The sequence below is a fragment of the Salvelinus fontinalis genome, chromosome 30 (assembly GCF_029448725.1).
Source record: "Salvelinus fontinalis isolate EN_2023a chromosome 30, ASM2944872v1, whole genome shotgun sequence".
In the NCBI taxonomy this organism is placed as follows: Eukaryota; Metazoa; Chordata; class Actinopteri; order Salmoniformes; family Salmonidae; genus Salvelinus; species Salvelinus fontinalis.
Genome location: NC_074694.1, coordinates 40,883,075 through 41,152,250, shown reverse-complemented (window position 1 = coordinate 41,152,250; position 269,176 = coordinate 40,883,075). Strand labels below are relative to the sequence as shown.

The following is a 269,176-nucleotide window of genomic DNA, read 5'->3' as shown; positions in this document are numbered from 1 at the left end:
TGATCAACCAAGTTGATTTTACCCGTTGACTCTCTCTCATTACAACACACTTGTCACTAATTATCAGAACTGCCTACTAATCTGTTGACGATGTAACTGGAAACACTTATGCTCCTCCATCTTTTTGACTGCAAAACATAAAAACGTGCTATTTTCACATACAGTGCATTCGGAAATTATTCAGCCCCGTTCCCTTTTTCCACATTTTGTTACGTTACAGCCTTATTCTAAAATTGAATTAATATTTTTTCCCCTCACACAATACCCCATAATGATAAAGTGAAAAACAGTTTTTAGACATTTTTGTTTAAAAAATGAATAGTAAAGTAACTGAAATACCTTAATACTTATGTCATAAAGACCCTTTCCTATGTGATTTGAAATTGAGCTCAGGTGCATCCTGTTTCCATTGATCATCCTTGAGATGTTTCTACAACTTGATTGGAGTCCACCTGTGGTAAATTCAATTGATTGGACATGATTTGGAAAGGCACACACCTACCTGTATAAGGTCCCACAGTTGACAGTGCATGTCAGAGCATGCTGTTCGGCTTTTTTTCAGCGGCCCGGACTGGAAGACTAGTCAGGATCGAGGGAAAGATGAACGGAGCAAAGTACAGAGAGCTTCGGAGCTCTCAGGACCTCAGACTAGGGTGATGGTTCACCTTCCAACAAGACAACGACTCTAAGCACACAGCCAAGTCATCGCAGGAGTGGCTTGTCAATGAATGTCCTTGAGTGGCCCGGCCAGAGCCCGGACTTGAACCCTATCGAACAGCTCTGGAGAGACATGAAAATAGCTGTGCAGCGACGCTCCCCATCCAACCTGACAGAGCTTGAGAAGATCTGCAGATAGGAATGGGAGAAACTCCCCAAATACAGGTGTGCCAACCTTGTAGCGTCATACCCAAGAAGACTTTGAGGCTGTAATCACTGCCAAAGTTGCTTCAACAACGTACTGAGGAAAGGGTCTGAATACTTATGCAAATGTTATTTTTTTTTATTTTTAATATATTTGCAAAAAAATGTTTTACCTGTTTTTGCTTTGTCATTATGGGGTATTGTGTGTAGATTGATGAGGGGAAAACACTAATTTAATACATTTTAGAGTAAGGCTGTAATGTAACAAAATGTGGACAAAGTGAAGGGGTCTGAATACTTTCCAAATGATGTTGGGGTTGTGGTAGAGATGATGAATATGAAGTTTAATATTTTCCTTATTTGAGATGCAGTATATTGGTTTAATAGACCCATCCTTATCACCTTTTATGTTATGCAATCTGCTAATGTCTCTGCTTTTTTGCAGAGCAACATATCCAACCACATGTCCTTAAGCACACAGCCATGTAATCTTCATAGACAGACATTGTCATTAGAATGGCCTTACTGTAAAGCTCAGTGACTTTCAAAGTGCCACCGTCATGGGATGCTACCTTTCCAACAAGTTAGTTCATATAATGTCTGATCTGCTAGAGCTGCCCCGGTCAACTGTAAGTGCTGTAATTGTGAAGTGGAAACGTCTAGGAGCAACAACGGGACTGCCGAGTGCTGAAGCGAGTAAAAATCGTCTGTCCTTGGTTGCAACACTCACTACCGAGTTCCACACTGCCTCTGGAAGCAACGTCAGCACAAGAACTGTTCGTTAGGAGCTTCATGAAATGGGTTTCCATGACCGAGAAGCTGCGCACAAGCTTAAGATCACCATGCGCAATGCCAAGTGTCGGCTGGAGTGGTGTAAAGCTTGCTGCCATTGGACTTTAGAGCAGTGGAAACCCGTTCTCTGGAGTGATGACTCACGCTTCACCATCTGGCAGTCCGACGGATGAATCTCAGTTTGGCGGACGCCAGGAGAATGCTACCTGCTCGAATGCATACTGCCAACTGTAAAGTTTGGAGGAGGAATAATTGTGTGGGCCTCTTTTTCATGGTTTAGGCTAGGCAGCTTTAGACCAGCGAAGAGAAATCTTAACGACATTCTAGACAATCCTGTGCTTCCAACTTTGTGACAACGGTTTGTGGAAGGCCCTTTCCTGTTTCAGCATGACAATGCCACTGTGCACAAAGCAGAAACCATAGAGAAATGGTTTGTTGGGCCTCCCAAGTGGCACAGCGGTCTAAAGCACTGCATCGCAGTATTGTGGCATCACTACAAACTGGGATTCGATCTCAGGCTGTGTCACAATTGGCCGTGACCGGGAGTCCCACAGGGTGGCACACAACTGGCCCAGCGTCGTCTGGGTTAGGGGAGGGTTTGGCCTGGGGTCTTTTGTTGGTGCATCGCGCTCTAGCTAGTCCTTGTGGTGGGTTTTGGAATGAGATGTTCGACAAGTAGGTGTCCACATACTTTTGGTCACGTAGTATATGTGAACTTTGGAACTGTCTCTGTCATCTGCTTATTGGAAACAACTGCAACGTGGGAAATTGCCAAAAATACTTCTTTAGACATGCCCTAGCTGTGTGTGAAATTTGGTGGCTCTATCACAAAGTCCAAAAAGTTTTCACGCAGCTGCTCTACTATGGTCAAAATGACCTCAATGTGGACCCCATGAAGGTCTTAAGAGTTTTTCATGGTGATAATGATGATAATTATTGTTTATATTATCTGTGGGAATGATTTATTGGGTAGATAACATTATAAAGTCATTGTTATATTGTTTTGATTGATTTTACCAGATTGTCTTCAAACAGGAAATCCAGATGGCAAATATATTATTAAAATGGCTGCTCGGATTGACTGACAGGCTTCCCAGACTGTCTCCAATCTTTAAAATGTTCCTTAAGGTATCTAGCGTTAGTGTACCAAGTTTGGTACTTGTATCATAAAACGGAACAATTATTTCACCTATCTGCTGGACTAATCACCATCTCTCAATCACTGAGCTCTCAACACTTTACTAAGTAATTTGCTCATCTATTATAAGAAAACTACACTAATATACCAAACAATAGGAACACCTTCCTAATACTAAATTGCACCTCCTTAATCTGTCAAAATAAAAATAAAATTTCAGAGGATCAAAAAATGAATTTCTTATAAGAGTATTCTAATCACATCCGTCATTATATACAGTATTATACTCCTTGGTCTATCCCAATCATCCAATATCTTGCTATTCACATATTTCATAAGACCATTATTTTAGTAGCTCATTGCTGCTGTCATCTGCAGAAGTTTATTTGGATGAGTTGATCATGAAAACCAACAGCCGTTAGTCATCTGACTCACAAGAGACCAGTGTTGTCTGGGCCGTAGCCTAGAAATTGCAATGAGCAAAATAACACCCCCATCCCCCCAAAAACAACAAGCAAAAAAACGTACATGACAATGACCACTGACAGACAGCAGATTCTGTACTGTTGTTCACCTTCCTAATTACACTTATGAATTGTTCACAAGTAGCACTTCAACGATGCACCTGTTTAGGGCATAGCACAACATGATGTTGGCATGTCAGTAATGGTGAAGGTGAATGTTGGAGTGGTACCCCAAACAGCCACATCCATCCACAATGCAACGGGAACTGATTGATCTCATTAAGTGGCTAAGTGATGTTTTGGTCCATTTGGAGTAGTGGTTGTTCAGTTGTGCTAAGTAGGCCATCAGCTCCCCAGTCAGGGGTCACATAACGGCCTGTTATTTACAAGGGGGACTGCAGAATGGAATGCAGCCAGGACTATTTTAATTGTACCTTTATTTAATTAGGCAAGTCAGTTAAGAACAAATTCTTATTTTACAATGACGGCCTACCCCGGCCAAACCCTGAATTACTATGCAAGAATATATTAGCCGTTAGGTACTAGTAATTACATCGTTACTCATAAGAGCAAGGGTTGTAGATTAGAACATAAAGCTGGATGATGTTCTTATGATCACCACATGGGGGGGTATAATCATAAGGGGAAGTGCTTTACATGGCATTTTCACGAGTGACTAATATTACATTTTTGACAACACAACAGATTAAACTGTATTTAGGCATTGACCATGAGTTAGCAAACTGCTGCCAAAAGGAATACAGAAAAGTTATACAGGCATAGGTGTAGCAGAATAATTTCCCCAGCCGTGACTTGGCTGAATCTCGTGCACCATTCATAGTAATTGAATCACACTCAAGCATGTATGTTTTCCAACCTTTTAATCATACAGCTCAGTGCAATCTTTGGAGAGGTGTTTTAAATAGCCCAGTTTATCTAAAAGCACAATTTATGAGGTGATTGAGGGAGAAAACACTACATATGAATGTGCACCTTGTCGGCATAGCTGTCGCTTATGTCATGATGGATTTGATGGTGGAGCAGCATGACCCTAGCCTGGGTGCCAGTCTTTTTAGCAAACATTCCACTCCTTGTCACTTCTTTTCATTGCCAAAGAGACTGGCCTTTTGTCAATCTTCAAATATGAACATTCTATCATTAATGAGCTCGAGGAGATCAGAGGATTTGATCCTGATTTGATAACCCTCACAGCTATCATCCAATCACAATGTTTATGCAAATTAGACTGATACTCCTAGTCTGTATTGGATAGAGCGTCGCGGCCCAGCCCGCCTGTGGGGAAAACAACCTGTGTTTGTTTACACCATTGGCTCACAGCAAAAACCTCACCTTTTTCAAATGCAATTGTCTTTGTTTTAGTCAATTACAAAACTACATATAAGAAAAGTACAGCATGTCGAAAGATTACTTTTCAACATTGTCTGCTCCCGAGCATACTCACTACTTAGAAAGACATAGTATTGTAGGGCTTCCCTCATGCCCCTTTTCATGATGGTGCTAGCGGTCGTGAGTGAGTGCAAGTTAGCTACCGACCAGAACATTAAGTTAGCCAAGCTAGCTAGGCTAACATTGGACAGCTTACCGAACGCCATCGGACCTGAAAGAGTAAGTAACGTAACGTTAGCTAGCTATAGACAATGGTAAGTGGCTAGCTAGTTTCTTAAACCACCACGTGTAACTTAACTTAGCTAGCTTTCTACTACTTAGTCAGTCATGCACATGCACATGCACATGCTGTCTACTGTCTCTGTCTCTGTCTTGTGTGCAGAACAGACACTAGTCTAGCTAATGTTACGTAGGTACAGTAGCTAGCTAGATAGTTATTTGTGTCACGTTCCTGACCTGTTTTCTGTTGTTTTGTATGTGTTTAGTTGGTCAGGGCGTGAGTTGGGGTGGGTAGTCTATGTTATGTGTTTTCTATGTTGGGTTAATGGTTTGCCTGGTATGGTTCTCAATTAGAGGCAGGTGTTTGATGTTTCCTCTGATTGATAACCATATTAAGGTAGGTTGTTCTCACTGTTTGTTTGTGGGTGATTGTTGCTGTGTCTGTGTATACCACATGGGACTGTTTCGTTTGTTCGTTCGTTTTAGGTAGTCTGTTCCTGTTCGTGCGTTCTTCGTCTATATGTAAGTTCGTTTGCTTCAGGTCTGTTGCCTTCGTTTATTGTTTTGTAGTTTGTTCTAGTGTTCATTAGTGTTTCGTCTTTCATTTAATAAATCACTATGTATTCATCACCCGCTGTGCCTTGGTCCGTTCATTCACCACAAGACGAACGTTACAATTTGATTTGTCTCAAAGTTAAGTTAAAGCTGCGCAGTCCTTCAAAAGTTGTCGATTCATCTCTATTAGTCTTTTATTGAAGACCCATGTCTTCTATCCTCTGAGTGAGTTACTCTATGAATATTTCAGCAAGTGTGTATAGTTAGGCAGTTGATTCTCTTTACAAAACAGTTATAACAATGTTACAACCATCAGTATTTCAACAAGTGCATATAGCTAGTTAGGCAGTTATTGTTTTAAATCAGTGGCGACCCGTCATTCAGGGTTTTGATCCCCACATTTTTATACGTGTCACATTTCACTTTACAAACAATGTAAAATATATATATTATTGAGTTAATAAAGCTGCATACAAACATGGTCTCTTTTTGTTTTCTTGAGTAAGGCAGCTCCAAAATGCAAGTGCTTCAGCCCAGCTCAGTGTTTTCTGTGGTTTTGGGGCAAGAAAATATGGAGCATTGCGTCGTGATACAGTAGCTTTGATTGGACTTATCATGTCAACATCATACTTTCAAAATCTTAGCTAGCAGTCATCATCATGAATCAAGTTGACAATCTACTGGCAAATCCTTTTTAATCCTTGTCATATGAAGATAAATATTGAAGAGAAATTATAGATAAAACGTATCGGTGTTCATCGGCCATTGGATAAAAACATTACACAACAAGTTGGAAATCGCAAATTCAACAATTTTTTTCTGAGTTCCCAGTTGTTTTGAAAGTACCATAAATCCAGAGAATGCCATATTTTGATGACAAAATTTGCCCACAAAGGACCACCGTGCCACCTTCCTGTTCAAGTGAGCACAGCATAACAAGGTGAGTCCAAAAATGAATTGTATGCGGCTGCATAAATTATGTAATATATCAGGGAGATATGTAAACTGTAACTAAGAAAGTAATACAAAGTGTATGTTGTGTAGTAAGATGTGCCTCACCCTAATAATTTGGTCTATTTTCACCTCTTAATTTTGCTTACTGTTCTGACTTGGTGGTGCACATGTAGCCTATAACCTGTTTTAGAGAAATGTAATCATTGAATATTGTAGGAGCTGTCATTGTCTGCTTATATGCCCCGTATATTTATCCTACGGTTCTGACTTGGTGGACAGGGAGAACACTGTAAGAGCGGCCCATGTTCTGAATTCTGTCACTTGACATTTCAAAAGTGCTAAAGAAATAGTTATATTGACTACATCTGTCCTAGCTCGCTTATTAATGTCTTAATCGAAAATACAGATTGCCTCTTATCCGCTTGTTGTCCCCTTATGCCATAGTTTGTACATCTCAATTGTCATTAGAAACCACATTTGATTAAGCAAGTCAGCCATATCAGCTATATTTTTTTTAAAGGCTGAATGAACTGTTTCGCTGCCAGACAAAGCTCCACTGATAGCCGCGTGTAGTAGTTGTAAGATGTTGGGAGTGCTCCTGGAACAGCTTTATGTAGGCCATTTGTGGGCACCGTTTGTCACCGTTACAGTGCAATTAATGTATTGTTTAGTGTTGTGTTGTGCAGTGGCTTTGCTGGCATGCATCACACTTTTTGCCCCACTGCTACGGATACCGGTATCCTGTGTGTGTGTGTGTGTGTGTATCCTGTGTGTGTATCTTTTCTCTCCCCTCACAGGTGGCAATCATCATTCCCCAATCAGTCACCAATCAGTCATCAATCAGAAGACACACCTCCTCCTGTTTCCATTACCCAATCACATCCCCTTTCCCTTGGTTTAAAAACCCATTCAGTTGTTTTCTCTGGAGCTCGATCTCTCTGTGTTTCAATCTCTCTGTAGATCTCGCGTTTGGTTTAGCAACTACATGTCACTTTGGCCGTTATCCTGGCCGTTAAACAGTCAAGCACCATAACAAAACAATACTGTTACGTTCCCCAGTTTCTGTGTTCTGTTTTGTATTTGAGTGTGTGTTTCAGGAGATGGCTTCCGGAAGTACTCCCCAACCAGCTGATTGGTCTACCCCAGGCTAATTGATGATTGGAGCTGACCCCGCCCCCTCGTCAAGAAGCAGCTGACACTAATCACCATTGCCACCTGAAGATAAAAGCCAGTGTTCTGCCCCAAGAGATTGGAGAGTAGAGTAGAGTAGAGTAGAGTAGAGTAGAGTAGAGTAGAGTAGAGTAGAGTAGAGTAGAGTAGAGTAGAGTAGAGTAGAGTAGAGTAGAGTAGAGTAGAGTAGAGTAGAGTAGAGAGAGAGAAATTAGATTGTGATATAGTGTTGGTTGTGTATCAGAAAGTGTGGTATGTACTGTTGTTGTTGGTAGCAGTTTTTCTATGTCCTGTGTTTGTGAGTGTTTGTGAAATCGTTAATAATTACTCTGTTTCATTTGTTCCCAGGGGGGAAGGAGAAGGCACTTTGGGAGTGCTTAGGCAAGAGGCCCGAGGGCATACATATACCCGTAGTATATTTACTGTCTAGGCACACTAGGTAAGACCTGGGCGGACCACCCCCTGTATTTTGGTTAGGGCACCAGGCGGTGTTAAGTTAGATAAGTTAAGTGGGTAGGCAGGTTAGTTAGGAGAGGGGGAACGTTGATATTTACTTTCTTTGCTTTGGTTCCGTCCAGCCCCTTTTCCCCATATTACCGTGTAAGAAAATAAATTCTAGTAAACGGTAAATTCTGCTTTTGTGTCATCCTTACTCGCACCTACAGTCCATACCTCTTGCACTTCAGAGAGTTGAGTTGTAGCAGGGAGTTGCGTTCCCTCTTCTCAGAGGCGTGCGTAACATAATGGGGGCTCGTCCAGGATTCCATTAAACCCACCGGACCCTGCTGCACTGAGCTCTCTGTGGTTAGTGATTGAGGTGTGATGGTAGGTTGTGAGTTTGGATGACTTGTTTAGTTTGTGTTTTCAGTAGATTGTTGTGTACAAGATGGCTGCCTCAGCCATCTCCAAGTTCATTGAAGCGCCCTCTATTGATTGTTTGGTGAGGTTTCGAAAAGTAGACCTTATAGCTATAGCTGACAATTATGGATTTGTTATCCCTGAGAAAGCCCTAAAGGCTGATCTTTTGGTGCTAGTCAGGGAGGGTTTAGTGAGAGAAAGAATTCTCTCATTGCAAGGAGAGGAGACGGGTAGACCTTCTGATGCCAAGTCGGAGGACAGGGCGGAGGAAGGGGTTGCTCGTACCCCCTTTACATTGCCTCGATTCGATCCTTTATCTTCTGCTTCAGGTCGTTCAGACGGGACCGCTAGGCTGAAGGTGAGGCTGGCCCGGTTAGAAATGGAGCAAAAAGATAAAGAGAGACAAATGCATTTTGACCTTGAAATTAGGAAAATAGAAGCCGACAAGGAGGTGAGGATCCGACAACTGGAGATAGAAGCTGGCTCCAGTACGACTCCAAAAGCTGCTCATCATCAAGCCCACTTTGATGTAAGTAAAAATATAGCTTTAGTCCCTCCATTCCGAGAGTCGGAAGTTGATTCCTATTTCTCTGCGTTTGAGCGTGTGGCCGCTGCGCTACATTGGCCACTCGAGGTTTGGCCGCTCCTGTTACAATGTAAATTGTCTGGGAAAGCCCAGGAAGTAGTAGCTGCTCTTTCGCTGGAAGACAGTTTACATTACGAAACAGTTAAAACTACCGTGTTGCGGGCTTATGAGTTGGTGCCTGAAGCTTATAGACAGCGCTTCAGGAACCACAAGAAACCCTCTCACCGTACTTTTGTTGAGTTTGCTAGGGACAAAGAGTCTCTGTTTAATCGATGGTGTTCAGCCAGCAAAGCTAACACCTTTGCCGATATTCGGGAGTTGATGGATCACAAAGACTTATAACCGGGTCCTTCATTTTTTCTGGCCAGGTTTGAAGTCTGACGTGGTCCAATTTTGTAAAACATGTCACGTATGTCAACTCACTGGGAAAGCGAATCAAACAGTTCCTAGAGCACCGCTCTACCCGATTCCTGTGGTGGGGGAACCGTTTGAAAGAGTGATAGTTGATTGTGTAGGTCCGTTGCCGAAAACCAGGTCAGGTAACCAGTTCCTATTAACAATAATGTGCAGTGCTACTCGATACCCAGAGGCTATTCCTCTCCGTACTATTACGGCTAAGACTGTGGTGAAGGCACTGGTGAAGTTCTTCTCTACGTTTGGACTCCCTAAAGTAATCCAAACTGATCAGGGATCCAACTTTATGTCTAAAATGTGTTAAAGACATTGTGTATTTCCCATCAGGTCTCAAGTCCGTATCATCCAGAGAGTCAAGGGGCTCTCGAACGCTGGCATCAGACGCTGAAGGCAATGCTACGCAAGTATTGTATGGATACCAGTACCGATTGGGATGAGGGGGTGCCCTTTGTCCTATTTGCTATTAGGGAAACGATACAAGAGTCCTTAGGGTTTAGCCCTGCTGACCTTGTGTTTGGACATACCCCAAGGGGTCCGCTGAAAGTGTTGAAGGAGCATATCTTATCTCCTACACCCAGTAGCGCCCCTAAAAATGTGTTGGATTATGTCAGTAAGATGCGGGAGAGACTGCACGCCGCATGTGCGTTGGCCCAAAAGTCTCTTTCCTCTTCGCAAAAACACATGAAGGTGCATTATGACAAAAAGGCTGTTGGCCGTTCTTTTGCACCAGGGGATCAAGTTTTAGTTTTGTTGCCAATTCCTGGCTCATCTGTCAGCACGTTTTTCTGGACCATATCTGGTGGGAAAGAAACTCAGTGACACCAACTATGTGATAAAGACCCCAGATCGTAGGCGTTCTTCCCGTGTGTGTCATGTTAACATGCTAAAAGAATATTATGTACGTGACTCTCCAGACAGCTCCTCAAGTAAGCCGGTTCAGCCCGCCGTCTCCAGTGTGGCTGCGGTGGTGCTGAAGCCTGGCTGGGACCTAGAGGAGGATAAGGAGGATGGGTTGGAGTTACTCCATACGTTACAGCAGTGTGAACGCCTATGTAATTCAGAGATGCTGAAGAAGTTACCCTCTCAAATGGAACATTTGGATAGCGATCAAACTAAGGACCTTATCCTATTGATAAACAGTTTTCTCAGTGTGTTTCAGAACGTTCCAAGTCGCACGTCCATATTGGAACATGACGTGGATGTGGGGAACGCTGCTCCTATACGTCAGCATCCGTACCGGGTTAATGCAAAGAAAAGGGAGGTAATGAAAAGTGAGGTAGCTTATTTATTACAGAATGACATGGCAAAACCCAGTAACAGCTCCTGGAGTTCCCCATGTATTCTTGTTCCTAAGCCTGACGGTACGTCCCGCTTATGCACGGACTATCGTCGAGTAAATGCAGTTACAAAGTCTGATTATTTTCCTCTACCTTGATTAGATGACTGCATTGATAGAATTGGCTCTGCTGCTTACGTTAGTAAGTTAGATTTGTTAAAAGGTTATTGGCAGGTGCCTCTGACCTCTAGAGCTTCTGACATATCGGCTTTTGTTACGCCTGATAACTTTGTACAATACACTGTGATGCCCTTTGGCATGTGTAATGCACCTGCTACTTTTCAGCGTCTAGTTAACATTGTGTTTGCAGATGTGCCAAATTGTACTGCATACCTTGATGATGTGGTGATACATTCGTCTACTTGGTCTGATCATCTCTCCACTTTGAAAAGTGTGTTTCAGCGGTTGGAGAATGCTTCTTTAACCCTCAATTTGGCCAAGTGTGAGTTTGGGAAGGCTACGGTGACTTACTTAGGGAAACAAGTGGGACGAGGTCAAATGCGCCCAGTATCTGGCAAGGTGGAGGCAATTGTTGCTTTTCCTGCTCCCACGACTCGACGCCAGTTGCGCAGATTCCTAGGGATGGTAGGGTACTATCGTACATTCTGTAAGAATTTCTCGACGGTAGTAGCTCCCCTTTCATCTCTGCTTAGTCCCAAGGTACCATTTAGGTGGTCCAAGGACTGTAACCATGCTTTTGAGTCCGCTAAAGCGCTACTTTGTAGTGCCCCAGTGCTTGCCGCCCCCAACTTTGACAAACCTTTTAAGTTGGAGGTTGACGCTAGTATAGCGGGGGTGGGTGCGGTTCTCTTACAGGAAGATGAAGATGGAGTGGATCGGCCCGTCAGTTTCTTTTCCCGCAAGTTCAACTCGTGTCAGTCAAGGTACTCCACAATTGAACAAGAGACACTAGCTTTATTGCTAGCCTTACAGTTCTTTGAAGTATATGTGGGATCCAGTGCCTTGCCTGTAATGGTCTTCACGGACCATAATCCTTTAGTGTTCTTAAAGCAAATGTACAATCAGAACCGCCACCTTATGCGGTGGGCTCTGATTGTACAAGGATATAATGTACAGATAGCCTATGTGAAGGGCTCAGCGAATGTGGTTGCTGACGCTCTATCACGGGTTTACTAACTGGGGAAGCGTTGGTTTTTGTTATTACAAACTGTATGTTTGCAATTTTTGTGGTGGGCGTGTTACGTTCCCCAGTTTCTGTGTTCTGTTTTGTATTTTAGTGTGTGTGTTTCAGGAGATGGCTTCCTGAAATACTCCCCAACCAGCTGATTGGTCGACCCCAGACTAATTGGTGATTGGAGCTGACCCTGCCCCCTCGTCAAGAAGCAGCTGACTAATCACCATTGCCACCTGAAGATAAAAGCCAGTGTTCTGCCCCAAGAGGTAGAGGAGATGAGGAGAGGAGAGAGATGAGATAAGGAGTAGAGATTTGGAGATTGAGAGAGAGAGAAATTAGATTGTGATATAGTGTTGGTTGTGTATCAGAAAGTGTGGTATGTACTGTTGTTGTTGGTAGCAGTTCTGTTGTTGTTGGTAGCAGTTTTTCTATGTCCTGTTTTTGTGAGTGTTTGTGAAATCGTTAATAATTACTCTGTTTCGTTTGTTCCCAGGGGGGAAGGAGAAGGCACTTTGGGAGTGCTTAGGCAAGAGGCCCGAGGGCATACATATACCCGTAGTATATTTACTGTCTAGGCACACTAGGTAAGACCTGGGCGGACCACCCCCTGTATTTTGGTTAGGGCACCAGGCGGTGTTAAGTTAGGTAAGTTAAGTGGGTAGGCAGGTTAGATAGGAGAGGGGGAACGTTGATATTTACTTTCTTTGCTTTGGTTCCGTCCAGCCCCTTTTCCCCATATTACCATGTAAGAAAATAAATTCTAGTAAACGGTAAATTCTGCTTTTGTGTCATCCTTACTTGCACCTACAGTCCATACCTCTTGCACTTCAGAGAGTTGAGTTGTAGCAGGGAGTTGCGTTCCCTCTTCTCAGAGGCGTGCGTAACACCGGTTATCTGGGCCACCCTCCAATGTTTTGCTGGGTACGCTGTGCCTCACGAACATGCTTTCCTATTCCCCAGCTGAGTGCCGTCGCCAGGCACGAGGTGGGAAGGATGGTGTCAGGTTCCGGGGTAGTAGCCGTGGGGCTATTGTGGCATGACAGTGCGTCCGGCTTGACATTCTTGGATCCCGGCCGGTATGAGAGGGAGAAGTTGAACCGGGTGAACAGTAGGGCCCACCTAGCTTGCCTGGAATTGATGCACTTGGCGGTGCGGAGGTATTCCAGGTTCTTGTGGTCAGAACAGACAATGAAAGGATGTTGCTCCCCCTCCAGCCGGTGCCTCCACTCCAACGCCATCTTCGCCGCGAGAAGCTCATGATTCCCCACATTATAGTTCCTCTCTGTGGCTTTGCGGTAGTGGGAGAAGGCACAGGGATGTAACTTGAGGTTCAGGGCAGACTGCTGGGACAGGACAGCCTCCACTCCGAAATCCGAAGCATCGGCTTCCACCACGAACTGGCGGGACGGGTCAGGATGAACCAAGATGGGAGCTGTGGTGAAGCGGTGTTTGAGATCCCGGAATGCCCGGGCAGCAGCTGGGGACAACGTGAACGGAACCATGGGAGAGGTGAGTGCAGACAGGGGGGAAGCTAGGGTACTGTAGCCTCGGATAAATCGGCTATAAAAGTTGGTGAATCCCAGGTAACGTTGCAGCTGCACTCTGGAAGTAGGCTGGGGCCAATCCACCACTTACCTTCCCGGGATCCATCTGTACACTCCCTGCAGCGATGATGTAACCCAGAAAGGGGATGGTAGAGCAATGGAATTTGCGTTTCTCTGCTTTTACAAAAAGCTGGTTCTCCAGGAGGCGTTGGAGAACCTGTCGGACATGGAGCACGTCTTCTTTTTTTTTTTTTTCTTTTTTTTGGGGGGGTGGATCAGCTTAATATTGCGGAAAGAATGTTGCTTCCAATGTAATTGTCTGCATCATTTCCAATCCCCCATATTTTTTGGGGTAAATATATATATCCATTCACGTATGCATACATATACACATATATACATACACATACCTACATAGACATACATACTTTTTTTAAAGAGTAAACCTTTATTATTATTCCCCGCAAACCCTACCACCGATCCCCCAATTGGAGTAAACTGATAAACATTTCTGTTTTTACCTTCAATTTATACATCTTATACACATTTTACAGACACAGTCTACTTTATAATAGTTCTCTCTTGTTTGTTCTTAGTCCTTCCTCTATTTCTGTTGTCCATCCAGTTTGATTTCCACTTGTAACTGTGCTATTTCACAATAGCTCCGCACCTATACACATTTCACAGATCCCGTATGCCCTACATTGTTTATCTTGTTATTAGTCCCACCCTTCAGCTCCACTCAACCTTTCCCATCTATCTTCCAACATCATCCATTTCGGATTTTTATTTGCCATATATTTTTCAACTGTGCTGTGATGCTTCACAAAAGATTTGAATCTTCCTATTCTCATAGCTTCCACGGATTGTAAATTAAAAATAAACATTTTTGCTAAAATAATTATTATTTTATTGATTGATTGACTATGGCTTTTCAAATCCCCAGTATTGCTATCTGTAGCGTTAGTTCTACGCAAATGTTGCAATTCTTCAACCATTCCTGGACCTGTGACCAAAAACGAGCTACATGCGGACAATACCAAAATAAATGGTCTAATGACTCTGCCTCCTCACAGCAGAATCTACAGAGCTGGGAAGATTGTATCCCCCATATATATAACATTCTATTAGTTGCAAGAATTTTGTACAATCATTTAAATTGAAAAATTCGAAGTTTTGAATCCGGCGTTGTTTTGCGTATCAATTCATAAACCATGTGCCATGGAATGGGTACATCGAAAATCTCTTCCCAACTATTTTGCAATTTATATGGCACAGCTGTAAGTTTTTTGGTCCTTAAATGAAATTGGTATATGTTTTTATTTATCACACTTTTCTTTAACCATTTATGTTCTTTAATATAAGGCCGACATACAAGTTCCTTACTTTTATCCCCTTCCACCTGCCTCTTCCATTTTTGTGGTAATGCTGCAATTAATTGGTTGTAATTTTGGGTAGAGCAGACATTTCCATATGTCTGTGTTAGCTGCATGTGTGACATTACTCCACCAGTCCTATTTATGATATCATTCACAAAAATTATACCTTTTTTTAAACATTTATTCGATGAATACAGTTTTTTTTATCAATTACACGTCTTCTTGGGTGGAGCAGGAGAAGACGAGGATGTCATCGAGGTAGATGAAGATGAACCGGTTCAACATGTCGCGGAGAACATCATTAACCAGAGCCTGGAACACATCAGGGGCATTGGTGAGGCCAAATGGCATGACCAGATACTCGTAGTGACCGCTGGCCGTGGTGAAGGTGGTAGGCATTCCCTAGGTCCAGTTTGGAGAACACGGTGACCTCCTGCCCTGGAGCGTCTTGAAGGCCGAGGAGATGAGAGGTAACAGCTAGTGGTTCATTACCGTGATGTCGTTGAGACCCCGAAAGTTGATGCACGGGCGCAGGGTTTTGTCCTTCTTCTACACATCAAGAACCCTGTGCCGACGGGGGAGGCAGAAGGACAGATGAACCCTGCTGCTAGGGAGTCCTCAATGTAGGTCTCCATATCCTTGGACTCCGGACCCAACAGAGAGTACAGTCGTCCCCGGGGCGGAGTGGTGCCTGGGTGAAGATCAAACCCGCAGTCAAATGGTCGGTGAGGGGGCAGCGTAGTGGCCCAGGCCTTACTGAACACCTTCTGGAGGTCCTGGTACTTTGCTGGAATGGCAGAGAGATCTGTGGCAGCTTCCGAGCCCCCAGGAAGACTTCCCGGGGCAGGCTGCGCAGACTTCAGGCAATGGGCATAGCAGAACGGGCTCCAGCCCATGATGGCACCGGCAGACCAGTCAATGAGGGGATTGTGTCGCTTGAGCATGGGGAATCCCAATACCACGGGAACCTGAGGAGACTTAATGAGCAGGAATTGAATCATCTCGCTGTGGTTCCCTGACACACGTAGGTTGATATTTGGTATTTTATTAGAATCCCCATTAGCTGTTGCAAAAGCAGCAGCTACTCTTCCTGGGGTCCACACAAAACATGAAACATAATACAGAATGACATAATACAGAACAGAACATAATGCAGAACCTCATTAGACAAGACATGAACAGCTCAAGGACAGAACCCAGCCTATACAGCACCCATCCAGTGCTCTAACGTGCATGGGAAGGGAGAAGAGCTGAGTGGGGATATCAAGCTCAGAAACCAGGGTAGCATCCATAAAGCTGTTATTGGTCCCAGAGTTGATGAGTACCCGGAGAGATTTCAATTGGTTCCCCCACAGCAACATGGCATGAAAAGGGATGTGAGTAAGGGGAGAGGAAAAGTTCTCCGTATGGCCCACCAGAGTACTCGCTCCTACCGGTGAGCCTGGTCTTTTATTGGACAGGTGGAGACGAAATGACCAGTAGTCCCGCAATACAGGCAGCTCTTAGTGTGAAGCCTGCATAGCCATTCAGCTGGAGACAGCCTAGCTCTGCCTAGTTTCATGGGCTCGGGAAGAGGTGAATCGGCAGTCTTCGGAGGCTCTTGGGGGAACTCGGGTAGCCTCGGGTTCTCTCGGCAATGGAGCCATCGGGGACCTCAAGGTGATGAGCGAGTCGAGATCCGTCTGTTGTTCCCGGGCTGCCAGCTTGTCCTTTACTTCCTCCGATACTTTGTGTAGAAACATGCCAAACAGCTCTTCCAGGTTCCAAAACACTCTGCTAACTTGCGGAAATCCACCGCGTAGTCTGCCACACTATGGGAGTCTTAATGTAGCTGGAGCAGCTTGTGAACAGCCTCTCTCCCGGACAACGGAGAATCAAACACCTTCTGAACCTCCTCCACGAACTCCTCCAGACTATGGCGGATTGTTGCTCCCACACCGCCGTGGCCCAGGCAAGTGTCCTTCTGGACAACAGCGTTATGATGTACACAATCCTTGAGCGGTCCGAGTAAGCATTTTCCCTGTAAGGTCTACATCTGTTGTATTCAGCACGTGACAAATACAGTTTGATTTGATTTAATATCCTGCCTTAAGGTCTTATTTGGGATAAGCTGTTTACATGCACCTTTGATATCCCACTCATGAGTATCCCTGTATGTGTTACGGATCCCCCCAGTACTGCTGCTCATTCTGTTCACCAGCTCCGGAGGTCTACGTCACTGGCCTTCTAGGCGTCACTGAATTCGATTCATTACCCCCATCCCGGACTGTCTTGTCTCATTATCCACAACTGGTTCCCATTCCCCCTGACTAGTATGTGTATATAAACTCAGCAAAAAAAGAAACGTCTTCTCACTGTCAACTGCGTTTATTTTCAGCAAACTTAACGTGTAAATATTTGTATGAACATAACAAGATTCAACAACAGACATAAACTGAACAAGTTCCACAGACATGTGACTAACAGAAATTGAATAATGGGTCTCTGAACAAAGGGGGGGTCAAAATCAAAAGTAACAGTCAGTATCTGGTGTGGCCACCAGCTGCATTAAGTACTGCAGTGCATCTCCTCCTCATGGACTGCACCAGAATTGCTAGTTCTTAATGTGAGATGTTACCCCACTCTTCCACCAAGGCACCTGCAAGTTCCTGGACATTTCTGGGGGGAATGGCCCTAGCCCTCACCCTCCGATCCAACAGGTCCCAGACTAGCTCAATGGGATATCGATCCGGGCTCTTCGCTGGCTATGGCATAACACTGACATTTCTGTCTTGCAGGAAATCACGCACAGAATGAGCAGTACTGCTGGTGGCATTGTCATGCTGGAGGGTCATCTCGGGATGAGCCTGCAGGAAGGGTACCACATGAGGGAGGAGGATGTCTTCCCTGTAATTCACAGCGTTGAGATTGCCTGCAATGACAACAAGCTCAGTCCGATGATGCTGTGACACACCGCCCCAGACCATGACGGACCCTTCACCTCCAAATCGATCCCGCTCCAGAGTACAGGCCTCGGTGTAACGCTCAATCCTGCCAAGATAAATGCGAATCCGACCATCACCCCTGGTGAGACAAAACCGTGAATCGTCAGTGAAGAGCACTTTTTGCCAGTCCTGTCTGGTCTCACAGTACGGACATTGCCGTTTATTGCCCTGGCGACATCTGCAGTCCTCATGCCTCCTTGCAGCATGCGTAGGGCACATTCACGCAGATGAGCAGGGACCCTGGGCATCTATCTTTGGTATTTTTCAGAGTCAGTAGAAAGGCCTCTAGTGTCCTAAGTTTTCATAACTGTGACCTTAACTGTCTGTAAGCTATTAGTGTCTTAATGACCGTTCCACAGGTGCATATTCATTAATTGGTTATGGTTCAAGCATGGGAAACAGCGTTTAAACTCTTTTATAGTGAAGTTTTTTGGATTTTTACAAATATCTTTGAAAGACAGGGACCAGAAAAAGGGCTGTTTCTTTTTTTGCTGAGTTTGTGCCCTCTGTTCCCCTTTGTCCTTGTCGATTTATTGTTCCATGTCCATTGGTCTTGTGAGTACCTGTGCTCTTGTCACGACATCCGCCGGAGTCAGTCCCTCTCCTTGTTCGAGCGTCGGTCGACGTCACCGGCCTTCTAGCCATCACTGATCCTCTTTTCATTTTCCATTTGTTTTGTCTTGGTTTTCTACACACCTGGTTTCAATTCCCCCCCATTACGTGTTCATTTTTTAACCCTCTGGTTTCCCCCCATGTTTGTGTGCGTGTTTGTTCTATTGTTCAGGCTGTTACTGACGGCTGGTATTTTGTTGCCGGGTTTTGTTATTGCGCCCGTTTATTTCGTGGTACCGGTATTTTTCCCGCACCGTAGTATTGTGTTTTATACTGGTGTTATCTTGTATTAAATACCTTGTCCACACATCTCAGCTCTCCTGCGCCTGACTCCTTTCACCAGTTACCCACAGCATTGACAGTTCTGTGGTATCGGCTTTCGTGCTACGCTTACTGTACATTGTATGAAGGTTTACATACCATGTTAGTGTGCACTTGTTATTACGGGTCTCCTCCCCTGTATTGTTCTTACTTGTCTCGTCCTGTCTAGTTATTAGAGGTTTCACCTTGCTCTTTTGTTTGGATTACATCCCTGTGTGTGCATATATATATATATATATATATATATATATATATATATATATATATATATATATATATATATGCACGATAGGCCAAGCCAAGATCTGACGGTGCACCTGGCAGCGACATAATACAATACAGGGGAAACTGAGGGGCCTTGTTGTCCGGTTACCTTGACGATATGCAGAATAAATGACTTGGCTTGGCCTATCGTCAGGCAGGCCGTTATATATATATACTGCACAAAAAAATAAAGGGAACACTTAAACAACCCAATGTAACTCCAAGTCAATCACACTTCTGTGACATCGAACTGTCCACTTAGGAAGCAACACTGATTGACAATACATTTCACATGCTGTTGTGCAAATGGAATAGACAACAGGTGGAAATAAAGGCAATTAGCAAGACACCCCCAATAAAGGAGTGATTCTGCAGGTGGTGACCAAAGACCACTTCTCAGTTCCTATGCTTCCTGGCTGATGTTTTGGTCACTTTTGAATCCTGGCGGGGCTTTCACTCTAGTGGTAGCATGAGACGGAGTCTACAACCCACACAAGTGGCTCAGGTAGTGCAGCTCATCCAGGATGGCACATCAATGCGAGCTGTGGCAAGAAGGTTTGCTGTGTCTGTCAGCGTAGTGTCCAGAGCATGGAGGCGCTACCAGGAGACAGGCCAGTACATCAGGAGACGTGGAGGAGGCCGTAGGAGGGCAACAACCCAGCAGCAGGACCGCTACCTCCGCCTTTGTGCAAGGAGGAGCACTGCCAGAGCCCTGCAAAATGATCTCCAGCAGGCCACTTAAACCTGTTGTGTAAGATTTTACCCTTACTCATTCTGTGTTTAATGTTAAACCAAGCTGCTAATCCCTGATAAGATTAACACGATTGGGCCTGCTTTGAATTCCATACTATGAGCCCGTAACTTGATCTCAGTACTGCTTGTTCTTTTGGAGATCTGACGGTGCACCTGGCAGCGACATAATACAATACAGGGGAAACTGAGGGGCCTTGTTGTCCGGTTACCTTGACGATATGCAGAATAAATGACTTGGCTTGGCCTATCGTCAGGCAGGCCGTTGAATTTGAGCAAATGGCACAAGGGGCACCCACATGACTTCCTTGCAGCATCTCCGTCATTTTATGACTGACGATTCCTCCAATGCCGGCTACATGTACTCTACTGCCCCCACGCCAGAGATGGGCAAGCACTCGCAGACAACATTAGTGAGTGTCTACACTCTTTGCCAAGTCTATTTCATAGACCAGGGTTGTATTCAGAAGGGTGCAACGTACTGAACAGCGCAGATAGAATTGGCAAGAAATAGAGCTGACATGATTTCTTACTCTAATGTCAGAGGCATGTCTGTCTCCGTTCTGCACAATATATTTCTATCCAAAACATTAAGCCCAGCCCAGTCTTCCAAGTGTTTTCACTCACACCCATGTTTATCAGAGTATTGAAGCAGCCATGGTTTAACCCTATTGTGTGTCACATCTCCAGGCTGGCTTTGGTTACTGCCTGCCTATCTCCCGCCTCTACGCTCAATACTTCCAGGAAGACCTGCAGCTCTACTCTACGGAGGGATACAGCACTGACGCTGTCATCCACATGAAGGTCAGCTACTGTACATCATTTACATTTGACATTTTGTCATTTTAACAGACGCTCTCATCCAGAGCAATTTACAGGAGCATACTAAGACAATGGGACTTATGTAATTCTCATATAAATCATCTTGCTATGGATTCATTTCTGGAAACTCTAATACCCAAACACTCAAATTGTGTCATTTCACAACTGTGTATTTCTCCAGATGATTAAAACACAATGCAATACAACCCAATCTCCTTCTCCACAGGCCTTATCCACAGACTCTGTGGAGAGGCTCCCGGTGTACAACAAGACGGCTCTGAGGCACTACAAGGTGAGCCAGGTGGCAGACGACTGGCGTGCAGTAGCGGTGCGCGGGTAAAATCACTGGGGAAGCCAGAAAAAAAGCCATATTACAACCTTTGTGTTGTGATAATTGCGTTATTTGCTCTATAACCTCTTCATATGCCTTGCGACTGTGATATATAGACCTAAGGCTGAGATAATAACAAGACACAGTGGCAGAATAAATTCAACCACACCTTTGTTTCATCACAAAAGTGGAGAGCAACCTCTGTCCGGGGAAGTCCACAAAGCATATTCCATGTAACAAACAGTTACATAATCTACAGCATGGTTAAGATAGTTAATGTTTTCGCCATTTTTGGACCACTAAACAACTACGGATTTAGAACCACGGAGAGTTACCGCAAGTCGCAAAGAAAACAGGAGCTGCCTCCACTATTCCAGCACCATTTCAACTTCAATATTTCAACATCATCAAATCACTCTGTCATACAGTACACACTTACATGTTTTGTTGTCCTAGGCTACCTGACTAAGAATCTTGCTCGCTAGCATAATTTCCTTTCGTGGGCAACATTATCTAGTTAACATTAGCCTTCTACATCTAGCTACATATTGAACTTCCATCCTCTCAGGCCAGGAGCACAATGCATGAATTTATGGTTAGATCAGAATTGCCATTAAAATCATTGGTCAAAATGGAAATTTAAGGAAAACCACAAGTCCAAATCCCTATCTTCATCCATGGTTAATTTAGGAAAGGGACGATTTTAGCTAGCTAGCTAGCCACCGGAGGACAACAGCACAACAAGATGCACAACGAGTTTCTGTCGGTGACGTATGCTCTCAATGCGATGTGATTGGAGTGAAGCCAAATCCAAACTGGCTTCCCTTGACACTTTTTTTTTTGATGCCAAGACCATTCATAGTTGAGCTCACTCAGTTTAGCTCAATGCTGATTGGCTATTATTTATTTATTTTTATTATCAAGGGAGTCCAAATGCTCGCTGGCTTCCCTTGCATTCAATGCTACGGGCAGCAACAATGTCATATTATTTTGGACCAGACAGCATCAGATAGATGGCCTACACATAGAGACAGAGGGGTGCTGTTTCGCTCACTTGGATGCCTTCTCTGGTGAGATACATTCAGCCTTTTGCTAATTGAAGGAAAATTATGAAACAGAGGGACGAAAGATAAATTATTTATTTTTTTGTCAATTTTTCTTGACATCCATGAATACATGCCACTGCTGGCGTGTGTCCAGTAGATAACCCCTGGACCTGACCAATTACTGTCACGCCCTGGCCTTAGTATTCTTTGTTTTCTTTATTATTTTAGTTAGGTCAGGGTGTGACATGGGGAATGTTTGTGTTTTGTCGGTTTTGGGTGATTATATGGTAAAGGGGGTGTTGGGTGTATTGTATGGGTTTGTGTGTAGTGCATGTGTCTAGCGTTGTCTATGTTGGTTTAGTTGTTTAGGAGAGTCTATGGTTGCCTGAATGAGTTCCCAATTAGAGACAGCTGATTTCTGTTGTCTCTGATTGGGAGCCATATTTAGGGTAGCCATAGGCTTTCATGTGATGTGGGTAATTGTCTATGTAGAACGTTTGTAGCCTGTATGTGTATGTGCACAACGTTATTTAGCTTCACGGTCGTTTGTTGTTTTGTATAGTTTGTTAAAGTGTGTCGTGTTCGTTCATCTTCGTCGTTAATAAAAAGAGAAGATGTATCATTATTCCGCTGCATCTTGGTCCGTCTCTCCAGTACACGATCGTGACAGAATTACCCACCAAAGGATCAAGCAGCGTGAATTGGAGCAGTGGCCTGCTACGCAGGATTATTGGAGTTGGGAGGAAATATTGGACGGAGAAGATCCATGGGCACAGCCGGGAGAATATCGCCGTCCCAAAGCTGAGCTGGAGGCAGCGAAAGCAGAGAGGCGGCGATATAAGGAGGCAGCACGGAAACAAGGCTGGAACCCCGTAAGTCAAACCCAAAAATTTCTTGGGGGAGGGCTCTCGGGTAGTTTAGTTGGGTCAGTCGGGAGACGTGAGACAACTCCTCCTGCTTACCGTAAGGAGCCGGTGAGGGCGGATTTGGAAGTGAGCGACGCAGAGACAGTAAAGGAATTAATGGAGAAATGGAGGAGAGAGTTATGAGGGATGTACTGGTTTGGTGCATGAGGCACGGCATCCGTCCGAATGAGCGTGTTGGTGAGTTAATGTCACCGGGAACAGCTCTCCATACTCGTCCTGAGGTGCGTGCTAGCCGTCTGGTTAAGACAGTGCCTACAGCACGCACAAAGCCTCCTGTGTGTCTCCAGAGTCCTGTGCGTCCTGTTACTGTTCCTCCACGTACTAGCCCTGTGGTGCGTGTCTCCAGCACATTACCACCAGTGCCTACACCACGCACCAAGCCTTCTGTGTGTCTCCAGAGTCCTGTACGCACTGTTCCTTCTCCCCGTACTCGTCCTGATGTGCGGGTCCTCAGCCCGGTACCACCAGTACCGGTACCACGCACAAGGCCTATAGTACGCCTTGAGAGTCCAGTATGCCCTGTTCCTTCTCCCCGCACTAGCCCTGAGAAGCGTGTTCCCAGCCCGATATCACCAATTCCGGCACCACGCACTAAGCCTCTTGTGCGTCTCCAGAGTCCTGTGCATCCTGTTGCTGCTCCCCGCATTAGCCCTGAGATGCGTGTCCCCAGTCCGGTACCACCAGTTCCGGCCCCACGCACTAGGCCTAATGTGCGTCCCCAGGGTCCAGTATGCCCTGTTCCTTCTCCCCGCACTAGCCTGAAAGTGCGTGCCTTTAGCCCGGTGCCACCAGTCCCGGCACCACGCACCAGGCCTACAGTGCGCCTCAGCCGGCAGGAGTCTGCCGTCTGCACAGCGATGCCTGAACTGCCCGTCTGCCAAGCGCCATCTGAGCCATCCGTCTCCCCAGCGCCATCTGAGCCATCCGTCTCCCCAGCGCCATCTGAGCCATCCGTCTCCCCAGCGCCATCTGAGCCATCCGTCTGCCATGAGCCTGCAAAGCCGCCCGTCTGCCATGAGCCTGCAAAGCCGCCCGTCTGCCATGAGCCTACTGAGCCGCCCGTCTGCCATGAGCCTACTGAGCCGTCCGCCAGACAGGAGCCGCTAGAGCCGCCAGCCAGACAGGAGCCGCTAGAGCCGTCCGTCAGACAGGATCCGCCAGAGCCGCCAACCAGACAGGATCTGCCAGAGCCGCCAACCAGACAGGATCTGCCAGAGCCGCCAACCAGACAGGATCTGCCAGAGCCGCCAACCAGACAGGATCTGCCAGAGCCGCCAACCAGACAGGATCTGCCAGAGCCGCCAACCAGACAGGATCTGCCAGATCAGTCAGCCAGCCATGAGCAGCCAGATCCGTCAGCCAGCCATGAGCAGCCAGATCCGTCAGCCAGCCATGAGCAGCCAGATCCGTCAGCCAGCCTTGAGCAGCCAGATCCGTCAGCTAGCCATGAGCAGCCAGATCCGTCAGCTAGCCATGAGCAGCCAGATCCGTCAGCTAGCCATGAGCAGCCAGATCCGTCAGCTAGCCATGAGCAGCCAGATCCGTCAGCTAGCCATGAGCAGCCAGATCCGTCAGCTAGCCATGAGCAGCCAGATCCGTCAGCCAGCCATGAGCAGCCAGATCCGTCAGCCAGCCATGAGCAGCCAGATCCGTCAGCCAGCCATGAGCAGCCAGATCCGTCAGCCAGCCATGAGCAGCCAGATCCGTCAGCCAGCCATGAACAGCCAGATCCGTCAGCCAGCCATGAGCAGCCAGATCCGTCAGCCAGCCATGAGCAGCCAGATCCGTCAGCCAGCCATGAGCAGCCAGATCCGTCAGTTAGCCATGAGCAGCCAGATCTGTCAGCCAGTCATGGGCCGTCTCTCAGTCCGGAGCTGCAGTCCCTCAGTCCGGAGCTGCCATTCCTCAGTCCGGAGCTGCCATTCCTCAGTCCGGAGCTACCCCTTATCCTGGTGCTACCCCTTATCCTGGTGCTGCCCCTTACCCTGGTGCTGCCCCTTACCCTGGTACTGCCCCTTACCCTGGTACTGCCCCTTACCCTGGTACTGCCCCTGACCCTGGTACTGCCCCTGACCCTGGTACTGCCCCTTAGTCCGGAGCTGCCCCTTAGTCCGGAACTGCCCCTTAATGCTATGGGGTTAATGTGGAGGGGGGTCATTTGGAGGAAGCTAAGGAGGCGGTTAGGGACTATGGTGACGTGGGGACCACAACCAGAGCCGGAGCCGCCACCGTGGATGGAAGCCCACCCAGACCCTCCCCTAGACTGTGTAATGGTGCGCCCGGAGTTCGCACCTTAAGGGGGGGGTTATGTCACGCCCTGGCCTTAGTATTCTTTGTTTTCTTTATTATTTTAGTTAGGTCAGGGTGTGACATGGGGAATGTTTGTGTTTTGTCGGTTTTGGGTGATTATATGGTAAAGGGGGTGTTGGGTGTATTGTATGGGTTTGTGTGTAGTGCATGTGTCTAGCGTTGTCTATGTTGGTTTAGTTGTTTAGGAGAGTCTATGGTTGCCTGAATGAGTTCCCAATTAGAGACAGCTGATTTCTGTTGTCTCTGATTGGGAGCCATATTTAGGGTAGCCATAGGCTTTCATGTGATGTGGGTAATTGTCTATGTAGAACGTTTGTAGCCTGTATGTGTATGTGCACAACGTTATTTAGCTTCACGGTCGTTTGTTGTTTTGTATAGTTTGTTAAAGTGTGTCGTGTTCGTTCATCTTCGTCGTTAATAAAAAGAGAAGATGTATCATTATTCCGCTGCATCTTGGTCCGTCTCTCCAGTACACGATCGTGACAATTACAGGGTAGCCAAATGAGGATGATGGTGATGCCACCCTGGTTTTGACTATGAGGCCTGTCAATCTGTATGCTAACACCCTTCCCCCAGCAGCAAAGGCAGACAGCTGGATGATGATAATGTGTTTTCCATCCAGGTTTTGCCATTAGCACGTATTCTGCTGTCCTCACAAGGATGCCTGCTCTTCATGGTTTGCTTCTAGAGTGTAGATTGGGGACATATGGAAGTATGAAGAGTAAAAACGCATAATGGCACTTTAAAAAAGGAAAAAAATCTTTCATCTTTGTCCACCTCATGAGGGTCTTTATGTGTCAGATGTTGATGAAATACACCCAGGGCCCACATGGGAGGGTGCCGGGTGGGGAGGCCTTAAAATCATGCTTCATTTTGGGGGGAGAGATGTGGCAGAGTGGGTCTGAAGACTCAGACATTGTGCCCAGTACATTACCGAGTCGGTGTAGTGTGACAGTGGAAGAGTGGGAATATGTAACACCAGGGTAGCGTTCAGTACGGCATAATATATAGAACGTTCAGGTAGAAGCATGTTGTGTAGAACAGCCATGCTTTGTATATTATGTCGACTAGAGAATCATGGCATCTCTATATATTACATCACTAACTGCGACATTCAGAACGTTACGTCCTTCTGAAAGTGACCCAGGTCGAAAAGACAAGGCAATGTTTTTGGTTGACCTCTCTGCGAGGCTCTTTATGTACTGTTAATGGAGATGAGGTGTAGATGTTTAGGTGTGTTAAGTCAGATGAACCAATAATTGAATGTCCTGGTGGGCATTAGATCTCCTCTCTGAATCACTGACTGCCAGAAAACGTCACTTCAGTCTTAGGTGCTCAAAGAACAAATGTCCACAATCATCAGTCGTGATAAGTTTATTTACTGGAAACATGTTAATTATTAACAATGTAGTATTCAATCTATGAGAAGGGTGCTATTTACTAACTAGTGCCATTCAATGCAGTCTATTTCATTGATTCTAAAATAATATTGTTAAGTACTGTTCTACAATGTGTCTTGATGGCTGTATGAGTATTGGTCCTGATGCCTATATTGATATCATCATTTCATATTTCAATATGTAGTATTGTTGAGTTGAAATAAAAGTGATTGGCAGCCAGCCAGGTTGTGGTTGTCCTGAGTTGGTCCAATGTCAAGTATGGGAGAGCTGGCCGCTACAGTGGGCCCAGAATAAACAAGTGTCTGGGAAAAATCAGAGGGTTCAGTGACTCGCTCTCTCTGGCACAGCCATGGCTACTTTCAGAGTACCTACACAGGACTATTAATAGATTCCCTCTTAACTTTTATAATGCTGTATATGTTTAGCATTACCACTGCATTACCCCCAAAGTGATGCTAATTTGATATAGCAGACAAATTTACCTGACAACAGCTAGCCTTGACATCATAGGGATTTCTTTATTGAGGAAGCCCGTTGTCTGTCTTGACTGAATGGAATCAAGGGTGGCATAGTCAAGTGAGGCTTGTTTTATAGTTAGTCTCCATATTGTTTGTGCTCTCAGCCAGCCTGTCCATATAAGGCAGTCAAACCTCTGTTTACGTACAGCATTCCAAACTAATGGCCCCGCTGCAACTTCAGATACAGCCTGCATGTATGTGTGACATTTCTGTGTGTGGGGGATTTAGCAGACACCTTTATCTAAAGCGACTTACAGTCATGCGTGCGTACATTTTATGTATGGGTGGTCCCAGGAATCGAACCCACTATCCTGGCATTACAAGCACCAAAGCAGCATGCTCTCAAACATCATACGCAGCTGCATCCCTCAGTCTAGCAAAGCATAGGAAGAGCCTTTTTTTCTCAGGTATTACAGTGCTGAGTGAATTGCTAACATTTCAACGTGTAAAAACTGGACATTTTAAATACAGAGGAGAGGAAATATGAAATAGTACCACGTGCAACACTGTCACACATTAACGCGATCTATGTTTTAAGTATCAATGTGTTTAATTAACACATGTTTTGCCCACATATGACTGAATGGAAAATGCTGATAGTGTTTTTAGATTCATACTGCGGCCTATGTTGCTGCTCTTAATTGTGCCGATGCTGGCAAAACATAGTGCCCACCCCATAGCTTCAGCCAATCATATCTTGCATGTGGTTTACACATGCGCTGCCTACCCCTTTAGCTGCTTACCTACGGAACATGTCTCAAACCTAACCCTAACTTAACCTTTTCCTTTGAATACCCATTGCTGATTTTACCTTTCAGATCAGTGTATCAGGTTTATTTTATTTAATGAACAGCATCATATTTGTGGCTATATGTTGATCTATTATATTGATCTTAGTATCTGTTTTGTTCTGATTCCATTTCAATTTAGCCCAATTAGAAGAAGTTTAAACTGTCCTCGTTGATTGTTTGTCTGTTTTCACCAGAAGGTACCACGTTCATCTGTACAATCAACAGTACGCAAGTATAAAGACCATGCGGCCGTCATACCACTCAGGAAGGAGAAGCGTTCTGTCTCCTAGAGATGAACGTACTTTGGTGTGAAAGGTGCAAATCAATCCCAGAACAACAGCAAAGGACCTTGTGAAGATGCTGGAGGAAACAGGTACAAAAGTATCTATATCCACAGTAAAACGAGTCCTATATCGACATAACCTGAAAGGCCGCTCAGCAAGGAAGAAGCCACAGCTCCAAAACCGCCATAAAAAAGCCAGACTACAGTTTGAAGCTGCACATGGGGACAAAAATCGTACTTTTTGGAGAAATGTCCTCTGGTCTGATGAAACAAAAATAGAACTGTTTGGCCATAATGACCATTGTTATGTTTGGAGAAGAACGCTTCTCCATCCTGAGCGGTATGATGGCTGCGTGGTCCCATGGTGTTATACTTGTGTACTATTGTTTGTACAGATGAACGTGGTACCTTCAGGCATTTGGAAATTGCTCCCAAGGATGAACCAGACTTGTGGAGGTCTACAATTTATTTTATTGAGGTCTTGGCTGATTTCTTTTGATTTTTCCATGATGTCAAGCAAAGAGGCACTGAGTTTGAAGGTAGGCCTTGAAATACATCCACAGGTATACCTCCAATTGACTCAAATTATGTCAATTAGCCTATCAGAAGCTTCTAAAGCCATGACATCATTTTCGGGAATTTTCCAAGCTGTTTAAAGGCACAGTCAACTTAGTGTATGTAAACTTCTGACCCACTGGAATTGTGATACAGGGAGTTATAAGTGAAATAATCTGTCTGTAAACAATTGTTGGAAAAATTACTTGTCTTATACACAAAGTAGATGTCCTAACCGACTTGCCAAAACTATAGTTTGTTAACAAGAAATTTGTGGAGTGGTTGAAAAACGAGTTTTAATGACCCCAATCTAAGTGTATGTAAACTTCTGACTTCAACTGTATGTATGTATGTATGTATGTATGTATGTATGTATGTATGTATGGATGGATGTATGTATGGATATCTATATGTATGTGTGTGTGTATATATATATACAAAAAATATATGGGGGATTGGAAGTGATGCACACAATTACATTGATGGAAGCTACAATCCATCTGCAATATTAAAGCTGATCTACCCCCTAAACATTTTTTAAAGGAGAAATTAAAACAGTGATTAATGAACATTAAAAACAAGATGTTTAATAAATACTAAATTAATTACATGTATTTTTTTGTTGTAGCAAAAAGACACCCACATAAAGTATGAAAACTTGGGGGAGTGATGCAAAAACAATTTTTACTTCAAAAATAAGAAAGTAGAAAACTAAACCAATGATGTTAAAGACACATTATTTGAAGAATTCCTGGAATATTAGATGATGACATTTCTAAGGATTTGTTGTCTGGCCAAACAGATGGAAAAGGGGTCTTAAATATCTAGCAAAAAAAGTCTTAAAAGGTAGTAGAAATACATCAAAACACAATGTTGAAGTAAAGTCCCCTGCAAACTACACTGAACAAAAATATAAACGCTACATGTAAAGTGTTGATCCCATGTTTCATGAGCTGAAATAAAAGATCCCAGAAATGTTTCAGTCGCATAAAAAGCTTATTTCTCTAAAATTTTCTACACAAATTTGGGCCATGTGAAATCCAAAGATCAGGGCCTAATGAATTTATTTCAATTCAATGATTTCCTCCTATAAATTGTAACTCAGTAATATATTTGAAATTGTTGCATGTTGTGTTTATATTTTTGTCCAGTATAATATCAACACATATTTAGTTTTGAAGAAATGATTTGCCCTCTAAAAGTGTAAGAAACATTGCCTTGTGCCTTGTAATTCCATTACAAAACCCCACATCTTTAAGATATTTTCTCATTTCTCTCCCTCATGAGGAAGGAGGATAATGAAAGTTCACAGTAAAAACAAGTAGAGGTAGACCTACCAATTCGTTATAGTATTTTTACTGATATCAAGTTTGTTTATAAATTACTATGTGATTAAAACTCTTAATTCTGTAACCAAATCGGTAAAGGAATTACTGTAATTTAATTAGCTACAATGGGAAATCATAGTAGTCATAAACTACAGTTTGGTCACCTGCTACTGTCCTCCAACTGGCATACTGTTATGTTCAGCTCATAACTGTTTTTTCTTTTCTTTTTTTGTCATCTGGTGGTCAAAGTGAGACTGTGAAAACAGTCTGGACAACCCCTCCCTCTCAGTCCCGCTCTCTCTCTCTCTCTCTCTCCACTTCATGTCACCTCTCCTGGCTATTACTGACACCTACCACCATGATACCTACCCTTTCCATTTACTGTAACAAGAATCCTCACCCACTAAGCACCGACCGACACCGCACATCCATGGATGTTAAAAAGTACTCGAAATTTGGCCAGTCCTCCCTGGCCGAAACATTTATAGAAGTCTATGTTTCATAAGTTTGGACAGAAAAGTACAGTATAGCACAGCAGTACAATACAGAACAGTAGAGTCAAGAAAAGTAGAGTACAGTAGAGCACACCACAGTAGAGTATAATGTACTGTATTATACTGTACTGAACATATCTAATGTACTCTACTGTAAAGAACTCTACTCTGTGCTGTGCTGTCCTGTACTGTGTTGTCCAAACTTGTGAAACATAGACGTCTATGATTATTTCAGATTTGGTCTGGTCCGGAACAACCAAGTGTGGTCTTGTTTGGGAGCAGAGATCAATACAATAATAGCCAGTGTGTAGAATAATAACCAAATATGCAAAATAAGGATATTGCATATTTCTACCTTTTGTGTACTTATTCAGGATACATCCCCATAAAGAGAATAATATTCATATCCATAGTTATGCATTTTTATGCACAAAAGCAAGGTGTCATGTCAAAGCTGACACCCCATTCTTTCTGCAGACATCTTTTAATCTTAATTCAAAGCTGTGGTTGCATAAAAAATCGAGGGAGATTTTACCCAAATTCTGTTACCAAACTTTGCATTTGCACAGATATTCCAGTAAATGTGTTTTTGTGAAGATTTCTGTGTTAAATTGTTCAAAGTAGTCCTTGTGCTTACAGTTGGTTTGTTAAACTTTGAAGTCAGGGTTTTTGGTTTGGCAAACATTTTCAATCTGATTCAAAGCGTAATACCTTTACAGTGGAACTGCCGAGAGGCAAAAGGCACCAGCAAAAATACTTTCAGCCTGTGACGTTCAGAGTAAAATTATGTGTTGTATGTCACTAAGACAGGCCTTCTGCATTTGAATACGATTACAGTACAGTAGTAAGATATTATAAATTAATACCTCTCTGAAACACAAGATGGCATACTAGCTTATACAATTGCCATTAGTAGGCAGATTGCAGCAGCATCAGTGAAGTGATAAACCAGATTGTACAGCAGCGTCAGCTGTCACTCATAAACCTATGTATTGAGTTTATTTTGGCAGTGTTCAGTAGGTCTAATTCCGTTCAGTAGGCCTAAAGTGTTTTTGTCATACGTTCATCCTCATCATATATATGATATGGTCAGTTAGTGGTTCAAATTCTGTGACGGAGTTGAGTTAGTTTAACAATTTCTAACCTGTTATATCTTTATTAGGCTATGTCTTTTTACATCTTATTCTTTTTGACACACACAAACTACCCAATGTCACAAATGGTAGGCCTGCATGTAAGATAAATTGTAGGCTATGAATGTTTCCTTATGCTGTATAATTACAGGGCATCATTTGAGGCCGTGACCGTACCCGACTTTTCTTTGGAGAACTCGTCAAAATGACTCGCCATCCCCGAGAAATGTATTAAACTGTTCAGTATTGGTCTTGGGGGATTTGTGTGATATTTTCAAACTTACACACGCGACAAGTTCAGAAGGAGGAGCGTCGGGAGGCGGGTAGGATTCCATTCGTATGTATAAAGTCGAGACGAGAAATTCAAGGAAAGGGCTCTACGGACAGGCGTTAGTGTAACCATCCCTTTTCACCGAAAGCAACAAGTCTGTCTGGATGTGAATACATATTCTGGAATAACATGACTTTTTCACACCGGGTAGAGTATTGAGATAAAATAATTAGATATACGTTTTGCTATTGGTTTAGTTTGGCTGTTTTGTGTCGTTTCCTAGCATGCTTATTTGTTCAGCTCACTCAAAATGAGTCAAAAAAATAACAATGTATGACGCGTACTGCTGATTTTAAATGAACGAAGACGATGCTCGTCGATCATTTAGCGCTTGAATCGGCGGACTGACTAGCTCACCATCGTTAGTTACCTGGTGTCGCGGAGGAGCACTTCGCTTCAAAGCAGTGAAGTTGTCTTTTACAACAATTTTTTTTTTTTCTGACCCGAATTTTTTGGACCAAAATACAACATGGCAGAACACGAGAGTCTGGAGTTTGGAAAGGCTGACTTTGTTCTGCTGGACAGCGTTTCTTTGGAGGAATTCATGGCTAACCTAAAGCTAAGGTAGGCAGTGGCGTCCACGGTCGTTCACCTTTGCAGTGTCAATGATACTCTCTCATATATATATATATATATATATATATATATATATATATATATATATATATATATATATATATATATATATGCGCAGCCTAGCCTACTGTAGTCTACTGTATATATATATATATATAGGCGCAGCCTAGCCTACTGTAGTCTACTGTAAGGACCAGCGTGGTTCATAAACATCATGTTACCTTGTATGAAGTATGCTTTTGATAGCATTAAGCCTAAATAATTATACTTGTTTTATTTTCATTAGTTTGGACCCTTGTGTTTGGGACTGAGACTGACTAATGTATGTATGAGTGGTTTCCAAGCACCAGAGGTGCTTGCTGCTCATTTTGACAGGTCAGAGTTGCAATGTTATTTCGAGGTTCATTGTTACTAAGAACTGTTTTACTTGCAGTGCTACATTCTTACGCCACACCTTACAAGAAAATGGTATGGGTTGTTTATGTTTAGCTTGCTTTGTCAGACTGCCAGTACCACAGCCCTTAATAAGCTACTATTGAATGACTGTGTAATTGGAATGGAATTCACATTCCATTGTGGAGTGCACATCAATCAGAGCAACTTTTGTTTGTCATAGATGTCCCAGTTATTCATTGTCATTTCGCTGATGAAACAAGGAACAGCAGTTTTAATTTCTTGGCCTTTTACTACAGGAATGTAGTATCATGTGACAACTATTCCTCATGTTTTGTTTGCATTCATTATTATTTTGACCATTCATCCACTGCAGGTCAGACCGAACAATGGGCATTGTTTCCTATTGGAACCTGTTCTGACAGGACACTGAGGGGCATTCCTCTGAGATGTTGTCTTTGTCAGACTGGTAATTCTATGAGCCATGCTGTGTGTGAATGGGGCTCCACCCAGAGAATCACAGTGCTCCCATTGAAAAGCATCATCTGAACAAACAGATCGCCCTGGGCTATTTTGCATCCTGAGTGGTTTCAGTGGGTTGATGCCAAGTATGGTATGTAGTTTGGGAAGGTGAATGTGGGAGAGATTTGAAGTCACTCACTGCCCTGGCCCTCTGTGCTTGTCCTCTGCTGCAGCTGCATGCAACTTTGCATGTGGTTTCTGCCACCCCCATCTAATGTCAGGGTGGGGACGTGTGGATGGGAGGCATTTTTTTATGTAATAGTAGGCCTATTCCTGTTTTACTTGAATATGGACAGATTTGATTCTAGTAGAATTCTCCCAAATGCTTTTTTGACAATACAGTGAAATGAGTCAATGAACAATTGTAGAGTCGTTCCACCTCCAAAAACACAAGAAAGGATTTTCGACACCCACCATCTCAGATTGTTCTGAAATCGTTTTTTGTTGTTAGAAACAGATCCGATTAGCATTACGTCAACATTATTTTGTTGAATTCTAATTTGATCTCTAAGAAACTAATTGCACCCAAATTGGCTATTTTAATTTATAATATAATATTCAATAAATATAGTAACTAACATTTGATTTGGACCAGATTTTTTTTTTTTTTTTTAACAATGACTTAGACATGAGGAATCCAAAAGAACTGGTCGAACAACAACGAAGTCCCACACCAATCCCACCCCAACAAAAAGTATACAGTGTCAGTTTGTGTGTGTCTGACAAGTAGTATGGAGCTGAGGCTCGGAGTATTGTTTCTTCATCCTATGTAACTTATTCTTTGTGATTTATTTTTCTCCTGTTCAGAGAAATGAGTCATTGAAGTTGTTAGGTTTATGTCCCATCCAACATCCAGATATTGCCAGTTTTTTTTGTCCCCCCTCCCTCAATGTAAAGGAATAAACAGTCTATGGACAACTCAATGATGTTACTTACAGATTTTTTTTGGGGGGGGGGGGGTTCTCGTCAGACACAGAGCTGATGCTATATCCATGTGCGGCTTTTGACCCATTTCTTTGAATTCCTCATCTTACTCATTGTTAGAAAAAAGTTTGGGGCAAATCGGTTGTTAGGTTGTATAATGATTGAATATTATATGTATGAATCCTATAAATTAAAATGGCCAATTTGGGTGCAATCAGTTTGCTTCATTTCTCAGAGATCAAATTATATTTCAGCAAAATAATATTGCCGGAGTGCTTATCTTATGTTTCTAACAACAGCAAAAAAAGTATTGAAAAAAAATCTGAGATGGTGGGTGACATGGCTTGCTGAAATGAAATGACCCCGTAGTCTGTTTTCCTGAGCACATCTTGTCTACATCTGAGGGGAAGCGAGAGGTTTAAATATATCTTTTTTTGTATGTAGGTCAATGAGAGAGTGTTGAATTTGGTCAACACTGATTTGCTACACGAGGCTTATTTGATCAAATAGAACTTTCATAATGGTTAGGTTGTTACGAATGCTCTGATTATAAGTGGACACGTGGCATTTTGTCAACTTAAAAAACCCAGACTTTATATCAGAGATTTGCCTGTTGTCATAGAGATAGATAGAGGACTCATGGATATGCCATTGAGGGCTTCCACCATTTTAAATTAGTCAACTGGGTGGGGATTCCTATAATTTGGGAGCAGTCAGCCAATGAATATGAAAATGTACTGCTTTATAATCCTCAATGGTGCTGCCCATGCTGTCACAGACACTATAATGGCACAGATACAAAGATGAGTTCTCTATCTATCTCTATAGCCTGTTCTTTACACATGTATCTGCCCTCTCATTGGCTAGAGTACAACTCATCCCACCTGATCTCGCCTCCTTCCATCTTTGAGGACATTGTTAGAGCGGTCACTCGAATATCTTGTCAATATAATAGAAAACTTTGACTACATCACAGTGCAACTCACTCTTATTGCTGACAACCATTTCAATTAAGAACACCTTGAGTTGTTTGATATAGAGGAGTAATGGCAATGGGCTGAATTTTAGCATACATGGTCACGTTTTAGACTTTTAGGCTTATGGAAAGTATTTATAATGTTATGGTAATGGCTGAGAACCAGACGTCAGGATCTAGTTTCCTGAATATTAGAAATATAGCTTACCAACAGACCTTTTTTTCTAGGTGGCCTCTCCAATTTTTGTCTCTGCACAAATAAACAAATAACTTGACATTCTGTAATGGGTCTCATGTAATAACCAAGAAAGTGTTAAACAAATCAAAATATATTTTATATTCTTCAAAGTAGCCACCCTTTGCCTTGATGACAGCTTTGCACACTGTTGGCATTCTCTCAACCAGCTTCACCTGGAATGCTTTTCCAACAGTCTTGACGGATTTCCCACATATGCTGAGCATTTTTCCTTCACTCTGCTGTCCAACTCCTCCCAAACCATCTCAATTGGGTTGAAGTGCGTTGATTGGGGAGGCAAGGTCATCTGTTACAGCACCATCTCTCTCCTTGGTCAAATAGCCCTTACACAGCCTGGAGGTTTGTTGGGTTATTGTCCTGTTGAAAAACAAATTATAGTCCCACTAAGCCCAAACCAGATGGGATGGTGTATCGCTGCAGAATGTTGTAGTAGCAGTGCTGGTTAAGTGTGCCTTGAATTCTAAATAAATCACAGACAGTGTCACCAGCAAAGCACCATCACACCTCATCCTCCATGCTTCATGGTGGGAACTACACATACAGAGATCCGTTCACCCTCTCTCACAAAGACATGGCAGTTGGAACCAAAAATCTCAAATTTGGACTCATCAAACCAAAGGACAGATTTCCACCGGTTTAATGTCCATTGCTCGGGTTTTTCTTGGTCCACGCAAGTTTCTTCTTATTGGTGTCCTTTAGTAGTGGTTTCTTTGCAGCCATTCAACCATGAAGGCCTGATTCACGCAGTCTCCTCTGAACAGTTGATGTTGAGATGTCTGTTACTTGGACACTGTAGAATTTATTTGTGCTGCAATTTCTGAGGCTGGTAACTCTAATGAACTTATCCTCTGCAGCAGAGGTAACTCTGGGTCTTTTTTCCTGTGGCGGTCCTCATGAGAGCCAGTTTCATCATAACGCTTGTTGGTTCCACATTGACTGACCTTCATGTCTTTAAGTAATGGTGGACTGTCATTTCTCTTTGCTTATTTGAGCTGTTCTTGCCATAATATGGACTTGTTTTTTTAACCAAATAGGGCTATGTTCTGTATACCACACCTACCTTGTCACAACACAACTGATTGGCTCAAACGCATTAGCAAGGAAAGAAATTTCACAAATGAACTTTTAACAAGGCACACCTGTTAATTGAAATGCATTCCAGGTGACTACCCCATGAAGCTAGTTGAGATAATGCAAAGAGTGTGCCAAGCTGTCAAGGCAAAGGTTGGCTGCTTTGAAGAATCTCAAATATGAAATATATTTTGATTTGTTTAACACTTTTTTTGGTTACTACATGGTTCCAAATGTGTTATTTATAGTTTTGATGTCTTCACTATTATTCTACGATGTAGAAAATAGTAACAAATAAAGAAAAAACATTAAATGAGTAGGGGTGTCCAAACTTTTTACTGGTTCTGTATATACTGAACAAAAATATAAACTCAACATGTAACAATTTCAACGATTTTACTGTTTATATAAGGAAATCAGTCAAATGAAATAAATGCAGTAGGCCCTAATCTATGGATTTCCTCGACTCACCTGTACCCCCGCACATTGACTCGGTACCGGTACCCCATGTACACTCAGCAAAAAAAGAAACGTCCTCTCACTGTCAACTGCGTTAATACATGTGTAAATATTTGTTTGAACATAACAAGATTCAAAAACTGAGACATCAACTGAACAAGTTCCACAGACATGTGACTAACTGAAATGTAATAATGTGTCCCTGAACAAAGGTGGGGTCAAAAAGTAACAGTCAGTATCTGGTGTGGTCACCAGCTGCATTAAGTACTGCAGTGCATCTCCTCCTCATGGACTGCACCAGATTTGCCAGTTCTTGTGAGATATTGCCCCACTCTTCCACCAAGAAACCTGCAAGTTCCCGGACATTTCTGGAGGGGAATGGCCCTAGCCCTCAGGGTCATTTCAGGATGAGCCTCCTGGAAGGGTACCACACAAGGGAGGAGGGTGTCTTCCCTGTAACGCACAACGTTGAGATTGCCTGCATTGACAAAAAGCTCAGTCCGATGATGCTGTGACACACCGCCCCAGACCATGACGGACCCTCCACCTCCAAATCGATCCTGCTTCAGATTACAGGCCTCTTTTTAACGCTCATTCCTTCGACGATAAACGTGAATCCGACCATCACCCCTGGTGAGGCAAAACCACGACTTGTCAGTGAAGAGCACTTTTTGCCAGTCCAGTCTGGTCCAGCGACGGTGGGTTTGTGCCCATTGGCGACGTTGTTGCCGGTGATGTCTGGTGAGGACCTATCTTACAACAGGCCTACAAGGCCTCAGTCCAGCCTCTCTCCGCCTATTGCGGACAGTCTGAGCACTGATGGAGGGATTGTGCGTTCCTGGTGTAACTCGTGCAGTTGTTGTTGCCATCATGTGCCTGTCCCGCAGGTGTGATGCTCGTATGTACCGTTCCTGTGCAGGTGTTGTTACACGTGGTCTGCCACTGCGAGGACGATCAGCTGTCCGTCCTGTCTCCCTGTAGTGCTGTCTTAGGCGTCTCACAGTACGGCCATTGCAATTTATTGCCCTGGCCACATCTGCAGTCCTCATGCCTCCTTGCAGCATGCCTAAAGCACGTTCACGCAGATGTGCAGGGACCCTGGGCATCTTTCTTTTGGTGTTTTTCAGAGTCAGCAGAAGGCCTCTAGTGTCCTAAGTTTTCATAACTGTGACCTTAATTGCCTACCGTCTGTAAGGTGTTGTTTAGTGTCTTAACGACCATTCCACAGGTGCATGTTCATTAATTGTTTATGGTTCATTGAACAAGCATGGGAAACAGTGTTTTAACCCTTTACAATGAAGATCTGTGAAGTTGTTTGGATTTTAACAAATTTTCTTTGAAAGACAGGGTCCTGAAAAAGGGACGTTTCTTTTTTGCTGAGTTTATATAGCCTTGTTATGTAAAGTTATTTGATTTTTTTAAACTTTAGTTTATTTAATAAATATTTAATTATATCTATTTCTCGAACTGCATTGTTGGTTAAGGGCTTGTAAGTAAGCATTTTGCGTTAAGGTTGTATATACCTGTTGTATTCGGCGCATGTGACAAATAACATTTGATTTGATTTCACGACTGGACAGAGGCACAGCCATGGGTGGGCCTGGGAGGGCATAGGCCCACCCACTTGAGAGCCAGGTCTGCCCACTTGGGAACCAGGCCTAGCCAATCATAATGAGTTTTTTCCCTCAAAGGGGCTTTATTGCAGACAGAAATACTCCTCAGTTTCATCAGCTGTCCGGATGGCTGATCGCAGATGATCCCGCAGGTGAAGAAGCCAGATGTGGAGGTCCTGGGCAGGTTACATGGGGTCTGTGGTTGTGAGGCCAGTTGGACGTACTGTCAAATTCTTTAAAACAACGTTGGAGGCGGTTTATGGTATATAAATTAACATTAAATTCTCTGGCAACATCACTGGTTGACGTTCCTGTAGCTAATATACCAATTGCATGCTCCCTCAAAACTTGAGACATCTGTGGCATTGTGTTGTGTGACAAAACTGCACATTTTAGAGTGGCCTTTTTATTGTCCCCAGCACAAGCACCTGTGTAATGATCCTGCTGTTTAATCAGCTTCTTGATATGCCACACCTGTCAGGTGGCTGGACTATATTGGCAAATGAGAAATGCTCACTAACAGGGATGTAAACAAATTTGTATCCAAAATATGAGCGAAATAAGCTTTTTCTGCATTTGGAAAATGTCTCAGATCTTTTATATAATTTCATGAAACATAAGACCAACTCTTTACATGTTGCATTAATATTTTTGTTCAGTATATACTGTATGGCTGCAAATATTGAGACAGCTCAATAATACACTAAATCGCAGATGTGGTACATCATTGTGCCCATGTTATTACACATCATTAAATATATTGAGGGGGAAAATAGACTGTAGCCTACAATTAGGAAAATAGAACTCAATTGAATCGATCAATCAAATGTATTTATAAAGCCCCTTTTACATCAGCAAATGTGACAAAGTGTTATACAGAAACCCAGCCTAAAACCCCAAACAGCAAGCATTGCAGATGCAGAAGCACAGTGGCTAAAAAAAACTCCCTAGAAAGTCAGGAACCTAGGAAGAAACCTAGAGAGGAACCAGGCTCGAAGGGTGGCCGATCCTCTTCTGGCTGTGCCGGGTGGAGATTATAAGAGTACATGGCCATTAAGGCCAGATTGTTCTTCAAGATGTTAAAATGTTCATAGATGACCAGCAGGGTTGTAGATGCTTACTCAAAATTGGCTTTGAGACAGCAGATGCTGTAGAGAGAGATTTGAAAACAGCAGTTCCGGTACAAGGTAGCACTTCTGGTGAACAGGCCAGGGTTCAATAGCCGCAGGCAGAACAGTTGAAACTGGAGCAGCAGCACGACCAGGTGGACTGGGGACAGCGACGAGTCGTCAGGCCAGGTAGTCCTGAGGCATGGTCTTAGGGCTCCGGTCCTCCGGGAGGGGAGGGAGAGAGGGAATTAGAGGGAGCTTACTTCAATTCACACAGGACAACAGATAAGACAGGAGAATATAACAGGCTGACCCTAGCCCACCGGCACAGGGGCACTATTGCAGCATAGATACTGGAGGCTGAGACAGAGGTGGGTCAGGGGACACTGTTGCCCCATTCCCCGTACAGGGTCAACCAGGCAGGATATAACCCCACCCACTTTGCCAAAGTACAGCCCCCACACTCCTAGAGGGATATCTTCAGACCACCAACTTACTACCCTGAGACCAGGCTGAGTATAGCCCACGAAGATCTCCTCCACCGCAGAAGCCCGAGGGGGTGCAAAACCAGACAGGAAGATCACATCTGACTCAAGTGACGCACCCCTCCTAGGTACGACATGGAGAGCACTAGTAAGCCCATGTAATCGGGTCAGAGGCAGAGAATCCCAGTGGAGCCGGCCAGGCAGAGAAAACAAGGGCAGTTCTTTGCTCCAGTGCCTTGTCATTCACCTTCGCACTCCTGGGCCAGACTACACTCAATCATAGGATCTACTGAAGAGACGAGTCTTCAGTAAAGACTTAAAGGTCGACCGAGTCTGCTTCTCTCAGGTGGATAGGCAGACCATTCCATGACAATTCCTGCCTCCAGCTGTTTGCTTAGAAATTCTAGGGACAATAAGGAGGCCTGTGTCTTGTGACCATAGCGTACTTATAGATATGTGCGGCAGGACCAAATCGAAGCGATAGGTAGGAGGAAGCCCATGTAATGCTTTGTAAGTTCTAAGTAATACCTTAATCAGCCCTAGCCTTAACAGGAAGCCAGTGTAGAGGCAAGCACTGGAGTAATATGATCAAATTGTTTGATCAAATTGTTTGGTTCTAGTCAAGGTTCTAGCAGCCGTGTTTAGCTCTAAGTTTATTTAGTGCTTTATTTGGGTAGCCGGAGAATAGAGCATTGCAGTAGTCTAATCTAGAAGTGACAAAAACAGGGATGTCTGCATAGTTTTTGTACAAAACGTTTACAGAGATAGGGGGGGGAAGCTGTCCTTGAAATATTCTTCATATGTTCGTCAAAAGAGAAATCAGTGTCAAGAGTAACGCCGAGGTCCTTCAGTTTTATTTGAGACGACTGTACATCCATCAAGATTAATTGTCAGATCCAACAGCAGATCTCGTTGTTTTTTGGGACCTAGAACTAGCATCTCTGTTTTGTCCGAGTTTAAAAGTAAATATTTTGCCGCCATCCACTTCCATATGTCTGAAACACAGGGTTCCAGGGTAAACAATTTTAGTTCTTCAACATCTTTCATCGAAATGTACAGCTGTGTGTCGTCCGCATAGCAGTGAAAGTTGACGTGTTTTCCGAATGACATCACTAAGAGGTAGAATATATATATATAGTGAAAACAATAGTGGTCCTAAAACGGAATCCTGATTTTGTCAGAGGACAAACCATCCACGGAGACAAACGGATATCTTTCCGACAGATAAGATCTAAACCAGGCAGGAACTTGTCCGTGTAGACCAGTTAGGGTTTCCAATCTCTCCAAAAGAATGTGGTGATCGATAGTGTCAAAAGCAGCACTAAGGTCAAGGAGCACGTGGACAGATACAGCTTTTACATTTTTTTTGATGAATGGGAGATTCGATATAGGCCGATAAGTTTTTTACATTTTCCTGGTTAAGGTTTGGCTTTTTCAAGAGAGGCTTTATTTCTGCCACTTTTAGTGAATTTGGTACACATCCGGTGGATAGGGAGCCATTTATTATGTTCAACATACGAGGGCCAAGCACAGGAAGTAGCTCTTTCAGTAGTTTAATTGGATTAGGGTCCAGTATGCAGCTTGAAGGTTTAGAGGCCATTACTATTTTCATGAATGTGTCAAGAGATACAGGATTAACTTCTCTGGGGCAGGTGGGACACAAACGTCCCACCGGCCAATAGCCAGGGAAAATACAGCGAGCCATATTCAAATAACATGATATAAAAATCTAACTTTCATTAAATCACACATGTAAGATACCAAATTAAAGCTACACTCGTTGTGAATCCAGCCAACATGTCAGATTTCAAAAAAGATTTTCGGCGAAAGCATAAGAGGCTTTTATCTGATGATAGCACATCAGTAAACAAACAGAGTAGCATATTTCAACACTGCAAGCACGACACAAAACGCAGAAATAAAATATAAATCATGCCTTACCTTTGACGAAATTCTTTTGTTACACTCCAATATGTCCCATAAACATCACAAATGGTCCTTTTGTTTGATTAATTCGGTCGATATATATCCAAAATGTCAATTTATTTGGACTGTTTCATCCAGAAAAACACAGCTTCCAACTTTCGCCAAGTCACTACAAAATATATCAAACGTTACATGTACATTTACCAAAACATTTCAAACTACTTTTGTCATACAACGTTAGGTATTTTAAAACGTTAATAATCGATCAATTTGAAGACGGGATGATCTGTGTTCAATACAAAACGAAACCAAACTGACGCAACTTTTTTCATAACGTGACTCTCTCCAAAAATTTACTTAATGTGACCCTCATTTACGATAGCCCTACTTCTTCACTACACAAAGGAATAACCTCAACCGATTTCCAAGGACTGGTGACATCCAGTGGAAGCGGTAGGAACTGCAAACAAGTCCATTAGAAATCTGGTGTCTCTAAAAAAACTAATTGAAAAGACAGTGACATCAAAAAAATACAAATTCTGAATGGTTTGTCCTCAGGGTTTTGCCTGCTACATAAGTATTGTTATTCTCACAGACATGATTCAAACAGTTTTAGAAACTTCAGTGTTTTCTATCCAAATCTACTAATAATATGCATATCTTATATTCTGGGGATGAGTAGCAAGCAGTTGAATTTTGGCATGCTATTTTTCCCGAAAGTGAAAAAGCTTCCCCTGCCCTCAAGAAGTTAAAAAACTTGAGTGTCTCCATTGATCCTAGGTCCTGACAGACTCCGGACAACTGAACTTTGGAGAAATATGCGGATTCAAAGAGGAGTCCGTAATTTGCTTTCTAATGAATGAACATGGAATTGATTTCAATATTATTTAAATATAGGCTTAGCCTATACTATAGGCTATTTATATTTTAATGCAGTCATCTCGGTTTTCATTTGAAGCAACTTTTATCCTTCACTTGTTTGTAACAATTGCAAATACATTGGCAACTATGTACATTGCATTTGAATGGTATTAAGACCCATTCACTTTTCCACATTTTGTTACGTTACAGCCTCATTCTAAATTGATTAAGATTGATTATCAATCTACACACAATAGCCCATAATGACAAGGCCAAAACTATTTTTTGTTGTTGAAATTTCTACAAATGTATAAAAAAAATTAAAAATCTGACCCTTTGCTGTGAGACTCGAAATTGAGCTCAGGTGCATCCTGTTTCCATTGATCATCCTTGAGATGTTTCTATAACTTGATTGTAGTCCACCTGTGGTAAATTCAATTGACTACACACGATTTGGAAAGACACACACCTGTCTATATAAGGTCCCACAGTTGACAGTGCATGTCAGAGCAAAAATCAGGAATTGGGAATTGTCCCAATTGTCCGTAGAGCTCAGAGACAGGATTGTGTTGAGGCACAGATCTGGGGAAGGGTACCAGAACATTTATGAAGCTTTTAAGGTCCCCAAGAACATAGTGGTTGTCACGCCCTGACCTTAGAGATCCTTTTTGTGTCTCTATTTTGGTTTGGTCAGGGCATGAGTTGGGGTGGGCATTCTGTGTTCTATGTTTTGTATTTCTTTGTTGGTTGGCCGGGTTTGGTTCTCAATCAGAGGCAGCTGTCTATCGTTGTCTCTGATTGAGAACCATACTTTGGTAGCTCTTGCCCACATGGGTTTTGTGGGTAGGTGTTTTCTGTCTTTGTGTCTGCACCAGACAGAACTGTTTCGTGTTGGTCTATTTTTGTTATTTTTTCTTAGTGTTCTGAGTTAAATAAATATCATAAACATGTACCACGCTGCACCTTGGTCCACTCCTTCAGCCCACGACGACCGTTACAGTGGTCTCCATCATTCTTAAATGGAAGAGGTTTGGAACCACCAAGACAGAGCTGGCCGACCGGCCAAACTGAGCAATCGGGGGAGAAAGGCCTTTGTCAGGGAGGTGACCAGGAACCCGATGGTCACTCTGAAAGAGCTGAAGCGTTCCTCTGTGGATGGGAGAACCTTCCAGAAGGACAACCATCTCTGCAGCACTCGACCAATCAGGCCTTTATGGTAGAGTGGCCAGACAGAAGCCACTACTCAGTAAAAGGCACATGACAGCCCGCTTGGAGTTTGCCAAAAGGCACCTAAAGGATTCTCAGACCATGACAAACAAGATTATTTGGTCAGATGAAACCAAGATTGGACTCTTTGGCCCGAATGCCAAGCGTCATGTCTGGAGGAAACCTGGCCAATACTATCCCTATGGTGAAGCATGGTGGTGGTAGGTGTGGGGATGTTTTTCAGCGGCAGGGACTGGGAGACTAGTCAAGATTGATGGAAAGATGAACGGAGCAAACTACAGAGAGATCCTTGATGAAAACCTGCTCCAGAGAGCTCAGGACCTCAGACTGGGGCGAAGGTTCACCTTCCAACAGGACAACGACCCTAAGCACACAGCCAAGACAACGCAGGAGTGGCTTCGGGACAAGTCTCTGAATGTCCTTGAGTGGCCCAGCCGGAGCCTGGACTTGAACCCGATTGACCATCTCTGGAGAGACCTGAAAATAGCTGTGCAGCGACGCTCCCCATCCAACCTGACAGCTTGAGAGGATCTGCAGAGAATGGGAGAAACTCCCCAAATGCAGGTGTGCCACGCTTGTAGCGTCATACCCAAGAAGACTCCAGGCTGTTATTGTTGCCAAAGGTGCTTCAACAAAGTACTGAGTAAAGGGTCTGAATACTTATGTAAATGTGATTTCCATTTTTTATTTATAATACATTTGCAAAAACTTCAAAAAAACTTTTTTGTCATAAATAGGGAATTGTGTTTAGATTGATGATGGGAAAACCAATGTTATCCATTTTAGGATAAGGCTGTAACGTAACAATATGTTGAAAAAAGGTCTGAATACTTTCCGAGTGCACTGTATTTGTAGTTAACTTCCTTGTGAAGTTATCGGCGGTCACAGAGAGACAGATGTTTATTTGATTCAATGTTTATCGGAGATCTTCTGTATGTCGGTAAAAAAATACACATCTAACGATGGAGGCAATGTTCTATGAGTAAACTTATGTAAGGATGGTTGTGGGGAAACAGCTGTGATATTTAATTATGCCCCTACGAAGGTTCCAATGATGAATCCCGGGCCCAGACTGCTTCTCCAGTTGACATTTACTTTGTTTGACTTGAAGTCGAGCAGTCTGGCCTCAGAGAGCACAGTGCCAAGGAACTTCCTAAATATATCCCCAGCAGATGCCCAATCTCTTTGTGGAAACGTTTTGTATGGAAACTGAAATTCCAGTAAAGGTCCTGGGAATTCTGCCTCAACGGACCAGTCAGCAGATAAGAGGCCGAATGTAAGAGAATCATGGCAGATTCTGGAACATCTTTATCTACACATCTCTGTTGGTGTAGCCCACTCAGTGTTTCCCCCATCTTCATTTAGCACTAAATTGTTGCCGCCCAAAACATAATTTAACAGAACATAAAGCGTTTTCAGTGTAACCTCAAATGACTTAAAACAGATATAAAGTATGTAGAGAAAATATTGGAGCTATATAATTTTAAATTAAAGAACTAACTAATCAATATTTTTTTTTAAATTGATTTTGGTATAATGTTTGAGTGTTCTTATGCTATGGTAAAATGTGTAGAGTTGCAGGAAATTAGCTTTAAAACGGCAACATTTTGTTTCTGAAGCCAAGCGGAGGTCCTCTAAAATATTTGGTCGGAATTGGCGTCGTTGGTGCCACCCACTACCACTCTATATGGAACTTTGGCAGTGTTGTTTTGTCTGTCACTGGGTCTGCAGGAAAACTTTTTGGCAAACCGCTGCCATTAAATGTAATTGTTTTCCAAAACATTTTTTTTTTTTTATTCTTCCTAACAGGAGTCCCTGATACTGCAGATTAAATAGCTGATAACCACTCCACCATGTCAGCAGTTAAGACTGTCCTCTTCTCTCACTGACTCCCAAACCTACATCCTCGTTCTAGAGCTAGAGATATTCCTTGGAAAATGTGTACTTTTTTGCGTGAAAAACACGTATAACTAGCGTGATAGTCACCCTGCCCATCAGCCCCAGTTGTGTTGGGTCGGGTTAGTCTAGGATGCACGTTTCTCTTGCCAGCCTTATCTGATGCTTTCCACCTAGTCAAAACATGACGATGGTGGTAACCCTTGTTGGGGACATCATGACTTAGTGACTACAGTATTTTCCGTGTAGTATTCAAAGCTACTCTTATTCTGTCTCTATCTTTGTTCCAATTGGTTTGCCCTTTGAACTCCTCTAAGAAGGGAGTTTGGGGGATTGGAACAGGAAGGAGCCAAGAATATGGAGCCTGGAGGAGGGCAAAGGAAGCAGGAAAGCTGCCTCTTCGCATTGGCATTTCTCTTTAACTGGCTTCACATTTAAAGGCTTCCTGCATCTCCCCTCTTAAGTCTGAATATTGGCTGACAGGGCACTATGTCTTGAGATTTAAAGGCCTACTGAAGTTATGATGACAAGATTAAAATAAGAATAACACTCAGATGACAAATAATACGATGAGGAATATTCTCATGTGATTTTCATCTACTCTACACACGACTGGTGCTCCACGTCCTGCTCAGAGTGGGACTGCGTCTGCATGAAAGCACCTCCCAATTCCTCAGGGAGAGTTGTTAGAGGCATCTCTGGCTAGGAAAGGCTTTCTCTGTGAAATTGTGTGTGTAAGACTGTGTCTGGCCTATAGAGCCCACATGTTATGTGCTTGTAGAGTATATCGCAGGGATTTTTCTGCTAAAGAAATACTTGGGCAGACCGAGCCTTGAAAGCGTTTTTCGGGATGCCTTCAGTGTAAATTTAACCACGCCCCCTGCCACACACCTAAGCCCCTTGTTGATCCAGAAAAAAAGACCTGTATTGTTCCAAACACAACATTTTTTAAATTAACAAAATAAAAAACGGTTGTTTTGAGATATTCATACTTTTTTTTTATTGTTGAATAAATTAATTTGAAAATGTGTATTTCAGAATCAAGACACACTCCATACGTTCGAGCGAACTATAAGGTAAAGTGACACCAAGATCTGTTTGTATCATGAATGGTTCACGGAAGGAAGAGTATATATCTGAAAAGGGCCTAAACTGTCCACTTTCATGATTCTTCTCAAAAATGGTTTGTGACACAAATGTAAAATACACGTCATGTATCCTTCCTACAAATGACGTTTATATGTGAGAATTGCCGAAACAATCCGAGATACCAAAAATAATTCCCGCTCCCACTGGCTTTTAATCACAGTGTAGGTGGCCTATAGGTCTCAATAACACTGTGTCTGCTGTGTCTGACAGGCACAAACTACCATTGAGCCCCACTGTAACCCAGTATCTGCTATGTATCCTAAGTATTTAGTCACTATTAAAGTGCAGGACAAATAGGGCCGGGCAGCTTCTCCCGTTTTCAGGCATATAAACGCTCATTTGCTGCCGTAACAGCAGATTGAATCGTCGAAAGAGATGAGAGACACTAAACATAGCAACCCGACTCCCTCCATGTGACTCCTTCCCTGCAGAGCAATCACTGGGATCAAAGTCTCCACGGTTTGGGTGCAGTGAGCAGAAGCAGACGGGATAGGTGAAAGGTTCTACTTCCTCTTTCCATGATACAGGATCGGCCTAATATACAACACCACGCTGTCTCTTCTAGTATAGAGTGGAGTTTATAGGAGTCAGAAAAGCTACCAATTGTGGAATACATTGCCTTCGACCAAATCAAACCAAATTTTACAACAGGTGTAGACCTTACAGTGCAATGCTTACTTACGAGCCCCTAACCAACAATGCAGTTTAAAAAAATACAAATAAGAAATAAAAGTAACAAGTAATTAAAGAGCAGCAGTAAAATAACAATAGCAAGACTATATACAGGAGGGGGGTACTGGGGCAGAGTAAATGTGCGAGTGCACTGGTTAGTTGAGGTAATATTTACATGTAGGTAGAATTATTAAAGTGACTAAGCATAGATGATAACAACAGAGAGTAGCAGTGGTGTAAAAGAGGGGGAGGGGCAATGCAAATAGTCTGGGTAGCCATTTGATTCGATGTTCAGGAGTCTTATGGCTTGGTGGTAGACCATGTTCCATTTGAGTTAATGCAGTATGGGAGCACTTGGCCAAGGGTCTTTTCTTGTGCCAGATCTTGCATATTTCTCAGCCTTTGTTCTTTCCCTGATAAAAACAAACTCCAGGAGAACACGTTGTCCTGACAGACATTGCTGAACCCTGGAGCTAAAAAACAAAAATTGCCGATAACACGCCACATAGCCTCCAGGAATGTTAGATCCTAAACCCTCATATTAAAGTTCCCCCCCCCCCCTTAGTGGTAGTCACTATTTAAAGACACAGAACTCGTCCCGTTTCTCTGCTTCTCACTTGCCTTTGCCCAGCCGAAAGTTCCTCTTGCCAAGAGCAGCGAAGAAGGTGGATGGATGTTGATGAAAGCAGGTGACTAGAAGGAGACTTCGACAATGTCACCCCACAAGATCATTGCAAATGTACAGGCAACTACCAAAATAAAGGAAACACCAACGTAAAGTGTTTTTAATAGGGTGTTGGGCCCACCACGAGCCAGAACAGCTTCAATGCGCCTTGGCATAGATTCTACAAGTGTCTGGAACTCTTGGGGGGGATGCAACACCATTCTTCAATGAGAAATTCCATCATTTTGTCAATGGTGGTGACAAACATTCTCAGGCAATGCTCCAGAATCTTCCTTAAGTGTTCAATTGGGTTGAGATCTGGATATTGAGACGGCTATGGCATATGGTTGACACAGTTGTCATGCTCATCAAACCATTCAGTGGCCACTCGTGCCCTGTGGATTGGTGCAATGTCTCTCTATGGGGGCATATCCATTGGGAGCCAAAATAATGTCTTGCCCAGCATTTTTATACATGACCCTAAGCATGATGGGATGTTAATTGCTTCATTAACTCAGGATCGACGCCTGTGTAGGAGCACCTGCTTTCAATGTACTTTGTATCCCTCATTTGCCAAGTGTTTCGATTATTTTGGCAGTTACCTGTAGGATGGTAGCTCTATACTCTTACGCTGAGTCTGATGCAATCCTCAACATTTCAGCAGCAAACTGTGTTCATCCGAGTTTTTGAACTAGACCACTGCCAGACATCTCTACTCCATTCCTCTTTTTCAGCACAATTTGGTAGTATTTTAGACCCCTCCCTAGCCTAGCATACAGTACTCCCACTCCCTATTTCCTTGACTTTTGCTTCCTCAGTACCTCAGTATTCCCTACAGCATTATTTTCTAAAGCTGAAAGAGGTAGCACCAGCACATGGATAGCCTTTTCTGAAAAATTTCTCCTTCCTTTTCTCGCTCGCTCTCCAGCATCGAAAAGGCCAGTCTTGCCACAAGAATTTCCATACAACCCCCTGTAATCTGAAACACATTACCATCCTTACATAAACAGGGCTGTGCTTTTGGAGCCTTTCCCCCTCCTAAAATAAGTCCCGCCAGGCTTCACAGAGTCACAGACGTCTCATTTGTGGACTGTGTGCGTTGGCAGGCCGACGCTGGCCGTCCAGCGCCATATTTTGTGGTCCTTCTAATGCCTCCTCTCTCTTCCCCACTCTTTCATTCAATTTTTCTCTCGTCATATCCCTCATACAGTTTATTGCTTTTCTCTCTCCCATCTTTCTCTCTTTTTCCCTTGCAATTCCTCCCGGGCCACCCCCCATTATGTTGTCCCCTTCTTGATATTAGTCTATAGTACAGTAGGATCATAATGTAACCCATCTTATGTATAGAGTGTGTACTAGTCATTCAGTAGATCAGTCTGTCTGGCATATGCTTACTGCCCAGGGCAATGTGTCCAAGCTCTGGGAGGACCTTGATTCAATCTTGATAGATTCAATCAGATTAGGCTTCCAACTAAGGTTGTTTGGCTCATGCTTTAACAAGGTGAACCACATCCTCCGTCACATCATCTTTTTGAAAGATCCCGGAAACGAATTTACTTACAGACACGATGACACATGTTGCATACATGTGGATAGTGATAAGAATGACACTTTTGAGTGAATGATTTAATGTGGTTGGTAGGAATCCCGTGTGTCATGTCATCCAGGAATCCTTTCAGTGTGAGTCAAACTGTAATTCTGCTGTGTGTTTGTAGCGGCTGGGGCGGACTGAGGTCATGTTATTCTCCAGTTCTTTTTGTTCCCTTTGTTCACCTGTTGGCTTTGTTCCCTGAGGCACTGTGAGGGATCTGGCTTTCACAGCCAGGTCTGAGATCAGTTCACAGCACTAACATGACTCACTTCACACACCTCTGACCGGCCACCTAGCCACTCTTTATCATCATCTCTCTCGCTCCCCTTCTCTCTCTCGCTCTCTCTCTCTCTGTTTCAACCCCAATAAAAATGTCCACTAATTATAATCCACACAATAATTCCCATTTCCTGTTGCTGCAGGATTATTTTCTTGCTGTGAGAAACTGGTCAAATTTAGATTCTGTATCTGTATCTTCTCCCTTTTCTCTTTGTCCCTCGCTCCTTTTCTGTCTGTTTTTGTGCTTTTCCTTGCCCTCTTTTTACCCGTGACAGAAATCAGAGTGCTTTCCTGAAATAGCCAGCTGAGTAACGTCTGAGTCTATTTTGGATGGCCTTGTCTTTACATTAGTGACTGGACTGGCCAACGTGTTAAAGTGCAAACGGGTTCCGCATTGGGCCGGCAGACAGGCCCAACAGCCAGCCAGACTCCCCTCCCCTCTCTGAAGTCTCTTTTATTGAATTCTTGAAACTTAATCTGACTAAAACAAATCTTTTCTTCTCTCGCCGAGCTCCCCTAGCTCAGGATTGGCCCAGGAAGTAACTGTGATCTTCTCCGTCAGGGTATAGACAATAAAGGTCCGAGGCACAACGGAACACGACTGTCGGCCACCCGATCTCCAGCCAAGCTGTTTACACCTGGCTCCCATTGCCTAAGTATTCAGAGGCGGGCCAATGAAAGTGGAGTGCATGGGAACACATGCTAGTCATGCTCGGCGAAAACTCATGCGCTAATATGAAACATAAATCTGCAGATGTGCTGTCATTAGAGGGGAGGGAGGTAGTGAATTGACCCAGTCAGCCCTGCTCCAGCTGTGCTCCAGTAGCTACGCCACAGTACAGAGGAGGAATCCAGATCCACTCCTACAGTATATGCTTATAAAGATTGATTTGTCTGTGGGCCAAGGGCTGGGCGTGTTAAGTGTCGAAGGCCCCTGGTCTTCCACAGCCAGGCAGACAGGCTGGAGTGGGAGCTAGGAGCTGCTGTTTAGCACTAATGCAGTCCCCAGATGTTTGACGAGCTGAAGGAGAAGGAGGCCCATAGATGAATGTAGAAAGAGTGGGAGGGATTGATGCTAGGATTGCTTCATTCAGGTGTAATGGCCAGTAGGCCATCGAGTAACATTTTGTATCAGATATACAGTAGTATGTACTTTGACTTGAAATTGTCGTTCAGATTATCAAAGTCTTTGGCGACGTCTAGATCTTGGATTTGTCAATTGATGCCTGTGACTAAATATTTGTTTTATATTTATGACTTGACCAGTAATGGGTGTTCTGAAGTGAATATCTCTTCAATTTAATCAAACACTTCCAGAAAAAGGACTTCTTAAACAATTGCATTGGCTGAAATCACCCAAAAGGGCCTCAAATAACCCTTAACTACCAGTAGAAAAACTTTACTTATCCCCGAATCACCAGTTTCTATTTCTCTCATGAACTGCCCCATAAGTGTGAGAGAACCATAATCCCTGAAAGGTCGTACCCAGCATGCACTGGGCCAGATAAGCTGTAAATCATGTTATCAGTCTAAACAGAGACAGCAGAATGCTGCTTGATGGTATAGTCACAAAGAGAGAGAAAAGTGAAACAGCCGGATATTATCCAAGTCTTAATTCCTGGAAGTCCCCAACAATTTTAAGCACTTATAACAGCCAGCCAACACGTGTTGTTGGATCTCTATACCGTTTTTGGCTAACACAGTGTCTGGCTGTGTCCAGAAACAACCCCTATCCCTTTTACCCCTAGGCATCGTCTGTAGATAAACAAATTATTGAATAGATCAGGGATGGGCAACTTGCAGCCTCCCTTTTAGTAGGCCTGAGCATCAATTCCCCCTCCCCCACTTGTTTTCTTTGGGAGGGGGGTTGTGCATCAGAGGTTCTTCTCTTGTTATGTCAGTCACTGACAGTCACTAAATTTAGCCCCGTGTCAGCGAAAACATTTTCGATGGGTAAGTATGGCTGTAACGGTAGACTTATTCCTACTGAACCATTCCGTACGTGGAAATTGGTTCAGTCTGCACTGTGAACCCGAATGAATATAAAGAATAAATAAAACCCTCGCCATTGCCTCATGAGTAAATCTGAGCTGAAAAAACATTCTAGGCTATTCTGTTGAAACAACCACAGCCTATGTGAGCGTTGTAATCAAAATTCTAATCTTAACTGGCGAATTTCAAATTATTCTTCTGTGAGGCGAACTCAAGTCCTTTTGTTCACCTGACCTAGAATTCCTTACATCAAACGCCGACTGCATTATCTACCAAGAGAATTCTCTTCGATTATAGTCATGGCTGTGTATACCCCCCCCCAAGCAGATACCTCGACGGCCCTGAAAGAACTTCACTGGACTCTATGTAAACTGGAAACCGTATATCCTGAGGCTGCATTTATTGTAGCTGGGGATTTTAACAAAGCTAATCTGAGAACAAGGCTTTCTAAATTCTATCAGCATATCGAATGCGCGACACGAGCCGGTAGCATTCTGGACCATTGCTACACTAACTTCTGCGATGCATACAAAACCCTCCCCCGCCCTCCCTTCGGCAAATCTGACCAAGACACCATTTTGTTGCTCCCAGCCTATAGACAGAAACTAAAACAGGAAACGCCCGTGCTCAGGTCTATCCAATGCTGGTCTGACCAATTTGGATTCCACGCTTCAAGATTTCTTCGATCATGTGGACTGGGATATGTTCCGGGTAGCCTCAGACAACAATACGCTGACTCTGCGAGCGAGTTTATTAGCAAGTGCATCGGTGATGTTGTACCCACAGTGACTATTAAAACCTTCCCTAACCAGAAACCGTGGATTGATGGCAGCATTCGCACAAAACTGAAAGCGCGAACCACCACTTTTAATCATGGCAAGGCGACTGGAAACATAACCGAATACAAACAGTGTAGCTATTCCCTCCACAAGGCAATCAAACAAGCAAAGTGTCAGTATAGAGACAGAGTAGAGTCGCAATTCAACAGCTCAAACACCAGACGTATATGGCAGGGTCTACAGTCAATCACGGATTACAAAAAGAAAACCAACCCCGTCGCGGACTTTGACGTCTTGCTCCCAGACAAATTAAACAACTTCTTTGCTCGCTTTGAGGACAATACAGTGCCACTGACATGACCTGCTACCAAAGCCTGTGGGCTCTTCTTCACCCTGGCCAACGTGAGTAAAACATTTAAACGTGTTAACCTTTGCAAGACTACCGGCCCAGACGGCACCCCTAGCTGCGCAGACCAGCTGGCTGGTGTGTTTACGGACATATTCAATCAATCCATATTCCAGCCTGCTGTCCCCACATGCTTCAAGATGGCCACCATTGTTCCTGTTCCCAAGAAAGCTACGGTAACTGAACTAAATCACTATCGCCCCGTAGCACTCACTTCTGTCATCATGAAGTGCTTTCAGAGACTTGTCAAGGATCATATCACCTCCACCCTACCTGATACTTTAGATCCACTCCAATTTGCTTACCGCCCCAATAGGTCGCAATCGCCATCGCACTGCACACTGCCCTATCCCATCTGAACAAGAGGAATACCTATGTAATAAGAATGCTGTTCATTGACTACAGCTCAGCATCTAACACCATAGTACCCTCCAAACTTGTCACTAAGCTCGAGACCCTGGGTCTCGACCCCGCCCTGTGCAACTGGGTCCTGGACTTTCTGACGCTCCGCCCCCAGGTGGTGAGGGTAGGAAACAACATCTCCAACCCGCTGATCCTCAACACTGGGGCCCCACAAGGGTGCATTCTCAGCCCTCTCCTGTACTCCCTGCTCACCCATAACTGCGTGGCCATGCACGCCTCCAACTTAATCATCAAGTTTGCAGACGACACAACAGTGGTCGGCTTGATTACCAACAACGACGAGACGGCCTACAGGGGGAGGTGAGGGCCCTCGGAGTGTGGTGTCAGGAAAATAACCTCACACTCAACGTCAACAAAACAAAGGAGATGATCGTGGACTTTAGGAAACAACAGAGGGAGCATCCCCCCTATCCACATCGACGGGTCAGTAGTGGAGAAGGTAGAAAGTTTTAAGTTCCTCAGCGTACACATTACGGACAAACTGAAATGGTCCACCTACACAGGCAGCGTGGTGAAGAAGGCGCCTCAGCGCCTCTTCAACCTCAGGAGGCTGAAGAAATTTGGCTTGTCACCTAAAACACTCACAAACTTTTACAGATTCACAATCGAGAGCATCCTGTCGGGCTGCTCACAACCGCAAGGCTCTCCAGAGGGTCTGCCCAACGCATCACCATGGGAAAACTACCTGCCCTCCATGACACCTACAGCACCCAATGTCACAGGAAGGCCAAAAAGGTCAAGTACAACAACCACCCGAGCCACTGCCGGTTCATCCCGTTATCATTCAGAAGGTGAGGTCAGTACAGGTGCATCAAAGCTGGGACCGAGAGACTAAAAAACAGCTTCTATCTCAAGGCCATCAGACTGTTAAACAGCCATCACTAACACAGAGTGGCCACTTTAATACATTTAATAAATGGATTGTCACGTTCGTTATAGTGATGAGACCAAAGCGCAGCGTGATTTGAGTACATCTTATTTAATGAAGAAAGAACACTCAACAAACTATACAAAAACAACAAAACGAACGTGAAGCTATGTAATAATAGTGCTGACACAGGCAACTAACCATAGACAATCACTCACGAAATACTCAAGAAATATGGTTCCCAATCAGAGACAACGATAAACAGCTGCCTCTAATTGAGAACCAATCTAGGCAACCATAGACATACAAAACACCTAGACTAGTAACAACCCCATAAAAATACAAAAACCCTAGACAGGACAAAAACATATCACCCTTGTCACACCCTGACCTAACCAACAATAATAAAGAAAACAAAGAATACTAAGGTCAGGGCGTGACATGGATTTAATAAAGGTATCACTAGTCGTTGTGAATTTGTTAGATTACTTGCACTGTCGGACTTACTTGCACGATATACTGCACTGTCGGAACTAGAAACACAAGCATTTCTCTACACTTGCATTAAAGTCTGCTAACCATGTGTATGTGGCCAATAAAATCTGATTTGATTTGTAGATGGCGAGTGGTCGGCTCGATAAACCACAATTGGAGGATCTTCCATTATCGTTTAAATCTCCAGTTTGGGAACATTTTAGCTTCACATTGGATTGCATTGGCGATGGACAGAGATTTGTGGATAAAACATGAATAGTATGTTCTCCACTGCTCAATGAGAATAGCCCAGAGTGGCGCGTGTAGCATGTTGTTGTTGTCGGCCAATCGCAAATCATCACAGCGCCACTACGGTCATAGAGCCTCTGTCACACCCTGATCTGTTTCACCTGTCTTTGTGATTGTCTCCACCCCCCTCCAGGTGTCACCCATCTTCCCCATTATCCCCTGTGTATTTATACCTGTGTTCTCTGTTTGTCTGTTGCCAGTTCATCTTGTTTGTTCAAGTCAACCAGCGTTTTGTCTCAGCTCCTTTTTCCAGTTTATTTTTTCTCGCCCTCCTGGTTTTGACCCTTTCCTGTCCTGACTCCGTGCCCGCCTGCCTGACCACTCTGCCTGACCCTGACACTGCCTGCCGACCTGTACCTTTGCCCCCCTCTGGATTACCGACCTCTACCTGACCTTACCCTGAGCCTGCCTGCCACCCGGTACTGCTTCCCCACCTCTGGTTTACTGACCCCTGCCTGCCTTGACCTGTCTATTGCCTGCCCCTGTTGGGATATTAAACTATTGTTTTTATGACGTGGTCTGCATCTGGGTCTTACCTTCATACCTGATAGCCTCTGTGTGTGGCAAAAGCAAGTTAGGAGATGATCTAATCAATGGAAGATGGAATTAAAGTGATGTAATAAAAAGTTAAATGGGAAGTACAGTGCATTCAGAAAGTATTCAGACCCCTTCACTTTTTTCCACATTTTCCTACGTTACAGCCTTATTCTAAAATGTATTAAATTGTTTTTTTCTCCCTCATCAATCTACACACGATACAAAGCAAAAATATATTTTTTAGAAATAAATAAAAAATCTGAAATATCACATTTACGTAAGTATTCAGACCTTTTACTCAGTACTTTGTTGAAGCGCCTTTGGCAGCGATTACAGCCTTGAGTCTTCTTGGGTATGACACTACAAGCGTGGCACACGTGTATTTGGGGAGGTTCTCCCATTCTGTGCAGATCTTCTCAAGCTCTGTCAAGTTGGATGGGGACAGAGAACACATAAATACTTTTCTGCTGCTTCCCTCACTCAGATCCGACCACGTCTAATACGGAACTGGTCGTCCTCGGGTCCGTTCGGAACGGGTCTCTATATTGAAAAATGTATTTATGCATATTTGTCCAGCTGGGAAAGCCCCAGGTCCATTTCGGAACAGGGCCTCTTTTTTTAAACTTATATTTAGCCAAATAAACAAAAATGAACTAGAGTAACTGTTGGCATTTCATTTTCCCGCTGTACCGTAACCGAACCATGAACCCAAAACCCCAATACGTACTGAACCGTGTTTTTTAAAATGTATTTATTATAATTTTTTTAACCTTTTATTTAACTAGGCAAGTCAGGTAAGAACAAATTCTTATTTTCAATGACGGCCTAGCAACTGATTGTTCAGGGGCAGAACGACTTGGGTGTGGGTATGTTGAACTGTTACACCCCTATTGGTAAGTTAGTCTAGCGGCCAGCTATCTAAACTTGTAGTAATCATGGTCGAATTACTGACCGGGGGGGGGGGCCCATTGATTTTGTTAGTCACTCTCACTCCGATATCATATTAAAAACTCTAACATTTCTCTCCGTTCTAGAATTGCAGGAAATTAGCGCAACAATTTTGCTTAGGGCCGACTCTGACTGTGGGTGTGGGTATGGATGTGGGTATGACTGTGGCTATGCAAAACCGCGAGCCACTGCGGCCCCTCATGATGAGTTCCGATTTTTTTTTTTGTGGGCCCCACCCCCATCCAGTGTGTGTGGCTTTGGGATGGTTATACGGACAGGATGAACTGACAGTCACAGTGTAGTAGACATTAACTAACAAGTTCAGAGCCCAGGGCAGGTCTTGAGATTGATTGTTTGTGGTCTAGCTTGTGGCGTATCCCTTCTCTGTACTGTATAAGGAGGCCCAGTCCCTATCACCTCTCTGACACGCAGTCAGTCACTTGAAATAGAGAAAAACAGTGTAAAAAGAAGAGGGCATTTGAGGTCAAGTGAAAGCGACAGTCCCAAACTTTTGGCCACACCTTTCCTCTCGAGTCCTGAATTCTCTTCCTCTCCCTTTCCGACCTCTCTGTCTCAATTCAAGGGCTTTATTGGCATGGGAAACGTGTGTTGACATTGCCAAAGCAAGTGAAGTAGATGATAAACAATACAAATGTACAGGAAACATTAAGCTCACAGAAGGTTAAAAAATAATGAAGACATTTCAAATGTCATATTATGTGTATATACACAGTGTGTCTCTCTCGCTCTCTCACTCTCTCTCTGGTCTCGGCTCCACTCCCCCCCCCTCTCCCTCTCTCCTTCTGCTCCGGGCCCAGTTGTGAGGGGAAGTGTATCTGACTGGCACGGCCCACAGCCTTGATCTCTCTCCAGCAGGACCCCTCCTTAGAGCTGCCGGGAAACGGAAGGAAAGGGAGGAGAAGGAGGGGAGGGGTTACCATAGAACCCTCCCACTCACCTCCAATTATTCTAAAGAACATAGCCCGGGACCCGAATGGCCCACAACATTTCCCAACCTCCCAGAAACATCCACACAATGTTTAGCCTACACTCCCACTCCAGTCTGTTTTATCTTTTTAGCCATCTCTCCGTTACTGAAATTCCCCAGAATGAGAACACACTTTCCCACAGATGTCTCTCATCATAATACACACACAATTGATTCTGTTTTTGGACTGATGCCCTCTGATACCAACTATAGATTATGATGGAATAGGACGTTGATCATAATGTCTATTTATAAAAGCCAGATATTGGGAAAACACTAGGTCACTGCTGGGATTTTACCAGACACTGTCTGTATTGTTGAAACTGGGTGGGACATTGTATTCACATGAATAATAATTTAGTTTAGTTGTACCGCAAACAGATGAGGATATTTCTTTGCCTATCATTAGCTTTTTTCCTGTTCCATACAGGTTGTTATTGGGCGTGGATGGAAACCAAACCACAATGACAAAATAACACTCCCTAGTGATGTTCTCGATAACGCTGAAAGTCGGACTTCAGTATTTTCCCACGTCCCATCTGAAAGCTGGGCCTACAGTAACCTATTACGTAGATTCACCTTCAATTATTATGCCTTCAAGTAGTTGATTTCCCTCCAACTGAGATCACAGATAGATCACTCCCCAACTGGTCGTTGATTGTATACATTCCCCCAGAAGCCATTGGACACGTGCACTTTAAGTGGGCAGCTCTCTTTGTTGGCACAGAGTATGTAGGGAGGAGGAGGCCTATCTGTGCTTCTTAGACAAAGACCCCCAATTGACGTCTGAACAATGGAGCAGGCAGTGCACACAGCAGCATTCCGCCCTGGAGGATGGCACAATAGCTCTTTCTCCAGTGCCAGTTCAAAGCCAGGGCAATTGGGTTTTGCGGCAAAGGAGTGTAAAGAAACGACATCGAACATATCAAATCCACATGGATCACAATGACACATACAGTTATAGAGTACAATGTGCTGGCACATCAAGTCGTAGGGCTGACTCGCACCAGGGGAGGTGCCAGCCTGCCCACCACTTCAACAGGCCCTGCCTGGGGACACAATGCCACCCTGGGCACACGAGCACAGTGTCTTGGTGTCACCCATGCCCAGTGGTGCATGGGGTTGATGACATGCGGGCTCACACATGGCTGGGTGCAGAAGAATGAGCTCATCGCCGCCTGTTGACCTGTCAGAGAATTAGTGGTGGCGTGGCTAATTGTAGTTTCTGTGTAGTTTAATTCAGCTCTTCGTTTGTTCTCTGTTCTCATTTAATATCTAAAGCCATTCTTCTCTGCTCTTTTCGACCTGACCTTAGAGAGCCGTTTTATTTCTCTATTTGGTTAGGTCAGGGTGTGATTTGGGTGGGCATTCTATGTTTTCTATTTCTTTGTTTTTGGCCCGAGTGTGGTTCCCAATCAGAGGCAGCTGTCTATCGTTGTCTCTGATTGGGAATCATACTTAGGCAGCCTTTTTTCCCACCTAATGTTGTGGGTAATTTATTATTTTCCGTGCGTGTTTTGTGTGCGCCACGGATGTGTCACGTTCGGTTTCGGTTTACCTGTTGTTTTCTTTTGTGAAGGTTTGACTTTATTAAAGATGTGGAATTGCAAGCTGCGCCTCGGCTCCTCTATGACAGGGAGTTTGAAGACGGTGAACGTGACACCGTGTTTATATGTTGTGGCTCTCCTCAACTGCTCTGTCAATGTTTTGTAGATCGCTCTGCTCTGTTTATCTTTCAGATATGGGCAGTATCTAACATCACCAATGCAGTTGCTTTATTGGAGTCCAAATCAAACAGGATCCAAGAACATTATTCAGGCTGAACCACTATGTGATCGTTTCAACGACGTTAAAGATTGTGGGCAGATATTAGCAGGCAAAAAAAATCCACGTTCATTGAATGCCAAGGTTTCCAGGGACTCAAGGACATGGATAACCAGGGCTGTAGTAAAGTTTGTTATTGTTGTAAGATCGTTATAACCACTAACCGGGTCGTTATAACACTGTAAAAGAGGATCTGTCCTCAATGGCTGACCATTGCTAAAACAGGTTCAATCAAATATGTGCATCAATGCAGAGCGTCACTCTCAGGACAAGCAGTGATTCTGAAGGTGTATAGTACATATGCTGTATTATATTGTTAGTGTAGGCCTCTGGAACCCAGGGACACCAGGTGGAACCCTGGGGCCAGAGCAGAGGTAGGCCTGATTGGGGTGTAGCTGAGTAGAAAGGCCCTATTCTTCTGTGTAGGAGGGGGAAGAAACCCTGGTCCACTCAGAGAAGGAAGGAAGTGAGGCAGGCTGCCTGAGGGCGTAGAGAGAGAAGGCCCAGGTCAAGTCTCTCGCTCTCTCTCTCTTTCTCTCGTCTGCACAGCTCACTGCTCGAGGATCAGTGTGGCTCGTTGGGTGTAGGTTTTAGAGTTGGGGCCCCACCATACCTTTTGAGCACCGGGTCCTGTCCCATCTCAAAACCACCACCGAAGGCCTCCTTGCCAAGAGGTCTGTGGACGACCTCTTGGGCCTTTGCTACATCCTCCAACACCTCGACAACCCAAGGACATACATAAGGATATTGTTTGTGGACTTTAGCTCAACACAATCATTCCGGACCTGCTGCAGCACAAACTCACCCAGCTGATCGTATCTGACTCCATCAGGATACAGCGCATTAAGATGGGGGGGGCGTATTTCAGCACGGGGGCACCACAGCATTGCATGCTTTCCACCCTCCTTTACTCACTCTACGCCAATGACTGCACCTCCGATGACACAAACTACTCCAATGGCGACAGGTCCAAGTAATGTGGTGGCCTGGTGCAGTCAACAACCTGGAACTTAGCACAGTCAAAACCGTGGAGATGGTGGTTGACTTCTGGAAGTGACAAATCTGGTATCGGTTCTACACGTCCATCTCACCTCGTCTATCACCGTTTTGGGTCTGCGTCCGACCGCAGCAGGGGAAAACTGAAGCGCAACGTCCAGTCTGAGGAGAAGGTCATCAGCTGTCACCTGCCCACCGTCAAGGACCTGCACGCCTCCAGGAGCGTGCAGGTCAGATCATCGCCCACCCCGGACACCCCGTTTTGCAAAGACTCCGCTCTGGCAGACGGTTTAGGTCAATCATGACCAAAAGCCGCCCTCCACCTGAACAGTTTCCTCCCCACGTGCTGTGGCCCTCATCAACCGGCCATCGGGCTCATAGGGATGAAGTGACTTGGCATCGGGCCGAACACGGCACCTTGCCATCAATGGCCTCTAATACTAACAACCGCACTATACTGCGTTTGCACTATGTACACCTCTGCACAACACTGTATATGCACTGGATACATTCACCTTGACAGCATCCCTCTCTCTGCTTAGATACAGTATATCCCCCTCTCTAAATGGTATATTCCCACTGCAATCAGTCTAAACTCCGTAGTTTTATGTTTACTGTACTAATATTGCATATTCTGTATGATGTCTATGTGGAATACAGATGCGTGTCTATGTATTCTGTTTCTGTATTGTCTATTGCTGGCAGCACCTTCACTCTAAAGCAAATTCTGGTTGTGTGTAAATGTACACGGTGAAAAATGTCGATTCTCATAGTAGGACCATGTGTCTGGTACACTGTATGTAACTTATAGGCGAAATGTTTACCCCACACACAAGTATGCGCACACACACACATCCCTCTAGGCTGCAGACCACCATAGAACGCTATCGTCGTCTGACGTAAAGCGGTGTAGTGTTGAAGGGGGGGATAGACATAGAGAGGGATGCAAACATGACCTGGTATAGCCTGAGTCTCTGCTGCTTTTTGGTGCGATAATGTTACTTTGGACTGTGCTACTGAACTGCATTTGTGGTGCTGTTTTATTACGGTTTGTTTTTAAATAAGTGGCCTTTTTCTAAATAGTATACCTGTCCCTGTCCTGTAACAGTCGTATGACTCAGCATCATGTTGTCAGGTGACGGTGAGTTCCCTGTGCTCTTTCTCTCGTGTGGCTGCAGGTTTGAGAAGGGCCGTATCTACACCTACATCGGCGAGGTGGTGGTGTCGGTTAACCCTTACCGCGCCATGAACATCTACGGCCGAGACACCATCGAGCAGTACAAGGGCCGGGAGCTGTACGAGCGACCACCACATCTGTTCGCCATCGCAGACGCAGCCTACAAAGCCATGAAGAGGAGGAACAAGGACACGTGTATTGTCATCTCAGGTAACGGGGGGAGCCCTCTAAACGGCCAACCAAATCACAAAGTTATCTGTCTAGTGAACTAATTCCAGCATGTAAATACATCGCTAACATATTATAAGCTTTATAATAGGACATTCATAAGGCCTCATACATGCTTATAAGAAGTAATACATGTGCATATAACACTGGTTCAGGTCACCTCACGTCTTCCTGGATGCTAACTTAGATTTTGTTTGAAAATGTAGCTTTAAAGTTCAAACTTAATGTTCTCTCAAAATATTTTTGTAATGTCTAACTTTTGCTCTAATGTTTTCTGGCTGGAGTAATGTGATATTTGTAATTTAGGTGGAGAGTATTTTGGGGGAAATCGATATGACCCTGTTTAGTTGAAAATAGCAGGGTCAACTGTGGCCTTCTTTCTAAGAAAACAAGCCAAGTAACCACAAGCTGTGACGGCATGGTGAAAGTATTTGGTTGATAAAGCGCCACTTAGTGGTGAAGAGAGGAGTATTCTGTCTCGAATGGCTCAAAACCCAAAACTCACCTCAAAAAAGCCCATGATAATGGAGATCACATTTTAGAGGTTCCAATTGGATTCAAATCTGAAATGTCACGTACACTGCAGTACATTTACATTACATTTTTACATTTAAGTCATTTAGCAGACGCTCTTATCCAGAGCGACTTACAAATTGGTGCATTCACCTTATGATATCCAGTGGAACAACCACTTTACAATAGTGCATCTAACTCTTTTAAGGGGGGGGGGGGGTTAGAAGGATTACTTTATCCTATCCTAGATATTCCTTAAAGAGGTGGGGTTTCAGGTGTCTCCGGAAGGTGGTGATTGACTCCGCTGACCTGGCGTCGTGAGGGAGTTTGTTCCACCATTGGGGTGCCAGAGCAGCGAACAGTTTTGACTGGGCTGAGCGGGAACTGTACTTCCTCAGAGGTAGGGAGGCGAGCAGGCCAGAGGTGGATGAACGCAGTGCCCTTGTTTGGGTGTAGGGCCTGATCAGAGCCTGAAGGTATGGAGGTGCCGTTCCCCTCACAGCTCCGTAGGCAAGCACCATGGTCTTGTAGCGGATGCGAGCTTCAACTGGAAGCCAGTGGAGAGAGCGGAGGAGCAGGGTGACGTGAGAGAACTTGGGAAAGTTGAACACCAGACGGGCTGCGGCGTTCTGGATGAGTTGTAGGGGTTTAATGGCACAGGCAGGGAGCCCAGCCAACAGCGAGTTGCAGTAATCCAGACGGGAGATGACAAGTGCCTGGATTAGGACCTGCGCCGCTTCCTGCGTGAGGCAGGGTCGTACTCTGCGAATGTTGTAGAGCATGAACCTACAGGAACGGGTCACCGCCTTGATGTTAGTTGAGAACGACAGGGTGTTGTCCAGGATCACGCCAAGGTTCTTAGCACTCTGGGAGGAGGACACAATGGAGTTGTCAACCGTGATGGCGAGATCATGGAACGGGCAGTCCTTCCCCGGGAGGAAGAGCAGCTCCGTCTTGCCGAGGTTCAGCTTGAGGTGGTGATCCGTCATCCACACTGATATGTCTGCCAGACATGCAGAGATGCGATTCACCACCTGGTTATCAGAGGGGGGAAAGGAGAAGATTAATTGTGTGTCGTCTGCATAGCAATGATAGGAGAGACCATGTGAGGATATGACAGAGCCAAGTGACTTGGTGTATAGCGAGAATAGGAGAGGGCCTAGAACAGAGCCCTGGGGGACACCAGTGGTGAGAGCACGTGGTGCGGAGACAGATTCTCGCCACGCCACCTGGTAGGAGCGACCTGTCAGGTAGGACGCAATCCAAGCGTGGGCCGCGCCGGAGATGCCCAGCTCGGAGAGGGTGGAGAGGAGGATCTGATGGTTCACAGTATCAAAGGCAGCCGATAGGTCTAGAAGGATGAGAGCAGAGGAGAGAGAGTTAGCTTTAGCAGTGCGGAGCGCCTCCGTGACACAGAGAAGAGCAGTCTCAGTTGAATGACTAGTCTTGAAACCTGACTGATTTGGATCAAGAAGGTCATTCTGAGAGAGATAGCAGGAGAGCTGGCCAAGGACGGCACGTTCAAGAGTTTTGGAGAGAAAAGAAAGAAGGGATACTGGTCTGTAGTTGTTGACATCGGAGGGATCGAGTGTAGGTTTTTTCAGAAGGGGTGCAACTCTCGCTCTCTTGAAGACGGAAGGGACGTAGCCAGCGGTCAAGGATGAGTTGATGAGCGAGGTGAGGTAAGGGAGAAGGTCTCCGGAAATGGTCTGGAGAAGAGAGGAGGGGATAGGCTCAAGCGGGCAGGTTGTTGGGCGGCCGGCCGTCACAAGACGCGAGATTTCATCTGGAGAGAGAGGGGAGAAAGAGGTCAAAGCACAGGGTAGGGCAGTGTGAGCAGAACCAGCGGTGTCGTTTGACTTATCAAACGAGGATCGGATGTCGTCGACCTTCTTTTACAAAGCTATAGCAAATGATGGCACTATATAACACAAATAATTATGTTTTTCCATTGCAGGGGAGAGTGGAGCCGGAAAGACGGAAGCCAGCAAATACATCATGCAATACATCGCTGCTATAACAAACCCCGGCCAAAGAGCTGAGGTCGAAAGGTGAGAAATTATTGCCATTAAGTTGCCATTTTAACCTTCTCAGAATGTCCCTTTTTTAAAATCTGGATGATGTAACTTTTTGGGTGACCTGACCAAATTCGCATAGGAATGTGACCCACCGCCTCAATTCGGTCTTATGTAGCAAAATTTGAAATTGTGTTTCTTACATTGGATAAAAGTAGAGCTAGAAAGTGATATATCGTCCACTGTAGTTGAGGAATAATGGAAAAGCAATTATGCTTTGGATGTTGCTTAACTTGTAATCCCACTTTTGAGAAAATGGCCCTTCACTGTTTCAGTACACCAACTGGAGAGCTCTTCTTTGTCTACACCCATTCAGCATCGTTCACACCCTCTTAAGCCTTAGCTCCACCCATCTCTTTAAGGATTCACATGTGAGGCCATGTGCTAAACAGAGTGAGCAAAACAATTAACCATAATCCTAAACCATACTACAAGCAATACAAACTGATTGTCATAGCTAACCACCATGCATGAATCTGCATGTAGTTAAAGCTAACCAACTACACTACCGGTCAAATGTTTTAGAACACCCACTCAAGGGTTTTTCTTTATTTTTACTATTTTCTACATTGTAGAACAATAGTGAAGACATCAAAACTATGAAATAACACATATGGAATCATGTAGTCACCAACAAAGTGTTAAACAAATCTAAACATATTTTATATTTGGGGTTCTTCAAAAAGCCACCCTTTGCCTTGAGGACAGCAAGGATTATCCACACGTACTTAGCAGCTCATGTTATAGACAGAAGCATGCTACATGTCAGACCAATCCGAACTCCTTTCTCGGCATGTCCAGCCCATCCATTATCTCCGCCAATCATGGCTAGCGGGAAGGTTCCTGTCTTTTTCCTTCGCTAAACCAACTAGGCTCATAAAATTTTTTTATTTACAGATGGCATACAAGTTTGTTATTAAGGCACATGAAAGTTCACATGTTTACGTTCAAATGCATCTCATGTGAAGTAGTGACGTGTGACGTACACCTAGTTTCTTGAAACAGGTCACAAATGTGTTTAAGATCTGTCATTCTCACTGAAAGCAAGTCTGAGAAGCGGTAGATCTGAAAATAATTAAAATTAGTTTTGAAGTTGCATTGGTATTCACTGCAATGTTGTAGTTCCCAAGGTATGTCAATTCTGATTAGCCAATAGGCTTTCATGATTGTGCAGGCGTTTCATATGATTAGTTCAGCGCAAGACTACCCACCTCGCCTCTCCTGCCAAATTCAAAACCAAGGCAGCGCTGAAGATTAGCGATTTTGTTTTCACATGGCTAGCGGCTAGCAAGCCTTTTTTCGTTATTTAAAAGGGTGCAAAAATGTCATCAGCTAAGATAAGGCAATTGTATGCTTATTTATTGCGTCTTGGACAAGGGAATATGGATTTGTTTTACTGAAGGACTGGTCTGTTTGCGCTCCCTGTTGTAAAACTGTCGTTTGTCGGACATCAAGTGCATGGCGTCATTTTGAAACAGAGACATGATAAAAACTTCAAGGATGAGGCGGACAAGCCGGAAGGAATCAAGAGGGCCGTGTCCAGGATTGAAAAGCAAACCAGTGGGTTTACAAATCTACTTGCAGTCAAAAATCAAGCTACAGAGGGGAGCTATAAAGTTGCGCAGTATTGCTAAACATGGAAAACCATTTACTAAATGGGGAATATATCAAGGAGGCTTTCCTCAGTAGTTTGCAGGTTTTATTTGATGGATTGCCTAACAAAGACTGTCACGTTCGTCGTAATGATTAGACCAAGGCGCAGCGTGAGTAGAGTTCCACATCATTTTAATAAATCGAAACTCACTGAACAAAACAACAAACAACCAAACGGAAACGTGATGCTACTGATGTGCACTAAGGCAACTATACATAAACAAGATCCCACAACACAAATGAGGAAAATGGCTACCTAAATATGATCCCCAATCAGAGACAACGATAAACAGCTGTCTCTGAATGGGAACCATATCAGGCCAACATAGACATACAAAAAACCCTAGACATACAAAAACCCTAGACATACGAAAACTAGAGTACCCACCCTAGTCACACCCTGACCTAACCAAAATATTTAGAAAAACAGAGATATCTAAGGTCAGGGCGTGACAAAGACACAATCATCTCAAAGAAAGAAGACATGCCTGTGTCTGCCAGAAATGTCGAAAGGCTCGTTACCGAGATGGTTGAAAATGTAATGGAGCGGCATACTGTAGAGTTAAAAGAGGCACCTGTGTTTAGTGTGGCTCTTGATGAGAGTGTGGGTGTGAATGACATTCCACGTCTGGCAGTTGTTGCAAGATACTGTGGCTCAGAGCAGGTACGTGAGGAGATGCTTTGTCTAAAACCCATGCATGGTACGACTAAAGGGGAAGATGTAGCAAAAGCCTTCACAGATCATTTTGAGAATTTGTCGATTTATTAAAAACATATTCGCTATTACAACTGACTATACCCCCGCTATGGTGGGGAAACATAAAGGATTCGCAAAGCTGACTGAAGATAAGATTGGCCACCCCGTGGTTAAATGTCACTGTATCATTCACCAAGTTAATCTGTGTTCCAAGATCAAGCCCGTGGTGCTAAGGGACAGCGCCACTGTTTAGCAAGCTATGGAATACTTCCGTTTGTGGGCAATTAGATATTCAACAGACACAATTAGTTGTAATGCACATATGGAAATCATTAGTGGCGCGCAGATCTTTAGAAATGGTAGGGTAAATTGGCACACCGCACCGAAAAGGTTGCCGATCCCCTGCTCTACACTATACTTGTTTTGCCACATAAACTGAAATTAGGCGAATTATTAGAATCTTAAAATGCCTCTTTTCCTAATGTTGAAATCAGGTTCATTTTCGGTTCTGAAAGAGTCTGGCGTGCTAAGCTCTGGAATAGATCAATGACATTGAACGGCCTGGGATCCCCTTGGAGAGATTTGAGAACCTCTACTTCACTATACAGTACTGTGCTGTCTAAACTTGGGAAACATAGATGTCTACGATCAATGTCTGGACCAACTCGAGGCCAGTCCCTATTTCTATGCTTCCCGTTCTCAAGTTTTGTTTTTGGGTCTTTAACTTTAGGTTTTGTACACCAGCTTTAAACAGCTGAAAGTACAACATTTTTGGTTATGGGAATATATTTCACAGCGGTTTAGATGGTACAATGATTCTCTACACCATACTTTCTTGTTTTGCCACAAAAACAGAAATTAGGCGAACTATTTGAATTTTAGCAACCAGGAAATGGCGAAGTGATTTCTGTATAGTGCATCTTTAACAATCTGGGAAAGCAGAAGTAACCAGAAATTATGGCCTGTGAGTGTGATAAAACTGTAGGTAAAAGTATTGACCACCATATCAACAGTGGAATGTACTGGGAGTGTGGAAGTGTGAGAAAGAAAAAGAGCTTTGCCACAGGAATATAGTGGCACATCCTTATAGGCCTTATTTGCTAAGGTACACGTGCAGTTTCAATGTAAACAGCAAGCAATGTCACCGCATATCTTGCGTATGTACAGTATCTCATATCAGGTCTTGACTAGTTATAATTTATAACTACAGTGACCCGAAGAGCAAATCTCTTGTAGGCATTGGTTGAAGCTCAATGTTAAATTCAAATCACCATCTTACCATCATATCTAAGCCAATTCTGGACGTTTAAATTTTTTGTTGTTGTTTTCGGTTCTGAATGAATGTTGAAAATACTTTCTCAACTTTTTTTTATTGTACTGTAATGTACTGCACTCTGCTTTGCTTTACTATTTTTACTGCAGTGGTTCTGAAACCTCTCCTTCGGGACGTTTCAAGTGTTAATGTCATATGCACAAGTACAGTAAAATGTCTTTCTTGCAAACTCAAAACCCAACAATGAAATAATCAATAACAATGGATTACTAGAAAAAAAACACAAGAAATACTGTATTAAATGCACAATTAAGTAAGTAAGCGTACTATATACAATAAATATATTTTTTACGTCAGTTCCAATAATATATTTAAAATGTGCAGGGATACTAGAGTGATTGAGGTAGATAGGTACAGTTGAAGTCGGAAGTTTACAAACACTTAGGTTGGAGTCATTAAAACTCGTTTTTCAACCACTCCACAAATTTCTTGTCAACAAACTATAGTTTTGGCAAGTCGGTTAGGACATCTACTTTGTGCATGACACAAGTAATTTTTCCAACAATTGTTTACAGACAGATTATTTCACTTATAATTCACTGTATCACAATTCCAGTGGGTCAGAAGTTTACATACACTAAGTTGACTGTGCCTTTAAACAGCTTGGAAAATTCCAGAAACTGATGTCATGGCTTTAGAAGCTTCTGATAGGCTAATTGATAGCATTTGAGTCAATTGGAGGTGTACCTGTGGATGTATTTCAAGGCCTACCGTCAAACTCAGTGCCTCTTTGCTTGACATCATGGGGAAATCAAAAGAAATCAACCAAGACCTCAGAAAAATAAATTGTAGACCTCCACAAGTCTGGTTCATCCTTAGGAGCTATTTCAAAATGCCTGAAGGTACTGCATTCATCTGTACAAACAACAGTACGCAAGTATAAACACCATGGAACCACGCAGCTGTCATACCGCTCAGGAAGGAGACGTGTTCTGTCTCCTAGAGATGAACGTACTTTGCTGCGATAAGTGCAAATCAATCCCAGAACAACAGCAAAGGACCTTGTGGAGATGCTGGAGGAAACAGGTACAAAAGTATCTATATCTACAGTAGAACGAGTCCTATATCGACATAACCTGAAAGGCCGCTCAGCAAGGAAGAAGCCATTGCTCCAAAACCGCCATAAAAAAGCCGGACTACGGTTTGCAACTGCACATGGGGACAAAGCTCGTACTTTTTGGAGAAATATCCTCTGGTCTGATGAAACAAAAATTTAACTGTTTAGCAATAATGACCATCGTTGTGTTTGGAGGAAAAAGGGGGAGGCTTGCAAGCCGAAGAACACCATCCCAACATTGAAGCACGGGGGTGGCAGCATCATGTTGCTGGAGTGCTTTTCTGCAGGGGGGACTGGTGCACTTCACAAAATAGATGGCATCATGAGGGAGGGAAATTATGTGGATATATTGAAGAAACATCTCAAGGCATCAGGAAGTTAAAGCTTGGTCTCAAATGGGTCTTTCAAATGGACAATGACCCCAAGCATACTTCCAAAGCTGTGGCAAAATGGCTTAAGGACAACAAAGTCAAGGTATTGGAGTGGCCATCACAAAGCCCTGACCTCAATCCTATAGAAAATGTGTGGGCAGAACTGAAAAAGCTTGTGCGAGCAAGGAGGCCTACAAACCTGACTCAGTTACACCAGCTCTGTCAGGAGGAATGGGCCAAAATTCACCCAACTTATTGTGGGAAGCTTGTGGAAGGCTACCCAAAACATTTGACGCAAGTTAAACAGTTTAAAGGCAATGCTTCCAAATACTAATTGAGTGAATGTAAACTCCTGACCCGCTGGGAAAGTGATGAAAGAAATAAAAGCTGAAATAAATAATTCTCTCTACTATTATTCTGACATTTCACATTCCTAAAATAAAGTGGTGATCCTAACTGACCTAAGACAGGGACTTTTTACTAGGATTAAATGTCAGGAATTGTGAAAATGAGTTTACATGTATTTGGCTAAGGTGTATGTAAACTTCCGACTAAAGTTGTGTATGGGTAAGGGGACAAGGCAATAGGATCTAAGATACACAGAGTAGCAGCAGCTTGTATGTGAGCTTGGGTGTGTAGAGTCAGTGAGAAAATTGAATGAGCGTTTGTGTGTTGGAGTGACAGAATGTGTGAGTGTGTAGGGCCCTGTGAGTGTCCATAGAGACAGAGCAAACATTGAAATAAAAGATCAATAAAGATACAATATTAAGTCAGATAGACCGTGTAGCTATTTTGTTAGCTATTTATCAGTTGTATTACTTGGGGATAGAAGCTGTTCAAGAGCCTGTTGGTGTCAGACTTGATGCACCGGTAACACTTGCTATGCGCCAGCAGAGAAAATAGTCTATGGCTTGGGTGTTTGGAGTCTTTAATGATTTTCCGGACTTTCTTTTCATACCGCCTGATATAGAGGTCCTGGATGGCAGGGAGCTCAGCAGCAGTGATGTACTGGGCTGTCCGCGCAACCCTCTGTAGCGCCATGCGATCGAGGGCGGTACTCTTGCCATGCCAAGCAGTGATGCAGCCAGTCAAAATGTGTCACTTGCACAGGATACAGAATGTGTAAACGGTACAGTAAAATGTTTACTTGTATAGTGGAGTCTTTTGTTTGCTAAACAATGAACCATAATTCCAACTCATAACATTACTACCCTGCATGTATATACTGTACAGTGCATTCGGAAAGTATTCAGACCCCTCAACTTTTTCCACATTTTGTTACGTTACTCGTTTAATCCTCAATCTACACACACTACCCCATAATGACAAAGCAAAAACATTATTTTTTTGCAAATATCTTGCAAATATTTTTTTTTTAATCACATTTACATAAGTATTCGGACCCTTTACTCAGTACTTTGTTGAATCACCTTTGGCCGCGATTACAGCCTCAAGTCTTTTTGGGTCTGACACTACAAGCCTGGCACACCTGTATTTGGGGCGTTTCTCCCATTCTTCTCTGGAGATCCTCTCAAGCTCTGTCAGGTTGGATGGGGAGCGTTGCATCTCTCCAGAGATGTTCAAGTCCGGGCTCTGGCTGGGCCACTCAAGGACATTCAGACACTTGTCCCGAAGCCACTCCTGCGTTGTCTTGGCTGTGTGCTTAGGGTCGTTGTCCTGTTGTAAGGCGAAGCTTCATCCCTGTCAGGTCCTGAGTGCTCTGGATCAGGTTTTCATCAAGGATCTCTCTGTACTTTGCTTCTTTCATCTTTCCCTCGATCCAGACTAGTCTCCCAGTCCCTGCCGCTGAAATACATCCCCAGAGCATGATGCTGACACCACCTTGCTTGCCCGTAGGCATGATGCCAGGTTTCCTCCAGACGTGACGCTTGGCATTCAGGCCAAAGAGTTCAATCTTGGTTTCATCAGACCAAAGAATATTGTTTCTCATGGTCTGACTCCTTTAGGTGCCTTTTGGCAAATTCCAATCGGGCAGCATGTGCATTTTACTGAGGAGTGGCTTTCCATCTGGCCACTCTACCATAAAGGCCTGCTTGGTGGAGTGCTGCAGAGATGGTTGTCCTCCTGGAAGGTTCTCCTATCTCCACAGATGAACTCTGGAGCTCTGTCAGAGTGACCATCGGGTTCTTGGTCACCTCCCTGACCAAGGCTTTTCTCCTCCGATTGCTCATGTTATGTTATGAACTATATTTTTTTCTCAATGACATGTATTGCTAAAATGAAGGTTTAAGGAATAACAGGCAGGCGAACCATTACTACAAGACAAACTAGCTCGCTCGCTCAAGCATGATGGTCTTGTAAGTATAAAAGCAAAGCTTGCTTTCCTATAATAACAACAAACCTTGAAAACGAAGTGGAATGGGATTAATGTGGTGTATGAAGAATCCAATACTTTAACTTGTATGCGGTACAAATCACATTATAGTTAGATCACCTCCTCTAAGAGTATGAATTAGGCTGTTTGAGAAGGTTTGAATCCTAAGCAACCTGCACACACAATATTCAAAGTACAATAGACAGTGGTCCATTATTACCTTTTTATTTTATTGTACTTTATTACGATGATTTGAGAGCTATAACTGTTTGATACAATTTTGCAAAGAAAACAGGAACCATTCTGGATTAGAGATGAATAAAAACGTGAATGGCTATTTAGGAAAGATGTATCCCTGGTTGCAAATGTGATCTCCAAAGCTTGGAAGATGCGACAAGATAAGTTGTATACTACAAATGGTTTTATTTGTATTTCTCAATAGTTTTTCCCTGCCGTATGAATGTATGTTTATTTTAACTCACTTATTTGATTTTGCTACAGCAAATACAGTGTCTTAAAAGGCCATGTGGGCTGGGAATCCTGAAGATGCACGACACTATAATAAGGAAATCAAGCAAAACAATCATAGCTTCCATAGTCGGTCAAAGATGTCTGCTGGAAAACCTTGGTAGAGCATGGGTGGAGTAGGCATTGTGGTGCTCGTGAATTTACTTTCTTTTCCAGCTTCAGACCATTGCCTACGTGTCATTTAAAATGTACTTCGTTGTTTTTAACACACATGTGGCTGGCACGCAACACTCGTGAGAAAGTCCCAAGTTTTTTTTTTTTAACAAGGCAAGTCAGTTAAGAACACATTCTTATTTACAATGACGGCCTAGGAACAGTGGGTTAGCTGCCTTGTTCAGGGGCAGAACAACATATTTTGACCTTGTCAGCTCAGAGATTCGATCTAGCAACCTTTCGGTTACTGGCCCAGTGCTCTAACCCCTAGCGTACCTGTCGCCCCTGTTTATTGCATTTTGGTGCTGAATATATTGCGCCTGACCCACTACATATTCCCTGTAGCCATTTAACTGAGAACCTGTATTTTTGTGTTTTAAAAAAAAGTCAATACTAACCCCCAACTCTCACAGTCCTGCCCTCTAAGGTCTGCCCTATCAGTCAGGAAACACTACAGTCTGTATGGAGCTCAGATTTATGCGAGAGCCACAGCAGGCTGTGTCTCGTGTGTGTGTGTGTGTGTGTGTGTGTGGGGGGGGGGGGGCAGGCATGCAGCACAGTGTATGGGTGAGGAGCCTGCGTTCTGACCTAGCACTACACAGCATTAATCATCAGTGCCAAAGCAGTCTGTGTGTTAAGGAGAGTTGTGGTATACTTCTGCGAAAAGAACTTGCCGATAAAAGACATTTCAAACACCTATAAACATTTTTTATTTATTTATTTTTATTTCACCTTTATTTAACCAGGTAGGCAAATTGAGAACACGTTCTCATTTACAATTGCGACCTGGCCAAGATAAAGCAAAGCAGTTCGGCACATACAACAACACATAGTTACACATGGAGTAAAACAAACATACAGTCAATAATACAGTGAAAAATAAGTCTATATACAATATGAGCAAGTGAGGTGAGATAAGGGAGGTGAAGGCAAACAAAATATATATATAAATAAATAAAAATATAAAAAGGCCATGGTGGTGAAGTAAATACAATATAGCAAGTAAAAAAAACACTGGAATGGTTGGTTTGCAGTGGAAGAAGGTGCAAAGTAGAGATAGAAATAATGGGGTGCAAAGGAGCAAAATAAATAAACACAGTAGGTAAAGAGGTAGTTGTTTGGGCTAAATTATAGATGGGCTGTGTACAGGTGCAGTAATCTATGAGCTGCTCTGACAGCTGGTGCTTAAAGCTAGTAAGGGAGATAAGTGTTTCCAGTTTCAGAGATTTTTGTAGTTCGTTCCAGTCATTGGCAGCAGAGAACTGGAAGGAGAGGCGGCCAAAGGAAGAATTGGTTTTGGGGGTGACCAGAGAGATATACCTGCTGGAGCGCGTGCTACGGGTGGGCGTTGCTATGGTGACCAGCGAGCTGAGATAAGGGGGGACTTTACCTAGCAGGGTCTTGTAGATGACCTGGAGCCAGTGGGTTTGGCGACGAGTGTGAAGCGAGGGCCAGCCAACGAGAGCGTACAGGTCGCAGTGGTGGGTAGTATATGGGGCTTTGGTGACAAAACGGATGGCACTGTGATAGACTGCATCCAATTTATTGAGTAGGGTTTTGGAGGCTATTTTGTAAATGACATGTCCAGGCCCAGATGGGCCCCATAAATGACAGGCGACTCTAGGATTTGAGTGAGTAATGACTGTACTACTGAAATCAATGTGAATAAAGCTGAGAGCCACATAAGGCGAAACAGCGCCTCTGGTCACCCCAGGCGCATTTGTTATTGTTTTTTGTTTTGTTCATGAAATGGAGCAGAGGAGCACCCAGCATTGTGGTAAAAGAATCATAGTCCCTACTCTGCTTTTCTATTGCATGTGCAAGGTTGTCAGAGGGCGGGGAAAAAACAGTGTTCGTTGTTGTTTGTTTATCTCTATGGGCTAAGGATCAGCCGGGCTAGGCCTAGTGTCAGGTAATAGGAGCCAGGGGAGCTGTTCGGAGTACTTTTTAAAAGATGTGTCGCCTCTCTCTCTCCAGGGTGAAAAACATGCTGCTGAAATCCAACTGCGTCCTGGAGGCCTTCGGCAACGCCAAGACCAACCGCAACGACAACTCCAGCCGCTTCGGCAAGTACATGGACATCAACTTCGACTTCAAGGGAGATCCCATCGGAGGCCACATCAACAACTACCTGCTGGAGAAGGTAGGGGGGGGTGGGGGCACTGGGGAGCAGTGAGATCACCTGTTATAAATAAATGATCCAGTTATGTTTCACTCTGTCTGACTCAAACCATCTGTTTCTCTTACAGTCCAGAGTCATCTTCCAGCAGGAGGGGGAGAGAAGCTTCCACTCATTCTACCAGGTGTGTGTGTGTGTGTGTGTGTGTGTGTGTGTGTGTGTGTGTGTGTGTGTGTGTGTGTGTGTGTGTGTGTGTGTGTGTGTGTGTGTGTGTGTGTGTGTGTGAGAGTATAGATGCGCGTGTGTGTTACATGTCAGACTGATGCCACCATAAGCTGGTATACAGACCAGATGGGTCTGTGACTGTGTTGATCATACAGGCTTGGTGATACAACTCTACGCTGCCATTTAGAAATACCCATCCTTTCACCTGATTTAACTCCTCAAATACACATTCATCTTTCTCACTCCATAAATTCCCCCATTCTCAAAGTACTTCACCCTACATTGGTCAGGACACAATGTAGGGTTTCTTAACCTCTGATCCATATTACTGTGAAGTTACATAATGTATGACTCACCGCACCATTTGAAATGAAATGGTTTAGAATGTAAATACTGAACAATACTGAACAGTCTTGGACATGTGTCACTACTGACTCTGTGTCTTCCTTCTCTTTCTCTCTCTCTCGCGCTCTCTCTCTTGCGCGCTCTCTCTTTCTCTCTCTCGCTCTCTCGCTCTCTTTCTTTGTTCTCCTCAGATGGTTAAAGGGGGTTCTGAGTCCCTCTTGCGTTCCCTCCACGTCTCGAAGGACCCCACAGCCTACAGCTACATCAAAGTAGGAGGCCAGGTCAAGGTAGGTTACCACATAAGTATATCCGCTTTGACCCTTTGTGTAAAGAGCCACAAAATGTCACTTTTATTTCTCAAGTTCTAAACCGTGAATGTCACTAATGCTGAGTTTATTTGGTGAAGCTGTTTATTTTTACAGGAATAAATCAAACGCAAGCCCCCATGCTCAGCAGATGTGCACGGTTGTTTGAATTTCTGATCCCGTGAGCAGCTGTGTTTACAACTCATGCTTTTGTGTTGCATAAGAAGATGTGCAGCTATTACATGAATTCAAAGTCATATATTCTGTAGGAATATCCAAAGGGTGCCAATGATGTCATGGTTTTGAGTGTCCGTCCCTCTAAAAGAAGCTTTTGTGAAATTTTTGGGAGCTGTATAATTCCAGCTGTTAACACACGCCAGCAAGCATCTCCGTTCTGCTGTCTCTGCACTTGAAGTTTAATAAGTAGGAGCAAAACAAAGTTGTATAACAACAAACAGCGTGACGTCATGGAACGGAGCAAGGCCAAAACAGCTGAAGTGGTTTGTACATGGTGTGCAATGCTCCCATTTTTATAGAAACAGTCCTCGGCTAATACTCACACCATCATGTCTTAAAGACATTTGTGGTCATCTTGTCATTCCTACTTTATGACTTTGGCTGCTGGGAGGAGGAACATGTCAGGAATGAACTCATACTTGCCAAAGTGAGGAAGTGGTGTACAGTATTTGGCCGGTGTTACAGACTAGTGAAAAGTACGTGTCAAGTAAATCATTTTTGGACTAAGTTTTACTTCAAAATTGACAAAATGTTGAACGTGTTTTGTGTGAAGGGAACAGAAACGTTCCTTTTGTTTCCAGTTTGATTGTCCTACTCATCCATTCCGTCCCTTCTTTCTCCCCATCACAGTCGTCCATTAACGATGGTGCTGATTTCAAAGCAGTGGCGGACGCCATGAAGGTGATCGGCTTCACACCAGATGAAATCCAGACTGTTTACAAGGTCCTGGCCACTATCCTGCACCTGGTAATACCCCATATTGACTCCTATTCCCCTACCCTTTGCTCCAATGCTATCACTCCACCTAGTCTCTTTAGTTTACAGGTATATTCCTTGTATTCCTGTATTTATCTCCATGTGACCTCTCCCAGGGGAACCTGACGTTTGGTGTGGACGGCGACACAACGCTGATTGAGAACACCAAGGTGGTGGCGGTGATCGGGGTCCTGCTGGCCACTAAGGAGGAGAATGTGGAAAAGGCCCTGCTCTACCGCACCGTTGCCACCGGCCGCGACGTCATCGACAAGCAGCACACGACCCAGGAGGCCAGTTACGGCCGGGATGCCTTGGCCAAGGTAGCTACTGCTAGTACGCTAAGTTAGCCAATTCACAGTTAAGTTAACTGTCAAAATGCTGACTCTTAGCTTATGCTAGCTAATGCTAGCACGCTACGTTGGCCGCTTCACAGCAGCAGACGCTAACTCTCAATGCTAGTGCTAACCCTCAAAAAGGGTCTGGGAAATGGGCCCCAATGTTAGACGTGGTAGGCCTAACCCGTTTTTTAAAGTAGCCAGGGTATTATTATGAATTATTCTGGGTAAAATAGCAGCCAGTGTAGGTAGCTGACCTATAGCACCCTGCGGTCTCTCATATGACCTTTATCTACTGTTGTCTGCCTTGGCATTGGGGCGTGTGACCCACAGGCTATGTACGAGAGAATGTTCTGTTGGATCGTGGGAAGGATCAATGATGTCATCGAAGTGAAGAACTATGACGCCAAAGTCCACGGGAAGAACACAGTCATCGGAGTGCTGGACATCTACGGCTTTGAGATCTTTCAGAACAACAGGTTTGGAGACGTGTCCGCTAGAAAAATGTCAACATTGAATGTATTTCAGCGTAGAATGCCTACTTGAGTAAGTCTCTACATCAATATGACATATACTGATTTTATCCGCAATCTCTCAGTCATGACACTTTTGTATGTAACACGAGTATAAAACCCGGGTCACAGCCATTCACTCACCCTCTCCTTCCCTGTCTGTCTGTCTGTCTGTCAGCTTTGAGCAGTTCTGTATCAACTATTGCAATGAGAAGCTGCAGCAGCTCTTCATTCAGCTTGTGCTGAGGCAGGAACAGGAAGAGTACCAGCGCGAGGGAATCCCCTGGAAACACGTAAGGCCACATCTTGGTTCCACTCCACTCATGTCTTGTATTGCCTCCAACAGCATGGTTAATTTGCGTCAAGTCATTCTCCTTCAGTTGATTATGACTTTTAGGGAACGTCTTACTCCCTGTGCTGGTTGTACTGATATGCTGATCCCCTGTTTTCTCTCTGTGCCTGGGCGTAGATTGACTACTTCAACAACCAGATCATTGTGGACCTGGTTGAGCTGCAACACAAGGGCATCTTCTCTGTGCTGGATGAGGCCTGTATGAACGTGGGCAAAGTCACCGACGAGGTCTTCTTACAGGGGCTCAACAGCAAGCTGGCCAAGCACGCCCACTACACTAGCCGCAAGGTACGTTGGGAAACAATCCTTTTCAATTCGTGAATTGAATTTCAATTCATTGACTGAATTGAAAGTGGAATTTACCTCAACAATGTGGACACATGGATATTTTCAAGGGTTGTTCCAGGCGATTACCTACGTAATTCTGTTAGCCCAACGACCTAGCCCGTATGACAAGACTGAGGACTGTATACTTTGGTTAGTTTAGATGATCAGCTCCATCAAATGTTCTTTAAAGGTCCAATGCAGACGTTTTTATCTCAATATGAAATAATTTCTGTGTACCATTAAGTGCAATACTATGGTTGTTTTCAATTAAAACGGTCAAAAAGAAACATAAATAGCTTCTTAGCAAAGAGTCATTTCTCAGGCAAATTTTTTGCTTATGATTGTCTGGGAGTGGTCTGAGCGGAGAGAGGGAAAAACTGAAAATAGGCTGAGATGTCTGAAACACTTTCTTATTGGTCTATTAACTAATTTACCGCATGGTGATGTCACCAGGTTGGCCAAAACTCAATCCCACCAAAACAGGCAACAATTCAGGCTTTCTTTTCAACAACTATTACACTAAAATGGCATTATCATAATTTTCACAATTTCACAGTATTATTCCAACCTCATATCAAATCAAATGTATTTATATAGCCTTCAGACATCAGCTGATATCTCAAAGTGCTGTACAGAAACCCAGCCTAAAACCCCAAACAGCAATCAATGCAGGTGTAGAAGCACGGAGGCTAGGAAAAATTCCCTAGAAAGGCCAAAACCTAGGAAGAAACCTAGAGAGGAACCAGGCTATGATAGTGTGGAAATACATATAAAACACTACACTGGGCCATTAAAGTCGAATTGGCATTAAAGCCATTGTAGACCACCAGACTAAGCTGACATATGGAATTGTTTTAAGAAGGTCATAACAAGGATCATTTAGATATTCCATTTTTTATTTTAAGACCCCTTGAATTATCAAACTATTTATATAAAATATGATTTGATGAAACTTTGAATTTGGCCCAACTGCTATTAGCCCATACAAACGCATTGAATAACAGATTCACTACATGGAACAGTCCGGGAAAAAATCTAAAGGAAGTTTGTTCTGAAATGTCTGTCCTATATTTGAGCAATATAAGAAAGATCAGGAAACCATTTTTTTAAACATGTATTTAACCCCTTATTTTTGGCACTTAACTATCTCCATATATACTGTTTGTAACGGGCTTCTTCCATCTCTTCATCCGAAGAGGAGTAGCAAGGATTGGACCAAAGTGCAGCGCGGCTAGTGTTCAACATGTTTAATAAAATAACAAGTGAAACACTACAAACAACATACAAAATAACAAAATGTGCAGAAACCGAGACAGACCTATCTGGTGCAGACAATCACAGAGACAGGAAACAAACACCTACAAAATCCCAACACAAAACAAGCCTCCTATATATGAGTCTCAATCAGAGACAACGACTACCATCTGCCTCTGATTGAGAACCCACACTAGGCTGACATAGAAACAGACAAACTAGACACACAACATAGAATTCCCACCCAGCTCACGTCCTGACCAACTAAACACATACAAAACAACAGAAAACAGGTCAGGAACGTGACAGAACCCCCCCCCCCAAGGTGCGAACTCCGGGCGCACCCCTAAAACTCAAGGGGAGGGTCTGGGTGGGCATCTGTCCGCGGTGGCGGCTCCGGCGGTGGACGAGGGCACCACTCCACCATTGTCTTTGTCCACCTCCTTAGCGTCCCTTGAGTGGCGACCCTCGCCCCCGACCATGGTCCAGGAACCTTCACCAACTCCCCTCTACAATAGAGGAGACAACTCAGGACAGAGAGGTAGTTCAGGACAAAGAGGTAGTTCAGGACAAAGAGGTAGTTCAGGACAAAGAGGTAGTTCAGGACAAAGAGGTAGCTCAGGACAGAGAGGTAGCTCAGGACAGAGAGGTAGCTCAGAACAGAGAGGTAGCCCAGGACAGAGAGGTAGCTCAGGACAGAGGGACAACTCCGGACTAGTGGCAGCTCCGGACTGAGTGGCAGCTCCTGACTGAGTGGCAGCTCCTGACTGAGTGGCAGCTCCTGACTGAGTGGCAGCTCATGACTGGAGGGCAGCTCATGACTGGAGGGCAGCTCATGACTGGAGGGCAGCTCATGACTGGAGGGCAGCTCATGACTGGAGGGCAGCTCATGACTGGAGGGCAGCACCAGGATAAGGGGCAGCACCAGGATAAGGGGCAGCACCAGGATAAGGGGCAGCACCAGGATAAGAGGCAGCACCAGGATAAGGGGCAGCTCCGGACTGAGGGACGGCAGCTCCGGACTGAGGGACTGATCCTGGCTGGATGACGGCTCTGGCGGATCCTGGCTGGACGGCTCTGGCAGATCCTGGCTGGATGGCTCATGGTTGGCTGACGGATCTGGCTGCTCATGGCTGGCTGACGGATCTGGCTGCTCATGGCTGGCTGACGGATCTGGCTGCTCATGGCTGACTGACGGATCTGGCTGCTCATGGCTGGCTGACGGATCTGGCTGCTCATGGCTGGTTGACGGATCTGGCTGCTCATGGCTGGCTGACGGATCTGGCTGCTCATGGCTGGCGGACGGATCTGGCTGCTCATGGCTGGCTGACGGATCTGGCTGCTCATGGCTGGCTGACGGCTCTGGCCGCTCATGGCTGGCTGGCGGCTCTGGCTGATCCTGTCTGGCTGGGGGCTCTGGCAGATCCTGTCTGGTAGGCGGCTCTGGCAGATCCTGTCTGGTAGGCGGCTCTGGCAGATCCTGTCTGGTAGGCGGCTCTGGCAGATCCTGTCTGGTAGGCGGCTCTGGCAGATCCTGTCTGGTAGGCGGCTCTGGCAGATCCTGTCTGGTAGGCGGCTCTGGCAGATCCTGTCTGGTAGGCGGCTCAGGCAGATCCTGTCTGGTTGGCGGCTCTGGCAGATCCTGACTGACGAATGGCTCTAGCGGCTCCTGACTGACAAACGGCTCTGACGGCTCGGGGCAGACGGGCGGCTCTGACGGCTCGGGGCAGACGGATGGCTCAGATGGCGCTGGGTAGACGGATGGCTCAGATGGCGCTGGGTAGACGGATGGCTCAGATGGCGCTGGGTAGACGGATGGCTCAGATGGCGCTGGGCAGACGGATGGCTCAGATGGCGCTTGGCAGACGGGTGGCTCAGATGGCGCTTGGCAGACGGGCAGTTCAGGCACCGCTGTGCAGACGGCAGACTCTGGCCGGCTGAGGTGCACTGTAGGCCTGGTGCGTGGTGCCGGAACTGGAGGCACCGGGCTAAGGACACGCACCTTCAGGCTAGTGCGGGGAGAAGGAACAGGGCATACTGGACCCTGGGGACGCACATTAGGCCTAGTGCGTGGTGCCGGAACTGGTGGTACCGGGCTGGGGACACGCATGTCAGGGCTAGTGCGGGGAGCAGCAACAGGACGCACAGGACTCTGGGGACACACAGGAGGCTTGGTGCGTGGTGTAGGCACTGGTGTCAATGGGCTGGAGACACGCACCATAGGGCTAGTACGTGGAGGAGGAACAGGGCACACTGGACTCTCGAGGCGCACTATAGGCCTGGTGCGTGGTACCGGCACTGGTGGTACCGGGCTGAGGGCACGCACCTCAGGGCGAGTGCGGGGAGAAGGAACAGTGCTTACAGGGCTCTGGAGACGCACAGGAGGCTTGATGCGTGGTGCCGGAACTGAAGGCACTGGACTGGAGACACGCACCTCAGGGAGAGTGCGTGGAGGAGGAACAGGGCTCTGGAGACGCACAGGAGGCTTAGTGCGTGCTGTAGGCACTGTCTTAACCAGACGGCTAGCACGCACCGAGTATGGAGAGCTGTTCCCGGTGACATTAAATCACCAACACGTTCATTCGGACGGATGCCGTGCCTCATGCACCAAACCAATACATCCCTCATAACTCTCTCCTCCAATTTCTCCATTAACTCCTTTACTGTCTCTGCGTCACTCTCCTCCAAATCCGCCCTCACCGGCTCCTTACGGTAAACAGGAGGAGTTGGCTCACGTCTCCCGACTGACCCAACTAAACTACCCGAGAGCCCCCCCCCCCCAAGACATTTTTGGGTTTGACTTACGGGCTTCCAGCCTTGTTTCTGTGCTGCTTCCTCATATCTCCGCCTCTCTGCTTTCGCTGCCTCCAGCTCAGCTTTGGGGCGGTTATATTCTCCTGGTACTTCGCGGTCCAGAATTTCCTCCCAATTCCAATAGTCCTGTGTAGGTGGGTCCTGTTGTTGTTTCACACGCTGCTTGATCCGATTCTGGTGACGATCGTCTTGATATGAGAGATTGGACCAAGGCGCAGCGTATGCAAAATACATCTCTTTATTTTGTAAGAGAGGGAAAAACACGAAACAAACACTATACACAAACTAACCAAAACAACAAACGACCGTGAAGCTACAAACTCAAGTGCACACACAAACTACTTACGTTCAACATAGACACAGCTAGACTTCTATACTAAACATAAACCCAACTACTCTAATAAACCCCCTAAACCTTACAACCACCCTAGACACTACAAAAAACACATACATTCTCCATGTCACACCCTGACCTAACTAAAATAATTAAGAAAACAAAGAAATACTAAGGCCAGGGCGTGACACTGTTCTTATTTTTTATTTTTGTAACTGGTACCGGGGGACCAGATGAGTCTTGTGAGGCTTGTGGTGCATCCTAGAGCAAAACAACCAACATGTTTGTCAGAGTCTCACCTTTCCACAGAGGGGTCCATAGTATATAGCTTAAACTGATGGATTTTGATGGGGATTTTTTTTATTATGCTAATTGGATTTCCGCAGGCAGCAGAAATCCACTCTAGGGTGTTTAACAGGTTAGATGACTGCATTTTACAGGGTAGTATTTCACTCAGTGGGCCACAAGAGGGCAACAGGCGTCAGAGAAACGAGTGTCTGGGCTATCTGACTCGACACTTTGCTCCCGGTGATGTCACTGGCAGCCAATGAGAGTCAATGGAGCTGGGATCTTGCTGCGCTCGGCATGGGTGTTACAGAGGGTGGGAGAGGGGGAGAAGAGAATGGGAAAGACTGAGGATCATAGCAAGAGAAACAGATAGTCCGGTGAAGAGGGGGGGAGGGGAAAGTGTGCACGGTAAAAGATAGAGACCGTGTCACTGACACCCAGGTTGTTTCCCCTGCAATCTTAGAATCAGTGTTATGTGTCGTCATCCTGGCTGTTGCTGACTTGTAACCTGTAAAGATTGTTCCTTAGGCAATGCAATGCTAGGCAATGCTCGTAAGCCAAGGTCTCATTCAGTCCAGTGGGTGATGGTATACAGTGCCTTCGGAAAGTATTCAGACCCCTTGACTTTTTACACATTTCGTTAAGTTACAGCCTTATTCTAAAATTGATTAAATTGTTTTTTTCCCTCTAACCAATCTACACACAATACCCCATAATGACAAAGGAACAAATACTTTTTTAGAAAATTGTGCAAACTTATTACAATTATAAAAACTAAATATCAGATTTACATAAGTATTCAGACCCTTTACTCAGTACTTTGTTGAAGCACCTTTGGCAGCGATTACAGCATCAAGTCTTCTTGGGTATGACACTACAAGCTTGGCACACCTGTATTTTGGGCTCTGGCTGGGCTACTCAAGGACATTGAGTCTTGTCCCATAGCCACTCCTGCGTTGTCTTGGCTGTGTGCTTAGGGTCGTTGTCCTGTTGGAAGGTGAACCTTCATCCTGAGCGCTCTGGAGCAGGTTTTCATCAAGGATATCTTTGTACTTTGCTCTGTTCATCTTTGCATGTGGAAAATGTGGGACAAGTCAAGGGGACTGAATACTTTCCGAAAGCACTGTTGACTGCATTCCCCCTCAGGTGAATAAATCGATTACATCTATATGTCATTCATCTAGTCATAGACCAAGTCATAGATTAGCTCAAGGCTGAGGCCTAGAGGACAGGCAGGCAGGCAGGCAGGTGTGTGTGTGTGTGTGTGTGTGTGTGTGTGTGTGTGTGTGTGTGTGTGTGTGTGTGTGTGTGTGTGTGTGTGTGTGTGTGGTGTGTGTGTGGTGTGTGTGGTGTGTGGGTTGTGTGTGGTGTGTGGGTTGTGTGTGGTGTGTGTGTGCGCACTGCCCTGTGCAGAGATAACACAACTAGCGCTACACAGAGTCCCCATAGATTTGACAGGCAGAGAATGAGAGAATAAAAAATATAATCAATGTAACCTTTATTTAACTAGAGAAGGGGAAGGGAAAGTAGATTCGAATGCTGGTGCCACGTTAGTATGATGATGTGGATGTCTGTTCTCATAATGTACTTATGCTATCAACTACAATCTGGTTGGACACAGTAACTAAGCTCTGTAACAATACAGGAACTTCTACTTAAAGATGCTTGACTCCTGATATTGTTATCAGTAAAAGAAAAATCAACTCAAATGTTACTTTTAATAGTTGGATTTATTGCGGAAGCATGACGTTATTGCAGCAGCATATCAGAGAATGCTTCGAGGCTCATCCCTGGTGCATTGGAGGGACTATTTTTTTTTGATTCACAGATTCTCCTCACCTCACGCCTCGTACTCTAGAAGCAGCTCTGATTGGAAAGTTTTAAAATGTTCATGACTGCCAGGTTCAAAGTGACTCACAGACTCTGCGGGCCTGAAAGACTTCAGGCAGTTTAATAAAAAACCATTGCAGTTCTTGTCGGGAATCTTCCAAAATGAGTGTGGGAATTGGAAGTGTGAAAGGGAATGGGGGGGGGGGGGGGGTGAAGATGGGACGAGGAAGACATTGAGCGAGACCGAGCGAGACCGAGCGAGGGAGTGAAAAAGGCAAAATGAGGGACGTGTGAGAGAGAGCGGGGGAGTGAGAAAAAGGGAGGAGAGCGAGAGAAGCAGCACTGTCATATTCGATTAACCTGTAATAGGAGCTGCACTGTCTGTCGGCACTAATGTCCTCACCCTCTTTATATAAAGGACAAGTCCTCGAGCTGCTAGACACCAAGGTTTCTCTGTGTTCTCCTGGCTGACTCTCTCCCTGTATAAACTCTCACAACACACACACACACACACACACACACACACACACACACATAGACACTGTTGGCAAAGACCTCACACTCCAGATCAGAGAGAGAGAGACGGTGGAAACGAAGCGAAGTCTTGATCAGTGGCGGCGTCTTCAGGCGCGTCTTGGCTTCAAAAACTCCTCCAGATCTAGTTGGGTTATGTTATTGCTCTGAGTGTCTGATGAAAACATCCCTTTAAAAAAAAATCCCTGTTATTGGTTTTCCAGTCCTGTTGGGGCTGTTAGAAATGAATCAAGGGGTTGTTTGAAGCGGTGGAGCTGGGTCGTTGTTGACGTCTACACAGATTTCTCACTTAGATACAACTACTGGAGGTAATTGATACTGTACATAATGGGACTGTTGTGGTGGTGGGGGTGGGGGGGGGGTATATTGCCTTCATAGTGTGAGACAGGAGTGGTCACTGACAACTGTATAATAGAACTTTTGAAGACACGTTTAAACAGGACTGCAGTTGTTCTTGCTCGATCAAAGTTAAGGAAACACTTCCTTGCTTCTTCGAGAGAACTCCCTGTGTCGATACCATACTCGAATCTCCCAATTTCCTCTCTGACTCATATGCCTTCTCTTCTGCACTTTAGGAGGTTATACCATGCCTGTAATACCATGTCTGAAGGCTGGGAATGAATGGTTTTAAGGGCTACTTTTCTACCGCCTTTGCATGGGTCCTGGTCCTCTGCCGCATGTAGGACTTGTTGTCGTCTGCTTTCCTTCTCCAGGTCGCTTTGATCCTCCCAGATGTTTAAAAAAAAACTCTGTTAACTATTTGCTGACACAAGCCTTCCTGCTGGGAGCGGTCGTCATGGCAGCCTCTACCCACCCCTCCCTTGCTCTCTCTCCCTCTATCACTCCCTCTTCTCCCTCTATCTCTCCCTCTTCACCACCTCTCTCTTTCTCTCTCTCTCTCCGTACTATCACGCAGACACACACACACACACACACACACACACACAAAATCTCTCCTCTCCCTCCGTCCCCCCTTTCTCTTTACTGTCTACCCTCTGATCCTACTATTTGCAGTCTCTGCACATGCCCTGTACAGTCGCAGCATAGGATGCTGTATGTGTGTTTGTGTGTGTGTGTCCTTGCGTGTGTGTGTGTGCCTGTATGCTTGCGAATGCATGCAGCAGCAGCAGCGGCAGGCTGCCCCTAAGTGATTACCCTTTCATGTACCATGTGGTGGAGATACTAATAACGTGGTCCTGCTGTTCATTAGCTCTAATGTATTTACATCACAATACAAGGACAGGGGGGGACAGGAAAGAGGTACGTCTAGTGTGGTCTCCTGCATGTCTACGAGAAACCTTCAAACAAGCGCTTCCGGTTCCAACACGTAGGCTTTTTACCTTCTCAATGCAGCATATTCTTGATGTCACGTTTTGAACTCCTCCTCGAAGTGGGTGCTTAGTCTCTGTTGATGTTTTTAGAGAATGCAGTAATGATAATATGAATGCGGTCTAGAGAGGTTGTGTAGGGAGAGAGTAAATACCATGGTTTCAGTGGGCGTGCAACAGCACCATTCATCTCCCTGGGTCCTGATTGGCTCCTGTGGTGAATGAATGACAGGTTTGGAGCAAGTCAGTTGGCCCGCGTGGCGCGTGTGCCCTGCAGGTGCCAGCTTAGTTAGCAGGCGGGACTGCGAGGCCCTGGTGGCGAACAGGATGGCGGGTGGCGGTGGCAGAGGAGAGGAGAGGCGCTGGAGGGAGGGCAAGGTTTGGGCAGGAGGACAAGGGACGGCAGGTGCTAGGGTGATCAGAGGTGTTTTTGCTATAAAGCTGTTCACATTTACACGAGGCTATTGGCAAGAGTTGCGCAGAAAATTGGAGTTGGACAGATATGAATGGCCAACATGATCACAGACGTGTTTAAATCGAAGACTGTTCAGTGCTTTTGTGGACAGGTGCGGTGTCTTCTTCAAAAGAATGAATGTGGAACTAAAAGACCCAAGAGCGCCGTGGCCGAAAGGCAAGGGAACTAATGCCAAAAATCTTCTCCATTCTCATTTCTCCCTCTCTCGCTCTGTCTCCCCTCGTAACTCTCTCGTTACCTTTTTTTTCTTCTCTCCTGTCACCTCATCCCAAATGTAGCTCTGTCCTTCTCTTTCATTTCCCTTTCTCTTTATTTTCTCCCTCTCTCTAAAGCCCCCCCCCCCCCCCCCTCTCTTTCTCATCTGAAATAGGCATTAGACTAGATAAAGAGTGAGGCAGACACGGAGAGAGACGTGGCAATAGTATAGCTGGTAGTGTCTGTGGAGGGGGACGTATCGTCGTAGATGAGGACAAGGTGGCCTCCGTCTGTCTAGCTGCCAGGATCGCTGTCTGTTTGACTGGCTGGCTGCACTGGTTGTATAGAGCACAGGGCCCTTCATGGATCAATTCCCTATCACAGTTCGACTGAAGTATTTCTGCTATGGCCATTCCCATTCATTTCCAAGGCTTTGAATAGGAATTTGAATGCGTTCACACAGATTACCACACAGTATAGAGATTTGTGTATTTTTCTCCACGGGTTTTGGCCTGTCAGGTGTTCTCGTTAGCAACATCCTCATTCCGGTCTTCAGGGACTTTCCCTTCTCTCTTCTTCCTGTGGGGGGGGGGGGGGTGAGCTCTCCGCTCGATGACTCATCCGCTTCGGCCCTCTCTTCTCTCTGTTCCTCCTAGCATCTTGGCTGTCCCTCTTTTATATAACACTCTGGCCGTCCCAATGGCTTAGAGGAGGCTCTGTATCATTGTACTCCCCCCCCCCCCCCCCCCCCCCCCCCCCCCACACCGCCACTATACATCCTGCAACCTCGTCCCTCTAGCTCTAATCATATTGCTAATAATTTCTGCCTTGTATTTGAATGAGACTGGATGCCTCTCTCTCTCTGATGTCAGTGCAGTAGTGGCGCTAGTATCATGCTACTCGCTTGCCTTGTGTGTTGCCATGCCACAGTGCTGCCTTGGGCGTCCTCTCTCTGTCACCAGACACACAAGTTGCTCTACCGTAGCACACCGATATACCACTGGCGCAGTCACACACATTAACACAAAGGTGCACACACACACGGATGGATGGATATACAGACACAAACAAACAGGTATGTACACACACCCACAGTCAGGTATACACGCATGCCCACAGACAGGAAAATGACAGGTGGCAGAGGACTGCGGCAGACCTCTCTAAAGTTCCCGGCATGTTCCTTTTCCTCTCCTCTCTGCACTCCACCACTGGCCTACATACAGCTAGCCACATCCTGCGTCACCGCACACGGCTCGTTCATATTTCACGTGCACAGATTGCCCCCTTCTCTCTCTCTGTCTCTCTAACTCACACTCCAGTGGGAGAGAATAGCATGTATCCCACCTGACTGTGCTGGTGTTTTAGCAACCTTGTTTTCTGCACCAGTGGCTCTGCTGCTTCTCTCCCTCTCTAATGGGGATACAGTACAGTACGTTATATCTGGGGAAGCAGCTTCTCTCTCTCTAATGGGGATACAGCAGGTTAATTCTGGGGAAGCAGCGTCTCTGTCTCTCTAATTGGGATACAGCAGGTTAATTCTGGGGAAGATGCTTTCCAGTAAAGACAAATAGAGCATGGCACATCTGAAAATAGATACCCTTGATATTACAGACTAAAGTGCCCCATCGTTTTAGCTCCTATGCGTAGGAGCTATTAGATTCCTAGGCATAGTCAAGTAAACTCACCGCCTTGGCTGTGTGAATGTATCCCTCCCTGCTTCCCCAGGTTTGTTACTTAATTTCTTTCTCTCTCTCTCTCTCCATCCACAGCTCTCCCCAACAGACAAGAGTTTGGAGTTTGACAGAGATTTCCGTATCCGGCACTATGCAGGGGATGTTGTGTAAGTAACTGTATACAGTGGTGTACGGTACTGTATGGCACCACCCTTTGCTATAAGTCATTGTGGTGGCAGAAGTGACTTCGTTACACTTCACTTTGTTGTTTAAATACCCTTGTTGGTTCCACTTTTCTGGGCTCCGTTATTTACTCAACCAATAAGAAATACTCAATGTGCACTTATAAATCATAACAATTTGAATCAAAATACAGCTGTAGACAGAAGTCCAGGATCAAACATACAACCCGATGTCTCTCCTGAGTTCTGCAAAATAGGAAAAGTCCAAGTTGCTTTTAATATGCTTGCAGTCAACCCCTAGTGATGTAACTGCCTACGTCAACACCTTCTACTCATGAGACCAAGCCCATGCATATACAGTTATACAAACTTGCAGGAGAGAACAATAGTTTGTGATTTCTAAGGGCTCAGCAGTCATTTTCCACTCCACAAGTTGCTTTATAGTGGCATGTCTGACTTGTCTCTTATCTCTTTCACTCCCCTGCAGGGTTCTGTGTCTATGAATCTCTTTTAGCCTTGAGGCGCTTTCTCACAGACACCCTGTTTTGACTGCAATAGCTCACACATCTCTCAGACCGTTTCTTATAAGAGGCAAAGACTAGAAAATAACTGGGGAACAATATTAAACCTTATAATGAATATATATATTGCTAATCTGTAGTCCAGGACCCTATAAATGTAGTGTGGGAGGGGTCTTATAGCCCTTCCCCTTCTATTAATACAACATAAGCATAATCAATTATTATAATACATCAAACATTTGGTCCAGCCCCTATCATGACCCTAAGGTGACCCCGTCACCCTCATCATTACAAAAACATGAGATCATCAAACACTATCATCAACCAAATCACCAGCTGTGTATGCTACAGTATGCAAGTCATCCTCAATGCCTGCATGTCTGTCCTGCTCAGCATCTTCTAGCTACATTCCCATGGTTGATATATTTTTATTTATTTAACCTTTGTTTTATCAGGGAGTCATACTGAGACCAAAGTCTCTTTCACAGAGCCCTGAATGACATGAATTAAAGAAAATACACACATCAATTATATGGCTTTAAAGATGAGATGAGAGAGGTATAAACCATGGACTGTGACATCCACTCTGCCTGCAGCCTAGCCTAACTGGTTCAGGGAGTACTCAAACTTGAGACCTCCAGCGTTCCAAATGGAACCCTATTTCCTATATAGTGCACTACTGTTGACCAGGGTCCATAGGGCTCTGGTCAATGGGTCCTGGTCAAAAGTAGTGCACTATATAGGGAATAGGGTGCCATTTGAGATATACAGCCTGAGACAGTGGAGTCAGGCGTTTTAATGGGCCAGTTTCCTCCTGGGTCTTACTGATGGCTCCTACACTCCCACTGTTTTTCTGGAAACAGGATTTGTTCTCTAATTCTTCTGTGATTCATCCATTGTAATACTTTCTGAGTAGGGTTTAGGAGACGCTGTTGTCATTTTTAAGCACCGTCTTTGGTGCTGTATGTTGTCTTAATGTCTGAAAAAGATGATCAAAGTGTGTGTGTGCATGTGTGTGTGTGTGTGTGTGTGTGTACTTATGTACTACCGCAGGTACTCTGTGGTTGGCTTCATCGACAAGAACAAGGACACTCTCTTCCAGGACTTCAAAAGGCTACTGTACAACAGGTTAGAGGCAACACACACCTGCTATCCCCTCTCCACCTCGTCTCGCCCTCGTCTTGCGCTCCTCCCTATTTCATGACCCCACTGTAGCCAACTATGATGCACTGATAACCAATTTTTCCTCCCCTCTTTTTTTCCCGCTCCTCTCTTTCTCTTCCCCTCTCTTCCTCTCTCTCCGTAGCTCCAACCCAGTGCTGAAGATGATGTGGCCGGAGGGCAAGCTGAGTATCACTGAGGTCACCAAACGACCCCTAACGGCCGCCACCCTCTTTAAGAACTCCATGATCGCATTGGTGGAGAACCTGGCATGCAAGGTGAGGGGTGTGGCCACCGCCGGGCAACTATTTCATTGGCCAACAACAACATGACATTTTGTTTGAGAACATGTACTACTGCCTTGACAGATCGGGTGCATCTCAATGGTCCCGTGTGGCTCAGTTGGTAGAGCATGGCGCTTGCAACGCCAGGGTTGTGGGTTCATTTCCCACGGGGGGACCAGGATGAATATGTATGAACTTTCCAATTTGTAAGTCGCTCTGGATAAGAGCGTCTGCTAAATGACTTAAATGTAAATGTAATAGTCTAAAGGGGGTTTTCTTTCCTCATCTCCTCTCCTCCAAAATTACACAAATGTAAGCTCACAGGATGTAAAAATAAAAACATGTTGGATATCCTATAGGAATTAGCTTTCACCTGTCTAGTTGTTCCACATCCGTGCAGATAGAGGATAGGAGACTGAGGTGGGGCTGTGTCTCCTCACTGTGTCTCCTCACTGTGGTCCCCCTGGTGGTTTGTGCGTGCAGGAGCCCTACTATGTGCGCTGCATCAAGCCCAACGACGTCAAGTCGCCCCTGCTGTTCGAGCACGAGCGTTGTCGCCACCAGATCGAGTACCTGGGCCTACTGGAGAACGTCCGTGTGCGCCGCGCCGGATTCGCCAACCGCCAGGACTACCCCCGATTCCTCCAGAGGTACGAGCTTCCACCTCATCTCCGGGTAGAAGGAGAATCAGGTCCCGCATTCAAAATGCATCTCAGAGTAGTGGTGATTTAGGATCAACTCCCTCCTTTCCGTATAGTCTTATTCATTATGATATAAAAGGCCCGATCCCCATCCTATAGCAGCACTCCTAGTCTGACGTGGACATTTTCCCAGAGCAAAATCATTGTGCAAAATTCAAAAAATGCATTAAAACTCCTTATAATCTCGCAGTGGGATTTCATTTGAAGATGTTCTTAAACAATTCCCTCTTTGTGAATACGAGCCCCCTCCAACACAATGTTCCTGTGCCCTGCCCTTCACTAGGAAACAGCCTTGTAACAGAGTGGGTGTGTTTAATGACGTGCCTTTTCCATCGACTGCAGTTGACGCGCTGCACTTCAGTGAGAGGAAAACAAGCTCTGTTGTATTGAGACAGTATTCATCAGCACTAGGAACCTCACAACGATCACTCCTGATTCATTTTACGCTTTCGGTGTGTCGGTGTCATCACTTCCTGCCTCTGTTTTCGATCCGCTCACCTACTGAACATTCATTCATTCTTTATTGTCTACCATTATACTGTGATATTCTTTTACGTACACTACCGTTTGGGGTCACTTAGAAATGTCCTTGTTTTTGAAAGAAAGGCACATTTTCTGTCCCTTTTAAAATAACATAAAATTGATCAGATATACAGTGTAGACATTGTTAATGTTGTAAATGACTATTGTAGCTGGAAACAGCTTATTTTTTTATGGAATATCTACATAGGCGTACAGAGGCCCATTATCAGCAACCACCACTCCTGTGTTCCAATGGCACATTGTGTTAGTTAATCCAAGTTTATATTTTTAAAAGGCTAATTGATCCTTAGAAAACCGTTTTGCAATTATGTTAGCACAGCTGAAAACTGATGTTCTGATTAAAGAAGCAATAAAACTGTCCTTCTTTAGACTAGTTGAGTATTACAACATGAACAATGTCTATACTGTATTTCTGATCAATTTTATGTTATTTTAATAGACAAAAAAAATGTTTTTTTTTCAAAAACAAGGACATTTCTAAGTGACCGCAAACTTTTGAACGGTAGTGTACATCAGTACTCTTACTAACACCAACTCGTGACTAAATGAATAGACCGGGGCTGGCCTTGAGTTTGATAAAGCAGAATTCAGTCAGTACTGGACTAAATCCTAGAGAGCTTTGCAGAGGAGAGGAGGGCCTTAGCATCATCACATCACCTTGTCAGTGGGCGCTATGCGACAGCAGTGAAAAAAAATATAGCAAGATATTTCTTCTAAAAGTGTGTTATAACACATCTGGGAAACCGAGGCAGGTTCATATTGTGTGCAAAAGGAGGATTTTTAATATGATTTATTTTATTTATTTTGGACTCTTGGCAGTTAAATTAGGATTTAGTTCAAACTGCACTCACACACAAGCTCCAAATGGTCCCAAACAAATGCAAATACACGCGCAAACACACCCTTTTTTTAACCCTGGTGTAACAGTATAACTTTACGGCGTCCCCTCGCCCCGACACGGGCGCGAACCAGGGACCCTCTGCACACATCAACAACAGTCACCCACGAAGCGTCGTTACCCATTGCTCCACAAAAGCCGCGGCCCTTGCAGAGCAAGGGGCAACCCTACTTAATGTCTCAGAGCAAGTGACGTAACTGATTGAAATGCTACTAGCGCGCACCCGCTAACTAGCTAGCCATTTCACATCCGTTACACTGGCACCTAATTCATTCACAGCTGTCTCGCTCCCCACTGCCCTGCCCTTTCCTCGGTCAAATTAGATGAGGTAATAGCTGTGGTAGTTAGTGGTGAAAGTTTTGCATAACATACTTCTCCTCTGACTCTGTCCCTCATTTCCTTCACTGATGAATTTGGACTGTGTATTACATCATGCTTTGGCAGTAAAATGCCTGTGAATAACTAATGCAGGAATCGGTTGACAGGCCTGCTAGCAGTGTTTTGACCTCTCTTGGCAGTCCAATAATATCTTGTCACAGTGTCCTGTGATGTTGCCAATCGTTCTGTTTTCTCGTGTATTTTGCTGGGCAGTTTTTCTGTTGAGTCACTGTCAAAGAACCAATCACTTCAACAAAGTGCATGTTTTGTAAAAGAAGAAGAGTGATACGGACACGATTGGGAATTGAAGTCACAGTCATTTAGTCCAATGTGACACACAGTTCGCAGTGGTTTTGGGCCCGTGCAGCAATACACCCAATTATTACGTCATTGCACGCACCATGCTCTGAACTATCAGAACCACTCTGGTTGGCGATAGTGCTAAAGCGTTTTTTTTAAATATTGGACCTTCTCTGCCTCCATTCCGCCCCCTCAGGTACAAGATGATCTCGGAGTTCACGTGGCCCAATCACGACCTCCCGTCGGACAAAGAGGCAGTGAAGAGGCTGGTGCAGGGCTGCGGCTTCGAGCACGACGTGGCCTACGGCAAGACCAAGGTGTTCGTCCGCACGCCGCGCACCCTCTTCTGCCTGGAGGAGCAGAGGGACGAAATGGTTGGGAGAATAGTCCTCTTCCTTCAGAAGGTCAGTGTCAATGTCGTCATCTTTGACCCTTGGCCTGGTCTCCATGGCAACGGCCCTATGTCGAGTGGTAACATTGTATAGGTGTGATGTCTCCAGGTAAATCTTTTTTTTATTTGTATTATTACGTTAAAAAAAACTGCTTTCAATTCAATAGCGTACACGTATTATATTGAGAAATGAAAACCCACTACTGTCACTAACATCATTCTACCAGGGAGATTGATTACTAGTCAAAGCTACCCATTCTCCAGTAATCTCATTATCTTGTTTCTTCAACACTCATCGTGTTCTCATTTAAATCCACTCTCTTTGCTTTTCATATGAATAACCAACTCTCGAGACTTGATATGCCACTGCCACTGTGCGCCGAGATATTTTCTGAGCCTAAAATAACGTTGTATTATTATAGCGTTAGAACCCAGAGAGGGAGAGAGCGCTATCTGCCCGTACAAACCCAGCTCGGTAAATGAGCTGGAGGAGAAAAAAGAGCAGAGGTCCACACATCCGCACTGCAGACTTCTGGGAAGCCGCCGGCATTCCTGCACAATAAAAGAACAAACAAACTCTGGGACTGAGAATATAATGTTCACATAACCCTAAAGCCATTCAACCCTTATTATTGACCCCTTATAATAGTTGGAATATATTACAGATATACCACAGCTCCTGAGGTGCTATGGAAGCATTCAGAGGATGGAAAACGAGATATGGATCTTAATATCAACCATTAGCTATGTAACAGTGTGAATATGCTGGAGCCATAGGGAAAATCTATACTTTTTATATCTATACCGTATACCTTTTATCATAATGACAGTTTTATGACATTGATACAGACCAGAATGTAATCCCATGTCATTGCTCCATTACGACCGATTCTCCATTTAATGTTCTCTATGCTGTATGATTGGGATATGGATATTGGCTTTTCTACATCTTTCTTCCCTTGATTGGCTGGTAAAGAAAGTCATGTGATTGTGTTGTGCTTCGAGAATGCGCCACTGACTTTCAGACACCTCAGGTAAGAATGATGGCATGTGTCATAACATGTGCCATTACACACCCATTAAGCCAGCCTAGCCTAAGATGTACTGTATAATACTTCTGTATAGATGGGAATAGATGGAGGAAATTGTTTTGTTTTTAGAGTGTAGTGTAGAATGTGGCCCTGTCATTTTGCTGTCAAATCCAGCTGACCTTCTCAAAAGGTAATGCCCCCTCTGACTGACAGATACAGAGATCAAAACGTCCATTTGTCAGCATCTGACTGCTCTGCTTCATGCTTCCTCCTTCCGGTTTGGGATTTGAACCCCTATTTTATTCATTCACCTGGGAGCCATTCATATGATTGGTGACAGAACGAAGATTGACGGCTATACATTTACCGCGCATGTTATTGCCACTCAAATCGCTAGGAGTACAACTACGTTCCTTCACGTTCACAACACCTTTCATTCGGACAGCTCTCTCCAAGGACTGGGCTGCAATATAACTGCCCGCCGACATCAAAGGGTTAAACCAACCAAATTGCTTCGGTGTGGGATTGATTGTTTGGCCTCTGTATTGATCTACAGGGCCCCGGTTGGGCTGCCCGGCAGACGAGCTCGACGTGTGTTCCTATTCGCTCTTTCTATCTCAAAGGATGTCGCCACTTTTGATAACCAACCACAAAAGACCAGAGATGAATTCCAGATGTTCGACCAAAAACAAGCATCGCGCGAAAGAGAGGTTTTGGGATTGAAGGAATTGTATAGGGCTCGCTCAGTCAAAAAGAAGAAGCACGCAGGACCACACACACACACACACACACACACACACACACACACACACACACACACACACACACACACACACACACACACACACACACACACACACACACACACACACTCATCGTCATTTGACTCTATTTTCCACCCTGCCCCCTACACACACAGCTCATCGTCTGTGCCAAGCAATCCCCTTATCAGCGGCTGGCACACCACTGTGGCTTATGCCAACGGGCCCCACCATGCCAGGGTTGGCAGAACCCATGTCAGTACCTCAAGCTCTCTTCCGCTCCCCCTATAAGCCTCCTTCCCCAGACAACCACAATACCCTGTCATTGTCTGCACTCTACACATAAAGGACTGAGGGATCCCGTATATTAGATTTGAGGTGCCCTTCTCCATACTTGGTTCTAGTACACAATTTGTCCTTTCACCCCACCGCCCCTTCGCCCCTCCTTGCACCCTGACTCCCTCCCCCCCCAGTCTCATTTCACACTGCCTTTTGCTCCTTCGTTCCTCGTTACCGCCCCGTTCTCCTAACCCCCCCGTCGAAGCCGTTCCGCTCTGGCTCTCTTCTCCTCCCCGAGGAAGCGGATAGAACTCTGGATCCGCTGAATCCAGCCTCACGTGCATGGCTATCAACTCTGCCCTCGCCACTAACTGACTGCGCTACACCCCGCAATCAGTGGTCCATATCTGCTCCACTGGACACTCCCTAGTGTGGACTGTGCAGTCAGTTGAGCACACAAGCATGCATCCAAACCACAATCAGAGCCTTCTCCTCAGGAAGGGGCAATAGTCCAAATCTGAACCAACCTAAAGGGGATTAAATACTACAATCCAACACAAATACAGACTTCATGAATGATTCATGAGCTTCCCCCTTTCTTTTTAATGAGTATTTCATAAATGGAAGCCCAGCCAGCCACATCGGTGTCTGTCAGGGCTGGTCTTTTAGCTGGGAATTGCGAGAGAGAGAGAGAGAGAGGGAGACATGAGAGAGTCCCCTGTGTATTGGGAGCCAGGGAATTAAAGCGGCAATCCGCAGTTAAAACAATAACAAAGCGTACTCACCGCCCCTGTTTCTGTAAAAATCTGAGGGATGGGGCTGGAGAAATGCAACCATTCTCAAATTCCGTAGACAGAGCTATGGATGCAAGGCCTGACCCTCCACGATATCAAAATTATAGTTTTTACATTTACTTTGTTTACGAACATTTTGGAGTATAACAAGCTTATATTTTGGGTTCTGATGGGATACGCCAGTTGAGCACCGCTCACGAGGCATTCATAAGTTATATTCTTCAAGAATCAATGGGTACATATCATTCATTCATAAGTCCAAAAATGGATGTTGCAATGCAGATTTCCCCTTTTAATTGCTGTAGTTACATGTGTCTGAGCGACTGTGGGTTTATCAGTGAGACTGTAGGCTAGGCTAGCATTAGAGTAGCAGACTATCTGCCTACTGGGCCAGAACTGATCCCACCTCTATCCACACGCCTCAGCAGTACGTAACCTGATCCTAATTCGTCTGATGTAGGCATGTTTAAAATAGCGTGTGAAGTGTTCTGTTACTTATGGCACATTTACAAATGCATGGCACCTGCAAAACACCTTCAGTAAGCTACCTCCCAAAATTGTCAATCTTCCAGACAAAATCAAAGGGTAACATGTTTCTCTTGTCACTCCTTTTATCAGTGACTTTGGCTTCGCTGAGGGAGATGCTGTACCTGCACCCTCTGTTGTTGCGGAAGACTTTTGATGATGAAGTGTCTCTTGATTATACTGAAGGATTGTTCCCTTCCGTCTCTCGGAGCACATCTGTGTTCACGTCTTGTGTTCTTTGATGCTCTTTGTTTACCACTGTGCTGTCAACTATGCTCAGTAACCCGTTTGAGTATTCTCTTACTGCAATTACTGCAACCTCCTCACAACTTCCAACTGTTAAAGAATGAAACGCATTCAGGCACGTGTCCTTTGAATTCACTAACACTTTTATTTTTATTTTTTTACATTTGAGATCCAATGCAAAATAAATTAATACCGGCTTATATTTTATTCATAAACCCTGGTCTGTGCATCCTTGAGTTGGTAATGTAATTGATTCTCAACCGAACAGAACGTTGCAGGCTATTTCAGTATAATAATTTACGCTTGGATTCACTGCACTAACAAGAAGAGAAAGTAGTGCCGGGCGTTTTACACTCAAAACAATCCACGGACCTGACAGCAATGCATCTCCTCGACAGTGTGGAAGGATATGGGTAGACAGGGGGCTCTCGCCATGGCAACTAATGTTTGGCTCTCAGCCAAGGTGCACTGCTTTCCTCTGATATGACCTTCACTTGCCATTCTCTCCATTTCCTCATAGAATCGCCCCTTTTTCTTTCTATCCTTTGACATGTCTATTCATGTATAATGCAGTATGTTATAATTAACAGACCTGACTGTAAGATACAAGCATTCATTTCTAAAGGTTTATTTGTTCCAGTGAGTGGCTGACAATCCGTCCATGGAGGCAACGCAAGTTGATAACATATTCCAATGATTTCCATCCATATTTGTATCGATCAACATGACAAAGAGTATCCATAACTATTCTATTTTAACCTCAATTCCACACAAAACATGAACCAAATGATGGAACATAATGAACATGCATAGAGGATGATTGTCTAGAGAGGGTTTTAGAGCAAGCCACTGGCTGCTGCCTTGAGCATGTGGTGATGGTGTTGTTCACCCCAGCGCTGGATTGATTTATCCTAAAAAAAACATTGGCCCAGTGTCTTGGCCCAGTGTCCCCAATGCTTGCCTGAGGTCTGTGTGTGTGTGTGTGTGTGTGTGTGTGTGTGTGTGTGTGTGTGTGTGTGTGTGTGTGTGTGTGTGTGTGTGTGTGTGTGTGTGTGTGTGTGTGTGTGTGTGTGTGTGTGTGTGTGTGTGTGTGTGTGTGTGTGTGTGTGTGTGTTTGTGTGTGGTGCCCTTGATAAATTGTGTCACACACTCTGCTTGATGCCGTCTCCGCCCACCTCGAGCATTTCACTGGAAAAACCAAATGTCCCGGGAGGACAGGGAAATTGTGGCACTCGGCATTTGATTGCGGTCAAGTGTGTCGCCCCGCCTGTCTTTCCATGTTTGATTTGTTTTGTGGATGACATGAAGGATATTTTGTTTAGCGTGTTTAGTCAGAGACTATAAATAATATTGCCAACCCTTGCTTGTTTTACGGATAGATTGATGGCCTCTTTATTAGGCCTAAAGCAGTTGAAGCACTTAGTTTAGCCTATAGTGTATGATTTACTATATATTTTTTATCTTATTTTACCTTTATTCTACTAGGCAAGTCAGTTAAGAACAAATTCTTATTTACAATGACGGCCTACCCCGGCCAAACCCTAACCCAGACAACAATGGGCCAATTGTGCTCCGCCCTATGGGATTCCCAATCACAGTCGGTTGTGATACAGCCTGGAATCAAACCAGGGTCTGTAGTGACGCCTCTAGCACTGAGATGCAGTGCCTTAGACCGCTGCGCCACTCGGGAGCAAAGGTATCGCTGCAGCTGTACATAGTAGAGGTCGACCAATTATTCGGAATGGCCGATTAATTAGGGCCGATTTCAAGTTTTCATAACAATCGGAAATCTGTATTTTTGGACACCGATTTGGCCGATTTTCATTATTATTATTTTTTTTTACACCTTTATTTAACTAGGCAAGTCAGTTAAGAACACTTCTTATTTTCAATGACGGCCTAGGAACGGTGGCTTAACTGCCTTGTTCAGGGGCAGAACGACAGATTTTTACCTTGTCAGCTCGGGGATTCAATCTTGCAACCTTACGGTTAACTAGTCCAACACTCTAACCGCCTGCTTTACAGTGCACTCCACGCGGAGCCTGCATGTTATGCGAATGCAGTAAGAAGCCAATGTAAGTTGCTAGCTAGCATTTAAACTTATCTTATAAAAAACAATCAATCAATCAATCATAATCACTAGTTAACTACACATGGTTGATGATATTACTAGTTTATCTAGCGTATCATGCGTTGCATATAATCGATGCGGTGCGCATTCGCGAAACAGGACTGCCGTTGCTCCAACGTGTACCTAACCATAAACATCAATGCCTTTCTTAAAATCAATACACAAGTATATATTTTTTAAACCTGCATATTTAGTTAATATTGCCTGCTAACATTCATTTCTTTTAACTAGGAAAATTGTGTCACTTCTCTTGCAACAGAGTCAGGGTATATGCAGCAGTTTGGGCCGCCTGGCTCGTTGCGAACTGTGTGAAGACAATTTCTTCCTAACAAATACAGCCAATTTCGCCAAACGGGATGATTTAACAAAAGCGCATTTGTGAAAAAAGCACAATCGTTGCACGGTTGTACCTAACCATAAACATCAATGCCTTTCTTAAAATCAATACACAGAAGTACATATTTTTAAACCTGCATATTTAGCTAAAAGAAATCCAGGTTATCAGGCAATAGTAACCAGGTGAAATTATGTCACTTCTCTTGTGTTCATTGCATGCAGAGTCAGGGTATATGCAACAGTTTGAGCCGCCTGGCTCGTTGCGAACTAATTTGCCAGAATTTTACGTAATTTGACATAACATTGAAGGTTGTGCAATGTAACAGGAATATTTAGACTTATGGATGCCACCCATTAGATAAAATACGAAACGGTTCCGTATTTCACTGAAAGAATAAACGTTTTGTTTTCGAGGTGATAGTTTCCAGATTCAACCATATTAATGACCTAAGGCTTGTATTTCTGTGTGTTAATATGTTATAATTAAGTCTATGATATGATAGAGCAGTCTGACTGAGCGGTGGTAGGCAGCAGCAGGCTCGTAATCATTCATTCAAACAGCACTTTCATGCGTTTTGCCAGCAGCTCTTCGCAATGCTTTAAGCATTGCGCTGTTTATGACTTAAACCCTATCAACTCCTGAGATTAGGCTGGTGTAACCGATGTGAAATGGCTAGCTAGTTAAAGGGGTGCGCGCTAATAGCGTTTCAAACGTCACTTGCTCTGAGACTTGGAGTGGTTGTTCCCCTTGCTCTGCAATAAAAAAAATCGGCCGATTTAATCGGTATCGGCTTTTTTTGGTTCTCCAATAATCGGTATCGCCGTTGAAAAATCATAATCGGGCGACCTCTAGTACATAGTCCATCTGTAAATAGCCCACCCAATCTACCTACCTCATCACCATATTGTTTTTATTTACTTTTCTGCTCTTTTGCACACCAGTATCTCTACTTGCACATCATCATCTGCTCATTTATCACTCCAGTGTTAATCTGCTAAATTGTAATTATTCGCTCCTATGGCCTATTTATTGCCTACCTCCTCATGCCTTTTGCACACACTGTATATAGACTTTATTTTTTTTCTACTGTGTCATTGACTTGTTTATTGTGTTATTGGCTTGTTTATTGTTTATTCCATGTGTTGTGTTGTTGTATGTGTCACACTGCTTTGCTTTATCTTGGCCAGGTCGCAGTTGTAAATGAGAACTTGTTCTCAACTGGTTAAATAAAGGTGAAATAATAAAAAAAGTATAAAAAAATACAGTATATCAATGAATATATTTAATCTTTGTTCTTCACATGTTCTGCATCTAAATCAAAGTCTCTCAAACTCCCTACACATCTAGCCATTGTCATGGTATAGGATATTAATTTGATCAGCCTTCATTTGATCCTTGTTTTTACACTGCTGCCACTCGCTGTTTATTATCTATGCATAGTGACTTTACCCTTACAAATTACCTCAACTAATCTGTACCCTTGCACGGGTACCGCTTCCCCCCGTATATAGCCTCATTATTGTTATTTTATTGTTACTTTTATAAATATATATCTTCTTTTTTTTAACTTTAGTTTATTTAGTAAATATTTTCTTAACTGCATTGTTGGTTAAGGGCATGTAAGTAAGCATTTCACTGTCAAATGCTTACTTACAAACCCTTAACCAACAATGCAGGCGCATGTGACAAATAACATTTTATTTGTTGCAGGAAAGTTTGCAGGGATTTGAAAACGTGTAGTGTATTTGAGGCTTCTGAAATTCCAGACTAGATTTTTCCCTACAAAAATGTCAATTAATTATTATCCACATAATTCACATTTCCTGTTGATGCAGGATTATTTTACATCTGTATGTGTATGTGTTTTGTGCTGGACGGGCTCTCTCTACCCAAAATGCATTTCAAAGTGCCCTAATAAAGCCGTACCAATCTGTCCCACTTTGTCTGCCCGAGACGCCCCCAATTTGGCTTCGACGAGCTCGTAAATCTGGATCCCCAGAGCCATGGGAGTGTGTGGTTAGTACGACTCCATGATGGAGGGAGGGAGTCTGTTAAAGTGTGATCAGATAGCTTTATTTGAGAGGAGGGAGTTTCGGCCTTGTTATTGACCTGATTTACCCACGCTCCCCTGGGTGTCATCTCCTCTCCTCTCCCCACCTTCCCACTCGTGATAATTCTACACCGTCTGCCCCGCTGTGTTTAAGCACAGCCAAGCAACAGTGTGTGTGGGCGATAGCCATGTGCATTTGAAATAATTGTACTATTTGAATAATATCATGATAATTTAGGATACATGGATAGTCGACATGTTTTATTTCAACTTTGTTTAAATTTGGATACTTGTTTGCTGCGCAGCCTGCGCACTAAGCAAGGCGGGGGATGGACAGAGGCCGGTGGGGTGTGTGACCATAGAAATAGAATGAGTAGAACGGTCTTGGAACGGCTATCCCTGGCAATTTGACTGATAAACTCATGGGAACACGATGCATCAATGTTCATGGTAATGTAGAATGTTCATTCAAATTATGTTAGCCAGAGTCATATGCAGTGAGCTACAAAAGTATTCATAGGTTTCACCTCCGTCACTCGGTCGCGTCATGCCATTGTTATGAACGTTCTCAAGCTGTAGCGGTGCCCTAAAGTGGCGATAAACCTAGACATTCTGGACGGAGGCTAATTACTGTTTCGTCTAAATTACACTATATTGTCTGGAAATACGATGGCATTGCTAAAGTAGTCAAATATTCAGTAGGAAACTACTTTGCCAGCATTATAATGTCATCAAATTTACTTTAGACAGTTGTCAATGTTGTCATTAACTAACAAAGTTCGTCAAATAGCTAGCAATGCCAACGTTAGCTAGCTAAAATCTATCCCCATTCTTTTGTTTTTATACTAGTTATTTGCCTCCTTTTTGATTGTCGTTGTATTTCCAAGCCACTGTAATGCAGTTTTAATCATCTTCATCAGCGCTCATTGACGATGCATTGAGTAGAATGCTCAGTCAGGCATCAGTCCAAAACAAACGTTCAAATAATATTGTGACGAATTGGAACTTTTACAATTTTTGTTGTTGTTTTGGCTCTGTACTCCAGCACTTTGGATGTGAAATTCTACAATGACTGAGGTTAAAGTCCATACAGTCAGCTATAATTTGTGTGTATTTTCATCCATATCGGGTGAACTGTTTAGAAATTACAGCACATTTTGTACATAGTCCCCCCATTTTTAGGGGACCAAAATGATTGGGACAAATACACTTACAGTATACATTTACATTTACATTTAAGTCATTTAGCAGACGCTCTTATCCAGAGCGACTTACAAATTGGTGCATTCACCTTATGATATCCAGTGGAACAACCACTTTACAATAGTGCATCTAACTCTTTTAAGGGGGGGAGGGGGTTAGAAGGATTACTTTATCCTATCCTAGGTATTCCTTAAAGAGGTGGGGTTTCAGGTGTCTCCGGAAGGTGGTGATTGACTCCGCTGACCTGGCGTCGTGAGGGAGTTTGTTCCACCATTGGAGTGCCAGAGCAGCGAACAGTTTTGACTGGGCTGAGCGGGAACTGTACTTCCTCAGAGGTAGGGAGGCGAGCAGGCCAGAGGTGGATGAACGCAGTGCCCTTGTTTGGGTGTAGGGCCTGATCAGAGCCTGAAGGTACGGAGGTGCAGTTCCCCTCACAGCTCCGTAGGCAAGCACCATGGTCTTGTAGCGGATGCGAGCTTCAACTGGAAGCCAGTGGAGAGAGCGGAGGAGCGGGGTGACGTGAGAGAACTTGGGAAAGTTGAACACCAGACGGGCTGCGGCGTTCTGGATGAGTTGTAGGGGTTTAATGGCACAGGCAGGGAGCCCAGCCAACAGCGAGTTGCAGTAATCCAGACGGGAGATGACAAGTGCCTGGATTAGGACCTGCGCCGCTTCCTGCGTGAGGGAGGGTCGTACTCTGCAAATGTTGTAGAGCATGAACCTACAGGAACGGGTCACCGCCTTGATGTTAGTTGAGAACGACAGGGTGTTGTCCAGGATCACGCCAAGGTTCTTAGCACTCTGGGAGGAGGACACAATGGAGTTGTCAACCGTGATGGCGAGATCATGGAACGGGCAGTCCTTCCCCGGGAGGAAGAGCAGCTCCGTCTTGCCGAGGTTCAGCTTGAGGTGGTGATCCGTCATCCACACTGAAATGTCTGCCAGACATGCAGAGATGCGATTCACCACCTGGTTATCAGAGGGGGGAAAGGAGAAGATTAATTGTGTGTCGTCTGCATAGCAATGATAGGAGAGACCATGTGAGGATATGACAGAGCCAAGTGACTTGGTGTATAGCGAGAATAGGAGAGGGCCTAGAACAGAGCCCTGGGGGACACCAGTGGTGAGAGCACGTGGTGCGGAGACAGATTCTCGCCACGCCACCTGGTAGGAGCGACCTGTCAGGTAGGACGCAATCCAAGCGTGGGCCGCGCCGGAGATGCCCAGCTCGGAGAGGGTGGAGAGGAGGATCTGATGGTTCACAGTATCAAAGGCAGCCGATAGGTCTAGAAGAATGAAGGAAGGATGAGAGCAGAAGAGAGAGAGTTAGCTTTAGCAGTGCGGAGCGCCTCCGTGACACAGAGAAGAGCAGTCTCAGTTGAATGACTAGTCTTGAAACCTGACTGATTTGGATCAAGAAGGTCATTCTGAGAGAGATAGCAGGAGAGCTGGCCAAGGACGGCACGTTCAAGAGTTTTGGAGAGAAAAGAAAGAAGGGATACTGGTCTGTAGTTGTTGACATCGGAGGGATCGAGTGTAGGTTTTTTCAGAAGGGGTGCAACTCTCGCTCTCTTGAAGATGGAAGGGACGTAGCCAGCGGTCAAGGATGAGTTGATGAGCGAGGTGAGGTAAGGGAGAAGGTCTCCGGAAATGGTCTGGAGAAGAGAGGAGGGGATAGGGTCAAGCGGGCAGGTTGTTGGGCGGCCGGCCGTCACAAGACGCGAGATTTCATCTGGAGAGAGAGGGGAGAAAGAGGTCAAAGCACAGGGTAGGGCAGTATGAGCAGAACCAGCGGTGTCGTTTGACTTAGCAAACGAGGATCGGATGTCGTCGACCTTCTTTTCAAAATGGTTGACGAAGTCATCAGCAGAGAGGGAGGAGGGGGGAGGAGGGGGAGGAGGATTCAGGAGGGAGGAGAAGGTGGCAAAGAGCTTCCTAGGGTTAGAGGCAGATGCTTGGAATTTAGAGTGGTAGAAATTGGCTTTAGCAGCAGAGACAGAAGAGGAGAATGTAGAGAGGAGGGAGTGAAAGGATGCCAGGTCCGCAGGGAGGCAAGTTTTCCTCCATTTCCGCTCGGCTGCCCGGAGCCCTGTTCTGTGAGCTCGCAATGAGTCGTCGAGCCACGGAGCAGGAGGGGAGGACCGAGCCGGCCTGGAGGATAGGGGACATAGAGAGTCAAAGGATGCAGAAAGGGAGGAGAGGAGGGTTGAGGAGGCAGAATCAGGAGATAGGTTGGAGAAGGTTTGAGCAGAGGGAAGAGATGATAGGATGGAAGAGGAGAGAGTAGCGGGGGAGAGAGAGCGAAGGTTGGGACGGCGCGATACCATCCGAGTAGGGGCAGTGTGGGAAGTGTTGGATGAGAGCGAGAGGGAAAAGGATACAAGGTAGTGGTCGGAGACTTGGAGGGGAGTTGCAATGAGATTAGTGGAAGAACAGCATCTAGTAAAGATGAGGTCAAGCGTATTGCCTGCCTTGTGAGTAGGGGGGGAAGGTGAGAGGGTGAGGTCAAAAGAGGAGAGGAGTGGAAAGAAGGAGGCAGAGAGGAATGAGTCAAAGGTAGACGTGGGGAGGTTAAAGTCACCCAGAACTGTGAGAGGTGAGCCATCCTCAGGAAAGGAACTTATCAGGGCGTCAAGCTCATTGATGAACTCTCCAAGGGAACCTGGAGGGCGATAAATGATAAGGATGTTAAGCTTGAAAGGGCTGGTAACTGTGACAGCATGGAATTCAAAGGAGGCGATAGACAGATGGGTCAGGGGAGAAAGAGAGAATGTCCACTTGGGAGAGATGAGGATCCCAGTGCCACCACCCCGCTGACCAGAAGCTCTCGGGGTGTGCGAGAACACGTGGGCAGACGAGGAGAGAGCAGTAGGAGTAGCAGTGTTATCAGTGGTAATCCATGTTTCCGTCAGTGCCAAGAAGTCGAGGGACTGGAGGGAAGCATAGGCTGAGATGAACTCTGCCTTGTTGGCCGCAGATCGGCAGTTCCAGAGGCTGCCTGAGACCTGGAACTCCACGTGGGTCGTGCGCGCTGGGACCACCAGGTTAGAGTAGCAGCGGCCACGCGGTGTGAAGCGTTTGTATGGTCTGTGCAGAGAGGAGAGAACAGGGATAGACAGACACATAGTTGACAGGCTACAGAAGAGGCTACGCTAATGCAAAGGAGATTGGAATGACAAGTGGACTACACGTCTCGAATGTTCAGAAAGTTAAGCTTATGTTGCAAAAAATCTTATTGACTAAAATGATATAGTACTGCTGGCTGGTGAAATAGGCTAGCTAGCAGTGGCTGTGTTGTTGACTTTGTTTGAAAGTGTAGCTGGCTAGGTAACCTCTAACTGGCTAGGTAACCTCGACAATTACTCTAGACTACACAATTATCTTGGATACAAAGACGGCTATGTAGCCAGCTAAGATCAAACAAATCAAACTGTTGTACTGTAATGAAATGAAATGTAATACTACCTGTGGAGCAAAGCGGAATGCAACTACTCACTCCAACCCGGAAGTGCGTATCGTAGAGGGAGAGGCAATAGAAGTGTTGTTTCTTGTATTATTGTCTTTTGTGTCTTTAGAGGACTGCTTCACCTTAATGTCCCCTTTCCCCCCTTTCCCTTTTCTTCTGTCCTTATTTTGTCCCACTTTGTCCCTTCTTTGTCCCTTCTTCTCTTCTGCCAACTAGACACTCCTTGTTAGCTAGCTAGCTTCTTCCAGGAATGTCCCTAGCAACTGCCTAGCAACAGGTAAACAACTTAGGTAGCTAAGAAAACGGTATAATTTTATGAAAAAATTGTTACTTTTTCAAAAGCCTTTCTTCTTTGTTTGCTGCTTGTTTGGTCTCCTATTCAGTTTGCAATTTTCTTTAGATTTTTTTCCGATGTACTTTACTCTAAAAAAAACATTTAAATTTCAATATTTGTAGGAGCTCATCTTTTCAGCTGCTGCTGCTTAATTTGGAACTCCGGAATATGTGTATTAAAGTATTCAATTGTAGTGTTTGGTCCCATATTCCTAGCACACAATGATTACATCAAGCTTGTGACTCTACAAACCTGCTGGATGCATTTGCTGTTTTTTTGGTTGTTTCAGATTATTTTGTGCCTAATAGAAATGAATGGTAACTAATGTATTGTCATTCTGGAGTCACTTTTATTGTAAATGAGAATAGAGTATGTTTCTAAACAATTCTACATTAATGTGGATGCTACCATGATTTACAGATAGTCCTGACTGAATCGTCAATAATGATGATTGAGAAAGTTACAGATGCACAAATATCATAACCGAGGTCCAGATCTGGGGAAGTGTACCAAAACATTTCTGCAGCATTGAAGGTCCCCAAGAACACAGTGACATCCATCATTCTTAAATGGCAGAAGCTAGGAACCACCAAGACTCTTCCTAGAGCTGGCTGCCTGGCCAAACTGAGCAATCAGGGGAGAAGGGCCTTCGTCAGGGAGGTGACCAAGAACCCGATGGTCACTCTGACAGAGCTCCGGAGTTCCTCTGTGGAAATGGGAGAACCTTCCAGAAGGACAACCATCTCTGCAGCATTCCACCAATCAGGCCTTTATGGTAGAGTGGCCAGACGGAAGCCACTCCCCAGTAAAAGGCACATGACAGCCTGCTTGGTGTTTACCAAAAGGTACCTAAAGGACTCTCAGACCATGAGAAACAAGATTCTCTGGTCTGATGAAACCAAGATTGAACTATTTGGCCTGAATGCTAAGCGTCACGTCTGGAGGAAACCTGACACCATCCCAATGGTGAAGCATGGTGGTGGCAACATCATGCTGTGGGAATGTTTTTCAGTGGCAGGGACTGGGAGACTATTCAGGATCGAGGGAAAGATGAATGGAGCAAAGTACAGAGAGATCCTTGATGAAAACCTGCTTCAGAGTGCTCAGGACCTCAGACTGGGCAACGGTTCACCTTCCAACAGGACAACGACCCTAAGTACACAGCCAAGACAATGCAAGAGTGGCTTCGGGACAAGTCTCTGAATATCCTTAAGTGGCCCAACCAGAGCCCGGACTTGAACCCAATCGAACATCTCTGGAGAGACCTGAAAATAGATGTGCAGCGACTCTCTCCATTCAGCCTGACAGAGCTTGAGAGGATCTGCAGAGAAGAATGGGAGAAACTCCCCAAGTACAGGTGTGCCAGTCTAGTAACGTCATACCAAAGAAGACTTGAGGCTGTAATTGCTGCGAAAGGTGCTTCAACAAAGTACTGAGTAAATGGTCTGAATACTTATGTAAATGTGATATTTAATTTTTTTGTTGTCAAAAAAACAGTTTTTGCTTTGTAATTATGAGTTATTGTGTGTGGATTGATGGGGGGGATCAATCCACACAATCAATTTTAGAATAAGGCTGTAATGTAATAAAATGTGGAAGAAGTCAAGGGGTCTGAATACTTTCCAAATGCACTATATATACTGAACAAAAATGTAAACGCAACGTGCAACAATTTCCAAGATTTTGCTGAGTTACAGTTCATATAAGGAAACCTTTCAATTGAAATCAATTTGTTAGGCCCTAATCTATGGATTTCACATGCCTGGGCAGGGGCACAGCCATGGGTGGGCCCATCCACTGGGGAGCCAGGCCCAGCCAATCAGAATGAGTTTTTCCCCACAAAAAGGCTTTATTACAGACAGAAATACTCCTCAGCAACCTGCCCTCCCCCCTCTGACAATCCCGCAGGTGAAGAAGCCGGATGTGGAGGTCCTGGGCTAGCGTGGTTACACATGGTCTGCAGTTGTCAGGGCAGTTGGATGTACTGCCAAATTCTCTAAAACGATGTTGGAGGCAGCTTATGGTAGAGAAATTAACATAAAATGATCTGGCAACAGTTCTGGTGGACATTCCTGCAGTCAGCATGCCAATTGCACGCTCCCTTAAAACTTATAGACATATTTGGCATTGTGTTGTGTGACAAAACTGCACATTTTAAAAGTGGCCTTTTATTGTCCTCAGCACAAGGTGCACCTGTGTAATGATCATGCTGTTTAATCAGCTTCTTGATATGCCACACCTGTCAGGTGGCTGGATTATCTTGACAAAAGATAAAATGCTCACTAACTGGAATGTAAACGAATTAGTGCACAACATTTGAGAGAAATTAGCTTTCTGTGTGTATGGAACGTTTCTGTGATCTTTTATTTCAGCTCATGAAACATGAGACGAGCACACTTTACATGTGGCGTTTATGTTTTTGTTCCAAATGTATTCACAAATGTAAATCACCAATCCACAAATGTAAATCACTTTCCATAAATGTAAATTGCTTTCCACAAATGCAATTCACTATCCACAAACAAACACCTTTTGATTTGTATTTGTAAATCAATATATTGCATTATAAAAAATAAAAACATAACTGCAGATATGCACGTCATTTCCAAGGGCCATAAGTAAAATGACTGCCATAAAGAAAGCGATTTGTAGTCGGAGAAAAAAGTTGATCCCATTGATGCTGTTGACCCGGGTCACTGGTTGCTGTGGAAAAGGAGGCGGTCAAAGGGGGTTCACATTGTAACCGGTGTGAAATGGCTAGCTAGTTGATGTGCGCTAATAGCGTTTCAATCAGTGATGTCACTCGCTCTGAGACCTTGAAGTAAACTCAGCAAAAAAAGAAATGTATCTTTTTCAGGACCCTGTCTTATAAAGATAATTCATAAAAATCCAAACAACTTCACAGATCGTCATTGTAACGGGTTTAAATACTGTTTCCCATGCTTGTTCAATGAACCATAAACAATTAATGAAAATGCACCAGTGGAATGGTTGTTAAGACACTAACAGCTTACAGACGGTAGGCAATTAAGGTCACAGTTATGAAAACTTAGGACACTAGAGGCCTTTCTACTGACTCTGAAAAACACCAAAAGAAAGATGCCCAGGGTCCTTGCTCATCTGCGTGAACGTGCTTTAAGCGTGCTGCAAGGTGGCATGAGGACTGCATGAGGAGGGCAATAAATTGCAATGTCCGTACTGTGAGACGCCTAAGACAGCGCTACAGGGAGACAGGACGGACAGCTGATCGTCCTCGCAGTGGCAGACCACGTGTAACAACACCCACACAGGATCGGTACATCCGAACATCACACCTGCGGGACAGGTACAGGAAGGCAACAACAACTGCCCAAGTTACACCAGGAACGCACAATCCCTCCATCAGTGCTCAGACTGTCTGCAATGGGCTGAGAGAGGCTGCACTGAGGGCTTGTAGGCCTGGTGTATGGCAGGTCCTCACCAGACATCACCGGAAACGTTGCCTATGGGCACAAACCCACCGTCGCTGGATCAGACAGGACTGGCAAAAAGTGCTCTTCACTGACGAGATGAGGTTTTGTCTCACCAGGGGTGATGGTCGGATTTGCGTTTATCATCGAAGGAATGAGCGTTACACCAAGGCCTGTACTTTGGATCAATTTGGAGGTGGAGGGTCCATCATGGTCTGGGGCGGTGTGTCACAGCATTATCGAACTGAGCTTGTTGTCATTCGGGGCAATCTCAACGCTGTGCGTTACAGGGAAGACGTCCTCCTCCCTCATGTGGTACCCTTCCTGCAGGCTCATCCTGACATGACCCTCCAGCATGACAATGCCATCAGCCATACTGCTCATTCTGTGCGTGATTTCCTGCAAGACACGAATGTCAGTGTTCTGCCATGGCCAGCGAAGATCTCAATCCCATTGAGCTCGTCTGAGACCTGTTGGATCTGAGGGTGGGGGCTATGGCCAGTCCCCCCAGAAATGTCCGGGAGCTTACAACTGTAGACGTTTTGACTTCTAGAGTCTTCCACAGGCAGCGTGAAAGCTGATCTGTTCCTATATGTATTCTTTTGTAAATATTTTCTGTTAATAGTTCACTGAAGTTTATTGCAACGTACTGGCCGCCTACTTGTCTTTATTTCCTGGTTTTCCTTTGTGTTTCCAAGCCAAATCCGAGTTGTATTGAGGTAGGCTAACGTTACCCAGCTAGATAGCTAGCTAGTTAGGCTAGCTAATGTAAGCTATGCTAGCGATGAGAGTGATAATGACTATCAAAATATTCATACCCAGATACATAACCAGCAGTCTGTGGTCTAGCTACCGGTATACTCCCCACCACTGGGGATCAACTAACTCCAATCACCTATTTCACGTGATAGGGTAATTTGGCAGGGGATGCAAATCAGTTGTTGGTACATGGTCGATCCGTGTACGGGTTTTCCGACTCAAACAGCCAAATTAAATCAGGTTGTGAGCTTCTTTTGAACACGAGTCGTTAACTCCATTCCATCACCTCGTAGTCTTTGTTTAAAATCAAAGTAAAGAAGGTAACTGAGGGTCCAATAGCCCTACAGTATATTGCTCACGATCACTTAAGCACATTTTGGGAATCTCAAACCAACCCCAGAATTTATTCAGGTCCCTTAAGCAATATATTTAATACTCCATCTCCATTTTAATACATTATACGACAATATCTCATGCGCCTGCTTAAAACACACTTCATTTCCTCAAACGTTTGATTAAATCTGAATTTGAATGGGGTCGTCATCTAACACTGTTAGCTAGCGGGGACATCTGAGTTGGAAATTATTCCATTCACCATCATCCCTGCCACATGGGAGGGTAGTAGACGGGTTCTATTCATTACTGCACACTGTAGCAAAATGTCTTGTAACAGAAAACAAGTGCTTCTTATTGGACAAGTTCAGGTAGTACCTCCCTCCCCGTTTTCAGTAATTTTTTCTTCATTTGGTGCCTAATGAATACAACCCATCGGTTGGTGGGAGTGATGAATGTGGTTCACTCTGGTCTCTCTCTTCCCTCCATTATTTATGAGTCAGCTAGGGCAGTGAAATGGAGGAGCAAGAGGAGTTTGAGGTCATCAGTGAGGGACAGTTCATTCTTGACAGTCCTTCATTTATCTCTGTGTGATTGATCCACTAGACTAGAGGTGGCCTCTGAATGGACCGTAGTGTTACTGCAGCTGTGGTGAATCTTTAAAGTAGATTAGATTCATTAGATTTTGGATACTTAGGACCTCTTTTTGGCATTTTATTCTGTGTATTTGTACTTTGTAGGTTAAATGAACAAAAGCAAACAGGCAGAAATCAATGTTGTTTAGCTACAGTTGAAGTCGGAAGTTTACATACACCTTAGCCAAATACATTTAAACTCAGTTTTACACACTTCCTGACATTTAATCCTAGTAAAAATTGGTTGTGTTAGGTCAGTTAGGATCACCACTATTTTAAGAATGTGAAATGTCAGAATAATATTAGAGAATGATTTATTTCAGATTTTATTTCTTTCATCACATTCCCAGTGGGTCAGAAGTTTACATACACTCAATTAGTGTTTGGTAGCAATGCCTTTTAAATTGTTTAACTTAGGTCAAATGCTTTGGGTAGCCTTCCACAAGCTTCCCACAATAAATTGGGTGAATTTTGGCCCATTCCTCCTGACAGATCTGGTGTAACTGAGTCAGGTTTGTAGGCCTCCTTGCTCGCACATGTTTTTTCAGTTCTGCCCACACATTTTCTATAGGATTGAGATCAGGAATTTGTGATGGCCACTCCAATACCTTGACTTTGTTGACCTTAAGCCATTTTGCCACAACTTTGGAAGTATGCTTGGGTTCATTGTCCATTTGGAAGACCCATTTGCGACCAAGCTTTAACTTCCTGACTGATGTCTTGAGATGTTGCTTCAATATATCCACATCATTTCCCACCCTCATGATGCCATCTATTTTGTGAAGTGCACCAGTCCCTCCTGCAGCAAAAGCACCCCCACAACATGATGCTGCCACCCCCGTGCTTCATGGTTGGTATGGTGTTCTTCGGCTTGCACCCCTCATAGCCTGGTTCCTCTCTAGGTTTCTTCCTCGGTTCTGGCCTTTCTAGTGAGTTTTTCATAGCCACCGTACTTCTACACCTACATTGCTTACTGTTTGGGGTTTTAAGCTGGGTTTCTGTACAGCACTTTGAGATACCAGCTGATCTAAGAAGGGCTATATAAATACATTATAGCAGCAGCATGGCCAGGTGGACTGAGGAGAGCAAGGAGTCATCAGGCCAGGTAGTCCTGAGGCATGGTCCTAGGGCTCAGGTCCTCCGAGAGAGAGAGAGAGAGAGAAAGAAAGAAAGAAAGAGAATTAGAGAGAGCATACTTAAATTCACACAGGACACTGGATAAGACAGGAGAAATACTCCAGATATAACAGACTGACCCTAGCCCCCGACACAAACTACTGCAGCATAAATACTGGAGGCTGAGACCGGAGGGGTCGGGAGATACTGTGGCCCCATCCGACGATACCCCCGGACAGGGCCAAACAGGCAGGATATAACCCCACCCACTTTGCCAAGCAAAGCCCCCACACCACTAGATGAATATCTTCAACCACCAACTTTACATACCGTGACAAGGCCGAGTATAGCCCACAAAGATCTCCGCTACGGCACAACCCAAGGGGGGCGGGGCGCCAACCCAGACAGGAAGATCATGTCAGTGACTCAACCCACTCAAGTGACGCACCCCTCCTAGGGGCGGCATGGAAGAGCACCAGTAAGCCAGTGACTCAGCCCTGTAATAGGGTTAGAGGTAGAGAATCCCAGTGGAGAGAGGGGAACCGGTCAGGCAGAGACAGCAAGGGCGGTTCGTTGCTCCAGTGCCTTTGCGTTCACCCTCACAGTCCTGTGCCAGATTACACTCAATCATAGGACCTACTGAAGAGATGAGTCTTCAGTAAAGACTTAAAAGTTGAGACCGAGTCTGCATCTCTCACATGGGTAGGCAGACTATTCCATAAAAACGAAGCCCTATAGGAGAAAGCCCTGTCTCCAGCTGTTTGCTTAGAAATTCTAGGGACAGTTAGAAGGCCTGCGTCTTGTGACCGTAGCATACCTGTAGGTATGTACGGCAGGACCAAATCGGAAAGATAGGTAGGAGCAAGCCCATGAAATGCTTTGTAGGTTAGCAGTAAAACCTTGAAGTCAGCCCTTGCCTTAACAGGAAGCCAGTGTAGAGAGGCTAGCACTGGAGTAATATGATCAAATTGTTTGGTTCTGGTCAAGATTCTAGCAGCCGTGTTTAGCACTAACTGAAGTTTATTTAGTGCTTTATCCGGGTAGCCGGAAAGTAGAGCATTGCAGTAGTCTAAACTTGAAGTGAAAAAAGCATGGATACATTTTTCGGCATAATTTTTCGACAAAGTTTCTGATTTTTGCAATGTTACGTAGATGTAAAAAAGCTGTCCTTGAAAGAGTCTTGATATGTTCGTCAAAAGAGAGATCAGGGTCCAGAGTAACGCCGAGGTCCTTCACAGTTTTATTTGAGATGACTGTACAACCATCAAGATTAATTGTCAGATTCAACAGAAGAGCCTTGGGACCTAGAACAAGCATCTCTGAGTTTAAAAGTAGAACATTTGAAACACAGGCTTCCAGCGAGGGAAATTTTGGGGCTTCACCATGTTCCATTGAAATGTACAGGTGTGTGTCATCCGCAAAGCAGTGAAAGTTAACATTATGTTTCCGAATGACATCACCAAGAGGTGAAAACAATAGTGGTCCTATAACGGAACCTTGAGGAACACCGAAATGTACAGTTGATTTGTCAGAGGACAAACCATCCACAGAGACAAACTGATATCTTTCCGACAGATAAGATCTAAACCAGCCCAGAACTTGTCCGTGTCGATCAATTTGGGTTTCCAATCTCTCCAAAAGAATGTGTTGATCGATGGTATCAAAAGCAGCACTAAGGTCTAGGAGCACAAGGACAGATGCAGAGCCTCGGTCTGAAACCATTTAAAAGGTAATTTACCTCCTTCACAAGTGCAGTTTCAGTGCAATGGTGGGGTCTAAAACCAGACTGAAGCGTTTCGTAAACATTGTTTTGTCTTCAGGAAGGCAGTGAGTTGCTGCGCAACAGCTTTTTCAATTTTTTTTGAGAGGAATGGGAGATTCGATATAGGCCGATTTTTTTGTTTTTTATATTTTCTGGGTCAGCGTTTGGCTTTTTCAAGAGAGGCTTTATTACTGCCACTTTTAGTGAGTTTGTTACTACTTAGCTTCGGCTGGTGGAGGTCCTGACGAACCGCGTCCGGAGTGAAAAAGTTGAATGAAAAAAAAGTAGAGCGAGGGGAAAAACAAAAAATATAAACGGTAATTAAAAAGTAAAAACTGTAAAGTTGTCAGGTAGCAAAGTAAGGTTAGCAACAAAACGCACAGCAGCACGCAAACAGATCAGAAGCTTCTGAAGCCATGACATAATTTTCTGAAATTTTTCACGCTGTTTAAAAGGCACGGTCAATTTAGTGTATGTAAACTTCTGACCCACTGGAATTGTGATTCAGTGAATTATAAGTGAAATAATCTGTCCGTAAACAATTGTTGGAAAAATGACTTGTGTCATTCACAAAGTAGATGTCCTAACCGACTTGTCAAAACTATAGTTTGTTAACAAGGAATTTGTGAAGTGGTTGAAAAACTAGTTTTAATGACTCCAACCTACCGTAATTTCCAGACTATAAGCCGCTACTTTTTCCCACGCTTTGAACCTCGCGGCTTATACAATGACGCGGCTAATTTATGGATATTTTTCACAAGATTCATGCCGCCAAAAAACTGAGCACCGTCACATAATGTGACGTAAATCGAGCGCGCTCAAACTTCCCATCATTCTCATTACCGTAGTCATTTTGTCACCCTCATCATGGCAAAGACACGGAGAAATGCATATGATGCAGCTTTCAATTGGAAGGCGATCGATCTGGCTGTTGGAAAAGGAAATAGAGCTGCTGCACGGGAGCTTGGCCTTAATGAGTCGATGATAAGACGTTGGAAACAGCAGCGTGAGGAACTGACTCAGCGCAAAAAGACAACAAAAGCTTTCAGAGGGAAGAAAAGCAGATGGCCCGAACTAGAAATAAATTCATTAGGCCTTAATGAATTTCACATGACTGGGCAGAGGCGTTTTTATATTTTTGTTTAGTATGTTTAGCCATAAACGTAATTGTTTAAAACCTGGATGTTTTGTCATTTTATGAATCATGTCTTACCTTGTTTCAAAGTAGCCTAGCCAAAAAAATCTGACCATAGAAATGTTGACGGAATTATTTTGTAAACACTTCCTCATATGCCATTGAAACCAGCGTTTATCTCATGTTCTAACAACTTTCTTTCGTTGTCCGTTAGCCAAAAGCACAATACTCTAGCAACCCATGCTAGTTGTTACATCAGTAGTCATATTAGCAACCCATGCTAGTTGTTGCATCAGTAGTCATATTAGCAACCCATGCTAGTTGTTGCATCAGTAGTCATATTAGCAACCCATGCTAGTTGTTGCATCAATAGTCATATTAGCAACCCATGCTAGTTGTTGCATCAGTAGTAATATTAGCAACCCATGCTAGTTGGTGCGCCAATAGTCATATTAGCAACCCGTGCTAGTTGTTGCGTCAGTAGTCATATTAGCAACCCGTGCTAGTTGTTGCATCAGTAGTCATATTAGTCGATGATAAGACGTTGGAAACAGCAGCGTGAGGAACTGACTCAGTGCAAAAAGACAACAAACGCTTTCAGAGGGAAGAAAAGCAGATGGCCCGAACTAGAAAATGAGCTTGAAGACTGGGTCAACACACAGAGAGCAGACAGACCAGGTGTTTCAACTGTGCAGATCCGACTGAAAGCCAAAACAATCGCCACCGCAATGAAGTTTGAGGATTTTAGAGATGGATCATTGTGGTGTCTAAGATTTATGAGACGTAAAGGCCTGTCCATCAGGGTACGGACGAGTCTGTGTCAGCAGCTCCCTCCCGACTACGAGGAAAAGTTTCAAACTTCCGCAAATTCACTGATGCAAAGATAGCGGAGCATTCCATCGGCCCGCACGACATCATAAATATGGATGAGGTTCCTCTGACGTTTGACCTGCCTCTCACTCGGACTGTCAACGGGAAAGGCGAATCATCCGTCACGCTGAAAACAACTGGGCATGAAAAAACGCGAAGTTCATTTGTTTCAATGTACCGGTAGGCACCTGCGGCTTATAGACATGTGCGGCTTATTTATGTACAAAATACATATTATTTAAAAATTCAGTGGGTGCGGCTTATATTCAGGTGCGCTTAATAGTCCGGAAATTACGGTAAGTGTATGTAAACTTCCGACTTCAACTGTATATTTAATAACCACATAATCAACCTCCCCAGGTGAAACACTTCCCCGATATTTAATATGCTAATGTCAGAGACCATTTTTCAAATCAACCACCGCCAAACATACATACATTAAGGAATAAAATATTCATGATCTGCAGAATCATAGCATATTAGAATTCATGTACTGTGTGACTGAGACTGATGCGCTACCATTGATATACAGTATATGAATTATATGACTGCAACACTATTGAGTTGTGCTTGAGTGTCAACATCAAACACAATTGAGACTGTCAGCACTGTTTCGGGGTCTGTGTTTGTTGTTTACAGTAAGTTAAATAGACTGGTACGGGTCTATGAATCAATATGAAGTAAAAAGGAGCATATGGCAGTGGTTTTAGTGAGGAAGGAGCAGAAGAGATGTCTCCCTGGGGTCCCACTACCATTTATTATTCATGTTTTATAGGGGGGGAGGGTTTCCGGAGCGGTTGATAGGAGGGGGGGGGGGGTGTAAGTGAAATTTAGTTACGCCGGCTCAGGGCATTCTTTTCAATAAGAGTCCAACACACATGCTGTTCAGATTTACAGTAACATTTTATGATGTGAATCTTTCTTTTGGCTTTCTTGCTTCAGATCACAAAAACGTACATACAAGTTCTTTCAGGCGTTCTTTTCAATAAGATTCCGACGCACACGCTGTTCCGATTTTACAGTTACTAACACGAATGCGTCATTGAATTGTGTGAATCTTTGGTTTGTCTTGCTCGAGTTCATGCTTCTAAACGTACTGCATCTTATTTGAAATGTGTCCGAGAAAACGTTGCTCTAATATAGGCTGCCTTCATTTGTACGTGTTGTTATAGTAACAGTGTGTTTCATACTCTAGACATACATCCTGTTAAACTAATAGTTGTTATTGGGAGGTACAGTATCCATAGAGGCTTACTCATTTCCACTGTGTTAACCTATCCATTCTCGTCACCAGGTATGGCGCGGTACCATAGCCAGGATGCGTTACCGGCGCATGCGAGCCGCCCTCATCATCCTGCGGGCCTACCAGCACTACAAGGTCAAGTCCTACATCAAGGACGTCAACCGCAAATTCAAGAACGTGCGCTCCATGAAGGACCATGGCAAGCACGTCAAGTGGCCAACGCCGCCCAAAGTCCTGCGGAGGTTTGAAGAGGCGCTGCGGAGCATCTACAACAGGTCAACAAAGTGCCGCGCGCACACAGACCCACACACACACACACACAAAGGGGTTGTAGTATGAGTAATCCCACCTTTGTTCGGATAAAACATCAACCCTTGAACACGATGCACTGTAAGCCCTTCCATCAGTATCATCAGTGTAGTACGAATTGTGTGGAGTGGGTACAGTTTTCTACTCCAACTGGTTTCCTTTGAAGGTTTTTACCCGTGTGTCTTCCAGCCTCAGGTCTGTGGTGGACATAGATTTTTTTCCCTGTCAAAGCCTCATTCAATACTTTCATCCGGAGAAAGTGAAATTTCACACTTGATGCCTTGAAAGTACAGTTTAAAGGCAGGATGTTTCATGTCAGAGAGAGTGCAGCCGCCCAAAATCCCTGTTATGCAGTATCATCACGTCAGAAATAGCCAATCATGTTGTCAAGGCCATAGATTCTACAGTGTCAGAGTCGATATCTAGGCTCCATTGCTATTCCTGTGGGTGTTTCCATGCTGCTCTAGGTGGTGGGCGTGGACTCTGATCAAAGACCTGACTCCAGAGGAGAAGCTGCAGATCAGGGCCAAGGTGGCCACCCTCGAGGCCCTCAAGGGCCAGAGACCTGACCTGGGGCTGCAAAGGACCTGGGAGGGCAACTACCTGGTGAGTTGGATTTGCTAAGGGGGGTTCTGACACTAGCTCTGAGCTCCTCAAAGGGAGCGGTTAGCGGTTGATGTGTGTGTTTCTGGTGTTGTTTTTCATTTGAATGTAGTTGTAAATGTGTGTGCGTTTTTTTTCGGGGGTGCAGTTAGTGGGGGGGGGGGGGGGGGCATAAGTGTGTGACGTGTGTGTGTGTGTGCGTTGTTGAACTAAAATGGAATGGAAAGAGGTTTGTCTTTGTGGAGGAGTTAATCGTCATGACAGTCTTTGTCTCTCTCTCTCTCTCTCTCTGTGTCTGTGTCTGTGTGTTTTCAGAAGCGAGACAGTCCTGACACAGCGTCCTCCTTCACCTTGGTGTCCTGTGAGTTGCAGCGTAAGGACAAGTTCATGAGAGTGCTCTTCTCCTGCAACGTGCGCAAGGTACAGTAGGGTTGGGGACTATTACCTAACCCAAACCCACACACAGGGGCAGACTGGGACCAGAATTCGGACCTGACATTTTTAACACACCAGACAATTATTTTGCTTGAGGCCCCAGATAATTATAATTTTGCGGGAAAAAAATGCAATAAAATGTTAGACAGAAAAATGGACCAGCCATCTGGCATTTGCCCGACATGCCAGATGGCCAGTCTGCCCCTGCCCCTGCACACACACACATTCTCACCCAACTGTCCCTGAGTTTAGCCAACTCCCAGTTGTGTGTGTGTGTTGGCTGTGTGTGTGGGGTCTCCTGTGGGGTGACTGATAAGGGTCTTTGTGTTTCCCAGATCAACCGTTTCCACAAGGCAGAGGACAGGGCCGTCCTCATCACAGACCGCCACCTGTACAAGATGGACCCCCTCAAGCAGTACAAGCCCATGAAGAGCATCCCCCTCTACAATGTAAGAGAACCTCCCCTGTGTGGTTAACATAGTGTATTGTGTAGTTGAAATTAATGGAAATCTTACTAGCTGTGGCTCTAAACAGTCTAAAGGGTCTCTCAAAATCATTCTCAATTGATAATTGATTAATAGCATGGTTTGTGGAACAGGAAATGAAACACTATGTAGAGATAATGGAATAATTGCCCTTTTCACGTCTCCGTAGACTGATTTAAAGGAGATGAAATGGAATTTTGTTTTGTTTGAAGTAATCGTAATTGTTATCAACTCTCGTCTTCGAGATGATCTTATCATACTACGTACGGAGACTGTTATTTGTCGCTAAGGCAACAAGGTTTGAATGTACAACTCTTCCCATCCTTTATCCACTGCATTAATGTTGTGTTTAAAAAAAAACGTTCTCACTGATTTGGTGGACGATAAGGCACACAGATCCTATGATCCTTGTTTCCCGTGGTTAAGTCCTCTGGGTTCTTTTTAGATTTACAGCAGCGCGTCCTGGCAATGTTTTTATATATACATATATTATTATTTTTTTTTCATGGCTTTTCATCACAACTCTGTTTATGTAACCTACAGTACACCTGAATTTGAACCTCTGTTCTCGTTTTCAAGTAAGAGTCAAAGTGCGTCCCAAAGTATAATCTCTAGTATTGCAGTACAGGCAGATACTTCCAGCGGCTTATACCTTGAAAGTTGACCTTGTGGATAAAGAGCAGAAAGGGGGAAAGAAAGGGAGGGAGAAACAGCGAGTGAGATGGGGGGGGGGATGAAAGAGAGGCTGAGGAGTGAGAGAGGTAGTGGTAGTGAGGCAGAGCAGGGTAGAAAGGGAGAAAAAGGAGAGAGAGAGAGGGGAGATATCTTTGGCCAAATATTCCCTCCCTGTTCTTTTGATAAGGAACCACAGTGTTCAAACTGCCAGGAAAGAATTATAGGACGAACACCCCGGTCTTATCGTTGCATCTGTGATGGAAATGAGAAATGGAAAAGCAGGGCTAGGAGAAGAATAGAGCTGCCTGAAGGGCTATTGGCTATTGTTAACACACAAACACACACATACAAGAGAGCCCGGAGAGGGAAGGCTGTGTGTTGGACACTCAGTCTAATGCAGAAGGTAACCAGACAGAATCATCAGTATTGTTAAATGGTACAGACTGGGAGATATAGACTGCGTGTACAAAACATTAGGAACTCTTTCCATGAAATAGACCGATCAGATGAAAGCTATGATACTTTATTGAGCTCACTTGTTAAATCCACTCCAATCAGTGTAGATGAAGGGAGGAGACGGGTTAAAGAAGTATTTTTAAGCCTTGAGACATGGATTGTGTGTGTCATTCAGAGGGTAAATGGGCAAGAGAAAAAAAATGTAAGTGCCTTTGAACGGGGTATGGGAGTAGGTGCCAGGCGCACCGGTTTGAGTTTGTCAAGAACTGCAACGTTGCTGGGTTTCCTGTGTGTCAAGAATGGTCCACCACCCAAAGGACATCCAGCCAAGTTGACACAACTGTGGGAAGCATTGGAGTCAACATGGGCCATCATCCCTGTGGAACGCTTTCGACACCTTGTAGAGTTAATGCCCCGGTGAATTGAGGCTGTTCCTTGAGGGGAAAAGGGGGTGCTAAGCAGGTGTTCCTAATGTTTTGTACACTCACTGTATAACAAGACGTACGCAGAGGCGTACGCAGAGGGGTAGAGAATGACATAACACACAATACAGATAGTATAGAACATCATGTATGACATCATGTATTGTAACTAACACACACACAACACACAACATATTACATGTCACATTGTCACGACGTGGCCATTTGGGCTGTATATCATGGCTCCCCCCTCTCTCACTCTCTCTCTCCCACCACAAGTTTTATGACTTTACGATAGGTCATCAATTCCTGGCAGAGACTCTCTCCCCTGGTCATGCAGAAAGAGAGAGTAAATATACCCATGGAACAAAGAGCTTCTCTTTGTTCAACTCCTAATCCCCAAAATTGGAGGATTAAACAATATTTATATTTTTGAGAATGTGAGAATGGTCCGTGGGTATTTAAAGAGCAATCCTGTCGAAGTTGTTTTATTTTGTGACATCAGGAAGGACGATAGCACGGAATAACAGTAGCTTTGGAAGTGTACATTTCTCAGTTATTAGTTTTTAACCTGAATGTTGTGTAAAATATAGGATTAACTATGAAACTATTTGTGAGAAGATGTCATGTTGGCCTTCTAAATGAGATATTTGTTTAGTTATAAAGTTTCAACTAGTCAGTGGCCACACCCCCGTGAGCCCAGACATTACGTCGGCGTCATGGACCGCCCTTTTCTCAGAAGTGTATAAAACCCACGAAATTTACATGAGACCAGTCAGCGTGCAGCAGTGGCTACATGGCTGACAAATGGTTTAAAACTACAAGACCAGAAAACCAGACCTCGTGTAGTGTTGGCCACACGGCTGGAAATGGTTCAACTCTGACACTATCGATCACTACAGAATAAGAGCAAGGAAGGACATTGTGACTACTGGGGAAGTTAACCAGAGACTCTCTGAACTGAATTCCAACAGAGAAGACAACAACGACATACGGGTATAAATATATACATTGCAATTATTCTCGAATGAGCGGCCGTTCATGTGCAAAGGATTAGCATTTCAATGAATATAATTATCAGCTGTGTGTAGGGAATCCATTTAGTCTTTTCCCCTCTTTCTCAATCCCCACCCTTTTCCTTTGTCTACCAAGCCGTCATATCGGCTTCGTCCGCTAGGGACTTTTTCTTTGTATCATGTAGTAACCCAAATATCTACTGTTTGTTTGTAATGTAATTCTGTGTCATTATTTAGTTAGTTAGTAAGTAAATAAATAAGCCAATTTGTATATCGCTGATTCATGATTTAGGCCAGGGTTTGTGCAGATATTCAAAAGTTTGCAACGTTCAGAAAATGAGAACTGGTGAGGTAATAATAATACATTAATGAGAATGACGAATCGATAAGATATGAAAATATCTGAAGAGTTATATTCGGGAAATTGACACTCTATAAGCAAATTTTTTCCGTGGTGTGCCCCGACTTCATAGTTAATTAAAGTTACACGATTCGTTTAATCACGTAATTAAAGGACACATAGAGAATTGATTTGATAAAATAAGTCTTCACATTTAATGATAGTCACAGACATGACACCATCATATTGTAACTGCATCCCACCATACACACGCATGATGAAATACTCCATTATACTCATTGTCATCAAATCAAACGTTATTGGTCACATACACATGGTTAGCAGATGTTATTGCGAGTGTAGCTTGTGCTTCTAGTTCCGACAGTGCAGCAATATCTAACAAGGAATATCTAACAATTCGAAAACAAACACCTAACACACACAAATCTAAGTAAAGAAATGGAATAAGAATATATTAATATAAATATATGGATGAGCAATGTCAGAGTGGCATAGGCTAAAATGCAATAGATAGTATAGAATACAGTATATACATATGAGATGAGTAATGCAAGATATGTATATATTACTAGTGGCTAGTGTTCCATTTATTAAAGTGGCCAATGATTTCAAGTCTGTATGTAGGCAGCAGCCTTTGTGCTAGTGATGGCTGTTTAACAATCTGATGGCCTTGAGATAGGGGTGGGAGAACTGGTCAAGGTGAGAGAGTCGATGAAGATGGAGATGTTTCGTTGCTAGGGGAGCCGGTGAGGCATGAGAAGGAGCCATTGATTACTGGAGGGTCGGATGGAGGGGAAAGGCAGTTAGCGCCTGTTGATTAGCGAGCCAGCAACGTTGCTGCCCTACTAAACCTTGGCTACCCTTGTGCTTATTTTCTACCCCTGCAGGAACCAAAGGCATTGATTCCATCCCAAATGGCACCCTATTCCCTATATAGTCCATAGGGCTCTAGTCAAAAGTAGTGCACTACGTAGGGAATAGGATGCCATTTGAGACGCAACCTCTATACCAGACACCATCCTTTGCTATCTACCTCTGCCGCTGTCATGCCAACTTCGCAGTAGACGTAGTTGTCATAGCGATTGTGCGGGAGGGCAGATCAGCTGATGTCTGGTATTGTTCAGGTATGTTCCCAAATCGCCTGGCTGCTACATGTGTGCTGTCTACTTTCCAAAAAAGCTTATTGGTCTTTCCTCTCAGTCACTCTATTTCACTATTTATATTCCTGAATCCATCTTACTCTCTCTCTCCATTTCTCCAATCATGCATTCTTTCCCTCCTTGATTCCTTCTCTCCTAGATAGAATATGACTTATTTGTCATGGAGTACAGTAAAGTAGTGCAATGTATGGATCCTTTAATTTAGAGGTGCTAAATGGGAATGTAATGTGTTAGTAAAGATTGATTGCTGGCTGACTGGTGACCCCACTAGAGGCAAGTTGCCAAACGCTTGTCTCATGGACACATGGATGTACCCTTCACCTCCTCCCCCTTTCCTCTTGCTCTATCTTTGTTTTGCAGTCTATTTCGTTCTCTCTCTCTCGCTATCATCTATCTATCTCTCTCGCTATCTCTCTCTCGCTATCTCTCTCTCTCGCTCTCTCCTCTCTCTCTGGCATTTTTTTGCCAGTCAGAAAAAAGTCTGTCAAGCCCGCTACAGTGAACGATATACGTCTTTTGATAGGAGGACAGGCGCCTGTCAGTCACAACGTGAGCGATGACCGGGAAACACTACTGGTAGGCAGAGGGGTAGAGAATGACATAACACACAATACAGACAGTATGGAACTCCCCTCCCGCTGTGGTTGCAGTCAAATTTCTTTACACAGAGGGAGAGAGCTTGAATTCGCACGTCCCATATAATGTGGTAACAATCCACTAAGCCAATTTTTTCTGGCACGTTCATTTATTTTCTTTCGTTTGCAGGTTCCGACATTAATGATGGCCTGCTGGCCCGCGGCCTGTGAAAACGTGTCGGTCTGGCCAGTGGATGTTGTCAGTCTTGACCGACGGGTCCAGTAACTTTTCAGCACATTTTTGCATTCCAATTCAACATTTACCTGCTCTGTTGCGGTCTACCATTGAAAACCGTTGAAGACTACACTCGTAAATGTCAAGCTATTTGTATTTGAGCAATATGATTGGCCATTCATTCAAAAACCACAATGCTCCCGCGAGGCACAACTTCTCGAGCAGTACGTGAGTTGATGCCTTCACAACAGCACACTCGAGCTCGAGCTATTCAGAGCAAATAAATTGCCCATCAATCTACTTGCTGGGCTTATTTATTTTATGGAAAGGGATGTCCAAAATTAACATATTAGCAATATTCTGACTACTGTTGATAGTCTGCAAAAAGAAAGCTATACAAATACACCTTGCTTTCGTATTGGCTAGCCTACTGTATCCATGTTGATGTCTCTTTTGGAACGTTTGTCTTAAAGGGGCAGCCTCCTATTTTCAAATATTCTCAAAATGACATACTTTAGAAGCAAAATTGAATGTAATTAATACAATGGAATTATTTCCATAACATCATTTTAATTTTTGACTGGCCGTTCTAGATACACTGAAAAAATATAGAAACACAAGATGTACAATGAGCTGAAATAAAAGATCCCAGAAATGTTCCAGACACACAAAAGCTTATTTCTCTCAGATTTTGTGCACATATTTGTTTGCATCCCTGTTAGTGAGCATTTGTCCTTTGCCAAGATAATCCATCCACCTGACAGGCGTGGCATATCAAAAAGCTGATTAAACAGCATGATCATTACAAAGGTGCACCTTGTGCTGGGGACAATAAAAGGCCACTCTACGATGTGCAGTTTCGTTACACAACACAATACCACAGATGTCTCAAGTTTTGAGGGAGCCCACAATTGCCATGCTGACTGCAGAAATGTTCACCAGAGCTGTTGCCAGAGAATTGAATGTTAATTTCTCTACCATAAGCTGCCTCCAACACCGTTTTAGAGAATTTAGCAGTACATCCAAACGGCCAACCGCAGACCATGTGTATCCACGCCAGCCCAGGACTTCCAAATCCGGCCTTCTCACCCGCGGAATAGTCTGAGACCAGCCACCTGGTCAGCTGATGAAACTGGGGGTTTGCACAAACAAATCATTTCCTCATAAACTGTCAGAAACCATCTCAGGGAATTCTCATCTTTGTGCTTGTGATCCTCACCAGGTTCTTGACCAGACTGCAGTTCGGTGTCGTAACCGACTTCAGTGGGCAAATGCTCACCTTCTATGGCCACTGGCATGCTGGATGAATCTCAGTTTCAACTGTACTGGACAGATGGCAGACACAAGTATCGCGTTGTGTGGGCGAGAGGTTTGCTGTCAACATGTCCCCCATTGTGGCGGTGGGGTTATGCTATGGGCAGGCATAAGCTACGGACATCGAACACAATTGAATTTTATTGATGGCAATTTGAATGCACAGAGATACCGTGACGAGATCCTGAGGCCCATTGTCGTACCATTCATCCGCCGCCATCACCTCATGTTTCAGTATGATAATGCACGGCCCCATGTCGCAAGGATCTGTACACAATTCCTGGAAGCTGAAAATGTCCTAGTTCTTCCATGTCCTGCATACTCACCAGACATGTCACAGCTTCGCACAGCCATTGAAGAGGAGTGGGACAACATTCCACAGGCCACAATCAACAACCTGATCAAATGTATGTGAAGGAGATGTGTCGTGCTGCATGAGGCAAATGGTGGTCGCACCAGATACTGACTGGTTTTCTGATCAACGCCCTTTTAATTTGTTTAAGGTATCTGTGACCGATAAATGTATCTATCTGTATTCCCAGTCATGAAATGCATAGGTTAGGATTCATTTCAAATATATTGAAGTATGTGGACACCCGTTCAAATGAGTGGATTCAGCTATTTCAGCCACACCTTTGCTGACAGGTGTATAACATCGAGCACACAGCCATGCGATCTCCATAGACAAACATTGGCAGTAGAATGGTCCATACTGAGGAGCTCAGTGACTTTCAATGTGGCATTGTCATAGGATGAAACCTTTCCACGAAGTCAGTTCGTCAAATTTCTGCCCTACTAGAGCTGCCACGGTCAACTGTAAGTGCAGTTATTGTGAAATGGAATCGTCTAGGAGCAGCAACAGTTCAGCCGCAAAGTGGTAGACCACACAAGCTCACAGAACGGGACTGCCATTTTCTGTCCTCGGTTGCAACATTCACTATCGACTTCCAAACTGCCTCTGGAAGCAACGTCAGCACAATGACTGTTCGTCGGGAGGTTCATGAAATGGGTTTCCATGGCTGAGCAGCCGCACACAAGCCTAAGATCACCATGCGCAATGCCAAGCGTTGGCTGTAGTGGTGTAAAGCTCTCCACCATTGGACTCTGAAACAGTGGAAACGTATTCTCTGGAGTGAGGAATTTGGGTTTGGCGGAAGCCAGGAGAACGCCACATGCCCCAATGCGTAGTGCCAACTGTAAAGTTTGGTGGAGGAGGAATAATGGTCTGGGGCTGTTTTTCATGGTTCGGGCTAGGCCCCTTAGTTCCAGTGAAGGGAAATCGTTACGCTAGAGCATACAATGACATTCTAGAAGATTCTGTGCTTTCAAATATGTGTTAACAGTTTGGGGAAGGATCTTTCCTGTTTTAGCATGGCAATGCCCTCGTGCACAAAGCGAGGTCCATACAGAAATGATTAGTCGGTGTGGAAGAACTTGACATGGCCTGCACAGAGCCCTGACCTCAACCCCATCAAACACCTTTGGGATGAATTGGAACGCCGACTGCGAGCCAGGCCTAATCGCCCAACATCAATGCCCGACCTCACTAATGCTCTTGTGGCTGAATGGTCCCAGCAGCAATGTTCCATCATCTAGTGGAACGTCTTCCCAGAAGAGTGGAGGCTGTTATAGCAGCCGAAGGGGGGACCTATTCCATATTAATGCCCATGATTTTGGAATGAGATGTTCGACGAGCCCACATACTTTTGGCCATGTAAATCTGTAGGTCTACAGATTTAATCAAAGTGTTGACAATGGAGTAGTCATCTGCTGTTTTCTTCAATCATACCTGTATTACAGATAGCTGAGAAAGTGCCTCTTAAAAGGAAGCTTGAAACCTTTGGAAGTCGACAGACTCATACAGGATTCTTTTAAAAGTGCAGTCAAAGTTAATTTTTTTCCTGTGTTTTACAGTATGTCACATTTTACAACAGCTGATTTAAACTAACACTGTAAAAGTGTGGGGAAAATGTGATCGGTGTTATTTCCTGATGGTTGCTCATTCAAAATACAATCTATCATTAGAATGTACCAGAGCCCACCAAAATAGAGCTTGTTCTGAAAAAAAGCCTTAACCCGGAGCCTGGCTGACTACTTTTCCTATTTGGCCGACTACTCCAACTCCATGTGCTTGTGGAAAACACTGGGCGTCGTCTGTGTTTACGTAACGACAGACTCGTCTCCCTCAAGAATAGACCGAAGGTGTACCGAACAGGACACTCGCTGCAGCACCATCCGTATCGCTATGACAACTCGAACACTCATTAAAAAGAAACGAGGCTTGTTTCGGTCCATTAACCCTTTCATGTACTGTAAATGTAACCTGCTCCTCGTAAACTGCTCTCGTGGACACAAGCATGTGGTGTTGGGGTATACCTGTTGCAATCGTTTCTAACCACGGGGCTCATTTCGCATTCTGTTTTTTAGCTATTGGTAAAGCAGCTAGCTGTTGTTGTTTACACCTCGATGCGTGGTGGCGGTGTCACATTTCCTTAATCTGATGGAGATGGAATAATGATTATTTTCTCCCAGTATGGTGCCCCAGCAGTTCTGGGCTGAGGGGATAATGTGTCTGACTCCCCTGGCTGTTTCCATGGTCTACACTGTGCTCAATGGTCCCTGGACTCGCCGGGAGAAGGGGGTAGGAAAAAGGGAAGGAATAGAAAAAGAGTAATTCCAAGCAGATGCACAACATAAACTCGACTTCTCATTATCTTCCTGAAAAAAAACATTATCAGGACCATTAACCCTTGAAGCAGACAAACATTACACACAGAACCTTGGGGTTTTACTTATCCCTTGCAGTCTGTGTGAAGGACTAGGGCTAGGGAATAGCCAGGGACCTCAAGATACGACATTATCGCGATACTTAGGTGCCAATACGATATGTATTGCGATTCTATATGTATTGTGATTCAATAGTGTGATTGTGTCGCGTGTTTACGTTAGAAGCATCTTGCTCACCATATGTCTGCTGCAGAGGGACAAGGCGAGAGCAGGAGAAAATGAGTTTTGATCAGTCATGGATATAAAAGTGCTGAAAACAAATTTCAAAAGATGGAGAACCAGCTATGAGTTTTGGTGCAGGTACACCAACTAGCGCAAAAAATAAGATTGCGATGTTATCCCAACAATACGATACAATATATCGTCAAAAATAATATCCCGATATGTAACTGTATCAAGTTTTCCCCCATCACTATATAGGACCGTGTCAGAATTCCCCTGCTCCCGTTCCTTAGCAAGTAAATGACGGGTGACGGATTACAGTTTTGATTCAGTGTGAGAACCCCTAGTCTATTACTGTGTCCATTGAGCCGTGCTAACTCAAACTCCCATGGTGTTTGTCTGTATGTGTGTGCACGTGCACGTGTGTATGCTTGTCTGTGTGTGTGCTTGCCCGTGTGCGTGTCTGCGCGTGTGTCCTCTATCTCTCCTCCCAGGTGACGGGGGTGAGTGTGTCCCCAGGTAAGGATCAGCTGGTGGTGTTTCACACTAAGGACAGCAGGGACCTGGTGGTGTGTCTACAGGGCATGGTGCCTGCCGGGGACAGCCGCATCGGAGAGCTGGTGGGCACCCTTCTCAGCCACTTCAAAAGGTAACCAGTGTGTGTGTGTGTGTGGCCTGCATGTGTTTGTGTCTGCCTTTCTGTCTGTCTGTGTTGGACGGTCGGTCAGTGGGTAAGTCCGTGGGTGAGTCGGGCAGGTCTTTCTACTTCTCGTTCTGTCTTATCTGCCTGCCTGCGTCCTTCTCTGTCTTTACATGTGTGCGATGTTGTGTGTCTGTCTACAGTCAAATATACTGTGTGTATGTGGTGGGAGCAAACGATGCAGTACCTCTCCTCTAAGCAAGAGCCAGCACCTCCTTGTGTGGCGCATTCTCCCAGGAGCGCATGGTGCAGACAGTGGAGATTATCGTACAGACCAGCTGTATGTCTCCCACATACTGCGGAGAGAAGTACATTATTATTTACTGTCCCTTCAGTCAACCCCTGGAGAAACGACACCGGTAGCGGTTTTTAACTGCTATACTGCCCCATCTGATAGGGTACTGTACATGGTAAATTATATAGGAGAATGGAGAAAATGGGCAAGGCATCATTGTGATCCTACTAGTGCTCTTTAAGTTGGGGCTTGTGTGATTATTCAGTCATGTATGGTAGATGATTTGCTGCATTATATTTAAGCTGATTTTTCGTGGAAAGATCCCGCGCGTACACCGAGAGAATCTGCCCGGGACTGAATGGGATGTGAGGATTGGAGTTTTCCTCACTGGTTGTTTTGGGGGAAATCCCGTTTTTTTTTCGCAGGTGTTTGCATCTTTTGAATTTCGGGGGGGGACATTCGGCCCGTGACTTGATAAAGAGAGAGGGTGGAGCTCCTCGTGCCACTTCTCTTCACATTTACGGACTCGGGACTTAATCGAGCAGCTGACCAATTATGTGAACTTTAGTTCTGGGTTAACTAAGATTATTTTTAAGCCAGGCTGCTTTATTATATCCTTGGTCTGGTCTGAAACTGGTCTGATCTGTGTGTGAATGGGCCTGAACACGGCCCTGCTTCGATGATATCTTGTCTCATTGTATACAGGCTCACAGTGACAGATGGCAAGGGTCCCTCTTAATGACTCTCCATGTGCTTCCTATAGAAGCCCATCCATCACAGTGAAACGTGGGCACAAGAAAAGGCTGCGTGTGTGTGTGTGTGTGTGTGTGTGTGTGTGTGTGTGTGTGTGTGTGTGTGTGTGTGTGTGTGTGTGTGTGTGTGTGTGTGTGTGTGTGTGTGTGTGTGTGTGTGTGTGTGTGTGTGTGTGTGTGTGTGTGTGTGTGTGTGTGTGTGTGTCAGTAGATGTAGATTTAACCTTTATTTCCACTTGAGCATGGTGAACAACCCACACAATGCAGAGCACCGTTAGCACACACAGGGACATGGAGTCAATGGCTGGCTTTTTATCCTCCAAATGTACAGCATTAGAACAACGGTGTGACCGTGTCATTGAGCCTAAGCCCCATTCCAAATAACACTGTCTCTGTTTCGGGTTCCAACCTACAAAATGGCATCTTATTTTCCCGGGGGTTTTCAAAAGTCTGCTTTTTAGATTGAATTTGCAACTCGACAAGTTTCTAAAAAAAGAAAGTCAACACTGTCACATTTTAGGAGTAGATAGGAGCCTTGTCAAAAGGCATCAGGGCCAAAACTGTCGAGAGTTAAAACAGACACTGCGAATTCTGCTCCACGTTATCCGCTGTGACGCGCCACAGTTGTTTAGAAACTCACAAATAGTCCAGAGGCTTTTATATCCCCATGGCCTCACTTCCTCCCTCACTCTTCTCCTTCTTTTTTCCCTTTTTTGTCATTCCCCTATTGTCATCCCTCTTCTTTGTAACTCCCTCTCTCTCTCTTTGCACCCTCTATCTCTTCCTCCCACCTCTTTCCCTATATCTGTTTCTCTTCCCCACTCTCCAGCTCTGTCTTTCTCTCTCTCTCTCTCTTGTTCTTCCTCTTTCTTTCTCTGTCCCCACCAATCTCTGTCATTCTCTTTCCCCCCACCCCTCTGCCCCCCCATCTCTCCTGCCCCCTCCCTCTCTTCTCTCCCCTCTCTCCTCTCTCCCCCCTCCTCTCTCCCCTCTCTCCATCTCAGAAGAGGAGAGATGCAATATTTAAGGAGATGTGCTGCTCCACTGTGAAAGCTTGCATGGGCTCTAGTCTATATTTAGCCCAGACCTCTACTGTATTGACGTGCAGCCCACGCAGCTCGCACCAGGCAGCCACTGCTACTGCAGCACACCACACCACACACGCTTCACTCCTGGGACAGAGGGGGGAGAGACACATCTGTCACACACACACACATGTTCTCACACACACAGATGTGGATAGCACAGTCGTGCACTAGCACACACACACAAGCACAGATATATCATTCTTGATCAGTAACTCATTAGTCGAATTAGGGTCGTTGTCCTTTTGGAAGGTGAACCTTCGCCCCCAGTCTGAGGTCCCGAGCGCTTTTGAGCAGGTCCCGAGCAGGTCCCGAGCGCTTTTCATCAAGGATCTCTCTGTACTTTGCTCTGTTAATCTTTCTCTCAATCCTGACTAGTCTCCCAGTCCCTGCCGCTAAAAAACATCCCCACAACATGATGCTGCCACCACCATGCTTCACCGTAGGGATGGTGCCAGGTTTCCTCCAGACGTGACGCTTGGCATTCAGGCCAAAGAGTTAAATTTTGGTTTCATCAGACCAGAGAATCTTGTTTCTCATGGTCTGAGAGTCCTTTAGGTGCCTTTTGGTAAACACCAAGCAGGCTGTCATGTGCCTTTTACTGAGGAGTGGCTTCCATCTGGCCAAACAACCATAAAGGCCTGATTGGTGGAGTGCTGTTGTTCTTCTGGAATGTTCTCCCATCTCCACAGAGGAACTCTGGAGCTCTGTCAGAGTGACCATCGGGTTCTTGGTCAGCTCCCTAACCAAGGCTCTTCTCCCTCGATTGCTCAGTTAGGCCGGGCGGCCAGCTCTAGGAAGTGTCTTGGTGGTTCCAAACTTCTTCCATTTAAGAATGATGGAAGCCACTGTGTTCTTCAGAAAAAAAATCCTGTTTTTGCTTTGTCATTATAGGGTATTGTGTGGAGATTGATGAGGGGGAAAAAATATTTCATCCATTTTAGAATAAGGCTGTAACGTAACAAAATGTGGAAAAGGAGAAGGGGTCTGAACACTTTCTGTATGCACTGTACAGTGGCATCAGAAATATTCATATCCCTTAACTTATTCCACATGTTGTTACTGTTTGAATTTTAAATATTATTTTTCACCCATCTACAAACAATATCTCATAATGCCAAACTGAAAACATGTTTTTTTATATATATTTTTTTAGCAAATTTATTGAAAATGAAATACAGAAATAAATATTTTACGTAAGTATTCACAACGTAAATCTACGCCCCAGTCTAAGGTTGTTTGCACTCTGAAGCAGGTTCTCATCAAGGACTTGCCTGTATTTGGCTCCATTTATTATATCCTCTATCCATACCAGTGTCCCATTCCCTGCCGCTGAAAAGCATCTCTTTCTGAAGAAAGTATTACATGTACATAATATTCAGCTTAATGTTACCTGATAATTATTTCTCACTGGATCTAACACATACCCCTTGGTTCACACCCGTCATAAAAATAGCCTCCGTGTTATTTATTCAGCGGTGACTTAATTTCTCTCTGGAATTATAACTGTGAAGGTAACTGAGTAACTCAGCGAAAAAGCCGCGATGCACAAACTCAGTATCCATTTCAAATCTATTTTAATCCTACTTACAGTACATGGGAACCTTTCTCTTTGTTGCCGTTTCTAAACTATAAATAGCGCTTCAGGGGAATCCAATCGAATGAGAACATTCTACTGTGAGTTGTGTTAGTGTTCTAGATTGTTGTGTAACGCTCTGTTTGATCTACTGGGATCTCAGAAAATGGCTTTCTGTGGCAGCGTGTCTTGCTGTTGTCCACAGTGACTACCGAAAGTCCAGACAGTGTTGACACGGGCCATGGAGGGAGAGACCGTTATGTAGAGCCAAAAAGCACATGATGTGTGTGATGTTAATCTGGGCTCAGCTTAACCCGATAATGAGAAGGAAGACATCACTCTCTTATGACCGTTAGGGAAAGATACTGTAGGAAGACACCAGTTTGTGGACTTTACCTACCTCATTCTTCTTCATTCATGTTTTCTCTTCCTTTGTTCTCTCTCTCCCTCTCTGCCGTGTCACTTCCTTCTTATGTGTAGCACAGACTGGAGGTTGGCCCGGATTTGGCAGGGCAGCAGGTTTACGTGATCAGTTGAGAGAGACAGAGAGAGAAAGAGATGCACGCATGACTGTAAGTCGCTTTGGATGAAAGCTTCTGCGAAATTATTATATTATGTGTTGCTTCTCAGCTATGTGGCAGATCCCCGATTTTGCTCTGATACATCCTCTGCTCCTATTGTGCATTGGGCTGTCCTCCTCATTGTCTGACCCCATGATATCAGGGTTCGGTCCTCTTATATTTAACTCCAGTATGAAACCTCTCTGTCAGTGCCGGGTACATCAACATTTGAAATCGTTTTCTAAAGAATTGCATTTCTGAGCCACAGCAGCCACCTGACCGAGCCGCTTTTTGGAGGATGCGTGCGCTCAAAGACTTGATGTATTTCTTGTTTGTTTTTAGCTTTTCAAGCCCTTTTTTTTTTAGATTCTTATGAACAGCGTTATAGAAGTGCAATAAATGATTATTCATTATTATTGTCCCTTTTCTATTCTGCGAAACCGATTTTTAGATTTTGAAGCTCGGCTTTAACAGAGGAATCCGCGAGAAGATAAGTCGGGATCTGGAGAAAGACGATCCATTAAGTTTGTGTTACAGTACAAGGGAAGCGTGAGGAATATTCAAATTCAAAGTGCTGCTCTGCGTGAACAAATGTGCCGTACTGCACTTTCCCGTATAATTGGAGATGGCATCATCATTAAAGACACTAAAACAGAGAGACAGAGGCAGTGTGTGTGTGCTGCTAGCTGGTGCTTTTCTCTCCCTACGCCATCAAGGTCACCTTTTATGCTGAATCCAATATTTCAGACTTGAGGAAGTCATTCTCCCCTCCCATCTCATCTTCTCCTCTATATCCCTCCCTCTCACTTCCCCCTCCCTCTAACACCCTTCCTCTCCAGCTCCCCCCCCCCCTTGTTTTTCAGCTCTCACTCCACCCTCCCCTTTTCTCCTCTTTCCTTCCTCCTCTTCTCCCTCCGTCCCTGTGCGGTGCTGCAGATGCAGTTGCCATAGCGACCAGCCAATCCATGTTTGTCTGATATTTAGTCCAATAATAACACTGCTGCATGAGAATACTAACGACTAATCTCCTCTGGGGAGAGAGAGAGAGAGAGAGGGTGGGAGATGGAGGGAGGGAGAGAGATGGAGAGAGGCAGAAAAACTGTGTGAGAGAGGTAAACAGAAGCTGTAGGAAATGAGAGGGAAAGGAGAAACAAGGGGGTGGAGAGTATTTTTAAAGCTCATCTTGTTTTAGCCGTGAATGAATCCGTCTCCATCATTATACACTATGGATTGGATGGATTGGATAGTATTCCTGTCATGTAAAACTATGCAGAGCACCAATTCCAGTCGTCCATACAAACGCTAATTTGCCATCCAAAAACATATGCAAAGATTGTTTTTGCTCCTCCTGCGTAAAAATGATGCAACATGTAATTCCCCAATGCGCATGGATGCACGTGTGTGTGTGTATATTGTCACAAACTCTTACATTTGACTACAGTCCCCAAACACACATGCTCACCGATACATATACAATCAATTATTTTCTAGATTCACACACACACACACACACACACACACACACACACACACACACACACACACACACACACACACACACACACACACACACACACACACACACACACACACACACACACACACACACTGTTTAAGCTGGACAGTAGAGAGTCCTGCTCTGTTTGGTTTATTTCCTTACCCTGCGGCCTGGGGGGGTTGGTTGGTGGAGTGATGGAAGAGGAGGGGTTTAGACTGAGTGTGTGTGTGCGTTATGACTGAGTGTTCCAATGTGTGTGAGAGCTGAATCTGACCTAGTTTCCCTCTGTGTCGATCCCTGCATCCCTGTGGTGCTCTCCTGCCTGCCTGCCCGCCTGCCAACCACTGGGAGATGCAGTGAGGTACAGGTAACGAGGCCTCTGCCTGCCATGCACATAGAGCAGTGCTGCAGCCCAAGACATCCCCTCCCCTGACCTCCCTTCCATACCTCCAGCCTTTCCACCTACCCCGACACAGAGCCTGTTACTTATTGTGCTATCTTGCTGCTCTCACTGGTCATAATGCGAGCCACCCCTCTCTCTCTCTCTCTCTCTGTATCCTTGTAGAGTATACCAAGATGTAGCCCCCTGCTTGACCCTGACCCTCCACTTGTTTTCCTCATACTCCGCTCTTCACCTCCATCACCCCTCTCTCTCTCATCCCTCTCTTTTCCCCATTTTGTCTTTTCTCCTGTCATCTCCAGCTTGGGCCTGGTCAACATTATTATCTTGGTTCAATACAACCTAGTCCCCTAGCCCAATGTCTCTCGAACCCGTGAAGCATCGATAAACTGGAATGAATGGACTCGTCATTGACGTATTGATTTGATGGGGTGACAAAGTATGAGCTGCTGTATGTGTCTTTAAAAGTGAGCGGTCGCCCCCATGTGTAATGAATAACTTTTATATTTATTTAACCTTTATTTAACTAGTCAAGTTAAGAACAAATTCTTATTTACAATGACGGCCTACCCCGGGCAAATGAAATCAAGTCAAATCAAACTTTATTTGTCACATGCGCCGAATACAACAAGTGTAGACTTTAATGGGAAATGCTGACTTACAAGCCCTTAACCAACAGTGCAGTTCAAGAAGAAGAAAATATTTACCAAGTAGGCTAAAATAAAAAAGTTATAATAAAAAGTAACACAATAAGAATAACAATAACGAGGCTATATACAGGGGGCACCGGTACCCAGTCAGTGTGCAGGGGTACAGGCTAGTTGAGGTAATCTGTACATGTAGGTGGGGGGCGAAGTGACTATGCGTAGATAACAAACAAACAGTGAGTAGCAGCGGTGTACAAGAGGGGCCAATGTAAATTTACGGTGGCGATCTTTATGAATTGTTCAGCAGTCTATTGACTTGGGGGTAGAAGCTGTTGAGGAGCCTTTCGGTCCTAGACTTGGACGACGCTGGGCCAATTGTGCGCCGCTCTATGGAACTACCAATCACGGCCGGTTGTGATACAGCCTGTAATCGAACCAAGGTCTGTAGTGACGCCTCTAGCGCTGAGATGCAGTGCCCTAGACCGCTGCTTTTCCTTCCCTTCGCTTGGCTCATCCTCAACAACCTATTGATTTCCGTAATGGTCCTTTAGCCAAGTCCAACCACCCTTGTGATTATACTGACTGCTTCAGAAGACAAGAGAGAGACCAGGGGTGCTGGTTCGTTGACGAGCAGACACGGTCGGCTATGAGTGTCATGATCGGCCTATTGAACAGAATGGAGAGGAAAGGGACTGGAGGAGGGAAGAGCCAAGCGTGATTGTTAAAGACTGAAGGAGCCTCCTGCTGTGAAGCCATTGTGGCTCCAGCAGTGTTAAGACTCAGCCATCTGTGTACTACTATCAATGGTCCCTCGGGGAAAGTGCTCCCTTGCTTTGTCCACCACTGGCACACATCACCATCACTGACCCTGTGATCCTTCAAAGAGAGGATCACAACACAGATCACAGCACAGGGAGGTAAATCCTATCGGTACGCATGTTGATATATGGTATACCAGGGTATTTAGAAATAGCAACAGAATGATTTTCAATAGCATTTCTTTTAAAATGTTATTATGTGGGGGGTTGGGGAACCCGCCTCGTGGGTGCTGTGGGAGTGCGTGCTACACTGCTGAAAACTAACTATAAGTTCATTTATTTGGCACCTCCTTAGATGGTTATCTCCAGCTCTGGGCTCCAGCTATGCATTTGGTTTGCTAACTTGCTAGCTACTCGGCTACCTTACTAGATCAACCTACTTGGTTACAGCAGAGACAATCAATCCCCTCCATGATCAAGATCCCTGCTGCCTACATTTGGTTTGTAGCGACCAAGAATGTGTGCGCACTGCCGGTAACACCATAAGGTACAGGAACGGGATGAAAATCTGGATACCATCTAACCCTAGAGGAAGTCCTATGGAGGTGTATTGTTAGTACATTTAGTCACTCCTGTTCAATTATCGTGCTCTTATAATTCATACCATATACTCCTAAGCACATAATATACAGTTGGCACCCTTTTATTTCTCTTTCCTTTTTTTATAGTTCCCTTTTTCTTCTAAAATACATTTTTGAATACTTAGGTCCAGCAGGACAAATCAAATGTTATTTGTCACATGCACCGAATACAACAAGTGTAGACCTGACAGTGAAATGCTTACTTACAAGCCCTTAGCCAATAATGCAGTTTTAAGAAAAATAACTGTTTAGTAAAACATAGATAAGTAAAACATTTTTTTAAATATATAAATTCCAAAAAAGTAACAAATAATTCAAGAGCAGCAGTAAAATAACAATAGCGAGGCTATATGCAGGGGGTACCGGTACAGGGTCAAAGTGCGGGGGCACCGGTTAGTCGAGGTAATTGAGGTAATATGTACATGTAGGTAGAGTTAAAGTGACTATGCATAGATAATAAACAGAGTAGCAACAGCGTAAAAGTATGGGTGGGGGGGGTAATACAAATAGTCTGGGTAGCCATTTAATTAGCTATTCAGGAGTGTTATGGCTTGGGGGTAGAAGCTGTTAAGAAGTATTTTGAATCTAGACTTGGCGCTCCGGTACCGGCTCGAGTCTTTTCCAATTTTTAGGGCCTTCCTCTGACATCGTCTGGTATAGAGGTCCTGGATGGCAGGAAGCTTGGCCCCAGTGATGTACTGGGCCGTACACACTACCCTTTGTAGTGCCTTGTGGTCGGAGTCCAAGCAGTTGCCATACCAGGCAGTGATGCAACCAGTCAGGATGATCTCGGTGGTGCAGCTGTAGAACTTTTTGAGGATCTGAGGACCCATGCCAAATCTTTTCAGTCTCCTGAGGGGGAATAGGCTTTGTTGTGCCCTCTTCTGGAGGTCGACCGATTATGATTTTTCGATACCGATTATTGGAGGCCCAAAAAAAGCCGACACCGATTAATCGGACGATTTTTATTTATTTATTTGTAATAATGACAATTACAACAATACCGAATTAACACTTATTTTAACTTAATATAATACATCAATAAAATCAATTTAGCTTCAAATAAATAATGAAACATGTTCAATTTGGTTTAAATAATGCAAAAACAAAGTGTTGGAGAAGAAAGTAAAAGTGCAATATGTGCCATGTAAGAAAGCTAACGTTTAAGTTCCTTGCTCAGAACATGAGAACATATGAAAGCTGGTGTTTCCTTTTAACATGAGTCTTCAATATTCCCAGGTAAGAAGTTTTAGGTTGTAGTTATTATAGGAATTATAGGACTATTTCTCTCTATACGATTTGTATTTCATTAACCTTTGACTATTGGATGTTCTTTAAGGCACTTTAGTATTGCCAGTGTAACAGTATAGCTTCCGTCCCTCTCCTCGCTCCTCCCCGGGATCGAACCAGGAACACATCGACAACAGCCACCCTCGAAGCATCGTTAGCCATGCTGAGCAAGGGGAACAACCACTCCAAGTCTCAGAGCAAGTGACGTTTGAAACGCTATTAGCGCGCACCCCGCTAACTAGCTAGCCATTTCACATCGGTTACACAAGCCTAATCTCGGGAGTTGATAGGCTTGAAGTCATAAACAGTGCAATGCTTGATGCACAACGAAGAGCTGCTGGCAAAACGCACGAAAGTGCTGTTTGAATGAATGCTTACGAGCCTGCTGCTGCCTACCACCGCTCAGACTGCTCTATCAAATCATAGACTTAGTTATAACATAATAACACACAGAAATACGAGCCTTAGGTCATTAATATGGTCGAATCCGGAGACTATCATCTCGAAAACAAGACGTTTATTCTTTCAGTGAAATACGGAACTGTTCCGTATTTTATCTAAGGGGTGGCATCCATTAGTCTAAATATTCCTGTTACATTGCACAACCTTCAATGTTATGTCATAATTATGTAAAATTCTGGCAAATTAGACGGCCCAAACTGTTGCATATACACTGACTCTGCGTGCAATGAACGCAAGAGAAGTGACACAATTTCACCTGGTTAAAATTGCCTGCTAACCTGGATTTCTTTTAGCTAAATATGCAGGTTTAAAAATATATACTTCTGTGTATTGATTTTAAGAAAGGCATTGATGTTCATGGTTAGGTACACATTGGCGCAATGATACGCACCGCATCGATTATATGCAACTCAGGACACGCTAGATAAACTAGTAATATAATCAACCATGTGTAGTTAACTAGTGATTATGATTAATTTATTGTTTTTTATAAGATACGTTTAATGCTAGCTAGCAACTTACCTTGGCTTACTGCATTCGCGTAACAGGCAGGCTCCTCGTGGAGTGCAATGAGAGGCAGGTGGTTAGTGCGTTGGGCTAGTTAACTGTAAGGTTGCAAGATTGAATCCCCCGAGCTGACAAGGTGAAAATCTGTTGTTCTGCCCCTGAACAAGGCAGTTAACCCACCGTTCCTAGGCCGTCATTGAAAATAAGAATGTGTTCTTAACTGACTTGCCTAGTTAAATCGGTGTCCAAAAACACCGATTTCCGATTGGTATGAAAACTTGAAATCGGCCCTAATTAATTGGCCATTCCGATTAATCGGTTGACCTCTACCCTCTTCACGACTGTCTTGGTGTGTTTAGACCATGATAGTTTGTTGGTGATGTGGACACCAAGGAACTTGAAGCTCTCAACCTGCTCCACTGCAGCCCCGTCGATGAGAATGGGGAATGCTCGGTCCTCCTTTTCCTGTAGTCCACGATCATCTCCTTTGTCTTGATCACGCGGAGGGAGAGGTTGTTGTCCTGGCACCACACGGCCAGGTCTCTGACCTCCTCCCTATAGGCTGTCTCGTCGTTGTCGGTGATCAGGCCTACCACTGTTGTGTCATCAGCAAACTTAATGATGGTGTTGGAGTTGTGCCTGGCCATGCAGTCATGAGTGAACAGGGAGTACAGGAGGGGACTGAGCACGCATCCCTGAGGGGCCCCCGTGTTGAAGATCAGTGTAGCGGATGTGTTGTTACCTACCCTTACCACCTGGGGATGGCCCATCAGGAAGTCCAAGATCCAGTTGCAGAGGGAGGTGTTTAATCCCAGGATCCTTACCTTAGTGATGAGCTTTGAGGGCACTATGGGGTTGAACGTTGAGCTGTAGTCGATGAATAGCATTCTCACATAGGTGTTCCTTTTGCCCAGGGATCTGTTGGGGCGGTATGAAAATTTGAGTGGGTCTAGCGTTTCTGGGATAATGGTGTTGATTCAAAGCACTTCATGGCTACAGATGTGAGTGCTACGGGTCGGTAGTCATCTAGGCAGGTTACCTTTAGTCCCTGTGCCCAAGAACATAGTTCCTGTGCCCAAGAACACTATGGTGGTCTGCTTGAAACGTCCTGGTATTACAGACTCAGTCAGTCGTTCAGCGCATGCTCGGAGTACACGTCCTGGTAATCCGTCTGGCCCTGCGGCCTTGTGAATGTTGCCCCGTTTAAAGGTCTTACTCACATTGGCTATGGAGAGCGTGATCACACAGTCGTCTGGAACAGCTGGTGCTCTCATGCATGTTTCAGTGTTACTTGGGATAGGGATAGCAAACAATTTATTGACTAAATTCCTTTTGCCACCACACTATAGCTGTTTGGTTAAATAACTTTATTTTGAGTTAATGTGGACCCATTGACTCAGACTTGAGCACTTGGACCAGGACTCGAGCACTGAGACTCGGACTTCAGCCATAGGGGACTTCGGGGTCGATTCAGACTCGAGGTTTAGTGAGTGGACAACATCACTGGGCGAAACAGTAATTAGATCCTGTTCAAAGTCATTAGCACCTGTTCTACACTGTACAAAAATATACACGCAATGTGTAAAGTGCTGGTCCTATGTTTCAAGAGCTGAAATAACAGATCCTAGAAATGTTCCATACTCAAAAAAGCTTATTTCTCTCAAATGTTGTGCACGAATGTGACCCGAATCAGGAAACTAGGCGTATGTCGCAAGTCACGACTTCACATGAGAGCAGTTTTATCAAAATGCGTTTTTGGGCAGAAATACCTTCTCGACCATTGTGAACTTTCATGTGCCTTAATAACAAACCTGTATGCCATCTGTAAATACGAATAAAATTGTTAAATGACGAGCCTAGTTGGTTAAGCCACAGAAAAAGTGAGCAACCTTCCCACTAGCCATGATTGGCTGAGATAATGAGTGGGCTGGACATGCCGAGAAATGAGTTCAGATTGGTCTGCCATATAGAAGGCTTCTGACTATTTGAGCTCGTCAGTCTGTGTTGGTAATCCTGTCGAACGCGTCTTTAAAAAAAAAAAAAGTATTTTGTAGTGGAGCTGCATAAGTGTTGCTCTCCACTTTCTGGAGGATCACGTTTTGAAGTGGAATTAGAGTATGATAGCTAAAGAGGTGGAGAAAACACCTGTCTCCGGATTACATCTTCAAACTAAGGGCAACCGTGGTATGGCATTCCTGACAGGGAGACGCATCCATCATGCATGATGATGTATACAGGTAAGATAGTCTAGCGTTAGCTAGCTATATTTTCAGATATTACACGTTTCTAATTTTGACAGAAAGGGGTTTCATTTCAAGCTAAAGTGTACTGTTAGCTAGCTAGCGGTATCCATGCAGGGTAGTAACGACATGATTTGGCACTGTGTTCATTGTTCTTTAACTAGCTGACGTTAGCTGGCTGGCTCGTTAGCAAACGTGACGTGTGTGATCTTAAACGTTGTTTACATAGCTAGGTTAATTTGTATCCCAGAGATGTTAGCTTTTCTACTTAGAGCCTAATGTTAGCTAGCTAACCTTGAACCTGGTTGGTTAGCTCCCAGGACTGTGGCATTGTTGGCACTGTTCATTGTTGTTTAACTAGCTAATGTTAGCTGCCTGACCCGTTGATTATGGCCGGACAAACGTCTGCAAAAAAGCGTAATGAAATTGTTGCTAGCAGAGCTGGTTAGGCTCTTTTCATGTTATCCAATCATCGGCCAGTCAAGTGTTCGCTCCGACAGCGAAACGAGATGGGTGGGGCTAAAGCTTAAGAGGGTGTGAACGATGCTGAATGGGTGTAGACAAAGAGCCTTTCACTAGATACCAAAACATTCAAAGTCCATTTTCTCAAAAGTGAGTTAACAAGTTGATCAACTTTAAAAGCATAATTACTTTCCCATTCTTCCTCAAATGCACTGTATGATATACCATTTTGTAGCTCTTCATCTCTTCTTTTATCTTATGTAAAAAAACACAATTTCAAATATTGCTACATAAGACCGAATCCAGGTGGTGAGTCACAATTTGATTACATCCCTGTTAGTGAGCATTTTAGTATTTGTCAAGATAATTCATCCACCTGACAGGTGTGGAATATCAATAAGCTGATTAAACAGCATGATCATTACACAGGTGCAATAAAAGGCCACTCTAAAATTTGCAGTTTTGTCATGCAACACAATGCCACAGATGTCTCAAGTTTTGACTGAGTGTGCAATTGGCATGCTGACTGTAGGAATGTCCACCAGAGCTGTTGCCATAGAAATGAATGTTAATTTCTCTACCATAAGCCACCTCCAACGTTGTTTTAGAGAATTTGTATATATTCTTATATACATGTTTGTTTGTCATATTTCTGCTGTTGGGAAGAGAAAATCATATTATTCAGAAAGATATGTTGGTAGGACAAGGCTATGTATGTTTGTGCACATGGCAGTCAGTGATTTATGTTTACTAAAAGTTAATGAGGCAATACAAATGTGATGTGACTGGCTCACTGTTTTCGTCATTTTGACAGTAAGTAGACTAAAGCATTATTCAAATGACAAAAATGTGATTTAATAGTTAATGATATTTTAGTGAAAATGACTAGATTAAATCCAAAACATAACACTGCTGTATACACCCTTATTGTCAATTGTCAGTGAAGGTTGAACACCTGCATAATAGCTGTGTCCTTCAGGAGCAGGATAGGAGTAGAGGTGAGGAGAGGAGTGGAGAGGAAGGGCGGCAGGTAGCCTAGTGGTTAGAGCGTTGGGCCAGTAAGCGAAAGTTTGCTAGATCGAATCCTCGAGCTGACAAGGTGAAAATCTGTCATTCTGCCCCTGAACAAGGCAGTTAACCAACTGTTCCTAGGCCATTGTTGTAAATAAGAATTTGTTCTTAACTGACTTGCCTAGTTAAATAAAGGTTAAATAAAAAATATACAAAATTCTGTACCAGCTTGAAGAATCTCCACTATCATGACACATGGTGTAGAGATACATTATAGGATCTCTAACTAAGAAAGTATTATTGTCCCGTTCTTTTGACCCCCCCCCCCTTATTGTCCCGTTCTTTTGACCCCCCCCCCCCCCCCCCCCCCCCCCCCCTCTCTCCACTGCTACAGTACATTAGGCACTGAGCTAGGCTACACTATGGAGGCTTTTGGCTGTGATCAATGCTCTCCTTGGCAGCCGCACTTCATGGCTCCTGTGTAGCTGTTGTGTTTGTGTGTGTATGTCTCTCTCCTCTCTCTCTCCCTCTTTCTCTGTCTTTTTCTCTCCCTCTTTCCTCATCTAAACCTCTTTTTAAACCTATCAGATTGATTTTGTTCTTCCTCCTCACCTCTCTAAGTTCAGCGGGGAATGTCTTTGATCAATAGACTTTTTGCTGCTAAGCCGTTTTCCCCAACATTTTAAGATGACCTACTTAGTAATCTCCCCAGTTAGAGTATATAGCTCTTCTTTTCATAAAAAAAGGAGAAAGAGACAGAGAGGAGGAGAGGAAAAAGGAAGATATCTGCAGGCGGATTTGCCGCACTCTCACAGCTTAATAAATATTGGAGGCGAAGGCCGGCTTCTGTAATGATTTGGTCAGTAATAACCTGGGATTAGGGTGGTTTTGAAGGGCAGCTGTTGCTGCATTTGAGCAGGTTTTAACTTGGGAGGGGTTCTTTGCCTCCTGGTGTTGTGTTCTATGTGGTTTACAGTCTAGTCTTCAGGTTCAATATTTTTTTACATTTTTATTTTATTTAACCTTTATTTAACCAGGTAGGCAATTTGAGAACAAGTTCTCATTTACAACTGCGACCTGGCCAAGATAAAGCAAAGCAGTGCGACAACAACAACAACACAGAGTTACACGTGGTGTAAATAAACGTACAGTCAATAACACAATAGAAAGATCTATGTACAGTGTGTGCAAATGTAGTAAGATTAGGGCGGTAAGGCAATAAATAGGCCATAGAGGCGAAATAATTACAATTTAGCATCAACACTGGAGTGATAGATGTGCAGATGATGATGTGCAAGTAGAGATACTGGGGTGCAAAAGAGCAAAAAATAACAATTTGGGGATGAGGTAGTTGGGTGTGCTATTTACAGATGGGCTGTGTACAGGTACAGTGTTCGGTAAGCTGCTCTGATAGCTGATGTTTAAAGTTAGAGAGGGAGATATGTTACCAGCTTCAGTGATTTTTGCAATTTGTTCCAGTCATTGGCAGCAAAGAACTGGAAGGAAAGGCGGCCAAAGTAGGTGTTGGCTTTGGGGATGACCAGTGAAATATACCTACTGGAGCACGCGCTATGTGTGGGTGTTGCTATGGTGACCAGTGAGCTGAGAAAAGGCGGGGCTTTACCTAGCAAAGACTTATAGATGACCTGGAGCCAGTGGTTTTGACAAGGAATATGTAGCGAGGGCCAGCCAACGTGAGCATACAGGTCGCAGTGGTGAGTAGTATATGGGTCTTTGGTGACAAAACGGATGGCACTGTGATAGACTACATCCAGTTTGCTGAGTAGAGTATTGGAGGCTATTTTGTAAATTACATCGTCGAGGATCGGTAGGATAGTCCATTTCATGTTTTAATTTCTGTTTGAAAAAGCTAGCCTTAGCTTTCCTAACTGACTGTGTATATTGGTTCCTGACTTCCCTGAAAAGTTGCATATCGCGGGGCTATTCGATGCTAATGCAGTACGCCACAGGATGTTTTTGTGCTGGGGCAGTCAAGTCTGGGGTGAACCAAGGGCTATATCTCTTCTTAGTTCTACATTTTTTTAATGGGGCATGCTTATTTAAGATGCTGAGGAAAGCATTTTTAAAGAGCAACCAGGCATCCTCTACTGACGGGATGAAGTCAATATCCTTCCAGGATACCTGGGCCAGGTCGATTAGAAAGGCCTGCTCGCTGAAGTGTTTAAGGGAGCGTTTGACAGTGATGAGGGGTGGTCGTTTGACCGCGGACCCATTACGGACGCAGGCAATGAGGCAGTGATCGCTGAGATCCTGGTTGAAGACAGCAGAAGTTTATTTAGAGGGCAAGTTGGTCAGGATAATATCTATGAGAGTGCCCATGGTTACGGATTTAGGGTTGTACCTGGCAGGTTCCTTGATAATTTGTCTGAGATTGAGGGCATCTATCTTAGGACTATCTATCTGTAGGACTGCCGGGGTGTTAAGCATATCCCAGTTTAGATCACCTAACAGTACGATCTCTGAAGATAGATGGTGGGCAATCAATTCACATATGGTGTCCAGGGCACAGCTGGGGGCTGAGGGGGGTCTATAACAAGCGGCAACGGTGAGAGACTTATTTCTGCAAAGGTGGATTTTTAAAAGTAGAAGCTCTAATTGTTTGGGCACAGACCTGGATAGTATCCCAGAACTCTGCAGGCTATCTCTGCAGTAGATTGCAACTCCGCCCCCTTTGGCAGTTCTATCTTGTCTGAAAATGTTGTAGTTGGGGATGGAAATTTCTGAATTTTTGGTGGCCTTCCTAAGCCAGGATTCAGACACGGCTAGGACCTCAGGGTTGGCAGAGTGTGCTAAAACAGAGAATAAAACAAACTTAGGGAGGAGGCTTTTAATGTTAACATGCATGAAACCAAGGCTTTTACGGTTACAGAAGTCAACAAATGAGAGCGCCTGTGGAATAGATGTGGTCCTGGGGGCCTCAGGGCCTGGGTTAAGCAGGGTACGGCTAAAGGCTATAAGAACTGGTCGTCTAGTGCGTTGGGAACAGAGAATAAAAGTAGCAGATTTCTGGCCGTGGTAGAATAGATTCAGGGTATAATGTACAGACAAGGGTGTGGTAGGATGTGAGTACAGTGGAGGTAAACCTAGGCATTGAGTGACGATGAGAGCGGTTGCGTCTCTGGAGGCACCAGTTAAGCCAGGTGAGGTCTCCGCATGTGTGGCAGGTGGGACAAAAGAGCTATCTAAGGCATTTAGGGCAGGGCTGTGGGCTCTACAGTGAAATAAAACAATAATAACAAACCTAAATGGCAGTATACAAGGCATATTGACATTAGGGAGAGGCATGTGTAGCCGAGTGATCATAGGGTTTAATGAACAGCAGTAGGTAAGTCAGGGAGCCGTTTGGTAGTCGCTACTACACGAGGCGAGCTGGAGACACGGCGATTCAGAAAGCTAGCGGGCCGGGGCCAGCAGATGGGTCTTCGGCCTGTTGAAACCATCTCGGGCGATTATGTTGGCAGACCAGTCGTGATGGATTGGCGGGGCTCTGTTTCGGCTATAAAGGGTTCAGGCCAATTGGCAAAAGAGGTATTGTAGCCCAAGAATTAGCTGGTAGACCTCTTTGGCTAGCCAGGAGATGGGCTTAGCTCGAGGCTAGCTCAAGGCTAACTGGTGCTTGCTTTGAGACAGAGGCGTTAGCCAGGAGTGTTCACTCGGATTGCTAGCTAGCTGCAATGATCCGGTGTAATGGTCCAGAGCTTGCGGTAGAAATCCGGAGATGTGGTAGAAAAAAAGCAGTCCGATATGCTCTGGGTTGATTTAACTCTGTGCAGACTGTCAGGTATTGACCGAGCTGAAGCTGGCTGGTGTCTGAGTTAACGGTGAAGACCGCTAGCCGTGGCTAACTGACTAGTAGCTAGTTAGCTGTCTAGCTTCTGATGGGGGTTTCAGTTCTGAAGTATAAAAATAGCAGATCTGTACCACATTGGGTGAGGCAGGTTGCAGAAGAGTATATTCAGTCTGTAGATGCAAAGTGAGATTAAAATATATACGAAATATATACAGGAAAAAAACGAGAAATTATTATTTACACGGGACAAGACAAATACACGTCCGACTGCTACGCCATCTTGGATCCATGAATTACATTGGATTTTTTGGGGCAGAAAAGTCAGGAGGAGACATGTCTGAGAAGAAATAGAAGGAACCTAGAGAAGGTATAATTATCTGGAGCCAGTGGTCCATAGAGCATTTCTCTCTTTTTCATCTTTTCTCATCTATTCCTTCTCCTCCTCCCCCTTCTTCTGTATATCATCTCCTATCTCGTCCTCTCTCGCCTCCTTGGGGGGGAGGTTTGTTTGCTTGTGTTCTGGAAGACGGGATTGGGGTTTGGCCGCAAGACGTGTGTTGAATTTGGGAGGGGAGTTGGCTATCTATCAAACATGAATGGACCATTGGCCCACCTCCACACTCTACTAACCTCAGCCCCTCCCCCTCGCACAGTAGTAGCAGGCAGAAACACCTGTCCACATATATACACACACACAATCTCAGTATTGATCAGAGCAGGCTGGCGGGTTTTTATTTTAGAACTGCTGTTAAGGAAAGCAGGGGCAGAGATCTGACAAACCAACAGTGGGAGCTCTTCTCCCATCCACATAAACAGATCCTGGTGGAGACACTCCCTCAGGCTCGGGTGTGCGTGCGTGCGTGCACTGTGGGCATGTGATGCTCTTGGCACAGAACCTCTTGTTGATCATCTGGCCCGTCCTTGCGCCGTCTGTCTCTGCCACAAACACTCTATTCACATGCGCTGCCCATATTTGCAATAATCTGCCAGTATTTGCGTCATACTACCACAAAACCGATCTGTCGTTCGTTCGTTTGACAGATACTTCGCAAGCATTGCACTTCGAAAGAGACTTTAAAGTCTCTTAGGTCTAAATGTAACCTATATATAACCTTATCTTGAGCACAAGTCCAGAGTCTTCTGCAAGTCATGATGATTTTGCTGAGTGACTTTGCCTGTATATCTTAAGTATGGGAATTTCTCATCTATTTTGCAGGAGGCAGGAGAGCTTGGCTCCATGATGGAAAAAAATACCTTGAAAAGGATGAGTCAATGGTGTTGCCTGGATGCAGATAGATTGCCATGTCGATTTCCCTACTTGTCTTCCTCTTCCTCCTCTGTATCCTGGAAGAGGCTGGGGTAGATAGGGCAGAAGATTTCTAGCGAAGAAAATACACAGTTACTGCGAAAGAGAGTAGGAAATAATAGATTTTCTAGTAGGAGAGTAGAGGCAGTGGTGTCTGAGTCTCTCCCTGGGGGAGATGGCTTGACTAAGACTGGTCACTCAATATTGGATTAAGTACGTTTACATGCACACTAATAATTCGGTATTAAACAGATTATGTCAGTAGGCAGATTATGCAATAGTCATGTTAACGATTTACTCTAAATGTACTAAATTTATCTTAATCTTGTCTCAAAATTGAAGTAGGCATACGCTGATTAAAACACCGGGCATTCTGAGCAGTCTTTCGAATGATTAGGACATGTACACACCTTAATCGGCATCCAGCGGTGTATTTGATCTGTGCACGTGCCAGCACCAGCCGAGTGACGTGTGTTCGGAACAACTGAGTGTATGCGTCTTAGAAGTAGTTTTCACACTTTATGTCCGTACTCAGGATCAAATATGCTTCCCAAAAATCACATGTTCGCTGTGGTAGAATGTTTATTTTGATTGGTGTTTTCCTGCATTGATCAGAGTGCCATCAGGTAGACTGATTTCAGATGTGTCCATGTAAACAGAATGATTAGGGAAATCATTCTTCTTGCAAATCATGTACTTTTTAATCAAACTATTTTATTAATCTGACTTTCCACAATAATCGCATTATTCGGTGCATGTAACCGTACACAAATGAAAAATACATTTCACAGCATTTTCGTGTACCAGGGATTTTACAAGGGATATTACATTTTTTAAGCGTTTCTTAGTATTTACCACTTATAAAGGTGTCCAATACATTGTCTGTATATTCTATGCACAACGTCTGTCTGTGCATACTATGTGTATTTGTAAGCTTAACCCTGCTTGTCCTTCAAGTGAGCTGATAGCAGCCCCGTGGCTATGCTTGCCATGCTATCCTCTGAGACAGACAGACAGACAGACGAGAGACATTTATCAGAGCTGCCGTCCTATTGGCTGCCATGACAGATGGAGAGGTTCACACGGTTGCCATGGTGACCCTGCACCGCCACAGCCCTCATCGCTGGGCTACAGTAATGTATGTATAATGCAGACGAAGAAGTCTGGCATGGGTAGTTTGAGTTGATTGTTGTTGCTTGTGAGGCGTTGTTGCGTAACTATACGTGTCAAGGTCACGCTGATTAATTTCTCTGGATTTAATACCACTGGCTGAGTGGATGCTTTGGCTCCGGGCGTTTCCGCGAATCACCAAGGGTGTTTTAATTAATTATGTATTTTGACAAACGGTGCGAGCGGCCGTTGTTAACAGTGCCTAGCGAGAAATGGTGTCAGGGTGAGAGGCAACCATTTTTCTCTCCCTCTTTTTTAATGAGCTGTAGTTCTCTCTCTAGCATGGTAGCTCTAGCTACAGTGCATTCGGAAACTTTTTCCACATTTTGTTGCATTACAGCTTTATTCTAAAATGGATGGAATCGTTTTTTCCCCTCATCAATCTACACACAATACCCCATAATTTTTATAAGAAATATCACATTTACATAAGTATTCAGAACCTTTACTCAGTACTTTGTTGTAGCTCCTTTGGCAGCGAATACAGCCTTGAGTCTTCTTGGGTATGATGCTACAAGCTTAGCACACCTGTATTTGGGGAGTTTCTCCCGTTCTTCTCTGCCGATCCTCTCAAGCTCTGTCCGGTTGGAGGGGGAGCGTCGCTGCACTGCTATTTTCAGGTCTCTCCAGAGATGTTCGATCGGGTTCAAGTCCGGGCTCTGGCTGGGCCACTCAAGGACAGTCAGAGACTTGTCCCGAAGCCACTCCTGCGTTGTCTTGGCTGTGTGTTTAGGGTCGTTGTTGGAAGGTGAACCTTCGCCTCAGTCTGAGGTCCTGAGTGCTCTGGAGCACGTTTTCATCAAGGATATCTCTGTACATTGCTCTGTTCATCTTTCCCTCGATCCTGACTAGTCTCCCAGTCCCTGCCAATGAAACATCCCCACAGCATGATGCTGCCATCACCATACTTCACCATAGGGATGGTGCCAGGTATCCTCCAGATGTGACGCTTGGCATTGAGGCCAAAGAGTTCAACCTTGATTTCATCAGACCAGAGAATCTTGTTTCTCATGGTCTGAGAGTCCTTTAAGTGGCTTTTGGCAAACTCCAAGTGGGCTGTCATGTGCCTTACTGAGGAGTGGCTTCTGTCTGGCCACTCTACCATAAAGGCCTGCTTGGTGGAGTGCTGCAGAGATGGTTGTCCTTCTGGAAGGTTCTATCTCCACAGAGGAACTCTGGAGCTCTGTCAGAGAGACCACCGGGTTCTTGGTCACCTCAATGACCAAGGCCCTTCTCCCCCGATTGCTCAGTTTGGCCGGCCGGCCAGCTCTAGGAAGAGTCTTGGTGGTTCCAAACTTCTTCCATTTAAGAATGATGGAGGCCACTGTGTTCTTGGGGACCTTCAATGCTGCAGAATTGTTTGGTATCCTCCCTGTGCCTCGACACAATCCTGTCTCAATCCTGTCTCGGAACTATACGGACAATTCCTTCAATCTAATGGCTTGGTTTCTGCTCTGACATTCACTGTAAACTGTGGGACCTTATATAGACAGGTTATATAGACAAGAGTGCCTTTCCAAATCATGTCCAATCAATTGAATTTACCCCAGATGGACACCAATCAAGTTGTAGAAACGTCTCAAGGATGATGAATGGAAACAAGATAATCCTGAGCTATTTTTCGAGTCTCATAGCAAAGGGTCTGAAAGCTTATGTAAATAAGATAAGAATAAGAATACATTTGCGAACATTTCTAAAAACATGTTTACACTTTGTCATTATGGGGTATTGTGTGTAGATTGAGTAAAAAATGTAATTTAATCAATTTTAGAATAATGCTGTAACGTAACATGTGGAAAAAGTCAAGGGGTCTGAATACTTTCCGAATGCGCTGTATGTTTCTTAAACACACTTTCGAACACACACTTTATAACACACTTTTTCCCCCAGACACTCACACCCTAACTCCCTCACAAGTAACTTTTTCTCCCTCAACAAATGTTTGATTTGCCTCATTGATCCTCTTAAAGAGGGAATAGTGCAAAATGGCCGTTCAGACAGAAAATCCCTAACTAGATGTGACAAGCACTAAAAGCCAATCGGCTGGTGAGCCATACCAACAGTACAGGCACGTGGATCATTCCTGGGGTATATGCTACAATGTTCTATAGTCTATATCTATGCCCATTAGCATCAAGTTTGATTTAGGTCTTTTCCATTATTTTGACGATGCATATCCACAACAATGAAGGATGCACAGTCAATTGAAGGTGTACCATATCAATGTTTTTAGTGTAAAAAGCCCTTTAGCATTTACTACATATCATACACCATACTTTCTCTCTCTCTGTTAATATCGATGTACCACCTGTAAGGTATGTACGATACATGCTTAACAAGGTGCATCAAAGCTGGGACCGAGAGACTGAAAAACAGCTTCTATCTCAAGGTCATCAGACTGTTAAACAGCAATCACTAACACAGAGAGGCTGCTGCCTACATACAGACTTGAAATCATTGGCCACTTTAATAAATGGATCACTAGTCACTTTAAAAAATGCCATTTTAATAATGTTTACGTATCTTACATTACTCATCTCATATGTACAGTGGGGAGAACAAGTATTTAATACACTGCCGATTTTGCAGGTTTTCCTACTTACAAACATGTAGAGGTCTGTCATTTTTATCATAGGTACACTTCAACTGTGAGAGACGGAATCTAAAACAAAAATCCAGAAAATCACATTGTATGATTTTTAAGTAATTCATTTGCATTTTATTGCATGACATAAGTATTTGATCACCTACCAACCAGTAAGAATTCCGTCTCTCACAGACCTGTTAGTTTTTCTTTAAGAAGCCCTCCTGTTCTCCACTCATTACCTGTATTAACTGCACCTGTTTGAACTCGTTACCTGTATAAAAGACACCTGTCCACACACTCAATCAAACAGACTCCAACCTCTCCACAATGGCCAAGACCAGAGAGCTGTGTAAGGACATCAGGGATAAAATTGTAGACCTGCACAAGGCTGGGATGGGCTACAGGACAATAGGCAAGCAGCTTGGTGAGAAGGCAACAACTGTTGGCGCAATTATTAGAAAATGGAAGAAGTTCAAGATGACGGTCAATCACCCTCGGTCTGGGGCTCCATGCAAGATCTCACCTCGTGGGGCATCAATGATCTTGAGGAAGGTGAGGGATCAGCCCAGAACTACACGGCAGGACCTGGTCAATGATCTGAAGAGAGCTGGGACCACAGTCTCAAAGAAAACCATTAGTAACACACTACGCCGTCATGGATTAAAATCCTGCAGCGCACGCAAGGTCCCCCTGCTCAAGCCAGCGCATGTCCAGGCCTGTCTGAAGTTTGCCAATGACCATCTGGTTGATCCAGAGGAGGAATGGGAGGTCATGTGGTCTGATGAGACAAAAATAGAGCTTTTTGGTCTAAACTCCACTCGCCGTGTTTGGAGGACGAAGAAGGATGAGTACAACCCCAATAACACCATCTCAACCGTGAAGCAAGGAGGTGGAAACATCATTCTTTGGGGATGCTTTTCTGCAAAGGGGACAGGACAACTGCACCGTATTGAGGGGAGGATGGATGGGGCCATGTATCGCGAGATCTTGAACTAAGATGCATCTCAAGGTCCTGGAGTGGCCTAGCCAGTCTATATATTTATATGTACATATTCTTATTCCATCCCTTTAGACTTGTGTGTATTAGGTAGTTGTTGTGGAATTGTTAGATTACTTGTTAGATTTTTTTTTTCGTTTTTTTTTTTCCAACTTTATTTAATATCTTTTTCAAGAGAGATCTGGTCCAATAGCAGCAGGGGGAACAAAGTGTCAAACAAAACAATTTCCATACACTAATACAACATTAAACAAAACTATGGACACACATACAGTACAACAATTACATATTACGTAAAAAAAACACGAATGTCTTGACTAAAAAACAGCTGTACTAAAGACAATTACACCCTTTTATGATATTTACATCGACCAAGTGTTTAAACTCCACCAACGAGACTAGATCATCAAATGTTAAAATGTTCAGGAGAGAATTCCAGGACCACAGAGCTGAGTAACTAAAACTATTTCTACCATGACCTGTTCTAATTCTTGGTACTGTTAAATATTACTGCACTGTCGAAACTAGAAGCATAAGCATTTCGCTACACTCGCATTAACATCTGCTAACCATGTGTATGGGACCAATACGATTTGATTTGACACGTTTTTCTTTTTATCTCTTTCTCCCTCTCTGCAGTGAGAAGAGGAAGCTGCAGGTGAATATCGCCAGTCCCATCCAGTGCAGTATGAATGGCAGGAAATGCACTGTCATTGTGGAGCCCAAGATCAACCAATCGCAGCCAGACTTCACCAAAAGCCGCTCCGGTTATATTCTGGCAGTGCCTGGAAACTAAAAGGGCCACTCGGTCTGTGACAAGGACAAGTGACGATGAGGTGTCAAATGAGGAATATGTGAATCATAACTCTGTTTGTATAGAGCTCATTTGTGAACTAGATGGCATGATATGATACATGGGAGGGTTGAACTCTCAGAATGAAAGCCATGCCAAATTTGTAACTTTGAATAGATATTTATTTGACGTAACTCAATGTTTTTCAATAGAACATGTAAGATGTTTAATACATACACATGTTTTGAGTTAATTAGACAGACTCACACACATGCACAACATTAATTCACCAAAGAGTCGATTTTTTCCCCTCACTTTTCAATATCAAGTTGAGTTCACATTTACAACTGAGCTGTTTTGTCGGGGCGTCGATCATTTTATGTTACGCTAGCTTTGGTTTATCATGATTAGTATCACATTATCCGGCATTTTGTTTGAGTAGAATATCTTGTTCAGAAATGTATATTCTCACGGCTACAGTGCCTTCAGAAAGTATTCAGACCCCTTGACTTATTCCACATTATGTTGTGTTACAGCCTGAATTCAAAAATGGATTAAATAGATTTGTTTTCTCACCCATCTACACAAAATACCCCCATAATGAAAACATTTGAAATTTTAGCAAATGTATTGAAAGTGAAATACAGAAATCAAATTTTACATAGGTATTCACACCCCTGAATCAAGGCATGTTAGAATCACCTTTGGCAGTGATTACAGCTGTGAGTTTTTCTGGGTAAGTCTCTAAGAGCTTTGCACACCTGGATTGTACAACATTTGCACATTATTCTTTCAAAAGTTCTTCAAGCTCTGTCAAGTTGGTTGTTTATCATTGCTAGACAGGCATTTTCAAGACTTGCCATAGATTGTAAAGCTGATTTAAGTCAAAACTGTAACTACGCAACTCCAGTGAATATTTGGCCTTGTGTTTTAGGTTATTGTCCTCCTGAAAGGTGAATTTGTCTCCAAGTGTCTGTTGAAAAGCAGACTGAACCAGCTTTTCTTCTAGGATTTTGCCTGTGCTTAGCTCTATTCTGTTTATTTTTGCCCTAAATAAACGTCCTATTCCTTGTCAACGACAAGCATACCCATAACAGGATGCAGCCACCACCATGCTTGAAAAAAATGGTACTCAGTGATGAGTTGGATTTGCGCGAATAATAATGCTTTGTATTCAGGACATAGTTTTTCTTTGCCACATTTTTTGCTGTTTTAAGATAGTGCCTTATTGCAAACAGGATGCATGTTTTAGAATATTTTTAATCTGTACAGGCTTCCTTCTTTTCACTCTGTCATTTAGGTTAGTATTGTGGAGTAACTACAATGTTGTATCACTGCCATTAAACTGTTTTAAAGTCACCATTGGCCTCATGGTGAAATCCCCTAGCGGTGTCCTTCCTCTCCGGCAACTGAGTTAGGGTTAGGAAGGACGCCTGTATCTTTCTAGTGACTGGGTGTATTGATAAACCATCCAAAGTGTAATTAATAACTTCACCATGCTCAAAGGGATATTCAATGTCAACATTGTTATTACACACAGAATGTGTCCATGCAACTTATTATGTGATTTGTTAAGCACATCATTTTTACCCCTAAACTTATTTAGGCTTGCCATTACAAAGGGGTTGAATACTTATTGACTTGAGACATTTCAGTTTTTCATTTTTTATTCAAGTGTATTTTGTTTTTGTAAAAACATCATTCTAATTTGACATAATGGGGTATTGTGTGTAGGTCACTGACACAAAATCTAAATGTAATCCATTTTAAATTCAGGCTGTACCACAACAAAATGTGGAAAAGTCTAGGGGTGTGAAAGCACTGTATGTTTTCATTATTTATTTGTATCTAAAATGGATATTTGATGGAAAGATGTTTAACACAACCGTTGTTTTAGACTACAGATAGACCACAGCCAGTCCGACACACACACATTTTCCATTCCTTCTGTATTTCGGAACAAGAATGGGAGAGAATGTTGTCCTATGTACTTTAATGACGGAACAGTGTCAGAGGCACAGATGAGAAGTGTGTCGTTCTTAAGTTAGTTTGTCACCGGGTGTTTAGTGGGATGTGTTGAACATATCCTGAACCTAAATGCTCTGAGAGGAGCATTAAAATAAATATTTTAACCTCTTATTTCTATGCATATACTGTACAGATGTAGCATCATGTTATGGGTATGCTTGTCACTGGCAGGGACTGGGGAGTTTGTCAGGATGAAAATAAATATGAAAGAAGCAAAGCCCAGATAAAAAGTTAGAGGAAACCCTGCCTCGTTCTTCTGAATACCTAACCCTGGGATCATTTTATTTTTCAGCGGGACAATTGCACAAATGTTAATGCCAAAGACACACCAGAATGGCCTTCCAATAGGTGTTGAGTGTTCCTGAATGATCCAGTCTGTCATGACTTATATCGGCTTGAAAATAAGAGACTAGGCTGACAAAAACAATGGATATATGTTGCCCTAAGAGTTGTGTGATGTTGATAGAATCTTATTCCAAATGTTTTACAGCTGTAATGGCTGCCAAAGGTTATTACACAAAGGATTAACTCTCCGGTGTGAAGATATACGCAATCAAGACATCTTTGTGTTTTATATTTTATTTATTCAGACGATTTTCTGTCATTTTCTTTGACTTTGGAAATGTGCAGTTGGTTGTGTAAATCAGTAGTAAAAAAACATTTAATTAATTGTTTTATTTCATTTTATGGCAGCAAAATGTGAAGACTGTGCAAGGGGTTTGTAGGCTTTCACTAGGGACTGTATCTCTCTGTCAGTTGGCATTATTTTCAGTTAAAAATCTCCAATCAGTTTCAGAATTGCTGCCGAGTGCTAATTGCTTTGCAAATTGGCCAGGAAAATCGGTACATAATTAGGTAAATAGCGTGTCTCTCATCTCAACTAAAGAAATCTTCCTTTACCTTGCAGCAATGGCGTATGATGACCTTGTTCTGTTGCTTGATAAGGCATTTTAGACCAGAAAATGGCTGCAACCTGCTGGAAAATGTCCCTCTATTGGGGGAAAGTTGTAGGCTATGTATTGTGGATAGTATCTCTAATGGCAGGTGTTTTAATATGTGGTTAGTCCTCAGGGCTGCCTGTAAAACTTGCTTATTATAACTCGCCTCCATATCCTCTGACTGCCTGTGACTGTCTGTCACATCCAACCGAAATAGGTTTCTCTCTCTCCTGTCTCCCGACATGCCTGTTCTAGTAAGGAAGGATACTTTAATCTGAGAACAAAAGCCCGGCTTGGCTGCCTCCTCTCCTCCCCTCTATTCTCTCCCCTCTCTCTATCGCTCTATCTCCTCCTTCACTCCATCACATCTCTTGGCACTGGCCAGGTGGGTAGACTGACACTGCAGGGCCAATGAGGAGTTTATTCTGAACCCCCCCTGTTCCCCGGAGGAGAGAGAGCGGGAGGGAGAAAGGGAGAGAGCGCATCAATGAAGACAGAGAGCTAGATGAGATGCCCACTTTCCTCACTACTACATAAATAAGACCGGTGCAAACGCGTGATCATTTAGCTGAGTAAGGATTCTAATGGTTCACTGTCACTCAGGGATGCAGCATGGAGACTGTTAATATGCTGAGTCGTCTACTGTACATTCAGTACACATGGATAAAAAGTAGTCAGGTGAAAATGGTTTACCTGTGCCATCAATTCTTTCAGCTTTACCCTTCAGTTTGTGATCCGTGTCTAGAAGGTGTTGTGCCCGGCGAATCCTTGTCCCTCCTTGGTTTGTGTTGGGCTTGACTTTTCTTATCCAAAGCTTAACCTACAGTACGGTAAATCCCCTTGATTGTTTGTTTTTTTGCTAGCCAGATAGCACTCTAGTGCCTTCAGAAAGGGAACCCAGTCTATAACATTTCATTGAGTTTCTTCTCTCTTCTGTTGGTAACCATTTTGATTACAATTGTAAGATGTGTACCCGATTCTCAGCAATTGTTTTCATTTTAGTGCAAAGATATCTGCATATTGAGAATTGGGGAAGGTTGACAACATGTTGGAACATTGTTGTAATCTAGGGGGCGGTAATGTTCAGAGTTTCTGTAATGAGTATATATATATATATTCTAATTTCCTTCAATATATTCAATACACCATATATATATATATAGATGAATATATTGCCTAATTTAATATTTTGTGTATTTATGTAATATCTATCTATCTCATATATATATATTGATAATGAATGAGAGAGTGTTTGGACCAAATCTGAAGGGTTAGGGTTAAATATACAAGAACCCACAGTGATTGTTATTTGATTGAATCATTTAATTAATAAACGTATTTGTTCCAGTGGAATGACTCTTTAGTTGACATAGGACATTTTGATGTTGCTCACCTAGTGTGTGTGTGAGAATTTGTGTTTACAACCAGGAAAACACATGCTTCATCAAGGTTTGCTGGTATGTAGGCTAGTCTGTGATGTTTTCTCCTTCTCCCAGCTCTTCTCGTCTCTGTGCTGTCGGTAATATGGGGAAACCAAACCACGCTAATCCGCCTGCTAACCTAGCAGCTGTTTCCCAGGATGCTAATCCGCCTGCTAACCTGGCAGCTGTTTCCCAGGATGCTAATCCGCCTGCTAACCTGGCAGCTGTTTCCCAGGATGCTAATCCGCCTGCTAACCTGGCAGCTGTTTCCCAGGATGCTAATCCGCCTGCTAACCTGGCAGCTGTTTCCTAGGATGCTAATCCACCTGCTAACCTAGCAGCTGTTTCCCAGGATGCTAATCCGCCTGCTAACCTGGCAGCTGTTTCCCAGGATGCTAATCCACCTGCTAACCTGGCAGCTGTTTCCCAGGATGCTAATCCGCCTGCTAACCTAGCAGCTGTTTCCAAGGATAACGTTCCCGACAGCTAAAGCATCCTGCAGTCAGGTCAGGATGACGGCATCACCACTTCCCTGTCAATGAGAGCTATCTCAACAGAGGCATCACTAGCCTCCTGATGGACTAAAGTGGGTGGGAGGTGTGGGAGAGCAGGTTAGAGACTAAGAGTCAGCAGTTGCGTTATCTTTCATACTCTTTGATTATATCGTCTTTGATTTACCCCATATGGCCAATGGAAATCAAATGGAGGCAGATTGAATGGTCATTGACTTTATGATTCAAAAATACTGTATTATTTATGTCTCATCTTACAATATGTAACTAGATGGATTCTCTAAATTGGGGATATATGTCATTTTAATCTTCAAATTATTATTTAATGGATTTAATTCCACGGATTAGTCAGTTTTTAAATTCATAACCCTGGCAACTCTTAAATGATATATGGGCCATTGTGGGGTCTAGTGAACAAATAGTGACAAGTATGGGATTATATCACTGAAGGGTCCAACTGCAGATGAAGACACCACTCATGTGTGCATCATGAGCAATCAGTGCATTTTATTTTTCATCACAGTACAAAAATAAATTAAAGTAAGCAGAAACAAACTGGAAAAGGTTCAATTACAGCAAAGGCTTTTTCAAGATAACTAGTAGCCAATCAGTGTAGAGTATCCTCTTTTTCCACTTCCTATTGGTTGTAAGAAAACAAACTTCACACATTCTTCTGTACAAATAAACTCTCTCACACACACACACTCACTTACACTCGCCACACATGCAGTCAATGAAATACCCTTCTGAAGTTCTTTAACACTGTTTCTTTTTTGTTCTACAAAGTACGCAACAAGATACAGAAAAAGAAGTCAACAGAAGTGTTCTAACTATCACGTCTTTTTTCTCTCTTTTTGTAAGGTTTTTCAAGTCTTTTTCAAACAACTAATCAGTGATACAATTGAAAAAAAATGGCACATTTCAGTGAGTTGGGGCGAGAGGGTCAAGATTCCCCTGCTTTTGACCTTTGACCCCATATGCCCTGCCTTTTCCCCAGAGCAGTAGCCTGTCAAGTGTGTGTCCCCCCCTATTGCACTACACAACAACCCATTTCCCATTGCATTTCATCTCCCCGTGACAAGGAACAATGTGTCCACAACACGTGTACACTTGCACCATTCATTTTTCTCTTTGACTCCAACTGATACAGCAGAGGAGAGAGATGATCATATCAACCAACAGTCCCTAAGAACAACCTTCATCACATGAGAGAAGAGAATAGCCTTTTTTTCAGCATTCATTTTTTTTTTTTTTTAAACAACAACAAAAAAGTATTGTCTGCATATGACTGTCAACCATTTCGCATTTCCAGAAAGAAATTTGAGAAACAACTATGAAACAAAGCATGCATCATTTCTCACTGTTGAGATGATGAAAAGCGGGCATATACTCTTATCATAATTATTATTTTGATTTGTTCGATTAAAAAAAATTAATTAAAAAAGAAAATCCCCTAGTGTATGTATTCTATTGACAACTTACTCCTGTTAAACTATGGATTCAATCCCACTTATCTGTTACAACATATACTGTAGCAGTGGTTGACAGAAAAACCTACCACCTCCCTTTTATCTTATTAGTTATTGGCGATGGAGGTGCTATCATTCTACCAGTTTCTAGCCTTTACAGTTATTCAATGGAAATGGTAGCCATGTATCTTGACTGCTCCATTTGCTCTCACGTAGATGTAGTCATGGCTGTCATGGTGTTCCTAATCGCCCTCTATGCTCGTCCATTTCTCAGAGTGGCTTCAGCTGATTGAAAACCTGATTATCTCCATGGAGGTCAACTTGGATAGAACCTACAGTATAACCTAATCTCATCTCCTCCCCAGCTGAATACATTGTTGTCTTAGATTTGATTAATATTGGCATTGAGAGATTATTCCAGGGGAGGCTACCTGTCATATTCTCTGATGTGCCACTTAGTGGTTCTGAGTGTAATGGCATGCCATTGGCTGATGGTTATGTTGTCTTGTTGATATGTGGAGGTGGTGTGTTGGGTTTGGGATTGCTCTGTGTCTAGGGTTCTAGGGTCTTTGTCTTTACTCAAGGTCTCTCTGATGTGGTAGTTACTTTGGCAATGGTCAGATTTTTTATTGGTTTTTAATCTAGGGTCAATCTATAGCTTATTCCCTGCAACATTCATTTGCAACAACCATTGATCTTCATTCCCACCAGAGATAAACTCACCAGTTACTCACAAAACCCATTCTTTCACATCCGGTTCTTTTAAACAGACCAATTTATCATTCATTCATGATCTTTTGAATACAAGGGATGTGCCAAGATAACAAATAAATTAAGTTTCAATTAGTTATAAGATGGAAATCCACTCAACATGTAGATGTGTTTTCAGACCTACAGGATTTTCATCAAAGATATGGCACTAGCTAAACATTTGTTAAAGCTAAATGTCTTGTAGCAGAATATGGACCTTCATTCCAAAGTGTTTTTAGATACAACCTTTAGACAAAAATACAAAATTATTCCTTGGTAAACAAATAGCCTATTTTAGCAAGCATAGCTAAATACACTAGTTTTCACAGCATTCTCTAACGCAGATGGTTTAATTACAGATCAAATGGAAAGATGTAAAGTCATTATTGTCGTCAGAAATTCAAGAAATTGCATGGCACACGTGCATTAGTTTATTATTTCTATGTAAAAATTAAAAGCTTTTTAAGAAAATCAATAAATAAACCACCCTGGACTTGAGCATTTGAAGAGTAAAACATCCATTTTTTTCTGATGAAAATAAAGTAGGTCTTAACATGAAGTGTGATAATCAAGCCTTGTGTTTTGATGTTGTATTTCCTCATGTCCTATTGTTTTGTTGTAAAAAAAAAAAATCCCACAATGCAATTCAGGCCTGTTGTCAAGTCCTTCTGAACCAATCTTTCTCCACCAAACCCCTCTCGCCAAGTCACAAACAATAAAGCCACAACAACATGTATCCAGCATCCGTGTCCCCACTTTTCCATTCAGATCAGATACTGTTAGCACTGCAGCAGAACTGTCGAGTCCATATCCTTCCTTGCAGTGGGGGTACATGGTTTTTCACTTCAGTCTAAAGAGCCCGCGTTGCAGCTTGTCTGTTGATGTGATCACTAGCCCAGTCACGCAAGGGCCCTTTACCATCCCGTTGTAGGCAGTGCATCTCAGACAGTCAGAACAAACAGCAGGTAGTTGGTAGGGTGCTGCAGCCTCAGTCGTCTCCACATTCATCGCTGTAGATTTGTGTTCCTTTTCTATTGTTTGTTTTTTTCATTGTCGGTTTTTGTATTTTTCAATGTAGTTTTACATGTACGTAAGCAGAGAATGTACCCGAGTCTGGCATTTTTGTTAGGTGTCAAAAGTGAAGTTAAAATGCAATTCTCTTTCCTTCGAAAAATATTAGTTTGGTCTTCAGAAAACTTGAGATAAATAGGATTTTTTCCATAAAATGTTTTTGTTTTTTTCATCAAACTGCATTCCATTGTCCCTCTTTCAGTGAACTGTTGTACTGCTAGCTCTCAAACATGCTTATAATCTAAAACGTTCTGGCTATATCAGAGCCAAATTAACCCTAAAAATGAATCTCTTCCCATCAAAACTTCCCCACTCCTCTCTTCCAACTCCCTCAACCAATCCCCCTCCCCCATTTTGAAATACTAAACTGGTGTAGACCCCTCTCCCCTGGTTTCCCTCTCCTCCCCTGGTTTTCCTCCCCTTCCCTGAGCCCCGGGACCCTCACCGGTCCAGACCAATGAGCAAGCGGCTCCTCTCCTCCTCCTTCTGGCTTTCGTTCTTTAGGTCGGCAAACACCTGGGTGAAATAGTGCGGGTCCGAGTTGATCTGTAGCATCTTAGCGCTCATCAGGTTGATTATGGACAGGCAGCGGTCCCAGAAGGTCTCCTTGGAGCTCTCCACCAGGAAGGGCTTGAGCGGGTAGGAGATTTCATTGCCCATGTATGAGTAGGACAGGTAGAGGCAGGTGAGCAGCACGGCCTGCAACTCATGCTCGTTGGCCACCTCGGAGGAGACCACGTCGCGGCACAGCATGTAGACAAACACCACGTTGGCCGGGGTGATGAACCCCTGATCTTGCCAACCCTGAAGAAGCAGCGAGCGGTCCACGCTCCGCAGCCACAGCACCGGGTCAGTGGGGGGCAGGTGTTTCAGTCGGTAGCAGCGCCGGCACAGGAACTCACCCAGGCAGCGCAGGAGCTCGCTGGTGGAGGCCTGGACGATCACCCTCTTGGGCGTGCCGGGGGCTGCATTAGAGTTGGTCAGGGGGGCCTTCTTGACTGACGAGACGGCATTGTTGGAGCTCTTGACGAGGGCCGGGGTGCTCTGGTCCTGAGCGAAGGTGGACAGGTTGGCGCAGGACTGAGACTTCTTCAGGTTCTCGTTGTTGAGATGGGTCACATTGTTCTGGTATGCGGCGTTGGGCTGCACCTTCTTTGAGCTTTTTTTCTTGGCCGACACAGCCACGATCCGCTTCCATGGCAGAACGTTGATGAGCGAGTGACGCTTCAGATTCTTGTCTTTGGCGTTCTTGCTGTTCTGAACGGCCGCGTAGTGGCCCACTGTGGCTGGCCCATCTTCGAAGAGGGCCGCCTTCCTGTAGCTGGGCGAGAGAGACAGCACGGTTCCCATGGTGACTGTGTAGCAATATCCAGGGGCGTTAGCCTCTCTGGGTTAGTGGTTGACCGACCAGAGAGAATGGCAGGGGAGGTCCTGAGGATCTCAATGCTTCTGAGCTGGGAGACCCTGGCTACAAGCGTCAGTTCCTCTCAGGCATCTAATGCCACGGTAGATCCTTGTAGTCCTGACAGGAAAGGTACGTACTGGATGGATCAGGAGTCGGTCTGAGCAGATTCTCTCTTTGCACTTGGCTCTCCTTCTCAGCTAGGTCAAAAGTGCCTGTGGAAAACAAAATGGTTCAATGTTAGCAAAATGAAATTTTCAGTAGCTATTAGCTACATTTTACCACTTTCATTGTGTGTTCATAAATGTGAGCAATATATAATGTATTTGATGATGAGAATGAAATAGGCCTATCTTGATTGTGATAATTATAAATACAGAAATGCAAAAGATATTTCAATATTTCCTTGCTAATTGAAAATAATTATGGATTATTTGGCTGCAAGCATTGTTTGGCTACATTCTGTTTTGGTTGTGTACGTCGGCTGCTGTCCAAGGTCCTGAAATCGCCTGTCTGTGTCGTCCTTATAAAGGAGCATGTCATAAAGCGATGCTGTGAAGGCTATTGTGTTGAGATATCTTGGTTGGCTCTAATAATTCACAGGAATTTCCAGAACATTCAGATATGCTTTCATAAGCATGGACCCCCTCCCAGGCAAACCGGCAACCCAGGGACCCCCATAATGCCTTAGCAAAAAAAAAAAAATCACGTGTTATCAGGTAAATGATATAGGCAAGGAGAAGTAATCCACATTTTAAAATGAATAGATTTGGTAAATATATTTGTTTTGAGCTACCCACATTATAATTGGAAGAGGAAGTGTAAACTCTAGCATTTCCTTTTAGCTAGAAAGGTAACTCCAAACACATTTTCACTCAAAGCAGCTGTTTAGCTGGTTTTAAACAAAGGTTAGCCATGTGTTGGCAAAATGTATGTCCAAGTCAAGAAAGCTTACCAGCGGCACATGCCACACTGAGGGCAGTCTTGCACCTATTATTTTAGAGGGAGCACAAGGAGGTGAGGATGGAGTGGGGGTGATTTGGAGAATTCTGAATTTTTTTAAACACCTGAAACATATTTTTCCTGCAATCTAGACCCATAATAATGCCTAATTCTATAAATTTAGTAATTAATTTTACATCTGAACATTTTAAAAACAGGACAAATCTGAGGGGGCATGTGCCCCCTATGGGCTTGACACCTCTAGCACTGGAAGCCTAATCGCTGGTGCTTTTTCAAAGCCTGTCAGTAAGTGTAATTTGCTCGATATTAGGATTTGAGAAATCATTAGAAAGATGATATTTTACTATTTTCTACTGTAGATATGTAATTCAAAATGTGTTTATTCTGTTGTTGATAGAGATATTCATAAAAACAATATGGCCCTCGGTGGAATACGCCTGGTGTATACAGTAGATTTTATATCGACAAGTGCTCGGTGGTCCAATTTGAATGATCTAATTAGCTGTATTGTTTTGACTTGGTAAATGAAAAACAGACGGGTGAATCTAGGCATATACCAGGGAATGTTATGGTGCCTTCAAAGCACTCAGCAGTTCTGCCAGCAAATAACAACAAGTTGGATTAGCAACTACACTGCTTGCTTGTCGACTATTCGCGTGGTAAACCAAAGTAAACACATCCGAAGGGCCCCTATGCCTTTAATTAAAAAATCAAACAGCCGTTCAACTTTTGTTGGTCTCAACACATCCAATTCCACATGGGCATGCTTTAATTTGATCGAAGCCTAACGAATGATGGATACATCCATGCTCATACAGTAGTACCTTCTTTTTAAATTGGAAGCCTGAAATGTAAACACCTTTATGTGAAGGTCACATTTGCTATAGCCTACGAAATCATTGAGAATTGAAAACGATGTTTGTGAAATTATATAAATGAATTATTGCTATGCACTGTTTCATAACTTTTGCATCTATTGGCTAGCCTAATAATAATAGTATATTGCTGAGGAGTCATGTGCGCTGAGAAACATTTCAACGAGATAAGATTAAGCCATACCCAAAACAACAAAAAAGTGATTGCGACTCAAAGATTTTAAGTTGATTTCAAGCAGGCTAGTCGATTTGTCAGAAAATCCAAAATATGTTTGGTTATTTTACTTGCTAATTTAAATATAAAGACAGTTTGTCTAGCTGCAAGCTTTGGTTTCAAGGCTGTTACATGTGGTTGTGTAGATCGGCTGCTGTCCATGGTTCTGAAATCGAGCGTCCGCGTCCTAATAAACGCACAAACTCGACGCTGAGTAATATTGAATTCCAACAAACGCTTTTGACATGACTCCTCATTATGGTGCATATGGGTAGCTTCTTGCAAAGAAATATAGGATACCTCAAAATCTAGCAGTTTAGCCTATTTTCCCAAGTGATGTTGCCTATTTTCACATTTTGATGTTTACGATTTATAATTCAGTATGTTATCATTCGAAATAGGCTACAATATTATACAAATTATACAACCATTACTTACAGTGTAATATTTGTCCTCCAGTGAATGAAAAAATAATGGCACTGCAGTGATGGCTTCCTAAACAGTAGCAGCCAATTCATTTGATATTGTGCACATCAAGGTGAAACCTCATAAACCATCTTGGAAAATGTAGATTAAAAAAAACATAACAGTACAATCCAAGGAAAGAAAAGGCATTAATCAAGCAAAAGCATCGCACGCCTTGACATATCCTAGTTAGCGCCCGTCTCTGGTGCGCAGCCGATGGTAGGCAACTGTGGAATGGATGCTGATATGAAGATGTGCTATTGGTCCTCACCGGGAGATGCGCTTTCAAGGGTTGCAGTGCACTCCCACTGGCTCCCTGGTGTAAAAAGGGAGAAAGGCAGTGGTCGAGCTCTGTCCGTGGTACTGTAATTTGCAACTCCGTCCAATCACAACAAAGCTGCACAATGCACTCAATACTCAAATCCATTTCTTGAAAAACAATGAATGGATTTTAGCATGTAGGCCAGCTGTTTTAATTACAAAAGAAAAGTAGCCAATAAATAAATATCCAAAGTTATGAAAGCTTTTTATTTATCAATAACCTACATGTCAGATCACATCTAGGCTGTCAAAATTAGTGGAATAAATCTAAATGTAGGGATAACTTATCATTGTTCAGACCTAGTAAAGATATATTAATCTCCTTTTCACTTTTTTTTTTTTTCCATGAACAGACCACTTTGAATTAAATGGTGTAGGCCCAGTGGTGTAGTGGTGCGTGGAGAAGGGGGTGTACTCCAATGTTGCCAAAAATTGGCCCACCCCGCAAAGGAAAGGCGCCCTTTGTGAAAATTTATTTGAGAATAGTGACATACACTCTGAAATTGGTCTTTCACAGTCAGGCCAACTGAAGCTGTACTGGGCAAGTGCTAATAGTAGGCTGTGTCAGAAATTCAGTTTTCCGTTTTTTCCAGATTTTCACTCTCAAAGTCACACTTTTTAAATAGAAAAACAACCAAATTTGATGTTCTAAATCAATAACAATGCTTAAAACACACCAGGAGACCACTTTTAAGGTCTGTGAAAAATCGTTGAAATGTATATATTTGAGAGTGTACTTACCGTTTAATTCAAGTGAGCAAGCACCTAGTACTGTTGTTTTGTTAGTGGTTATTCTGTAGCACATGAAGGAGTTTGCAAAACAAATGGCCACTGGATTGATGAAAATAATCATGATATCATTCTGCCAGCTAGTTAACATTTAATTGAGAAGGTTTTTGGGAAAGCCTTTCCATTTACCAGAAGATGGTTAGGCCTATCATTAGCATAGCAAGGCTATATTTTTCCTGTTTGAAACCTGTACATTTTATTTTATAATAATATGAAGTCACCTAGTAAAATACTACTTGAGTAAAAGTAAAAAAGTATTTGGTTTTAAATATACTTAAGTATCAAAAGTAAATGTAATTGCTAAAAAATACTTAAGTGTTAAAAGTTAAAAAAATATATATATTTAATAATTTACAGTATTTAACTAGGCAAGTCAGGCAAGTCAAATTCTTATCTACCAAAAGGCAAAACGCCTCCTGCGGGGACGGTGGCTAAGATTAAAAATATAAATAAAATATAAATATAGGACAAAACACACATCACGACAAGAGGGACAACACCACATAAAGAGAGACCTAAGACAACAACATAGCAAGGCTGCAACACAACATGACAACAACATGGTAGCAACACAACATGGTAGCAGCACAAAACATGGTACAAATATTATTGGGCACAGACAACAGCACAAAGGGCAAGAAGGTAGAGACAACAATACATTATGCAAAGCAGCCACAACTGTCAGTAAGAGTGTCCATGATTCAGTCTTTGAATGAAGAGATGAAGAAAAAACTGTCCAGTTTGAGTGTTTGTTGCAGCTCGTTCCAGTCGCTAGCTGCAGCAAACTGAAAAGAGGAGCGACCCAGGGATGTGTGTGCTTTGGGGACCTTTAACAGAATGTGACTGGCAGAACGGTTGTTGTATGTGGAGGATGAGGGCTGCAGTAGGTATCTCAGCTAGGGGGGAGTGAGGCCTAAGAGGGTTTTTATAAATAAGCATCAACCAGTGGGTCTTGCGACGGGTATACAGAGATGAACAGTTTACAGAGGAGTATAGAGCGCAGCGATGTGTCCTATAAGAAGCGTTGGTTGCAAATCTGATGGCCAAATGGTAAAGAATATCTAGCCGCTCGAGAGTACCCTTACCTGCCAATCTATAAATTATGTCTGCGTAATCTAGCATGGATAGGATGGTCACCTGAATCAGGGTTAGTTTGGCAGCGGGGGTGAAAGAGGTGCGATTACGATAAAGGAAACCAAGTCGAGATTTAACTTTAGCCTGCAGATTTGATATGTGTTGAGAGAAGGACAGTGTACCGTCTAGCCATACTCCCAAGTACTTATATGAGGTGACTATCTCAAGCCCTAAACCCTCAGAGGTAGTAATCACACCTGTGGGGAGAGGGGCATTCTTCTTACCAAACCACTTTACCTTAATTTTGGAGGTGTTCAGAACAAGGTTAAGGGTAGAGAAAGCTTATTGGACACTAAGAAAGCTTTGTTGTAGAGCGTTTAACACAAAATCCAGGGAGGGGCCAGCTGAGTATAAGACTATCATCTGCATATAAATGGATGAGAGAGCTTCCTACTGCCTGAGCTATGTTGTTGATGTAAATTAAGCATAACATGGGGCTCAGGATCCAGCCTTGGGGTACTCCCTTGGTGACAGGCAGTGGCTGAGACAGCAGATTTTCTGACTTTATTCACTGCACTCTTTGAGAGGTAGTTAGCAAACCAGTTCAAAAACCCCTCAGAGACACCAATACTCCTTAGCCGGCCCACAAGAATAGAATGGTCTACCGTATCAAAAGCTTTGGCCAAGTCAATAAAAATAGCAGCACAACATTGCTTAGAATCAAGGGCAATGGCGACATCATTTAGGACCTTTAAGGTTGCAATGACACAGCCATAACCTGAGCAGAAACCAGATTGCATACCAGGGAGAATACTATAGACATCAGTTGATTATTGACACGTTTTTCCAACACTTGATAAACAGGGCAAAATGAAAATAGGCCTATAACAGTTAGGATCAGCTTGATCTCCCCCTTTAAATAAAGGACAAACCATGGCTGCCTTCCAAGCAATGAGAACCTCCCCAGAAAGGAGAGACAGGTTAAAGTGGTTGAAGATAGGCTTGGTGATGAAAGGGGCAGCAACCTTAAAGAAGAAAGGGTCTAAACCATCTGACCCAGATGGTTTAGACAGATTTTTGGCGTCAAGTTTCAGGAGCTCCTTTAGCACCTCAGACTCAGTGACTGCCTGCAGGGAGAAACGTTGTAGCGGGGCAGAGGGAAAAGAGGAAGAAGCATCGGGGATAGTCGCATTAGAAGGGGTGGGAGATGAGGAAATGTTGGACGTGTAAGGAGGCATGGCTGAGTCAAATAGGAATCCTGACTTAACGAAGTTGTGATTAAAGAGCTCAGCCATGTGCTTCTTGTCAGTAACAACCACATCAAATTAAGGGACATGGGCAGCTGTGAGGAGGAGGGTTATTCTCTCGGTCTTTAACCGTTTTTCAGAACTTCTTGGCGTTAGACCCAGCGAGAGAGAGAACTACTTCTTAAAGTAACTAACTTTGGCCTTCCGGATAGCATGAGTGCACTTATTTCTCATTTGCCTAAACGAGAGCCAGTCAGCCTGAGTATGCGTGTGCTGAGCCTTTCACCAAATGCAATGCTTGAAGTGGAGTAACTCTGTTAAATCACGGTCGAACCAGGGGCTGAACCTGTTTTTTAATTCTCATTTTCTTTATGGGGGCATGTTTAACAATACCACTGAAAATATCAAAAAAGGTCCAAGCGTCTTCGACAGAAGGGATCAAGCTAATTCAATACGATTTTACAGAGGCCAGTTCATGAATGAAGGCTTACTCATTAAAGTCTTTTAGCAGGCCTGTATGACAAATCAGGACAGGTTGTTTCACTGAGCAGCCATTACGAACACAGGCTGTAAAACAGTGATCACTAAGGTCATTACAGAAAACACCTGACTGATACCTATCAGGATAATTGTGAGGATAACGTCGAGTGGCCTTTTCTGGGTGTTATTAAGCAAACCAGAAGGCACAATTTTCTTGTTTTTTATTTAAAGATAGCCAGGGGCACACTCCAACACTCAGACATAATTTACAAACCAAGCATTTGTGTTTAGTGAGTCCACCAGATGACCAGAGATGTTTTCCTGATAAGTGCATTAATTTGACCATTTTCCTGTCTTGTTAGCCATTGAAAATGTAACAAGTACTTTTGGGTGCCAGGAGAAATGTATGGAGTAAAAAGTACATTATTTTCTTTAGGAATGTAGTTTAGTAAAAGTAAAAATTGTCAAAAATATAGATAAAGTAAAGTACAGATACCCCCCAAAAACTACTTATGTAAAAATACTTAAAGTACTACTTAAGTACTTTACACCACTGATTATGAGGCATGTCTTACCTTGCTTCAAAGTAGCCTATAGCCCAAATTCCACCATAGAAACTTGGACGCAATTATTTATAGACATCCTCATATGCATGTTCTATTAGTTTTCTTTCAACTTTCTTTCATTGTCTAGCAGCCAAAATGAGGATTAAGAAGTGAGTGTATAGCGTACCCTCGTTACACAACTGTGCAGGCCTACACTAAATGCTGATGATGGGCCTAAGTGAAATTGTCATGACATTCTGCTCCTACAATATATTTGATTGGGTGAGTCAGCAAGGCAACATATAATCTACTGTTTACTAGAAATACTGAACTACAATCCCCAAAACGTATATTTGGCTCCCTCTCTCGTGATGTAGCTGCGTAGTCCTTTACGTATTTCCTTATGGCATTGTTGATTGTTGTATGCAGGCAGCTTTTGAATCGGTAGCTAGCTAGCTAAGATGGCGGCTGCGGCAGTGGTTGAGTTTCAGAGAGCTCAGTCTCTCATTAGCACGGATCGTAACGCCTCTATTGATATTCTACATTCTATCGGTAAGTAATGATTGTAGGCATTTAGACGAGAAAGACTCGTATTGTTGTTTTATTTAAGCTCGATTTAAGTCACCGCAAAGTCAGTTTTATACACTGACAAGAGCCGGTTTGTGTGCGGTGCTGACTCACTGTAGAATCGTTGGGTTGTTAGCTAGCAAGGTGGTCGTTGGATGACTAGCTAGCTATAGTAGGCCATGATGATCTGGAAAGCCCAGACTGACATGCTAAGACGGTAGTTAGTTACTTATGTTTTTAATGCAACATGTTTGTAACTAACAGTTATCACAATACAATTCTAAGTCGCTAGCTAACGGTAGGTATGTATGTAGGTAGGTAGCTAGCTAGTGTTGTTGGCTAGCTAGCAGCCTTGTAATAAAAGCTAGTTAGCCAACTATAGTAACCAGTTAGCTAACTAGCTACCTCAATGCACTTGATAATTGAATTAATCTTAGTTAGGTAACGTTATGTAATGTTGGTGTAGACAATGTAGCTACTGTTAGACGCTCTAAAATGAGTTACTACGTCAACGTTAGCTTGCTTACGTTGCCAAATGACCAGTGAGATCAAATCCACTGTTCTTCATTAGCTATCGCTAGGTAGCTAATTAACCACCAACCTGTTGACAGTTCTGTAGCTAACTTTGTAGTATGCTATTCCCTGTTGTAGTTGTCATCAAATTGCATTAGTCACAGGGCCCCAGTTATATGTTGACTTGCAAGCCTAGTAGACCCAGATAAGCAGTAACTAAGACAGACAAGGAACACAGTAGTTAGCTAGGACTAGAAGACTGACATTGGCTATATCTTTTCATACACTGACAATCTGTGCATTATTTTCCTTGTCGAACAGTGAGGAGAGATATCCAGGACAGTGATGAAGAAGCCGTTCGGGTTAAAGAACAAAGCATCTTGGAGCTGGGGTCACTCCTGGCCAAAACAGGACAGGCTGCAGGTAAGACTCAACACAAACACCATATCTGGTCTATTAGCCTGGCTGCTGCACTAGACTAACTTGGGAGTGTGTAATCCATTAACTGCACATTGATTCACTGTATGTGCCATTGCTTAACTGTTCAGTAGTACCCAATAACAGAGTATTTCCAGTTATGAAGCTAACATCACTATTTTGACAGACACAACACAACCTTGGATAGAAAGGCTTATTGGGTAGACAAGATATGCTTACTGTTGTCATTCATTTAGTCCTAATTTCTGCTGTGGTCATTCCTCTACCCCAGAGTTGGGGGGTCTGCTGAAGTTTGTGCGGCCATTCCTCATCTCCATCAGTAAGGCTAAGGCAGCCCGGCTGGTCCGCTCCCTGCTGGACCTCTTCCTAGACATGGAGGCAGCTACAGGCCAGGAGGTGGAGCTGTGTCTGGAATGCATCGAGTGGGCCAAGGTGGAGAAGAGGACCTTCCTCAGGCAGGCTCTTGAGGTAAGCTGACCCCCTTCACCTAGAAGACGAGCTGTTGTAGACTCTGACGATTTAGTTTGAAGACCATATGTAATTTAGTCTCTCTCAACATATTTCCCTACCATCCCAGAGTGATATCATTCATATTTTTACACTATGATGTGGTTCAATGGCAATCAATGACACATTTCTCCTCCCTTCTCCCCAGGCCCGTCTGATCTCGCTCTATTTTGACACCAAAAGATACCAGGAGGCCTTGGCGCTTGGTGAGTGACAGTTCTATCTGTATGGACTGACAATATTATCCCTGCTCCATGAGCTCAGCATCTGTCTGAGCGTGGAGGGCTAAGCATGGGATATGTTCACCCATAGCTGTGTCCAAAGCTATGTAGCATGACATAGTATCCCATTCACCCCCGTCTCCTGGACGCCTTATAATGAGCTGTCAAACAGGTCGAACCTCATGACATTGAGTTGATCTTTCATATTCCACAACACCAAGATTGTGGGCCACACATGTATACTAAAGATGTGTTAACTAGAAGGAACTTTAGATAGGTGTCAGCTAAATTACTATATGACCATTATGTTTCTCTGGTGTTCAGGCACCCAGCTGCTCCATGAGCTGAAGAAGATGGATGACAAGGCGCTGCTGGTGGAGGTGCAGCTGCAGGAGAGCAAGACGTACCATGCGCTCAGCAACCTGCCCAAGGCCCGTGCCGCTCTCACCTCAGCCCGCACCACGGCCAACGGCATCTACTGTCCCCCCAAGCTGCAAGCAGCCCTGGACATGATGTCAGGTCAGTCCCAGTGAACGAGCCTCCATCCATAGTCCCCTACAGTTGCTAAGCCATTGAGGAACACTAATGGCAGCTTCTTTTGTCAGAAACAACAGAACGTTATACAACAGAATAGAATACACTCTGAGCTCTTGTTTTGTTCTATCATTAAAATAATCAATGAAGCTGTAAATTCATCAGAAAAATGGCCTATGGTCACTGTGTATTAATTTACCAGGGATTTCAATGTCAATGTCTTACTCATTAGTAACACCCAGAATTAGTTTACTGACCCACATTTAAGAAGAGCTGTGTGTTGAGGTGGCGAAGTGCCATGCTTAGTGTGGATGACTGACCATGCTTCCTCCCCTGCAGGGATTGTCCACGCAGCTTCGGAGAAAGACTGGAAGACTGCCTACTCCTACTTCTTTGAGGCCTTTGAGGGCTACGATTCCATCGACCACCCTAAAGCCATTACCGGTCTCAAATACATGCTGCTCTGCAAGATCATGCTCAGCCTGTAAGTGATACTACCTCCTAGCTGTGTCGCAATGATATGAAGCATACATGTATGGCTTGGGGTAGCGTTGATGTGTTCCGACTTGGTTGACCCTCTGGTGCTGGTTTCTTTCAGACCAGAAGAGGTGCAGTCCCTGATCAGCGGTAAACTGGCCCTGCGGCATGCGGGCCGACAGGTAAGAACCCGCCATTTGCGTGTGTGGGGGTGGTTTTTCTCAACTTGCATTGTGTAACAAGTTTAAATTGGTTGGTACCTGGCTGACCGTAGTCTACCTCCCTTTGCAGACAGATGCACTGAAATGTGTTGCACAAGCCAGCAAGAACAGATCATTAGCAGACTTTGAAAAGGTAACAACTTTCTTTAGCCCTCATTGTTGGTGCAATGTTTATTTTATTTTTTTGTCTTTCTGAGGACCTCTATTGTGACGGGCCCATTTGTATCCTCCCTTGTCTCACCTTCTCTCTCCTCCCCACTAAGCCTCTTTCTTTTCTCCCTCTTTCTTTCCACTCCCTCTCCTCCTATTTCCCCCCCCCCCCTCCATCTCTAGGCCCTTACAGAATACAAAGCAGAGTTGCGGGACGACCCCATCATCAGAACCCACCTGGCCACGCTGTATGACAACCTGCTGGAAGGGAACCTTATCCGTGTCATCGAGCCCTTCTCCAGAGTACAGGTGTGTACACCTGGGGACGGTAAATATTGCTTTATGTTGGATTTCTAACTAACCACTCATATCATAATCCTTTATGGTGTTTCTCCTTTCCAGATTGAACACATATCAGGTCTCATCAAACTGTCAAAGGTATAGAGGTTTCTGCTTTGCTACCTTAATTTCTTTGGTGTTTGAGAAGGGGAAAATCAGCAAGAATTTAGTCCTGTGATATAATATTCACACATCTTATGAATCCTATATGCATTGATGTATTGTCAGTAATCAGCGAATGTGTTTTTTTTCCCTTAGGCGGATGTCGAGAGGAAATTGTCACAGATGATCCTGGACAAGAAGTTTCATGGTAAATCAATTGTCTACTTGCTTGGTACATGTCTGGTATAAACTACTGTATCATACCTCTACTTGTATTCTGTTCAGTGAATTGTCATTTAGTCTAAATTGCCTGTGCATTTATAGGGATCCTGGACCAAGGTGAGGGTGTCTTGATCATATTTGACGAGCCACCAGTTGACAAGACTTATGGCGCGGCCTTGGAAACGATTCAGAACATGAGCAAAGTCGTGGACTCGCTTTACAACAAAGCGAAGAAGCTAACATAGGTGAGGCTCTTCAAGAGCGACACATGCACACTTGCCACATGTTCTGTCAGATTGCATAACTCACTGCATCGTTCCAAACAGGAAAGGATGACTTTTCAAACCACTGTTTACTGTAGATCTTGTATTTTCTGTCCTCAGAACAAACGGCGGGACCACAGCAGCACAGTGGCGGGTGTGTGTGTGTGACCAGAGTGTGTTAAGTTTTAAGAAGGGGACATGGGAGAGCGACCAAAAAAAGTCAAAAGGATTCCCGGTTCCCCCTCAACGGACAATTCCATCACCCCTCTAATTCTCATTATTTTATTTTTTGATGTTCTTTCAGGATTCTGTTAAAATCTCATCGGCCACAGCAGGCCATCAGGGAATATTGTACAACCACAATAAAAGTTTAAGAAAGAGAAATACATGTTTATCTCCTGTAGAATAAAGATTGGGCTTACAAAGCCTACAGCTGACTCCGTTGCCACAGGAAAAGGTGCAATATCGAGCGCCACCAACACTGCTTCTTTTACAGGCCAGAGACAAGGCTATTGGTCAAGGTGGTCTCTTCATTTCTCTCTGTTCATATCTTTCTGAAGCAGATGGGGTTTTAGCTAGTTGAAGGTAGGTTAGAAAACATTGGGATATCCCAGCAGTTAAATTTGCATGATGACATTTCTCTTGAGTCTTGTCCTGGAGGAAGAACTGCAATTTCCTCTTAGACGCGCCAGCTGCAAAGTCAAAAGGGGCTACACTAGGTATTCATGAAAACAGAAATGAGCTTTTTGGTCATAATTTAGGGTTAGAAGTGTGGTTAGGTTTAAAGTCTGAATTTTATGCCTAGCTGTGCCAGCTATTGACCACTCTGCAGAGCTGCCTCCAGAACAAGATTCATGATGCCAAATGCTAACCTGTGTTAAATTTTGTCAAAATAGCTAACTCTTGCTGTGCTCATCATATTCATGCCAAGAGTCAGTCAATTCCCCGTCGTGCTATTTCAAATGGTTGTCGACATCACTTTATTTGGATTGCGTTTTGTTTTTAACTAAAATAAATCTGACACTTTTGTCCCCTTCATAATGTGAGTACATAGTGCAGAATGGATGCCATTTCACACCACCAGTGCCCTCTTTTGGCCCTCTACTTTGCCTCGACGTTTGGCTACATTTATATAATTTAGTGGTGCAGCTGTCTTGATTGCCTCTGAGCGTCTGTCTGATCCCGAGTGACCCATTATCCATTGTTAAATCCTGGTATGCTAATAACCAAACAACAATTTGTATGGTTTAGAATTTTTTTCATTTGTCATTTTCAGAAATAAACATTTTTGTATTTTTAAGGATTTCTGTCTGCCTCTTGGAAAACTTCACTGACCCTGGCAAAGTTAGATTGGGCCATTTTAGCACTGTGATGTGCTCTTGTGCTGAGGTCATTTGGGTAGGATGTTGGGTGTCCCTTGTTGGACAAGTGACTTAAGTTGATTTGGACGCCATTGTAGATATAAAGGTCTAATAGACGAAGGCCTGCAAAGTAAATATCTGCTGGGACTAGCAGCTTCAACTGGGTGGGGAAGAATGAATGTCTCCAGTTGCTTAATGGGTGGAAGTAAGGATGACGGTCAAATCAAAGGGAAGAGATGTGTAGGGAGAATCCCTGTCAAGTCAACTCTGGGATTGCCATGTTGTGAACTGCAATTGGAGGGTTATGAATACTTTGGCATTGTGTATTGTCTTTTCTCCTGTTGAGGTAAATATTCCTGTGTTGGAAAATGGCCTCGTTCCATCAAAGGGCATTAAACCACAATTTCAATGACATCTTTGGATTGTTTTTTACAGAAGGCAATGTAAATATTTGATGAACCTGTTAGTGTAATGAAACGTAGTCATTGAGTTAAAAAAGGAAGGATCTGTATTCTGACATGGTGTTTATGCACTATATAAGACCATTATATTCTGTTTTAGCCCAGTCTTGGTTCAGAGGGTGCATCGTTGTAAAGAGTTCATTACTTCTGCACCAGAGTTCTCCAATATTGTGCCATAAACTGCACTGAACTGACTTTCCCTCTTGTTTTTGTTGTCAGTGAAGCATTTGAGTTTTTCAGTATGTTAACAAGAAGCAGTCACTAAACATTAGTGGGAGTCCCATTTCAAGAATGTCCACATCTACATGTATCTGTTAGGTAGGGCCAAATGTGTAAAACCATACATTTTGGGACAAAGTTTGAGGTGATTAGATGTAATGCACAGTACCAGTAAAAAGTTTGGACACAGCTACTCATTGAAGGGTTTTTTATTTTTATTATTTTCTACATTGTAGAATAATAATGAAGACATCAAATCTATGAAATGACACACATGGAATCATGTAAGCAAAAAAGTGTTAAACAAATAAAAATAAATGTTATATTTGAGATTCTTCAAAGTAGCCAACTTTTACCTTGGCACACTCTTGGCATTCTCTCAACCAGCTTCACCTGGAATGCTTTTCCAACAGTCTTGAAGGAGTTCCCACAAATGTTGATCTTTTTGGCTGCTTTTCCTTCACTCTGCGGTCCAATCCACCTCACACCATCTCAATTTGGTTGAGGTCATCTGATGCAGCACTTCATCACAGCCTGGAGGTGTGTTTTGGGTCATTGTCCTGTTGAAAAACAAATTATAGTCCCACTAAGCGCAAACCAGATGGGAAGGCGTATTGCTGTAGAATGCTATGGTAGCCATGCTGGTTAAGTGTGCCATGAATTCTACATAAATCACTGACAGTGTCACTAGCAAAGCACCATCACACCTCCACCTCCACGGTGAGAACCACACATGCAGAGATCATCCGTTCATCTGCTCTGCATCTCACAAAGACACTGCGGTTGAAACCAACAAGCTCAAATTTGGACTCATCAGACCAAAGGACAGATTTCTACCAGTGTAATGTCCATTGCTTGTGTTTCTTGGCCCAAGCAAGTCTCTTCTTATTGGTGTCCTTTAGTAGTGTTTTCTTTGCAGCAATTTGACCTTGAAGGCCTGATTCACGCAGTCTCCTCTGAACAGTTGATGTTGAAATGTGTCTATTACTTGAACTCTGAAGCATTTCTTTGGGCTGCAATCTGAGGTGCAGTTAACTCTATTGAACTTATCCTCTGCAGCAGAGGTAACTCTGGGTCTTTTCTTTCCTGTAGCGGTCCTCATGAGAGACTGTTTCATCATAGTCCTTGATGGTTTTTGCGACTGCACTTGAAGAAACTTTCAAAGTTCTTGAAATGTTCCGGATTGACTCACCTTCCTGTCTTAAAGTAATGATGGACTGTTGTTTCTCTTTGCTTATTTGAGCTGTTCTTGCCATAATATGGATTTGGTCTTTTACCTAGTAGGGCTATCTTCTGTATACCACCCCAACCTTGTCACAACACAACTGATTCGCTCAAATGCATTAAGAAGGAAAGAAATTCCACAAATTAGGGTGGCTACTTTGAAGAATCTCAAATAAAATGTATTTAGATTTGTTTAACACTTTTTTGGTTACTACATGATTCCATATGTGCTATTTCATAGTGTTGATGTCTTCACTATTATTCTACAATGTAGAACATAGGCAAAATAAAGAAAAACCCTTGAATAAGTAGGTGTGTCCAAACCTTTGACTGGTACTGTAAATCTACAGGTAACTTACAAAATAAAAGAAACACCAACATAAAGTGTTTTAGTAGGGCGTTTGACAACCACGAGCAGCCAGAACAGCATAAATGCGCCTTGGCATAGATTCTACAAGTGTCTGTAACTCTATTGTAGGGATGCAACAATATTCTTCCATGAGAAATTCCATAATCTGTTGTTTTGTTGATGGTGGTGGAAAATGCAGAATCTTCCATAAGTGTTCAATTGGGTTGAGATCCGGTGACACACACACAGTCACACACACTGCTGTCTGATGTCAGAGACATTGAACCACTCAACCAGGGTTCTCCAACCCTGTTCCTGGAGAGCTACCCTATTTTAGGTTTTCGTTCCAACACCAGTTGTAACTAACCTGATTCAGTTTATCAACCAGCACATTTTTAGAATCAGGTGAGCTAGATTAGGGTTGGAGCAAAAACCTACAGGACTGTAGCTATCCAGGAACAGGGTTGGAAAGCCCTGCACTGGACACTTCCCAACATAGCTCATTCTAATATTTCTACTGCTGTACTTTAGTATTTAGTTACACTGTTTATACACACTGCATATATATTTATATCCTGGATTCTTGACATAACTCACCAATATATCTAATGCTGTACACAGTGCTTTAATTGGCCTGAAATAGGTGCCAGTACTCATTTTGGGTGTTGGTACTGTTTATGGTGCAGGAGCTCCACAATAATTTTTCGAGCAGTAGAAAAATTGAGGTGCTGGTACTCCGCTCCGGTGAGCTGCTGCCCAAGTCAAGCACTGGCTGTACATATTCGTAGTATATCTTTTGTAGATTATTCCAGTGTACTTACATATAGATTGCCTTTTGGTTACCGTTAAGAGTGCTATTTGGGTTAATTGGATTTTTTTATTGACATTTTATTGCATTGTTAGGAGTTAATAACGTTAGCCTTTCGACCGCACCCGCTATAACCTCTGCTAAATGTGACCAATAAAATTTGATTTGATACACATACCCTTTAAACTCCCTATGCTCCTTTGAGGCCCCTCTTTCAAAGTAACTGAGATCTCTTCTAGCCATGGTAGCCAAAATAATGGGCAACTAGTCATTTTTATACATGACCCTAAACATGATGAGATGTTAGTTGCTTAATTAACTTAGGAACCACACCTACTTTCAATATACTTTGTATCCCTCATTTACTCAAGTGTTTCCTTTATTTTGGCAGTTACTTGTAGGTATGACGTTGAGCAGAAACACGATGGACCTGTTTCATTTGAGTGTTTACAGAAATACAGTGTCCACCAATATTCCACCAAACGCAACTTGTGAATTTAGATTTTATAATTTTTTATTGATATTTCACAGGTTTGAAATATAGCCCCCTATACAGCATCCACAGCTTCAAACAGTTTTCCAAAACCCCAAAAGTATTTCTTGTTTTGGTTTCTATACACATCAATATCAAATGTGCAGACGGTTCTTGCTGACTAACAATTACCGAGTATATCTGATGTTCAGATAAATTCAAATAAATATGTTTTCAAAAGTGTTTTCGTTCTCTTTTCTGTTTAGTGGTTTTATGATCGGCCTATTTGCAATAAAGTATTCACTTTTCCATTTGACTTTATAAAATAATCTCTCTGACCATTTGTATACTAGCAAACTTGGAAATTCACATATTGAGAATAGGCATATAAAAGTAATCCTGATCATGTACAATATATATATATTTTTGTTTATGAGTGTGTTAAAAACAACTACCTATGCTCACAATATTGAAGCAGTTTATTAGATCGTTTGATTGTGCAGTTTCCGAAATATGTGTTATTAATAACCTATGTACACACCTGGGATAAATTTACCTGCGGAGTGAATATATATATATGCTGTCCCGCTGGCCAAAATTTCCAACAGAGTTTGGGTAATTTGTAGTTTGTCCAAATATTTCCTCAACAACGTGTGCGTGATGACATCACTTCGTAAGTCACGGCGATCCCGCCCACTTAGCCTGTGTAGCATTAGTGGAGTTCAACGATTGTGCTGTCAGCAGTGCTGGGAACATTTAAGCTGAATTGTATTTGAAAAACGACAACAAACAGCAATATGGCCGGCCGGGTGAGTTTCCTTTAAATAAATGGCTTTAGGTAAACATATTTAGACATAGATGAGAATGATAACAATGCTGTGTTTTAAGGATGTTTCAGATACTACTAGCTACCGTTAGCTAGCTAGCTAGCTACCTCCAATACACACACACACACACACACACACACACACACTACTAGCCTGTGTGGCAGAATACGTCATTCAAACCTCAGCCCGGAAGACGAGTATCTTAGGGCTAGTGTCCACTGCAAGCCATGTAATATCAAGCTAGCTACACAATACAATACACTCAAATAGTATCTCGCTATGCCGTTTCTCTAGTCAGTCTTGAACAGGAAACCTCATACTGATAGTAGCTTGCTAGTTAAGCCAGCGCAGTATGAAAGAATACAGCTAGCGAAACAAGTTACATCTCTACTGCCAGCAAGATTTGACAGCTGGCTAACTTGTTGACTAGCTGTCAAACCAGGCTAGTTAGATATATAGTCCAGTGCCCACACACACACACACACACACACACTAGTACCACCAGGGAAGTGAAATTGAAATGTCTGACTGCTGGGAAAGAGGCACAACAACAGATAACGAAGTCCTTTTTAGACCAAATATAATTCAACATTAGCTAGAACTTTCGACTTTCAAGATACTTGAACAATGTGGACTAGCTAGGTATCCACTGGCTGACAGTGGCATTGTAGCACAGATGAAAGGGGTTTCATTCATCTTTGACTGTAGAGTGTGAAATCTGTGGATGACACACTGTTATTTAGTAACTGGGGCCCCTATAATGCAAAGGCTGTAGCTGTCAAACAGTCTTGCTCACGTCTAGGGGTAGTTTTTCCTATAAGTATTTTGTGTACATTTAGAACGTTTGAGTTGATTACATTTTGATAGAATGTGAGGAATTCCCTTAAAGGTAGACTCAGTGATTATGACACACTACAGGTCAAAAGTTTTTCTTTATTTTTACTATTTTCTACATTGTAGAATAATGGTGAAGACATCAACACTATCAAATAAAACAAATGGAATCATGCAGTAACCAAAAAAGTGTTAAACAAATCAAAATATATTTTATATGATTCTTAAAATAGCCACCCTTTGCCTTGATGACAGCTTTGCATACTCTTTGCATTCTCTAAACCAGCTTCATGAGGTAGTCACCTGGAATGCATTTCAATTAACAGGTGTGCTGCAGTAAGTTAATTTGTGGAATTTCTTTCCTTCAGTTGTGACAAGGTCAGGAGGGTATACAGAAGATATCCCTATTTGGTAAATGACCAAGTCCATATTATGGCAAGAACAGCTCAAATAAGAAGAGAGAAACGACAGTCCATCATTACTTAAAGACAAGAATGTCAGTCAATACGGAAAATTTCAAGAACTTTGAAAGTGTCTTCAAGTGTAGTTGCAAAAACCATCAAGCTCTATGATGAAATTGGCTCTCATGAGGACCACCACAGGAAAAGAAGACCCAGAGTTACTTCTGCTGCAGAGGATACGTTCAATAGAGTTACCAGCCTCAGAAATTGCAGCCCAAATAAATCCTTCAGAGTTCAAGTAACAGACACATCTCAACATCAACTCTTCAGAGGAGACTGTGAATCAGGCCTTCATGGTTGAATTTTTGCAAAGAAACCACTACTAAAGGACACCAATAATAAGAAGAGACTTGCTTGGGCCAAGAAACATGAGCAATGTACATTAGACCGTTGGAAATTTGTCCTTTGGTCTTGAGTCCAAATTGGAGATTTTTGTTCCAAGCAGCGTGTCTTTGTGAGATGCGGTGTGGGTGAACGGATGATCTCTGCTTGGAGGTGTTATGGATTGGGGGTGCTTTGCTGGTGACACGGTCTGTGATTTATTTAGATTTCAAGGCACACTTAACCAGCATGGCTACCTCAGCAATCTTCAGCGATTACACCAACCCATCTGGTTTGGGCTTAGTGGGACTATCATTTATTTTTCAACAGGACAATGACCCATCACACCTCCAGGCTGTGTAAGGGCTATTTGACCAAGGAGAGTGATGGAGTGCTGCATCAGATGACTTGGTCTCCACAACCCCCTGACCTAAACCAAATTGAGATGTTTTGGGATGAGTCGCACTGCAGAGTGAAGGAAAAGCAGCCAACAAGTGCTCAGCATATGTGTGAATTCCTTCAAGGCTGATGGAAAAGCATTCCAGGTAGCTGGTTGAGAGAATGCCAAGAGTGTGCAAAGTTGTCATCAAGATAAAGGATGGCTATTTGAAGAATCTCAAATATAAAATATATTTAGATTTGTTTAACACTTATTTGGTAACTAACATGATTCCATATGTGTTTTCATAGTTTTGATGTCTTAACTATTGTATTATAATGTAGAAAATAGTCAAAAAAAGAAACCCTTGAATGAGTAGGTGTTTAAAACTTTTGACCGGTAGTGTAGATGCAGAAAGTAAACAGCATAGTAGGTCAATTTCCCCCAACAAATAAGAGCGTTGAAGCACTAACCCGTGCACATGCGCAGATACCGTGTGACTGTGTGAGAGCAAAGTCTTGCGTCTCACTCATCTCAATGTCACGAGCAGCACCACAGATAATCTCATTTTATTGAGTCTACCTTTAAACACAATCTGCAACTTAAACAGCTGCTTAGCTAAAACTGTGCTCGCAGTGTTCCACAAATCATTAGAAAGTATTTGCCTTAGAGTGGAAAAGCTCCAGAGATTTCTCCGGTCAGCCCAGTATCCAACTCAGTTTTCCATGATGTTTATTAGCATCATTGCATTAATTCCAAAATATAGACCTAAATAACATTAGTATCTTTGATGTTGGTTGGTATACAGGGCAGCTCAAATGTACTCCAAACCTATGCTTTTTTCGGGCTACTTTTGCACCAAAGTGGTTTCCCAGAAAATCACTGACTGTAAGCATCACATTTTATTTTGATTTCAGTAATACCATCCTAAAAATATAAAAGATCGAGTCTCTATTTGGGGAAACAGCGCCGCTGTTCACCCCAGCACCTTTGTTATTTTTTGGGGGGTTGTTGAAATGGAGGAGAGAAGCATGTGTGTGTGTGTGTGTGTGTCCCTCACAAAAAGTTGTTATTATTAAAATAAATTATAGCGGCCCTTGTGTGCACATCAAGTAATACCGTATACCCCGGTATGGTACAGTATGACGGTAGGAAAATCTGTATACCACCCAACTCTACTGAACACATCCTTTTCACATGGACAGGGTGTAGGGAGCGGGTTGAAAGATTCCTTGGTGTCTACAACACTAAGGATATATCATGGTCCAAACACACCATCACAATCGTGAAGAGGTCCCAACAATGCCTCTTCCCCCCTCAGGAGTACACCCAGTGTTTCTCCTATATTAATTTAGTGGTGGGACGCCACAGTTAATGGCGCCGGAGGCGATGGCTGCCATTTTAATGGGCTTCTAACCAATTGTGCTATTCTGTGTGTGTGTTTTCATGTTTAACTTTTATTTGTACATAATGTTTCTGCCACTGTCTCTTATGACTGAAAAGAGCTTCTGGACATCACAACATCGATTACTCACCTCTGACTAAACAAAGATGTTTTATTTAATGAATCGGAGGTGAAAAATGTACGGCTCCTCCCGGACCAGGCCCAAATTCATATGAAGAGGAGATGCCGATACAGGGGGTGCATATCCGGGTGCTTGGTTTAGAATTAGTTGGTGAGTGGATAATCTGCCTTTACCATCCGTCCTACTGGCGACCGTGCAATCACTGGAGTATAAACGGGACATATCTGCTGTTTCACTGAGTTGTGGCTGAACGAGGACATGGATAATATACAGTTACTGGGTTTTCTGTGCATTGGCAAGACAGACCAGCAACCTCCTTTAAGACGTGGGGTGGTTTTTATTTGTCAACAATAGTTGATGCGCAATCTCTAATATTAAGGAAGTCTCAAGGTTTTGCTTGCCTGAAGTAGAGTACCTCATGATGAGCTGTAGACCACACTATTTACACTATTTACTATCACTAGATAGTTTTCAATTTTTTTCCCCGTAGCTGTCTATTTACCACCACAAATTGATGCATGTACTAAGACCTCAATCAACAAGCTGTATCAGGCCATAAGCAAACAAGATAACTCACCCAGTTTTCCTAGTGACCGGGGATTTAATGCAGGGAAACATATCCATTTTACCTCATTTCTACCAGCATGTCACATGTGCAACCAGAGGAGAAAAAAAAAACTCTACACCACCTTTACTCCACACACAGAGACGCATACAAAGCTAACCCTCCATTTGGCAAATCTGACCATAATTCTATCCTCCTGATTCCCGCTTACAAGCAAAAACTCAAGCAGGAAGTACCAGTGACTCGCTCATTACGGAAGTGGTCTGATAATGCGGATGCTAAGCTACAGGACTGTTTTTTGCAAGCACAGACTGGAATATGTTCCAGGATTCATCCGATGTCATTTAGGAGTAAAGCACATCAGTCATCGGCTTCATCAGTAAGTGCATTGACGACATCGTCCCCCTCCAGTGACAGTACGTACATATCCCAACCAGAAGCCAAGAATTACAGGCAACATCTGCACTGAGCTAAAGGCTACAGCTACCGCTTTCTAAGAGCAGGACACTTGTAAGAAATCCCGCTATGCTCTCTGACGAACCATCAAACACGCAAAGCATCAATCCAGGACTAAGATTGAATCTTATTACACCTGCTCTGATGCTCGTCGCATGTGGCAGGGTATGCGAACTATTACGGATTACAAATTGAAACCCAGCCGCGAGCTGCCCAGTGACGCGAGCCTCCCAGATGAGCGAAATGCCTTTTTTATGCTCGCTTCGAGGAAAGCAACACTGAAGCATGCATAAGAGCACCAGCTGTTCCGGAAGACTGTGTGATCACTCTCTCTGTAGTCGATGTGAGTAAGACCTTTAAACAGGTAAACATTCACAAGGCTGCAGGGCCAGATGGATTACCAGGGCACATACTCGGAGCATGCGCTGATTAACTGGCAAATGTCTTCACTGACATTTTCAACCTCACTCTGGCCGAGTCTGTAATACCTACAATGTTTCAAGCAGCCACCACCATTGTCTCTGTGCTCAAGAACGGCAAGGTAACCTGCCTAAAGGACTACCGCCCCATAGCACTCACATCTGTAGCCATGAAGTGCTTTGAAAGGCTGGTCATGGCTCACGTCAACACCATCATCCCAGAAACCCTAGACCCACTTCAATTTGCATACCGCCCCAACAGATCCACAGATGATGTAATCTCCGTTACACTGCCCATTCACACCTGGACAAAAGGAAAACCGACAGCATTCTCACGTAGGTTGACTACAGCTCAGCGTTCAACACCATAGTGCCCTCAATGCTTATCACTAAGCTAAGGACCCTGTGACTAAACACCTCCCTCTGCAACTGCATCCTGAACTTCCTGACGGGCCGCCTTCATACCGCTCAGGAAGGATCACAAAGTCAGCTAATTTCCACTCCATTCATATGCAAATCCTTTTGATTCATACACTGTCTTTTTCTTTCTGTCATGTTTTTATTTTATACCTGCCCTTCCCTTATCTACACTGAAATAATTTCAGTAGTCTTCTATTACGATGGATTTTTATTTTTCTCGCATTGCTCATTAGTACACCCTTGTGGTTGAAAATATATGTATCTATTGTAGGTCCTAGGATACAACAAAGAATAATGTGGAGCGAATAAATACCACCAAAGGATACTTTCCAATAATGAACACCTTGTGAAACGGCTGTGAAAACCAACCTGCCAATATTTAAGATGAAGAACTTTTGATATTTTTTGGTACAGTTGTGTTATAAAACATTTTTCTATAAAAAAAAACAAACATTTTTTTGTACACACATGGCAATTTAATACAATTAAAGACTAAAATACTGAATTCTGGTGTGTGGAATATTGAGGAGGTGGTTGCTGTGTGGGTGGGAGGTTCTTCCTCTCACTTGTTCTCGGCAGGCTTGGAAGGGGGACTTGAAGAGGGAGACTGCAAAGTCCAGGCACTGCGGCTCTCTTTGTTCTGAGTGCTTGCACTGCTAGTGTTTTTAGCCAATCTGTGTATCTCCCATATTCTGTACCCAGTATGATAGAGCATGAACATTTCTTAGCAGATAACGACAATAACAGTAGCTGTAGATGATGTAATGACAAGTTGGAGGGTGGTTGGTAATGGAGGACATCCGGTGGATCCATATGGGATCAATATCATGCCAAATGTGTATATATATATATAGCATTAAAATTGTTTTATAACTGCAGATGTTCAGGTTATTTCCAAGGACCTTAAGTAAAACGACTGCTATGAAGGCAAAAATTCTCACGAGTAGAAAGCGATTTGTAGTCGGTCCTGCTGCTGGGTTGTTGCCCTCCTACGGTCTCCTCCACGTCTCCTGATGTACTGGCCTGTCTCCTGGTAGCGCCTCCATGCTCTGGACACTACGCTGACAGACACAGCAAACCTTCTTGCCACAGCTCGCATTGATGTGCCATCCTGGATGAGCTGCACTACCTGAGCCACTTGTGTGGGTTGTAGACTCCGTCTCATGCTACCACTAGAGTGAAAGCACCGCCAGCTCTCAAAAGTGACCAAAACATCAGCCAGGAAGCATAGGAACTGAGAAGTGGTCTGTGGTCACCACCTGCAGAACCATTCCTTTATTGGGGGTGTCTTGCTAATTGCCTATAATTTCCACCTTTTGTCTATTCCATTTGCACAACAGCATGTGAAATGTATTGTCAATCAGTGTTGCTTCCTAAGTGGACAGTTTGATTTCACAGAAGTGAGATTGACTTGGAGTTACATTGTGTTGTTTAAGTGTTCCCTTTATTTTTTTGAGCAGTGTATATCAGTCGAGGCTGCTGAGGGGAGGATTGCTCATAATAATGGTTGGAATGGAGTCAATGGAATGGTATCAACCACACCACTTGTATGATTCCATTTACTCAATACATTATTATGAGCCATCCTCCCCTCAGCAGCCTCCACTGAACTATATGTATAGTTAGCAACATGTAGATAGAAAATGGTTGTTTAAAGATTGTTGTACGTAGCTAAATCTGTCCAGTTATCAAATAGAAGTTCACTTCTTAACATTACCCTGAATTGTGAATTTCTCTGAATGTTGCGCCTCTTGTCGAGATCAGTGGTGCCTTCATAGTACTTTGCCTGATTGGAAAATAAATAAATAAATCTAAATAAAATCTCAGAGGGATGCCATTTGAAGTGCAAGCTAAATACAAACAAAGCTCCAATAGGTTACAGTAGCTAACGTAAGCTAAATAAAACTGTCTAGCTAGCTAGCGACTGTAGCTGGCTAGGCAGGCTGAGGTAAATAAGTACAGTAGCTAACGCCAATCTAAAAACAGCTTAATTATTTATTCCTATTTAAATCATATTTTCTTGAAGCAGCAGGTTGTCACTGTCAAAAACATTGTTTTTGGAGAGCAATTTTTAGGTAATATTTTTTGATAGAACTCAGCGACTCCCATTGTGACGTGAGGGGTGGCGGCACTTTTTGACAGTGGGACACTATTTGGCATGACAGGCCCCCATTTGATCTTGTTATGTTTGAGTCACTCGGACAACATAAGAACACAGTATAAGCTATTGAAGGAATTGCAGGAAATCCCCCGCAGAAAAAGAATTGGCATGATTAAAAAATCAGACTGTAGCTGGCTCGCTGTCAGTTTAAGGTAGAGATATTTGCATGGGCTGCGTCTCAATCCACTGCATCTGCCGATGTCGCTCTTCCACATCTGCAGTGAAAGGTCGCAGAACTAGTGTCGCAGACCATGAGACATCCCAAAATTCGGTCTTCTCACAAAAATGATCCCCACAATACATCTGATCTGCTAACTTCTGTCTGAACAGTTTGGGATACACACTAATATATGACTCACCTTGCCTCAAACACGAAAACGTACGGTGCATTCGGAAAGTATTCAGACCCTTTGACTTTTTCCTCATTTTGTTACATTACAGCCTTATTCTAAAATGTATGAAATTGTATTTTTTCCCCCTCAATCTACACACATATTGACAAATCAAAAACAGGTTTGTAGAAATGTTTGTAAAAATGAGTGGAAATTTGACATTTTACATAAGTATTCAGACTCTTTACTCAGTACTTTGTTAAAACACCTTTGGCAGCGATTACAGCCTTGAATCTTCTTGGGTATGACGCGACAAGCTTGGCACACCTGTATTTGGGTGTTTCTCACATTCTTCTCTGCAAATCCTCTCAAGCTCTGTCCGGTTGGATGGGGAGCGTCGCTGCACAGCTATTTTCAGGTCTCTCCAGAGAAGTTCAGTCAGGTTCAAGTCCGGGCTCTGGCGGGGCCACTCAAGGACATTCAGAGACATGTCCTGAAACCACTCCTGCGTTGTCTTGGCTGTGTGCTTAGGGTCATTGTCCTGTTGGAAGGTGAACCTTCGCCCCAGTCTGAGGTCCTGAGCTCTCTGGAGCAGGTTTTCATCAAGGATCTCTCTGTACTTTGCTCCGTTCATCTTTCCCTCGATCCTGACTAGTCTCCCAGTCCCCTGCCGCTGAGAAACATCCCCATAGCATGATGCTACCACCATCATGCTTCACCGTAGGGATAGTGCCAGGTTTCCTCCAGACATGACGTCTGTCATACAGGCCAAAGAGTTCAGTCTTGGTTTCATCAAACCAGAGAATCTTGTTTCTCATGGTCTGAGAGTCCTTTAGGTACCTTGGCAAATGCCAAGCAGGCTGTTATGTGCCTTTTACCGAATGGTGGCTTCTGTCTGGCCACTCTAACATAAAGGACTGATTGGTGGAGTGCTGCAGAGATGGTTGCCCTTCTGGAAGGTTCTCCCATCTCCACAGAGGAGCTCTGTCAGTGACCTTCGGGTTCTTGGTCACCTCCTTGACCAAGGCCCTTCTCCCCCGATTGCACAGTTTGGCTGGGTGGCCAGCCCTATGAAGAGTGTTGGTGGTTCCAGACTTCTTCCATTTAAGAAAGATGGATGCCACTGTGTTCCTGGGGACCTTCAATTAAATGGTTTTGGTATTCTTCCCCAGACCTGTGCCTCTACACAATCCTGTCTGAGTTCCTTGGACAATTCCTTCAATCACATGGTTTGCGTTTTGATTGACATCACTGTCAACTGTGGGACCTTATATAGACAGGTGTGTTCCTTTCCATATGTCCAATCAATTGAATTGACTAAAATCAAGTTGTAGAAACATCTCAAGGATGATCAATGGAGCAGCATGCACCAGAGCTCAATTTCGAGGCTCATAGCAAAGATTCTGAATACTTATGTAAGGTATTTCTGTTTTGAATTTTTAATACATTTGCAAAAATTTCTAAAAACCTGTTTGCTTTGTCGTTATATGCTATTGTGTGTAGATAGTTTTTTAAATATTTTAGTTAATCGATTTTACAATAAGGCTGTAACGTAACAAAATGTGGATAAAGGGGAGGGGTTTGAATGCTTTCCGAATACACTGTATATGTTTGCTCTAGGATGCCTCACAAGACTAGTCTGAAGTCTGTTTAAAAAATGATGGAAGTATATATGGAGATAGCAAAAAAAAATACTAATTATAGGCAATAAACTAATTGTTTCCTGCTCTTTCTTTTATCGCTCAGATATAAGACAGACACTTCCGAACAAACTTCCTTTAGATTTTTGTTGGGGACTCTGTTTATCCATGGATAAAGCTATTGTTCAATGGGCTAATGGCAGTGAATCCAAATTCAATGTTTCATGAAATATCTTTTTTAAGGGGTCCTAAAGCTTTAAATCAAATAGCTAAAGGATCCTTGGTATGACCATCTTAAAACAATTCCATATGTTAGCTTAGTAGAACAGCCATTGACCGTGCCCACTTTGCCACCGCTGCTGAAAAAGATCCTAGGGGAAACACTGCTGTACTTAGGCCCCTATTGCAATTGCATGTCTCTCTCAAGTGATATGGTCAAGCTTTCTATAGGTCGTTGTTAATAAAACGTCACAATAACTTGCAGAGTGTTCGATTTGCCTGCTGCGGGGCAAGGAGACCCCCCCCCAGCTCCAATAAAACCATTGACAGCTACGTGCCGTTTTCAAGGGATTGTTAAATAAATGTTATCTATTTGGTTGTAATATCATCACCTCTTGAAGACTATAGTCAGAACTACACATTTCTGATTATTCCATGCAAAACAATTGCGCACATTTAGCTCTATCCTCAGAGTTATACAGCAAGTAACTGCATACTTTTTCAAGATCAGTAAACATCAACTGATCATGTCATTTCAGATACGTGAAGGTCCCGATATCTCTCAGTATTGGCCACAGTTAATTGTATATTTGAGTGCTATAGAAATGAACAATACCTGACAAGTATGAGTGGTTTAGGTTAATTTCCCATTTTGTGTGGTCTATGCCTGTCAAGCAGCAGAATGGCACATTTTGCCAATGTACTGTTAGCTGATAATGTTTACTTTGCAAGCTACCGTTAGAAATTATGTACAGTCGTGGCCATAAGTTTTGAGAATGACACAAATATTAATTTTCACAAAGTCTGCTGCCTCAGTTTGTATGATGGCAATTTGCATATACTCCAGAATGTTATGAAGAGTGATCAGAGTGCCATGCAAATGAACTGAATCCCCCAAAAACATTTCCACTGCATTTCAGCCCTGCTACAAAAGGACCAGCTTGACATCATCTCAGTGATTCTCTCGTTTACACAGGTGTGTGTTGATGAGGACAAGGCTGGAGATCACTCTGTCATGCTGATTGAGTTCAAATAACAGACTGGAAGCTTCAAAAGGACGGTGGTGCTTGGAATCATTGTTCTTTCTGTCAAACATGGTTACCTGCAAGGAAACGCGTACCGTCATCATTGCTTTGCAGAAAATGGGCTTCACACGCAAGGATATTGCTGCCAGTAAGATTGCACCTAAATCAACCATTTATCGGATCATCAAGAACTTCAAGGAGAGCGGTTCAATTGTTGTGAAGAAGGCTTCAGGGCGCCAGGAACGTCTCCTAAAGTTGATTCATCTGCGGGATCGGGGCACCACCAGTACAGAGCTTGCTCAGGAATGGCAGCAGGCAGGTGTGAGTGCATCTGCAAACACAGTGAGGCAAAGACTTTTGGAGGATGGCCTGGTGTCAAGAAGGGCAGCAAAGAAGCCACTTCTCCCCAGGAAAAACATCAAGGACAGACTGATATTCTGTACAGGGATTGGACTGCTGAGGACTGGGGTAAAGTCATTTTCTCTGAATCCCCTTTCCGATTGTTTGGGGCATCCTGAAAAAAGTTTGTCCGGAGAAGACAAGGTGATCGCTACCATCAGTCCTGTGTCATGCCAACAGTAAAGCATCCTGAGACCATTCATGTGTGAGGTTGCTTCTCAGCCAAGGGAGTGGGCTCATTCACAATTTTGCCTAAGAACACAGCCATGAATAAAGAATGGTACCAACACATCCTCCAAGAGCAACTTCTCCCAACCATCCAGGAACAGTTTGGTGACGAACAATGCCTTTTCCAGCATGATGGAGCACTTTGCCATAAGGTAAAATTGATAACTAAGTGGCTCGGGGAACATAACATTGATATTTTGGGTCCATGGCCAGGAAACTCCCCAGACCTTAATCCCATTGAGAACTTGTGGTCAATCCTCAAGAGGCGGGTGGACAAACCAAAACCCCACAAATTCTGACAAACTGCAAGCATTGATTATGTAAGAATGGGCTGCCATCAGTCAGGATGTGGCCCAGAAGTTAATTGACAGCATGCCAGGGTGGATTGCAGAGATCTTGATGAAGAAGGGTTGCCACTGCAAATATTGACTATTTGCATCAACTTCATGTAATTGTCAATAAAAGCCTTTGACACTTATGAAATGCTTGTAATTATACTTCAGTATTCCATAGTAACATCTGACAAAAATATCTAAAGACACTGAGGCAGCAAACCTTTTTTGAAATTAATATTTGTGTCTTTCTCAAAGCTTTTGGCCACGACTGTACATAGTAGACCTAAATGTACTTTTTTTCTCTCCAACCAATGTAGGCCTACCTTGCGAAGTTAACTAACATTATCCTCTTTTCAACATTGTTTAATCGCGATTGCTGCTGGCAGACATGATAGGCTAGCTACATTGATTGATGAACCATGTCAAATTGGATAGCTAATGTAAGCTAATAACAGATCACGTCAATATGGCTAGTTAACAAGCTAACTTTCAGAGGATAAACTAGATGGCTCGATCCAAATATTGTTTGATTTGCTTGCAATCTATAGTGTCGACGACAGTAGTCTGACACAACTTTATCAGGATGAGGACTTGCCAATTTTCAAGCCTCTAAGCCTAATCAAACATGTTGTTTTGCTTACAATGCCTTGCAATGAAGGGCAGCTATTGGTTGATGGATAGAAATACAAAAAAAAGCAGACATTGAATATCCCGTTGGTGTATCAGTGTATATACAGGCGTAGATGAAGAGAACTGCTCAGGGATTTCACCATGAGGCCAATGGTGACTTTGAAAGAGTTAGAGTTGAATGGCTGTGATAGGAGAAAACTGAGGATGGATCAACAACATTGTAGTTACTCCACAGTACTGACCTAATTGACAGAGTGAAAAGAAGGAAACCTTCACAGAATATAAATATTCCAAAACATGTACCCTGTTTGCAACAAGGAACTAAAGTAATTCAAAAACCTGGTTCAGTCAGAATTCCTCCAGACACTGGGAGATGAATTCACCTTTTCAGCAGGACAATAACCTAAAACACAAGGCCAAATCTACACGGGAGTTGCTTAACAAGAAGACAGTGAATGTTCCCGAGTTACAAGTTACAGTTTTGACTTCTGCTTGAAAATCTATGGCAAGACCTGCAAATGGTTGTCTAGTAATGACCAACAGCCAATTTGACAGAGCTTGAAGAATTTAGAGAAGAATATTGAACAAATGTTGCACAATCCAGGTGTGGAAAGCTCTATAGACTTACCCAGTATGACTTACAGCTGCCACCACTGCTAAAGGTGCTTCTACAAAGTATTGAATCAGGGGTGTGAATACCTATGTAAATGAGATATTTCTGTATTTAATACATTTGCAAAAAGATATAAAAACATGTTTTCACTTTGTCATTATGGGGTATAGTGTGTAGATGGGTGAGGGGGGGGGGGGGGGAGTAATTTAACATTTTTAATTCAGGCTGTGACACAACAAGATGTGGAATAAGTCGAGGGGTGTGAATACTTTCTGAAGTCACTATATGTCCGCTTGTTCTCATGTTGTCTATTTGGTCTCGTCTCCTTCGCTCTTTCTGCTGTGACTGTGCACCGTCCCACACACACGCACACACACCAAGACCCTGCCACTCACAACAACAAAGATGAGCGATCACTTTTTTCCTCAAGCAGTTTTAACTCCCTGTTTGCATTTTAAGGTTTGGTCCAACAGAATCGGTTATATCGACTGCATTTCCGTGTAGATTGTTCTTAACTGACGTATAGGTAGGGGGAAAGTGACTGGTCAACAGGATAGATAATTGACCGTAGCAGCATCGTGTGTGTGTGTGTGTGGGTGTGTGTGTGGGTGTGTGTGTGTGTGTGTGTAAACATAGAGTTAGCGCAAAAAAGGGGCGATGCAGGTAATCCGGGTAGCCATTTGATTAGCTGGCTACTCACTAGCATGTGGGCTTGAGAGGTCGTTTATGAAACCTGTGTTAATTTTCTATAATGCCTGCTACACGAAGTTGGACATTATTAGTGAATGTACATTATGCATGGTTCTGGTTAAATTAGTAACAAAAACGGCGTTTTCATAGACACACTTGAAAGACAGATCAGTGATTATTGCAAAAAGAAAAGCAGGTTAAGCTATTTTGTTAATTGTTGTGGAAGGCTTATATTTAGCCAAATGTCACTAGCTCTGAATTCATTTCATTGTTGCTGACTGTTTGAAATGCAGTGTATTTTACCATTTAATTGTACAACAAAGCTTATTTAGAGAAATCATTCAATTGAGAGAGCCACTGAGTGTACAAAACATTAGGAACATCTTCCTAATATTGAGTTGCACCCCCTTTTGCCCTCAGAACAGCCTCAGTTCATCGGGGCATGGACTCTACAAGGTGTCGAAAGCGTTCCACAGGGATGCTGGCCCATGTTGACTCCAATGCTTCTCACAGTTGTGCCAAGTTGGCGTTATGTCTTTTGGGTGGTGGACCATTCTTGATACACACGGGAAATGGTTGAGTGTGAAAAACCCAGCAGCGTTGCAGTTCTTGACACACAAACCAGTGCACCTGGCACCTACGACTATCCCTCGTTCAAAGGCACTTAAATATTTTCCTTGCCCATTCACCCTCTGAATGGCACACACAATCCATGTCTCATTTGTCTCAAGTCATAAAAATGTCTTTAACCTGTCTCCCCCCCTTCATCTACCTGATTTGAAGTGGATTTAACAGGCGACAACAATAAGGGATCATAGCTTTCACCTGGATTCACCTGTTTTAGTATGTGCCACTTGAAAGAGCGTGTTCCAGTTTATACTGTGAATCGCTAGGGAAAATTCTAGATGATTTTTAGGCCATATCACTCAGCAGAATTTGGACAGTGGAGGCATGGGTATTTGAAGTCTTCAAAATAATGTTTTCTGGAGATGTATAACATGTTGCACTTGTAGCTCTTTGCAGTATGAGAGGCTGTGGCTTGTATAAATCGCCATCAAAGCTGTGATTATATTACAAGGGTTACTATCCACCGTTATGAGAAAGTTGCGTAGGCCTGGACAATAGCCTGAAGTCCGAGGTGTCACGTTGCTAGAATTTTAACATAGCTCCCCAAAGAAGTAGCTAGGAGTAATGACTTTATTCTCAGGAAGATGCAAAACAACAAACCCCGGCCCAGACAGTTGATTTCTTTCTTGAAATTTGCAGTAGTTTGAGTTACACTGTTGGTTTAAACAGAATCCCTCAAGGGAGAACTTTAGTCTACACTTTATGAAATGGGGTTAATTTTTTGGTTAACAAACCTGAGTTGTTTTGCATCTGTATGAGGCTTGTCAACCATCCTACATGTCTTCACTACCCACAAAGCCCTATTTCCTCACTGTTTTCTCTTTTCAGTTTACACCAATATATTTTCAATGCTTCCCTCACTCTACTGGGGATATGTATGAATGGATAGCCTATAGCAGGAAAAGCTTTTCCATCCAATCAAATTAGCTGGAGTGGAGTGACAACCCCATTCACTGCATAGGCTAAATTGAATTTGTCTTAGACCCACTAATTCGCAATATGGGAAGTTTGGCACACGTGCAAAAAAAACGATGTTTATTTGAAAAGAAGCGATCTGGTTAAAAAGAGCATAGGTTGACAATCTACATGGGAATGCAGTTTGTCCCATATGTAGCCTAGGCCTATCTCTTTGTTTGCTATACGCCTCAAAATACACTTATTTAAAATTTTTATTTAACCTGCAACTAGGCAAGTCAGTTAAGAACAAATTCTTATTTGCAATGACGGCCTACACCAGCCAAACCAGGGTGCCTCTAGTGAAGACCTCTAGCGCAGAGATGCAGTGCCTCAGACCCCTGCGCCACTCTGGAGCAATGTTGAAGAAATGACGCAGGTCCTTTCTACTTAACTGGATTGGAGCAGCCTTTAGCAGTACAATCTTTTCAAATAGCTGATACTTGCTAAAAGGCATAGGCCATGTGATGTCAGAGGAAATATTTTCGTCCCTGGGACATGTACCTTTTTTTTTTTTAAAGGTTATCGAGTCTCTTGTTTCTGTTTTTCTCCTTGCCAGACTATGCAAGCGGCGCGATGCCCAACAGACGAACTGTCACTTACCAACTGCGCAGTCGTGAGTGAGAAGGACCCGCAGTTTGAACGGTAAGTAATGTGTGTGACCACTATATGGTTGTATGCTGTATGTGCGTGTGTTTTGATCCCCAGCCCTGAGGTGCCTCTGCCACATCAAAGGCCTGTGTGTGTGTGTGTGGCGGTAGATCACTGGGGCTCAGCTCTCTAGCCGTGATGCCAAAAGCCCCAGGGCCGTCACATTCTCTGTCTGTGGCTGCTCTGATTTCATTCTCTATCACCAAATAATGTTGTTCTGTCGTTTCATCTCTGGCCTTGCACCTGTCCCTCTGGGGCAGGTGTGGGACTCACCAAAGCTCTTACCTGGTGAAAGAAGTAACCCACCCCAGCAGAAAAATGTCACCATGGAACATATGGTCTCGCTGTGTCTCTCTGTCGGGTCTTGACCCAATAAAGGGGATTCAGAAATTCTCTCAATATCATGCTTGCTAGCCATGTAAACATACATATTGTAGTTTTCTCTGTATGATATGATAGTCCTCTTCTCTATGCAGTCACGTGACCGTGAGAACCACGCCGACCCACAAGTTTGTGTTCACAGTGAAGACCCACCCGAGTGTGGTCCCGGGGACCATCGCCTTCAGTCTGCCACAGGTAGGAGCCACCATCATGGCCTTCATAAAATAGGCTACACACCCTGCGTTCAAAGCTATCCTTACTTGATTGATAAATGATCAATTGAACCAAGTCTAAACCACATCTTTTAGGGCGTTTTTATAACTAAAGTCGTCATTTAATCGATGACGATAGTTGGTTTCTACAAGTGCAGCGCAGTAAACAATGTGTGGATGTAGTTGACACCGTCTGAGCTTCTTAAGCTGAGCCCATCTTCTGACTGTATTTGACTCTAGCTGTCTGGCTACTATGGCCCGTCTGTCTGCGAGCTCCTCCTCCTCTCTGTTGTCTTCTATCATGTCTGTCGCTGCTTTTGACCTTTTGCCTGTCTCTGCCTGCTCTTTCTCCTTCTATAAACTCTGCAGCCACAGCCGGCACACAGGTACTACAGCAACTTCCTCCTCGGCCGGTCTTATTTCACAACTAGATCGGAGTATGAACAGAAGCAGTTATAAATGTCTCTACGGTCCTATTTACAAGATTGTAGCAATGCGCTACACGATAACTCTTAACTGGACATGTGTCAATGGCCTAATGCGCCGTACAGTAGCCTAGAGCTTCGGTCCGTCATGTAAAGTAGGTGATACGTGGGTTCAACTATCAGTCTCAAACCCTTAGCCCGGTCCGGATGTTTTTTGATCGTTGTGGGACTGATGTTCTTCTTGAAAGATGTTGTAAAATAAGACCGTATTTAAGAGGAACGTTAGCCTACATCACTGTCTTTGTCAGAACACCCTAGTTATCACTGATGGTTCATTAGAGGTGTACTGTCTTTTAGTTGCAAATATACAGTATCAGTCAAAAGTTTGGACACACCTACTCATTCAACGTTTTTTCTTTATTTTTGACTTTTCTACATTGTAGAACAATAGTGAAGACATACTATGAAATAAAACATATGGAGTCGTGTGTTATTTGGCACCTTTGCCTTAATCACAGCTTTGCACACTCTTGGCATTCTCTCAACCAGCTTCACCTGGAATGCTTTTCCAACAATCTTGAAGGAGTTCCCACATATGCTGAGCACTTGTAGGCTGCTTTTCCTTCACTCTGCGGTCCAACTCATCCCAAACCTTCTCAATTGGGTTGAGGTCGGGTGAATGTGGAGGCCAGGTCATCTGATGCAGCACTTAATCACTCTCATTCTTGGTCAAATAGCCCTTACACACCCTGGAGGTGTGTTGGGTCATTGTCCTGTTGAAAAACAAATGATAGTCCCACTATGCGCAAACCAGATGGGATGGTGTATTGCTATAGAATGCTGTGGTTGCCATGCTTGTTAATTGTGCCATGAATTCTAAATAAATCACTGACAGTGTCACCAGCAAAGCACCATCACACCACCTCCATGCTTCACAGTGGGAACCATGCATGCAGAGATAATTTGTTCACCTACTCTGCCTCACAAAGACACAGTGGTTGGAACCAAAAATCGCAAATTTGGACTCCAGACTAAAGGACAGATTTCCACCGGTCTAATGTCCATTGCTCGTATTTCTTGGCCCAAGCAAGTTTCTTCTTCTTAATGGTGTCCTTTAGTAGTGGTTTCTTTTCAGCAATTCGACTGTGAAGGCCTGATTCACGCAGTCTCCTGAACAATTGATGTTGAGATGTGTCTGTTACTTGAACTCTGTGAAGCATTTATTTGGGCTGCAATTTCTGAGGCTGGTAAGTCTAATGAACTTATCCTCTGCAGCAGAAGTAACTCTGGATCTTCCTTTCCTGTGGCGGTCCTCATGAGAGCCAGTTTCATCATAGCGCTTGATGGTTTTTGCAAATGCACTTGAATAAACTTTCAAAGTTCTTGAAATGTTCCGGATTGACTGACCTTCATGTCTTAAAGTAATGACGGACTGTTGTTTCTCTTTGCTCATTTGAGCTGTTCTTGCCATAATATGGACTTGGTCTTTTACCAAATAGGGCTATCTTCTGTATACCACCCCTACCATGTCACAAAACATCTTATTAGCGCAAACGCATTAAGAAGGAAAGAAATTCCACAAATTAACTTTTAACAAGGCACACCTGTTAATTGAAATGCATTCCAGGTGACTACCTCATGAAGCTGGTTGAGAGAATGCCAAGTGTGCAAAGCTGTGATCAAGGCAAAGAGTGGCTACTTTGAAGAATATAAAATACATTTTGGTTACTATATGATTCCATGTGTTATTTCATTATTTTGATGTCTTCACAATTTTTTTTTACAATGTAGAAAATAGTAAAAAATAAAAACCCTTGAATGAGTAGGTGTGTCCAAATGTTTGACTAGTACTGTATGTTAGAATGTCTCTTTTTCCTAAGCCTGTTTGTACCTTGTTGCTGGGCAACTGGATTCTATAAATAGTGATGCCCTTTTTATATGGTCTTTGTTTGCATAGTTAATACAAAGGAAATGTGTGAACTGTGCACTGACTTGAAAACATTACTTGTTTTCCCAGAGAAAATGGGCAGGCCTCTCCATTGGTCAGGATGTGGAAGGTAAGACTAAAGCATGATGGTATTGAACTGTGAGGTGAATGCAGGAAGACAAAGTGCAGTCTCTCTCTGAATTCTTCTCATTGATTGCCATTGTATAACTGCTGTCCTATCATTAGCCACCAGATGGGGCGGCAGGTAGCCAAGTGGTTAGAGCATTGGGCCAGTATCTGAAAGGTTGCTAGATCAAAATCTGTCGTTCTGCCCCTGAACATGGCCGTTAAACCACTGTTCCTAGGCCGTCATTGTAAATAAGAATTTGGTCTGGCCACACGTAACTTAGATGTGATCTATGTGGACGCAGTGAGGGGGTGGTGGAGGGGAAATGATTGATCTAGCACATGAATCGCATCAGAGATTGTGGTGGTGAGAGGCTACTTCACAGCGGTCTTGAAGCTCGGCCAGGTTATCAAAGCCCGAGCCAGTGTACGCCCATTGTCTGATATCTTTAGCGGCGATGCTTACGGTAATAGCCTAAGTCCTATAGCTCTGCCTTACGTCCTTCGCAACAGCTCTGCTCCGCGAAGCGCAGGAAGTATGAATGCTCTGACTTCTGCGGAGGCCGCATGGCAGTAAATGGTATACGGCCGCCGCGGATGACGGCTTGACCACGCAGAGCCTTTTTTATCCCGGTGGGCCAGATCTGTTTAGTACTTTGGCCAACTCCTTTCTGTGTCCGTTCTTTGTCAAGCCAAACGTGTATGGATGATACCAATGATGGTTGGCTACAACACATGTAGTAGGGGACCAGACCAGCTCTGCCTAGGATAACAACATAATATTAGTCAAAATATGCACCTCTGAAAGCGTTATTAGCAAAGTGTCGCTGTGTAAAGAGACCCTGATCTGGAATAGAGCTGGTAATTGGCTAATTTGCATAACTCCGGTACTGCTTAGGTGGCTGTGAACAGATGTTGAAAGAACAGCTCGTTCCTTCATCAAATCCAGCCCTGTGTTGCCGACTGCACGCTCTCAGGTGTGAGGTCCTGAACAACAGAGGCCTATTTGAACTCGCTGTGACGTGTCAACAGTGTGCCGTTCACGTGGTCATTGTATTATTGAACCAAGTGATTCAATATACGACATCCATAAGAAAACAATGACGCTGAAGGTGTTTGTCCTTGATTAGGTTGTTGATGGAATATGCCGCAAAGTGAGTAGCACTATTGAGCAAGGTACTACAAATGAACACCAATCAGACTTTTGACATTGTACTTGAAAATGAAAATGGAGTAAAGTGGAGAAAAGCTACTGGGCTACTCTTCTATCTGTTTCCTTTCTCTGCTCGGTGTCCATATAGTGACCAACTACAACTTTGACAAGTCCAAGCAGTGTGTGGGCACCATGATGGTGGAGATAGATTTCCTGCAGAAGAAGAGTGTGGACAGCAGCCAATACGACTCCGACAAGATGGCTGCAGAGTTCATCCAGCACTTCAACAGCCAGGCCTTCAGTGCGGGCCAGCAGGTACGGGAACTGTAGCCCACAGAAGGACGCTGGGATGACACGGTGGGGTGACTCGCGTACCTCTTAGAGGACTTTGGTGGTCTTCAGGCTCTTGGTAGAAGTTGCCCTTAGAAATAGATCTAGGATCAGTTTAACCGTGGCAAAACTGACTGTGGATCATTATCAAGGGCTGAATTTTGTCGTACTCTTGGCTTTAGATTGAGGGGTAGCATAGAGCGAACGTCTCCTCGAATGATTTAATAGGCCAAACATTTTTGTTGTGTTCTTAGATTGTGACAACTCGCCACGCTTTTGTGTTTGTGTTCTGCATGCTGATGGCGCTTTACGTTATTCTAACCTTCTAACATTGTCCACGCTTCCTCTTTCTTGATGTCTCCAGCTGGTGTTTAGTTTCTGTGACAAGCTGTTTGGCCTGCTGATAAAAGACATTGAAGCCATGGACCCCAGCATCCTCAAGGGAGAAGCAGGCTCTGGGAAGAAGCACAAGGTACGTAGAGCACCAATCGACCGACCTTAGGACCTCTATATCTCAGTACCTCTATTATCACCATTAGATATACCATTTATATATTATTAATACACTTTACATTACATAGTAATATTCATACACTTGAACTAATCATCGTGACAGTAATAATCTAGTTACACCATCAAGCCCCCAAAGGTGCTTGATGGTAAGGTAAATTCTCGTGAAAAACTGGCGCAATTCTCTGTCCACCATCTACTCACTCCTAACTGTCTTCTGTCTCTGTGGTCTATACAGATTGACACTGGCTTGTTGCTGGGAAACAGCCAGGTGGTTTTTGAGAAGGCGGAGAGCTCTTCTCTTACCCTCATTGGTAAGTGTCGTCCCTGGCTCGCTCCGACGCAGAAAACTGGCCATGTGTGACGCCGTCTTGTATTACGTGGCTACAGCACATCGATTTAGTCTCTATCCGTTACATGACCCTGATGTACACATACTGTATATCTGACATGTTGATGCACTCAAATTGTGTTCTTCAGCATAATAACATTTAATTACTAAGGCTTGAGATTTGCGTAATTAACTAAAGTGGGTTTGCTTACAAGGCTAAACTAAGTGACATTCGGCCTCAATAAACCACACGCTAAACCACCCTGACTGACTTCATCCATTTGTGGCATGTGCTTGTTGTTACCCAATACCAGCACAAGGTGGCACCCTGTCCACAGTTTTAGTTTGGCTTTCATCTTGCTCTCAGAAGTTTTGAGTGATGAAATTCTAGATGGCCCTAGAGAGGAAAGTGTCATTTTTTTCAATGTTAAGTACTTTTCTTTATGTCATTGATGGATAATTTAGTTAATACATGAAACGCTTTACACCGTTCCCCCGTCTATGAGCTAAGAGTTGCCACTAGTGCCAGGTTTCAAATCAAATTGTATTTGTCACGTGCCAAATTCAACAGGTAAATGAAATGCTTACTTACAAGCCCTTAACCAACAATGCAGTTCAAGAAATAGTTAAGAAAATCTTTACTAAATAAAGTAAAAAAAGATTATCAAAAAGTATCACAAGAAAATTACATAACAATAACGAGGCTATATACAGGGGGTACCGGTACCGAGTCAATGTGCGGGCGTACAGGTTAGTCAAGGTAATTTGTAAAGTGACTATGCATAGAAAAGTAAGCAGCGAGTAGCAGCAGTGTAAAAACAAAGGGAGGAGGTCAATGTAAATAGTCCAGGTGGCCATTTTATTAATTGATCAGCAGTTTTATGCCTTCGGTGTAGAAGCTGTTAAGGAGCTTTTGGACCTAGACTTGGCGCTCCGGTACCGCTGGCCGTGCGGTAGAAGAAAGAACAGTCTATGACTTACACCGCCTAGTATATAGATCCTGGATGGAAGGAAGTTTGGCTCCAGTGATGTACTGGGCCGTACCCACTACCCTCTGTAGCGCCTTACAGTCAGATGCCGAGCAGTTGCCATACCAGGTGGTGATGCAACCGCTCAGGATGCTCTCGATGTTGCAGAACTTTTTGAGGATCTGAGGACCCATGGCAAATCTTTTCAGTCTCCTGAGGGGGGAAAAGGTGTTGTCGTGCCCTCTTCCCAACTGTATTGGTGTGTTTAGACCATGCTAGTTCGTTGATGTGGACACCAAGGAACTTAACTCTCGACCTGCTCCGCTCCAGCCCCGTTGATGTTAATGGGGGCCTGTTCGGCCCTCCTTTTCTTATAGTCCACGATCAGCTCCTTTATCTTGCTCACATTGAGGGAGAGGTTGTTGTCCTGGCACCACACTGCCAGGTCTCTGACCTCCTTCTTATAGGCTTTCTCATCGCTGTCGGTGATCAGGCCTACCACTGTGTCGTCAGCAAACTTAATGATGGTGTTGGAGTCGTGCTTGGCCACGCAGTCGTTGAACAGGAAGCACAGGAGGGGACTGAGCACGCACCCCTGAGGGGCCCCAGTGTTGAGGATCAGTGTGGCAGATGTTGTTGCCTACCCTTACCACCTGGGGGCAGCCCGTCAGGAAGTCCAGGATCCAGTTGCAGAGGGAGGTGTTTAGTCCCAGGGTCCTTAGCTTAGTGATGAGCTATGAGGGCACTATGGTGTTGATCGCTGAGCTGTTGTCAATTAACAGCATTCTCACATAGGTGTTCCTTTTTTCCAGGTGTGAAAGGGCACTGTGGAGTAAGAATGAGATTGCATCATCTGTGAATCTGTTATGGCGGTATGCGAATTGGAGTGGGTCTAGGGTTTCCATCATGATGGTGTTGTGAGCCATAACCAGCCTTTCAAAGCACTTCATGGCTACTGAAGTGAGTGCTACGGGCGGTAATCATTTAGGCAGGTTACCTTCGCTTTCTGGGCCACAGGGTCTATGGTGGTCTGTTTGAAACGTAGATATTACAGACTCGGTCAGGGAGAGGAAAATGTCAGTGAAGACACTTGCCAGTTGGTCCGTGCATGCTTTTGAGTACATGTCCTGGTAATCCGTCTGAGCCATGACCAGCCTTTCAACTGTTATTCGCCTTGGATAAAAGCATCTGCTAAATACCATTTTATTATTATTATAATAATATATAACATTTTTCCCTCTATGTACAGTGCCTTCGGAAAGAATTCAACCTCCTTTCACATTTTGTTACTTTATAGCCTTATTATAAAAGGGATTAAATAAATAAAAAATCCTCATCAATCTACACACAATACCTCATAATGACAAAGTGAAAACAGGTTTTTAGAAATGCGGGTAGAGGAACAATGGTGGCCATCTTGATGCATGTGGGGACAGCAGACTGTCATAGGGAGAGATTGAATATGTCCGTAAACACTCCAGCCAGCTGGTCTGCACATGTAGTGTGTATTCGGATAGTAGTCAGACCCCTTCCCCTTTTCCAGATTTTGTTGCGTTACAGCCTTATTCTAAAATCGATTTAACAAAAAAATGGTCCTCAATCTGCACAGAATACCCCATAACGACAAAGCGAAAACAGGTTTTTAGAAATTTCTGCAAATGTATTAAAAAGAAAAACATACCTTATATTTACATAAGTATTCAGACACTTTGCTGTGAGACTTGAAATTGACGTCAGGTGCATCCTGTTTCCATTAATCATCCTTGAGATGTTTGAACAACTTGATTGGAGTCCATCTGTGGTAAATTCAATTGATTTAGACATGATTTGAAAAGGCACACACACCTGTCTATTTAAAGTTCCACAGTTGACAGTGGATGTCAGCGCAAAAACCAAGCCATGTGGTCGAAGGACTTGTCCGTACAGCTCAGAGACAGGATTGTGTTGAGGCACAGATCTGGGGAAGGGTACCAAAAAATGTCTTTAGCATTGAAGGTCCCCAAGAACACAGTGGCCTCCATCATTCTTAAATGGAAAAAGTTTGGAACCACCAAGACTTCCTGGAGCTGGCTACCTGGCCAAACTGAGCAATCGGGGGAGAAGACCCTTGGTCAGGGAGGTGACCAAGAACCCGATGGTCACTCTGACAGAGCTCCAGAGTTCCTCTGTGGAGATGGGAGAACCTTCCAGAAGAACAACCATCTCTGCAGCACTCCACCAACAAGGCCTTTGGTAGGGTAGCCAGACAGAAGCCACTCCTCAGTAAAAGGCACATGACAGCCTGCTTGGTTTGCCAAAAGGCACCTAAAGGACTCTCCGACCATGAGAAACAAGATTCTCTGGTCTGATGAAAACAAGATTGAAATATTTTTTAATTTATTTCACCTTTATTTAACTAGGCAAGTCTGCAAGTCAAACCCTCCCCTAATCTGGACGTCTGGAGGAAACCTGGCACCATCCCTATGGTGAAGCATGGTGGTGTTAGCATTATGCTGTGGGGATGTTTCTCAGCGGCAGGGACTGGGAGACTAGTCAGGATCGAGGCAAAGATGAATGGAGCAAAGTACAAAGATCCTGCTCCAGAGTGCTCAGTACCTCAGACTGGGGCTAAGGTTCACCTTTCAACAGGACAATGACCCTAGGCACACAGCCAAGACAACACAGCAGTGGCTTCAGGACGAGTCTCTGAATGTACTTGAGTGGCCCAGCCAGAGCCCGGACTTGAACCCGATCTAACATCTAAGGGAGACCTGAAAAATAGCTGTGCAGCAACGCTCCCCATCCAACCTGACAGAGCTTGAGAGGATCTGCTGAGAATAAAGGGAGAAACTCCCCAAATACAGGTGTGTAATACCCAAGAAGACTCAAGGCTGTAATCGCTGCCGAAGGTGTTTCGAGAAAGTACTGAGTACTTATTACTTAGGTCTGAATACTTATGTAAATGTGATATTTAAGTTTTTGAAATGAGTTAACATTCATCAAAATAAATAGTTTTTGCTTTGTCTTTTTGGGGTAGTGTGTGTGTGTGTGTGTGTGTGTGTGTGTGTGTGTGTGTGTGTGTGTGGATTAATGAGTTGAAAAAACATTTTAAATCAATTTTAGAATAAGGCTGTAACAAAATGTGGGAAAAGTCTAGGGGCTGAGTACTTCCCGAATGCACTTTATGTTTGTATCTGTGTTTGTGTCCCCTACAGGGAAGTCTAAGACCAGAGAGTCTCGCCAGTCTATCATCAACCCAGACTGGAACTTTGAGCGCATGGGCATCGGTGGCCTCGACAAAGAGTTCTCCGACATCTTCCGTAGGGCCTTCGCCTCTCGAGTCTTCCCTCCAGACATTGTGGAGCAGATGGGTGAGCTTCTTCTCTGTCTCTCTCTCGGTCTCTGCCTCTCTTTTGCGTTCTCTCTTTCGCACTCTCTCTCTCTTTCTCTCGCTCTTGCACACGCACTCTTTATTTCTTTCGCACTCTTCCCCTCTTGCTGTCTCTTTCTCTTCATCCATATTTCTTTCTCAACAGACGTTTCTCTTTCTCGACTTTCACTCAATCCATCTTATTCACTCGTACTTTCACATGCCTGTTGTCTTACACACTCGTTTTTTTTCCGCTCTCTTTCTAGTACTTTCCTTCTCTCATTCTTTTTATAGCTCACACTGTGTGTATTTGTCTCTTACCATATCCCCCCGGTAACCACTTTTAGAGGTCCCAGGGAAGCCTGTGTTCCAGCCTAGCGTTAGACAGACCGAACCATTAGCCACTGTGAGGGGGGGGGGGCAGCCTGCCAAAACAAATCACTCAATCAGTCTCTGGAAGGAACACCATGACATGAATAAGGCTCTGTGTTCAAATGGCATTGATTCTCAGACCAGTACTGCACATTGTGACAAACACGCCAGACTATTTTCGGGGAAAAGCCTCTAACAAATGGACCCGACGGGAATACTATTATTGGACTGACAATGTAGTAGTGTCAATCTTTTCTCTTTGTTTGACCGTGAAACTGCACCCTAGACTGAAACTAGTTATTGAAAAATAAATCGTTGTCTGACTCCCTCGGTTAGGCCCAAGAGGGCTTCCGTCATTGGACAGACAATGCAGTGTCCTCCTCAGGATGCTGCTCTCAGTCGTCAGTGAGTGAGTTATGACACAGCCCCCCCCCCTCCATGCGTACACTGGTAAATAGTTGTTTGACATGTCTCGGATTACAATGCTGATTCCCATCGCTAAAGGATGGCTCATAGTGAAAGCAAGTTTGGTGCTCTTCTGCATATACGCAAACACACACAAACTCTCTCTCTCTCAATTACACACACACACACTCACAGAGCCCCAGTCCTATCCTCATGGCGTCCAGTGTGAGTTTGAGAGGAGCCGATACGTCGGGATTTTGGCAGCGAGGTCCTTTATCTACTTCCCCAGAGTCCGATGAACTCGTGGATACCATTTTTATGTCTTTGTCCCCAGTATGTCGAAAGTTAGTGGTGCAGCGCCTAAAGAATGAAGTCATACCCTTTGACTTATTCCACATTTTGTTGTTACAGCCTGAATTCAAAATAGATTTGATAGATTTTTCTCACCTATCCACACACAATACCCCATAATGACAAAGTGGACACATGTTTGCAAATGTATTAAAAATGAAATTCAGAAATATCTCAGTTGAGTCAATAATTTGTAGAAGCGGCGATTTACAGCTTTGCGTTGTCTTGGGTATGTCTCTATCAGCTTTGCACATCTGTTTTTTTTTCAAGCTGTGTTAAGTTATATGGGGAGTAGCGATGAACAGCAATCTTCAAGTCTTTCCACAGATTTTCAATAGGATTCATGTCTGAGCTTTGGCTGGGCCACTCAAGGACTTTCACATTCTTGTTCCAATGCCTTTCCAGCATTGCTTTGGCTGTTTGCATGGCGTCATTGTCCTGTTGGAACGTAAACCTTCACCCCAGTCTTAGGTCGTTTTCACGCTGAAGCAGGTTCTCTCAAAGGATTTGCCTGTCTTTGGCTCCATTCATTGTTCCCTCTATCCTTACCAGTCTCCCTGCCCCTGCTGCTGAAAAGCATCCCCATAGCATGATGCTGCCACTACTGCGCTTCACGGTAGGGATGGTGTTTTCTCCAAACATGGTACTTTGCATTAAGGCCAAAGACTTACACAGAATCTTTTGCCTTATGCTCGGAGTCTTTCACGTGCCTTTTTTTCAAACTCCAGTCGTGCTGTCGTGCCTTTTTATCTCAGGAGTGGCTTCTGTCTGGCCACTCTCCCATAAAGCCCAGATTGGTGACGTGCTGTAGAGACCGTTGTCCTGCCAGTATCTCCCAACTCAGCCAAGGAACTCTGACAGAACTACAGAGTGGTCATTGGTCACCTCCCTGACCAATGTCCTTCTTGCCCGGTTGCTTAGATCGGTCGGACGGCCATCTCTAGGCAGAGTCTGGGTAGGAAAAATGTGTTCCATTTTCCAATGATGGCGACCACTGTGCTCTTGGAAACTTTCAACACTCTAGAAATAGTTTTATACCCTTCCCCAGATATATGCCTCCGCACAATTCTATCTCTGTGAATTCAAGGCACACTTAACCAGCATGGCTACAGCTTTCTGCACCGATATGCCATCCCATCTGGGACGATCATTTGTTTTTCAACCGCACAATGACCCCAAACACACCTCCAGGCTGTGTAAGGGCTATTTGACCAAGAAAGAGAGTGATGAAGGGCTGCGTCAGATGACCTGGCCTCCACAATTGGGATGAGTTGGACTGCAGAGTGAAGGAAAAGCAGCCAACAAGTGCTCAGCATATGTAGGAACTCCTTCAAAACTGTTGGAAAAGCATTCCAGGTGAAGCTGGTTGAGAGAATGCCAAGAGTGTGCAAAGCTGTCATCAAGGCAAATGGTGGCTACTTTGAAGAATCTGAATTTAACATATTTTTTGCTTACTACATGATTCCATATGTGTTATTTCATAAAAGTGGTGTCCACAAGTTCATCTGACTCCTGGGAAGTAGATAAAGGGCTCCATGGCCAAAACCTTGAAGTATCTCTTTAAGTTGGACTGCTGGGTGCTACGGTGTGCAGGAGTTGGATGGTCTAATGAGATGGCGAGCCCTGATAGACGAGAGTCTAAAGGTGAGGGTGTAATTGGGGAGTGTCAGGGAGGGCAGGTGCTGATAGAGTTGATCGTAGGGGGGAAGTGTGTGTGTGGCCTCTCACTCCCTCCATGTCGGGCAGACAGCAAGGGGTCACACACACAAATACTGCAATGCTTTACCTGGAGCCCCTCCTTACTTCCCCTAACTGTCTTCCCTTCAGCAGGTCTAAATGGGAGGGCTGATGTTCATCTCTGGCCTCTCAAGGAGTGTGGAGCAAATTTCACTGAACAGTTGCAATAAGCTACGACAGGACCAACACAGTCTGGTTTTCAACCGAGCCCCAAAACTGCTCCAAATTGGTTGGGTCCAATAACAAGACGTGATCTTTATGAGAAACACATCAGAGTCAACTTGTATTGAATCATAGCAGTAATTGCAGTAGATCTAGTTTTTTTTTTCCTATCTTGTTTTTCTGCCTCATTTTCCCAAATTGAACATGTGAAGTTTGAGGACCTTGGGGATTTTTCATACTCGGGTATCTATGTATGAATCAGAGATGAGGTCAGACAACGGCGTAAAGGGAAAAGTCACCTCATACAGTGCATTGTAGAGCACATGGAAGTGTACTTAGCGTAGAGCGCTACAGTGGCCTAAGGGCTTTTCTCGCCAACTGATACGATCGTGACGCACCTAAACCATTCGATTTTCTAACATTTTTGACTGCATCCCTCCCCTGCAGGTTGTAAGCATGTGAAGGGCATCCTGTTGTTCGGGCCTCCTGGCTGCGGTAAGACTCTGATGGCCAGGCAGATTGGGAAGATGCTGAACGCCCGCGAGCCCAAGGTGGTCAACGGCCCCGAGATCCTCAACAAGTACGTGGGAGAGTCCGAGGCCAACATCAGGAAGCTGTTCGCCGACGCAGAGGACGAGCAAAAGAGGGTGAGAGGGAAACACGTGAATGCTCTGTAACATACTTGAAAACTCTGTAAGAGCCATGCAATCACACACACACACCAGTAAATACACCCAGTACCTTCATTGCAATTACTCCTGTGGTTATCAAGCACAACATGCCTGATAACAAGTCAATGAAATAGATGTCAGACTAAAAGGATTCCTTACCCCGAGGCCAATCCTTACCCCTACGCCACGAACCAAAGATAAGCATCACACAAATCCACACAGAGAAGCAAATTTCTTCTGGAGAAGATTGATTTGCCCTTTTTAAGGAGGCATATTAGAAATGATAACGGTGGTAAAGTCATTGGGTTTCTCCATACCGGGGGGGGGGGCAGTTGTGTATTGAGCACCCGTAGTGATGACGGTGTGACAGTGACGGCCTCACTCTTCACCACCTAATGAGGTGCTGGGTTATCTTGAACCCTGCCCCCCTCTCACCTAGCCCATAATAAGCCCAGCTCCTCACCTGCTTTAAATGCTACGTCTGGAGACTGACCGGGCCAGAGATGGATGGATAACCCCCACTCTGCTCTCGCTATCTCTAGTTTTTGGTCTCTCTCACTCTTTCTCTGTTTGGGCAGACTCTGTCCCTCCATGCCAGAGCAGAGGGAGGATGAAGAGACTTTGAAAGGGTTTTACTTTTCACTCGGGTCACACCAAGGAGATTTTAGCCCAGAACAGCCATGAGTGTGAGGGGTTGACATTCTACACTGAACAAAAATATAAATTCAACAATTTCAAAGATTTTACAGTTCATATAAGGACGTTAGTCAGTTTAAATCAATTCCTTAGGCCCTAATATATGGATTCCACATGACTGAGAATACAGATATGCAGAAAAAAGTAGGGGCGTGGATCAGTATCTGGGGTGACCACCATTTTGACTCATGCAGTGCGACATCTCCTTCACATAGAGTTGATCAGGCTGTTGATTGTAGACTGTGGAATGTTGTCCCACTCCTCTTCAAAGGATGTGCGATTCTGGATATTGGTTGGAACACGTTGTCGTATGTCTGGTGAGATGTCTGGTGAGTATGCAGGCCATGGAAGAACTGGGACATTTTCAGCTTCCAGGAATTGTGTATAGATCCTTGCGACATGGTGCATTATGTTGAAACATGGGGATGGAGGTGGACGGCACGACAATGGGTCTCGGGATCTCGTCACGTTATCTCTGTGCATTGAAATTACCGTTGAATAAAATGCAATTGTGTTCGTTGACCGTAGCTTATGCCTGCGCATACCATAACCCCACTATCACCGCGGGCCACTGTTCTTAACGTTGACATCAGAACCCCGCTCACCCACACGACGCCATCTGCACAGTACAGTTGAAACCGGGATTCATCCGTGAAGAGCACACTTACCCAGCGTGCCAATAGCTATCCATTTTTGCCCACTGAAGTCGGTTACAACGCCTAACTGCAGTCAGGTCAAGACCCTGGTGAGGACGACCAAACACGCAGATGAACTTCCCTGAGACGGCTTCTGACAGTTTGTTCAGAAATTCTTCGGGTTGTGCAAGCCAACCGTTTAACTGTCCGGGTGGATGGTCTCAGATGATCCCGCAGGTGAAGAAGCCGGATGTTGAGGTCCTGGGCTGGCGTGGTTACACGTAGTCTGCGGTTGTGACGCCGGTTGGGTGTACTGCCAAATTCTTTAAAACGACATTGAAAAGGCTTATGGTAGAGAAATTAATATTCAATTTTATGGCAACAGCTCTGTTGGACATTCCTGCAGTCAGCATGCCAAATGCATGCTCCTTCAACTTGAGACATCTGTGACATTGTGACAAAACTGCCCATTTTAGAGTGGCCTTTTATTGTCCCCAGCACAAGTTGCAGCTGTGTAATGATCATGGTATTTAATCGGCTTCTTGACATGCCAAACCTTTTTAGGTGGTTGGATTATCTTGGCAAAGGAGAAATGCCCACTAACAGGAATGTAAACAAATGTGTGCACAACAATGTCTGGGAAAATGTCTGGGTTCTTTTATTTCAGCTCATGAAACATGGGACCAACACTTTACACTTTACGTTTTATTTTTTGGTTCAGTGTAGATACTGGCCCTATGTAGCGCTGCATTGACTTTCTGAGGCCATTGGTATCCTCCTCCCTCCTCCATCATTCACCCATATCTCTCCTCCAATAGCTGGGCGCCAACAGTGGGCTGCACATCATCATCTTTGACGAGATTGACGCCATCTGTAAGCAGCGGGGCAGCATGGCGGGCAGCACGGGCGTCCACGACACAGTGGTCAACCAACTGCTGTCCAAGATAGATGGAGTGGAGCAACTCAACAATATCTTGGTCATAGGTACCCACACACACACACACCTTCTGCAGGACTGCCAACGGAGTAGAATTGTTTTTGCTGGGGGGTAGCCCACTAGCGGTCTTTCAATCACCCGCGAGTGAATGTGCTTTTCAGATCAGAGCTCAGTCGCACATTGCGATTGATATTCTTAGCTAGTTGGCGCGTTATTAGCCACATTATAGATGCGTGTAGGTCAGCAATGGGGAGTTTCCGTTTCCTTTAAGAGCACAAAACTTGTAGGTTACATTTCAAGCTGTTTTTGAAAAGCCAGTCAGGTAAAAAGCTTGTGTGTTAAAGGTGCATTGTTGTATTTTGAGACAGGCTTGAATATGCAAATATACCAATAGGCAGAGGGGTAGCCTACATTGTCTAATTCTCTGTATGGTAATGATAATTTGTTGTATTCTGTAAAGTGGTTTCTTGTGTCATACTACACAATACAATTGTACAGTCACCTATTTGGCCCATGGTGTTACAGACCAAGTAAAATCCTGAGTTAATGTCAAGCCCTTAATGTAAAAACAAAAAAATGTTTTTAAAAGTCTCTCCTGCAGTGTAGGCCTGCATTGAACACCACATGTAGGCTACGTCATAGAAATGAAAAGCTACTTCCATGTGAAAATATTCTGGGATTTGCTCAGTTTGGTTTTGTTGGAAGGTTTACATTATGCTGAAATGCTGCCGTCTGAAACTGTCAGGGTACAGCCTCAGTGTTCACTGTAAACGTGTGCCAGAAGGTGCAAAAAATTCTCACAACGTTCAAGTTTCCTCTCACAAGACCCAAAATTTGAGGGAACATTGACACACACACACACACACTTCTGATTGACTGACAGGTCGAGTTGTGGTCTGAGAAGATCATTTGGGCTCTGCCTTTCTCGTCCTCCCTCTCTTCTATCTCTCCATCTGTGCCTCACTCAGGAATGACCAACAGGCCTGACCTGATAGACGAGGCCTTGTTGAGACCAGGCAGGTTGGAGGTCAAAATGGAGATCGGTAAGAAATCAACACCACAAAGCATCCACTCTAACCGAGGACCTTGCGTCATTTCTTTTAGGTTAATATATTCAGGTTTTAGGTTGTTTTCAGGAGGCTTATTTTCTTCTGCGATGGACATTGTTATTCATAGATGTTGTGCCTTTTTTTACATGATAAACACCACCCAGGCATTTCTACTTTCCCAGTTCTGTCCCCTGTGCAGTATGCAGTGACACGGCGAAGACGGCAGATTAACAGTCCGGTTCAGAAGATGTTTCCCTTCTCTATTCCTCCCCCCAGGTTTGCCTGATGAGAAGGGGCGTGTCCAGATCCTCAACATCCACACGGCTAAGATGCGTCAGTTCAACCTGCTGGGCAGCGACGTGGACGTCGGCGAGCTGGCCGCCGAGACCAAGAACTACAGCGGAGCCGAGCTGGAGGGGCTGGTCAGAGCTGCCCAGTCCACCGCCATGAACCGACACATCAAGGTCACTATCACACACAGGCGGACATTTTTATTAGCCTACGTAGGCTAATTAACATTAACTCTACAACCGACCATCGTTGTTTGTCAAGGGGCTGTAAGTACCGTAGGCGTTGTGCAATTAGTCATAAGACAATGCGCTTCCCTCAGAGCGGAAATGTCTGACAACTCTCGTCTGGGACGAGGAAGTGAACGAGTGACTAGGACAGAGAGCGGGAGCGACTGCTCCAGCCATTCCTCCCGTGTAAGCCCTCTGTCCGCGTCGTCGCCCTCCAATAGATGCCAAGAGTGTGGAGAGCCGCAGACCGCTTAACAGACGTGCACCTTGCTTTACCTGGCCGCGTGTGTGAGAGCGACGGAGAGACTCCTCACCCGATAAAGCACTTAGGGCAGACACACTCCTGCACTCTCTAAGCCTCGCTTCCACAGACACACGATTCCACACTAACAGTACCCACTTCGCAGTGGGCTAAACAACAGTGTTTCAGTTGAGCGAGTCGACCAGGGAGGTGGACTGTTGTAAACGTCCACTTGACCAAGCTAGATCAGTGACACCTGGAAGTCCAAACCATCACGTCAGCGTCATTACAGGACAAAATAAAGGTCGGAACTATACTATGAGTGGTTTGCTGGAACAGCGGTAACTTATTTGGGGTCGTTTTGTCGCCGCTCCTCGACATCACAGTGCCATAAATCAACTCGGATCAGGGCTGAAGTTAGTCGAGCAGTTTGTTGATAGTTAGTTGAACATCTATTGAACCGTCTGTATTGGATCGTCCTAATGACATGTCCCCCCTTGTCCTCTGTCCCCTTGCAGGCCAGTGCCACGGTGGAGGTGGACCTAGAGAAGGCTGAGCATCTGCAGGTCCACAGAGACGACTTCCTGGCCTCGCTGGACAACGACATCAAACCTGTGAGTAGATCCCCCTTCCTCCCGCTCATCTCTTGATCATTCTCCATCCTTCTCTCTCTTTACCATTTGCCTACGTCCAAGAGTCCTCTTCCAACGTCTGGGTAGACTTTCAACAATTCTACCATCACATCGAGTAGATGGCCATGTCCATTGTCTACTATATGCAGGAAATTGGCCAGTAGATCTTGGATAGCATTTTGAGATGTTCCTAAGAAGCAATTTTAATAAGGGACCCTTTTTAAGGCACTGATTTAATAGGTCTGACGCTCTCTCTTTCCCTCCACCTGTGTCCCTCTCGCTCTCTCGCCCCCCTGGCCAGGCGTTTGGTACCAACTCCGAGGACTATGCCAGCTACATCATGAACGGCATCATTAAGTGGGGCGACCCGGTGACAGCCGTGCTGGATGACGGGGAGCTGCTGGTGCAGCAGACCAAGAACAGCGACCGCACCCCACTGGTGTCTGTGTTACTGGAAGGTAAGGCACACACACACTCAAATATACACTAAAATTTGTATTTTTTTTGTCAGTTAGCAGGTGCTCTTATCCTGAGCGACTTGCAGTGCGTTCGTTTTAAGGTGGCTAGTTGCGTCCACCACGTCTCATACTAGTAATGTGATTTCATTTGTGGAGCGCGTTTCCCACGCAATTAAGTGAAACGTACCTCAACAAAGCAGATAGCAGCAAAGTCTGTGCTAGTAAGAAGATGCTGATGTTAGTGCAAGGTACACAAAAAGATGAGCAAGGACACAAACAACTGATACTATTTTAGTCTATATATTTTTCTTTCCTTTACTCCTAAAAGGGACATTAACTTGAAATAACTCTCGTATATCTATGAACTATATTATTCCGATTTCCTTCGGTACAAATAAAATAAAATACCATCACATTTTATTTGTCACGTGCCGAATACAACCATACAGTGAAATGCTTACTTACAAGCCCTTAACCAACAATGCAGTTTTAAGAAAAATAAGTGATAAGTAAAAAATAAAAGTAACAAATAATTAAAGAGCAGCAGTAAAATAACAATAGCGAGGCTATATACAGGGGGCACCGGTTAGTTGAGGTAATATGTACATGTAGATATATTTAAAGTGACTATGCATAGATAATAAACAGAGTAGCAGAAGTGTAAAAGAGGGTGGGGCAATGCAAATAGTCTGGGTAGCCATTTGATTAGCTGTTCAGAAGCCTTTTGGACCTAGACTTGGCCCTCCGGTACCGCTTGCCGTGCGGTAGCAGAGAGAACAATCTATGACTAGGGTGGCTGGAGTCTTGGACAATTTTTAGGGCCTTCCTCTTACACCGCCTGGTATAGAGTTCCTGGATGGCAGGAAGCTTGGCCCCAGTGATGTACTGAGCCGTACGCACTACCCTCTGTAGTGCCTTGCGGTCGGAGGCCGAGCAGTTGCCATACCAGGCAGTGATGCAACCAGTCAGGATGCTCTCGATGGTGCAGCTGTAGAACTTTTTGTCAGTGAAGACACTTGCCGGTTGGTCAGCACATGCTCGGAGTACACCTATTAATCTGTCTGGCCTTGTGAATGTTTACCCGTTTAAAGGTCTTTCTCACGTCGGCTATGGGTTTTTTATACATCGATAGATAGTATGCTATGCTCTCTCACCTAGGTCCCCCCAACAGTGGGAAGACGGCTCTGGCAGCTAAGATCTCAGAGGAATCCCAGTTCCCCTTTATAAAGATCTGCTCTCCAGACAAGATGATTGGCCACTCCGAGATCGCTAAGTGCCAGGCCATCAAGAAGGTGAGGAAAGGGATACACACACGTGCGCACACACACACCGTGCCAGTACCTGTGTCTTCACCACCCTTAACCCTCTTTGTGTTCCAGATATTTGAAGATGCCTATAAGTCCCAGCTGAGCTGTGTAGTGGTAGATGACATTGAGCGCTTGCTGGGTAAGGTTCTGCTTGCATTGTGGTAACACCATTCTTCTTTTTTAAGTATCCTTTTAAGTTCAGGGTTATAACAGAGAACAAAATACTCATAAAGCAAAAACACCATTCTCCTTCTGATAACCCTGCCATGACCAGCTAAAAACACCATTCCCCTTCTGATAACCCTGCCATGACCAGCTAAAAACACCATTCTCCTTCTGATAACCCTGCCATGACCAGCTAAAAACACCATTCCCCTTCTGATAACCCTGCCATGACCAGCTAAAAACACCATTCCCCTTCTGATAACCCTGCCATGACCAGCTAAAAACACCATTCTCCTTCTGATAACCCTGCCATGACCAGCTAAAAACACCATTCCCCTTCTGATAACCCTGCCATGACCAGCTAAAAACACCATTCTCCTTCTGATAACCCTGCCATGACCAGCTAAAAACACCATTCCCCTTCTGATAACCCTGCCATGACCAGCTAAAAACACCATTCCCCTTCTGATAACCCTGCCATGACCAGCTAAAAAACCCATTCTCCTCCTGATAACCCTGCCATGACCAGCTAAAAACACCATTCCCCTTCTGATAACCCTGCCATGACCAGCTAAAAACACCATTCCCCTTCTGATAACCCTGCCATGACCAGCTAAAAACACCATTCTCCTTCTGATAACCCTGCCATGACCAGCTAAAAACACCATTCCCCTTCTGATAACCCTGCCATGACCAGCTAAAAACACCATTCTCCTTCTGATAACCCTGCCATGACCAGCTAAAAACACCATTCCCCTTCTGATAACCCTGCCATGACCAGCTAAAAACACCATTCTCCTTCTGATAACCCTGCCATGACCAGCTAAAAACACCATTCCCCTTCTGATAACCCTGCCATGACCAGCTAAAAACACCATTCCCCTTCTGATAACCCTGCCATGACCAGCTAAAAACACCATTCTCCTTCTGATAACCCTGCCATTAACCAGCTAAAAACACCATTCCCCTTCTGGTAACCCTGCCATGACCAGCTAAAAAAGTGCCATATGTACGTTTATGTATCTACAATACTGTGGCAGGTGTCGAGAGCTGTGTGTAGCTTGAAAGTGTATAAGGTTGGTGCTGCTCATTGAAAATGTAATACAATTGCAAATGAAATAGCTGGAGCTTCAATACAAGGGGTTATTGCACAGTTTGATGGTCACAATGAAGATGGTCAAATAAAGAGCTATAAAATCAAGTTAGTTATTTGACCACATTTGGCATTAAATGCTGAAGAAAATATATTTCAGCACACTGATAATGATGTATTATACATTATTACATACATACGCAGCCTAAAATGAATACGGGAGAGTTTACGCGTGTCCTTGTTCTCAGACTATGTCCCGATTGGCCCTCGTTTCTCAAACCTGGTCCTTCAAGCTCTGCTGGTCCTCCTCAAGAAACCCCCTCCCAAGGTGAGTGTTCTGCGGCTCTTCTTGAACGTGTGCGCGCGTGTGTTTGCTCTTTTAGCGTTTGACATTTTCTGCGCCCGTGCTCCGGTTGTTATTTTAGCAGTGGCAGAAAGATGGCAGCAGATCATGCCTATGGCCCCAGTCGTTTTCCATGCGGAGTGAATCAAAAAGGGTTTCCTAGTTGTGTGATAGTATATATAGCTTTACGACTGTGCGCGTGTTCATGTGAGCTTTGTCTCCTAAATATAGCCGCCAGGCCTCTACGGCGTTTTAGGCGGTAGGGCCCTAGTCTAGGCAACGTTCAGCTGTGAATGTGTTTAATGTGTATGAGAGTGTTTTGGCCAGACTGTTGTTTTGTGCTGGGTGTGAATGGGAGCCGGGCTGTTTCTCCTGGATGTGTGTGTATGTAAGGGAGTATATGGCAGTATAGATGCGTTTGTGATAATGTATTGGTCCGGGCAGGCTGTTATGCTTGGTGTGAATGGGAGCCGGGGCTGTTTCTCCAGGGTTGTAAAGCTCCAGGCCCAGCGGGGAGCCCGGGCTAGGGGAGGCCTGCCTCTCGAGGTGGGGGGGGGGGGAGAGACAACGGAAGAGAATGGGCTCTGTGAGAGAGCCGGGGGGACCTGGCAGCAACCGCCGCCTGTGTGGCACCTCATCTGCATGCAGGGAAACACCCCCTCCGCACTATGGGGGGGCAGCCGGCCCATAATCCCCCTCTCCTCTGGCCCCGACTGAGCGACCAGGGCCTCTGGGGAAAGAAACAGGCCACTTCCCTGATTTCAGAGTCAACTAGACTAGAGCAGCTAGGTAGATGTGGTCCACCTCTGACAGAGACTGGCCAGAAGCTTTATAAATAGGCACAAGGCTCATATACGGGAGTAGTTGACCCCACCTTACCCATACACATGTCCCCAGACCCTTTTTCTGTATTTTGATGCAGCAAAGCATGCTGTTGGATGAGGGTTTCCGCTTCCGCACGTCATTTAAACCTTTTTTTTTTTTTTACAGGATGTCCTATCTGTCCCTGAGCTAAATATCCATCTCCATCGTGTGTCTCTGCGTCATGCCCCCCCCCCCTCCCCCCCCAAACACAGGGCCGTAAGCTGCTGATCATCGGCACCACCAGCAGGAAGGACGTGCTGCAGGAGATGGAGATGCTGGACGCCTTCAGTACCACCATCCACATCCCCAACATCTCTAGAGGAGAGCAGCTGGTCGAGGCCCTGGAGGTAGGCATAGACACACACACACACACACGGACACACACGCGCGCAGACATGCACACACAGGCAACACACACGGGAATGTATGTACCTCACTCTCCAGTTTTGAAGTCGGGATGGTGATAATGTAGCGACGCATTCGCCGTGAGTTTTTCAGACTGCTTTTCTGTCTGTTGTAGATGCTAGGTAGTTTCCAGGAGAAGGAGCGGGCAGACATTGCCAAGGCGGTGAAGGGCCAGGGGGTGTGGATCGGCATCAAGAAGCTGACGATGCTTATCGAAATGGCCGTGCAGGTGAGAGAGAGACGCACGCCCTGTTTCGTTGACATGTCTCAGCCCAGCACGAACCATCAAATAATCACCTAGTCATGGCCTCCTTCGATCCGGACCACGGTTAGTGGGTTCAGGTGTGTTACTGCTGTGCTGGAACAAAAGCCTGCACACACCCTTGGGAGTTGGAGAACCTTGGCCTAGACAACCACAGTCTGAGGAGTCACGGATTCTCGTCTGGTTTCAGTCAAAACAAACCGCCATTAATTACGACCTTTTTAATTAAAACCAGTTTGGATTCAACAATGATTTGTGTGGTGAGCCCCAATAATGTCATCGCTGTACTTTCCCGACCATTCTCCGCATACTTCCCCCGTCTTATGTGCTCACATGCTGTGAATTGTAGAGGAATGCAAGCCACACACAAACACCACGTAGTGCCTCGGAAAGGTCTTATCTGCTGTTGTGAGGGTTGTTACTCTCTTAGGCCCTGTCCAGAAACAACACTACGGGCAATTCAAAAGATGGGTTATGCAATAACCTGACATTTTTAGTTTTCTTGCCCAATCCTACCTTTCAAATCCTCTTTCCTCAATAGGAAAGCATGAACCAGTTTGCCACCACTGGAAATGTACAGGTAACTGCCAAAATTGAAGGAAACGCCAACATAAAGTGTCTTGATAGGGCGTTGGGCCACCAGAACAGCTTCAATGTGCCTTGGCATAGATTCTACAAGTGTCTGGAACACTTTTTGGAAGGATGCGACACTGTTCTTCCACTAGAAAATCATTTGGTGCTTTGTTGATGGTGGTGGAAAACGCCGTCTCAGGCGCCGCTCCAGAATCTCCCAGAAGTGTTCAATTGAGTTGAGATCTGGTGACGGAGACGCGAACACTTTAAACTCCCTGTGCTCCTTTTGAGGCCCCTCTTTCAAAGTCACTGAGATCTCTTCTTCTAGCCGTGGTAGCCATAATAATGGGCAACTGGGAATGTTCATACATGACCCAAAGCATGATGGGATGTTGATTGCTTAATTAACCAGACCTTTGGAAGCACCTGCTTTCAATATACTTTTATTTAACTAGGCAAGTCGATTAAGAACAAATTCTTATTTACCCCGGCCAAACCCTAACGACGCTGGGCCAATTGTGCGTCGCCCTATGGGACTCCCAATCACAGCTGGTTGTGATACAGGCTGGAATCGAACCAGGGTCTGTAGTGACGCTTCTAGCACTCAGTTGCAGTGTCTTTAAAACGCTGCGCCTCTCTGGAGCCCAACTTTGTATCCCTAACTCCTCAAATCCCTAACTCCTCAAGTGTTTTATTTTGGCAGTTTATACCTTTTACATGCAATGTATGACATTCCACTTCTTTCATGGAACACAGCTAATCGTGTTTAGGACAGTCATATCTCATATCTAACCCATAGTCAAGATGACCGTAGTTGAGTGCTACCATGTATTTTGCATTGTCTCTGTCTGTCTCTCTGTCTGTCTGTCTGCCTGTCTCTGTCTGCCTGTCTCTGTCTGCCTGTCTCTGTCTGCCTGTCTCTGTCTGCCTGTCTCTGTCTGCCTGTCTCTGTCTGCCTGTCTCTGTCTGCCTGTCTCTGTCTGCCTGTCTCTGTCTGCCTGTCTCTGTCTGCCTGTCTCTGTCTGCCTGTCTCTGTCTGCCTGTCTCTGTCTGCCTGTCTCTGTCTGCCTGTCTCTGTCTGCCTGTCTCTGTCTCTCTGAGCTGGTTCTCCCCCTCGGTTAGCCAGACATAAGACCCACTCTCCATGCTGCGACTATTCAGATTGCCAGATGTATCACTCCCTCCTGTCGCCGTACAGTTGATCCACTTCCCTCCAAGCCCGCCCGCTCAAACCTTCCCAGCCAATTACAGACAGCCCTGCAAGCACCTGTGCTGGGCTGGCCCCAGGCCCACTGAGAAACATCTGCAGTCTACTTTTAAACAAGTTGTTGGAAAGGAGGTTATATAGAAAACATAGGCAAAGATGGGCACATGCCCAAAGAGCGCTAACAAACGTGTGTGTGTGTGTGTGTGTGTGTGTGTCTTCCAGATGGATCCTGAATACAGAGTTAGTAAGTTCCTTACCCTGCTGAGAGAACAGGGAGCGTAAGTAGAACACTCTTCTCTTCCGTCTCTTCCACCCAGTTCTCGTTTGGTTGGTTGACGGATTTAATGGATGTATGTCTCCTTGCTCCTCACAGGTTGGGTTCTATACCCGTCTAAGTCCACGGTGGAGCTGCATTGCCCAGCAGTAGCTGCCTCTCCCAGTAAGTACTTGAACAATGCGTAGAGCAGGGGTGTGTTCGAGTAGGGTTGGAACCCCCAGAAATATGCAGATTCTCCCTCTTTTTCTTCCTTCCTGTTCTTCTAACTCCCTCTCACTTTTACCCTCAGCGGCAGAGGAGCGGAAGCCTGGGTGCTGTCCATTCCATCTCCAACGCTCCCTGTGTCATCTCTGTACCTCGCGTTTCCACGGCAACCCCGATTGACCCAGCCTCTTCCTCATCAACACGACCTCTCTGTGTGTGTGTAAATTTAAGTGAGAATTAAGCACTTGTTCTGTGTACAATTTTTATTTATGATTCATGTGGCACTCTATTCCCTATATGGTGCACTACTTTTTGACCCGCGCTCTATAGGTCCTGGTCAAAACAAGTGCACTGAGTAGGGTGCCATTAGAGACGCATCCAACGTGTTGTGATCTGTGCTGCTAGCACTCCGTGGGATTTTATGTATAAAAAGCCAAAATAAAGTGGTATTAGATGAGGAAAGTGTAAGCACAAACGTGTATACGATGACCTATGACCTATTGTGGGTTCGATGTTACGCGCCTCGATTTCGAATCATTCCAGGAACTGATGGTTCCAAGCCTTTACTTAGCTCTGCTCTTTGGTTTTATTATGTTTTCATTTTTGACTCTTTTTGTTCTATGAATAATTGTCATGGATACTTAATCGTGTTACTTAATATTGATTAGGTAGTAACTGGAAAAAGTTATCCATTTTCAGACCAAGACCATTTTAGAAGGGAACCCCCCCTCCTCCTCCTCCCACAACCACACCTGGTGTTCCTGTTGAAATTGTCACGAAAGTGCCACGCTGTTCTCTATGAATGACCTCTGGAGACCCTCTGTTGTGCCTTTGCCTGCTGTTGGATGGCTGTGCTGTTTCTTTGTGGATAAGTGGAGGTATACTAGGTTTAAAAGCGTATCGTTGTTGCTCTTTGCCGTTACTGGTGGTCCTCCCTCAGTATTTCTGCGGTGTGTGTGTGTGCGAGCTGTCGTTCAGCCTGTGTAGCGAACAGTAACACCATCTTACGCCAGAGAGTGTCTGCCTTTTTATAGAACAGGAGAGATGTGGTTCTGTTTCAGGATGGCTCAACCCTCTTTTTGACTGTTATAACCCATGGGCCTTATCTCTACCTCCTAGTCCTGATCCATAAGAGTCTCAGTACACTGTGCTGTATAAAGGCTATACGCCCAACATTATAGCACGCCTCCCCGTCCCCCATCCGTGTGCATGTCTAACACACTGCCATTTATTTACAGAAGTACAGTATGCAGGTTTGTTTCAGATCAATTCAAGTGTAAATGTATGGATATGTCAACCAGATGTATACATTATTTGCAGTGACCAGTGTGCTTTTTTTTCACTAAATCTATTTGCAATGAAGTCTTGAACGGTGTAAAACTAGTTGCAATTGTATTATCGCAATAAAATTGGACACATGAACATTTCGTACAGTACTTTTCTAAGTGTGTGTGTGTATATATTATTGATTGATGCAGATGTCATTCACCTATCGATTTTATCAGGGAGAAATGAACTTGATCGAGACAAATTGCAGAAGTTTCACAGAGTTCTAGAGCAGATTGAGACATTATTTTGAGTTATAGTGAGGATCGGACTATTTATTAAGCATGGATAACTGTCTATCACAGTTTGGAACACCATCGCAGCTTGCCATTTAAAAATGAGTTCAAAAGTGTTATGTGCAATGTCTATATATACATGATTTGGTAAGGAAGTGTAGAGGAATCGATGCTTACAAACTGAAAAGATTAGTAAAGTACCTATGGCTAAGAAGCAAAAGCATGAGACAGTCATTTGTTCTTCAAATATATAATCTTAGTTCAGATATATACACATTGTATAATAAATAATATTTATAAAAACATAACATTTTCAGATTATAAAATAAAAAGGGAATTATTAACTTTAAAACCTTTGTACAAAACTTTGGATATAGCGGGCAGGAAAGGAAGGAACGACAACGTGCCCTGGTAGGGAGGGCTTTTTAGAGGGTGACGCAGTTGCTAAGCTACCGTATGTCACAGAGGAGCCTATACTACCTGGGTAAATTGTATTTTTGTTAAATATAATGAATAGGAAGCACGTAGGACTGTCGGAACATGTGTAGAAACCTCTCGCCGTTTACCCCACGTGCCTGCCATCCCTCCCCCTAACCCTCACACCCCTGTCACTGGCAGTCAGCACAAACACACGTTCGCTCACATCAGCTGTAATCCCAATAGGCTACATAACCTTCTTACCCTCGTCTCCTCCATTTGTTTCCCACGGACACGTCGTCTCTGAACAAGTTTCCAACATATTGCTTCTATTGTCAAGACATTTCACGTCAGTGGCAATTAAGGGAAGGAGATGAGGAAAGGGGGCTATTGAAGACTTGACACTGTCTGCGTTCTCCACTTGTCGTCACATTTCACTGGTGAGTAGGGTTTAGCTTAGAACAAGGACTTCCCAGCGCTATGAGGAACCTAATGAAATGGACCGCCAGTGTGTTAGATAGAATTATAATCTCATTGTTGTAGTACGACCCGCTATTAGTATAATTATTCATTAGCATTGGGCCTATTGCAAGTGCAAAATGACCTGGTGATCAAGGAATTCAATCTTAATCCAATGAAGTACGGTCTCTTAAACCTGAACCCTCTACCTGTTGTTGGTTGCGAATGTTTTCTTCTATATGACATATCATTATAATTTCCTCAAATACTGTAAGGGAAATTCCAGAAAAGTCTATCTGATCTTGAGATCAACAAGAAGAATGCATTTGCTCTCATAAATAACAATTGCTAAAGTTTCACCTCGTCCAGACAGTTTGTGTACAGCTGAATAGTGCATACAGGTGCAGAAATGTCCGTGAGTGGGAACAAGCATGTTTGTTTCGTGCACATGTCCCTTCCTGCATACCACCTCCAGTCCCGGCCCATTGCTAATATTTCAGAAATGTGGGGCTATAAAGTCACGCTCTAGCACATCTTCCAGGCGTCTCAGCTAGGTGACTGCTGCAGTACAGGGGTTGGGAAAGTGGAGATTTCACCAGCTCAGTAGCTTAGTTTAGAAGGGCAGGGTCCAGAAACAGCCCGCTCAGTAGTTAAGTGGTAGGTTCCTGGGCTGCCGCCGTGTGTTCAGTACTGTTTGGATTGAGGAGTGACGTTGGGGAACTGCTTTAGTTCACAATAGTTGACCAGCCAGGTGATTTGACTGGTGAAATCAGGTGTTAGTTAAAAAGATGTCCATTCGATAGCAATGGTCTGGAAAGTCATCGGTTACTGCAATGATTTCACGTTAGGTACCACAGCCGTGGGGGGGGGGAATAAATAAAGGGGTCATGGCCCAATGCTGTAGGAATGGGAACTGGTCAAACTGACTGAGCTTGTTCCAATGGAAATGGACCTACATATGGGACGCAGGGCTTGGAAGAAGGATATGAGGGACATTTTTATTACAAGGGTCCAGAAGTATAGAGTTCCAGTACAGAAATGCCATTCCCCATTGGTGTCTGTCTGTACTTAAGTCTGTATGCATGCGATGACTGCAGTGTGCCTGTATGTCTGCGATGGCCGCTGTGGTCCATCATTCTGTCCAAGCGAGCGCACAGGCTCTCACTTGCACGTGTGCACGTCGTAGACACGCACACACTCCTGGCAGCTGACGTAGCAGCACCAGTGGAAGATGCAGTGGCACTTCTCCTTGCGCTTCTCAGTCCGAGTGTTGTGGCCCCTGCCGCAGCAGAGCAGGTCGCAGCCCTCGATGCCGTGCGAGGACACATTGCAGGCGCGATCGCGCGTGCCGAATGAGCCCGTCTCTGGGTTGGGCTCGCAGAAGTTGGGCGAGCCCTCGTAGTAGACCAGGTCGCGCTCCGTGGGGTGCTTGAAGAAGGCGTACTTGGCGCGCAGCGTCTCCACCCAGCCGCGCGACTCGCGGTGCTTCTCCACCACCATCTCCGAGGCGCTGTCGTACTTGTCCTTCAGGTAGTCGCCCAGCATGCGGAAGTCGGGCTGCGCCCACCAGCATGTTTTCACCTCGCAGCTGCCCGACAGGCCATGGCATTTACAGCGCAGGTGCATGTGGTCCAGGATGGTCTGAGAGAAAAAGAGGGAGAGGGAGAAGGAAACAGATGAATTCACCACAGTGTACAGTAAATGTGATTGGTAGCTTGTCAATATAACACATTCTGTCTGATGGTGATTTGTTTAGTCTGGGTGTCAGTTTGTTTAGTCTAGGGGCATGTTTGTTTTGTCTATCGCCCTCATTGTTTAGTCTATCACCAGACAGCCCATTTTTGAACAACTATTCTTATCAATAACCTGACTAGTGACTACCGAGTACCGACCTGTAGGTTGAGAACAACGTGCTACTTGGCTCGGTATACAGGTGTGGTTCAGGCAGCTGTAAAACAGACTGCAGGCATTTGTGGCGTGCGGACGCTAATTCATTCTGAAGTCCCTGCGTTTACGTGAGCAAAGCGGCTGGCTCTCTTCACCTTTGTTTAGATTTGTTTTGCTTTAATTCCCCAACTATATTTAGCTGCAGAATTCCCCCAGCTGCGGCGGAAGGCAGGTGTGTGTGGCACCTTTGGGCGAGAGGGGAGTGGGGGCGGTGAGGGGTGGAAAGGTTCTTAGTTCTGACATCATGTCCTGGGCTTGTCAGGCCCCTGGCATCTCCCAGGGGCCCCGAGGTAAACAACGGAGCGTGAGAGGGCCAGGTGGGGCGGCTGGGATCAGGGTTGAGAGGGAGAAGGGGGTCCTGACTGGGCTGCCTGCCGTTTTGCAGCTCCTGTGGTCTCCCTGCTCCTGTCTAGTCAGATCAAAGGACTGCCTTGTTGTGGTCTCTCCAATAGCCCCTCAGCATGTTGGTGAGGAGTAGCTCACCAGATATTGCACTGAGCAATGACAGCAGCGAGTGATGGTTTAAGTCCGAGCTGATTCCCTTCTCTTCCCCCTCACACTAACTCTGGTTATTTGTCTCTCAGAGAATTTCGGTTAGGATTGGAGGCATGAAAGACAGGGGCATTTTTTTATTTTTTTTTAGACATCAGATAATTACCCAATCATTCAAGTTGAAGTGCTACTTTTCAGGCAGAAACTCGCAGAAATGTGGACTGAACTTAAGTCAAATACCAAAATCCTTCCTGTCATAGAATTAGTAATCTGGTAATGTAATGTTTACTGTGGATAATTCCATCCGATTGCCAAACAAGCAGATCTTTGTTCATTGTATTTTTGCTACTGTGGTTTTTTTTATCTTTCTTTAGTTACAGGCCTGGGTGTGTTCAGGGTGTGTCCTGTATCATTATCTACTGATATATGTGTACTGAATGTACTTAAGTTTATACACTGCATCCCGCTTGGCTGTGTAGTAAACGTTGGTACATATGTCTATTTACATGACGTGCATGGCTTTGTGTTACCAACAGTTGTATAGTTAATCATATAGCATGCACTATCCATTCTAGATGTGCAGTACAGTAAATCCTCAATGTAGGCCTATTTACCGTGCGTCCTGCTTCGTTGTTGTGCCGATTCATAGCAGAGCGCGCGTCAGGACGGTTCTCTCTGGCATCGGCAAACTCTCTGGACACCAGCACCCCGAACTCGGCGTCCTCGCTGCAGCCGCCCCACTTCCAGCCCTCCCCCGGGGGACCCTTGTGGTGGGAGTCACAGCCACACATGGTGGATGTGCCCTCGGCGCAGGACCGAGTCACAGCAAACGCCACCCCCGCTGAGGCGACAGCGTGGACGAACGCCGACTCTCTGGTCGCTAGAGAGGAAAAAGATAGAGTGTATTAAATGAATCAGTCATTCGTGCCACATCTTCTTAACGGCAGCAAGTTTCACTGCTGCCAGCTTCAATACGGCAGGGTCAATGAAAAGGATACTGTAAGAATTGTAGAAAGTTCCAAGACATGTCCGTGAGAGGAGTTAAAACATTAGGCTCTGATCAGTGTACTAAACACGGTGAAATTCTCTTGACTCTCATCAGCTCAACTTCACCTACCTATGATTTTTTGGAACACGTCGTAGCGGTGGCTACAGTAGACATGTCCCCAGGCTGTGACATCAACCTATTGTGGCTGGTGTCAGTCGGGCCTAATGCTCAGTGAGATCTCGGTGACCTCCTGTCATCCCTGAGGTGTGCTGTTTTGCATCTGGATAGTGTTTCAGGAATGTTGCCCCCCCCCCCCCCCCTCTCCTCCCCCTCCCTCTGTCAGAGCCCACGGGGGCCTCTGGGTAGAAACTGAGCAGGGCATCTGCTCTGCTCCGCTGCCGTGTTTGTGCTGAGAGATGGAGTTACGCCTCCCTTTTGAGCGCAACAGCTTATTATGTAACCAGACACCATTGTTTCGCAATCACAGCACACTTACTGTGGGCTCATCCGTTTCTCTGCTCCACCACCTCAGACTGCACACACACACACACACACACACACACACACACACACACACACACACACACACACACACACACACACACACACACACACACACACACACACAAAAAGCCCGGAGGGTCTACTCCGCAATGGATTCACTGTTAAATCTAGGGAGGCCTAGCCCCCCTAAAACTGACTGTAGTCCGTAGTGTTCTCTACTACATACCTGCAGGGAAGTTAGTTACTCTACAGTGTAAGCCGATCTACAAGTCTTTGTAGTGCTGATTTGCATGAAGCAGAGAGAATCATAATCGAAAAAGGTGTAGTCTGGGTTGCCAGGGGACATTTCATGCGTTCATAAAGTTAAGTAGCGTTCACAGCCTTTCATGAGGTTACCCATTTTTTTTTGTTGATTTCAGCATTTTAAAGTTACACATCCTTTGTTTGAATGAAACCTTCGTGTGAACGGCTGAGGAGGGTCATAGGTTCATAATAGGGTGAGAGGTCATGTGGCTGCTCTGATGGGAATTCCGGGGATGTGGAAACGTATTAAAAGTCACGAGATTACCACTGAACATCACCTCTTATCTACATGAAAGCATGTCGCACGCTATCTAATCAGTTAATACATCTTGTAAACATATAGTCACAAAACCAGGACTAAAGAAATTGTCTCAAGTGTCCACAATCTACATTCTCCCCCCCCCCAGTGTGCTTCATTCTAAGTGAACAGCTATAAAGCAAAAATGTTGTGCTAAAACCTGTGAATGTTTGTTTGATTGGATCACATACACCTCTGGTTGGGAGGCGACCGGGAGTCCCAGCTACCCTGGCAAGCCCTGCCGGGCTCTCCACAACAGGGGCCTGTGAGCTGTGGGCCCCTGGAGCTCTGGTTGTCAGCCAAGGCTAGCGCTGCTCCTGCTACCTGCTGGGCCCATCAATCCGCCTTTGTTTCCCTTGTGTCACACTGTATTACCCACACAAAGGGCCCAGCGACTCGCGCCCCCACAACTCCGCTCTGCCCAGAGCTGGCATTCCCTTAACCCCCCCCCCCCCCCCCCCCCCCCCCCAACACCCTCCCTCTGCCACCACCCTGAAACACCATCCTCCAATACCACCACATCCTCCACCACCCATTTCCCCCCATAGTGGTTAAGGTGGTGGTGGACTGGTATAGCCACCCTGGTCTGGGGCCCCTTCCCTCCTCGCCAACCCCTTGCCCGTCACTCCGACTCAGGCTGCCCCCCTCCCTCGCCAGCACCCCCTGCCTTCCTTCCACTTCACCCCAACGTGCCGGCCCGGGGTAGGTTGGGAGATTCCCTTTCAGCCTGTTTTCATGACAGAGTCAAAAGGGCGTGTGAATGGAGCGTCCGTGGGAGCCGGGCTGTGTGAGGCGCGCACTGGTCTTCATGCACAGTAGGGGTTGAGCTGAGCCCCCCCCCCCAGCCCTTTTCTATTGCCTGTAATCTCATTTGGCCTCCCCTCTCCCTTTTTATTTATTTTATTGAGGAGAGCGAGGGAGGTTCACACTGCCCATTCCTGCCCAGATCCCTTCCCCTCTGACACACAGGCTAATTCATTTCCAATCAGCAGCCTCACTCCACAACACAAAGACCCATCTTCATCATTAGGGATTTCAAGGCGTACTCCGAGCACCCCCGGGTTCTGTTTTCTGTGCGTTCTGTGTTTTTGCCTCAGATTGTTTAAAGCAACCAGTCAGTGTTATTAAGACCGTTGCTTAGTATTCAGTGTGAAAAGCCTGATAGATGATCTCCAGTGTATCCACTGTAACAACTGCGTATCAAATTGAACTGCGCGAGCTAATCTTGAGAGATTCACAACACTGACTAACCGTCCTTTTCACTGTCTAAAAAAACGTCGACAAGGTTGGGAAACCCAGAAGAGGACACACAAACTCAAAAGACGTGATGTTGGAGGTAGAGCGAGGGATGGGACGTTGAATAACCTGTCCCTCCTTGTGTCGGCGCTCATTTCTCACTGCCGTAAGGAAAGGTGTATATCACTGTTGTTACCCTGCGAGTCATTTGTCAGCCGGAGCACAGGGGACAGGCAGTGCTCAGCTGCAGAGTAACGGGTTCTTCTATTCCTATGTCAGCTTACTGTACTTTCCTCACATTTGGTTACATTCTTTGTTTCCTGTTTTCTCACTGACATGTCCTTTAATGATTTTATCACCACTATGAGAAAAAGTAGAACCCGCAAACCCCCTAGAACCTGCAAACACCCTAGAACCTGCAAACCCCCTAGAACCCCCTTTTGTATGTTTTATATGATACTTGGCTGTCATTCATATATCCCCCAAAAATATATAAATTATATCCCTCACATAAATACCTCCATTAGCAGTATACAGGCATTGGGGAGAGGAGTATATTTGTATTCTTTAGACAAACAGTCCTGTTACAGTAAGAAGCCTACCTTTGTCCAGCACAGGGCCAAAGATGGCTAGGTTGTCCTTGATGGTGGTACAGTTCCAACGCCGGCCCCTGAACTGGTGCTGACACTCCTGGATGCCCAGCTTCACGCCCTCGGCCACGCTGGGCATGATCTCGATGTAGTTGCGACAGAAGCGCAGCTGCTTGGGCACCAGGCCAGGGATGGAGCCGCACAGAATGGGTTGGGAGCCCAGAGACGAGTACTGCTGCCCCAGGGCTAGGGACCTGCAACACACAAAGAGAGGGAGGGGGGGGAGTACGTCATGTACCACCCCAGCCAGACATAGTATCACTACCTAGCACCTACACAGTCTCCCACAGTCTCTCCATACAGCTTTCTAAGGAGAAGCTATCTATAGAATCTGCTGCTATTGAGTAAAATAGAGTGCCCTCTCTGAACTCACTGCCTCAATGACAGGGAGGGTTATACAGTATATGCCAGGGGAGGCCCTCCACAGAGGCAGATTGTCCCAAATAAAGAGGATTGCCTCTCAATATACAAATGTAGCTTTTTTGTTCCATTGGTTTAATATATTCTGTGCTCATAGTTGGATTTGCTGCCAGTGCCGTTGATTTTAGTTTTTCTGTGGGGAATGGTTTGACTTGAGTGTTATTGACTTTATGAGCGCTTAATGCAGTGGAAGTGAGTGCTGCTACCCCCCCCCCCCCCCCCCGCCACCCCCCCAGTAACAGAAGCTAATAGCCCCTCTTCAGGGAAGGGATATGACCTATTCGTATTGACTTTTCAAAGTGCTCCCTCTTGTTAGCCTCCAGAGACTCTGATGATTCGAAAGATAACACACACACACTAACCTGTCTGTTTGTTTCTCCTCTGGGGAAGGCCCCGTGTACAATAAAAGGACACAAACACAACACACGCTCATTTCTTTGTTATTCGTTTGTGGTTTACCTATTGATGATATGTGATCTGTGTCTGTGTGATTTAAGATTGACTGGGTGTGTGTGTGTTTGTGTGCAGTTCAGTGTGTTGTAATGGACATATGGCATTCCTAAAACTCCCTGTGCCTCACCATTGGGCTGGCATATAAGCGCAGCAAAAAAAGAAACGTCCCTTTTTCAGGACCCTGTCTTTCAAAGATAATTTGTAAAAATCCAAATAACTTCACAGATCTTCATTGTAAAGAGTTCAAACACCGTTTCCTATGCTTGTTCAATTAACCATAAACAATTAATGAACATGCACCAGTTAAGACACTAACAGCTTACAGACAGTAGGCAATTAAGGTCACAGTTATGAAAACTTAGGACACTAAAGAGGCCTTTCTACTGACTCTGAAAAACACCAAAAGAAAGATGCCCAGGGTCCCTGCTCATCTGCGTGAACATGCCTTAGGCATGCTGCAAGGAGGCATGAGGACTGCAGATGTGGCCAGGGCAATAAATTGCAATGTCCATACTGTGAGATGCCTGAGACAGGACGGACAGCTGATCGTCCTCTCAGTGGCAGACCACGTGTAACAACACCTGCACAGGATCGGCACATCCGAACATCACACCTGCGGGACAGGTACTGGATGGCAACAACAAATGCCCGAGTTACACCAGGAACACACAATACCTCCATCAGTGCTCAGATTGTCTGCAATAGGCTGAGAGAGGCTGGACTGAGGGCTTGTTGGCCTGTTGTAAGGCAGGTCCTCACCAGACATCACCGGCAACAACGTCACCTATGGACACAAACCCTCCGTCGCTGGTACAGACAGGACTGGCAAAAAGTGCACTTCGCTGACGAGTCGCGGTTTTGTCCCACCAGGGGTGATGGTCAGATTTGCGTTTGTTGTCGAAGGAATGAGCGTTACACCGAGGCCTGTACTCTGGAGCGGGATCGATTTGGAGGTGGAGGGTCCGTCATGGTCTGGGGGTGTGTGTCACAGAATCATCAGACTGAGCTTGTTGTCATTGCAGGCAATCTCAACGCTGTGCATTACAGGGAAGACATCCTCCTCCCTCATGTGTTACCCTTCCTGCAGGCTCATGCTGACATGACCCTCCGGCATGACAATGCCATCAGCCATACTGCTCGTTCTGTGAGTGATTTCCTGCAAGACAGGAATGTCAGTGTTCTGCCTTGGCCAGCGAAGAGCCGGATCTCAATCCCATTGAGCACATCTGGGACCTGTTGGATTCGAGGGCGAGGGCTAGGGCCATTGCCCCCAGAAATGTCCAGGTACTTGCAGGTGCCTTGGTGGGGTAAAATCTCACAGCAAGAACTGGCAAATCTGGTGCAGTCCATGAGGAGATGCACTGTAGTACTTAATTGATATTTTTAAATCACTGATGAATGATATTGAGACTGATTCCCTGACCTGTCAATGTTTTTAATTTTCTGTTTTTGATTTTGTTATACTCTTGTGAATTCTATGGTTTTTACTAGATTACTTGTAGTTTTTCATGTTGTTTGTCTGTAATTTTTGTAATTGTTTTAAAATTTTATTTCACCTTTATTTAACCAGGTAGGCTAGTTGAGAACAAGTTCTCATTTGCAACTGCGACCTGGCCAAGATAAAGCATAGCAGTGTGAACAGACAACAACACAGAGTTACACATGGAGTAAACAATAAACAAGTCAATAACATGGTAGAAAAAAGAGAATCTATATACAATGTGTGCAAAAGGCATGAGGTAGGCAATAAATCGAATAATTACAATTTAGCAGATTAACACTGGAGTGGTAAATCATCAGATGATCATGTGCAAGAAGAGATACTGGTGTGCAAAAGAGCAGAAAAGTAAATAAATAAAAGCAGTATGGGGTGAGGTAGGTAAATTGGGTGGGTAGTTTACAGATGGACTGTGTACAGCTGCAGCGATCGGTTAGCTGCTCGGATAGCAGATTTTTAAAGTTGTTGAGGGAGATAAAAGTCTCCAACTTCAGAGATTTTTGCAATTCGTTCCAGTCGCAGGCAGCAGAGAACTGGAAGGAAAGGCGTCCAAATGAGGTATTGGCTTTAGGGATGATCAGTGAGATACACCTGCTGGAGCGCGTGCTACGGGTGGGTGTAGCCATCGTGACCAGTGAACTGAGATAAGGCGGCACTTTACCTAGCATAGCCTTGTAGATGACCTGGAGCCAGTGGGTCTGACGACGAACATGTAGCGAGGGCCAGCCGACTAGGGCATACAGGTCGCAGTGGTGGGTCGTATAAGGTGCTTTAGTAACAAAACGGATGGCACTGTGATAAACTGCATCCAGTTTGCTGAGTAGAGTATTAGAAGCTATTTTGTAGATGACATCGCCGAAGTCGAGGATCGGTAGGATAGTCAGTTTTACTAGGGTAAGTTTGGCGGCGTGAGTGAAGGAGGCTTTGTTCCGGAATAGAAAGCCGACTCTAGATTTGATTTTGGATTGGAGATGTTTGATATGAGTCTGGAAGGAGAGTTTGCAGTCTAGCCAGACACCTAGGTACTTATAGATGTCCACATATTCTAGGTCGGAACCGTCCAGGGTGGTGATGCTAGTCGGGCGTGCGGGTGCAGGCAGCGAACGGTTGAAAAGCATGCATTTGGTTTTACTAGCGTTTAAGAGCAGTTGGAGGCCACGGAAGGAGTGTTGTATGGCATTGAAGCTCGTTTGGAGGTTAGATAGCACAGTGTCCAGGGAAGGGCCGGAAGTATACAGAATGGTGTCGTCTGCGTAGAGGTGGATCAGGGAATCGCCCGCAGCAAGAGCAACATCATTGATGTATACAGAGAAAAGAGTCGGCCCGAGAATTGAACCCTGTGGTACCCCCATAGAGACTGCCAGAGGACCGGACAACATGCCCTCCGATTTGACACACTGAACTCTGTCTGCAAAGTAGTTGGTGAACCAGGCAAGGCAGTCATTAGTGATGACTTGTAATGACTTGGTGCTGCCTATCTTGGCCAGGACGCTCTTGAAAAATAGATTTTAAATCTCAATGAGCCCTTCCTGGTTAAATAAAGGTTTAATAATAATAATAAAAAATGCAGCTGGTGGCCACGCCAGATACTGACTGTTACTTTTGATTTTGACCTCCCCTTTGTTCAGGGACATATCATTCCAGTTTTGTTAGTCACATGTCTGTGGAACTTGTTCAGTTTATGTCTCAGTTGTTGAATCTTGTTATGTTCATACAAATATTTACACAAGTTAAGTTTGCTGAAAATAAACGCAGTTGACAGTGAGAGGACATTTCTTTAGATGTGCCTAAACATGGATTAATCACCACAACGAGACAGCCCAGATCAGCCAGGGATGCCAGAAACCATTATAGTTTCATTGAAGTAATTAATTTTAATTGCCAGATTTTTCTCCTAAGATAAGGGGGAGGTGATGTTTGCTATGTCCATGTTTTAACATGCTTACTGTGATGACAAGCTCAAACAAAACTGCACGGCATCTTCCAGAAGCTGTTACGTTTGCCATAAAGTAGTTATAGGATTTTGTAATTTTATTGTTTATTTATTCACAAGTGTATGCCATTTTCATAAACACACAAACACGCCCTTACCTACCTACAGATATAGGATCTTAATTTGAGGTTTTTCCTGCACACCAGGAAATGCAAACTTGTAGTATATTCAAGGTTAAGAAAATACTAATGAAAACATTTCCATTAATTATATTCCACATAATAATTCACATTTCTTGCGGTCTAAGGCACTGCATCGCAGTGCCAGAGGCATCACTACAGACCCGGGTTCGATCCAGGGCTGTATCACAACCGGCTGTGATCGGGAGTCCCATAGGGAGGCGAACAATTGACCCAGCGTCGTTCTGGTTAGGGGAGGGTTTGGCCGGGGGGGCTTTACTTGGCTCATCGCGCTCTAGCGACTCCTTGTGGCAGGCCGGGTGCCTGCAGGCTGACCCCGGTCACCAGTTGAACAGTGTTTCCTCCGACACATTGGTCCAGCTTGCTTCCGGGTTAAGCGAGCAGGTGTTAAGAAGCGCGATGTTTCCGAAGACGCATGACTCGACCTTCGCCTCCCGCTCTCCGTTGGGGAGTTGCAGAGATGAGACAAGATCAAAATTGGGGAGAAAAAGGGGTTAAAATAAAGAATAATGTTTTATAATAATAATAATTCACATTTCCTGTTGCTGCAGGATTATTTTCCCGCTGTAGCAAACTGGCTCAAATTAAGATCCTACATCTGTATGCGATGTGGCGCAATCACCCATGCACCACATCTGCATTGCTGTAGATTTTAACATGATGCTCCAGAGTTTCAGGCAGATATTTTACAAATTCCAATTTATACAATATGTTACGAATTTGTAAGTGCTTAAGGTCCCAGACTGCATCTTTACGTACTCTAAGCTAATTCAGAGACAGAACATTCACGATCCTTATCTGTTTTATGACATTGCTAAACTGTACTGCTTTTTTTATCAGCGTACATAGATATTTTTGAGTGTGATACAGCATTGGATTTTGTGTGTAGATCCCTGGTCCATTTTAAGTACAACTGTGACTGTGTGTTTGAGTGTAAGATGAGAGCTAGCTTGTGTGTGTGTGTGTGTGTGTGTGTGTGTGTGTGTGTGTGTGTGTGTGTGTGTGTGTGTGTGTGTGTGTGTGTGTGTGTGTGTGTGTGTGTGTGTGTGTGTGTGTGTGTGTGTGTGTGTGTGTGTGTGTGTGTGAGAGAGAGAGAGAGAGAGAGATAAAGACAAAGTGAGCAAGAGAGATTGAGAGAGAATGTGTACTGTATGTGTTGTAAGACAGAGAATCCAGGGGCCCCAGACAGGGCCAGCGACACCACACTACACGGCAGCAGGATCAGCGAGAGAGGCCTTGCCAATGTAACTACAGACACTCTGACACTCTGCCGAGCCCGGGCTGTCTGAGTGCCGCTGGAGGCCTTGAGACAGGGAGAGAGAAAGAGGGAGACAGAGAGGGAGAGGATCCCGGGGGAACAATCGCTGCTGATCAGATCAGAGTGCCACTCGGGATGACCTCAGGCCCCCCGCGGGGCGCAACCCTATCACGGTAGCCTCTGACTCTGACAGATTAGTGCGCCGCTGCACCCCACCCCACCCTGACACAAAAGCTATTGAAGTGAGAGGGGGGGGGGGGGGGAATCCCCCCATCAGAAAAGTTCACAGCTCATGTGCGCTTTGCTTTCTCCCCCACTTCCCCCCTCCTCCTCCTCCTACCACGCACTTTAGTTTTTTGATCTCCTTTGGAGTACAGGTGAGCATTGTTACAGCAGGCTCCCATGTATCACTGCTTGCCAATGGGGCTTACCCACTGAGATAGCAGGCTGAATGGCTTGACTATTAATGCAGCTGAGCTGAAGGAACATGTGAGGCCATCAACAGCCAGTGCCCCTTGTGACAACAATTTTGGACCCCCTTGTGGACCCCCCTAAATGTGGAGAATGAAATCATTTTTACATAACTCATTTTTGCTATCGTTCTTTTTTTTACATCCGTTATTAGACAGTGGCAACGATGATGATTATGAACATGGTCTTTTGCCTGCTAATGCCTGCAATGCAGTGAAGAAAACGATGACAACAATAACGTCTAATGTAACTGGCCCCTCTAACAGTACAACTGGTCCCAGCTCGGCCCCCTCCAGTTGAAATGGTCTAGAACCGCCACTGCTAACATTTCATGTTCCCTTGCACGAAAACTGACTTCTGACTGATTTGCTGGTAATTTGGGAGTAATCATTATTCATCTATCCCTTTTTTTCTGTTATCCCTTCATTTAAGGCCGTATTTACTCGAGCGTGAGCAAAAAAACGTATAAACTCATCCAATCCCAGAAATCCCACTGAATTCAAGTGTTGCTGACTTCACTCTGTCTGGAGTGACTGAGTGACTAAGTAGCATAATTACACAGTCTGCTAGCTATGCTACTGCCCATTAATCACCCAGTCTGCCATGGGGCGGACCTGAGTGGATGCCCTGGCCCTGCCTGGAGTTGCCTGCAGTGTTGGAGCCGATCCCTGGCATGGCAATAGCCAATCGCCTCGCCTCCCCTCTCCCTGGTGTGTTTGCTACAGTGGTGACGTACCAGTTTCGGAGGCAACGTGTGGATGCCTTGATGAAGTCGATTACTTAACCACACGGGGCTTTCTTGTGGACACAGCGTGTTTAGGCTACATGCCGAGGCTCCGCGTGTCGGTTTTTATTTTGTTTATAAAGGATGCGCCTCACTTTGTCTGTGACGGACACGGTTGAGATGAAAGCAAGGGGTGTCTTTGGCTAGGTGCTAATGAGAGTCTTAGACCTGAGGGGAGGTCTGTGGGTGCCAGGTGTTTCGCGCGCACACAGAGCGCTGCGTGTATATCACGCGGAGGCTGCCTGCTTCGACCTCGCTTCTTGGAAGCCAGGAACAACGTGTCTCAACCGAGTGGGAGAGGAGCACAGACACAGCAGGGCCTTAGCCGACGGAGGCAGAATGCCGGGGGAATCCGCTGTCGGGGAGTAGACCGAGGAGCAGAAACTGTGGGGCTTGGCAGGTGCATGCCTAGGCAGGTCTATGACTGTGGGGCCTCCTCTGGCCTTGGGGGGTTTAGTGCTGCTGGTTGGGGGGGGGGGGGGGGGTTCTCAGTGTAAAAACCAACCTGACGTGAGCACATGGGCCACTGTAAACTACAGACACAAAGAGGAAACAAAGGGATTTCCACCACACACTGCAGAACAGTTGAAATGTGGACATATCTGTGACGGATATTTTCACAGGGGCAAAGCCTGTGAAGGTTGCGATTCTGCTCCATATGTCTTCTATGAAGGTTTGCTCCACCACTCCCGTTGCGGCTGAATAACCTTTGATTCAATCATTATTGTGTGGTTGGAATGTTTTGCAGCCATTTCTGTAGGAGGTCTACTCCACAGGGGTCAACATGTTGTGCTTGTCTAAGAGCAGACAGATGAACTTTCCCTTGTGTGACTGGTACTCCATGTCCAGGGGCACAGAAAACACTGCGCCCCTTCTGAACTAGCTAATGCATGACATCTGACCTCACTGCCTTGAGCTTGGTGGCCTGTAAGAGTGGGTTTGAAGTTTGTGACCAGCTAGAACTCCTATCCTATCATCACTTTGACCTCCCAATCACGCATTCAGCTCACCACCAGTCAAGGATAATCACGTAACATGTAGTATGAGACCAATGTCAACTGTAACATGTGCAATCACTCAGTGGTATTAGGCCCTATAGGCTCACTTTGTAAAGGGAGTAGGCATATTCCTGAAAATGATGTCATTATGATAATGCTATTATATACCATGTCAACACCTTTCTTCTCTCAATACGCCCATTCTCTTTCATTTAAAGTTAGCCTGCCTAGTTATCACATGGCTATCTAAATTCACCAATATTGTTAGTTCGTCACCCATCCATCCCTACTACCATAATACATCCATCCAATACAAGAACAGGACACTGATAGGCGGGCCTACTATGTAATTTTGTGTTTTAAATTGCTTCAGTCGTTATATTAGTAGCCTAGGCACATTTTAGTTAAGCCTATTTAGGATTTCCAAGAAAGCTTTGTTTTTGTTGATGAAGTCACAGCTCGACTCACCGTTTCGTTGGAGCCCTCCTCATGCGGAACACTTCAGATACTAGACTTGTGGTTGCTTGGTCCATTATTGCTTACTTACTTGTTGATGTAATTAGCTCTAAACTCTAAACACATTCTATTAATGGAAAGGTATCATGGAGGCGTATAGAACATGTTTCTGTTGTAGGCCTTAATTAAGCAACTTTTCTGCAATTCTACACTTTTGTCCATTGAGCTGAGAGAAAAATTTGAGAAAAACATTTTTGATGCACATTTCAAGCAATTCTACACACTTTGGCATGGAGCTGAGAGATAATTTTGAAGTTCTAATTTCCTGCAATTCTTTGCATTTTGCTATTGCTAATGCTGTGTTCCTCTGCTCAAACGTTATAACAAACTCAATGGGCATGTACCATGAATGTCTGTTTTTTTGTATTTAGTACTCTTCCTGACTGTCTGTCTTTTATTTGATTGCTCGTAATTAAAGATGGTTATTAAAAAATATTTATAGTTCAACATCTTTCCTGGTTTTGGTTACTTAAATTGACACCGAAACTGTTTTTCCATCCTGAAAATGATTGCTTAGAAGGTCCACATAAGAATTATCTATACAGAAAAACCCCTGTAATTAGCTCCAATGACTGTAATGACCTCCATATTAAATTAGTAGTTCGAGATTTTGGCAATGAAGCCCTTTATCTACTTCTCCAGTGTCAGATTAACAGGAACAGCTAGCATGCTAACTGTTCCTTTAGACTTCCAGTCATTGCGCTAACACTGGTTTGCATTGCCGTGTGAAACTAGCTCTAACTTCCTTCATACCGGACGCAGAGACATAAAAGTGGTATCCATGATGGTATTCTGTTGCAGCTAGTGATATTCTTAAAATAATAATTTTTCACATTAAAAATCCCCACAAATCTTTTTTTTAAATGAACAAATACATTGCGGACCCCGTGCAGTACCTCCGGACCCCTGTTTGAAAAGCCCTGGGCTAGGCTACTCACACACATGACGCTACACACATACAACAATAAAGACTTTTAATGAAGAGCAGAAACTATAGGCCCTACAAACTGACAAACTCCCCTTAGCTTGAGTAAGGTGCAGGCAGCAAACAATATTTTCAGGAGGGGTAGCCTATTACTGTCTTCTGAGATGCCTGTGAGTATATGTAAAGTTAACTTTTTTGTTGTTGCAATCTTGCATGTCCAATGTGTTATGGAAAATGCTATATTTTCCTATGAAGAGAGACAGAGCAAGAAAGAGGGGGAGAGGAATTAGAGAGAACCAGCCTGTCACAATCCATCCCTCTCTGCATTATTCCTCAGGCACTGTTCATAGCTCCATGGAAAGTAGGGTGTGTGTACGTGTGCGTGCGCGCGTGTGGAAGAGAGAAGAAGGAGGGCGGAGAGGGGATTGCACTGTTGCTACTTGTACTCAAAAGTCTCACTATCATGCCATGCATTTAGGTGCACACATGGCAAGATACCCTGTCTTAGTTATTGTACAGGTTTTTTTTCTGCACAGAAAAGTAGGGGAGAGTGGGGTAAGTTAAGGGCTAGTTGATCCACCCCTTGTTTCTACGAAACAATACACCAAATAAATCAGGTGACCAAATATTTAGGAAGAGCCTGTTAGGAACAAACAACATGGAAAAAGTGGTAAGTAAGTTAGGTTAAAAAAAAAATGATTTTCACAAAGTCAAATAAATGTATTGTGTTATAGTATTCATGATGCTTGTATCTAAATCAAGGTAGATAGTTGTAAGATTGTTTTATACATCAGTTGGCGTCTCTGTACACTACAATATGAGATCCGAAACCGAGCATGAAAGTGCATCGGTTGTATCTGTGTGGGGTAAGTTGAGCCAATGGTTGAGCCATACTCCATACACATTATGATTTACATTTTGTCAGAGTTATGCATAATATACATAGTATCTTTGCATTGTGTCACGCATTTAAACTCAAGATAGTGCATGTTATTGTTACAGAGCAGACATCATCATGCCGCCTGTATACAAACGTAAAACAAGCAGGGGTCTAGCCCCCCTTGAGGTTCTTAAGAGAGCAGCCAACGAAGTAAGTCCATTCCAACAGCTGCAAGGGATGAAAAAATAGACTGAATGACACTGAAGAGGTACATTGACAAAAAAGAAAACAAAAATGTACGAAAGAGAGGCTATGATAGAGTAGCAGAGGCACACAAGGTCTTTTCGGATGACATGGAGTCTGAGTTTGCTCAACATATCAAGAATCTCACAGACCAGTTTCATGGGCTTAATAGCCTCAAATGCAGAGAACTTGCCTATGAATTGGCACATCAAAACAACATCCCTGTCCCAGATAGCTGGCCAATAAATGGAAGGGTAAGTTATATTGAATAGAGAGATCTATATCTGAATTTAGGTATACATTTAAAATAGATGCAATATACCACACCCCAATTCCATGAATTCAACTTTGACCTACCCGCTGCCATCACCCACTGTCATAGGAAAGGCCTGTGCTCAATTTACCCCATACCCAGGGTATGTTGTGCCAAAATACCACTATATTTCCATTGATGTGGTGATGCTGAATGTAAAAAATTACTCAACTTACCACACTCTCCCGTAAATCCTAAATATTTGTATTTGTTATAATTTTTATGGTCTTTTTTGGGGGGTATGTAAAACTTAAATGACCAAAACCAGATATAAAGCATGTAGAAAAGATAATGGACCTATATGTTTTTTTTTTATAAGATCTTTGAGAACTAACAATCACCAAAATGTATTTAGCATTATGGTATTGGCACATGCACTATAGCCAACAGCTTGCAAATACAGTGTGGGTGTAGACTACATGATGAGATTATTATTTTTATTGATTTAACCTTTATTTAACCAGGCAAGTCAGTTAAGAACAAATTCTTATTTACAATGACGGCCGACCAAAACGCAAATGGCCTCCTGTGGGGACGGGGGCTGGGATTAAAATAAAATATAGGACAAAACACACATCACGACAAGAGAGACACCACAACACTACATAAAGAGAGACCTAAGACAACAACATAGCATGGCAGCAACACAGCAAGGTAGCAACACAACATGACAACAACATGGTAGCAACACAACATGGTAGCAACACAACATGGCAGCAGCACAACATGGTAGCAACACTAAACATGGTACAAACATTATTGGGCACAGACAACAACACAAAGGGTCAGAAGGTAGAGACAACAATACACCACGCAAAGCAGCCACAACTGTCAGTAAGAGTGTCCATGATTGAGTCTTTGAATGAAGAGATGGAGATAAAACTGTCCAGTTTGAGTGTTTGTTGCAGCTCGTTCCAGTCGCTAGCTGCAGCGAACTGAAAAGAGGAGCGACCCAGGGATGTGTGTGCTTTGGGGACCTTTAACAGAATGTGACTGGCAGAACGGGTGTTGTATGTAGAGGATGAGGGCTGCAGTAGGTATCTCAGCTAGGGGGGAGTGAGGCCTAAGAGGGTTTTATAAATAAGCAACGGGTATACAGAGATGAACAGTTTACAGAGGAGTATAGAGTGCAGTGATGTGTCCTATAAGGAGTATTATGAACAAAAGAGCGATGTTCTTTTTATTTGTCAAGCAGCCAAGCATAGTTGATCATGTCACCAGAATAAGACACTACATATTCATTGGAAAAGTGCATCAAGGTCATTACTTTGCACTTTCACCAACCTGTGAAGTTCATCATAACTTACACTACATGGTCAAAAGTATATGGATACCTGCTTGTCGAACATCTCATTCCAAAATCATAGGCATTAATATGGAGTCGGTCCCCCACTTTGCTGCTATAACAGCCTCCGCTCTTCTGGGAAGGCTTTCCACTAGATGTTGGAACATTGTTGCGGAGACTTGCTTCCATTCAGCCACGAGCATTAGTGAGGTCGGGCACTGATGTTGGACGATTAGGCCTGGCTCGCAGTCGGCGGTCAAACTCACCCCAAAGGTGTTTGATGGGGTTGAGGTCAGGGCTCTGTGCAGGACAGTCAAGTTTTCGACACCGATCTGGACAAACCATTTCTGTGCACGGGGGCCTTGACACGCTGAAACAGGAAAGGGCTTTTCCCAAACTTTTGCCACAGAGTTGAAAGCACAGAATCGTCTAGAATGTCATTGTATGCTGTAGCATTAAGATTTCCCTTCACTAGAACTAAGGGGCGTAGCCAGAACCATCATTCCTCTTTCACCAAACTTTACAGTTGACACTGTGCATTGGGGCAGGTAGCGTTCGTCTGTTGGACTGCCAGATGGTGAAGCGTGATTCATCACTCCAGAGAACGCATTTCCACTGCTCCCGAGTCCAATGGCGGCAAGTTTTACACCACTCCAGCCGACGCTTGGCATTGTGCATGGTGATCTTAGGCTTGTGTGTGGTTGCTCAGTCATGGAAACCCATTTCATGAAGCTCCTGTCGAACAGGTCTTGTCGTGCTGACGTTGCTTCCAGAGGCAGTTTGTCGAGCTATGCGGTTCAGCACTGGGCGGTCCCGTTCTGTGAGCTTGTGTGGCCTACCTCTTCGTGGCTGAGCTGTTGTTGCTCCTAGACGTTTCCACTTCACAACAACAGCACTTACAGTTGACCGGGGCAGCTCTAGCAGGGCAGAAATTTGACGAAGCGACTTGTTGGAAAGGTGGCGTCCTATGAAGGTGCCACGTTGAAAGTCACTGAGCTCTTCTACTGCCAATGTTTGTCTATGGAGATTGCATGGCTGTGTGATCGATTTTATACACCTGTCAGCAAAGGGTGTGGCTGAAATAGCCGAACCCATTAAATTGAAGGCGTGTCCACATACTTCTGCAGTGTAGTGTATTTAATCTGTAGTCTAATAAACTGCATGCTCTCCCGACAAGTCGTAGTGTGAGGACCACACAACATGTCATCATGTGACTCCAAGTTTACTTAGATATGATGGTTTGCACATAAATAATTGCACATAAAAGTGTTTCTCTATCAACATTTCTGGCGTGAATCATTTTACTGACATTAAAAAGATCCCACCTTGTGTAACGTATTTTGTTTTGTCGACATTTGGAAAGTTTACCGACACATTTTGCGGCAGCTTCCCCTGCTAACTCTCTGAGCTAAAAATACATATTTGGACACCTAAGTTGTAGCCTACTGTAGTAACTAAAATATGGATACTGACTATAGGCCTGTAACTATCACATGTAGCCTAATATAATAGTATTTCTTGCAGTCTCGGGAATAGGAGTGGAGAATTACGTGGTTAGGGACTGTGCAAACATGCTGCCTTTGTCAGCAACATAAAAGCTGGCAGTAGGCTAATTCAGTGTTTTCCAAACTTGGTCCTGGGGCCCCTCCTTGGTGCACATTTTGTTTTTTGTGTTTTTGTATAAATAATGCAACTCCATGGAAGGTCAGTTCCACTCCGCTAGCGCGTTGTGGAACACACCTTCCATGTTGTTTATTATCTGCCATAGAACGCATAGTCCCTCGTTGATTATCCCTTACTTAACATGATTATCAATGACTGTCTCATCTCTGTACCCCACACATACAATTATCTGTAAGGTCCCTCAGTCGAGCAGTACATTTCATGCACAGATTCAACCACAAAGACCAGGGAGGTTCTCGCCTCGCAAAGAAGGGCACCTATTGGTAGATGGGTGAAAAGAAAAAAGCAGACATTGAATATCCCTTTGACCATGGTGAAGTTATTAATTACACTTGGGATGGTGTATCAATACACACAGTCACTACAAAGATACAAGCGTCCGTCCTAACTCATTTACCAGAGAGGAAGGAAACTGCTCAGGGATTTCACCATGAGGCCAATGGTGACTTTAAAACAGCTACAGAGTTGTGATAGTTGTTGTGGCTGTGATAGGAGAAAACTGAGGATGGATCAACAACATTGTAGTTACTCCACAGTACTGACCTAATTGATAGAGGGAAAAGAAGGACGCCTTTACACAATAAAAATATTCCAAAATATGCATCCTGTTTGCAACAAGGTACGAAATTAATACTGAAAAATATGTGGCAAAGCAATTATCACTTTGTTTTTCAGGACAAAAAGTTATGTTTGGGGCAAATACAACACATTACTGAGTACCACTCTCCAAATGTTCAAGCATAGTGGTGTTTGCATCACGTTATCTGTATGATTGTAATCGTTAAGGACTGGGGAGTGTTTCAGGATAAAAAATAAACAGGCAAAATCCTAGAGGAAAACCTGGCTTTCCACCAGACACTAGGAGATGAATTCACCTATTCAGCAGGATAATAACCTAAAACACAAGGCCAAAATCTACACTGGAGTTGCTTACCAAGAAGACAGTGAATGTTCCTGAGTGGCCGAGTTACAGTTTTAACTTCTGCTTAAAAATCTATGGCAAGACCTGCAAATGGTTGTCTAGCAATGCTGATCAACCAATTTGACATAGCTTGAAGAGTTTTTAAAAGAATACCTGGCAAATGTTGCACAATCCAGGTGTGGAAAGCTCTTAGAGACTTACCTAGAAAGACTCACAGCTATAATCGCTGCCAAAGGTGCTTCTACAAAGTACTGACTTAGCGGTGTAAATGAGATATTTTTGTATTTCATTTTCAATTCATCTGGCTGGTAGCCTGCTAGTGATGGTTATTTAACAGTCTGATGGCCTTGAGATAGAAGCTGTTTTTCAGTCTCTCGGTCCCAGCTTTGATGCACCTGTACTGACCTCGCCTTCTGGATGATAGCCTGGTGAACAGGTTGTGGCTCGGGTGGTTGATGTCCTTGATGATCTTCTTGGCCTTCCTGTGACATCGGGTGCTGTAAGTGTCCTGGAGGGCAGGCAGTGTGCCCCCGGTGATGCGTTGCGCAGACCGCACCACCCTCTGGAGATCTCTACGGTTACAGCCGGATTAGTTGTCGTACCAGGCGGTGATACAGCCTGACAGGATGCTCTCAATTGTGCATCTGTAAAAGTTTGTGAGGGTCTTAGGGGCCAAGCCGTATTTCTTCAGCCTCCTGAGGTTGAAGAGGGGCTGTTGCACCTTTTTCACCACACTGTCTGTGTGGGTGGACCATTTCAGATTGGAAGTGATGTGTATGCAGAGGAACCTGAAGCTTTTCACCTTCTCCCCTGCGGTTCCGTTGATGTGGATGGGGGTGTGCTCCCTCTGCTGTCTCCTGAAGTCCCAATCAGTTCCTAAGTCTTGTTGAGTGAGAGGTTGTTTTCCTGGCACCACTCTGCCAGGGCCTTCACCTCCTCCCTGTAGGCTGTCTCGTCATTGTTGGTAATCAGGCCTACTACTGTTGTGTCGTCAGCAAACTTGATGATTGAGTTGGATGCGTGCGTGGCCACGCAGTCGTGGGTGAACAGGGGGTTCAGGAGGGGGTTGAGTCCTGTGTTGAGGATCAGCAGAGTGTTGTTTCCTACCTTTAGCACCTGGGGGCGGCTCGTCAGGAAGTCCAGGACCCAGTTGCACAGGGTGGGCTTTAGACCCAGGGCCCCGAGCTTAATGATGAGCTTGGAGGGTACTATGGTGTTGAAGGCTGAGCTATAGTCAATGAACAGCATTCTTACATAGTTATTGCTCCTGTCCAGATAGGATAGGGCAGTGTGCAGTGCGATGGCAATTGGTTCATCTGTGGATCTATTGGGGTTGTATGCAAATGGGGGTGGGTCAAGGGTGTCAGGTAAGGTGGACGTGATATGATCCTAAACTAGCCTCTCAAAGGGCGATAGTTATTTAGTTCAGTTACCTTTGCTTTCTTGGGTACAGGAACAATGGTGGACATCTTGAAGCAAGTGGAATAGGGAGAGGTTGAAGATTGTCCGTAAACACTCCAGCCAGCTGGTCTGTGCATGCTCTGATGAAGCGGCTAGTGATGCCTGAATGCTGCCATTTATCCACGTTTTTTGGTTTGGGTAGGTTTTAATAGTTACAGTGGGAACAACATCCCCTATACACTTCCTGATGAACTCAGTCACCATGTCCCTGTATACGTCAATGTCATTATGGGATACTGTGTGTAGATGGGTGAGAATATATATATATTTTTAATACATTTTGAATTCAGGCTGTAACACAACAAAATGTGGAATAAGTCAAGGGGTATGAATTACTTTCTGAAGGCACTGTACACCTAGCTGGTTTTTCTATGCATCGGAAGGATAGAACGGCAGCGTCGGGTAAGCTCAATGGGGGAAGTGTGTGTCTCTTTGTTCACAACATATATTTAATATCAGGGTTCTGCTCACCTGAGTCAGAATACCTCATGCTAAGCTATAGAACATGCAATTTACCAAGAGAGTTTTCATCTATATTTTTTGTAAGTGTCTATTTACTACCACAAATCTGTATAGGGCCATAAGCGGTCAAGAAAATGGCTCCTACTGTAGTGGCCAGTGATTTTAATGAAGGAACGCTAAAATCTGTCTTACCTCATTTCTACCAGCATGTCACTTGTGCAACTAGAGGGGAAAACTATAGATCACCTTGAATACACACAATCAAACACATACAAAGCTCTCCTTCACCCTCAATTTGGCAAATCTGACCATAACTCTATCCTCTCCATTCCTGCTTACAAGCAAAAACTCAAACAGGAAGTACCAGTCACCCGCTCAATACGGAAGTGGTCTGATGAAACAGATGCTAAGCTACAGGACTGTTTTGCTAGCACAGACTGGAATATTTTGGGACTCATCCAATGGTATTGAACAGTTTACCACATCAGTCACCGGCTTCATCAATAAGTGCATCGACGACATCGTCCTCAGTAGCCATGGATTACAGGCAACATCTGCACTGCCACTTTCAAGGAGCGGGACACTAATCCGGACGCTTATAAGAAATCCTGCGAAGTCCTCCAACGATCTATCAAACAGGCAAAGTGTCTATACAGGACTAAGATCGAATCCTACTACACAGGTTCTGAAGCTCGTCGGATGTGGCAGGGCTTGCAAACTATGACGGTGTACAAAGGGAAACCCAGCTGTGAGATGCCCAAATGAGCTAAATGCCTCAAATGCTCACTTCGAGGCAAGCAACACTAAACAACACTAAACCTGTTCTGAACAACTGTGACCACGCTCTCTGTAGCCGATGTAAGAACTTTAAACAGGTTAACATTCACAAGGCAGCAGGGCCAGACCGATTACCAGGATGCGTACTCAGAGCTTGCGCTGACCAGCTGACAAGTGTCTTGAATTACATTTTCAACCTGTCCTTGACCCAGTCTGTAATACTTACACATTTCAAACTGACCAATATAGTCCCTGTGCCCAAGAACGCCAAGGTAACCAGTCTAAATTACTATCGCCATGTAGCACACATCTGTAGCCATGAAATGCTTTGACACCCTAGACCCACTCCAATTCGCATACCACCCACACAGATCCACAGATGATTCAATCTCTATTGCACTATACACTGCCCTTTCTCACCTGGACAAGAGGAACACCTATGTGATAATTCTGTTCATTGACTACAGCTCAGCTTTCAACACCATAGTGCCCTCCAAGCTCATCACTAAGCTAAGGACCCTGGGATTGAACATCTACCTCTGCAACTGGATTCTGGACTTCCTGATGGGCCGCCCCCAGGTGGTGAGGGTAGGGAACAATGCATCCGCCACGCTGACCCTCAACATAGGTGACCCCTAAGGGGAGCGTGCTTAGTCCCCTCCTGTACTCTCTGTTCATCCACGACTGTGTGGGCGCGCATGACTCCAACACCATCATTAAGTTAGGCGACGACACAACGGTGGTATGCCTGATCACCGACGACGATGAGACGGCCTATAGGGAGGAGGCCAGAGACCTGGAAGTGTGGTGCCAGGACAACAACCTCTCCCTCAACGTCAGAGAGCACAACCCCATTCACATCGACACAGTCGTGAAGAGGGAACAACAATGCCTCTTCCCCCTCAGGAGGCTGAAAAGATTTGGCATGGGCACTCAGATCCTCAAAAAGTTCTATAGCGGCCTCCCGAGTGGCGCAGCGGTCTACTGAACTGCATTGCAGTGGTTGAGGTGTCACTACAGACCCGGGTTCGATCCCGGCTGTGTCATAACCTGCCGTGACCAGTAATCCCATAGGGCGGCGCACAATTGGCCCAGCGTCGTTCGGGTTAGGGAAGGGTTTGGCCGGGGGGCTTTACTTGGCTCATCGCGCTCTAGCGACTCCTTGTGGCCGGCCGGGTGCCTGCAGGCTGACTTCGGTCATCAGTTGAACAGTGTTTCCTCCGACACATTGGTGGGTCTGGCTTCCGGGTTAAGCGGCAGGTGTTAAGGAATGCGGTTTGGCGGGTCATGTTTGGGAGGATGCATGACTCGACCTTCGCCTCCCGAGCCAGTTGGGGAGTTGCAGCGATGAGACAAGATCGCAATTGGATATCACAAAATTGGGGTGAAAAAGGGGGTAAAATACTAAAAATGTAATACAAATAACTAAAAATAAGTTATACAGCTGCATCTTTGAGAGCATCTTGACTGGCTGCATCACCGCTAGGGTAGTGTGTATGGCCCAGTACATCATTGGGGCCAAGCTCCCTGCCATCCAGGACCTCTATACCAGGCTGTGTCAGAGGACGGCCCTAAAAATTGGCAAATACTCCAGCCACCCAAGTCATAGACTGTTCCCTCTGCTAACGCATGTGAAGTAGTACCGATCCATCATAAAACGCTATATAGACTGCTAAATACAGTCGTATGAAAAAGTTTGGGCACCCCTGACAATTTCCATGATTTCCATTTATAAATAATTGGGTGTTTGGATCAGCAATTTCATTTTGATCTATCAAATAACTGATGGACACAGTTATATTTCAGTAGTGAAATGAGGTTTATTGGATTAACAGAAAATGTGCAATATGCATCAAAACAAAATTAGACAGGTGCATAAATTTGGGCACCCCAATAGAAAAATCACATCAATATTTAGTAGAGCCTCCTTTTGCTAAAATAACAGCCTCTAGACCAGGGGTCGGGAACCTATGGCTCCCGAGCCAGGTGTGGCTCTTTTGATGATTGCATCTGGCTCGCAGATTTAAAAAAAAAAAAAAAAAAAAAAAAATCTAACTTTTTTTTTTTTTTTTTTTTTTCACCCCTTTTCTCCCCAATTTTCGTGGTATCCAATCGCTAGTAATTACTATCTTGTCTCATCGCTACAACTCCCGTACGGGCTCGGGAGAGACAAAGGTCGAAAGCCATGCGTCCTCCAAAGCACAACCCAACCAAGCCGCACTGCTTCTTAACACAGCACACCTCCAACCCAGAAGCCAGCCGCACCAATGTGTCGGAGGAAACACCATGCACCCGCCCCCCTCGGTTAGCACGCACTGCGCCTGGCCCACCACAGGAGTCGCTGGAGCACGATGAGACAAGGATATCCCTACCGGCCAAACCCTCCCTAACCCAGACAACGCTAAGCCAATTGTGCATCGCCCCACGCAGCCGGCTGCAACAGAGCCTGGGCGCGAACCCAGAGACTCTGGTGGCACATCTAGCACTGCGATGCAGTGCTCTAGACCACTGCGCCACCCGGGAGGCCTATTCTCACTTGTTTTAATCCATCCATCGATTTTTCACTGCTCATGTCCTGTTCAGGGCTGCAGGAGCAATTGTCCATCATTTTTATTAAATGATACTGGCCTACGTTGGCCGTTGCTAGGTAAAACAGGTAAACGACTCCTTTTGAATCAGTCTGCTCGGTCATTAGCTCAAAGCTAACCCTTCGACGAAGAAGATGGCGAAAAGAAAAAAAGATGACGAGTATCGTACATTTCAGGACGAATGGACCGAAGAATTCGCCTTTGTGGAGAGAGCAGGTTCTGCGGTGTGTCTAATTTGCAATGACAAAATTACATCGATGAAACGGTCGAATGTAAATCGGCACTTCGACAAATTCAGAGGCTTATTATACTGACATTTAGTTGAATTCACTTTTAAAATATATTATATGGCTCTCACTGAAATAAATTTCCAAATTATTTGATTTCATGGCTCTCTTAGTCAAAAAGGTTCCCGACCCCTGCTCTAGACGCTTCCCATAGCCTCTAATGAGTGTCTGGATTCTGGATGAAGGTATTTTGGACCATTCCTCCTTACAAAACATCTCCAGTTCAGTTAGGTTTGATGGTTGCCGAGCATGGACAGCCCGCTTCAAATCATCCTACAGATTCTCAATGATATTCAGGTCTGGGGACTGGGATGGCCATTCCAGAACATTGTACTTGTTCCTCTGCATAAATGCCTGGGTAGATTTTGAGCAGTGTTTTGGGTCGTTGTCTTGTTGAAATATCCAGCGCTGGCGTAACTTCAACTTTGTGACTGATTCTTCAACATTATTCCCAAGAATCTGCTGACATTGAATGGAATCCATGCGACCCTCAACTTTAACAAGATTCCCAGTACCGGCACTGGCCACACAGCCCCACAGCATGATGGAACCCCCACCACATTTTACTGTGGGTAGCAAGTGTTTTTCTTGGAACGCTGTGTTCTTTTGCCGCCATGCATAACGCCCCTTGTTATGACCAAATAACTCAATCTTTGTTTCATCAGTCCACAGCACCTTATTCCAAAATGAAGCTGGCTTGTCCAAATGTGCGTTTGCATACCTCAAGCGACTCTGTTTGTGGCGTGTGTACAGAAAAGGCTTCTTCCGCATCACTCTCCCATACAGCTTCTCCTTGTGCAAAGTGTGCTGAATTGTTGAACGATGCACAGTGACACCATCTGCAGCAAGATGATGTTGTAGGTCTTGTGGAGGTGGTCTGTGGGCTGTTTTTGACCGTTCTCACCATCCTTCGCCTTTGCCTCTCCGATATTTTACTTGGCCTGCCACTTCTGGCCTTAACAAGAACTGTGCCTGTGGTCTTCCATTTCCTCACTATGTTCCTGACAGTGGACACTGACAGCTTAAATCTCTGTGATAGCTTCTTGTAGCCTTCCTCTAAACCATAATGTTGAACAATCTTTGTTTTCAGGTCATTTGAGAGTTGTTTTGAGGCCCCCCATGTTGCCCCTCTTCAGAGGAGAGTCAAAGAGAACAACAACTTGCAATTGGCCACCTTAAATACCTTTTCTCATGATTGGATGCACTTGTCTATGAAGTTCAAGGCTTAATGAGCTCACCAAACCAATTGTGTGTTCCAATTAATCAGTGCTAAGTAGTTATAGGTATTCAAATCAACAGAATGACAAGGGTGCCCACATTTTTGCATAGCCTATTTTTCACATCTGATTTAATTTCATACAACTTAATATTGCTATACTAAAAATCTTTGTCTGGACAATACCCCAGTACTCAGATTTTATTTGAAAATGAATGGCATGCCACTGTGATCATTTTCTGTGACGACAGAGTAAATTATTATGCAGCCTCAGAGGGGTGCCCAAACATTTTCATCCGACTGTAGTTAGTTACCCAGACTATCTGCATTGACCCTTATTTGCACTAACTTTTTTGACTTATCATCACATACTCTGCTACTACTGTTTATAAACTGTCACTTATTCCTAGTTATATGTACAGATCTACATCAATTACCCCTGCTCGACTCAGTACTGGTACCCTGTGTATATAGCCAAGTTATCGTTAGTCGTTGTATATTTATTATTGTGTTTTACTTTTCTATTATTTCTATATTTTCTTTCTCTCTGCATTGTTGGGAATGACCAGTAACTAAGCATTTCACTGTTAGTCTACACCTGTTGCTCACGAAGCAAGTAAGGAATAAAATGTCATACGATTTGATTTTGTTATAATGTTTGAGTCATTCAAATGGCGTAAGCCATGGCATAATGTGTAGAATTTCTGGAAATGAGCTTTAGAACATACACATTTTCGCTCAGACCCAAGGGAAAATGTTTTGGATTAGCAGGAATCTACAGTTGAAGTTGGAAGTTAACATACACCTTAGCCAAATACATTTAAACTCAGGTTTTCACAATTCCTGACATTTAATCCTAGTAAAAATGTCCTGTCTTAGGTCAGTTAGGATCACCACTTTATTTTAAGAATGTGAAATGTCAGAATAGTAGTAGAGAGAATAATTTATTTCAGCTTTTATTACTTTCATCACATTCCCAGTTTACATACACTCAATTAGTATTTGGTAGCATTGCCTTTAAATTATTAAATCCTTTGATGTCAAGCAGAGGCACTGAGTTTGAAGGTAGGCCTTGAAATACATCCACAGGTACACCTCCAATTGACTGAAATTATGTCAATTAGCCTGTCAGAAGCTTCTAAAGCCATGACATACATTTCTGGAATTTCCAAGCTGTTTAAAGGCACAGCACACTTCTGACCCACTGGAATTATGATACTTGTCTGTAAACAATTGTTGGAAAAATTACTTTTGTCATGCACAAAGGAGATGTCCTAACCGACTTGCCAAAACTATAGTTTGTTAACAAGAAATTTGTGGAGTGGTTGAAAAATGAGTTTTAATGACTCCAACCTAAGTGTATGTAAACTTCCAACTTCAACTGTAGCTTTAAAACTGTAAATGTTTCTCTCCGTCCCATTTCAAAATGTGTAGAATTGCAGGAAATGTGAATTAAAACAGCAACATTTAATTTTCATTTACTTATCTTGATGTTCTTTTGTTGTTTGCAGGTGCACTATCCCTTTGACCCTATGCAGCCAGGCCCCATCTACTTTTTAACTCGTCGCAACTGCAGTGGTCAAAACAAGAAGAAGTTTGTGCTCTGGTATTGTGCCTGGTGGATCATGCACAAGCTTCACCACAGTCTGGACCTTCACTTCCTGATCACAGGCCACACCAAGTTTGCCCCCGACTGGTGCTTCGGCCTCATTGAGCAGCGCTTCAGAAAGGCCAGAGTGAACACTGTGTCTGAAAGGCCAGAGTGAACACTGTGTCTACTGGTGTTGTGAAGGACAGCACTGTGACAGGGGTCAACATCCCACAGCTGGTTGGACTGGAGGATGGTACAGTGCTGGTGGAAAGCTATGGCTGGCAACAACCCCCTTACTCCGTACTTCAGGCCGCTGCCACAGTTCAAACAGTACCAGCACTTCAGGTGAATATCATTTTCATTGCATTGTATGAGGTTATTCTTCTTATATTAACTTAGGAGGTGAATTGATGTTGTGCAAGGTTGTAATGTCTTCTACATTTCCTGTTTCACAGCTTCGATGCTCTGGAGCCTAGTGTTGTTGTCGCTAAGGAGCATTCGGACTCAGTCGGGACCAGGTTTCAGCTGCAGCGCAACGCTAACATCCTTCCTCCCACATAGCTAAACAAATGTATGTTTTTGAAAAGATCAGGGAGTTCTGCGACGAAGAGGCTATGGACATCACATGCCCTGCACCAAAGTCAAGGGCAGGACAGAAACAGGCTCTCCGAATATAGATTCCCTTGTTCATGCGTGGTTCGGACGGACCAGTTCATCAGCGGTATCTGCAGTGCCTCTATTCAAATGAGTCTCTCCTAACACACACGCCATATGTTGCGGCTACAATTTTTGTTGTTGAATCCTGCCGCTGCTCAGCCACTTTACCCCTGATTGTATGCATATACCTACCTCATCTATCACTGATATCTTTATTGATATGGTTCTAGTACATACTGTATATTATTTTATTTATATTGACACTATCTGTTTCTGATATTGCTACTATGCAAGTAACCATTTGGCTGTACTGTTTACACTTCCTGTAGAGACCCATCCATTTACATTTACATTTACATTTAAGTCATTTAGCAGACGCTCTTATCCAGAGCGACTTACAAATTGGTGCATTCACCTTATGACATCCAGTGGAACAGCCACTTTACAATAGTGCATCTAAATCTTGGCAAGATGTGGCTGGGGGTTATAGCATTTCTTTCACATGACCCATCAATTTAGACGAGTGTTTCTGGGTAACCGTCATCGAATATTTATAAAATATTTTTATCTGGACACTTTCTGTTTACCTGGAATTGTTCCTTATTGTAGGCTACTACCACTTTTAGTCTTATGCTTTACTACACTACTCAGTGTTTAGCACATAACCTCACATGTAAACCTTAAAGAGATGGGTGGGGCTGGCTTAAAAGGGTGTGAACAATGCTGAATGGGTGTAGACAAAGGAGAGCTCTCCAGTAGGTGCAGTACCAAAACAGTCAAAGGCCATTTTCTCGAAAGTGAGTGTACAAGTTTATCAACTTTCAAAGCAGAATTACTTTCCCATTGTTCCTCAAAAATGCAGCTACCATTTTGTAGCTCTCTCTATTTTTATCCCAAGTTAAAAAAAACACAATTTAAAATTTTGCTACATAAGACCGATTTGAGTCAGTCATCACATTTTGTCTATGCAGCCAAGAGGAGGGCCTCTGAAAAATTCGGTCGGTTACCGCTTCATTTTCCACGCCCACCTACACTCCCACCACCCTAAGCCTCATTTTGAACATAAAACCCTGCTGTAGGGCCTAATCATTATCTCATAATTCAACCGTATGTCTTGTGCAAATTACTGTATGATAAGTAGGCTTGTTGTAGCCTCAGCCACTGCATAATGCTACTTAAGTGTGTTGACTGGCTACTTCACAAAACACATAAAATATCAGAGAACAGCCTGCTGAAAATTTGGCAGATGACGATATGCCAACCTTTTGACTCATATATCATTTCATTTCAAGGTGATGACTGAGTGTACGGTACCTTGTTTGTTTGCATACAGCACTCAGTCGCGTCTACCCTACACACAATGTAACCCATTTGTTATGACTTGCTGACACATTGGTGATGTAGAACAGAAGAAGTGGGATTCATTGAAGATTTCTCCACTACACTTTGGCATAGGGATAGTTGTTGATGAATGCCAATCATTCTTGTGCATGTGTGAACACGTTTGATTCGAGTCATTAAATTGATCAAATCCAGTTAATGCCGTTCATTTTTTGTGCAAATAGCATTACAGTCTCATAGGCATACGATAGTTGTCTTATCAAACAGAGATGAGAATCAGACTCCATAGAAAGACTCTTCTATCAAACTTTATTCTACATCAATATGTTGACATCAAAAGTTGTCGGATATGCCGGGGGGGGGGGGGGGGGGGGGGGGGGGGGCTCTGCTAAATGAGGCCTCATGCACTCAGGATGAACACCAAAACATTGCCATCGGAATCTCAATTTGAATCCCACCACAGGAGAGACAAAGACACTCGGAAGAGAGTGTAAGTGGGCCACGGAAAAGTTGTCGGCTTTGCCCCCAGGATGGGATTTTTCCTTGCGGAGGCTGGAATGCACAGCTCCTGTCTGTGTTGTTGTGTTCCGTTTTTTCTTTGGTACACTTTTGATTTGTAGTCCAACAGCTCTGGGCTGATCAGATAAAAAATGACAGGACCCCTGAAAAATGTTCCAACCTGTTTTTGCCTTCTTCCCTTTCTCCCTCTCTTCCTCACTCTTTCCTCTCCGTCCTTAGACACTTTGAGAATGAGTGCAGAGCTGGGACAGGGAGCCCCTGCAGTCAGAACAGAAGAGATCAGGGAGCTTGGATGTAAACTTGTGAACCTGCCTGTCAGGAAGTGACACTGAGTGAGTGAGAGGAGTGTGGCTTGCAGTTCGCTGGGGAGCAGACAGAACTCTCTGACTGACTGTGTTCAACACAGTGCAGCAGTGCCAGTCATAGTGGAAGTACCCACTGGGCACAAACTGGTTGAATCAACATTGTTTCAATGTAATTTGACAACATTTTGTGATGCGGAGTCTACATGGAAAATACATTGGATTTGAAAAAAGTCATCAATTGTTGTTTTGACGGTGAAATTTTAACCAAAGGATTATTTCTACCTTTAAAACAACGTCAGATCTTCAACTGTCAGAAAAAAATACAATAGCCTGGGCAGCACTTCCTACTGGAGAATGTATCTATCTACAGCTACCCATTGGTTTAAACCAAGCCCAGCCCTGCTTAGCTATGATGTTTGTCACTGACCAACGTGCTATCGTGAGAATGATTGTTGAGAGATCGCCACTTTAAAAACATAATAGATTCACTGTTGCTATCGAAGTCATTCCACAGGGTAGGTTTAAAGAGCAAATGAAATGGAACCATACTTTATCAATCATATATCATGAAGGATGCTATTTAGGCCTATATTTATAGCATTCGGGAAGTCATCAACAGCTATTGTTTCAATTCAACCCAGGATTCAACTGAAAATAAACAATACAATAGGCCTTGTACAATAGGGTTTCAAGCTCTTGTTTTCAAATGTAATGATATTTAGTGATGTTGTGTTTGGTTGTCAACTAAATACAGTATCAACATTTTAAGGAGAGGCATCTTCTGCTTGGATCGTTCCATCTGTGCACTCCGGCTTTAACTCCAGTTTGTCTACAAATTAATTCAATATATGTTGTATTCACGTCTCCATCTCAACCAAAAATCTAAGTTAAAGAATAGGACTAAATCGAATCAAAATGTATTTGAAGTGCATTTAAAGTTGGATTTGATTTAGTCCTATTCATGAACTTAGATTTTTGCTGGAGATGGAGATGTGAATCCAACATATAAATTATTTTATTGTAGACAAACTGAAATTAAAGCCAGATTTAGTCAGCAGCACAGATTGAGCTATCCAAGCAGGAGATAAATCTTCTTCAAATATTTGGTGGTGTTGACAACCAACCAAAATCCAATAGGACTTTTAGAGTTAGTTAACAAACGATATGTTGGATTCATGTCTCCAACTCAACCAAAAGTACAAGTACAAGAACGGGATTAAGCCAGTGGGTCAGGAACTTTCCAAGCAGTAGATAGCCCTACGTCTCCTTTAAAGCGGTAATGTGTAACTTGTTGTGCGACCAGACCAAATTCACATAGAAATGTGAGCTATAGATCTGTCATTCTACTTGAAAACAAGTCTAAGAAGTGGTAGATCTGTTGTATGTGCATTATTTCTATACTTAACATCCTTAAGTTTTTTACTTTGGGTTTTGTACGCCAGCTTCAAACAGCTGAAAATACAATATTTTTGGTTCTGGAAAATATATTTCACAGCAGTTTAGATGGTATAATGATTCTCTACACTTGCCTGTTTCGAACTATTCAAATTTTGTCAACCAGGAAATGACATGGCGCTTTCTCCATAGTGCACTTTTAAATGTTATTTTTGGTTGCATTGTCAACCAAACACAATTCAATATTCCTTTTGTAATACATTAAATAGCCTACAGTTAAGTATATCTTACAAACGAATGTCATATTCAACCTTAAAATGAGTAAAACATTCATGGCCACATTTTGAGGTTACTGTAGCTATACATTTCTTTTGTAATCATATAAAGCGTGCATGTTCATGTTAGCATGCATACATAGGTCGTCACAATTGCTGTAATAATCTGCACAGAATATTTAACTGCATTGATTACTTGCACCATGTTCTTTTAGGTGAATGACAGTGATAACACATTCATCCGTTGTAGGCTAGAAATAAACAAAATATCCGACATTGTATTCCCATTTGAACTTTTCTGTGCCTTTAAATGGTTGAAAATGCAGTGATATACATTTGGGTGACAACTAAACCAAAAAAATCAGACATTGTTTTTCCATTGGTGATAACACATTGGAAATTCAACTAACTTTTAACTATCATTTCGAGTGGGTGAATATAGTTTGCAATTCCATTGATCAACGCTTCAACCAAATAATACCCAATTATCCACGTTGAAATGACGTGGTGTGCCCGATGGCTAGTCCTCTCTCTCTCTCTCTACGTCAGTGTCAGAGCACAGACACGACGGAAATCGTTGAGAAAGAAAACATCGTGGCTTATTTGATCAAAAACATTTACAAAGTGTTTGTATGAACCATCCATAAGATTGTTTCCAACCAGTGGTATTCGGAGACTGCTCTGCCTTTACCTATCCTAGTATTGTGAGACAGTGGTGATTGCCATGCAGCAACGGCATAATGCTTGTTGAACTATCTGGAATCTTGTGGGAAGCATACATGTACAGGTAACTGCCAAAATAACGGAAACACTGGAGTAAATGAGGAATACAAGTACACTGAACAAAAATATAAACGCAACATGTAAAGTGTTGGTCCAATGTCCCATGAGCTGAAGTAAAAGATCCCAGAAATGTTCCATACGCACAAAAAAACGCTTATTTCTCTCAAATTTTGTGCACAAATTTGTTTACATCCCTCTTAGTGAGCATTTCTCCTTTGCCAAGATAATCCATCCACCTGACAGGTGTGGCATATCAAGAAGCTGATTAAACAGCATGATCATTACACAGGTGCCAATGTTGTGCCATTCATCCGCCGCAATCACCTCATGTTTCAGTATGATAATGCACGGCCCCATGTCGCAAGGATCTGTACACAATTCCTGGTAACTGCAAATGTCCCAGTTCTTCCATGGCCTGCATAATCACCAGACATTGAGCATGTTTGGGGATACTCTGGATCGATGTGTAAGTCAGCGTGATCCAGTTCCCGCCAATATCCAGCAACTTCGCACAGCCATTGAGGAGGAGTGGGACAACATTCCACAGGCCACAATCAACAGCCTGATCAACTCTATACAACTCTATACAAAGGAGATGGAGGAAAATGGTAGTCACACCAGCTACTGACTGATTTTCTGAATGGTTTGATGAGCATGAAAACGATGTGAACCATGTGCCATGGCCGTCTCAGTCACCAGATCTCAACCCATTCGAACACTTCTGGGAGATTCGGGAACTGTGTCCCAGACTGCGTTTTCCACCACCATCAAATTATGGAATTCCTTGTAGAAGAATGGTGTCGCATCCCTCCAGTAGAGTTCCTGACACTTGTAGAATTTATTCCAAGGTGCATTGAAGCTGTTCTGGCTCATGGTGGCCCAAAGCCTATTAAAGGCCCAATGCAGCCGTTTTTATCTACATTTACATTTATCTCAGTATCAAATGATTTCTGGGTAACAATTATGTACCTTACTATGATTTGTTTTCAATTAAAATGGTCAAAAACAAAAATAGCTTCTGAGCAAGATGATAACTTTCTCAAGCAAGAGTTTTGCTAGGACTGTCTGAGTGGTGAGGGGAAAACTGAAAACGTGCTGTTGTTGGCAGAGAGGAACTTTCTTTCTAATTGGTCTATTAATTAAATTTACCACCTGGTGACATCACCAGGCAGGCCAAAACTCCATCCCACCAAAACAGGCTGAAATTTCAGGTGCTCTTTTCAAACAGCTCTTACAGTAAAGGGCATTATAATAATTTTAACAATTTCAGTGTTATTCCAACCTCATAGTGTGGAAATAGATATAAAAAAAACACATTTTTGACTGCACTGGGCCTTTAAGACACTTTATCTTGGTGTTTCCTTTATTTTGGTACTTACAAATATAACTACTACATACAGGTATGATGTAGGCCTAGTTCAAGTGGCACACGGCTTCCCTCTTTTCTCATTTTTTGGCTCAAAAACCACTATTCACCCTGCAGTGAAATTATTTCTACAAAGTTATGCTTTTATACAGTGGAGTTGTAGCTTATATTGCCTTTGAATTTATCTCCCTCTCTCTCTTTCTCTCACCCTCCCTCCCTTCTTCCTCCCTCCCTAGGTGATGGGATGACCTGGGAGATAACCTGGGTAGGTTTGACTTGCCTATATTTAGGGTGCACAGGTGTAACCAATGCTTCTTCGTCACCAGACACCAAGCCAGGCAGTGTGTCTTAAAAAATGAAGCTTGTTGTTTAAAGATTACTTGTTGTTCACAATTAGCTGCTGCCCAGTAGCAGATTTGCAAACAGGAGCTACAGAAGCTGGCAATTCTGGCCAATTAAGACTTATACGGTGTGTGCGTGTGCGTGTGCGTGTGCGCGTGTGCGTGCGTGAGTGTTGATGTTTCAGTGTGAATGTGTTTGTTGCTTCCCTCTCTTTTTCTCTCCCCTCTCGTTCTCTCTCTCCTTCTCTCAGTCCACGTGTTTGCCCCCGAGGACCCCTGTGCCTCTGGGCGTTTGGGCCTATCTTCCTTTGAGGAACTGTCCTGACCTGTGTTTTAGTGCAGGTAATAGCCGTGAACTGTGGGACTTTGTCATTTCCTACACGAGTAGTTCATCACGTTCTTTGATGATGGGGCTGAGATGAGGAATTTCCTTTACTGCTTTGAACTACCAGCCTCCTTTGAACCTCTCTCCCAACTGGCTGGTTAGGCTAGATAATGTCATGCCAGTGGTTTGTTTTGTAGAGCTGGACAGTAAGGGTGTCAGTCTCCTTTTGTATCAACTGTATGTGAACACACTTAGAGAACGTACATCGATTGCAATTCAAGCAGTTAGCTAGCTTCTGTAGCTACCACTGTTGCAAAGGAGACAGAGCGCATTGGAATCCAAACTGGGGCACAAATAGGGAACCTCATCCACCTGCTCAACTGACGTAGGCTAGGCCAATATCACTGTACTGAATGGAGGTTTAACCAAATGGGACAAAAATGTACATGGCACAGATCTCTGCCTGGTGAAGTCACGACACTCTCCTTGGATATTTCTCACAGGCATTAGGGATGTCTTTGACTCCTGCTTATATGGCAGCCGCTGCCATTGATATGGAACCCTACCGGTCTTAAGAATAACATTCTTTAGGGCTTTCCCCTTTTCTTTCCCCTCCCCCCTCCCTTTGCACTGTTCAATATGATGCCTGAACACCCTTGATCTTTTCACACTAGGATTGCAGACAGAGGATTTTCTCGCACTAAGAATCACTATAGTGATCCTTTTGCCAAAGGGGGGTTGAGGGGAGAGGTAAGGGGGGGGGGGGTGTCACAGTGAGATAATAACATTCCTGAGACCCAGAGATGAACCCTAGAGCCCCATTTAAGCCACAAGGGTTGTCCAGCACATAGAGAGCAGGGGTGGCCATGACAGGGCAGGACAGGGGATGGGTAGGGTAGGCAAGAGAGGATTGACCTTTTCATTTACTCTGCTACCCACATGTCACAGAGGGAAAAAGTGTTCAGATTTCACAAACGTCTCTCTCTCACTCTACCTGGTACATTCTCAATGCCACTGTCCTTCTTCTACGTACGCTCGCTTCCTCAATCTGAAATTGCTTTATGGTTTTATTTTCTTATGGTAAAACAGGGACATGGGAAGTACCACAAAGAATGACATGTTACATGGGAATTATACGGTAGGATATGTTAACAGCATATCATATTTCTGCAATTTCCTGTGTTCTGTGTATGCGGTGTTGACCCATGTCTTGTATTTGGCTGTCACAATTGTAGCAAATAGATCGTTTTGGTGCTCCACATATCTCTACTCTGACCTACAGGAAGTGGATTCCCCAAATCTGATGTGATTACGCTCCCTAGGTCGGTGGGTGGCAGGTAGCCTAGCGGGTTAGAGCGTTTACTGGCCGTTAACAAAAGGTCACTGGTTTAAATAAGCCAAATACCCAAGCTGACAAAGTGAAAAATCTGAGCACGGCACTTATTCCTAATTTTCTCCAGAGGTGCGGTACTACTATGACAGACCCTGTAAAACAACACATTTCCCTGCACCTATCCAAGTGTGTGACAATAAAACATTATTATTTTTGTTGGTGCTCGCATAGGCCACACTGATCTGCTAAAAGCGGCAATTCACCAGCAGTCACCAGAAACTCCGGCATCAAAAGCTAAAGCCACAACTCAGTCAGTTTACATAGTAACATACAGTTTCCATAGGTTACATCCTCTCTCTGGTTCCCCTCTGGAACTGAACAGTGGTGCAGATTACCAGAAGATTAAGAGTATAATATTCTGTCGGATTTAAATGTTTAGTGGTTCTGCGGCGATGTTCTGGGGCTACACCACAAATCTTGGTTCCTCCAACGTTGGTGTTTGAGGAGTTTCGAATGGGTAAAGATGTAGGTTTGGCTGACGTGGAGTGTCGGCATTCACTCATCATGGCCATTGTTTATAATATGAATATAAACAGAAATGGCTGAACCGGCTGACAAGTTGTCTTTAGTGCTTCCATTAAGGGATTACCTGTGTATATACCAATCGTTGACTGTATTTTAATGTGTGATGGGCTCATCCTAAACTACTTATGATTTGTCAAGATCTTTTTAAGTTGCTGTTGTCATCATACTAGCACGATGACAAACACGTAGGCCTATTGTCGGTACAGCGTAGAAAACAGAAGCTTGTATAGAAGACCTTTATTTTCTCCAATCACTTTATTTCTTTTAGTTGAGCTGCGCTACTGCGTTATTTGATTTGGATTGCAAAAAAATTCCCACGCGAAAATATTCTCTGCATTTATACATCCCGGTATTGTAACCTGACCTACGGCCTAGAGAGATCACATGGAAACAATACAGGGCTTTTCCACAATTTTTTCCAAAATACTTTCATTTTAAAGATGAGACTCATGCAATGTTCTATATTTATGTTCAGCATAAGAGGTGAGAAAAAGAGATACAAAGTAAAAAAAACAAAAAAAACATATTTTTCCAAAAGCCTCACAGTTATATTAGAGATGGGCATCAGGCTGCCAAAACCTTTATCAGATGGCTCTACCCAGCCCTCTTGGAACATACTGTTATGTTCTGTCTTTTATCTGCTTTTAAATCTTTCCAGATACTTATTTTCCTCTGTCTTAGGAAACTATTCTAGCTACAGAACCAAACATTTTAGCATTTTCAAGGGGGGTCTATTTAAGTGACACTCTTATAGGGATTCTATTTTCTTGGCAGTTCCAGCTCCTCTCCAAACCCCCTCATTAGCCAGCTCTTTCACTCTACCTCGTCCTCCATGCATACAGTATGCACATCTCCAGAGTTATTTATGCTCTTTTGTTTTCGACACTCCTTGTGATTGTGTGACTGACTGCCAGGCATGAAGCAGTCAAAACTCCTTCTCCCCTCCCTTCCCCACTTGGCTGGAGAATGTATAACCAAGTCATCGCCCCTGAGACAGAAGCTGAGAGGAGCCCTGGCTCGCTGAAACTTATCACCCTGTCCCTTGACGCACCCCGTACCCATCTTGTTGTTTTGTTCTCTCTTGGATGTACTCGACACCGTGGGTGAGAACAGTGACAGCGCTCCATTCCGTAGTGTCTGCCCCGGTCACCTGAAGCTACGCACACGGCCATTTCATCTTTGTTATCCAAATCAAAGGTGGCGCGCATTGTCCGGGCTGAACATTACACCGGTGTCATGTAAGCTCCTTGAGCAGAGAACAGCTGCAGGTAATTCAGACAGAGAATCCATGTTGTGTGTGGTGTGGCGCTGAACCCGGAGAGTGGGTGTAAAGCCCCCGTGCCATTAACACTTCAGCCCTTTGGCCTGTGTGTTTGGCAGCTCCCCTCTCTGTAAATGAAACCAGAAGATGCTGGCGGTTTGGACAGCACTGCTGTGGGACCACATGCTAACCGGGCTACTAAAAGTGCACTGGCTCTGACAAGTATTGTGTCGGGAGCCAAAGAAGCTTTGTCATACGCCTACTCACAAACATATCCAAAATAAAAGCTTTACGTTACAAAAGAGCGAGGCCTATGAGGTCAGATGCATGTAGCTGAATTTGTAATGAACCTAAAAATTTCACGTGAGGGTGCCGAACAAGGTCTGGAATATTTCAACAAAGACACATAAAGCCCTACAGAGCCTAACCTGACTAGCCCATGACACTTACAAATCTCCCAGAAACATCAATATTGCAATACTTAATTGAATGACAAAAGTGTGTATGCTAAATTATTGTTAATATTAAGCAGAGCAAAATTAATTAAAACCAATTATGTTTAAATTAAATCTGACGCTGTGGCAGTCTTTCACAACTGTGTTGATTTAGTTGATTTTGAGAATTTCTAAACGCTGACTATCTGACAGGGATTTGAGTAGTTTCAGAGAGCATTGATGCTACTAAACAGTACACACTTCAGTTCGTGATAAGCTCCCTCGACAACAAACCAATAAAGGACATTCAGCTAACAATGAAGAGTTACACGGCATGATTGGGGGCCGGCAGTCTGAACGTAGAATATGGACACACAATAGCAAACAAAAATGACACTGACTTAAAAGGTCCTGATCGTACGACTCCAAATATCAAATAATAGACGTGTATTTAACTAAATAAATTAAGTCCTTATAAAAGTGGATAACCAAATGAGGGGTTGTGGTTATATAAAAGAAAGGATTTGGGAAGTTTTCATGAAGAGGTTCAATGTTGTCATTGTCCTTGGAGGATGGAGACGTTATCCAAACCAATAATTACACTAATTCCAACCGCTATCTAGAAAAGCTCCTATCAGCCTAACACCAATATTTGGAGACAATTTACCTAGACAAGCCACCCATAAGCTCCTTTCAAAAATCCCTATAGAGATTGAATAAGTTTAATGCCCAAAACTACAATTTCAACCTCCTTAGCATCACAACATTTGTCTAATAAGATAAACGGACCAGAGTGTAAAGGGGGAAAGAACGGCCAGCCTTTTCCGTTACACCAGAATTTGAGGTTAAGATTCTCTGGACTGGGCTGAAGAACATTTTTCCACGCAGTCAACTGAAATTGCACTTTATTCTGCCCTCTTCAAATGATCATTGACCAAAAGTCTCCCTATAGCAGCTCTAGGATTTGATGCTGAAACTCTAGATTGTACTCACCACCAGATGGGATAGCCTCCAAGCACCCGCCAGCTGGACAACCACACACACATCATATATCCAATCAGGAACAAATCCATGAGGTATGCCTTGTGGTGGTAGAGTGGAAATGGATCAATACGTAGAGTTTCCAATTGGGAATGAAGAACAGACTTCCTGGAGGAGAAGCTTTAGGAAAAGCTTGATTGTTGAGGGACGGGAAAATTGAAATCAAATTGAAGCAAAAAAAAAAAAAACTTCCTCCTGTTTTCCCCCTTCTTTGAGTCTGGACAGGAAAATGTGTCTGTCTCCTAGTAGTTAGGAGAGTAAGTGTCTCTCTCTCTCACACATATACAAACGCACACACACACACTCCTACCCGTTCTCTCCTTCCTTCCCTCCCTCTCTATGAGGTTCTTTCCTGAGGTAGATATGTTTTTCTCTCTCTCAGGATGCCTCATCCACAGGCCCGATATTAAAGGGGGGGGGGGGGGGGGGAGAAGACGAGCGAGGTTTCGGAGATGTCAGCTGGCAAGCCAATCACAGAGGATGGCCTTAGGTTACGAGAAAAATTATTCGTTCCCATCCGTCAATCACACACCACCCCCTGGTAATGTGGAAAAGAATGAAAGGGGAGAGAAAGAGGGAGTGTGAGTGGGAGGGAAAATGAGAAGAGGTGTAGGGAGGGACAGAGCAAAAAGGTAGAGTTCCTCTTAATTCAATCTATTTCGTCTATGATAATTCAAAGCAAGCACTCCCCGAAGTGGCTCAGGATAGGTGAAGGGGTGTAAGGCCTGCCTCTTCATGGAGGCGTTGGGATTGGTGGCGGAGCGGAGGACATGCAGGGGGGGAGGTAGTGTTGACTTCATTTTTAGGGGTTGTGCCCTGACTAATTGAGCCGGATATATATGCATACAGTGCATCCACACCCTTTCTCTCTCAGGCACACACAGGGAGACATTTACAGTGAATTGTATAAATTGTTGTCCTCCCACCCCGAAGAGAGGACATAAAAGGCGACACAATAAAGCCATAAAACGTGGTGGTTGGGCCAGGCACACAAGGCTATATTCTGTAATGGCCCAAAGGTGACACATTTTACATCAATACCATTGTCATTTTGACGGGCTGAGGGGCAGGCAGTAGTGGGTGAGAGAGGAGAGAGAAGGGGACATACCAGTAAAGGGACACTATTTCTAGAACTAACCCGAAAGTCAATTTAGATTTTGGCAAACTGATTTGACACAATGACAAACTGCACACTTTTGTTGAATCACGGGGTTAAATGCTATTTTATTTATATCAAGACATAGGGAAAAGTTAGATTTTCAACAATGGTGTATATTGGACTACTGTGCCACGACAGCAAAAGCATAAATTAACCCATTAAAAGACTGCAGT

At 44.1% G+C, this 269,176-nt stretch overlaps 5 protein-coding genes across 6 annotated transcripts; 3 read left to right on the top strand and 2 right to left on the bottom strand.

Annotated features, from left to right (window-relative positions):
- The first annotated feature begins 31,874 nt into the window (after positions 1–31,874).
- LOC129829230 (unconventional myosin-Id) lies at positions 31,875–160,182 on the top strand. The gene is made up of 22 exons (XM_055890894.1): positions 31,875–32,575; positions 62,383–62,591; positions 65,080–65,173; positions 75,302–75,467; positions 75,574–75,627; positions 76,205–76,300; positions 77,186–77,302; positions 77,428–77,631; positions 77,980–78,125; positions 78,337–78,451; positions 78,628–78,798; positions 89,659–89,729; positions 91,319–91,393; positions 91,572–91,704; positions 92,194–92,360; positions 94,727–94,934; positions 119,432–119,655; positions 120,157–120,295; positions 120,608–120,712; positions 121,063–121,176; positions 130,870–131,024; positions 155,710–160,182. Exons 1-22 carry the CDS (start codon positions 32,481–32,483, stop codon positions 155,864–155,866), a joined length of 3,015 nt encoding a protein of 1,004 aa, XP_055746869.1. The 5' UTR covers positions 31,875–32,480; the 3' UTR covers positions 155,867–160,182.
- Positions 160,183–161,245: 1,063 nt separating this feature from the next.
- LOC129829231 (cyclin-dependent kinase 5 activator 1-like) lies at positions 161,246–168,297 on the bottom strand. Its single transcript, XM_055890895.1, has 2 exons — positions 167,945–168,297; positions 161,246–165,669 (listed from the first exon to the last, which is right to left on the bottom strand). The coding sequence occupies exon 2, from the start codon at positions 165,400–165,402 to the stop codon at positions 164,494–164,496; it is 909 nt and encodes a 302-aa protein (XP_055746870.1). The 5' UTR covers positions 165,403–165,669; positions 167,945–168,297; the 3' UTR covers positions 161,246–164,493.
- Positions 168,298–172,843: 4,546 nt separating this feature from the next.
- LOC129829229 (26S proteasome non-ATPase regulatory subunit 11B) lies at positions 172,844–178,756 on the top strand. The gene is made up of 13 exons (XM_055890892.1): positions 172,844–172,979; positions 173,829–173,930; positions 174,217–174,413; positions 174,601–174,658; positions 174,998–175,192; positions 175,547–175,691; positions 175,806–175,866; positions 175,976–176,038; positions 176,239–176,364; positions 176,458–176,493; positions 176,653–176,704; positions 176,821–176,963; positions 177,102–178,756. Exons 1-12 carry the CDS (start codon positions 172,889–172,891, stop codon positions 176,961–176,963), a joined length of 1,269 nt encoding a protein of 422 aa, XP_055746867.1. The 5' UTR covers positions 172,844–172,888; the 3' UTR covers positions 177,102–178,756.
- Positions 178,757–182,564: 3,808 nt separating this feature from the next.
- LOC129829225 (vesicle-fusing ATPase) lies at positions 182,565–225,285 on the top strand. Of its 2 annotated transcripts, XM_055890889.1 has the most exons (22): positions 182,565–182,684; positions 198,496–198,581; positions 199,064–199,163; positions 201,623–201,662; positions 202,960–203,126; positions 203,506–203,613; positions 203,890–203,965; positions 208,145–208,300; positions 211,774–211,973; positions 214,147–214,312; positions 215,234–215,308; positions 215,591–215,778; positions 216,592–216,687; positions 217,007–217,163; positions 218,322–218,455; positions 218,543–218,609; positions 219,977–220,056; positions 221,148–221,282; positions 221,456–221,569; positions 223,605–223,660; positions 223,756–223,821; positions 223,949–225,285. In XM_055890889.1, the coding sequence occupies exons 1-21, from the start codon at positions 182,673–182,675 to the stop codon at positions 223,775–223,777; spliced, it is 2,235 nt and encodes a 744-aa protein (XP_055746864.1). In that variant the 5' UTR covers positions 182,565–182,672; the 3' UTR covers positions 223,778–223,821; positions 223,949–225,285. The 2 variants fall into 2 exon arrangements, with proteins under 2 accessions (XP_055746864.1, XP_055746865.1); XM_055890890.1 differs by lacking the exons at positions 223,756–223,821; positions 223,949–225,285 and having other exon boundaries at positions 223,605–223,664.
- Positions 225,286–225,438: 153 nt separating this feature from the next.
- Positions 225,439–268,258, bottom strand: LOC129829228 (proto-oncogene Wnt-3). The gene is made up of 4 exons (XM_055890891.1): positions 267,797–268,258; positions 232,672–232,913; positions 229,355–229,620; positions 225,439–227,942 (listed from the first exon to the last, which is right to left on the bottom strand). The coding sequence occupies exons 1-4, from the start codon at positions 267,874–267,876 to the stop codon at positions 227,463–227,465; spliced, it is 1,068 nt and encodes a 355-aa protein (XP_055746866.1). The 5' UTR covers positions 267,877–268,258; the 3' UTR covers positions 225,439–227,462.
- Positions 268,259–269,176: the final 918 nt, after the last annotated feature.

Coding starts and splice junctions, on each gene's coding strand:
- LOC129829229 (XM_055890892.1), top strand. CDS start 172,889: ATGGCGGCTGCGGCAGTGGTTGAGTTTCAGAGAGCTCAGTCTCTCATT. Junction 174,414..174,600: donor TCCTCAGGCAGGCTCTTGAG/GTAAGCTGACCC, acceptor CCTTCTCCCCAG/GCCCGTCTGATCTCGCTCTA. Junction 175,867..175,975: donor TGCGGCATGCGGGCCGACAG/GTAAGAACCCGC, acceptor CTCCCTTTGCAG/ACAGATGCACTGAAATGTGT.
- LOC129829228 (XM_055890891.1), bottom strand. CDS start 267,876: ATGGATTTGTTCCTGATTGGATATATGATGTGTGTGTGGTTGTCCAGC. Junction 229,621..232,671: donor TGGCCCTGTGCTGGACAAAG/GTAGGCTTCTTA, acceptor TTTCCTCTCTAG/CGACCAGAGAGTCGGCGTTC. Junction 227,943..229,354: donor ACAACGAAGCAGGACGCACG/GTAAATAGGCCT, acceptor TTTTTCTCTCAG/ACCATCCTGGACCACATGCA.
- LOC129829230 (XM_055890894.1), top strand. CDS start 32,481: ATGGCAGAACACGAGAGTCTGGAGTTTGGAAAGGCTGACTTTGTTCTG. Junction 76,301..77,185: donor AAGTAGGAGGCCAGGTCAAG/GTAGGTTACCAC, acceptor TCCCCATCACAG/TCGTCCATTAACGATGGTGC. Junction 119,656..120,156: donor CTGCGGAGCATCTACAACAG/GTCAACAAAGTG, acceptor ATGCTGCTCTAG/GTGGTGGGCGTGGACTCTGA.
- LOC129829225 (XM_055890889.1), top strand. Junction 198,582..199,063: donor AAGGACCCGCAGTTTGAACG/GTAAGTAATGTG, acceptor TTCTCTATGCAG/TCACGTGACCGTGAGAACCA. Junction 203,127..203,505: donor CCTTCAGTGCGGGCCAGCAG/GTACGGGAACTG, acceptor TGATGTCTCCAG/CTGGTGTTTAGTTTCTGTGA.
- LOC129829231 (XM_055890895.1), bottom strand. CDS start 165,402: ATGGGAACCGTGCTGTCTCTCTCGCCCAGCTACAGGAAGGCGGCCCTC.